Raw genomic sequence first — 243,793 nt, 5'->3', positions numbered from 1 at the left:
TCGCGGAAACCCTTTCGACCTCGTCGTCAACGCGGAAAGGAGAAGCCACTCAGCGCCCGACGCGTGGCATGAACTCGCCTCTTACGGGTTCAAGCGTAAGGACCGGTTCGTCGATTAAAACGCATTTTTCATTTTCTTTAAATCATTCGGGCCTAAAAACTCGAGCCCACGACCCCCTCATGAATCCCTGATGCGCATGGTCTTAGACTTCGTTCCAAATCTTAAGAATGGAAGTGACACTTATCATGCATTGTCACCATGATGCTCATATACTTCTAGATATATGACTGATAAAATGGATAAATACGATATATTGATAATACTAGAAGATAGCAATGTGCATGAAAATCATAGCTCAAAGAGAGGGTCCCACAGACAGAGAGACAGGCGTCACGGACTGTCCTATCGTCTTCATCGGGAAATGCCAAGGATCCCCTCTCTCTCTCTCTATCACATTACAAAACAACATGCTATGTTTGGTCCAACTCTGTAATTATGCCTTCATCATTTCTTCCGATCTATATCTCCTTAAAGGCAATTCCCTTTTCTTCTCACTTCCTCGACATCACAACCAAAAGAAGAAAAGGAAGATCAAACTTGTACAGTACAAGTTAGAAGTGGAATTTTTGTAGTCCACTCAAGAAATCAAATAGTTTTATTTTGTCCACGCGCATGATCAATATTTTTGAATCTATTTTTCAATATATTTCCGACTCTTTGTACTCTTTTTTGCTAAAATAAATAGCAAAAAGAAACTAGGTATGAACCATGTTCAATTTTTTTTTAAAAAAGATGAACCATGTTCAACTTCTAACAAGAGTACATTGTCATCCCGGCCAACATAGCATAAGTAAACGTTCTAATTTAGGTTATTGGCGACAAAGTGAATAGATCATTTTACCCAAAAAAAGTGAATAGATCATAGATTTAGTGCCACATTTTGACTTTGGCGTACATGCACTTAGTAGTTACATCCAAACCTAAATACATTTTTAGAAGACCTAAATCACTTTGCATTCCCAGTTACAAATGTTTTTTTTGTCAGCAGTTAAAAATGTTTATATAGAGAATAGTTTAAAGGAAATGCAAATTACAAAAAGGCCTTTTTTGAGTTCCTAAAACTTTTTGGAGTCAAAGATAGTGCTCCCTTTTAAAAACGGGAACTTTTTACAGCTACCTATATGCTTTGGTCTTGGGACACATAACATTTTCCTTTGCCAAATACACAGTTTCTTGGGTGCGTAGAATCTTCATTTTATAATAAATAGGAGTTGAAACTGTGTGCAGTTAAATTTATATATAGATCCAAAACATAGCAAGTGCATATTAACGTAGATTTTAATATATAGATCCCTTATAACATTTATATTTTCTGAACTTTTAAATTCGCTATAGATGTACACATGCACGTGTGTCTATGTAACTGCGAGAAAGGAAGAGACCGGCCTTTTCTCAGAATTACTATTATTAATTGAAAACAATTACTTTCCCTTTTGAAAAAAATTCATAGATTGACTAAACCAAAAAAAAAAAAAAAAGTAGATCTCTATAAGAACAACTCCCAGATCTCTCAGCGTTATTTAGCCGAAGAAAACTTTATTCCTGTACTAGTTCCCTTATAAATTTATAAAAAATCCTCTTTCAATAAAATTTATATATATACACACTTCCGCGTCTTGAGTTTTTTTCCTCATCTTCTTTGGTCTTTTCTTGTCATTTGGCATAACCAAAGAGTCAAGCACATTCAAACATTCCCAAGCCTTAAAACCAAAAGAAACTTAGATGCTCTTGTTCTTGTTCTCCCTCTACAAATTATCCCCTAATTAACTCCCTCTTTTGTTTGTATACTGTTCTAAATCTCCTGATCACCTTCTTGTTTTCTTCCAAGGTTTTATAAAAAAAACAAAACCAACTTCTTGTTCTTTAGCTCTGGTTTACATCTACACAAAAAACTATGCAGATGATTCCAGGAGATCCATTTTCTATTTCATCTTCCATGGGAGGCTTTGTCCATCAAGAACAGCATATTCATCATCTTCAGCAGCACATCCCTGAACTTAACCCTAATTCCAACTCAAACCCTAGTGCAAAACCAAATTCGTCATCAGCCAAGAAGAAGAGAAATCAACCTGGCAACCCAGGTACCACCTTTGTTACTCATATATATTTCTACATATCTAAACACACATATTCTGTAGAAAGCTCCATATTTTCAAAATCTTGTTTTCACTGAAATTAACATTATTAACCAAATACAATATGCACACACAAACACACACGCACACACATATATATACAAACACACACGCACACACATTTTTTGATGATCTATAAGACTATATCAAATATGTATGAATCGTAGAATTCATTAGATAAAATTATATATCCCTTACAAAAATAATGATACATCGTATTTGTACATATGGACAGATCCAGATGCGGATGTCATCGCTCTATCGCCAACAACCCTCATGGCGACAAACAGATTCGTCTGCGAGATCTGCAACAAAGGGTTTCAAAGGGATCAGAACTTACAACTCCATCGCCGTGGCCACAACCTTCCATGGAAGCTGAAGCAACGGTCCAACAAAGAGGTGATAAAGAAGAAAGTATACATATGTCCTATCAAGACTTGTGTTCACCATGATTCCTCTAGGGCCCTTGGAGACCTCACTGGGATCAAGAAGCACTATAGCCGCAAGCACGGGGAAAAGAAGTATAAGTGCGAAAAATGTTCTAAGAAATATGCTGTTCAATCTGATTGGAAGGCGCACGCGAAAACTTGTGGCACTCGTGAGTATAAGTGCGACTGTGGCACGTTGTTCTCCAGGTACTACATTTGATCAATTATGTATGAGATGAAAAACGTTTGGTATTGTTGATATTGAATTTAAGTATTATTACTCGCTAATCAGTCTATTGTGTGAAAAAAAAAACTAATTAATACGTATAGATGGAGTATATGATATGTAGCTATACTCTTGGTATGAATGTGTGTGCAATGTCTAGTGATTTGATATTGCTGAGAAGTTTGATTAGAGCGCAGAGCATTAATTCAACAGTTTCTGACTTTTAGGGACACGATTTAATTTTAGTTTTAAGATTTTGATAAAAGCTGACACTTTATGGATATGATATTCGATGAGATTTTTGATGGTATGAGCATCTATTTTGTGTCTTTGCATATGTACATGTCTATTTGGCTTAACTCTTTTCTCCTATTCACACGATATGGCAAGTGATTATACGTACATACACACACACACACACACATATATTATATAAGTATTGCAGTATGTTTTATTTTAATAGCTATGTTTTGTGTTTGTTTCTGTCTTCATGTCTTGAGTTAGTGAGTTTGCATAGGAGAAATAAATGCTTCCTCCGGCCAAGAATGTCTTGTTTTGCTAATGATTTCAAATTCAATGCTATGTTATATAATCAATGCGTTTGTCTTGCTTCTTAAATTAATTATTATTATCACATGTTGTTATTTAAATTTATATACAAACCCTAAACCCTTTCTACTATAGGAAAGATAGTTTCATCACACACAGAGCGTTCTGCGACGCATTAACAGAAGAAGGAGCGAGAATGAACTCACTTAGTAACAATCCGGCGATCTCTACAACAACAAGTCTTAATTTTGCAAATGATTCACATGTTATAAATAATCCAAATCTTCCCCATGGATTTGTCCACCGAGGAGTTCATCATCCAGACATTAATGCAGCTATCTCTCAATTTGGTTTAGGGTTTGGACATGACCTAAGCGAAATGCATACGCAAGGTACATCATATCTCAATCATTTTCCTAATATAGACCATTTTCATTATTATCCCGATTTATATCAATTCCGTGTACGTAGGTTCATCCGAAATGGTACAAATGGCCTCCACCGGGAACCACCACCTCTTCCCCTTGTCTTCATCATCATTCCTCTCTGATTTCTCGGACCACCACTACAACCAACAGTTCGAAATTCCCACGACTTCCACAAACCCTAATCTCACCTTATCATCATCCTCAACATCACAACAAACCTCAGCTTCACTCCCATCACTACATCAACAACACCAAACCCTGAAAGACTCTTCTTTCTCCCCACTCTTCTCCTCCTCCTCCGACAAAAAACAAAACAAGCCTCTTTCTCCAATGTCTGCCACTGCTCTCTTGCAAAAAGCTGCACAAATGGGATCCACTAGAAGCAACTCCACCACCGTTCCGTCCTTATTCGCCGGCCCAACAATGGCTTCATCCTCGTCTGCCGCTTCTCCTCCTCGATCATCTTCTCCAATGACGATCCAACAACAACTCAACAACTTCAACCACAATCTTGCTCCTCCTACCAGTGGTGTAACCACGAGTAGTGTCGATAATAATAATCCATTTCAATCAAATCGGTCAGGTTTAAACCCGGCTCAACAGATGGGTTTAACCCGGGATTTTCTTGGAGTGAGCAACGAGAATCACCCTCACCAAACGGGTCGCCATCCGTTTTTGCCTCAAGAACTCGCAAGGTTTGCTCCATTGGGTTGATTTAATTAGATCCGATTCACTACATATTTGGAACGTAAATCAAGAGAAATATGGAGGACAATATTTTGTGATTATGTTTGGAAGTTTCTTCGAGGAGCCAAGTCTAAAGAATCGTACTCCCTTGTGAGGCGGTCGGAGTGTGGGGACAAAAGTTGACAAGATACCATCCTATCAGTTTACATTAAATGCTATATGTACTTTTACTATGTTTGTGATGATCAGTTTACAATAAATGCTATGTACTTTTACTATTTTATGACGATCATCATCATATATCTATACCATGACAAGCATGGATTTGAATCTTGCTGCATTGTTGTTTTGTAAATGTTATTTTCTTTGGTTGTTACAGTTTATGGGACATTCAAGAAAATAGTCCATATATTCAGGCTTTTCAAAACTTTTTAGTACACGGTTGAAATTGCCTTTCAATAGTTCTCGAAATATGAGTCAACGTTCCTTTGGATTCTGCATAGACTAACATCTAATAATAGTTTTTAGCTGATATCAGCTAATGGTTTTAGTAGACCGATAGGTATTGTCTAATCTAATTTTGACTTATCTCTAACTCCACACGAGATATATAAAATAAGAACATTTTGCGGTTCATTCCTTTTCATGATCAAAGCCAATAAAATAAAAATAAAAATTTGCAAATATTTTATGTCCCCCACCATCAATTTACTGACGCTATCATAAGCTACTGCGCCACTAAGGCATAGGTTTGAAATGTAGAGACTCATTGTGAGATACAGCATTCCACCAGTAGCCTATCTCTATGCTGGGCATTGTATATATATAACTACCAAACAACCTCGTGAATCATGGGTTTCGGTACGTTCTTTTGTTAACCAAAACTTCCTTTTACCGGTTTAAGTTTGTTACTAACCGGTTTAAGACACTAACATATTGGGCGATCGAATATGAATGAATGATATTAGGCCCAGTTAAGGTTAATGCCCGTATGTTACTGACTTATTCTTAGGTCCACTCCATAGGATGAACCTTTAGGTTCACCAACCAATAAGATTGTTTTATTTTATATTTGATATCTTTTAAAAAATGAAACAAAATATTGTCAAATTATATTATGTTTTTAAAATTAAAAAGTAAAAAAAATAGTAGTAATTACAAAAAAAAATATTTTACGTCGTCAGCATAACATTAAACCCTAAACCCTAAATCATAATCCCTAAACTCTTAATCCTAAACCCTAAACCATTGGATAAACCCTAAACTTTAGGATAAATCCTAAACTCTAAATCAAAATCACTATATACTAAAACATTCAAGGGTTTAGGGTTTAGGGTTTTAGTGTTTTTTTTTATTTAGAGTTTAGGATTTATCCAAGTTTTTACGGTTTACCCAAGGGTTTAGGGTTTACCCAAGGGTTTAGGGTTTAGGATTTAGGGTTTAGGGATTAGGATTTAGGGTTTAGTGTTTTGTTGACAACGTTAAAAATATATTTTTTTAATTCTTTTTTCTGTAACTATTATTTTTTTTTTTAAATATAATATAATTTGAGAATATTTTGTTTCCTTTTTTAAAAGATATCGAATTTGAAATAATGAAATCCTATTGGTTGGTGAACTTAGAGGTTCATCATAGGAAGTGAACCCAAGAATAACTCTATGTTACTATAGTTACACTTGAAACATGCAAATCAAAATCGAAACACGTGTGCATTGTTTTTTTCATCAAAAAAGTTTTGAATCAAAGCATTAACAAATCTCAAATTACAACAAAACTTAAACTCATCGTTATTCTTAAAATTCAATATGTAGACTCTTGAATAGCTCTCTCTCTCTCTCTCTCGAGTTATATCCACAGAGAAGAAGCAGCAATGGCTGCCACGGTGGCGATTATCCCGTATCTGATCCTCTCTGCATCAGATGAATCAGTAGAATCTCCTCCACCGTCGCTACCGGAAGCTGAACCAGTCGTAACCGAGCCGCCTTTCTCAGGCGCCGGAGCAGGAGCCGCCGAGCTTGAACCAAACATTGCTAATGGCAGCAAAACTTGATCCACTTGGTACACGGCGAGCTGCTTATCGCTGTAGACGGAGTTAGCCACGGTGGCGCTCACAACTCCGGTGGTGATGTTGACTTGGTTACCGGAGCTCGTGATGTTAAGAGGGAACTTACCGCTTTGTCCATCACCAGCTTGCGTGCGTAAGGGGTTACTAACAGTTTGAAACTGAGGCATGGTTAAGAGTGTAGGAAGGACATGGAACTGAACAAGCTGAACTTTTTGCTGGTCGGATAATGAGTTTAAGGTTCCGGATTTGAGGCTGCTAAAGGCGTTATCGGTCGGGGCAAACACGGTTAGGCCTTGGCTCGAGGAAGAATTTAGCTGAGTGTTGATTTGGTCTGCTGCTTGGGTGCTCTTGAGGAGTCTTATGAACATTGTGTATTGACCGGCTTTTTCTAGGACTGCGGTTATGTTGGTTGGACCTGAAGGGGTTGGAGCTGGAGCCTGACCATTGGTTGTAGCAATAACGAGGAAGAAGATGAAGAGATTAAAGGACATGAATGTTCTTGATATAGCCATTGTTGTTGTTGTTGGTCTATGTGTGCGTGTGTGTGTGTGTGGTTGGAGGTTTTAGGGTTTGTTATATAGAGAGATGTAGTAAGGTGAAGAGTAGGATTCTCTAGTTAGTATGAAGATTATTACTTGTTAACTATAACAAATTCTTTCAATTGATCCAATTAAGAGAGATTGGAAATGTTTTTAGACTAAAATTACAAAAGTTGTTTAGACATAAGAGTGATAGAGAGAGTGGGCGAGAGATTGCTTTGAAGGGAGGTTGGGTAGGTGAGGATTGAAAATTAAGAATGAAACTGAAAAAGGGTTACGTGTGATCCTTCAAAAGCTGTGAAGAAGTGTTATTCAAGAAATGTGAGATTGCTAATCATACTACTCATCATGATTTATGTGACATGTGTGCCTATCATCATGTGATGTAAGAAAGAAAGAAAGAAAACTAAAAATAAATAAAAATATATATGATGCAAAAGAACTTCATTGGATGATAATACTTTGCAACATTATTACAAGGGAGAACTAATAGTATTAGCTTAGATTTTTGTTTTGTTTCTTCTTTGGAAAAAGCAGCACACTAATGAGAGACATAAAAATATTCTCAACCTACTACTATATGTTAGGCGTATGTTATTTGTGTGGTTAGTGGAAAACATTGGTTAAAGTTAACTTAGGTGCCATTACATGATCGGGTCGTTAGTAGTCAATGTAATATTTTCTTTTAAATATTCCAATTCTTTTTCTTTCTTTTTTTTTGGTAAAATGTCTTAATTTTAGAAAGATTCCATTCATACATCAAAATATTTAACTAAGAATTTTAGATGTATCGAGATCTTAAATCTTAGATTTTGATTATATAAAAATTTCGTATAACGAAAAATGTAATGTTTAATCATCTTGACAATTTTCGATGATCTACAATTTTATTTCATGACTATAATGTCAATGAAAATGAGTTTGAACCGCAAAACAACCAAGAAAAGGCCAAAAAGAAGGAAAAAAACAATGCCAAGATACAAAATCTACAACTCTCGAGCCTTGATCTCGGGTTGAATGAATTTTTCATCATCTTTCTCCTCATATATTGTCCCCAATGAAGGCGAAGCTGAGACCCTCACTGGGAAAACAAGAATCGCCGGTAGGACTTCAAAAGGTCCGATCATCCTCGCCATTCAAAAAAAAAAAGGTATTAAAACTAAGATATATCTCCTCCAATTTGACTTCGAGAAGTATAGTAGTTTTTTCTTTTGGCTAAGAAGTATAGTAGGTGTCGACTTTGTTGAGATGTTCAGTGTCTGAGATTATCGAATACCGCTTATATTTATAGAGTTCAATCGTAATCATCGTGCAAAAATTATTAAAAAGAGTGTTAGTGGAAGAGCAAATAGTGGTTTAGTTTGATGAGACACGTTAAGCAAAACTCACGTGGGGATGTCAAGTATGACGCGGTCTCTATTTGTCGCACGTGATATTCATGTATCACATTCAGATTGACGCGCTTCTGATTATAAAAACAGAAGTGACGCGTATACTGCTTGGTTTACGGACACGTGTAGCTTGTCTAAATAAAAATATAAAATTACTAGTGGTTGGTCCGCGCTTCGCGCGGGAATTTGACTTTAAAAAATATTTATTTGTTAGCTATTTATATTTTTACTATTTGATTATATATTGTGTATACTTTTTGATTCATTTTTATTTTATTTTTATCATCTTTTAGGTTGAAGTTATTTGATGTTATGATAGTTAGCTTCATTCTAGTTTAGGTTAACCAAACTTCATAATTTAAAGAGTTTTAGTGAAGATATTTTCATTTTAGCAATGTAGTTTATTTGTTTTATTTTAGACCATGGTAGACATAGTTTTATTTATAATCTTAATATGCTTCTCCCATTATTTTACATTGTATTTCTTGCTTGCACTATATTTATATATAATTTCCATATCAGTATTTGATTTGTTAGGATAAGGTTTTTAGAATTCAAGAAATTTCTTTTTTTATTTTACATATTTATTCGAACCCAATTACTTTAATCTGTTCTTTATATAATGGAACAATATTTTTTAAAAAAATGTTCATTTTTTTATTGTGTATTTGCTATAGGTTTACTTTAAGTTTTTGATTGTTTTCTAAATATTATTTTTGATTATGTATTTTTTGTTAAGTTATTTTTTATCAATTTCTTGTTTATTTTTGATGGTTTGAGTTTAATGATCAGAAAGCAAAAAAAAAAATCTATCAAATTTATTTATTTTTGTTAATTTTGTTTTGATGAAATTTAAAAACACAATATCGTAAATTAGTTCCTAACTTTTATTCTTCTGTGTTTTGATTATCTATTAATATTTGATTGTTTTCCTTAATTATTTCAAAGTTTTCTATGTATTAATACTATGACCAAAATGAAGAAAAAAAGTTTCATTAAATTCACTTTTTATTTATCTTGTTATATTTTTGAAATCTGAAAAAGCAACATAATAAGTATATTTTCTTTCTCATTTTCTTTTATTAAATTTATATTTATTCATAAAATGTATTATTGAGTTGTATGATGTATTTTAAACTAAATTTTTATTTTGTTACTAAGTTTTTTTCACCTTATTCAAAAAGTTTTTTTTTTATGTTATTCAACTTATATTATGTATTGTAACTAAATATTTAATTTTAATATTTCTTTTATTTACATTTTTTTCTTTTAAAAATTATTATATTTTAAATTCTATTATGTATTAATTTTTGGTTGTGGTTGCCCATCATTTTATTGTAAATTTTAGTTCCCTGATCTAGTAAATATTTCGTGAGATTTACCCTATTTTTATTTACGTTGGTGTGAGTTTGATGAAATGTGAAATCACATTATATGGATCTGTTATTGCTTTCTGTTCGTCAGTAAGTATGGGTCTATGTAGTTCTATACTTGTAGGGTTTGCGAGTTTGAACAGAGGGGTTTCTTTTTGTGAACCGTGTAGTTGTATGTTTGATATAGATCAAAGTCTTTTCATCGTTTCTCATCCTTAAACGCTTGGCAGTTCAGGCAATAGTTATATAATATCTCGCTTGAGAAGAATTCATGAACAAACTATTTAGCCAAAAAAAAACAAATTCATGAACTCGAGACATCCACCACTGCCCAGATTTTCAAGTCCATTGATCGTTGTATGCGTGATGCATTCTTGGTCAGCGACACCACTCGAGATTCTGTGAAACAATGCGGTTGAGGCTAACATATGAATAGGACTGTGACTTCTCCTACTCTCTATAAACTGTAGATGCAGTTAAAATCCGATAAGCTATAAACGTTTTGGGGTCAAATGTTCTCTCAACACAGAAGGAAAAAATATATCTTCTTTGCATTACTTGGACAAACAGCAGAAGATACTTTATTTATGATCTTTTAATTTGCACCAAACTACTTTTGTATATTCGTGTTATTTATATTTTTAAGTTTTTAACATAAACTTGACGAACACTTCAAGTATCTTTGGGACCTGTCAGTCGGGAGCCATCATCTTCTTATCCTTCACAAACTTGCTAATGCAGATGTACGTTCCTACAGTGGGAAAACAGGAAACGCAACTAACAAAGCTCAGTTTTATAGAGCATGGGAGTCAGTGGTCGTAACCTCCTAATCACCAATGCTGCTGCTGATGCAGTATTTGCCGGTGACGTTCTGTAAGGACAACACCCTTGAACGTTAAATGATTTTATCCATAGCGCTGCATTATGCCAGTGTCTAAATGTGTACGGAAGAACTCAGTTTAAATCACCCAGAACTCATGGAGGCAATCAATATAGTTTGTTTGCTAAATCAACTTCTGTAAAATATGGATGCAAAATCAGGAGGAGCTACCTACTATGTTTATTTAAGCGGTAGGACCAGCTCTCAAATAGCAACAGGAATATAGCTTATTTTTAAACAAACAGGAATGTAGTTTGTTGAAGAGCAATAAATATTTTTTTTTAAACCACTGCTGATACAAAGTTTTCGTGATGACAACGCTAAGAAAAAGTAAAAAAAAAAAAACCCAACAACAAAAGCATTGAAATAAGTAGCGTGATCTTAAACAATTTATTTTAACTCAAATGAAGACAAAAACCTAAGGAGCAGCAGTGGTGGACGCTTGAGTTGGCGACACACGATGCTGGGAACTTCAGCTTTGCTGGATCAGCCTCCGGAGTGGTGGACCATCAGCAGTTATTCCACCATGTACAGGTTCATCATGCGAAACACCTGCAGCAACAGAAGCTCCCTCCATAACCCCACAAGCATTTGTAGCAGGGCTCCCCTAGTCACACACTCACCAGTAAAGGTTAGTTGTAACTGCTACTGCTTACTGTTCCAGGGATATCATCTCCGGGGTTGTTATCGCTCCCTGTTAATGAATCATATAAGAGTGTCACCACCAAAACCAACAAATTGTAAGATAATTAGCTAATGGTTTGACCAACATTTACAGCAAAGTTTGGCAGTGGTGAACACTGGTCGCGGTCAAAGATTCGAGATATGGTGAACGGCTGATGCTTGGAGGAGCAGTTGAATGGGAAAGCTTCAATAAGTAGAAGTGCTCCCAACTAAGTCATGTATGCACTGTGGCAGGGGTCTACGGTCCGGGACTTCACTCCTCCTGCAAAATATTGTCATTCATGTATTCAGTGGGACAGAGTGTGAACTGTGAAGCACCATAAACATAGTAATTGTAGTTTGCTTTGCTTTTGGCTTACCAGAAGTTGTGCAACATCTTCTGCAGGGCATTAGTCAGCTTTCTCACCTCTCCGTCAATATTCATGTATTCATTATTGTTCCTGTCTGAACATATATACTCAAGCTAGTCGATGGTGGCTATGTTCAATGAAAAACAGAGATATTGCAATGTAGTGGAAGATTATTTAGCATGCTACCTGAGTTACTTCTCCCCATAAGCTGGTTGGCTTGGCCCTGTTAATTGGTGAAAACTCATTCAAATTCTTCATTTCCACCTGTGAACCAACAGAAACACGAATAATCATCCAAATACAGTAGAATGAAAACAGAATGAGTTGAACATACTACTTTATTGGTTAGCTCAGAATATATAAACGACAAAGAAGGATAGAAACTTGTTGACCTTGCTGCCAAACTTCGCTTGTGTAATAGGACGGACTGAGATATTAATATCGCCGCGGAGAGTGCCTTTGTCGAAGTCACAGTACTGACTCCCAAATACCTCGTAATCCACTGCATCTCACAGTCTCGAGTAAGAGCAAACAAACATTAATAAACGGCCATGGAAGCGCTTCTTGGAATGAGTAAAGCCCATAATAGTAAACCCTTGACCCGACGAATACTTGCTCCATATCTCAGAGGATAACAATCCACTCAAAAAGCAATTGCCTCTGCTATCTGTTGTCACATCCTCCTTCATCAGATTTCATGATAATTATGGTGTTTAATTTACAGAGAGTGAGGAGAGTAGTGGAACTGAGGTTAGTGCTGTGATTAAAGAAATGAGAAACAGAAACGCTCGCCGTTACAGAACGGAAGAACAGCTAAGAATCGAAGAACAGCAAGAAACAACTTCTACGGCGCCCAAAGAAACCCTAAAAAGATGGACCAATTTTAGAGAAGCCCAAAGACAAATACTTGCAAGCCCAAAAAGAAGAGCTCCGCTTTTTAAAGAAAAAACACGGGAGAGAGGGTCGTTTTTTAAAAAACACGGAACAGAAGAAAAGGAGACGACACGTGGCGAATTTTAAGATATGGAAGGGTGAGGTGGAGGCCTGAGGAGAGTTTCTGAGCAACTTTATTAATATAGATTCATGATAATTATGGTGTTTAATTTACAGAGAGTGAGGAGAGTAGTGGAACTGAGGTTAGTGCTGTGATTAAAGAAATGAGAAACAGAAACGCTCGCCGTTACAGAACGGAAGAACAGCTAAGAATCGAAGAACAGCAAGAAACAACTTCTACGGCGCCCAAAGAAACCCTAAAAACATGGACCAATTTTAGAGAAGCCCAAAGACAAATACTTGCAAGCCCAAAAAGAAGAGCTCCGCTTTTTAAAGAAAAAACACGGGAGAGAGGGTCGTTTTTTAAAAAACACGGAACAGAAGAAAAGGAGACGACACGTGGCGAATTTTAAGATATGGAAGGGTGAGGTGGAGGCCTGAGGAGAGTTTCTGAGCAACTTTATTAATATAGATATTCTTGTGGTTGACAAATCATCTCACCAAACCAATCTACCGGTTTGTGACTCTAATTTCCGGTTTAAGTTTGCTTGATATGTTAAAAAATATTGTTAGTTTTTGGTCCGGTTATTATGAAAATTCCTATACGGTTTGATGGATAGACTTCTTTTTACTTTAATTTGTTTGTATGAAAATTGAATTTTAACCGGATTCCTAGTACCGAATCTGTTCGGTTAGAAAATTCATAGAGATTATACTGGAATAAGTCAGCTCGAAATTGAACATTTTGTATGCGTTGGTATTAGGAAGTGATCATCGAACTACAAGACGTGTAAGTTCCAGAAAAATCTCACAGTTATCACGAGATATGATTATAAATTAATATACAAAACTCGTCTTATACATTTATAGAGAATTACATCAGCAAAAATCTATCTAAACCCCGAGAAGGAAGATCAAATGATCATTAAACGTCTTCTTTATCATGTTCTTGATCGTCTTCTTCGGTCTCTCTTTCTTCTATAATCGTTTCAAGAATCGGACAAGTAGATGGTTTCTCAGGAAAAATTATCTGCGGAGGAGGCGACTCCATCCACCATGCCACATCCATCTTCACCACCATAGAATCTCTATCGCAGCGGTTTTCAAAGAAACACATATTTGAGCGATAGGTTTGGAACTGTAGAAATATTTCAAAAAGATATTATGTTTTGGGTTGGGGAAGTAGTGTTATTGTTCGAGGACATATATAGAGAAAGAGAGAATGATTGGTTGATTTGAAAGGTGGACAAGTGGACGATCCATAATGAACCAAGTTGGTTGTTGACGTCTTGGTCTTGTTTGCTATAATTACCAAACGATGGAACCATATGAATATTCTGGAACCTCTAATTTTTTTACCTGCATGAGCAACACGCGTGTATCTCTGTATGTTCCTACACGTTTCTATCAAATGTGAAACACCCGCCCCTTCCCATTTCCTACCGGGGTTCTTGGGCACGGGGTTTAAGACACACATGTCTACCTTTCCGACATCTCCGTGTGTCCCATTTCTGGTCCCATGAGTTTCAGGTGCATTTCCTTCCTTACCGTCGACATTTCCACTTATAGTTCTGCAAACATGGGAGAGGAAAAAGAGGGGTGAGTACTAATACTCAGTGAGGCGATTCTAGACCAGTCTCCCCCATGAGCCTCTATACGGCTCAATGCGAAACGAAAACCGTCTAGTCACTACACTCAGTCGATGCAACCTATCAGCTAGTTATTAAGTTTCATTTCACAATCAAGCACTGTAATGAACTCAGTCATCACTCAATCCATAGAATTCAGTTTAATAATTTAAGACTTCCATCATCCTAGGACTTTAGGACCTACACAGCTCAAAGCGGACCATTCCTCCCCTTTTCATGCTGCTTCCTGTGAAGTCGCCTGCCCTGGTAGGACCGCCGCCCAGTTCCTCGGGTTCGGTCCGCCTTTGCAGTGTATTACGACCCCTTCCCGCCAAGACTCGGCGTGACTCAATCTTACCGGCGCCTCTATTCTTACCCTGCCATTTTTATCCGATGCTATGGCCCCGCATCTCCGCCGTTTTTGAACGCTACGGCCGCCGCGTTTCATTTCTTTCCACCCTTCTCCGGGTACTTTATTCCACCCTTCTTGGGTAACTTATTCCACCATTCCCGGGTACTTTTCTAATCATTCATTCATTTTCCTTTCCTTTTTCTTATCTTTTCCTTTTCCTTATTCTTTAGACTCTTTCCTACTTTCCTTTCAAGACGCCACCCGTTCTCGGTGTCACACTCAATTCAGTAAACAACCATTTCACGGATGACCTATCATTCATCTAATCAACCGGTTAATGTTTACTGTTAACCTAACTTTTAATTCTTTCTAAGCATCCTAGCTTTCAACCACAAACAAGAATAGATCATCAACCAATCAATCATTCAATCATTCAATCAACACAACCAATCCATTTACTGTCCTTAATCAGTGCGAGCGTTCTTATGCAGTATGATCTATCAACCTAACATCAATCAGGATCTAAACCATCCTAATTCCTCATTCAACAGTATAAAAGAACATGAACAAGATCTGGAATAGAACACCTCACCTTAGCCTAGATCTGGATCTGGATCTGAGAGTAGGAGGTAAGAGAAAACAGGCTCTGCGATCTATGACAGCACGCGGCCACCACCACCACTCGCGGCTGCTCACGGCGAGGAGAGAGAGACGCGGCCGAGAGAGAGAGAAGGGGACGCGGCGAGGAGAGAGGGAGGGAGAGAAGTGACGCGGCGAAGAGAGAGGAGGAGGAGAGAGGCGGCGCGAAGAGAGAGAGAGTCGACGGCTAGGGCTTCTGATCTCCGGGGATTCTCTGCAGGGCTTCGCTTCTAAATTTCTGATGGGAGATTTAAGGGGTGGAGGCCTGCTTTTATAAGGTGAGGAAAAGGGAAAACCCTAGGGTTTTCTAGTTGGGCTGTAGAGAAACCCATTAGCTTTTTTTTTTTGAAATTTTTAAATGGTCCAGTTTTGGGGTGTTACAAAATGTTTAACATATTTTTTTGTGCGTTGCATATCGCTTTTGTAGTACATATGGCTCAGTCAAGACGTATGCTTAAACGTTTTTAAGTAGTGTAGACGATTTTGATCAAAAAAAAAAAAAGTAGTGTAGACGATTATTTAGGCCCACATAAGAGTATCATGGACTCATTCTTATGGGTTGACGATACAGTTCTTATAACATTATAAGAAACCCATGAGACAAAATGCTTAGATATCTGAGAATTAAATGAAGCCCAGAGTCAAGAGATCCATTGTAATCACTCTATGCTAATTCTGGCTAATTGAATGATTCCTCAGATGATGTAAGCGTGGTGATATGAATCATTGTATATTTGCATAATTTATTTTTACTTTTCAAGAGTATATATTCGTCTTAATTTCTATAACCTTTTTATGTTAATCAAATTATTATGCATGTGTAGTACGTCTCAGTATTTGTCATTGCTGTGTAAATTTTTTTTTGGTAAACATAGCTGTGCAAAGATGTAAAACAAAATAAGATGAAAACCCTTTATCAAAAAGATGTAAAACAAAATAAGACAAAACTCTACTCTCAGAAATAGAAATAAACTTTTATTAAAAATAAATAAGGAAATAAGCTACACAATTTTAGTGATATGTAAACCATCTCTTATGTTGGGCTTAGGTCGATCGTTCGAAAACATGACACATGCAAAGTAAATCAAATATTATATATAGAGGCTCTCAAGTCTCAATGTGTCCCTTTCTTTAATTTCCCCAAATATGAAATGCCTAACTTTAATACTTAGATTAACTGGAAATTAGTCAATGACCTGAAAAGATTGGATAAGATAAGGATAATGAAAGATTGCTATTTTCTTGCTATTCTTCTCTCTTATTTTTCTATTCCTGACATGGGAGAATATTTTTCTTGATTACCTATGTAAATAGATATAATATTATAGTATATATTGCAAAACACTATATTATAAAATTTGAATAAGTAGGTGATCATGTTGTCACTAGACAATTCGATATTCTATGTCTACATATAAGATTAATTCATTTATACAGATGGCATCAAATGATCGAACCTGCCACCTGAAAAAAGTGAACTTATCACATCGCGGGCATAAATATTGGACAAAATATTCTCACATTATTTATTTTGTCATCAGTCGATCGTAAGAGGATTAGATGTCACTGGCTAAATTCTGCAAAACGATTGGTCGATGTTGGTGATTTATTTTCATTGTGTATATTTAACCACACTATTCGCATGGCTTTCTAAAAACGATTCGAGATTGAAGTTTTTTCGGAGGGTGATCCAAGCTAAGTTGTAGTTGCTATTTCTATTATTTATATCATTTTAGAACTCACAAAACGATATCATGATTTGATCGAACACAGATAATACTGAGTTACACGGTAATCGGTTTATATAAACGACAAATCAACCATATTTTTATTTACAACCATGCCAAGGTTTTTTCTGATATTATCAATTAATTGTTTTGGAAGTCAATTTTTTTTAATATAGCATTCGGAGAAGTTCTCTCCGGCCTCTGTAAGAGAGCCCAACGAAGCGGTCATCTCGCTGGTCTTGGAGTTGCTACATCTGCGCCTCGCCTGAATCACTTGTTGTTCGCAGATGATACAATGTTCTTTCTTAATACGGATGAAGAAACCTGCTCGACGCTCCTATACATACTCCACCAGTACAAGATATCTTCCGGACAACTGATTAATGCATCAAAATCCTCAATCTCCTTCTCAGCTAAGACCCCGCAGGTAATACGGCAACGTGTTAAACTACACCTCGGGATTGATAAGGAGGGAGGAGCAGGCAAGTATTTGGGTCTACCCGAACACTTTGGACGAAGGAAAAAAGATCTCTTTACCGGTATTGTTGATCGTATTCGATGCAAAGCCGTTTCTTGGTCTAGTCGACAGCTCTCAAGTGCTGGAAAGCTCGTGATGCTAAAGGCAGTGCTTACGGCGGTCCCGTCATACGCCATGACTTGTTTCTTGCTCCCTTTAAGCTTATGCGTACGAATCCAGTCCACTTTCACGAGATATTGGTGGGATGCTTCCCCAGAGAAGAAGAAGATGTGTTGGGTGGCTTGGGACAAACTTACAAAACCTAAAGCTCTTGGTGGGTTAGGCATAAGAGACATTCAGGCTTTCAACAAGGCTTTACTTGCGAAACAAGCTTGGCGGATCATCACTAAGCCCGACTGCTTACTTGCCCGGGTCCTAAATGGCAAGTACTGCATCAAAGCTCCTTTCCTCCAAGTACCTGAGACAAAGACGATGTCGCATGGGTGGCGAAGTATTATCGCGGGCAGGGACCTTCTTCTTTGTCAGTTAGGCAAGGTCATAGGTAATGGCGAAAGTACCAGGGTCTGGAAAGATCCTTGGCTCAGCATTGACCGCCCTTCCATCCCGATAGGACCAGCAACAGAAGCGGATCAAGATATGGTAGTGGCTGATCTTATTTGTAGGGGAAGTGGAGAATGGAATATTACGAGAATTAAGGCTTCTCTACCGCACCTACTACCGGAGATTCAACGTCTACAACCAAGCATTACAGGAGCTGCGGACTCATACACATGGCTAGCTTCAAGGACGGGCGATTATTCTGTTAAGTCTGGATACTTCGTGGCAACCTCCATGGAACAGATTGAAGTTGACGAGGCCACAGAAGCACAGAGAGCCACACTTCAGGCGATAAACAAGGCAGTTTGGGCTAGCAAAACCTCGCCTAAGCTACACCTGCTGTTATGGAAAATCATTCAGGGAGCTCTGCCCCTAGGAGAAAATCTAGCAAAGCGCGGCATGCTTACAAACATCTCTTGCATCCGATGTGGGGAATTCGAGACGGTGGATCACCTCTTCCTCCACTGCACCTTCACACGGCGAGTCTGGGCAGCGAGCATCTGGAGCAACGACTTCTCACCGGCAGATACTGACTCCTTTACAGCGGCCTTCTTGGAATCTTCACGGGCAATCAACCTCCCGCCTTTGGGAGCAAAGGAAACTCTGTTCCCATGGATCCTGTGGGGGATTTGGACTGCAAGGAACTATCTCATCTTCGAAAATAGGGTTTTTGACCCCTCGGATATTATTTCCAAGGCCGTGTCCAATGCTCGGGAGTGGAATGAAGCTCAACAATCTCTCCCTTCTCCACCTCTAGTACAGAGCGATCGACTACCTCCTTCCCCTGCGAATACCTTTGAACTCCAATGCTTCACCGATGCAGCTTGGAACGCGACGATTAACAAGGCGGGCTGCGGTTGGTATATTGTGAACTGTGAAAATGATGTGATTTTGCAGGGAACCCGTGTTTTTGAACACGTCTCGGCTCCCTTGATGGCTGAAGCCTTAGCCGTCCGGTCAGCTCTTCTCCACGCGATCGACGTTGGAATCTCCTCACTCTGCATCAAGTCAGATTGTCAGGCACTTATCAGTGCCCTCTCCTCGACGTGCTACTCGGCTGGTATCTTCGGAATCATTCGGGACATCGAGACGTTATCCTCTAGCTTTTCGCAAATTTCCTTTAGTTTCATTTCGAGATCTGTAAACTCTAAGGCTGACTCTTTGGCCAAGTCTGCTTTGTACTCTGTTTCACCCAACTGATTTGGTTGGAGTTTAATCTATTTGGTGTTCAAAAAAAAAAGCATATATTGACATGTACAATTAGCAGATCATTTGACAAATCTATGACATTTTCCAACAATTATTTGTTCGGCGATAAAGCAACAAAAGAAATCCTAAAAGTAGAAAATGTGTAATAAACAAATAAGATTACGATAACACGCGGCTGAACCGAGGTCGATTTGATATTTTCTTTCTATATCACGCATGAAACTATACATAAATTAGATATAAACAGCAAAATATAATTCAATAAGAAGCTCGATTATTGAGTTAGCTAGCATTATTTTCATTTGTCTTTTTGTTGGTACTTGGGTTTTGCTATATATCTAAAGCTCCAATTATGGAGACGTCTTATCGACCAATAATTAATTGGCCACACTATACTCTATTATTTAAATTGCAATTGGTTCAACAGATACGCTCCTTTATTTGGCAGTTTTTTATACTACATGATAACAAAGACAAAACTGAACCAAAAAATGATAACAAAGACAAACTTCATACGTTTAATTAACAGAATATATCAAACATATGCTTTCCTAATTATAAACATTATGATACATGATGCAAACAGATAAAACAAACCAAGATAATCAAATTGCATTTTCACCATTCGTTGAAAACCAGGGAGCTGTGAATAATATCCAACTATTTCACACATATATTACTCTACTATCATACATGTATCTTGTATAATGACAATATGTATATATATATATATATATGTATTTCAACAACAGAAGATAGAAATCCATTCATTCATAGATGACCCTATCTAGAATATTTATTCGCGACCCCACGTGTTTTGTTATGATCAGAATTTTTTTTTTTTTTGCCGTTGCTATAATCAGATAATCGTTCGGCATATTTACCAATTACAAATACTTTATTTCTATGATATATTATACTATTATCTAGTATTCTAGTTTGTTGGATGTTGCATTATCATTTTGTTCGTATTATGAAAATTATAAGTAGTAGCACATAACATGATAAGTATACAATGTACGTAAAAAGAGGGCTCTCTCTCTTCTCTCATCTCTATTTTTCAGAGAGAGAGTCCGACTTTCGAAAGCCGGTTATGTTCCGGCTTCAGATTCCCGCATGGTCGGGCTTTGACTCCGGCAAACGGTGGCTACTACAGAATCGATTTGTCCGGCTTCCGTCTCTAGAGTCATCACTTCTCGTGGTGGCTGCTAGCCTCCGTTGATCTTCTCCGGCTTCCTTTGGCCAGCGACGAAGATCCAGTTCCGACATCTGGTGACTCCCTTAGCACTGTTGGTCGGCTTTTGGCTCCGGTTGTTTGCGTCTTCCTTAGACGGAGCAATCCGGCTTCTGACTCCGGCGGAGCATCTTCCTATCGATGACCGCTGGCTTCGATTCCGACGATCTATCTTCTTCTCCGAGATCTGGTGTTAATGGTTAAGGCGTTTTGGCGACTGCTCCCTTAATTGCTATTCTCGTTTCCGGCGATCTCTTTAATTGGGTTCCTGTTCCGGTTTGTCTCCGGTGGAACACGATTGGAAATTATCGAAGACGTTTTTATCGGTGAAGTCGTCTAGTGGTGTGGTTCTTAATCAGCTGAAGTCATCCGACGGTTACTTCTTCTGCGGCGTCCTGTTTCCGGTGTGTTCCGGTGGCCGTCCGGAAGTCGTTCCGGTGATGACTTTCTTCTTCTGAAATCGATGGCCACTCTTTTGACACGTGCGTTCCCTTTTACCACGTGTTGTCTTTTTCACGCTATTCAGTTTCGCGTGGCGAGAAAGTGGAAGGTGTCTTCTTTTGGTTTTTTTTTGTCTGGGCCTGGTTGGACCGAGTTTGGTCTCTTTGTTGTTGTTGCCCATCTTTGAGGCTTTGCTGTAATGTTTTGGGTCTCTTTTATGGGCCTTTTGTAATGTTGTTTATTATTATAATACAGATGATAAAAAAAAAAGTATACAATGTACGTAACTCGTAAATATCTGGCATTTTTTTGTCTATTCTCGTAGTTTCAGATCAAGTGAATGAAAATTAAGGGACGTCGGTGACGTGTCAAGATATCGACGTCTGAAACATCCGTAATTTCACAATTGAGATGAGGTCCAGTGGGCCCGTTTTTATTGACAAGCGACATCTCACCTATTATTGGTCCACGTGTACTTTAATTATCCTCCACACAAATAACATTGAAATTATAGATGTAATATTTCTGCAATATTTTTTAGAGTTGTTTGAATTAACTAATAGAAGGTGGAAAATGGTGACGAAAGGAGATCGGGACTTCTCTCTCTCTCCTCTCTGAGATGAGATGAAGCTTTCTCTGATGCTCTATCGGTTCATCGCTTCCGTTTTGTTGGTTGTGCTTTTGGGAAGCCGTTGTTAGGCTTCGCCGGATTTGTTTCCGGGAAAAGGTGATTCCTTTTGAATCTGTCTCGCCGGCTTCTTCTCCGCGTCGTACGGTTCTCGCGTTTCGATGGCGGTTCTTGTTGTTTTCTCTGGTTCTCGAGTGGTGTTTCGGTTGATTTCGTGCTTCATGGGACGGATGAGCTCTCGATTTGTTTGGTTGATGCTCTCTGATTATCTGAATTAAAGCGGTGATGGTGCATAAAGGGTGAGGGAGAGATTTCTAATCGGTTGGGTGATGGCTTCGCTTTTGGATGAGGTCTCGACTCCTCGTTGACGCTCTCCGGTGAAAAGAAGCAAAGATGAAGTGGTGAGTTTGGGTAAGCGCTTGCTCCCGGCGTAGACTGGTGAAACGCCGTTCAGTTTCCGGAGAGGTCCGGTGAAACGCCGTTCAGTTTCCGGCGTGTTTCTTTTGGCGGTGGTGGCTAAAGATTTCGTGACGCGTGTCGTGCCTCGCTGGTGAGGCTTCTACACGTCTCTTCTTGGGAGAGACAAAGCGGTGGCACGTGTTGGTTTGGGTCATTGTAGATTGGGCCAGTATGTGGGCTTTTAGGGTTAATTTTGTTTGGATTTTGTGTTTGGAGCCTTTCTATAGGCTGTTTGTTTTTGTGTTTGGGCTTCGGTCCGTTTTAATAATACCAGATGGAAAAAAAAAAAAAAAAAGAAGGACAATATTTTTTAAGTATTTATTTATTTATTTTTGAAATAATTGATTGTTTTAACTTCACAAAGACAATGGTTGACAAGCTACAAATATTGAAAACGAAAATGAGTCATATAGTGGAAACAAGTGAATCCCCAATTGCTAATGATACTATTATTTATTTTAATAGTAAGTGAACACGTCATGTCCCTATTAGTCCACGTGAAGTAATCCGACGTGTCTGTTTTACTGATTAAGAGGTGAAAATAATCAGACGTGTCATTCATCTTTGGACAATCCAATAATTGTGCACATAGTCTGGACTACGTTCCCCTGCGGACAATCCCACTATAATCTTTTACAACAAAACGTAGGTAACTATATCTTGTTTGTGAAAGAGAAATGCTAAGGCATCAGAAATGTGAATTAAGAAACCCCATTGCTTCAATATCTTAAGGGATTGATGTTCTAAGCAAAAAAAGAACAAATAGTAATAGAATTTAGCTATTCAATTTATCTTTATCTGAAAAAGAATTGAGTGGTTTATTAAGTAACAAGTGTTTTGTGGTTTCTAAAGAGTATTTCAAGATTTTTTAAAAACTCTTGTTGTTTTCTCCTATTTTTTTAAACTCTTTTTTTGCTTTTTGTTACTTATTTAGTTACTCCCAATTCCCAAAACATAAGAGAAGTTATGAAAAAAAAAACCCTTGAAAACATTTTGTTAAAATGAAATTCTAATAGGTACAACCTCTTTTCAAGAGGTATATATTCTTATTAAAAACAAATGTATATATTTTAATACAAACCAAATATTAAAAAGAGGTCTGGAATAATTTCTAAAAAATATTAATAGCACTTAATTTTTAAATCATTTTTTCAAAATTGTTATTCTGTGAGATTAACAAATTTCGAACATCTAGCACCATTAAAATCTTAAAATCAAATTTTATGATATGTCTGTAATAAATAGCAATAACTTTGAAGGTAAATTTTAAATGAAGTAATAGTGAAATTAAAGGTAACATATAATTTTATTCATGATTTATATCACATTTCCTTTGATTATTCTCTATCTGTTTCATAATAAATGTCACTTTAAATATTTTATTTTGTTTCACAATAAGTATCACTCTACGTTTCCAATGTAATTTTGTACATTAAATCTAATTTTTATCCTTTTAACTAACCAATAGTTTTTTGTTTAATTCATTTTTTATTTAATTGATCACACATTAAATAGGGAGGGATATCCTAGTCAATTATTCAAATTTCTTAATTTTAGTAAAAAATTTCAAAGTAACACTTACTAGGATAAGACCCGCGCCTTGCGCGGGATTAAGTTATTATTTTTATTATATTTTGGAGAATGAAACAATAGTTTGGCTTCATTTGGATTACGGGTGTTCAATCCGGATATCGGATTGGTTTCGGTTCGGTTCGGTTTTTTCGGTATTTGGTTAGTAAAATATAACTACTATTCTAAATCCATATGTACTTTGATTTTAGTCTTTCACATACTTTTGAAATATTTCAACTGGACGACTAAATTGATCAGCCAATCTTGTTGCTTTAAATCATTAGTGTTTATATATATATATATATATATATATATATATATATATTATTTAGTTTGAATATTTATTAAATAAAAATTCATATGCGTTATATTTTATGATCATTTGTAACTTATTATAACAAAAAAATAATTTATTGATCACAAAATTTTCAGAGTGGGAATATTCAAATTTCTAATAATATATAGACGTTTTGAAAAATTCAAATATAACATATAAGAAAAAATATAAATGTTTTTATTATATATTTAATGTGATTTTTTAATATCTTTCAATAATATAAAATTAAAAAAAAAGAACTAAGATACCAAAATTGTTATCAAATATTTATTATTCATAATAATTAATTTTCATATATACGTTAATCATATTAGGTAATTTCGTAGATTCTAATTAAGGAAAGTGCAAAAAAAATTTTGGTAGATTATTTATCAATTCGATAGTTAGTTTAATAAAAAATATAATGTAAGTCAAGATGGACCAACCTATTTTTCTAAGAATAGTATATTTTATATAGTCATTTATTAAATGAGAATTTATAATCATACAGTTCTATGATCATTCATATCATTTTATAACTGAATATTTAAATCATCGATAACAAAATTTTCAATGTGAAATCTTTAATAAGTTTATAATTTATAAATTTTTTTGAAAATTCATTGAAAGTTTTAATATTAAAATATTTATGTAATCTTATGGTATATAGTATAATCTATATATATATATAAATATATATGTTTTATTATTAAATGATATTTTTTACTCATATGGTTTTAAAATAATGTGTATCTTCTTATAATATTAAATAAAAGTTCATATTAATACAATTTTATGATCATTTGTAACTTATTATGACAAAAAAAAATCTATTGATCACAAAATTTTCAGAGTGGGGATCTTCAAATTTCTAATAATTTATAGACGTTTTGAAAAATTCAAAATATAACATATAAGAAAAATTATAAATGTTTTTATTATATATTTAATGTGATTTTTAAATATATTTTAATAATATAAAATTAAAAAAAGAACTAAGATACAAAAATTGTTATCAAATATTTATTATTCATTATAATTAATTTTCACATATACGTTAATCATATTAGGTAATTTCGTAGCTTTTATTTAAGGAAAGTGCAAAACATTTTTTGGTACGTTATTTATCAATTCGATAGTTAGTTTAATAAAAAGTGTAATATAAGTTAAGATAGACCAACCTATTTTTCTAGGAATAGTATATTTTGTATAGTTATTTATTAAATAAGAATTTATAATCATACGGTTCTATGATCGTTCATATCGTTTTATAACAAAATATTTAAATCATCGATAAAAAAATTTTCAATCTGAAATCTTTAATAAGTTTATAATTTATAAATGTTCTTGAAAATTCATTGAAAATTTTAATATTAAAATATTTATGTAATCTTATGGTATATAGTGTTTAATATATATATATATATATTTATTTTATTATTAAATGATATTTTTACTCATATGGTTTTAAAATCATGTGTATCTTCTTATAATAAAAATGTTAAACCATTGATCATTAATTTTTAACATAATAATTTTAATAGTTTTAGTCATTTATTATCGTTTTTAAAAATTCAAAATATAACATATACGAAAAAATCTAAATTTTCTTTTTATAGCTAATTTGATTGTTTAATTTATTTTAATAATATAAAATTAAACAAAAAATGATGAAGGAGATATACATTGTTATCAAATCTTTATTATTAAACTCATTAATTGTCATATATATATTAGTCATTTATGGTAATTCCGTAGGTTTTATTTAAGGAAAAAAAATATCATATCATATCATTATATCATATAGTTTGACCAACTTATATATCTAACAACATATAAAAATCGAATGTGGACCTACTTATTTTTCAATTGAATGTAATTGACTACCTAATTGAGTGACACCTATGCATTGGGGTCTCTTTTAATTAATACAAAATTGAGGTTACATCTTTTCAAATGTTCCTCAATTAATATATAAGGGATTTTTGAAAAAGTGAGAGTATTGTTTTTAAAAAAGAAACAATGGACGAGATTGTAAAAATGTAAGGAGCTCACGATAAGAACGTGAGACTGACCACAGCTGAACACTCTTGTTTTATCTCCTACTTTGTCCGTTTGTCGTTTACTTGTAATAAGTCGTAACTCACATAACCAATGAGCTTATCTCTTCACCACATCTCCTCTATAAAAATGATCTCATCTCCTTCAATTGAAAAACCCCACTCGAGAGTCTTCAACGACAAGCAGATCAAAACCCAGAAACCCAATTTCAAAATCAGCTGAAAAACTTCATCTTCTCTTCTCTTCTCTTCTCTCTGCCTGTTTTCATCATCAATGGCGTCAAGGAAGCATTTTTTTGGCAAGCCTAAATACATTTATCCCCAACCAGAACCAGACATGTCCGAAAACGACGAGAATGTCTTTGAGTTCGATGAATCTGATATTCATAATTTAGGCGATCACCGGTTACCGAGTTCATTTGAGGCCAAGAGATCGATATCGATCTCGCGATTGCGGAGAAAACCGGCGAAAGTCGGAGATTCCTCTGTTTCCGTTAACCGGAAAGCGCCAAAGACCGGTTCGCTTCCGGTTAACATTCCGGATTGGTCGAAGATTCTGAAGAGTGAGTATAAGAGCCATGTGGTACCAGACGACGACACCGACGAAGATGACGAGGACGAGGAAGACACCAACGACGGCGACACGGCGGCGGCGACGGGAGGAAGGCGGATCATTCCGCCGCACGAGTATTTAGCGCGGCGGAGAGGGTCGTCGTTCACGATGCACGAAGGGATCGGTGGAACGGCAAAGGGAAGAGACCTAAGGATATTGAGGAACGTGATTTGGGAGAAGATTGGATTTCTGGATTAGTAATAATTATTAGTATACAATTAATTATCAATCCAATAGGTAATATAGATATGTTAATCAGTTAACTCAGTTAGGATCGGTTATAGTTTCGGTCCGAATGAGATTTTTTCGATTATCTTTGTTTTTGTTTATTTCATCTTCTTGTTTTTCTTTTTATATTTTATGGAGTTTTGATCATCCTATCCTTTTCGTTTTGGGTAATGATAAATGAAAAATTTATATTTTTCGTCCTTGAAAGAGTGGTATTTCTTCTCTCAAAAAACAAAACAAAAAAAAAATCTCAAAAAAAGAGTGGTAGTTCTATATATATTTACATAAATTCACTAATATTGCTGATTAATCAAAGCAATACTGATCGCTGGAAAATAACAAAGAAAGCAATACTAAAGTCATATTTACAATAAACATATATATAATGACTAATCATAAAAATTAAGACACACAAAAAGATTCATTGTTGAACGAAGGTGGCCTGAATCTAGTTGAGCATCATTCATTTTCTTGACTATATTGAAATCAAATAAAGAAAATAAAGAAAATGAATATTAATTATATACTCCATATAGAAGTCTTTGAACAAAGGACATTAATTTTGTAAGTTTCACAAACCAGCCAACAAACAAAAACCGGATTAGTCATTCCAATATTTAATTCTTCTCAGAACTTTTTTCTTTTTGAAACACAATTCTTCTCAGAACTTCTATTCGATGATTTTTAACCTTAATACGTACCAGGTCCAAGTGTCACGTCTATCAAAGGTCGCGATTTGAACCGTAGGTAGTAAACGATAGGCCATAAAAGTCTTCAGCTAGAAATGATATGTTTAGTACATTTTCATTTTTACATTTCACGAACATCAAAGAGAAACGCTAGATTACGTACTGTATTATAAAGTTGAAGTGCTATTTTTTCTTAATAACTTTTCTAAAAAAGAAAAAGATAATAATGATACAGTCATTGAAAAAGTTGCAATCTTCCCACTCTCTGCTATGCTTTTGCAACCACAGTTCAAGATTTGGCATTTTTTTCCCTTTTCTTTTTGTTGGGTTTGTGAAAAAGTTGCAATCTTCCTTTTCTCTGGTTAATATGCATTACTTGCTTCGTAAGTTCGGCAAAATGTAATTTTGTCTTTAAAACAACCAGAGAGCCGACTGTTATCAACGCAAACACTAGTGATATTTGTTGTGTATACTACTTCAAAACTGATGTTTATATTGAAAACATAAATTTTGCTAACCAGTCAGGAGAAATTAATGTATATGCAAACGTAAAACTATGTGATAAAAAATTTCAAAAGAGTATTGGATCTATGATAGGTACTAAAGTTTGACATGAAATAAAAGATATACGCACTAAGGCAAAGAAAGCAATGGTTTGGTAAAATAAAGAATGAGCAATCGAAATCGAATAGTGTAGGGGATGTGTTGAATGTGGTAATCAGTCTGTTGCATACAGATATTCAGAGTCCAGTGGCAAACAAGCGGCGCCCTTAGTTTGGTATAATACGACATAATGGTTTTGCTCAGTTGCAATAGTCCATAAAATAAACTGAGTTACACTTTGAATTTCCGTACATATAAATATATATGTATATATTCTTCTGTATATTTACTAGTTAAGTTAGGAGTTATACTGATTTTTTAAAATTAATAACATTGGCTGAAGAAAAAGATTAGATGTACGATCTCACGCCAATTAGTGATATCAGCCTAAGGATTGACATTCATATCAAAATAAAATATACATAAGTAAATTATAAATATTATATATTGGGGTTTTCTTTGAGAAAACCTATATGATACCGCCTTAGTTGATTATAAATTTTAACCTTATCTTATAGGAAAATTAGTTAGAAACTTTAGATTAAGTTCAGTCTCTCACGTATGTGTATGAATGCATAATATGATCTAAGTTCTATCCTCTCAGTTTCATGATAATTAATGCTTTAACATTATTGTTTTGGTTATAAAATAGGTGATGTCGTGTAGACTGAAAATTCTAAAAGCATAAAAATATGATTTTTGAGGTTTTTTTTATGGTAGGTTCTTATATTCCAGTAGAAATTTCACCCTAATAACTTTCCAGTAAGGCATTGCACGAGCACGAAGACAATGCATCATACTTTTTATATATGTGTTAAAGCCCATAATTATATTTCCAAAACCCACTTTGTTGTGCTACATTGATTTTATATGTACATAATATCAAAACTAATATAACAAATAAACCGGGAGGCTTGCAAACATCAACATAGACATACATATAAATGATAGTTCGTGCATCATGCATATGTATCTCGGTATAAGAACACGCCATTTATTAATGAACAGAAACCCACGAAACTTCCTTATTTTATTGAACTTTTCAAGAAGCAGAAAAATTCAGAAGTCCAAGACCACTTTTTTCTCCTCATTCTTCTGCTAGAGACCTGTTCCTTATCTCTCTAGAATTTGCTAAAAATATTAGGATATTTGTCCTAAAATTTCTCTCTCTTTCTTTTATCTATCCTCGCTTCTCAGTTTTTACTACGTACCCTCTTTCATTACGAGCTCAGAAGTCTCTGAAATTTTATTTTCTTCCAAAATGGCGTTTATGAGACTTGGCTCCAAATCCGAAGCTTTCCATCGCGAAGGCCAAACCTGGTACTCTTTTGTTCATTTTACGTATGCATGCATTTGTATGTATTAAATACGTAGTTTATCTTATTAATACCAGTCCATTGTATTTTGTATACGGAACATTAACGTGTTAAGAATTTAGGTTTTGAATTTGACGTATATAACTTAACAAGAAACAGTAGTGATGCACCACAATAAGAATTTTTTTTTTTTAAATTATGATATACAAAGAAAAGTGTTAGCTTTCATTGATTTGTGACATCAGTGATAGATTTGTTTTGAGGTGATGTTATGTCTCTCGTCGACAGGCTTTGCACCACAGGATTGGTGAGTGATGTTACCATAGAAGTTGGAGACATGAAGTTTCATCTCCACAAGGTTACATAACTTGTACCTTTTTTTGGACGATAAATATAACTTGTACTTATCTTCTCTTTTTAGATCTTGTGTACTTCTAGATATGATGAAATTGCATAATGTGAGAAAGCTTAATGATTAACTATAATATATATTTTATTTTTTTGCTTAAGCTTTGGTTATAATAATATATTTGTTGCTAATTGTGTAATGCGTTTCTTAATTTGCGGTTTATATATAGTTTCCATTGCTCTCTAGAAGTGGGTTTCTTGAGAAGCTAATCGAAGAGTCTTCAAGTGATGATGGATCAAGCTGTGTTTTGAGTCTAGATGACATACCCGGAGGCGGCAAAACGTTCGAACTCATAACAAAATTTTGCTACGGTGTGAAAATAGAGCTTACTGCATTCAACGTTGTTAGCTTAAGATGTGCAGCCGAGTACCTTGAGATGACTGATAACTACGGAGAAGGGAATCTTGTCGGTATGACAGAGACTTTTCTCAACGAAGTGTTTGGGAACTGGACAGACTCCATCAAAGCTCTTCAGACATGCGAGGATGTAACTGATCACGCTGAAGATCTCCACATCATCTCGAGGTGTGTTGATTCTTTAGCTATCAAAGCTTGTGCTGACCCAAGCCTTTTCAACTGGCCCAAGAACGCAACGAGCGGACAGAACACTGAAGATGAATCTCATTTGTGGAACGGAATCTCACCGTCCGGAAAGATGCTGCAACCAACAGGTGAACAATGGTTCTTTTTGAAACACATTAAAAAAAAAAAAAATTGAATATTCCAACATTTTTAGATGTTCCAATCAAAAATTAATAACATTTTAATATTTTTATTATTTTTTATAACCTGAATCAAATTAGACTTTTATAAATTAATTCAACTCCATTATTAATTGGTGAAGATAACTAGAAAATTAATTTTATTAAAATGTTAGTCAATGTTATGTCGATAATAATTTTGCTAAAAATTATATGCTTTTAACAATGATTCGGGTGGTTTGCCTGCAGGTGAAGATTGGTGGTTTGATGATGCTTCTTTTCTCAACTTGTCTCTCTTCAAAAGACTCATTACAGCTATCGAATCACGAGGCATGAAGCTTGAGAACATCTCCATGGCGGTTATGTACTATACAAAGAAACATGTTCCTCTAATGAACAGACAAGTGACCATGGATGAGCAAGTGATCGAGACACCGAACACTTCCGAAGCCGAACAAAAAGATGCTCTAGAAGAGATTATCGGTTTGCTTCCGACCAAGAAAGGTGTAAACCCGACCAAGTTTCTCCTCAGGCTGCTTCAGACCGCGATGGTGTTGCACACAAGCCAATCCTCGAGGGAGAATCTTGAGAGACTTATAGGAAACCAACTTGAGCAAGCTGCTTTAGTGGATCTTCTTATACCAAACATGGGATACTCTGAAACGCTTTATGATGTTGAGTGCGTTCTGAGAATGATCGAACAGTTTGTCTCATCGACGGAACAAGCAGGCATCGTCCCTTCTCCTTGCATCATCGAAGAAGGACATTTGGTGAAGGATGGAGCCGAAATGCTAACTCCTCCAACGTTAGTGGCAACTCTTGTCGACGGTTATCTAGCTGAGGTGGCACCTGATGTTAACTTGAAGCTGGCGAAGTTTGAAGCCATAGCTGCTGCTGTCCCTGATTATGCAAGACCACTAGACGATGGAGTATATCACGCAGTTGACGTGTTCTTGAAGGTAACAACAATACCTTTTTAGTATTAATAATATTTTGAGGGTTAAAGCAAAAATAATAATAATAACAATAATATTATTTTGAGGGTTTAATCGTGAATTTTATAGGCACATCCTTGGATTACGGATTCAGAAAGGGAGCATATATGTAGACTTATGAATTGCCAGAAGCTCTCACTGGAAGCTAGCGCACATGCAGCTCAGAACGAGAGGCTGCCTCTTAGGGTGATTGTTCAGGTTCTCTTTTTCGAGCAGCTTAGGCTCAGGACATCTATATCAAGCTGGTTCTTTGTCTCTGAGAATCTAGACAACCCGGAGCACCAGAATGGTGGCAATGGTTGTGTACTTAAACCTAGAGGTGAGAACGTGAGGGAACGGGTTTCTGAGCTGGAGAAAGAGTGTATTAGCATGAAACAAGAGCTTCAGAAGCTGGTGAGGTCTAAGAGAAGCTGGAAGAATTTCACTAGGAAGCTTAATTTCAAGAAGAAATCAGAATGTTGCAAGCCTAAGGATCAAGAAAAGCAAGCCAATTAACAAGAACCTGTCCGCTACTAGCCTGTCCGCTGGATCAAACTACTAGTTTTATCTTCTCTTTTATTAAAATTCTTTTAATTAGGTAAAAGATCAGAACCTCGATGATCGAATCAGATTAGCTATTTTTTTACTTGTTCTAGACAGTACTCTGTTTTCAAAAGTTTTCATCTTCTCCTATCTATCTTGCTGAGAGATTTGATGGTTTTTAGCCTTTTTAGACTTATGTCTTTAGACCTAAAAAGTCTTTTGGATCACACCACCGTTACTAAAAAATATTCTTGGTTTATTAAGATAAACTGAAAATCGTATTAATTATATTTAGAGCATTTCTAACTTTATCTCGGTAGCCATCAGTTATCTAATAAAGTGGGATGTATGAATCATGGTGGACCCGGTTCGAGAAAGAACATGAATCCAGCGTATGTGTACTGATCATTTGGTTGAAGAAGAATATTTGAATCTCATGATGAAATGATCAAAGAGAAAAAGCCGAAGAATCAAAACTGTTGGGTTTTGATCAGAACCGGTCCAATACTTTTCAAAGCCACAAGCATAAAACAAAAAAAGGCTAAAAAAATTATGCACATTACTGGCCTCAAACCCAGCTTCCCATAGAACTATAGAGTTCATTAAACCACTAGACCACATAGAGATTTTAAAAAAATGTGACCGCTTAAATATTTATTATGCCTGAAGCACATGCTTCATCTGTTTGGATCCAGAGCCGGCTCTGATTCAGTTTGTATAGTTTGATATGGGGCCATAGTCTATTTATTAGAGATTTCTATTAAATTTTTTTTACAAATTTGAAGAGCTAAAAATTGTTTTTGGAAGCTTATGTTTATGTAATTCTCTTAGTTTAAGAAGGGCTTATAACAAATGTTTCACTTAAGTACTAGGTGATAACCCGCGCCCTGCGCGGAGTAAGTAGACTTAAATAGTTTGTCACTTTACATATATAGGTATTAGAAAGGTAAAAGTCATAGAAAAAAATATTATTACATTTTATATAATAAAGGATTCAACAAAATTGTGTATGCCTATATAAACTAAGCTTAGACTTTTTTTAAAAAACTTGTGTATTTGTTTTGTTAGCTTGAAGTATATTTAGTGGAAGTGGATCCCTAAGAGTAAGCAAAAATTTATATAAAATAAATTATGAAATAAAGATAAACGAAACATTGACAATAGAATTATTATTTTCATAATAAATTATAAATATAAGATAAAACATAGGATAAGAAATTGACTAATAAAATATGAAAAAAAAACAAAACATAAGAAAACAAAATAAATTAAAAATTGATTAAAAGAACTTAATATTACATGCAACATTCAAAGGATTGTAGAAACTTACATTTGAATCAATGAAAACCATTTCAATGGTTAGGCCACCAGGAGCAGAGTATTGTTTCCACAATCAAAAAATACTAACCCTCACTTTCCACATTGTCTTGAAAAATTTCAAATCGGCAACGGAGTTAAAACTTGCCATGAATGTTGTGCTTGAAGAATGTTTGTTGTAAGGATGTACTGAGAAATAGACGATGGTGAGGAAATATTGTAGCTAGAAGGCCTTGTATTTATATATGCAAGGCGTAAATCTAGGTAAATAATGATAGCCAATTGCTATCTTTATTCGCGTAATTCAAATTAATATTGATTTCCTATAACTTTCCATAATTATTTTCGTAATTCATATGTACAGCTGATTCATTGGAATATTATAGGAAACAAACAGATTTGAACAGATGTATTGTAACGAAGTCACAGATTTAAGACATTTGATGTAATTTAAAAGATTGCATTCTTAAACTTACCTTACATATAATCTCTGATCACACAAATTCGGTGATGGAAAGAAAAATCAATTAATTAAATAATTATCTCAAATTCATTCCATAATTTGAACAGATCACTACTCTTTTTAAGAGATGTTACAACTCAAAGTTTGAACAAACCCATATAGATAGTCAACACTCAACATGATAAATTAGAATATTGAGATAATCAAAGCACGACATTAAACTTACGGACTTTTTAGCAAGGGATTAATTTAGACTGATGCAACACAAAGTTTCACATTAATAAAATTCCTTATTTGCTTTCATATCATATATTCGAAAATAATTGTATAGTTAACCGATGCATTATGCGTATAATTTTGCTACATAACAAATAACCCAAGGTCAGGTGGATAATATGAACATAAACTAAAACATACATATAAGATATGGAACGATAGTCGGATCATAGAATGGAATATAACAAATCATAATTTCATTATATGTTGTCTGAGCTATATGGCTTCTTACTATATAAGTTTTTTTTTTTATTCTTGTTTCAAAAACTTAAAACAGTAACATGAGATGTGCACATATCGTTTGAACAGTAGGACATATTGTCACAAATAAACATAATAACTATATAATGTCCTTCTTGACTTTTTTGCAAGAAAATATGCTTTAACTGGGACGTTTAGTTTATATACAATTATATATGCTTGGGTTAGTAGTTGACTGCAAAATATTCAAGAACTTTAAGTCCAGGTTGAGAGATCCATTGTTTTTGATCTGACTACGTCAGATCCATGACTTCCACTATATAATTTAATTAGTTTGTATATGTTTATATAACTATATAATTTAATTAGTTTATATACGTACAGGCATAAGTCGACATTTTTAACTCACTGAGGGTAAGATTAATATACAAACATATACTCTCGAGCTTAATATAACTTCTTGTTAATGTTAAAGCTTTATAAAAGGTAAGTTATGGTCAAGTAATTTATTGTCGAGACAAAACCATGAAGAAAAAATATGGGTTTAAGGTTGGTTTATATCAATGGCAATACATGTAATTAATCTAGTGAGAAGAGGGTTTTTAATTAAAGATTGTGAGAAGGCCTCATGTGATGACACCTAAGTAATGGCATTTTGGTTAATCACACATGAAAATAAGGTTAGTTAATAAAAGTGCTTCTCAAATAATAAAAAAGGATGAGAAACCTTTCATGACTTTCTCTACCCTCTTGTCTTTATTGGGCCGATGCTGAAACAAAAATAACCTCTTTATTGGGCTTGAGTTGTCAAGATGACACTTCGTTCCGTTTCACAATTTCGTATAACTACTTTGTGCCGTTTTACTTAAATCCATTAAAGTATTCAAAACTACGCGGCGTTTTTTAACGGAAGAAGAAACATTCGCTGTAAAAGAAGTCTTCCAACTTTTGTCCTAACGCAGAATAATTCTCTGTCCGTCGAATCATTTTTTGTTTCAGCGTTGAAAGAGATGACCATGGCAGCAAACTTCGCGAGACGGCTGATCAGATCCCGATCAACGGCGAACTCCACCTCAACCGCAGCCACTTCCGCGGCTAGGGCTTTCTGCTCGTCCTCCACCACTCCAATCACCGCAACCTTGTTCCCCGGCGACGGGATCGGTCCTGAGATCGCTGAATCCGTCAAAAAGGTTTTCTCTTTTAAACTTTTTATTCGAGATTTTTTTTGAAAAACTTAAGCCCATTTTGTGTTAGGTGTTTACAACGGCCGGTGTGCCGATTAACTGGGAAGAACACTATGTTAGCACTGAGATTGATCCGAGAACGCAGAGTTTCTTGACGTGGGAGAGTCTCGAATCCGTGCGTAGGAACAAAGTTGGTCTGAAAGGTCCAATGGCGACTCCTATTGGGAAAGGGCACCGTTCTTTGAACTTGACTCTTAGGAAAGAGCTGAATCTTTACGCTAATGTTAGGCCTTGCTACAGTCTTCCTGGTTACAAGACTCGTTATGACGACGTTAATCTCATTACCATTAGGGAGAACACTGAAGGAGAGTACAGTGGGCTTGAACATCAGGTTTTTTAAGCTTTTGAGGAATTATGAGTTTAGTTTTTGTTAGAATTGTTTTTTGATTTATGGAGTTGTGTTGTTATATAGGTTGTTAGAGGTGTGGTGGAGAGTCTTAAGATCATTACACGTCAGGCGAGTTTGAGAGTTGCGGAGTATGCGTTTCACTATGCTAAGACTCATGGGAGAGAGAGGGTTTCTGCTATTCATAAAGCTAATATTATGCAGAAAACTGATGGTCTTTTCCTCAAGGTCTGCTCCTTTTTCTTATAAGGACATCATGATTATTGGTGTCTGTTTAGTCTTTTTCACTGTTGTTTCATTTATTTAATTGCAGTGTTGTCGTGAGGTTGCAGAGAAGTATCCTGAGATAACTTACGAGGAGGTTGTTATTGACAACTGTTGTATGATGGTAAGCTACGACGCAGAACTACTGTTGTTTTGATTTGGGAAAATTTATATTGTTTTTTTTGGGTGGAACATGTGAATGATAATCTTGAGATGTCCATGTAGCTTGTGAAAAACCCAGCACTGTTTGATGTATTGGTGATGCCAAACCTGTATGGTGACATTATCAGTGACTTGTGTGCTGGTTTGGTTGGAGGATTAGGATTAACTCCAAGGTAAAATCTTTGTTCCTTCATATTTATTTAATATGATTATGAGCTAATTACATTATCTTTTGACGCAGCTGTAATATAGGAGAAGATGGTGTAGCACTTGCTGAAGCAGTTCATGGTTCTGCACCTGATATCGCTGGAAAGGTAAACAATTTGTATATCCTCAGATGCTACAAAAGCAAGTAAAGCTGATAAAGTTGGTACTGGTAGCATAGTCTCATTATGAACTTGATTTCAAATGGCTTTAGTATACAATGTCTTTTGGTTTTTAACTTGTTGTCCTGGTTGTTTTGGGGAAAATGATGCTACAGAACTTGGCGAACCCAACAGCTTTGCTTTTGAGTGGAGTGATGATGTTACGTCACCTGAAGATGAACGAACAAGCAGAACAGATCCACAGCGCGATCATCAACACCATAGCTGAGGGCAAATACAGAACGGCGGATCTTGGAGGTAGTTCGACCACCACGGATTTCACAAAGGCGATCTGTGACCATCTCTGAACAACAACAATCGTAAAAGATGCTCTATGATTCGTCTTGTTTCTCAATTGATTACGATAAGAATAATTAAAAGAAAAACAGGCATGTGCAGGCCTTTGAAGTTCATTTGTTTCTTCTGCCGCTAAAAACATATTTTGAAACTTGTCTCTGCCGTAAGGCGCAACACATGATCAGATGAGAAGAGCTGTGTGTTTCATGCTTTTGGATGTTTACAAAGTTATATTTGTTTATTATGCTACCCTTCACATGACTTTGGGGAAGTTCTATAATGTAATGATTTGGTGAAAAAATATCAAATATTCAGTGAAATGGGGCGCAATAGAGAGTCTACCGACAAAATTAAAACATTACTATAATTAAAATAAAATAATTTAAAAACCTAAAAGGAGATATGTCGTTGGTGCACCAACTACCGCTCAGCTCATTTGAGTAAAAACTTGAGGGCTTTCACTCTCACCACTAAACTTGAGCTACATAATAGATCTGAATCTAAAATCTAAACCTCTCTCCTCTCTCAACTCTCAAGATTCATCATCGTCATGGCTTCCTCTAACAACTACGATGGGATCCTTCTCGGAATGGGCAACCCTCTCCTCGATATCTCTGCCGTCGTCGACGAGGCTTTTCTCACCAAGTATTTAAAAAAACTCAGATCCATCATTTTCAATTATTTCTAATCCTAGGCGTTTCGTTTGAATCTTAGATTGTTTAAATCTTCTTCGGTTCCGTTAGCTCTAAGTATTGCCTTTTTCTGGTTTAATGGTGACTTTCAGATACGATGTCAAGTTGAACAATGCGATTCTGGCAGAGGAGAAACATTTGCCTATGTAAGCTGATCTGAGTTTCGTATATAGAATCTAATCTCTTTGATTTGGTTGAAGTTTAATGAAATGACAAAGGGAAATGCAAATGATTTTGAGAATGTTTGGTTATTGATGTGAATAGCAACTGTAATCAATAATGTTTTACTCATTTAATGCTTTTGACAAGAGTAATCAAGAATGGTTTTAGACAATAAAATGATATCTCATCTCTCTTCTTTGTATGATAGGTATGATGAGATGAGTAGCAAGTTCAATGTTGAATACATTGCTGGAGGTATTATTTCATCTCTTTTCTGCTTTTTTTTTTTTTTTTTTTTTTTTTTTTGTATTTAAAGGATCCTGTAAACCTTTAAATTAATTGACAAGGTGGGTGATGATATCTTTATGATTCAATCCTTTTTTTTAGGTGCTACTCAGAACTCTATCAAAGTGGCTCAGGTTGATTATTTTTCACTTTTTCTTCTTCCGCTTTCTTTTGGGATTAAAATCTATGAATAAATTGCTCAAATTAGGGTGTTTACTTACTTGCTGCTTGCAGTGGATGCTTCAAATTCCTGGGGCAACCAGCTACATGGGCTCCATTGGAAAGGACAAATACGGTGAGGCTATGAAGAAGGATGCCACTGCTGCTGGTCTCAATGTAAGCTCTTGTGTGTCCTCACCCTTTTATAGTTGTTGAAACTGACTTCAGAATTTGTAATCAAGCTGTATTAACACGACAATATGCATTTCTTTTAATCAGGTTCACTACTATGAGGATGAATCTGCACCTACTGGAACTTGCGGTGTCTGTGTTGTTGGTGGAGAAAGGTCTCTTATTGCCAATCTCTCTGCTGCTAACTGCTACAAGGTTGACCACCTTAAGAAGCCTGAAAACTGGGCACTCGGTAAAATTCCTTTTCCTATCTCTGCATCCTTTTTAACACTTCTGTTTTATTTCTTCATTGACTGAATCTGATATATCTGTGATTCAAATATGTCTCATGTAGTTGAGAAGGCCAAGTTCTACTACATCGCTGGATTCTTCCTCACTGTATCTCCTGAATCCATTCAGTTGGTATCTGAGCACGCTGCTGCCAACAACAAGGTGTTCACAATGAACCTTTCTGCTCCATTCATCTGTGAATTCTTCAAAGATGCTCAGGAGAAGTTCTTGCCGTAAGCAATCTCTAATCATTTGTTTTATACTGTATTAGAGATTTTATGATTTGCATAAATGTACTTAAAAGCACTCTGCATTGCTCGGACAGGTACATGGACTTTGTTTTTGGCAATGAGACAGAGGCAATCACCTTCTCCAGAGTTCACGGCTGGGAGGTACCATTTATCTTACACGACTAAATCTCAACAAGCTCTTCTGTTTTGTTATTTGTGTAAAAGAAATAATACTTAACATGTTTATAATATATAGACCGAAGATGTGGAGCAAATAGCCATCAAGATTTCACAGCTTCCCAAGGCCACAGGAACGTACAAGAGGACCACCGTGATTACACAGGGGGCAGACCCAGTGGTCGTTGCTGAAGATGGAAAGGTGACGAAGTACCCTGTGATCCCTCTCCCAAAGGAGAAACTTGTTGACACCAACGGTGCAGGTACTCATTTGATAACCTCCTCCTACATATAACTCTAGGCTTACTTTAGACTGAATCTGATCATAGATAAGCTCAAACATTTGCTTCTCAGTGTCACATAGTGATGAAATATTAACTGCCGTTTTTCTGCTGACTTCTTTGGCAGGTGATGCATTTGTGGGTGGATTCATGTCACAGTTGGTGAAAGAGAAATCGATTGAGGAGTGCGTGAAGGCAGGATGCTACGCGTCGAACGTGGTGATCCAAAGATCTGGCTGCACTTACCCTGAGAAGCCAGACTTCAACTAAGTTATTGGTCCATCCTCAGTTTTGTGATATCTTTCAAATAAAAACAATTATGTTCGATTCCACAGACGATTATTTGCTCGAGTGTTTTTCATTTTTTTTTGGTTTGAAATACCCTTTTATTATCATTATCAGCTTTTTTCTGATAAGATTGCATTCAACTCATGTGTGGCCAACTATTTCCACTTTTGAAACATTCATTTTGGCTGAAAACAGGCGAAGCCATTCAATTTAGAGCTTTAAGTAATAAACTAATAATCATAGCTTCCTAAAAATAAAAGTAGAATTTCATATAAAAATAAGCGGGTAAGTGGATATTAAGCAAATAAAATTATAAATAGCTTAATCGGCCTCAAAAATATATGCTTGCTTTTACTCATTTTATGCAAACTTTGTTTAAAACTATAATATAACTAGTTAAATTAGGGGTGTTCAATCCGGATATCGGTTCGGTTTCGGTTTGATTTTTTCGGTTTTTCAGTGTTTCGGTTTATAAAAAATAGCTACCGTATTAAAACCATATTTAATATGGTTTGGTCCGGTTTATATACCGTCGGTTTTCGGTTTATTCGGTTTTATACCAAAAAATCGTAAATATATTTATCTTTTAAAATATTTTGTGAATTTTACTTTATAAGATTAGATATCGGCTTTAAATTTAATTATAACATGACAACATTTTGGTTTTTAAATAATCTATTTTTTATTTAACTATTTAAATAATCAGTAAACATATTTAGTTAATAACAATAATAGTTTTATGGAATAAAAGTAAGAAATATGGTGTGGTTGGTTTAAAGTTAACTACTACTATTGGTTTTATGGAATAAAAGTAAAAAACCGGTTTTAATTGGTTCGGTTTTATTGGATTGACCCTGAAAAAAAAAACTGTACTCTAATAGAAGTACATTTACCCCAATGTAATTTGTTTAGTGTATAGTCAAATCAAATCAACACTAGGTTATTCTGTTAATATAAAGAATTACAGATAGCGTATCAGATAGCTCTATATTTTTTTTTATCTATTGATATGGTGTGGTTGGTTTCAACATAGAGGTGATAAGAAACGATAAGTTAATAGATTTTATTCTCAAATATGGTTGTTTACATAATGCATGATGTTTGGTATTGGTCTATGATCTAGAACAATTGTGACATTTTTGTAGTTTAAATCCAGAAAATAATGCATTGACCCTTTTAAAATGGACTATTTTTAGTTATAATATTCGACAATTGACATGTAACATTTAATATATGATGATATATGATAATCGACAAAATAGTGTTGCTAATGACTACATCAGCATAATCTTCACTGCGACTAACGTTTGCAAAAATAGACCACAATTACGTATGTGCTTAATTAAATTTTGCCTACCTAACAAGTTTTTTTTTTTCTATTTAAATTACCCAAGAACTGGCTTTTGGGTTTCTCAAATCATTCATGACCCATGCCATAAAATTTAAATATGCTGTATTATTTACATGCTGATTCAAAATAAACTGACTATTATCCTCTTGTTGTTTGGCAAACAATTTGACTTATTTTATTTCGTTAAACTCATTAGATCTCAATCTCATACTGCTTGAATATGTCAATCTACGCTTCATGAATTAAAGCTTATACTACTTTATAATATTATTCAACTTATTCTTATTAGTAGATTGAAGAATTCACAAAAGCATCCATATGATTCACCGCCACAACATATAACCTAAACCTAGATCATTTTTAAGTGTTCCCAAGAATACTAAACTATTTACATGATCAACTTGTTGATATGAATATTGCGTGAATTTTATTTAATTCAAGAAAGGGAGGCTGCCTGAAAGAATTGAATCCAATAAAATGAATGTGTGCCACGTGGAATTCTTACCCTGATATTATTTTTTAAATTACTATTCGCGGTGGATATGATTGGGGAAACTTCAAACTATGCATTGGCCTATTTAAGAAAATTTCAACACACAAACCTAACACTTTAAAGTTAACTACTACTATTGCATTTGCATGCTAATTTAAATGCTTCTTAACTACACATTGATCTCCTTGGGATTTGGTAAAAAGCCGAAAATATTGCCAGTGAACAGAAAACCATGACTATTCATGACTATCAATGGAAGATAAAAGACATAAGAAACAATTTTACATGTAAATAACACCATAAATGCATTGGTTCAACTTCAATTCGGTTCGTAATCAGAAAAAAATAAATTATAATCAAAACTAGATACTGCACTCCCTGATTTTTTAATAAATCAAAGATTTTGGTACATTTTTACTGTAATTTTGCCTTACATCAATGTAATTAATTATTCTTATTTTTCTCTAGTAGACCTCTTTGGAAAACGTTAATTGTAGTCTACACAAGAAACAAAACAGTACACCACTTAAGAATAAAATAAAGAAAAAGAATCTTAAAGAATGAAGAAAAAGAATTAACTATAATTAATTAAACCTTGACCGTCCCTTTTAATCATCCAACGGCTAACGCTTCTCGTGACCAAAGAGTTAAAAAAAATCCCAGAAATTCATATAAATATTGTGGCATTTTGCGCGTTTTCTCATTTTATTTTTAATTTTCTGAGTTTCACGAATCCAAAAAAGAAAAAAAAAAGCAAAGAACTTTAATTTTCATTCGAATCATTCCCGATCCTTTTTCTGGGCTCATCATCTTCCCCCAAAAATCCAGTCTTTTTAGAAGAGAAAGTTGGTAAAAGAAACCCATTTGAATATATGGTTAATCCCAACCCAAAGTCTCAACCTTTAATCCCCAAATCTGGAATAAAGTTTTCTACTTTTAGTAAAAATTAGTTCCCTCTTCAAGTTGCAGAGATTAGCAAGTGAAAGGTAAGAAGCTTTCTTCATCTCTTGATCTAACTTCTCTACACAAAACCATTTCTCTTTTATCAGATCTAGGTCTTATGTTCCATTTTTACCTGATTGGTTTCTGATTCAAAGTGGAAAGCTTTTAGTTTTCTAATTTTGGATTACATACCTTTGATGACTTTTAGTTGATGTATCTAGTTTAAGTAAATAGTGTAGGGAACACGGAGTTGATTTGGAGTATTCGCATTGCAATTCTCTAGAGTCACATTTCCTCTTTGTTGAAAAGTCTCTATTGTTCTTTGTGACGTCTCCCATGGTTTTACGCAACTTAAACCGGTCAACCATTCAATGATTCTGGAGTGTTATTTAAGTTTTTTGAAGAATTGTTATATGGATAAGGTTTTATGTTTATTGATGAAAATCTTTAAACCTTTTTTTGTTTTGAGCAGAGATGGTGTCACATGAAGAGAACACAAGTATTGTGGAATGGTTTCTTGGTCCTAATCCATTCACGTATCCTCCTTATGGAGTTGAGATGATTCATGACGAAGAAGAAGCTTATCATCATCATCATCATCAGACTGGTGAGTATTACAGAGAGTATGAAGAAGATCATCGTAGTAGCAGCGATGTAGATAATGATGAGATCATTGCTAGAACTCTCCAAGACGATTTTTTGCAGCTTCAAATCGCAGAGGAAAATAATAACGGTTATGCGCAACAGCAACAACAACAACATCAAGAAGGTTATACTAACAACTATAACAATAACAATAACGAATATGGCTGGAACGAGCAACCAGCTTTGGAGTACTCTTCAGGTTATTCATTGGTTTATGTTTTTTTTTCCTTTCATTTATGTTTATGTTTTGGAGATTGGATTAACAAAATGAATTTTGTCTATATGGTGGTGTAGAATGGGTAGGGAATGATAATGATCAAGGCTGTGATTCGCCAAATATATTTTCTTGTTCAAGCCCGAGTGATACGGATGAGTATGTGTACTCGTGGGAGTCAGATCAGTGTGAGGCTGATGGTGAATTTGGGAGGAGGTTGAATCAAATGGTCCCTATTCCTGTAAGTACTAAACACAATATGTCAATATGTTTTATCATTTTTGACAAAATCTTATCATAATATTTGTGTAGTATGTACCGAAAATAAATGGAGAGATACCTCCTGAAGAAGAAGCAGTTTCAGATCATGAAAGACTTCGGAATAGGTATTGTAATATAATTTGTTCCATGCTATATAAATAAAACCATTTCCTGATTCCCATTTTGTTTTAGGTTAGAGTTGTTTGACTTTGCTGAGGTCAGAGTTCCCGGGGATGGTAATTGCCAGGTATTTTTGATATTCATCTCCATAAGGCAGAATAATTCTGGAAGAACTAGATTTTACTGATTATTTTTTCGTCTTTCTGTTACAGTTTCGTGCTTTAGCTGATCAACTATACAAAACCGCCGATCGTCACAAATATGTTAGACGACAAATAGTCAAGCAGGTTTGATGATCTCTCTGCTAATACTCATGAGTCTTTAGAAGCTTTCACAAATTCATATGAACTAATTTTTTGCAACTTTTTAACTCTTGGTTTAGCTCAAAGCTAGTCCAGAGTCTTATGAAGGATATGTGCCTATGAAGTTCTCTGATTATCTAAGGAAGATGTCTCGGTAAGGATCTTCTTTCCCATAACCACATTTTCTGATATCGGTTTCTTTAAAGGCTTAGTATTCAAATTTGAAACAGGAGCGGCGAGTGGGGAGATCATGTTACATTACAGGCAGCTGCAGATGTGGTATACATTCCTCAAACTTATAAAAACATATTTTTGTCATTATTTGGTAGTTAAATAGTTTTTGGTGAAAACTTTGAATCTGTAGTATCGGGTGAAGATAGTAGTGCTAACATCATTCAAGAATACATGTTATATCGAAATTCTTCCTACCTCTCAAGAATCCAAAGGAGGTAAAAAGCACTATGTTTTTCTGCTTTGTCTGTTTCTCACGTTGTTACTAAAATGATCTGTTATTTTGCTTGCTGAATGCAGTAATTTTCTTGAGCTTCTGGGCAGAGGTTCATTACAACTCCATCTACTTGAACAGAGGTAAGTCTCGCAAACCTTTAACTCATTCTACAGATTTTGTTTCTTGCTTTTTCCTCTCTTTCATCTTCTTATTCCTGTGTATATGTGGTGTTTCAGATACATCTACAACAGAACTACAGAGGAGGAAAAAGTGGTGGCGTTTTGGAAACTAGATAGATTATGGCATCATCATCACTGGCTATATTAATATTTATTGACTTGAGAGTGAGAGTGAAGAGAGAGAATGAACAAAGCTCATAGCTTCAAAGTCTTACAATAATGTTAACTTTCTTTTTTAAAAGAAAGGGTTCAATGTTAACAAATTTAAATAATAAAAAACTCAACATTTTTGTCTTCTGAAAGCAAATGTAGTTTCTAATTCATTAAAGTTCTCACTTTACGACTATGTTCGCTCCTAAACTCAAATAAATAAACATTGAGAAGCAAAATAAGCTGACAAAAAAAAAGGTATCGGGATAACATCGCAATAAAATCACATAACAAGCCCGAAGGAGTGTTCTCTGTATCACTCTCGACACCATTCATTCAGTTCACAACTTTTAAACTTAGGAAAGGAAAAAACAACTAACTTTGAGAAACCATAATCTTAACTGTAGAGATCATCATCATCAACAGCAGCAGCTGAAGTAGCAAAGGGATCAGCAACTGCACCACCAGTAGTACGTCCAGCAGCCGCAGTCGGATCAAACCTGAACTCACTTCCAATCCCTCTCGACTGCTGTAACGTCTGAGCAAACGCCTGGTACTTGCGAATATCAGCATCACTCACACTCCTCCTCGCATACTTCATCGACTCCTCAAAGTGAGCAGCTCTAATCTCCGCCACCTCATCATCCACCAAATCTTCCTCCATAGCCTCCGGATTCTCCCCCCTCCTACGCTCCCTCTCTATATCCTTCTCGATGTTCTCTCTAATAGCGTACTTGCACGCCCTCTGGCAAATCTCGGTGATATCAGCGCCGCTGAACCCTTGAGTGTACTTAGCGAGGGCCCTCACCTCAACGTCTTTAGCCACAGGAGACTTCCTCAGACACGCCTTGAAGATGCTGAGACGGGACTCCTCATCTGGCAGAGGAATGTAGATGAGCTGATCCAATCTCCCAGGTCGGAGAAGAGCTGGATCTATAATGTCGGGTCTGTTAGTCGCTCCGATGATGAAGACAGTCTTCTTAGCGTTCATCCCATCCATCTCAGTCAAAAGCTGGTTCAAAACTCTATCCGCCGCGCCTCCTGCGTCCCCCACGCTGCTTCCTCTCTGAGTAGCGATGGAGTCCAGCTCGTCGAAGAAGAGAACGCAAGGCGCGGATTGACGCGCCTTGTCAAAGATCTCGCGGACGTTGGCTTCGCTTTCTCCAAACCACATGGTGAGAAGCTCAGGTCCCTTGACGCTGATGAAGTTTGCTTGGCACTCGTTCGCTATGGCTTTGGCTAAGAGCGTTTTCCCGCATCCAGGAGGACCGTAGAAGAGTACTCCCTTCGATGGAGACATCCCAAACTTCTCAAACTTCTCAGGATGCTCCACAGGGTACTGAACAGTCTCCTGCAGCTCTCTCTTAACATTCTCAAGCCCTCCAATATCCTCCCAGGAGACGTTTGGTACCTCCACAACAGTTTCACGGAGTGCAGACGGGTTGCTGTTCCCAAGAGCGGTGTGGAAGTGTTCGTTAGACACCGCCATGGAGTTGAGAATCTCAGCGTCTATAGACTCATCTTCCAAGTCAATCACATCCATCTTCTCTCTGATACACTGAAGAGCAGCTTCGGTGCATAGAGCCGCGAGATCAGCGCCAACGTATCCATGCGTGTCCTTGGAGATTCTTTCGAGATCAACATCTTCAGCTAGCTTCATGTTCTTGGTGTGGATCCTAAGAACCTCAAGACGTCCAATCTCATCGGGAACACCGATGTCAATCTCCCTGTCGAACCTCCCAAACCTTCTCAAAGCTGGGTCAATACTATTGGGACGGTTGGTAGCTCCCATGACGATCACATGCGCACGTGACTTTAAACCATCCATAAGCGTGAGGAGCTGAGAGACAATCCTCCTCTCAACCTCACCATTAGTCTTATCTCTCTTTGGTGCAATAGAGTCAATCTCATCAATAAAGATAATGGAAGGAGCGTTCTTCTCAGCCTCTTCAAACGCTTTCCTGAGGTTGCTCTCACTCTCACCGGCCATTTTCGACATGATCTCCGGTCCATTGATACAGAAGAAAAACGCTCCCGTTTCGTTAGCCACAGCGCGAGCGATCAGTGTCTTTCCGGAACCAGGAGGTCCATAGAGCAAGATACCCTTCGGCGGCTTCACACCGATGGACTTGAAGAGCTGCGGATGCCTCAAAGGAAGTTCAACAAGTTCTCTAATCTGAGCCATCTGTTTTCTGACGCCACCAACATCATCATAACCGACTTCATCCAGCCTCTCTTCGTCCTCTCTCTTGATCGGTTCCCCTTCACAGAAAATCTCAGTGTCTGGAGCAACCACACAGTACTCAGCAGGATCAGTCTCAATAACTTTGAACTCCACACTCCTCATTCCTCCTCTCACAAGGAATAGATCACCCTTCCTCACTGGACGGTACGCCTCCAAGAAGTAAGCTGTTGAACAAAACAATTTTTAGTTAAGATTCATCTTAAAGAGAATTGGTTCAAGCTAACTTACGTTTGAGGTAAGCATCGAAGAGGTTCCCGGTGACTCCTTCGACGGTGTCATCAACGGGCAAGATGTGGACACGTGTTCCGTATTTGACGTCAGGGCATTGGTGAACGGAGACGACGTCACCGAGTCTAACCCTCAAGTTGGACCTCACGACTTTGTTCATCCTGATCTTAGGCTCCTCGCAGGAGTCATCAGCAAGAGCGATGCAGACAGTGTCCTTCCTCTTCTTGCCCTGCAAAACCAAGAAGCAGACCCCAAGTAAGACACCACCAAGATAACAAATCAGTTCTAATGACAGGACAAACAAATCACAAGTCTTGTTTCATAGCAATTAAATTCAAGATTCAATCATATCACAACTTAGTACTCAAAGGGAGATCGAAAAAGGAGAAACCTTGATGAGAATTGTGTCGCCACGGAAGAGTTGGAGCTTCTCCATGGCGTTGGGGTGGAGAGAGACGACGGAGTTGTCATCGTTGATGGCTTCGTCGACAACAAGACGATTAGGAGACTTCTTCCTCTCGAGGATAGCTGTGCTGAAGTCCTTCTTCGATTTCCTGTAAACATAAACAGAGCTTAGAGGAGAGATCAAACTCAAAGATCGAAACTTTATGATCAGGAAACGAGAATCGGGGACTTACGAGTCGGAAGATTCAGGTTGGTTCGGCATGGTGATGATTGCTGAAATTGAGCAGAGAGTTGTCGAAGATAGTTGCGAGCTTTTGTTTCTAGAGAGATCGAGACAGAAGCTAAGCACAAGTCGTTTATTTATATATATCTCTTTGGAAAAGTTGCGGACTTTATTTATTTTCCTTTTTTTCTTTTCCTGGTAGGTTAACCCCTACTGTTTATATTTATCCCAAAACATTCCCATACTTTTTTATTTGTTACAATAACCACCCCCTTTGTTCTTTAAAATCAGTTTATTGTAATGATTTAAAACTAACTTATCTATCGTTAAAATAAAATTTCATCGTAAATAACAACTATTTTTTAGATAATGAAAAATTATTATAGTTTGAAGAATTTTTAAACTCAAATTGTAGCATGGCAAGTGTGAAGTGTAGTAGATACATGTATTTAGAGAAAGTATGGGGCGAAATTGAAGATAAAAATAATAATAGAGAGGTGGGATAACGCTTTTTCCTTTTTTTTTTGGTTCTCTTCTCGTGATAACCAACTCAAGAAAGGAATCTAGAAAGTCTAGTTAGAGGTCTCGAGCAAGCAAGTAACACGTGTTTTAAACTACGCACCGTTTGTGGTCCTCCTTGGCATAAACGCTCTGTCGTTTAACAACTTTGAGCTGATCATTGGACTAGTATGTGGGCAGCTCTGACTCTCCTTGGAAAGTTTCTCTCCATCCATCCATCCATCCATCCGGACGCCGATGATAACAGGTTTTGCCATCATCATTCTCTTAGAAATCTCTCTGTTGTGCATCACTGTTAATCAAATAACGTTGTAAGTGGATTCGTTTATCTAGTTAATAGTTTGGCTTATTATTATTGACTGAGAATGTTTTCACATTCATGATTAGTCTCAGTCCAGTGTTTAAACCAGTGTTTCGCTTATACATACAAGCGGCCAGTCTCACAGTCGATCGTGTACAAGCAGAGACCTTACACATACCTTTTACTATTTAGTCTTTACTATTATAAGAATGAATTTTTTGCTTCAGCAAATAAACACACAAGCTTTAGAGAGCAAAATTGATCAAAGACGCATAGATATATAGATGGTACGTGTTACATCTTTATTATCCATAACCATTGCTAACATTCAACGAAACCCACTCTCTCTCTCTCTCAGAAAGTTGATCTGTATTCAAAACCTGTTCCTGGTTCTTCAGTGGAAGGGAAAGCCTCCAATCCAGTAACCATGGCTGCAGGAGGGCCACGGCGGCACCTCTGCTGCATCTCTTCCACGGCTTCAACTGGTCCAGAGAAGAGCGCTTCCACTGAACCGTCTCTGCGGTTCCTAACCCATCCCTTGAGCCCGAGCTGCTCTGCATTCTCAACCGTCCAGTTTCTGTAACACACTCCCTGTACTCTTCCCTTTATCACCATCCTCACCTGCCCCAACAAGGACTCATATCACCAGAGAATCAAAAAATCTCAACTTTTAGCAATAATTCTAAAGAAAGTCACCGTTTTTGAAGAATCGGATTGATGGGGAGCTCCAGATTCAGCCTGAGATGACATGGAGGATAGAGGAGGAGACGAGCGAAGCCAAAGAAGAGGACGACGACGATGAACGATGGAGATGCAACGACGACGAAGCGGAAGAACAGGAGGACGAAGGAGAAGAAGGGAGAGGCTTCGAGGATTCTGGGTGGTTCTCAACAGTGAAGCAGATACGTGAGGAAGCTTCCCGAGACTCAGGAACCGGATTCGATTTCCGACATTTGAGGCCATTTGTGTTAGCATTTGGATTTGTCCGAAACTTGTTCTGTTATTTCCTTAACGACTTCGGTTATGTCTAATTGTCCGGTTCGGTCTGATCATGTCGGCCCACGAAGAATGAATTTTATGTCAAACCCATTTTGAATGCCCGGCCCATATTATCTTGGTATTATAAAGAAATTATTAGTTTCAATTTCAGTGAAAAATAAAGAAGAAAATGTATTATGTAATTGCAGACATGACTATTCAACATGTAAAATAGTTTTTTTTTTTTCCGCCAAAGTTTTGATATTATAAGATGAAAGGGCCAAGCCCAAACAAGGCCGAAGCCCGATTACAACGAAAACAAACGCAAGCCCAAACCTCTGGGGCAAAATAAAAACTAAAACAGGCCCTCGGCCCACCCTAAGAAACCACCCGGCCCGCTGGCAAGCGCATCAAGGAGGCGGCTCGACACGTGGAGTGATCTGCTCCATTGACGCGAAACACGTCGACACCGCCTCGACTTGATCACCTCCGCCTTTACGCCACCGGAAACAACCACCCGCGAGAACCTTGTTAGACGGAGCTCGAAACCAGACAAGCCTCCAAACAAACGCAAATCCCTACTTCACCGCCGTGTCATCCCGCCGGAGAGATCAATCGATCTTCGAGATCTCCTCCGCCTTTATCATACTTCAAACCCAAGACACGCGACCCAAGACACCATCTCTTCCTTTCCTTGTGAAACATCACCTCACCGGCGACCCTTGTCTTCTACCAAGAACTCAACCGCAGTGACCCCACCCAAGACTTACCGACAACTACGCCGACCATGAAACAAAACTAAACTAGAAAACTTTTCCCAAAGAACCGCGGGATCCTAAGTGGCAGCGCGGAGCTGTGCTAGCCTCCGCTCTCCAAAACTAGAGCCGGCGAAGGCAAATCTAATGAAGACTCCCTTCCCGGGAACTAGAGCCGGCGGCGGTGGATCTACGAAAGCCTCCACCTCCCGGAAAAAAACCACCACTGAACATGCATGCCACTTCTACCACCAGGACCCTCCCGACGAGAGCGTCGTTGCTCCAAGACCGAGACCACCGTAAGCGGTGATGTCGAATCCAGAGTTCGGACAAGGCAGTCGTTGACAGGACGGCGAAGAAGAGCGAAGGAGAGACACTAAGAAGGACAAAACAGAGGCTCCGGCGCCGGCACGGACGCTCACGCGCCGGCCGCGCGCCGAACCCCAAACTAGATCTCGCTTTTCTCTCTTTTCTCTCTCTCTCCACTTTCCTTTCTCTCTTATCTTTATCTTTTAAAATGGATGTAAAATAGTTAAAACCTATAGAAAACCGAAAATCAACTCAAATCTTAAATGGAATATTAAAGTCAGCCTAACATTGAATAACGTTTAAGTTCAAAGTGTTTGACAACTTACAGAAACTGATGGAATGGTCGAATTAGATTCAATTTTCTTAGAGAAATAGTCAGAGTTCAAATAAACGTTTCTTGGAATATAGTGGCTCCCCTCGTGTAACAGAGAGGACTGGCTTTGTTTTGTCAGCTAAAAAAGATTATAAATGGATAAGAAATAGTTGGAACAATCGTAAATTACTCCCCATTTAACAAAAAAAAAAATTCAATAAACTGATTAGTTAATGCGTGAGCCTACAAGGTGGAACATGGTTGCACGTGTGGATGCGCGACCAAGTAATTTTGGAAAAGTCAGATTGTCCATAAAATATACAAAATTAGCTTGATTAGCAATACAAGCTGTTATATTTCTTTTCAAGATTGTTGACATGGTAACTAATATCAGTTTGGGTTTGAGTTTCCCTTATATCTCATTTGTGACCCGGCTTAAGAGCTACATAATGCATATACTTGGTGTTAATATTCCAGTTGATCGTAAGGTACCGTACCATGTGGATACAGAACATCAACACTATACATAAGGATTTAAGTCTTTGTGATATTTCTAGATTCTAATTTTGGATCTAGAAAATTCATATATTTACACATAATTTAAACTTTAATGGACTGTTTGTACATATAAAAACACATAACAAATATAAAATTAATTAAATTGTAGTGATAATGCAAAGGGGTCAGATTTTTTTTCATTCACCGGATTAAGATCACTCTTAATACAAAGTTTTACTCTTTGAAGTAGAATTTTCAAAGTTGATTTCACATCTATAAAAACAAATATAAACCTAAAACCCTAAATTTCATGTCTATAAAAAAAAGAGTACAACCAAATCCTATTAAAATTAAGTAAAATTCAATCTTAGGATACGGTATGCATACTAAAACCACAATAATGAGAGATGTAAAAACAAATCAGGGCAAAATATGGGAAATGGGAAGGGGATATACATTTGTCTACAACTACAAAATAAGACATATCTTTCTATTTTCGCAATTATATATTCCAGCTGTACAAGTGGACCCTACAAGTGGGGAAGCTTTACAAAGCGACATAAAGATTGCCATGTCGGCCTGACGTGGATGGGTCCCACTAGTTATAGCATGTCAACATAAAACCCCACACCATTAATCATACAACATGGGCTCATTGCTCATTCTCTTATATGATAATCATAACATAAACACACATATATACACATATAATCAGTGTAGAAGTTTCCGAACGGTATCTACTTTAATTGCCATGTTGATACTTGATAATAGGATGTTTATCAGGAACTACGAAAAAATTAGTAAGCAATATGTACAGTGGTAACTGTATGTCACATTCAAAGCTGAGTCAGAAACTCGTGGCATGTTAGTTCATGGGTTTACCTTACTTGTCGTGGTCATCATGATATCACTATATATAGTATATTAGAGCACCCACAATGGTGATACCCATTGTGGAGTCCTTAGGATTAGATTAATCTTTTTTTTTTTTTTTTTTTTTTTTTTTTAATTGTTAAGGACTCTTGTGAAAAATAGCTGTACAATGGTGAGTCCGAAGTTGGGATCCTTAAAAAAAAAAAAAAAAATTTGTTGTGAAATATAATTTATATATATTGGATGACTAAATATAATAAATAAACAAAAAATTCCATAATTAAACATAAAATTCCATAATTAAACATAAAATACATTAATTAAACATAAAAAGACAACAATTAAAGAAAAGAACATTAATTTTACATAAAGATAGAATAATTTCTAATCTTCTTCACCAAATTTATTCCAAATATTTTGAATTAAATCAGTTTTCAACCGTTCATGTGTTTGCCTATCACGAAGATCATTTCGAGTGGGAAAGATATTATTCAGATTTGTTGGCCACTCGGTTTCCACTTCTGAACATCTGGGGACGTCTCCTTCTTCAAATTCAGATATATCAATACGAGAGTATCCATCCCGTTCATCTTCGACTATCATATTGTGAAGTATGATACATGCTCGCATAATCTTCCCTATCTTGTCTTTGTTCAATGTTTTGACCGGATTTCTCACAATTGCAAATCGAGATTGAAGTACTCCAAAAGCCCGCTCCACATCTTTCCGGGTTGCTTCTTGAACTTTAGCAAATAACTCTTGTTGAGGAGTTTGAGGAAGGGTAATAGATTGGATAAATGTTGACCATTTTGGATATATACCGTCTGTGAGGTAGTACCCCAACTTATACGTGTGTCCGTTGACCACGTACTTTACCCTCGGAGCTCGACCTTGTAAAATATCATCAAAAACAGGAGACCGATCGAGGACATTAATATCGTTTAAGGTACCTGGAGGACCAAAAAAGGCGTGCCATATCCAAAGATCTTGGGATGCTACAGCCTCTAATACAATTGTCGGTTTTCCTGATCCACGGGCGTATTGTCCTTTCCAAGCGGTTGGGCAATTTTTCCACTCCCAGTGCATACAGTCAATGCTCCCGACCATCCCAGGAAACCCTCGTTTCTCTCCAATATCGAGTAGTCGTTGAAGATCCTCCGGTGTGGGTCGTCGTAGATACTCTTCTCCGAATAACAGTATTATTCCGTCAGTAAAATTATGTAAACACGAAAGTGCAGTGGTCTCACCAAGTCGCAGATATTCGTCAACGGTGTCGGCCGCGGTACCATAAGCGAGCAGACGAATAGCTGCAGTACATTTTTGTAGTGCAGTAAGACTCCACCTGCCGGTTGCATCTCTTCTTTGCTGAAAGAATGGAAAGGACGCTTCTAGGCCATGAACAAGACGCAAGAATAATTCCTTATTCATGCGGAAACGGCGTCTGAATAATTGAGTCGAGAAAGTCGAATTTTCGCTGAAGTAATCATTCCATAATTGGTCTTGTCCTCCTTCGCGGTGTCGTTCTACATATGCACGTGTCCTTTGCGGTATGGTTTGGGCCTCCACAATGTCGTTGTATATTTCTTCTACGTATTCTTCACAAATTTCGTCCAATCTTTCATCGACTTCATCGGATGAAGATGATGACATATCTAGAAAATAATTAAAAATTGAATTATCTAAAATTATCTAGACAATAATTTCGTCCAATAATTATCTAGAAAATTTTCTCACATTTTTATTGAATTATCTAAAATTATCTACAAAATATTAAAAGGTCAGATAATAATAACAAAAGTTTTTAACTCTCCATGTACTTTTGAGATAATGATAATATTAAAGTTTTTTAACAAAAGTTTTTAACTCTCCATTATAGTAAAAACAAAAAGATGAACGTGATGATCTTTTCTTTATATAGATGAACGTGATGATCATTTCTTTATATAGAAGAAGATGAACGTGATGATCTTTTCTTAATATTTTAGTATGTTTGGTTGTAGTGAACTCATGAGGCGTGATGATCATTTCTTTTAACAGGTTACAATGATTATGCATATAATTATATAACAGAGACCTTCATCAACAATGATTATGCATATAATTATATAACTAATGACAACACAAGGGATTAAGTTACCTGATTAAAAATAGTACTGATGGCAAGATAGAGTTGTAGCCAAACTTACAACTTGGAGTAGTAGCTAAATGTTACAACAACAATAAACTAAAACAACTTCTTCTCGACCAGATTGGAATCGGGAAAAAAAAGGAAGGAAGAAGTGATGGCAAGATAGAAACCGAGACACAAACTTATAGCAGAAAAAGGACTTCCCGTGACTTGCTTCACATGAGCTACAGAAGAAAAGACTTTCACCACTCCAAAGGCACCCGTGACTTGCTTCCTCTTTTACTGCGGAACCTGAAACATAAAAGACCCGTGAGTGACTTAGCAAATCAACAAAAAGACATGTGACTTAAAGCAACCTACAGAGAAGTATCTACCTAAAGAGAAAAACATCATAACATTTCAGACATTAACTTCAGCTTAAGTGATGTTTCCATCTCAGTTAATGGCACTTTTTTAGCTAATAAACGATCAAGAAGTTTCTGGTTAGAGAGTTTCTGTTTAATCTCCATGATGGTTTGTAAACGCGACAACTCCTCTTCTTTCCCACTCTTCTTCTTCTTAGAAGCAGCTTTCGCTGCCTTGACCCCGACCGGTCTGCCCTCTTCCTCATCTATATCAACCTCCACGACATGTTTGCGCTTATCCTTCCCACTGTCTTTACATGATGAGCACCATTTCTGGTCATGCCTCAGCTCCCTCCAGGCGTGTTCCATGCCAAACTTGTGGCCTTGATCCTTGAAGTAGTAGTCTAGTGCGGCTTTCATCAGATCATCATCGTTTTCACCGCTTTTCTGCTCCCTCATAGCCTGGTCATAGCAACCAACGAACTTGGAGACATCTGCGTTAATCCTAGCCCACCGCTGCTTGGCTGGAGTAAGCTCTCTCGGAACTGTCCCAACCAGAAGAGGGCTTGCATTGTAGTAGTCGATGATCCTCTTCCAGAATGCACCAGCTTTCTGCTCAGTGTTTTTAACTGCATCTTTACTGGTGTTGAGCCAAGCACCTATCAGTATTAAATCCTCTTGCTGGTTCCATTTCCTCCTCTCTTTGGTAGCAGGCTCGACAACCGGCTCACCAGACTCGCCAACAGGAGCTTCGCTACTGGACCCAACAGGCTCAGGTGGTTGGCTACCGAACCAAACTTGTTCATGTGAATCAAGTTCAATGGGACATTGACTAAACAGTAGGTTTCGGAAACCACTGCTGTTATTCATTTTATCTAATTGTCTGTGTTACTCTATTAGCAACACAGCCCTTAAATAAGCCAGCTAGAAGAAAGAAAGCTCTAAACTAGCATTTATCACCAACAAAACTAAGTAGTTAGGCAGATAGAAAGCTCTAAACTAGCATTTATCACCAATCAAATCTAATAAGTCCTCTACTAGTAACACAGAAAGTAAACAAGTACGAGTGTGATAACGTTTAATATCATATCAAATCTGAATAAGGAAGGTAAGCATTTAAGATAAAGAGTTTCAATATAAATGTTTTGTTTTTTTCAGAGAAGCAAAAAACAGAGAAATAGCTTCAGTTTAAATGTTTCTAACCTTAAAGACAGTCTCCACGTTAGATAGTCTTCTACTATCCTTCGAAGCTGTTCCTGGAAAACATCAAAAAAAATTTTAAAAATCCACAGGACAAAATTTTTAAAAAACAAGGATTGAAACTAACCTCCAAGAATTATCACCGCTATTAAAAGTAAAAGGCTCAGCAGAAGAGATACTCCAAGAATTGTAACCCATGATGTCTTCTTGCATAACTCATCACACAGGGTCTTCTCGAGCGTAGCCAGCTTCTGGTCACTCGCACGAACTTGATCCTTGAGAAGACTAAGTTGTGTCTCAAAGGCACGCATCTCCTCCGCATTTGTATGTCCCCCACATAAGTACTGAAACGGCTGAGGTGGGCACTGAACAGGCTCACCAATGTTGTAGCTACTCTCAGCTTCTTCGGCGTACAAAGCCGCTTCAGCTTCAAGCAGTGAGGTCAAGTCATACTCGTCTGATGAGGAAGGCTGGGTGTAGCTATAGTCTTGGCCCATGTTTGCTTAACCTGAAATTTTTAAATATGTAAGCACAAAATAGAACAACAAAAGTGAAACAACAACTACCACAGAGCATTCATCATCAGACGACTAACCAAACAGAAATTTATCAAAGCATAGATGAGGGGGATCGTGTAAACACACAAAGGATCGTGTTTTAAGTTTCACAAGAAAATAAAACCTTGAGTCAAAGCAGAAAAGCAGACGAAGCAGATAAGCATTCATCGTTTGAAATCAGACAGACAGAACCAGATGGATCAATGGTTAAAAGCAGATAAGCAAATCGTTAATCAAACCTATTTCAGTTTCGGAACCGTAACTACTAACCAAAACCTCTACAAATCGATTGAAAACCCAAATCATTTGAAACCCTAACTTGAAACGAAAATCCCCAATTCGATTTAAAAAAGCAAAACGAACCCTAAATTTACAGGAAAACTACAAGGAACCTAATCTAATACCATAAATCTACAGATTCCTCTCGATTTATCTTGGAACGCGAGGGAAGAAGATGGAACGAGATGGATCGAAAATCGCCTTCTGTTTCTTCGAGAGTTTTTTTTTCTACGTTTGTGTCGAATGATTTTTTTTTTCGTGACCACGACACACAAACACAACTCGACCCAATCAAAGCGTGCCAGCTGCCCTAAGGATTAAGTCCTTAAGTTCCTTCTACACGGACTGATCCTTCGCTTATTTGCCTTTTTTCATTTATTTTTAATGTGATTACCCTATAATCTAGCGCTAAGGACTCCCTAAAACACACCGTTGCGCATGCTCTTACACCAACAAAAAGAAGAAGCCACAATAGTTTTTTTAACGTCATCACCAAATCCTAACACGCAATCCTATGTAATGACGAACATTCCCACGTGCCTTCCACGTGGTTTTTTCGACATTTGATGTATTTCCAACAGTTTTCTTCCCAGCATTGTTTTTTAATTAAACACGGTTCAACCTAATTATTGTCGAGGTGCACAAATGACAAAACTATAGAGTTTCATCGCAAATTTGATACAGTGAAACTCTAAAAAAAACTTAATGATCGAGGATGGTGGTATATATATATTTTTTAGAAAGTGGATGGTGGTATTGGTAATAGAATAATAGTTAATTGACTAATAGTCAAACTATTGTTAACCGTGAATGAATGAGTCATGCGTGATATATAGAACCAAGTCCGAAGTTAATTGTGATTTAAGTCTGATAACTATATCTATAATCGATTATAAATTACACAATTCTTTCTACCGCAGTGTTTGATCTCAAATAGTAACAAAATTATATAAAAGTGATTCAGAAATAATAAGATAAACGGAGATGAAATCTTTGCATACAAATGAAATCATATATATTATATCCTTTTTTCTTTCATTTTATACATGCATTCATAGAGAAAGTTTCAACTATATATATATAGATAGAAAGTTTGACTATATTCATAAGCAATAAACACAAATGGAAATGAAATCTCTGTATGCAAATCATATAGTATTATATTGCTTTTGCTTATATTTTATGTATCTTAATTATTTATAAATTACGTTATATATGTTTTACTGCAGAAATCACATATTTAAATATAAATATAAATACAGAAAATCATAAACTTAATAATAAACACCCTATCGTCACGATCTAATTAGTTATATATGCAAATAAATCGGTATATCATTCTTAAAAGAAGCTCTCACTTATAGATCATACCACCAGATGTTCCCCTCCACCTCCCTTTATTGTAGAGGAAACAGGTGCTTTAGATGAAAATATCACTAGCAAAAAATAAATAAATGAAAATGCCATTTTCCCCATTAAAAAAATTATTCATTCCTTACTGGAAATTACAGTACATAATCATCACTTCCCCCATTGAGTATATTATAGAATTCGGTTTATTCATACATTCATACATATACATGCATACATGTGTACGCATAAGCAAGTAGGTATTGTGATCTTAGATTTTAGTTCGTGAAAGCAAATCTCGGATTCTTCGAGCTGTCTCTTTCTCGGTCGGTATTTCTTTTCTTCGTCTCTCGTATGCCTCGAAGAACTCTTTGTTCTCTTTCTCTAGCTCCTTCCACACTGTAAAATTAATCAATTACCCACTATATACTAATATATATTTACCAGTTCCATATATTGTATTCATGTGTCTTGTGTGTGTGCATTTATGTGTATATATATATATGCGTGTGTATGTACCCGTGGAAGTGATGATAGGGTTGATATTAGCATGCTTGAACAGAGCATCCATACACTCTTTTTTTCCCATGTTGAAGACTATGCATTCTTCTATCAAATGATGCACCTGCATCTCATAAACACAATTTATATAGTATGATGACGAATGAAGACCATATATATATCATCATCATATGATCAGCATCAAGATCAGAGATTGACTCAAGAAGAAAAACTACAAAACAAGTATGATTAAATCGGTACCAAATGGATGTAAGATGCTTGTGAGCTGCTATGATCACCCATGATATGATATTGATTTAAAGAGTAGTTTGTTATATAGAGGAGCAAGTAGAGAGATGATGACGAAAGGGAGAAGAAAGGCATGTGACAACACTACAAGAACAGAAAAAGAGAAATGCACCTTAAAATATATATAAGACAAAATGTCTAGATGAAATAATTTTCAGTATATAGTCCTGGAGTTAACCTAAAATGGACAGGGCTTGTTTTATTTGTGTAATAATTGATTACAGATACTTAAAAACCAAATCAACATATAAATGTTATTTTTTGCTAAATAAAATGTTATTATTTTTATTTTCGTTACAGTTAACATGTTTATTAATCGGCTAGTTGTGTTTATACAACGCGATAATTGTTAATGGAATCAGCACTCCTTTTTTCAAAAAAGATAATTGTTAATTAGAAGAAGAATACAATTTTAGAAAATAGAAACAGCATATCATATAGTATTTAGAAAAAAAAGAAAAACTATACCGTTTCTTTTTTTTGATCAAATGAAAAACTATACCGTATAAATCAATATTACACGAGATATTACATATTCACTAATATTTTAAGTAATAAAATATATTATCCTTCATCTAAAGGGAGTGCTGATTACCTGCTTGTATCAGCTGCTGGGTGCTGACTTGTAACAGTGGGCTCGTGATGGGTCCGATTATCCCACGTGGGCTTCTGCTTATGATTGGTTGAGAGGAGATTACAAGAGATTTTACGAGAAGCTATCAACCAGTAAGCTTACGTGGCGGTGGGGCCCGTAACCACGTGAAGTAGGAATCCTACTGTAGGACCCATCTTTATAAGAATTTACTAGATTTTGACCCGCGCTTAGAAAGCGCGGATTTGTTTGTTTTTCATTTATTAATCGAAAACTGATTTGCAAATTAATTTTAATATAGTTTTTAAAATTTTCTTGAACACTCGTAATTGCCATATTAATATTATGTATAAAATGACATTATAAATGGAAAAAATATATTCAAATATGTATATGATATATGGTGTAGGATATAGGATTTTGGTTTGTATTGAAAAAATGTATAATATTCAAATGATCTGTTTTGAATATTGATATGTATATTTAAGAAAATGATATTTTCATGTTTGCTAATTTATTTATAGTTTGTAATATATTTATACATATATTATATTTAAAGTTAGTATATCTTTTAAATATATATAGGCCCATTATTTATAGATCTATTTAGGTGTATATGTAGGCCCAAAACCAAAAGACTTAAATGCCATTAATGAATTTTATTCATCCTTTGTAAAAATAAGGGTATTTTTGAGAAAGTGTAATTTTCATTAAGTGAATGATCCTCTTTTAATGGTATTGATTTAATAAACATCTTTTAATATTGCTATTATGAACTTTTAATCAGTTTTATTTTGTTTTGTATTTTCCCTGTAGTAATGTCCACCTAATTCCAAAAATTCTTCTATTCAAGTAAATCGACGTGCTCTTTTGTCGATAATTTACATGTTTTGTTCGTACGAATGACCGACCATTCGTTTTAAATTGACGCGTTATAGTCCGTGATAGTTTTACTTATGATAAATGTTAAATATATGAATGATTCTATTATTTTCCAGAACATAATTTTAGTGATATTTATATAACAAATTCTATTTCTTTTTACTTGTAGTATTAACCTGATGTTTCTATATAAATTCCCTTCTTAAATCCTTTTTTTGATTCCATGACCTGATTAAAAGTTTACCTGGTTTTTACAATTCATGTCGATCCTATAACTAACACCAACATGATATAAATTAACAGCCAATAATAAGTTGGGCAGTTATTATGGTATTTGTTTGATGACTTATTCTTAGGTTCACTCCCTAGGGTGAACTTCTAGGTTCACCAACCAATAAGATTATCTTATTTTATATTCAATATCTTTTAAAAAAGGAAACAAAATATTGTCAAATTATATTATGTTTTTAAAATTAAAAGATAAAAAAAATAATAATCATTACAAAAAAAAATATTTTACGTCGTCAGCATAACATTAAACCCTAAACCCTAAATTTTAATTTCTAAACCCTTAATCTTAAACCCTAAACCCTTGGATAAACCCTAAACTCTAGGATAAATCCTAAATTCTAGGATAAATCCTTAACTCTAAATCAAAATTACTATACACTAAAACATTCAAGCGTTTAGGATTTAGGGTTTTTTTTATTTAGAGTTTAGGATTTATCCAAGGGTTTAGGGTTTACCCAAGGGTTTAGGGTTTACCCAAGGGTTTAGGGTTTATCCAGGGGTTTAGGGTTTAGGATTTAGGGTTTAGGGATTAGGATTTAGGGTTTAGTGTTTTGTTGACAACATTAAAAATATTTTTTTTTTAAATTCTTTTTTCTGTAACTATTATCTTATTTTTACTTTTTTATTTTAAAAACATAATATAATTTGAGAATATTTTGTTTCCTTTTTTCAAAGATATCGAATTTGAAATAATGAAATCATATTGGTTGGTGAACCTAGAGGTTCACCCTAAGGGGTGAAGCCAAGAATGACTCTTGTTTGATAGGGCTAAACCAAAACAGAACATAATTTTGGATGAAAGAAAAAGTCCCTTAACATTATGTTTATAAATAAAAGTGTGGCTACGTTAAATTAAGGACTTTACTAACAAGTTAACAACATGATGTGTGGAAACCAGGTCTAGGAGAGGTTTCAGAGTATTGTAGGCAAAACCGTTCATTGTGGTTGTCTGTTGTGGAATAAAGAGTCTATCCGCCGAGTATGTCATGCAGAACCGTCCGTCAATCCAACTGTTTCGAAGAGAACTTCATCTATATCAATCTCTCCTTGATAGAAGGATATCCGTCTTATCAATCGGCTAACACACAAGAAGAAGCTCCATGAGATGGACAACCTTTACTGAACCCGTTGAAGCATAAAATATGGAAGCTATGCACAGTTCAAAAAATCTGAGGTGGAAGACATTGAGTGGCTTGCTGTCTCCAATAGTCTCAAATCAAATAAAGGGGAGAATCTTGCTATCATGAAAAAACCAGCTGTTACCATAGTAGCTACATGAATCGAAGCAGATACTGGAGTGAGACCCTCCGTAGCATCGGGTGACCTATGCGATCCTATATGTGCAGATTTTCCAATAATTTTTTTATCCATGAAACTGTTTATCAATATCGCATATGTTGAATTATGTTTTCAAACGATCAAATAAGAAATGTGCATAGAATACAATATAATTTTATCATATACAAATGCATGGAGATGGAGAAATATGCTCATCATGAATAAGAGTGTGTGTGTATCCGGAATTTTTGAAATGCAATTCCCTGACAAAACGTTTGGTTGATAAACAAAATAATTGCACTCGTTCTTACTTCCCATCCAATAATATGAAAATGTTTCTGTTATATCCCAATCCATCATTCCATTCCAGTCCTTCAATAGTCTGTACTGTACCTAACCAAATCAAAGCGATAGGATAAAAACTAGCTAATATGCGCTCCTCACAAATTCTGATGTACTTAGTAAACTTGGATATGAGTTCTGTACGTAGGAGTTATCCAAACATCTTGGGAAGTCTCTTTTGTTGGATTCTCTAACGGGATGGACCACCAAGTTTGGTAGCGGTGTTTGTCGAAGAACTCATTCTTGGAAACTCAATAGCAGGTACAAAGTTTCAATCATCAAAAGTTCATAAGATTACTTACTATAATTTATTTACATTATTGCTCTTACAAACCCATCCAGCAGCTGGTACCAGTTTCAGACCAAATACTTAGGATGTGAAAAAATAGGTTTAAAATGGTTAAGAATATAGAGAACTTTCTATCTAATGCAAAAAAAACTGCAAGTGTTTGCATATACACTCTTCTTTTTATAAACCTTTAATTTAGTCGTAATTCATATCTACATAAGAAAATCTTGATACAAGTTTATCGTAGATGCAGTTGAAAGTATATTGTTTCGGAGAAAACGAAAATGTAACCCAAAGAAAGTTTAGATTAGCGTTGTGTTCACATTTACAAAAGACGAATTTCACGTGAAGACATTGTTTACGGGCCTAACGCTTTTCACCTGTATATATTAGTCAGAAGGCCCAATAAAGGCCGACTCCAGTGCACGGCGCGATCCCCAACGGTTAATTTGTACTATAACTGTTTCTCATCCGACGAGCCAAAGATAGACAGGCAAGTGATCTTGTCATGTTTCGAAACCCTATCTCATTCATGGTTTCATTGCCCAGAGATATTATCATACACCGTTCAATCTTTCACTGTTTTCTCGATTCCAATTCACTAATGGCGCCTAAGGAGGAGAAATGATCGAGGTGGAGAAGAAGGAAGGCGGAAGCAAAGCCGTCACCAAATTTACAAGTTCTTAAGATCAGATTGATCTTTATCTGCGGACGGGAACAATATGGCTAATTTCTCGAAATTTTGGGTCGATCATTGTTTCTCTCTTTGGAAAGATTATCAAATCTGATATATCTGAATAATACATTGTTAAATATCAATTATTTGCAATTTCTTATGATTAGTAAAAGGTTGGATCACCATTTTTTTTTATGACAAGTAGGTTGGATCACCATCTCTTATTTCAAACTGAACATTGTCTTGATTCATAACGATAATCAGACTTTTCTGTACGTAACACTGATTACAACTAATGAACAAATGTAAGAAGTGTTCTGTCTTCAGAGAGAGAGAGATTACTAGTTATACAGAGAGCAAGAAGAAGGAAAGCTAATGAGAACTATGCCTTCTTAGGCGATTTGGTAGTCTTTGAAGCTGCTTTCTCAGACTTCTTTTGGGAGGAGACTTGGGTTTTTGTTAGGGCAAAACGCCACCTTGGGCGATTGTTATGCCTTTTAGCAGTTTCGTAGCTTATCGTCGTTCCTCGCGGTTAAAATGGAGTGGTGATACGGTACTATTCTTGTTATCTCTTGCAGTGTTACCAGCAAGTGGAAGAATCTCATATATAAATGATCACAATGGAAAGTTAACGATGAGTTTTGTTAACATTCGTTGAAAGATTAATTAATATTCTTAAAAATTTTGCAAATCCTAGCTATTTATAGACCATGGTAATGTAAGTATGTAACACCTCCATTCATAAGATGAGAGCACATGCAAAACATCTAAGTTATTCAGATATTTTCTATGTAACACGCCGATTTTCAGAACCGTGTTATATGATTCCCAAGGTACCTCACTGACTTTAATATACACGAAATAATATCTACCGTCTCCCATTTCAATTTTTTAATCAGCATATGTATTTGTGAAATCACCAATTTTGAGTATTTAAACCAATCTTATGAACTAGAAAATTCAGACACAGAAAATTAAATTCATGTTTGCATACGTGTTTGCATGGCTTTATGGGACTTGTAAGTTGTAACAATAGTTACTTCCAGTTAGACTGACATCTCCTCACATGGAGGAAGAAATGTTTGTCATCTAGACAGGAAAAGACAAAAGTTATTACAATAATAAAATAATTGTGAGCTCAATTGATTGTTCCTTCAGAAAAGCTTATCGGGAGTTTTTAATATCTGTCAGACCAATTATACAGATTTTCATCAAATGCAATGAACTTCTCGGTTACCACTAAATGCAATGAACTTTGATGATTATTGGAAAAGTGTACAATTAACTGTAGTGATAACCTTTGCACCCATTAAGAGACTGCGGCGGTAAAATTATTTACATACAGTTAATCATGTTTATTAACTTATGTATCTCATACACCACATGTGGTGGACATCATACATTACAACTTTTTAATCTAGAACCAATTACACAGAGTACAATTTTGGAATTTTTGATGGTCAACCTTAGTTTATAGAATTGCCTGACTAATGGCAGACTTGTAGGTAACTGTTATAAATAAGTTTTGACTTCTTGTCCATCTTTACAATTCATAACTTTTACATATGAATCATTTGACCATGCACATGACTGGCTACTTTGGAAAGCTATGAAAATATTGGAGATAAGTACTAAAAAATATTGCCAAAAGAAATGAATATATATTTCTATGTACTGAAACGAGTTTATGGAAGAATAATATATTTTCAATCCAATAATATTTCAATTCCTATTTTTCATTAATTATGTAATAGATTTTATGAGCTTAAAAAAGTAATACCTGCATGGAAATTGACTAAAGTACATGCTCGGAATTCGGATAATCACCGTCTACCTAACCCCATTTGTTTTCACCCTCTATATAAACTCTCTCTCTCTCTCTCAATCTCATCACTCAAAACAATAAACCCTCTCTCTCTTTCTCTCTCTCTGCTCACTGTCCTTCTTGTCTGAATCTGTAACAACAATGTCTGAGAGACCAGGCCGTCACCAGAGAAGGCCTTCTCTGAGCGTTTTTCCGAACTCCCTCCTGGATCTCACCGACATATCTGTCACAGCAAACCCTCCATCCACCATCCCTTCTCAGCTGCCGCGCCATCAGATGCCTCCGCCTACTCCAGCTGCTGCTCCTCCAGCAAACAGTGACAAGAAAGATGACAATGCTAGCAAGGAAGGGAACGCCTCTTCTAACTGATTTCGTGTTTTCCTTTGCTTTTACTTAAAGTTTAAGCCTTCTATCATCGCATAAACATTTCCCTGTCTTCATTCTAATATCGCATAATAAATTAATAATCAGTCTTTTGTAAAATGACTTATATGATAATGAATCAATCGTAATTTCATATTTCAATATGTTCAATGGTTTCGGGCTTCTGAATACAATAGAAAACGTCTTGAATTGATAACAACCTCTGAGACTAAACTAATTGCTAAAACGTGACAAAATTACCGAAGCAAAAGTGTGAATGATTGAGAACCCCCTTTTCTTGTAAATGTTTAGAGATTCCAACACTGAAAATTTTCTTTAGAATCTTATATGCTATGGTTGACGTTGACTGAGAAATTCGTGGGTCTTTTATATTGAAAGATGAAAAAGGCTTTGAAGTACGAAAATATTTATATTAAAATATCAATAGACGCAAAACTCAATGATACTGAAATGATTAAAAAGTGGATCCAATTCTATCGGAAGAAGATAAAGCTAAAACTGTGAGATAGTGATAAATTTTGGTTAAACACTATATTACCATCGAAACAAGGTACATCACATCCAAATCTCACTCATTCTTTTAACTTTTACTCTTAAAGTGACAACAAGAGATTCTTATTAAAAGAGATTCTTATTATCTCATTAAATGGTGTCCTCGAAACCCAGGTAGTTTTTTTTAGAAACAGAGTTGATGAGCTTAACACTAAAATCCCATAGTTTTCGTGCCAAAGTCTCATCTCTAGCAAGTTTGCTTGGAGTAACTTCATTGCAATCTGCAAAGTACTTTCCCGTTACTCCCTTCAGCGTTGGATGCAGAGCAACATAACATGTTGTAGCTGCTCCCTGTCGACATAACACACGGGATATCACAAACTCATATTCGTATTTGTTTCTCACATGTTAAGTACGAGTTTAAGAGATGGTAAGTGACATAGTCATCGAGTTAGGTCCTTGATCTGGCTGAGTACTTGGTTTCTAGTAGTTTAGTACCTGAGGTATATTTTTCCACAAGTAAAAACTGAAGAACTTCAAGAACCCTGTGAAAATGGGGATTAAAGCAAACAATAGTGAAAATTTAAAGGAAATAATACGAGGAAAACAGAGAGAAAATTTACTCATTAAAAGAGCTGTGTGTTGGAAGAGATTGGTGAGGATGAGACCAGGGTGCACTGAGTTCACTGTTATGTTCACTCCCTCTTCCTATCATACAAAACAATGTCCCAAAAAGATTTTGAGGTTTTTAAATATGTGCTCTCTACAGCATCTATTAAGCAATAACACTTAGATGTATATGTTTGTGCGTGTGTGTGAAGGCGACCTGAAGTTGACGGGAGAGCTCGTTAGCGTGCAATATATTGGCTAGTTTTGATTGTCCGTAAGCTCTTTTATCCGAGTAACTGAAAAACAAAATGATATGGTTATAAGATGCAATGTGGAAGATAATAATGGTTGATCACTGCATGTTTCACAGAGCGGTTGCAGATTTCAAAATAGTTTTAAGTTTTGAAATGAGTCTACGATTTACCAGCATATGTCATTGATGCTGTCGAACTTGATTCCTTCTTTATAAGTATAGATATGAGCTATAGATGATAAATTCAAAATTCTTCCTTCGACACCACTGGTTTTAGCTGTGGTCTTCATTGTGTCTAGGAGCAAGTTTGTCAACAGAAAATGGCCTATATAGTATACGCTCAGCAATTAATGTTTCAAATTTAAGGTTTATTTTCTTAAAAAACAAACCTAAAGCTTCTTAAGAAGCACTTGTTTTCATAAATATTACCAATGTGATTTGTAGCAAACTGCAATTCGATTTCATCTTCAGAGAGTTGGTATGGACAGAACATTACTCCTGCGTTGTTTCTGCAAATAACATATTTTACAATTTATATCGATTGGTTTAGGGAATTTATACAATCAATAGCAGTTAAATGGTGCGTCGTCTTTAATACTAATATTACTAGCATTCACAGTAGTTCTGCTCGTTGTATTTTCATAATCCTAAACATCAAAATTAGAATTTGGATGTTGGATGTTATTTTTATTTATTTTATTGGCATAGCAGATGTTTTTTGGATTAAAATGTTAAATCGAATAGCAGATTTTACTAATGGTAACATAAACAATGTTAACGACCTTAAAGCTGTTAATGTGGATGCCATTCAGGACCACTATGACGTAATATCAATGATCTAAAAGTTAAAAAAAAATGTGGTCCAAAATCTATTAAAAGGGTGTCAGAGAGAGAGAGAGAGAAAGTACATGAGGAGATTGAGAGGAAGATGGAGGGCATGGAAGTCACGAACAAAGGCTCTGATGGATTTGACCGAAGAGAGATCTAAGTGGAGGAGGGTGACACGTGCGTTTGTGTTTTGTCTGAGAATCTCGGCTTTGGCATTTTCTGCAGCTCCTATGTTTCGGGCACCAATTACCGCATGAACACCTCTCTTGGCCATTACCCTCGCTGTCTCCATTCCTATCCCTCCTGCCCCTCCTTTTACAATAATAAACTCATGTCAAAACAAAGTCAACTAATTGGTTAAAATAGTTTTGTGTGTTTTTGTTAGCAATGAGTATAGCGATTCCATGACGGCATTGATTTCGTACTGCATTTGTGAGGCAAACACAGATTTATCATCAAAATATGACTCAAACTAGTTCAGCAACAGCGCTAAACCACAAAATGTGTCTAGTCAAATGATGTTATGGTATTATAACTATAGTAAACATTCTAACATTAATAGTTAACAACAATCAACTTATGGTATATATATACATCTGTATATGTGTGTACATAGATATATGAACCTGTGATAATTGCAGTGAGATGAGTTGCATCAATCCTTTGGGTAACCTCTTCAGCTGATGTAGCTGAACCAAACCCACTTGGTCCTCTTCTCCCTGTGATTAGTGAATATAATCCCATTTTTAGTAGCTTGGCCTCCTTATTTTCAGAGATCTGTCTCTCAGGAACCAATATGGAAGAGAGAGAGATAGAGAGAAACTAAGAAGGAAGAGGGGTGTTAGAGAATAATATGGTACTATGAGAGAAGCATATTTATAAGTGGCAAAGAGTTTCATTAATGCTTTCTTCTTGGTTTCTTCTAGTTTCATCGACATTATTACGTGAATGGATCTATGAATAGTAAATAGCAAAATATCACACTCGTAGGAGTCCACACAAAAATTGAATACGTATATATATATAGATAACAATGTGTATTTAATTATTTACTATTTACATACATATAAACTCTAATATATATTTTTGACGATCGATAGTGCATGCAAACTCTAAATCAAATTAAGGAGCTGTTTGAATATCTCGTTCGAGTGATATATAGAACACTTTCATGTGCCCAAATCAAGCATGTCTACTTCTCAATAAGTTTTGGTTAAGGTCTATAAAACTCTGCCATTGCGGTTTACTTCAACGGAAAATTGTTTCATACAGTAAAACCAGTATATTCGCAGTTATTTCTAAAGCATGCAAGTTTTTTTGAACTCTATAGGCTATACACTTTGTAGTTTATAGACAGTGTAAAATTGTTTGATTTTTTTGTTGTTATCAAACAACTTATACATGTAGTGGTGTTCCCTCCTTTGGGATGCCTCGCTTTTCTAAAGGAATTTGATTTTTCGTCTATTCAAGTAAAGGTAATAGTGTAAGTAAACGCTACGTTTGGGGATTGATGACTACTAACCCTAATTGTTTTGAAAAAATGGAGGGTGACTAACCATTGAATATTAAGGGTTGACCAAAGTATTAATGAAGGTTGGTGAGAAGCCGTTGGTTACTATACAATACAAGTGTGCATCTACTTGACATCCTTCTCTCTTCACATGTTTCCAGTGAATGAGTTACCACTTACCCAAACCCTCCTAATTTATATAGCTATACAAATTGAATTAAGCATCTAATTAATTTAAAATTTTATTTACAAATTTAGAGAGGTTATGCAAGTCTAAGCCAATAAACTATAAGCTATTACAAATTACAGCTAAGAATTATCAAATTTAGATTATATATATATATATTTTTTTTTTGTTTTTTATTTAAATTAACGATACTTTGCATATGGAAAATGGTTTTTAGTTAATATATTTATTTATAGTAAACCTAAATAATACTATCGTTTTTAATTAAACAACGCTATCAAAAACAAAACCAAGTTTACTAAAGCTATGTATAGAAACTATAGTTTATCAAGAGTTTCAAAAAAAAAAAAACTATAGTTGAACAACATTATGATTTGACCAAAAAAAGGAACACCATTATGATTTTCTTCAGAAGATAAGGAATCTTTCGAGGAAAATCAAACTTAACTCCCACTTTACTCAAAATTCAAGACAAATTGCCATAAATACCACATTTATAGTACCACTTTTCATGTTTACACTAACCATTTTTATCCTCACTTTTAGTGAAGGGTAAAATACAATTATACTCTTAGAGTTAACTAATCTAGACTTAGGGTTTAGAGTTGAGGGTTGTGGTAGGGTTTTTGAAATGTGAAATTTATGATTCTAATAAATATATAAATACTTAAAAAATATATAAAAAAATTTAAAAAATAGTTTCAAACATAATTTTTCGTTTTTTCTAAAAGAAATTTGAAAAAAAAAATTCGAAAAAAAAGTTTAAAAAAAAATTATAAAAAAAATTTGAATTTGAAAAAGTATATTTCGAAAAACAAAAAAAAAATAATTATTTTTTTATTATTTTTTTATTTTTTTTTTAATTTTTAATTTTTAATTTTTTTTTTTTTTTTTTTTATATATATAAATAACAATGGCATAAAAGTCTTTTGTCACTTAATGAAGAAAATATTTTTGAAAATGTCTCATTAGTGGTGGTAAAAATAAAAAGTGGTACCATGAAAGTAGTAAACATTAATTTACTCAAAATTCAAAAACATTTGAGTGATTTAAAAAGTTTTTGACCGGCAGTTAAAGGTATATAAAGTAACTATACAGAATGTGTTATTTAATTCATATAGCCCATGCTCATATATGTTCCTCTCTAACTTTCCGTTTCCAAGTTCAGAGAATCCAACTAAGAGATTTGGATGTATTTACTTTTCTTGCCTCCCAATATTGCTGAAAGCCTGATAATGACACTGTTAGGTGTGATTTAATCAATTTGGTCCAATTGGCGGGAAAGAATACAGTTAGAAAATTACACAAGACTACACACACCACTATCGAGATTAGAAAATTATTATTTACGATATAGCTATATGGTTTAAAACAGAGATCTGAACAACTTATGGCCTTGAGTGTTGGTAGTGGTTTGAGAAGAACGAACTGCGGGACGAAGAATGTGTCGCCATTCAACATAATCTTCTCTGCTTCCAATTTTGTTAAAATTAAATAAATAAGAAAATAAAAAATGGAGTGCGGAACAAACTTAAGCGTGGACCGCACCTTCGTATGAAAACATCCAATTTGGTGTGGTTACTAGTGTTTTTTTTTTGTCTAAGTGTAGTTATTAGTTAGACATATTACTGTAGGTACAAAATTTATTGTTTTTAGTTAGTAAAAATATTTTTAAAAATACATCAACTAATATTTTGTCTATACAGTGGGTCCGATTGGTAATGGCTGTAACTCTAAAATTTTTGTTGTAGAAAAAAAATCAGTAAAATGTTTGTTGTGGTTTTAGATTTTATTGCTGTAAAATTTTATAAAATGTTTCAAAAAATTGCTCTGGATTCTGGCACTACAGAACACTTGTACAGCTGTAGGTTATTTTAAGAGCTGTGATTTTGAAATTTTTATTAAAGCTTGATTGATCTGAATTTAGTGATGTAGAAATAAATGAGACTGTGGACAGCACCTACAACCACTACCAATCACACCCGATATACATAAACTAAAGTTTTAATGAAAATTATTTGGGTAAAAATTTTAACTATGATAAAAAAATTATTTATCAACCAAATTCTTAATTTTATTTTTGAGCTATAAAAATATCATAAATTATTTAATTTTGTTTAAGTGATAACTAATACAATTTTGGCAGTTTTTGTGCTAACAAAAACATGAGAAAACATGTATATATAATTAATGGTGTTCAGTTATATAGACCTTGAATATAAAGTGCGAATCAAATTATAATTTTTAAAATACAATAAAATATTTGCTATAAAAACTTAGAAATAACGTATTCATATTTCAGATATATTAACTATTTTTAAAAATAATATATATATATATATTAAAATTATATTAGTATTACTGATTTTTTAGTTTATAAAATATAAATATATTATGTATCCCGCAGTTATACTATTCATTACACATGTTACCATTCACATTTTGTTTTAAACCGCTTCTTTTAAACAAACCGCACTTGTCCCGCACTATGCGTTTTTCTAACACAAACCGCACATAAACCGCACCGCACTAACCAATCCGCTTGTCCCGCTCCGCTCAACCCGTTGTTACCATTCGGAGCCTATACCGAGAAATCCAGACTTGAGAGTTGAAAACAATTGTTTTTTTTACCGGGAAATTAAGTTAATATTTTACTGCTAATATAAAATATCAAAATGATGGTAGTATAGTGGCATTTGAAAATCTCCCAGTCATTAATTAATTCAATTTTATTTAAATAAGTGCATTAGCTCAATTTTATTTGAGAGAATTAATATGTCTTACATGTGATATTATTAGACACTGGTTACGAACACAATGAGAAAATTATGGACCAATAGTCTATAGTCTGAAACTTCTAAGTTAGTACAGTATACATTTATAAAAGAAGTTTGATGTATTCATTCTCAATAATCTATTTTTTATAAGAGGATTTTCAATAATCTAATTATTGTGTACTAAATCTATATTGGGGTGAAGTATAAGTTCATCACCCAAAACTTTATCTAACCGGATCGAAATGAAATTTTACGTCGTCTATTTATGGGTTTGTCGACTTGTATTAATCAAACGAAAGACGAACCAGTGGCCGCCCCTACGAGCATGGAAATTGTTGTCCTAAGTTCCTAACGAATGGCTAATTAATATATAATAGAATGGAGCAATCTACATTTATAACAGTTCTGTAAAATAGTAGTACTATATATAAGAAGGTAGTTTATCGCTAGATCTATAGTTAAGCCACCCGCACAAACAAAAACCCAGCATTACGAATAGGCGACTATGAAGAGAATAATGATAGCATTTACTATTCTCAACGGCGAGTGGCACATGCATGACGTCCGGTTCATTGCATGGGGAAGTGATGTGACCATGTGACACCACTAATAAAATACATTACTCTATTTATTTCCTTATTTACAACTAAATAATACAGTATTATTGGAAAATACTACAACCAAAAATTTTTTTTGTAGTTATCAATTTTTTTTTGTAGTTCAAAAACAAATGTGTTTGCCAAAAAAGGTGCCTGCCAACGTACTGATATTAATATGTCTATGTATGTACCTAGTAACATACAGTGCCCATACAGGTAATGCGTGTAGCACATGGCTTAAGGCCGCCATGTTCGGTTTCAAGAATTGATTGCTCAGATGTTTATGATGAATCATTCACACTGAAATGGGAAGATCGAGTAGTGAAGAAATAGTATTTACGAAATATATTTAAACTAAGTTATTTTATAGTTTTTTCGAAAGAGATGTGTTGAATATTAGAAGCAAAAGGAAAGCAACGGTAAAAGTATGAATGCAACTATGCAAGAATGCAAATATTGCATTAGCAAACAGAATGTGGTCAATTTGATGATCTGTTATTCAATTCATTTCCAAGTAAAATAAATTGATTTTATTTGTCAGCAAAAAAAATACTGATTGATTTTGGTCATTTTCATAGGAATTAACAATTGAATCAAATAAACTAATTATATAACAATTTCATGATGTATTTTTTTTTTGTTCTCCCTTTAAAAATGTGAGGCAATATGGTTGGTTATTGAGCGAGAACCCAAAGAAGGATGCATATTTAGGTCCGTGGACTTCTAAAATTCCAATAGGCCCATTAATACTTAAAAGGGACTAAACGGTAACGATCAAGAGTTTGGGGCGCAAATACATATCTACAAACATTACGAGGCTTTTATCGCAATTCTCTCGAGAAAATCTTCTCGCTATCTCCGAGCTTCATTAACCACTGCAACGAAACCCTAGCTGCTCCCTTCTCCTCTCTTCTCGCACCTCCGAAGCAGAGAAAATCTCCGGCGAAGATGGCAGGTGGTTTGGATATGTCACTCGATGACCTCATCAAATCCAATCGAAAACCTACCGGATCTCGCGGCCGAGGAAACGGCGGTGCTAGCAGCGGCGGTCGCGGATTCGGCGGTGGCTCCTCCGGTCCGTCTCGACGGTTTGCTAACCGCGTGGGAAACAGAACGGCGCCGTATTCAAGGGTCAGCGATTGATTTTAATCTCCCTTAACTACCTCTTCATTCCAGATCAGAGAGTTCAGTTCCTTTTAGGGTTTGTTAAAGTTGAGATCTTTTTTCGTTAACAGCCGATTCAACAACAAGCTCATGACGCGATGTGGGCTAACGACGTCTTCGCCACTGATGCGAGTGTGGCGGCTGCTTTTGGGCATCAGTCTGCAGGTGTTGGCGTTGGTGGTTCTTCAATCGAGACTGGAACGAAGCTCTACATCTCCAACTTGGACTATGGTGTCTCCAACGAGGATATCAAGGTCTCATTTCACTCTAGTCTTCTTTAGAAGGAGGAAAGATTGTGTCTTTGAAGTTAATTGTTTGTTTATTTTGTAGGAGCTCTTCTCAGAGGTTGGTGACCTTAAGCGTTATGGGATTCACTATGATAGGAGTGGAAGATCCAAGGTATGCTTTTGACTACAGAGTGTTGATCTATTAGATCGCGTTGGACTGATCAAACGGTGCTTTCAGGGTACTGCTGAGGTTGTTTTTTCACGGCGTGGTGATGCCTTGGCAGCTGTTAAGCGTTACAATGATGTTCAGCTGGATGGAAAGCTGATGAAGATTGAGATTGTTGGAACGAATCTTTCAGCTCCAGCACCTCCTATGCTTGCTCCTGTTCAAATTCCTTTTCCTTCGAATGGGATACTTGGGAACTTTAATGAGAACTACAATGGCAACTTCAATGGGAACTTCAATGGAAACTTTAGGTTTGTGCTCTTCTAAGTTATGATATTTTAAATGATATATTTGATGTGTTGTTATTGAGTTCGTGTATTTGATCGCATGAATGTTAGTTAGCCTGGAGTCAGCTAAGTAGATTACTGATAGGTTGATTACTTGAACCCTTTTAGTCTTATTAAATATTTTGTATAAAATTGTTACTCAACAGAGGGAGAGGGAGAGGTGGGTTTATGGGACGGCCTCGTGGTGGTTTTGGCGGAGGTAATTTCCGTGGTGGTAGGGGAGCTAGAGGAGGAGGAGGTGGTGGTCGTGGCAGTGGAAGAGGAGGACGTGATGAAAAGGTGTCTGCAGAGGATCTTGATGCTGAATTGGACAAGTATCACAAAGAGGCAATGGAGGAAACAAGTTAAATCCATTGCAAGACTACTTGTATTTCTTTAGTGCTTGATATACTTTATGTATGAGTATGTTATTTAGATTGGTGTCAATGGACTCACATTATCGGGTTTAGCTCTTTATCTTTCTTCTCTTTGTGAGCTTTTTAGCTTTTGCAGTTGAGTTCAGAGTAATCAGTATTGTGTGTACCAAGGAACTCAAACCTTATAAAGATTCCATCTACATATTTGAAATGAATGGTTAGCACAAAAAAAAGCAATAGCATTAGGTTATACACAAATTTTGATTTGCTTATTTAAAAACACTTAAACTTAGTGTAATTTGCATTAAGTTATAAAAAGTAATTATCTTATCCAAATGCTTACAACTTAATGCTGCTTTTTTTTTTGTGTGCATAACTTAATGCTATTGCTTATTTGTGTAGTAATAGCATTAAGAGGATAAGAGATAAAGAGTGATGCAGTAGTTATATGAAATTGTTCCAAGTTATAACATTGTTGAAGAATTGTGTAATAGAGAAGAAAGAGAACAAGAGTAAGTCAATTAAAATAATTGGCTATTGAAACATTTATCAACAAAGTGGCTGTAGTTTAGCGGTAAGAATTCCACGTTGTGGCCGTGGAGACCTGGGCTCGAATCCCAGCAGCCACATCTTTTTTTCTCTCTGTATTAAACTAAACGACGTCGTAATAATTTTCATCTAAACGTCGTCGTAATTATATTCATCTAAACGTCGTCGGTTCCGTGTCAACCTTCTCCTTAACCAGAGTCTTCCTTCCCCACCCTATTTCACTTTTTACGATCTGTTTCATTAGACTCTCGCTCAGTGAAGAATCGAAGAGGAAAGTCATCGTCCCTGCGCTTCCGAAGGTAAAATGCTACAGGCTTTTTCAATTCGAAGTGTCATATTGTTTCGTCTTTAGATGGTGATGGAATCTGTGGATCTGAATCGGTAGAGGCATGGATCTATATATTCCCAGGATAATTTAAATTGAATTGCGTAGAGATCTGATGAGACTCTCTCTCTCTTTCTTTCTTTCACTGCTAACGAGATTCTATCATTCTCTGATTGTTGATGTGATGTGATGTAAACAGATGTTTGACGACCAAGACCTCGGATTCTTTGCCAATTTTCTCGGCATTTTCATCTTCATTCTGGTCATTGCTTACCATTTCGTCGTCGCCGACCCAAAGTTCGAATGAATAACTGATGCTCTTTTTATCTTTTTGCTGGTTTCCTACAACAAAAAAAAAAACAGTTTAATGTCGTTAGCATTGCATACAGTCGAGATGTTTCCCCCAGTTATGTAATATGACAATGTGGTTTTTGATGAATGCGTTATAGACTTGTTTTCATTGTGCTTTCATCATTCAGATTTTATCATTCAGTTTATTTGTTTCAAAGCTAACATATACGCGCAGGTATGAGTGAGTTTAGATTGTGATGCTTGCGTGAGCAAACACGTTAGCTTTTATGAAATGTTTAAGCTTAGATGAGTCTCTTCACATAACCATGGGAGTTGTTCTTTTTACAGTTTTATTTGTTTCTCATTAGCATCTACTGTAGGCTTGCTTGCATGATGTAATGTGCTATTGTACATACGCATTCATCCTTTGGTGAATCTCCAGATTCAGGCTGTTTAAATGGCATCTGCTTTGTGATACTCTTATGATGTTGCATCAATGTTCTAATGCAAAACCCAACACACTAGTAAAACAAGGAGCACTTTCATTCTTAAACTTCTCTGCATCTTGGTGGTTGTTACCTGCGTCAATGCTGGGTTGAGACTTATGATAATCAATGTAGTTCACTGAAAATTCGAGTTACTTCTCTGTTGTGATCATGCTCCTTGTTAGTATGAAACTGGACCTTGTTTTCCTAGTAATTAGTGTGTTGGGTTTTGTATTAGATCATTGATGCAATTAAAAAAAACACAAGGCTGACAGTAGTGTGGGATGACAACAAGGTTACAGATCCTAAGAAAATATAACTGAAAAAGTTACACTGACACCAAAAAGAAATAAAAGAAAATCTCAATAGGTTACACTTAGGATTTGCACTTTTGCTTTGGCTTATTTTCCCAATGTACAAAATGCTTTACTACAGATACATAAAAAAACATGGTTACACCTTTTCATCACGTCAACTTGAGCTCACTAACCCCTCCGAGGTGGTGTGGCCTTAGACAAACCCTAACCTCGTGTTCTTCCTCCACTCCTCCCCTCAGCTTCGGCACCAGGATCTCTAGAACCGGTCCTGTCCCATCAAAATACGCTTCAATGTTGGCTTCTTCCGGTATCCTATTCGGCAACTGTATCTCCCTCATGAACTCCCCTGGAGGACAATGCTCAGCCGTCTGATCAACCAGCTTGAAAGTACGCTCCCTCCTCTTCACCAAAGGAGCCCTCGACGTGCTTGACCCCGTGACCTTCACGATCCCGTTCGTGATGCTGTTCCTCCATGAGACTTTCACGCTGTTCAAATCCACAAATGGTAAAGTAACCACGACCAGGTAAGCTTCTTCGTCTTCGTAGATGGTCTTGGCCGCAGTTGCGGGCCCGTGAACGTTCTTCATCACTCCAGTGAAGTCCTTTACCCAACCAGGCTGGTGGGTCTCGACGTTGTTCACAGTCAAGCAACATTCTTCTTCGCTGCTTCCTGGAGATAAGAACTCTTTCCTCTTCTTACTGTTGTTGCCTCCTTCTGATGAGTCACCATTGCTGCTGAAAGAAGCGTTGCTCGTCAAATGCAACCCCGAACCATTAAGAATCTTCTTACCGTTACTCAAACCCGGTTTCGCAACATGAGGCAGCTCAAACTCCGTGTTGGGAAGGTTTCTCCACGAACCGAAATCACTAGCGTCAGGAGGGATAGTGAACTTCAAATCTCGACCAGTTAGCTCCATCCACCTCTTCTTATCTTCTTCACTAACACACAAGAGACTCGGCGACGCCACAAACTCGATCCCGTGAAGACACTGAGGGTTAGAGAGCCCCCTGTAATGCTTCCTCTGCATCCTGTGAGACCGAACAAACCCTCTCTCTGCGCTAAATGGAAACGGACGCTCCCCCTGACGAGAGTGCCCGTTCATGTAGCTCCTCAGCTGCATTTTCCCGAGCGCGTTCTCAGGCTTATCCTTGAAAGCCCACATGTACATGTTCTCCATATCGTGCTGAACGAGAAACACATCGAGCTTGAGATCAGATTTATCAAACCCTGTAAAACACCCTCCTCCTCCTCCAGCTTCTCTAACGACCTTTGACTTTGACTTGTCGTTCAGCGCCGGTCTGAAGTAGAAGCTGAAGAAGAACCAAGCTCCCCACATGCTATCCCCTCGTTTCAAGCATTTTTTACTGACTTTACTCGGAGCCACCACGTTGAGGAACGTCTCGGTGGTCTCGTAGACATGCGAGCTGAGGCCAACGTCTAAAATGTTATCGCAAGAATCCAAGTTCCACGACATGGAGGTTCGTCCTACAGACAAGGGGAGGTTGATGTCTGGTGGATTGTAAAGAGTGATTTGGCGGTTACCGTTGTTCATCATCTCGAGATCGAGTTCTTCGTGAGAGGAGGAGACACTGGAATCCATGGATAAGTGCGTTGAAGGGTGATGATGATGATTCTCCATTGACAAAACAGTGAGAATCGAGCCTTTCATTTCACAAAAACCGGTTCTGATTTGAATTGGATCAATCTCCTAAATCCCAGATCTCCCAATTAGCCATGAGATCCCTAATTGCAATCTTGGAGAAGACGCTAGAGAAAGACGATGTCCAACCCTAACCCTAGAATTTCACTATAGCCCCCAGAAAACGGCGGGAAACTCCGACTCAAACCAATCCGTGAAATATACATTTGAACTGAAAGTTTCCTCCTTTCTCCAATGACATCCAACTATCACAACAGCAACAGCAACAAGCCTAGTAAGAAGAGATCGAGCCCAGATAATACCTTTCGAGAATGAATCGAGAGATTGGCGGACAACACGAAACCTCCTCCGTCATTGTCGCAATGATATGATCAATCAGCTGGATTCTGAATTTTCTTCCCCCCCCCCCCCCCCCCCCACAGATTCAATTTTTTTGTTGTTGTGTTTGGTGATTCTTGGTTGTGAAATGTAACGGTGTGAAAGAGGGAGGTAGTTTATGTAAGAAGGAGGAAGGAAGCTTCGTGGGTGGGAGTGAATGTGCGTAAGAGATAGCCTGAACTAGATACCGCCTGATTCCCCCACTCTCTTTCTTATTATTATATAATTTAAATATTATCTTTTTCCTCTCTCTCTGAACAATTATATGGGTGCTTATCGTCGTCGGTACATGTGCTTATCAACCCACGATTTTTCTTTTCCTTTTTTTTTTAATAAAATGTTTTCCAAATTTCTAATAAAATTGATTTTTGAAACGTATTTGATTGGGTTAATCAGATGCCTTAAATAATCAGATTAGTGAGCTGTATACCCCGGGCTAAAGCGGATTCTTAGTGTTAAAAACTCTGGTTTACTTGTGCTTCGGATTCTTAATATTGTCTTTTGTTTTTTTTTTGAGAAATGATTCTCAATATTCATCCTATGCGAAGTCTATGCGGAGACATGGTTGGTGATTAGTTGAGTGATATGATTTTTTTCAAAAAAAATATATTTTTTAATCAATGCTAGTGGAGACCAATTGCATTATTGTGCTCCCAGTGAGTGTGTAACAAAATAATTTTAAAAAGTCTTATACTAGTTATCCATTGAAATAGGGCTATGCGTCATCATCAGTGTTAGCATCCAACCGCTTACAAGTTTAATTAAACTAATCCTTCTTTGTTGAATAGTTAAATGCATTGTAAATTTTGAAACATCCTAATGAATTAGAAGTGATTGAGGATAATTACGAGGAAGGGTAAAATTTTTTTATGATTGACATACTTATGCCATTTCCTCGTAACCTGTACGAAATGTATTCATTTCTGAGTCAACTATATATGTATGAACATACTACTAGTTAGACAATGGGAACTAATGGAGGAGAGTTTTGGGGAAAAAATTAATAAGAACAGTGCCGATATTATACATGGGATACAACATAAAAACAAAACATGCATATTTCAAAATAAGTTGAATTTGAAAATTATGAACCATTTTCTTTAGGCTATTTTTAACATTTGCACCCAAAAAAAAAAGGTTTAGACTTAAATATTTAAATCTGAAACTATTGTATTAGTAACGCTCTTTTTTATTTGACACATTGCAACAGACAATAGTTTCAAATATTTTGTTTACGCCAAGTCGCCCCATCATATTCTATGGTAATATTTTGTTTTACCGGATGTTCGGTTCCTGAAAGGACACTTAAACATTATGGGATAATAATATACTTACTACTACATTAGATACGAGCAGAAGTTGACAAAGCCAAATAAATAGAGTAATAAAAAATAGTATTAACGAAACCCAAAAAGAGAAGAACGAATCAAACACTACTTTAAAAAATTCAATAATTGAGATCTGAGAGGACGTTGAAGATGACCCCAAAAGGATATTGGGAGTTGCCACCTCTCATGCCCAAACAACGACAATGAATAAATATTTAAATACAACACACTACTAGTAATCTAATGACTTTAATGCGTTTATATGTCTTAGTACCTGACAACACACAATAACATCATAGTAAACAAATCATAATTCAAAGAAAATTTCCTATTTAATCTTGTGATGATAGTACAGAGTTTTGAATAAATATCATTACGATGGATTGGTTAGCTTAGACCTGTCTGATTATGTTATGATATGTGTGTTTCTCATGGTCGCCGTGAAGCCTGACTTTGTATTGTTTTTTTTTTTGACAAAACCTGACTTTGTATTGTTCAGATTCAGATTAGTTTAGTGATATTGCAAATAAATTTACGGTTACATTTCAATTGTGTTGAAAATAAAACTGATTTCTGCAAAAAAGATGATTTGATGGGTTTGGTTTATTTTTGACCGTATTACTTTTAGCAGTATTGACTTTTAGTATAGACGTGATAAAAACTGGGTTGGAAAACTTTCGATAACTTTTCACCTACCAGAGCATCTATGGTTATAATGTTTTGATCAATATTTGTATAGAGAAAAATGCAAGCTCACCAATCATAGAGGACAACTGGCCAGTGCAATGTGGTGACAGTTTCATAGGATATCAAAGCATATATATAACATTTAAATTGATTACAAATCGAATAACAACATAGCCAAAATCGAATAATACGCAGGTTTAACCTGTCGTTGATAAAAAGAATATATATCTGCAGATTTAACCGGTGATTCATATAACATTAAGAAACATTTTTTAGTAAAATAATGAATTATTTTGAAGAGAAACTATTACTTTCGGTCCAATGCAACGCAACCTTCTCACGCATTCACGCACTAACGTCTACATTACATGCATTAAAAGAAAGAAGACTATAATAAAATAGTTATGTAAGTTCTTTTTTTAATAGTTAGAAGGTGATGGTATTGATACGGACCATGTCTTATAAGACGAAGAATTATAACTTTTAATAAGCGATAATGTTTTCAAAAACTCGATGCCAAGACATTTGAATTGAAGATTCAGTGAACATAATAATACGATTATTTTTATACAAATGGATCGAATACAGACACAACTGTCAATACATCAAAATAGAGCAAGAAAATATTTTATATTTATTTTCACAAAAAAAGCTATGATGTCATAGATGATTTTCACATGTTACATACATATAAACCCAATGGGCTTTAATCACAAAGAGTGAACAAGGCCCATATGAATCCCCGCCAGAAAATCAAAACGACGCCGTTGAATCGCCAGGTCCAGATGGTTACACAAGTGAGTTCTTCAAAGCTAGTTGGGCAGTTACGAGTGGTGATTTCGTTACTGCGGTGAAATCTTTCTTTGACAAAGGTTTCTTGCCCAAAGGCGTCAACTCCACTATCTTGGCTTTAATCTCAAAGAAGCTTGATTCAATCTATATGCGGGATTATCGACCAATCTCCTGCTGCAATGTGATATACAAGGTAATATCCAAGATCCTAGCAAACCGTATGAAGAGCATTCTTCCTCTATTCATATCTTTAAATCAGTCGGCGTTCGTTAAAGATAGGTTACTTATGGAAAATGTTCTTCTAGCATCTGAATTGGTTAAAAGCTATCATAAAGATTCGGTCTCGGAGAGATGTGCGGTCAAGATTGATATCTCCAAAGCTTTCGACTCTGTCCAGTGGTCTTTCTTGCTTTCAGTGCTTGAGGCTTTGCGGTTCCCGGAGAAATTTGTGCTGTGGATTAAGAAATGTATAGAGCTTGCGTCTTTCTCTATTCAGGTTAATGGTGAACTAGCAGGCTACTTCAATAGTGCAAGAGGTTTGCGTCAAGGGTGTTCCTTATCACCGTATTTGTTTGTTATCAGCATGCAAGTTCTCTCTTGTCTTCTCAATAAAGCTGCAGCAGAAAGGAGAATTGGTTTTCATCCATACTGTAAAGACTTGGGGTTAACTCATATCTGTTTCGCAGATGACGTGTTGGTATTCTCTGATGGAAGGAAAAGCTCAATAGAGGGTATTCTTGCAGTCTTCAAGGAGTTTGAAAGTATGTCGGGACTTAATATAAGTATGGAGAAATCAACACTCTATCTGGCAGGGGTAAAGGCTGAAGATAGCGAAGCTATTCTAGACCAATTCCCTTTTGATAATGGAACTCTCCCGGTGAGATACTTGGGTCTACCTCTCTTAACCAAAAGGATGAATACCCAAGACTATAGCCCTCTTATCTCCAGGATCAGAAGCCGCATCTCTTCGTGGACGGCGAGACACCTCACTTTTGCTGGTAGACTGCAGCTGATTGGGTCAGTGATATATAGTATCACTAATTTCTGGATGTCTGCTTATCGCTTACCAAATAAGTGCATTCAAGAAGTAAATAATATCTGTGCGGCATTTCTTTGGTCTGGGCCGATTCTTTCAACACAGAAAGCAAAGGTGGCGTGGATAGATGTATGTAAACCGAAAGAGGAAGGAGGACTTGGTCTAAAGAATCTATCAGAGGCTAATAATGTTTCCTGCTTGAAGTTAATTTGGCGCATCCTCACTGCGAGACATTCTTTGTGGGTTAAGTGGGTTTGGAGATATCTTATAAGAAAAGGGTCTTTTTGGAGTGTTCGGGAGGAAAGCACATTAGGCTCTTGGATGTGGAAGAAGCTGTTGAAATTGAGGCATTTGGCAATACAAATGACGAAGATGGAGGTTAATAGTGGAGCTTCTACTTCTTTTTGGTACGAGAATTGGTCTCCTCTTGGCCAATTGATTGAATTAACAGGAGATAGAGGTAGCATGGATCTGGGCATTCCAAAAACTGCCACAGTGGAGAAAGCTGTTCAGCTCTATCGAGCCAGAGGGCATAGATTTCATGTACTGCGTCTGATTGGCGAGGAGATTACTAGACTGAAGAATCGGGGGCTTAATCAGTTGGAGGATGTTTGTCTATGGAAGAGGGAAAATGGGGAGTTCAAAGAAGGGTTTGTTACATCCCAAACTTGGAACCTGATTAGATGTAAGTCTCCAACAGTCTTTTGGTCTAAAGGAATTTGGTTTACTGAGGCTACACCAAAATTCTCTTTTATAGCTTGGCTAGCTGCTCATAACAGACTAGCAACGGGTGATAGAATGCTTCGTTGGAACCCGCAAGCTATCTCCACCTGTTGGCTGTGTAATACGGATATTGAAACTAGGGATCATTTATTTTTTGAATGTCCATATTCTAAAGAAGTTTGGAATGGTACGGTGAGGACTCTGGCAGGCATGGGAAGGATCCATCAATGGGGCAGTGTAATCCGATTTATTTCAAATGGGAATCAAGGGAGAAGCATTAACTTTTTGATGAAGTACTGCTTTCAAGTGGTGATATATGCTATCTGGCATGAGAGGAATATCAGGAGAGTAGGAGAACGTCCTCAACCAGCAGCTTGTCTGATTAACCGATTGGACAAAATTGTGAGAAATAGAATTACTTCACTTAGAAAGACTGTGGGTGGGAAGCATGAGAATACCATGGAGCTATGGTTTGCAAGGATTTAAATGAGGCAGCTTGTCTTTAGTTGAGAATTTTGTATTTTGAGCTATAGGATGAGTTTGTAAAGAAAGTAGCAGTGAAACTCTGTACCAAGGTTTTTTTGAATAAATTTAAAATTCTTTCAAAAAAAAAAAAAAAAAAAAGAATATAGCGCACACAGAGAGTGTGTTTGTTTTTGTTGAGCCGTATTAGCTTCAGCTTCAGTGGAGAAGCAAAGCACATCGTTGCTTCTTCGTTTCTCTTCTTACTTCTGATCAATTGTTTAGCGCCAAGTCGGCGATTTCACGGAAACGCTCCGAGTTCGTGTTTGCATCTCTGTGAGACAAAAAAAAACTTGAAAATCTCGAGTTTTCCGCCATTGGAGGCGATCACTGGTTCGTCTCTGATCCCGATTCGGTCATCTAAAACGGATTCGAGCTTTCTTATTTCTGATTAGGGTTCTTCACATCGCTAGATCATCTCATGCACTGAGTTTTTTACTTGTTCTTTGATAAATTGATTGGAAATTGGGAAAAATATCTTACAGGCTGTGTGATAGATGATAATTGGTGTGTATTTGTAGATTTTGTGCTAATTAATTTTAAATATGTGTGTGTGTATCCCTGATTAGATTAAGTTAAGTAGAGGAGGATGGAGATGGATTTGATTGTCACACCGGAGAAGCAGAGGAATCGTCATGCAGTGAGGTTGGTGAAAACTCCTGTGAGAAGGAAGTTGATAGCTGATGATGATGATGATGATGATCACGAGAAGAAAGGGCAATCAAGAACTACTGGTGGTGGCCTTCGCCAGTTCAGCGTTATGGGTCTGTAATGTTACTGCGAAAGCACTTTAATACCTTTCTTGAAAGCATTGTTGTTTGGGTTTTGATTCATTCAACTGTTGTTTTCTCAGTGTGCCACAAGTTAGAAGCCAAGAAAATCACTACATACAAGGAGGTACACCACTCTACTCAATCAGTTTTTCCTTATCCACAGAATGATTTGTTAGTTGTTGAGGTCTCTATCAAATACTTCCTGTAAGGAGTCCTGTTCTAGCATAGAGTAATGCATTCAAAACTTTGTATTAGAGAGTGTGGTTTCTTGTGATTCCAGGTTGCAGATGAAATCATTTCTGATTTTGCAACAATTAAACAGAACGCAGAGAAGCCTTTAAACGAGAATGAGGTATAAGCAAGGTGGAAAGCTGTTGTTATCTCTTTGAATTATTGGAGCATATATAAGTTATAACAATATTCATCTTATGATCAATATTAGTATAACGAGAAGAACATAAGGAGGAGAGTCTATGATGCACTCAATGTCTTCATGGCCTTGGATATTATCGCAAGGGATAAAAAAGAAATCCGTTGGAAGGGGCTTCCCATTACCTGCAAAAAGGATGTCGAAGAAATTAAGGTGCTGCTTCTAAGCGCTAGTCCTTTGTATTTTCTTCTCTCCTATCTCTCTTGGTCTACTGATCTTTGGTGGATATATGATACTCTTATTTGCAGAGGGATCGAAATAAGGTTATGAATAGTGTGCAAAAGAAGACTGCTTTCCTTAAAGATTTGAGAGAAAAGGTGATTTTCTTTCTCTTCTTATAAGTTAAAAGGAAATCTAAATGCAAGACTCTTACACTTCGAGATCTTGTTGTGACATTTCTAGAGTTTGTAAGCATCCGTTTACTTGAGTCAGTTTTTCTGTTGTCTTGATGCAATATCAACAACCACCATTCTACGTTTTGTTTATATGTTTTCTTCTCAAATGTTATTGTGGTCAGGTCTCAAGTCTTGAGAGTCTTATGTTGAGAAATCAGGAGATGGTTGTGAAGACTGAAGGCCCAGCAGAAGGTTTTACTTTACCTTTAATTCTACTTGAGGTACTTCACAAATCTCTTCCCTTAGGTTCTTAATTCTTGTCTTTCTGGAATCCTAATATGTCTCCATCTTGAATCTCTCTCTCTCTCTCTCCGTAGACAAATCCTCATGCAGTTGTCGAAATAGAGATTTCTGAAGATATGCAACTTGTTCACCTTGACTTCAATAGGTACTCCCAAGTCCTAACCCAATATATTTTCATTTATAGTCAATGTTTCTCTCTCTTGAATATAGGATTGACAAAAAAATTTGTATTTCCCCTTGACTTTAGCACGCCATTCTCGGTCCATGACGATGCATACATACTGAAACTGATGCAAGAACACAAGCTGCAGCAAAACAGAGCTTCTTCTTCTTCCTCTACACATCATCAATCTCAACATTCTTCTTCCAGTTCTTGCATTGCTTCTGGAACCTCAGGCCCGCTTTGCTGGAACTCAAGATCCAGCTGATACTCGGCTGACGGAGAAACCGATGATTCTCTCCCCTAGTCTTCAAGAAAGGAGAAGAACAACAAGTGAGAGAGCCTGTAAATTTACAATTCATAGGCCAATATCAAATATTCAAATTTTTGTTTATCCAATTTTTCCTTTATAAATGAAACCTCGTCTACTTTTCTATTAGAAAACCGATACGGTGTAATTTTTACCTGAGTTTTTTATTTATTTAAAACAAACTGAACCGAATTGAATCGATTGGGTATATATCACACACACTTAGTTCCCGGTTAGGTTAGGTGTACGTAGATGAGAGAAGCAATTTAGCTAACTCCCGTTTCGCGCTTAAATGGCGCGTGGCTGAAACTTATGCATGAAAATTGAAAATTATCAATTCCCATGCAAGAACAAACAAATAACTTTTTTTTTGGAAAAAGGCAACAAAAGAGACACATCGCGGCGGTTCGAGGGAAAGAAAAGCGAACTTGGTTGGAACATTTTGGAAGAATGTTGGAGTGTTTTCGATTAATACTAAAACTAATACATACTTATATTATATATTTATAAATTAATGTTTGTCACTTACTTATTCTACTCACACTCGAATTCTTTCAGTCGTCCTATCTAAATTATAATACTTTCTTTTTTTCAAAATAGTTGATGTTTTGGTTAAATGCACAAAAATTAAGATATTCACATTTTATCTAAAAAGTAACATTACAAATATAAAGTAAAATTAATTTAACCAATCATCACAAAGACTATAAAACATCATTAGTTACATAGTTTTCAATAATACTAAAATTAATATAAATTATCAAAATATTATATATTTTGAAACATCAAAAACTCTCCAAAACATCATTTATTTTAAAACGAAGAGAGTATTATTTAGTCGTTAATGTTGGCCCATTTAGTCAAACCTTCTCGCCCTTTATATTATTAACAGATCTTAGATGTTTAATTACTTAATTGATCAACACTGGTGTGTATGTAACTATGCACTAAAGTTTTCATCAAATAAATATACCAAATTCCCTTTTTCATATCATATTATATATGAACACAATTCGATTCCTCAGAACTTGGTTGAAGTAGTTCATATATGAACTCTACATTTATGATAATACATGAATGAAGTAGTTCCTACTTGAAAAAAGAGAGCACCATCTCTTTCACTTTGTCAAAATATCAATGATTTTTTGCTAAAACATATATACTTGTATATCAAAAGCATTACCATGTTACTTTAGTTAATTCATAGAACAATAGCATACATAAATCCCCACATTCGTTTAGTAAAAGCTATAAATTATCTATAGACTATAGTTGTTTTTTACATATTGCAGTCTAATCAAAATATTTCTAAAGTTCATGACATAAATTGAATATTTTCGGTAGTCTTTATGTATACACAAAATTAAGTGAAAACTATGGTTAAATTTTTTAGTATTTTTATGTAGAACACACAGTACATAAGTAAGCAGGATTGCCAGAAAGAGAGAATCAGATAGAAACTTATGAGTTAAGCAATTAGACACACTCCCTCTCCTCCACCTTCCCTAAAACCCTAAGCAAATGCGCATAAAATAAATAAAACAAAAAGAGAATTAACAATAACACTGTGGACACATTCAAATCTTATTTTATTCAACAATATTATTTAATATAATATTCAAAAGATATCCTTTTTTTTGTCACTATTTCAAAAGATATCCATATGTATGAGTGGATATGTTTATATATAAATAAAGGTTCTTCCTTTATCTTTGTCACTCTCTTTCTCTAAGCTCTCCTCTCCTCTTCTTTTCTCTCTCTAAAGCTCCTCCCTTTGCTTTTTTTTTTTTGACGTAATTCTCCACTTCTTCATATAAGCCTTCACCAAACAAAACCACCTTTAGTTCCTTTATTTGCTCTAAAACAAAACAAAAAACAAAACTAAAGAGGGAAGAGATCATCAAAGAAGAAAGATAAAAAAATGGTGTTTTCTTCATTTCCTACTTATCCTGATTCATCAAACTGGCAACAAGTAAGTTAATCTTGATTAGGAATTTCTTTTAATGTTTTATAATTTATGCGTGTACTCAAGAATCAATTAAAAATAAAGAGATGATTAAACAAACAAGAAAAGAGGATAATAATATTCTTGTTCCTTTTGTCACTTTTAATCTATGTATATCTGCGGTTTAATTTGAATATACTCAAAATTAATTCTTTCTTTCGGCCTTTACTATTTTTCACAAATTCTAATAACTTTTCTTTGTTGTTTTTTGAATCATTTCTTCCTCTCTCTTTAGCATCAACCAATCACATCCACCGTTGGATTCACGGGAGACAACAACATCAGCCAGCAGTTCCTCCCTCACCATCCCCTCCCATCGCAACCGCAACAAACGCCTCCACCGCTTCACCACAACGGTGGAGGCGGTGGTGGTCCCGGAGGACCTGGAGGATCAATAAGGCCAGGTTCGATGGCGGAAAGGGCAAGAATAGCCAACATACCAATGCCTGAAACAGCCTTGAAATGTCCAAGATGTGACTCAACCAACACCAAATTCTGCTACTTCAACAACTACAGTCTCACCCAACCTCGCCACTTCTGCAAAGCATGCCGCCGTTACTGGACACGTGGCGGCGCTCTAAGGAGCGTTCCTGTTGGTGGTGGTTGCCGCAGAAACAAAAGAACCAAAAACAGCAGCGGTGGCGGTGGCGGTGGTAGCAGCAGTAGCGGTAACAGTAAGTCACAAGACAGCAACACAAGCAGCGACCAATACCACCACCGAGCCATGGCTAATAATCAGATGGGACCACCACCTTCCTCGACTTCTCTGAGCTCGTTGCTATCTTCTTACAACGCCGGATTGATCCCCGGACATGATCATAACAACCACGTACTTGGAATTGGATCATCTTTGCCTCCTCTCAAGCTCATGCCTCCTTTAGACTTCACTGACAACTTCACCTTACAGTACGGTACAGTTTCAGCTCCTTCTAATCATGTAGGCGGTGGAAGCGGAGGAGGAGGAGCGGCGGCTCTTTTGACTGGTTTTGACCAGTGGAGATTCCCGGCACCTCATCACCAACTTCCTTTGCTGGGTGGTTTAGACAGCTCATCATCATCTTCCGGGTTATATCAGTTTGATCATCAAAATCAAACTGGCATGGATCCGGGTTACGGATTAGTCACTGGCTCGGGTCAGTATCGACCTAAGAACATCTTTCATAACCTTGTTTCCTCTTCTGTATCATCAGCTATGGTCACGGCCACTGCGTCGCAATCAGCTTCAGTGAAAATGGAAGATAGTAACAATCAACTCAACATGTCTAGACAACTTTTTGGAAACGAACAACAGCTTTGGAATATTCATGGAACTGCCGCATCAACCGCAGCGGCAACAACTAGTTCGTGGAGTGATGTCTCTAATAACTTCAGCTCTTCTTCTACTAGCAATATATAATCAGCTGGCACTCTAAGGATCAAATCTATGTGATGACGAGACTTTTAGTATTTTTTTACTGGGTGTGCTATGATCTTATGTACTTAGTTGGAAGTTAGTACATCGATCGATCCCGTAGGTCTTTTAATATTACATTACAACTACTAGTTTTGGGTTTTGTTTTGATATTTGGATTCTCTTGGTTGTTTTTTTTTCAGATTTAGATTAGGGTTTTTGTTACAAGGTTTCATTTTAAGTATGGGGATATGAGATCATACATGCGAGTAGTACGGTGTTTGTATGAGTTAAGTATGTTCTATCAAATATATTTTACTATTTTAATTTTTTAATACATTGAATGAGGTTCAGTCTTCTTACTGCTTATTATCTTATCAAATCTCTTACCAGTTTAGATTGCTGCACATAATCAAAAAGTACGTTCTATCGCCTTGACTATATATATATATATAGCATAATACTAAAATGCCACAGAAAATTTGTAAGTATTACCTAACGACATCGTTATTTAAGCTGTGACGAAACAAAAGCGGAACTTGAAGTTATTGTAATATTATCCTAAACAAAATTTACGCTGCTGTATTTTCATTCTATAAACGATGAAATTCAAGCCGATGGCGGGAGGCTTTTATTACTCCGTTATCGGCTTGTTTGATTCGTTCTGCTTCTCTTTCTTTGATTTGATTTACTCCTCGTTACTTGGTTTGTTTGATTGCCAATTTGTTTTAAATCTGACAAAGTTTTTTATTATTCTTTTGTATGCTTCTTCCAATGGATTTGGAGAGATAAAAGTTTCGGTTCAATTGAACCATTTAGAAAAGGTAATTGACAGATCTACTGCGGATGGTGGCGACGGATCTTACCGGCTTCAATCGCTGATGGTTCTTCATGTGACAGTGATGGAGTTCTTGCTGCAAACTATGGTTACTTCAAAAAGCAGCATCAAATTCTATGAAACGGTAATCTTTTTGACTCTATTATTATCAATAGAACAATATAAAGAGTTGTCTTATCTCAGTGGCTCCTACTGGAGTATTAAAAAGAGAGTGACAATCGTTCTCAATTCATTCTGAAGCGTGTGTTTTTGGATTAATACGAAGATTATCTCCCTTGAGATTCAGCTTCTCCAAAAGCAATATGGAATTTTTATATGAAAATCTTTAGTCATCCATATGCAAGATGTGTTGTTATTTTATTTTGGATCTCTACTGGTGTATCCTTTTTCTACTCTTTTGTTTTGATAATTCTCATTGTTTAGAACTTTTTGACTATAAAACTTAATAATACAATCCAGCATTAAAAAAAAAACGATGAAATTCATTACAAGGAAAATAATCAATTATATTCTAGGTTTTTTGTTGTCTATATTTTAGGTTATTTGTAAATATTTTATTATAAGTCATATGAGCCATGATCAATGTAAGTGTTCTTGGTGAGCTTTTGGGTCTAATGGCTTATGAAACAAATAAAAAATACATTTCTTCTATCTTTATAAGCTTATGAAACCTGTCCAAATTCCGCAAGTTTTATGATTATTCCATTTTTAAAACCATAGAGTCTTTTACGGAATGCTTTAGTTAGACTTTACGATGATTTTGATGTAAAGCAAGGAAGAATCTATTTGAGACTTCATCTACAAGCTAGCTATTTGAATCTAACTAATAGTATACTCGAATTCGTAAGTAATTTGAACAAAAATTGCAATTTAACACGCATTACTGCGTCATTATAATTAAACTTAATTATTGAGTTTTGGTATGTTATATTTCGGTATCGAGATAATTAGCCTATGATGAGTTGATGACTCTAAGGCGATTTTGTAACAATTAGTCAATTTATGTTCATTATATATATGAGGCACTTTTTCTATATCATGTGTATCATTCACAAAAAGTATATATTATAATTGTACTCAGCCAAAAAAGTATCGAGAATTACGTGTAAATAAACGTATATGATATTTTAAAGTGATTGTTTCTACAACGAGTGTACTGTATTATACCGTATATTAGCTCCATCAATCGTGGTGATTATATAATGATATATATATATATATATATATATATATGCAGTGTAGAAGACTATACTTATTTAAGGGACAATGATTTTGTAACTCTGCAAAAGGATTGTTCTTTGCGACTTCCGAGAAGTGTTTTGTGTGCTGCTTAATTTTTTTATTTTAGTGTATACTTGAATATTTCTTTATATTTTTCCATAATTATAATATTTTATAGTGTGTATTATAAATACACGTATATAGTGGAGACCAACCCGCCAATATCATTAGATTAATTATTTGATACGATGCATGCATGATCGTCGATGCATATCAGTTTCGATAGAAAACGACAAAACCTGATTAGTCCACACAAAAAACGTCTTATAGCGAAGACAACAAAAGATAAAATATTATAACGTGTGCGGTGTGCCAAAGTATTCAAAATTTGCTTCGTTCTGTACTACTGTAAAGTGTAAACTTGTGAAGGATAACAAGTACTATTGATTAACGCATCGCACAGATGTATACATCTAGACTAATAATTTGGATGTGTGTTATCAATTCGTATGATTTTAGACTAATGGTGCTTCCCAACTATATAAATCTTGAAATTTCGATAACAAGCGTCAAAATCGCCTGTAGTAGACGATTTTGTAAATTTCATTTAGGAGGAAAATGAATTTAAGTGAACTTAAAAAATCATATTATTAAAAAATAAAATAGACCGTACTCTTTATTGAAATTTGTGTATGTTATGTCACAAAATCAGGTGCACTTATCGACCAAAAAGAACTCAGTTACATTTATCGACGACGTCATTTGAGTTTAACTGAGCTGGTTGAAATAAACGGAAACGAAAAAGCAATTCTTTCAAAAATAATTATATTCCTTATCGAGTACCTAGCATGAGTTTAGTTGTTTCAAAATATCATCTGCGAAGGATCAAGAGTTCAAACTTCGAACCACACATTATTTCATGAGTCTTATTTCATCATCTATATGGCTATATCCTATCAAAATGAGAAAAAAAAACAGTATTGAAGGTAATTAGCTAGCATGAACTCGGGAACATAAAGATAGTACTTGTATAATAAAATATACTACTAATATTTATTGAATAGTAAAAGAGACAGAACCAGAAGTCTAACGACGACCGAATCAATGTCGGAACAATGAGTAAAGGGAAACACCGACGCGCCTTGGAAGAGTGCAAGAGGCTTGTGAAATGCACGGACCACTAGGCGACAAAAGTAACGGTGCGGTCAGAGGAGGTGGAACCCTCGCGCAAGGACCGAGAGATTCGATCTTGAAACTGCATGTGTTTCGATACACGCGTGAGAATTTGAGCCAAAATACTTCTGTACTTCTGTTTTCCCTTACATGTGACTGACAACAAAACTCACTGTTTAACTTTAAACACATTCATCCAATTAATGTTTTAATTTACATAATACATACAAATTATATACTACTATTTTTACGAAAAATCATATTTTTAAAACGAAAATCAATATTATTTTTATGTACTATGTGATTTGCCCTGTTAACTAAAATATTACTGTTTCAAATATATAATACATACTCGTATTATCTTCTTAAAGGTTAATGATCTTAAGTAAATTATTTTACATTAAATTTGTTTTTTTTTGTACTGCAAGTAAGTTCATTGATTTCTTCCAAAATAGATTTTTGGTGATGAATATAATCTTACAGCGACACAATGCCACAAATTAGAAACCAAGGCATATATGCCTCGATCTTAAATTCAATAAGTTCTTAGTGCAGTCAATCATAAGATAACAAACGAAGGGTTGGAATTATTTATATATTATCGTCCTCTACGTATTTTAAATATTTTATTCTCATTGAAGTCTTAGATTCGGTCATAGGCAATTGACCAGGAGTCATAGCGTAGCTAGTACAATTTGGTACAAACCGGTCCATGAAGCCGGACCAGCGAATCGGAATAATGTTAGTCCAAATTTGGATATTATAGGCAAGTATTTGTTGACGACAAATAACATATCAACGTCACGTGGAAAAATGTGAAACCCACATATATTTGAGTCTCACGGTACAGGGAAAATCATTATACATATATGTGTGTATATCTAAACCTATATGTATGGTTTGTGTGCTTTGTGCGGGATTAAGTGCACAAGTTGTTTAAACAAAAACAAAGTGCAGAAGTTCTAAGTTGTTTGGTGATAAATATAGATTTCTATCGAATAAACATTGTTCTTTAATATATAGCAAATCTTACTTGTCACTAGAAGTGTAGAACATATAACCTTCTTGGCTCAGAATCCAAGTCGGGCCTATACACATATGGAAATAACATATACATGGATGCGTATATGAGATAAATGCTTTGACTATTTATTAATATGTGGTGTTTTTATATTAAATACATTATAATATAAGAGATTATTTTGTCATTTTGTGGAGTAGTAATGTAGTCTTGCATGATTCAAATCTTCAAAATATGTGAATATCTAGCGCATGACCCATTGAGCCATATAGTACTCGTGATGAATGTCTAGTTGTCCTAAAGAATTTTCTAACTAAAATGAAGATTCCATACTATTGAATAATCTCTCTACCGACTTTTATCTATTACTTTTCCTATGAACTATTACAAATCTTGGCCAACCCAAAAAACAATGAGGGTCCCCGATCTGCTAGCTTTTTGATATGGCTAAGTAAAATTGTCGACGATTTCCTTAACAACCTTATGCAACTCCTACGCCTACACTTATCATTACCATTGACAATTAATCTCCCTCCAGTTTAAGCATATAATTGTTTAAAACCTAATGATAAGTAATAAAACAAATACCAATAAGTATAGTTAATTACATAACCATTCTCGTGTTCACATACTAAATAAGTATAGTTAATTACATATGGGTTCTTCGATGATGTCAATTTAACCTTTTTGTTTGTTGCTATTAGGACAACTTAACAAACATAAAAAAAAAGTTCCTGAGAAAAGAATAGTGTGATCTTAATTATACCATGTAAATGAATAATCAATTAGTACATCTTAGACTTTTCTCCTATATATACACATTATATATTTATATATGGATTGCTTTAGGTTTTCTGTTTACTGGTAAAAGAAATGTTCTTTTGTTCACTTGTCCCTATCGTTGGCCACAATCAAGACGGATCTTAGGTTATTCACCACTTTTACGTTCAACTGCAAACAAATTTGACGTCAGACTGGAATTATATATGTGTGTTATTTGACTGGTACAGGCACCAATCGTTTTCAAATTTCTACAGCACTATGAATTCCCTCTAATAACATGCACCTCAAGTTGCTTTCCTTTTTAACTCGACCAATAACTAAGAACCAGATTTAACACACGTATGTATGTGCACACACAAATATATAATTCATATGTTCAATTCCTATTTAGGTTGTAAAGTTCGATTTATTTTTCTTACAGTACTAATTAGCCAGTGAGATTTTAATCAGTAGGGTTAATAAATACTGTAAATCACTTAAAGAAAGCAAATATCGAAATCCTCGTATTAAAACCCTAATTAATATTTTTCCGCTGCAAATATACTAAATGATTATTTGAGTATTAGTGTTCCAAAAAAAAAGGATCATTTGAGTGTTAGTTTTTAAAGAAGAATTGTTTTCATATCTGGTTAGAAAATGTATTTTTTATTTTGAATAAAATTGGATATGGTGGCCGATAAATAGATGATTGCGACGGATGATGATGACGGCCCATATAAAGTTGCTTGGTCCTTAAGAAAACACACGAGGCCTAATTGTAATAATCGTCATCACATACTTAAATAATCACATAAAATTATTTTGCTTACCTCACTGCACACACCGATCAGTCACCCCAAACACTATCAACTTTGAAGCACATCAACGTCGATTTAGCAAACCATCATTATAACGAATATTTGTATAAATCTCGAGGTAGGCCCAATGATAAAAGACTACATAGGATAGGGGGTCAAGATGTTGGTTTCTAAACCAGCTTTGACCGGTTAAGCAGAAGACAAGTGGCTCAAAATGGTTTTCGTTTTCAACTTTTAATCATCTTTGCTAAAGAGATTATCCAAAGAAATATAGGCAACAATTCTAGAAACAAAAAAAAGAACTGTTGTTGGAAGAAACAGAGCGTCGAACTGGGGTAATGGCATCAAATTTTGTTAGAACCCTATGCCATGGGTTTTCATAAGACTCAATAATTTTGTTATACCAAGTTTTCTTCTTTGATATGGGACTATACAATATACATATTAAACTCAATAGGCTATACAAGAACTTCTTAGGAGCTATAAATAGACGTAAGTATGCATGTACACTGCGTCAAAACAAAGAGCCCTGACGACTGACTCTGCGTGGCAAACCGAAGTTCTGGTAAGCCCGGATTTGACCACCGATCGTGGCTGTAACGATCACCATTCCCCAAGCCGTTGGTTGAGCCAAATGCGTTCCATGACTGCCGCTACCATCAAACCAAGACCATGAAGATATCCGAGATGAGATCGATATAGAAGGCGAATCCCCTGGCTTCAATAACTCTCCAGCATTGTTTTCTGTTTCGTTTTGGGGAACTTGTGTCGTGGGTTCATCTTCTTGATGTTCTTCTGTCGCTACATTCTCCGTGTTGTCGTTGTTTTTCTTAGGTAACGGTGGGAGGCCAGATTTTTTACCTGCGGCTGCGTTTTCTTGTGTGGTAGTAGCTGAGGGTTTCTTTGGGTTTTTCTTCGGTTGGGTTTGTGCGGGTGGTGGTTCTCCTTTAACAACGCCATGCCAGGGTATTGCCACGGAAACGTCTTTGCAAGGGAAGGTTTCGAAAGAAGTACACATGGCGATGGTTTTTCTACCGGTTAGTCCTACTCTTGGTTCCTCGTGTTTCCACATGTAAACCTGTGAATCTTCGCTTGCGCAGACAATGTGTTTGGCATCTACTGTGTAAGATGCTGTCATTTGGCTACATGTGTTTTTGAAACCTGCAGGTTTATTGAACAATACAAGATTTTTAATATATTTACTGTGTGTGTGAGATCAAAGGCAGAGACAAATGAGTTGTTTCAGCTACATACCTCTGAATTTTTGAACAAGTTCAGTACCGTCAAGAACCCGAATGCGTGAATCAGCAGACGTTACAAGCACTTCTGCTGGATTAATCGGCGAAAACTGTTCATGCAAACTCATAGGTAAGTACTAATCCTCTCTGATGAAAGCCAACAAACGAAACGTCTAAAAGAAAAGAGGGTGAAACCTGGAAAGCTGTGATCTTTTTAGCTTGAGCTTTCTTTTTGTTTTGCAGATCAATATGGTTAGTTTGCTCCAGCTTGCAATCTGATCAATTAATATAAGAAAATTTATGAAGAGTATAAGGTTAATAACTAAACATAGTCACAAAATAGATTAAGTTCTTAGCCAATATACCTTCTGCACTATAAAGCCGACAGTTCCCTTTATGTGAACCAACAAATGCAGCCTACGTACCAAAGAGCATATAGATATCAATCCGAGGTCGTCGATTCCAAGTATATGATTGTTAAGTGAAGAGAATCATATACCTGACCATCAGGAGTGTAACAAACAGCAGTAACCATTTCATTTAGATCAGTCCACTCCACTACTTGACGGTTCGATATGTTCCATATACGGATCTTGGCATCAAGTGAGCCACTTATGAAGTAATCTTCATCCAGTGGATTAAATTGTACACAAGTAACTGAAAACCAGAGAGTAAGGCATGAATCTCCGAGAACAACATGAAAATTAGCACTTTGAGTATTAAACGACATTTCTTTTCTTACCATAATCATTGTGGGCAAACAGTTTTAGACAGCTTTGAGATTCGATATCCCATAACCGCACGGTTTTGTCCTTGGAAGATGAAAGCAATAGCTGCATGAAAAGGCATGGTTAAGTTCGTCAAATAGCAATTCATGTATGATTGCATCAATGTTGGGAAGAAAGGAACATAAACTAACCTGTGACCGAGACCAGGACAAGTCCAGAACATCATCCAAATGGCCAGTGAAACTGCATATGGGTTTATCTGATAATGAGAAGACAGTTTCAGGCGCATGGACATAATCTGGGATCTGATTTCCTTTTCTAATCGATGGAGCTTTCCCCTTTTTCTTCTTCTCCGGTGGCACTTCTGCTGCATCATCACCTTCTTGAATGGGTGTCAAGCTGCTCTCATTCGTTGACAAGATCTCACATTCCTGGACCTCCCACACATGAATAGCACAATCCTCCCCTCCACTAGCCAACAAATGCGAGTCAGGACTAAACTTCATAGTCCAGATAGCTCCTTGATGAGCTTCAATCTCTTGGCACAAATGCAAAGCGCTGAGCTCTTTGTGAGACTTTCCTGAATGCCTCACCTTCACCCATTGATTTGTCTCGTCGTTGTTCTTCTCCTGCTGTTGGTGTTGGTCCACTACTCTCAGACTACTAACGTTAGGATCTTTCTCTTTCTCTGGAGGAGCCTTAGAGCTCATCGAATGAGCAACACCCTTTATGTTCTTTAGAAAAGCAGCACCTCTCTTCTTGCTTTCCCTCAAGCTCTTCGACACATACGAGTTTAATTTACTCAAATCAATTGCGGAGTTCGCGTTATCTCGCCGCATAAGGTCCTTAACGATAGATGAGAATCCAACGCTTTTCTCAAACTCCTCCATCGTCAGTTGCTTACCAGTTTGAAGATCGCTGAGACGATTCCACGCTCCGTTCTCGCCGTACTCCTTCACGATGAACTCTTTCCCCGTGTCCAGATTCTTTATCAGGAAGAAGGCGCTGAACTGAGTATTGGAAACTACCGTTGAGAGCTTCTTCGCGCCGCGTCGTTTGGGAGCGTTAGGCGGCGAGACTCTCGCACGCGGAGCTCCAATCGCAGACGCGGTTCTGGTCAGACGCGATTTCGACGTTTTCCCCAACATTTCCTCTTTTCGTATTTTCTCAGCGGAAGTCGATTCGATATCGGAATCGGATCTGGACCGTACGATCAAAACCGACATCTGCGGAGATCGTTGATCCAACGGAGGAGGATTATTATGATCCTCCTCCTCCGCAACCTTCTCTTCCATAACGCTTCCTCCAACGATCTCAATCGCAGTAGGTTTGCTGATGCGCTGGATCGAGATAGATCCGAGCATGCTCTTCTTCGACTCGAGCCCCATTCCATCGCGGAGCCTGCGACGGCGCTCCGTTATAGATCCCGGCGCCGACATCCAGATATCGAAATCCGGCGACGTAACCGGCTCGGGAGCGTGACGAGCGGCGGAGGAGGAGAAGGAGATCCGGCAATCATCGAACTCGCCTTCCTCCTCGTCAGAAGAAGATGCCAAATCGATAGGCACGACGGTGGAGATACGGTTAGAGCTCTCGAAGAAGCGGTCGTCGTCGTCTTCAACCTCGCCTAACCCCGCCCAGTTCATCGCCATTGTCTTCTTCCGTTCCAGTTTCCCACTTGCGCCGCATTGATTCGCCATAGCTATACATCGGTTTCAGAAATTTTCCAGATTGAGATTTGAATTTTGTGTTCTTCTTTGTCTTTGCGTGATTGTTTTGGAGGGAGAGAGAGAGAAGCTGAGCGGAGAGAATCAAGGGATCCCTAACATTATCAACGGCGGATCGGTGATCTCTCATGATCCGACGATCCACAACGAGAAGTAGGCCATATCAACGCCCATGAGCTTTACTTTTTCATATCGGCCCATTTTGTAAATATTCCCATAATCAAATGATTACTGAAAGGCCTATTTTATAAACATTTCCATAATTAGATGTTTGACAAGTACTGTAAGGTTTTGGCTATTTTGGCTGGCTTATGAGCGAGCTAAACAAATTATTTCTTTTGACTAATGCTAATGTATTATTCTGTTCAGGACAGTCTGATATTTTCATTCATGAAAGTAGAAGAATATATGTATAACTATCTAACTATTACATTCTTATAAATTTATTCTTCTTGGTTGATGTGTAACTTAACCCCGTAAACATTAACGGCACACACATACACATAGATTAAAGTATAAAATATTGATCAAATCATCGATCATAACAAGGTGTACGCAAAGAAGGAAGCATGATCCATAACGAAGGATGTTTGCTTCCACGGCAAATTTCTTAGTTTTTTTTCTCTTCTTCTAAAGACTGATTAGCTAAATAATAGGTATATAATTACAATATGGTATAATATAGATTTGTGTTATCGGATATGATGAAAATGTGAACCTTGGTAATACATAAAATTTCAATTTTATTAAAAAAACACATTTTTAATATATATATGTTATAAAAAACAGTCTACTAAAATCTGAGTCAGGCAATATATATGAAATGACATGATACAAATTACCAAATATATACTCAAGTTTTTTTGGGCGAACCCCTTGTTGTATACATATATGAATGTGTTTTTGGTGTATTGAATCCTCGTGCATGGTATTAATTAATCAGCAACAAAGCCTAGTAATACCCTAAGATAATATTTTGTGAATAGGTCATTTCAGATATATATTCTGTTTTCAAACTTTTCAAATATTTATGGATTCATGCTTTTCTTATTAAATTTTAATTTACTAGAAAGGCAAATTAACTTCTTATAGATTGTATGGTTTGTTTTGACTAAGTTAATTATAAATATTTTACCAAAAAAGTTAATTATAAATAAAATATCAAAAATAGTACTTTCTACACCCTCTGTAAATATTAAGAAAAAAATCAAAGAGGTTATTGAAACGTAAATTACTGCTGAAAAACTATGATATAATGAGATTGCGGCTTTATCGTCATAGTTTTATTGTTATCAGCATGTCACTTATATTATACAGAAATGATAAAAAAAAAAAATGAAGGAAAGATTTAAAGGATCAATTACCACTACACAGTCATACATTAGAAACGACCAGTAATCTTGGTCGTCTTATTATTGTTTCCGTGACTTCTTGATCCTGCGGTCTAACTCCTCAAAGAACATCTCGATCTCAGGGCTCAGATCAATGGGTATACGGTTTACAACATGAACCGACGTTAATTTTCTTTTCATCCCGGAAGATCGGTTTGGTTTCGGTTTCCTTGGAGCTGGTGGGCATAACGCCGCTGGAATCTTGTGAGGGGATGATGTTGGAGTTTTGCATCCATCCTCTACGTTGACCATTTGCTCTTTGTGATCTGTAACATCCAATTCTGGTCGAGTCAGTAACCGGTTCTTATCTACGTCTTCTTCTTGAATCTCCTTGACGCAGCTGATCTCTGCCATTAGGAGAATTTTAGAGAAAGAGATAGAAGAGAGAGAAGGGAGAGAGAGATTAAGGAGAGAGAGAGAAAGGAAAGATAACGTGCGTTGGATCCGAAACTTGAAAGCCACCATTTCAACTAACTAGTGATCTGTCTCCCAAGTGGCGGGGTACAGAAAAAAACTTTATTTTATTTGATTTTTTGGGACTGAAAGCTAATTTACTTGATTTTCTTAGTAAATTATATTCTCATTATTATGTACACACCAATAACGCAAGTAAATCATGCTATCGCTATGCGAATTTCTGCATGAAGCTAGAAATAAAACTGCTAATGACAAATCAAAATATTTTGTTAAACTTATAGGCAATTAATTGATCACTAAACCACCACAATTATATTCTTAGAATCTAAGCTTTCGGTGCAATTAAAAAAAAAAGCTTTCGGTGCACATATATGTATCCATATATGCCAAAAGTTCAAAACAACCATATTAAGATAATGTAAGATTTTCCAACAACAAAATATTTTAAATCAATCCTTTTCTTAGATCATGTTTATATACATTAGCGAAGAGAAAATGAAGAATTTTAACTCTTAGTTTTATATATTGAAGTTTATCAAATCACTAATAAAAATATATGCATGCAATATATAAATCTTTCACATAGTTGTTAGTTTTGCTACTCGTACATCAATACTGCTTAGATTCTTAAGAAGGTATATATAAAGACATGCAATTTTTTTTTTGAAAACGAAGACATGCAATTTTCTCGATAATTTTTGGTAAAAACGATTAGTCTTGTTTATTAAGGAAAAGCATCCCTCTTTCTTCTACTTTGACTTGAGGATTTTTGCATTATTGTATTTTTAGAATTTATTACGGAATTTTAATTAAACGAAAATAAATTGAATATTGATCGGAAACTAAAAGGTGTTTGAAACTTAAACGGCGAAACTAAAAACTGTAACAAAGAGGGAGATCGCCGTTTGTTTCTCTGGCTTCGGTTTCTTCCGACCGGAACCCGACTCCGGCGACACTCCATTTCCGCGGAGGTAGTCGTCCGGCTTTTGACTCTGGCGACGTTGACTTGTCTTCCGGTGACGTCGGCCGGCTTTTTGACTCCGGTGGTTCGCTTTCTTCTTAGCGGAGCTATCCGGCTTGGTTCCTGGCGGTTCATCCTCCCTCTTGATGGCTGCTGTCTGATCTTCGCTTGTCGTACTTCTCTGTTAATCGATGATTGGTCTTCTTCTCCGACAGCGCGTTCCTATTCTCCGGTGGAGTCGTTTCATCTTCGGGCTTCTTCCTATCTTAAAAGATGTCTGGTTTGCATATAGGAAAGTCGGAGTTGTTTGGACTGATTGATCTCGATTGAACATCTCTGTTATATTGCGAAGACTTTTTGCTTAGTCTGCATGTCTTTGGTTTCTCTGTTTCTCGGATTGCACTTGACGTTAGTCGATTGATGCTATCTGAATGTCGAAGATCTGAAGGCAAAGGCTTTAGCGTTGCGTCTGGTGGTCTTTCACTCTCCTCTACTGTTCTCGGCGGTTTCTCCTCGCACTCCTGTTCCGGTGTGTTCCGGTGGAGTTCCGGCTAGTTTTCCGGCGAGAACAATCAAGTCGGTGCTGAGGCGGCGACTCTGTTCAAACACGTGGCCTTCTTGTCGTTAGGTTCAACACGTGTCTAGGGTTACTGGCTTCTCTCCTTTGGGCTTTTCTGGGCCTGCTTTCCTCTTCGGGCCTTTGGCCGAAGTTGTACTGTATAGTTTAGCCCTGTTTAGTTGGGTCTGCTTTGTTCTGTTCTTGGGCTTTGCCCTTTTAATAAATACTACTAGATGGCAAAAAAAAAAAAAAAAACTAAAAGGTATATAATGTCTCCACAAACTTTGATGCAAATCAGACGCACGTGCCTTTGCCTTGCATGGGACCTCGAGATATATTTTGAACTTTTATGTTTACGACAAAAAAAAAACTTATATGTTTAGTTTCTCATGCTTATTGTCAGACGATGTCAACAATTTTTTTTGGCCGAAATCGCGAAGAAGAAAAAATTGACATCGTGAAAAAAATGGAAATAATTGTCTCACTGCTTCCTTTATCGTGCACGCAAGCAATGAAGCACCTACTAATTATTGACTTCTAACTAATTTAATTGCTGATACTTGTCAACTTGTCATTGTTCCTTCTGAATATCAAACACGAGAAAGTTAATAATATTTATATTTAGAGAAAATTGTGCATAACACTCAGGACAGAAATGATGGTTTAACTCTAAATAACTTAAAGATGTTATGCTGAGATTGAAATATGAAAAACAAAGTTTACAAACATATATAGAAAAACAAGTGATACACACTTTTGACCAAAATATAATGGCACTCAATTTTAAATTAATATTGTTGGTGTTGTTGTTATCATAAAAATTGAAATATATATGAGACTCTCTTTATAAATTAAATTCATTTTTTATACTAGTTGAAAACCATAACTTTGGATTCCTCATCCAAAATTTGAACCACTATAGATTTGGTAAACTTGCTACACCTCTCTCTTTTTTTTTGTTCACTACTTGCTACACCTCTCTAAACGACGGCCAACAACGTCACACTCCATAATTATAATAAATTATGAACAATATGTAAGTTATGATATTATGTTATGTATGGATTAAGTTAGTAGATCAATTGATTTAACGAGGGATAATGAAAGATTGGCTAAGACATCTGGTGGGAAATAAGACAGGTGGTCTCAAACTCTCAATGGCTACGCACATGATTGATCATCATGTCCTCCATCTTTCGAGTTTTGTTATTAGCTTAATTTTCTATCTTAATAAGGCTTAAATATTAATGGGAACTGAGTGTAGAAGTTATTAAGTTAAAATAAAAATTTATATGATCACTATATAGTATACAGTCACGAGAAAGAGAGTTGCAAACATAAACTACTAACATGTTTTTCCATTAATTTAAACAATGTGAAAAGAATCACAATTTCGTACGATAGAAATATACAAACTATTTCAAAGAATTATATTAAACATTTTTCGTTTTTACATTTGTCGTTCACTAAAAAGCTAAAATAAGACTTGATGTGTGCTAAGATATCCAACTCGAGTATTAGTAACAATTCATCCAGTTACATTATACATAGAACTATAAAAAGGTGGTTTCTCTCTTTTTATATAGCAAAGCTGGTATGCTTAGACATATTTGAATCAAATTTCACATGCAAATTTTGGGACCATCTCTTTTTCTTGGTTCTAGCCACGCCATCTAATGATCATCATCAGTAACACATCAACGAGTTATTTTAAAACCCTCCCTATCAAATAATTATTTTAAGTAATATACTGAGGAAATTACTCCATTTAGCAAAGTTCTAATTTCCAAACTGTTCCGCGTTGAATCTTTAGTTACGTATTAACTGAAGTACGTAGTTTAACATTTCTCGGTTTTTGATTATCGTTGTTATTGGTATTCAAGATTTACATTTGCCTGTTGATTCGCTAAATAAAGTTCTGGCAGTTTTAAGAAACTGCGATTAGATGTTACAAACAATAGGAATCTCTTAAGAGTTTGTATAGCATGTGAACTAATGATTATGTTTTAGAGCTAAACTATATGTCAATCTAGTTCTCCAATTGTAAACAAAACAGAAACAACTAGCTTATCTATATGGAGTTCTACTCAAAAGTAGTCATAAATAAAATCGAAGTGAAAACATAAAGTATTGAATTAGATAATGATTTGGGATCTGGGTCAGAGACTCTGCTTAAGTGCTTTCAATCTTAAAAGCTTTCATTTGGGATTCCCTCATCTTTTGATGAAAATCACTTTGCAGTGTATATTCTCAAGGCCAGCAGACAACTTTCTTGTTCCCCTCTAATAATGGCTAACACATTTTTGTAATGTTCAAAAACTTTAATGCTGCGTATAGTATAATTGAAGCTACATTGTTTACATGAGAATTATGGAGTTTCGTTAACAAATAAAATGTTATATAATAGATTCAGGGCTTTATGGTCCCTAGCTGATTTGGGCTTTAGCCCATAAAACTAGTAAAAGCCCAATTTAAATCGAGTAACGTTGACTTTCATTGACTCTTCCTTCTCCTTGCTAGTTGCGATCGAAATCTCACCACCGTGTTCAAAGCAAGAAGATCCATGATTGATCCACGGATGTAACCACTCAAGTAAGTATATAGCTGGGTGGCTTTGAATCTGATAATGGGAAAAATAGCGGTTGCAGCAATCACGAGCTTGTGGGTGATTCCCATGTCGATCATCGTCAACCACATTGTTCCAGAACCCTACATGGTAACATAAAGCAATCTCCTTTTGTCTATGATTGTGTTTTGATTAGTGAGTTATTTGCAGGACGAGATATTCCATGTGCCTCAGGCTCAGCAATACTGTAAAGGGAATCTCAGGAGCTGGGATCCTATGATCACCACCCCACCTGGATTGTAATGCTCATCCCTCTCTTATCTACATTCTCAAGTATAGAGTCTTGATTTTTCAATGTGTGTTCCAATGCCTAGTTATGCTGTTACTGCGTCATTAATTTTATGGATTTAATTTAAAGTTTGAATCTTTTTGAAGTGGAAATGTTGATTCAAAAACTTGTTTTTTTTCTTTGTGTGTGCAGGTACTATCTTTCACTAGCACATGTTGCTTCTTTGTTTCCAGGAATGTTGTTGGTGGGAGCTACTTCTCAGTCCTTCTCAGAAGCTTGTTCTACGTCTGTCCTGAGGTCTACTAATGCTGTTTTTGCAGTATTGTGTGGAGTTCTAGTGTTTGAGATTATCAGATTCTTGGGGCCGAATCTCAGTGATGCAAAAGCAACTTTGATCGCTTTAGTCATGTCTCTTTACCCTCTTCACTGGTTCTTCACTTTCCTCTACTACACAGATGTTGCGTCCCTCACCGCTTTTCTTGCCATGTACCTCGCTTGTTTGAGGAAAAGATATTTCCTCAGTGCTTTTGTAAGTCTTTTGAATCAGTTCGTTGTTTTGTTGTTTGAATTACAAATACGTTTGTGAATTTATTGGTGTTTTTTTTTTGTCCTTGCAGTTTGGTGCTTTAGCAATTTGTACCCGACAAACAAATGTAGTCTGGATGTTGTTCGTAGCTTGCTCAGGTGTTCTAGACTTCACTCTTGACTCGCCCAGGCAAAAAGAAAAAGAAAAGGTAGACCAAGACTCGTATCATCAGTCCATTGGTAGGAAAGAAGCAACTCCGAGATCAAATCTTAGAAAAAGAAAACCTGATAATAGCACCTTGGATCCTTTTGACCGTGCTAAATCTTTTTCTTCAACAGAGGATACTTCAGGTATGTTGTTGCTATTTGGTTGACAACTATATTACTTTTCTCAAGCATAAGCATAAATGTTCCTTAACAAATGCAGGCTTAGTCTATGATGTTTATGCTGTAATCTCAACATGTTGGAGTATGAAGTGGCAACTTTTGGTCACATTTAGCCCTTTTATTGTGGTTGTGGTGGCCTTTGGTATTTTTATCATCTGGAACGGCGGTATAGTCCTAGGTATGGACTATGGAGATTTTTCCTTTTGTCATTTATGATTGAATCTGTATGTTGTTTTCTTTCACTAATCCATCAAATTCAAAAATGGCAGGTGCAAAAGAGGATCATGTAGTTTCACCACATTTTGCGCAGATAATGTATTTCAGCCTCGTCTCTGCACTCTTTACTGCTCCCCTACACTTCTCAGTAGGTCAACTGAGAAATCTACTCCAAGAGCTCCGTCAAAACAGGCCATTGAGCCTTCTACTAACTCTTGTGGCTCTCGTAGCCGGTTTAGCCTCTGTACACTTTTTCAGGTTCAGTTTCTTGATACCTCTCAAAACACACTAAGCTCTTTTACTACAAACTCTCATTCTCTGTTTTCTTTTGGTTCTGAAACCTGTTTGCAGCTTGGCTCATCCTTATCTTCTCGCTGATAATCGCCACTATCCCTTCTATCTATGGAGAAAAATTATCAACGCACATTGGTTGATGAAGTACATGTTAGTCCCGGTTTACGTCTATTCCTGGTTCTCAATCCTATCTTTATTAGGTATGTCTAAAACCGTTTTGTGTAGCATGATTTATTTGTTTTGAATTGTGGATTTGACTTTGGTTCTTTATCATATTCGGTAGAGAAAAGTCGAAGGAAGATATGGGTGTTGGTCTATTTCTTAGCTACATGTGCAGTTCTTGTTCCAACGCCATTGATCGAGTTCAGATATTACACTATACCATTTTATATCTTCATGCTTCATTCCTGTGTTAGAAACAGCGGTTGGGCCACTTGGCTTCTCACTGGAACGGTTTTTGTATGTGTCAATGTGTTTACAATGGGAATGTTCTTGTTTAGAACATTCAAGTGGAGCCATGAGGATGGTGTCCAGAGGTTTATTTGGTAGGGAGTAGGGACAAAAGTTTATGTTCTGTTTGATGTTACTAGAGTTAGGTTCCTTAGAAACTGGTGAATTCATGATATATTGTTGTTATAAAAAACATCATTTATGTTCTGAGTAAGGAAATGGCTTTGCATGTCTTTTGTGCCAAATCTTTAAAAGTAACAGTTTCAGCTTCATTAAAATCTCTGACCCACATAGTATATGATGTGGGTTGACTGTTTTTTTTTTAATTAATTTAAATTATATAAATAATACAAAACGGCAAATTCTCAAAAGTTCATGTTACGCACGCTTCCGGTCTCTCTGTCTCTACCGTTTAATTTTCTCTGTCTCCCCTCTCTCTCTGTCTGTCTGTCTCTCCCGCCATGGCAATGACGACCGTGAAGCTGCTCCACACAAATCATATAGACATTCATATCCATAAGGTAACGGCATTAACTCCGTTTATATTTATTTACTTTTGTGATTATATTCGAAAAGCCTTTTGAAAATCCGATATTTGTTTGTCATAATCTGATGCGATCATCGTCTCAGATCTTGATTTAGAAGAGTTTAAATCCATATAATCTCTGATTGTGTGCGCATGCGATTACATTTTGAGTTCTGTTTTATTTGGGAACATGCTTATTTCATTACGATTTACATTTTGTTGCATTTGTATCGTTTATACTTTATTGCTTTCAGGTTTGATAACATTTTGGTAGCCTGGATTGAGTTTTTTTAAAGATCACAGCTCACGCAATGGGGAAGAACTTGCGTCAGAAAGTGACATGCTCCCCAATCCAAAACCATCCTGGATTCATGTGGGGACTCTTTGACATTCTTAAGCACAACCATTGGCGTTACATCAAGAAACGTCTTCCTCACAAAAGACCCATCGGTGGTAGACGAAGTGCTTCTGCTGGTAAGAAAACTTGATTCTAACTTCTCAATCTCGTTTTCTTGTGCCATAGGTTTGTGATGTCCTCCTAGCTCAGTCTTAGTCTTCTCATCAGACTGTGAAATTTCAAAAATACTTTTCATAATCTTCAAATATTTTTTGGTTTGGTTTGTATCTGCTTGAAGCCTTGTTACTATTATATAAGTAACAAAGCATGCTATGCTTCTGTTTCTCCTATATCCATATTTTGTTTATATCATGACCATTTGAAACTAATAATGCCATGGTTTTATATCTGTAACATTTCCCATACATTTTTTTTCTGGTTTTAGGAACAAAAAGCGAAGTAAATAACACAGTTACATCACCAGATACTATTCCCGTTTCTAAGAGCAAGGTTGAAGATAAAACAAATGCAGTAAGTCGATGCAAACTTCAATACACATTGGTTTAGCTACTTGAATCATAAAGGCAGATTCTCACCCATTGGCTTCATTGCTTCAGGACTCTGGGAAAAGACCCAAGAAGCCTAGTTCTTCTGCAGTAAAGTCCAAAGATTCTTCTAACTCAGGGGAGAAGCCAAAAAGGAATCCTAGTTCAGAAGACAAGTCCAAGAATCTCAACTCAGAAGAGAAGCGGAGAAGGACACATTCAGAGATCAAAAAGTCTGTCAAGGCTTTGATCAAGGCACTTGTAATAGAAGACAAGTCCAAGAGGAAAGGCCGTCACCACAGAAGCTCCACTTACCCTGTCCAATCAAACCCAAAGGACAAGGAGTCATTGAGTGAAGTAAGAGAATCTTCTGACAAGGATTCCTCAGACAAGAAGATTGCCATTTCACCCTCCACTGGTTCACTGAACCCTCTTTACCTCATGTCAGAGGAATCAAGCTACAGCGACAGCGAAGACTTTAAGTCAGAGAAAACCCCAGCTGATGAAAGTGATCATTTCAAGAAGAAGAAGGAGGAAGCTCGGTCTGATCCAAAGTTGAAAGAGGATTATGATACATCATCATCGCCTAGACAGACAAAAGCATGTCTTGATGCTCTCAACCTGATACACATGAACAGAAACTTCTTATTAAAAGTCTTGCAGGATCCTGGTTCACCACTAGCCAGGCATTTCCAGAGAGAACAAGCTTTTAGCTCCAAAACCATGACTAGATCAGGATCCTTTCCTACTCATGAACATAGTAATGTAGCACCAACATCTCCTTCCATAGCTGTAGAACTCAAAGCAGTGGAGAAACTTGCGGATGAAGATTCATCTGGTTACACGAGGAAGAGAGGAAAGAACCACCAAGTGGTGATCAAGCGTTTCAAGGATCTAAGACAGAAGATAAAGCATGTCATCAACGAGAACAAGAGCGAGAAGCACCGTATCACTATGGATGCTGTCTTAGACAAAGTACCTCGAAAGTACGGTTTTTCCAAAGATTTGAGACAGGACGTCTTGTCTCACTGTTCTGCTACTAAGAAGGAAGGATCAAAACCGAAGCAGATAAGAAGGACATCGTCTCTGTGTGGATCGGTTGATAGATATCTTCAGCTGTATGAAAAGAGCTTTCAAAAGAACAATGCTACTTCAGAGAAATCGAAGGTGGAGGAGTCTGAGGAACCAGCATTGTCTTGTAAGATAGTTCCTAAGATCTTGGGAAGGATTCTTTCATTACCTGGAACTAAATCTCCTTATGCTTTGAAGACTGAGGACGTTCCTGACCTATTCACAACTTCAAGTATATCAATGGAGCAAGAACAAGAACAAGATGGTCTGGACGACATTTCAGAGATCTCAGAAGATCAGTCTTCAGAACACGAAATGCCAGAGACAGAACAAAACAGAGAAACCTCTAGGGTTGATGTTGAAACTGAAACAAAATCTTTGTACGAATCATCAGGAGACTATCCTACTTTTGACGAAAATGCTTCTGAGTCTCATATCCCACGAGGTATCTTCAGCATCAAGTCACCTTTTCCTCTTGTCTCTTATTATTGACTAATGACAAACTTTCTTCTTTTGTAGATTTAAAGGTAGGGCATGAACCGGATACAGAGACTTGTGCAACAAGCAAACAGTTAGAAAGCATAACAGCAGAAGCCATAGACGAATACCTCCAGATAGAAGCACAAGATAAAGGGAAGTTCAACTATGTAAGAGAGATTCTAGAGATCTCTGGTTTCAACGCACCTGAATCTCTCTCAATGTGGCAATCAGATTACCAGCCGCTAGATCCATTAGTCTACGAAGAAATGACCACAACAACAACAATAGGATGTATGATCGAAGATCCAGAATGTTCAAGAAACGATGATGGTGAAGAAGAAGAAAGCAACTGCAACCACTTGCTTCTCTTTGATTTAATCAATGAGGTACTAATCGAAATCTACGAAAGGTCTTACCATTACTGTCCCAAGCCATTGTCAAATTTATGTAGAATCCATCCAATGCCGGTGGGGTATAGTGTTTTGAAAGATGTTTGGGTTAGAATAAACTTTTACTTGCGTTACAAGCCACACGATGAGCAATCTTTTGATGAGATTATGAGTAGGGATTTGAGGAGAGATGATGGGTGGATGGATTTGCAGTTTGAGAGTGAGTGCGTTGGGATAGAAGTTGAGGATTTGATCTTTGAGGAGCTTCTTGATGAACTGCTTGTATCCTGTTAAGAACTCGAATCATTTCTTTGGGTTGTTATTGTTGATGTTCTGTTGCTTGGAGTTTAAGATACATAAAAGAGAAAACATGGTGCTTATTCGTAATTTTTATAATGCGCAATCAAATTAATGTAGCTACACTGAACAACAAAAGCCCGTCTAGCTCAGTTGGTAGAGCGCAAGGCTCTTAACCTTGTGGTCGTGGGTTCGAGCCCCACGGTGGGCGTGATTTTTGTTGCTTTTTGGAATAGTTGTAATAATTTTTACAAGGAAATCAACAGCTTGTGTATATATTATATAGTTTCCTTTATCTGTTTCCTCCCTAAATACAATTCATCTTAATCTTTGCTAGTTTTTTTCTACCGACTCAGAATTGTAGTTCTAGTATCATTTTCATATATGGTTTAGGAGTTTCTCCAGGCCAACAACCACAATAGAGATTAGGTTGCCAGTCGACACACCTACATGCCCCAATACTACATGTTCTTTATTTTGTCCACGTACGTTATAATCTTTTCATACACACTCTTTTAACTTTTGGTAGGGGATTAGACTTATCGACACTGCAATATTCCCATATGGATGGTTCTCCTAAGTTCACACAGATCAATATTTAGAAAAAGTGTTTCAAAAAGAGAGATTCGAATCGAATACCCACATAGAACGGACAAGGTCGATAATGGACCCACCCTCAAGCATGTTGGCTTATCGTTTTGTTGAGAACTTTCACTTCAATTTGACTTGAGTCTCTCTAAGGCAAACTTTCGAACGCTACTTTCCTTTTTGCAACATATTGTTTTAGAGATTCTTTTGCTTTCAAGTTGGATCAACCAAAGTAATTTAATCCAAAATCCTGAGCAAAACAAAACCATTATACTATAACAAAACATAATATTATGATAGTAACCACATGATGTCCACGTGAGGTTGTTGAGTCAGTTAGAGACGTTAGCTATGATTAGCTTAGTCTCTCTGTTTATTCTCTACTATATATACACTTTGTACATTCACATTAACATTAAGAAGATATTCTCATTCATTAATCACACTGTTAATACATAACATATGAATTCTTCCCTAATTTTCCATAAAATGTATATTTGTTATCTTTTGTAGTAAAGAACTATTGAAATATTATCAGAATGTATTGAATGAATCAAATGTATGTACAATGTTCAATATATATATGATGAAATAAGCAAAAGGAAACTCATATCATCGGTTTAACATTAACCGGTATAAACCGTATCCTAATACACCCCCCTCAAGTCTCTGAATCCAAGCCAGGAGTGGAAATAGAAGTGGTAGCTGGAGTGGGAACAATGGTGGGAGAGAAGAGACTTGAAAGTGACATGAGGGAGAGAATGCGATGAAAAGGACCCGGCTGTAGTGGCTTTGTAAGAATATCAGCATGCTGATTCGTAGTTGGAACATGAATCAGTTTGATGAAGCCACGCTTGACCTGATCCCTGATCGTGTGACAGTCAATCTCAATATGTTTGGTGCGCTCGTGGAAGACAGGGTTGGTGGCGATATGGATTGCGGACTTGTTGTCACAAAAGAGCTTAGCAGTGTTCTTGACAACGATCTTCATGTCAGTAAGGAGCTGTTGTAACCAGATAAGCTCACAAGTAACCATAGCCATACCCCGGTATTCAGCTTCCGTACTACTTCGACTCACAGTAGGTTGCTTCTTACTCTTCCAACTGATCAGAGAAGAGCCAAGATATACACAAAAGCCCGTAACTGATCGTCGAGTATCTGGACATGTTGCCCAATCCGCATCGACAAATGCATTCAAGCAAGTCTCAGAGTCAGAGGAATAGAATAAACCCTGACCTGGATTAGACTTCAGATACCGAAGAATGCGATGAGCAGACTGCATATGTATATCAGTCGGAGCGGATAAGAACTGACTGAGGCGATGAACAGCAAAAGTTATATCAGGTCGGGTAATGGTAAGATATAACAAGCGTCCAATAAGTTCGCGGTAAGGTGTTGCATCAGGCATAGGAGTACCAGACTCTTTGCTCAACGGTATGGAAGGATCCATAGGAACAGCACACGGCTTTGAAGCCAATAAACCTGTATCAGCAAGAAGATCCAAGGCATATTTGCGTTGAGAGATAGCAATACCAGTACTGTTACGAGCAATCTCCAAGCCTAAGAAAAAACGAGCAGGTCCAAGATCCTTGATCTTAAAAGCACCATGTAAGACACTCTTAACAGATGCCACCGCAAGATCATCATTACTGACGATCAGTATATCATCAACATAGACCAGGAGAGCGATGAAAGATGTACCAGTGATCTTAACAAAGAGAGAATGATCACCAGGGGAAGGAGAGAAGCCATCGGCAATAAGGACAGAGGAGAAACAGTTGTACCATTGGCGCGATGCTTGCTTCAGTCCATAGAGGGATTTATGGAGCTTGCACACTGGGTTTGGTGGTAAAACCTCTCCAGGAGCTGGAGTGTAGCCCAGTGGAAGACTCATATAGATTTCTTCATCTAACTCGCTGTGCAAAAAGGCGTTAGTAACATCCATCTGTGACACAGACCAACCATGATTCGCAGCCAAGCTCAGAAGAAGCTTCACACTCGTCATCTTGGCCACAGGGGAAAAAGTGTCTGTAAAGTCAAGGCCTTCTTGCTGAGTATAGCCTTTAGCAACTAAACGTGCTTTCGGACGCTCAACGGAACCATCTGCATTATACTTGATAGTATATATCCAACGACATCCTACAACATTCTTACCCTCAGGTAGTGAAACAACAGAACAAGTCTTATTGAGAGTCATACCCTGAAACTCCACATTCATTGCTTTTGTCCAGACCACAGATTTGATTGCTTGACTAAAAGATGTGGGAGCGGTTTCTAAAGAGCAGGTGAGGACAGCATTTTTGAAATTGGAATGAATGTTTTCATAGGATAAAACAGAGGAAAGAGGATGAAGTGGTTGAGTATATGAATCAAGGGAGGTTGATGAAGAAACAATGTTAGAGACAAAATGAGAGGAAAGGGCTTTATCCATAGAAACAAGAGAGCAATGGTAGTCCAAAAGATAAGTGGGAGCCTTACCATGTCGTCGTGGCCTGTCATGATTTAGTACCGGAACCATTGTCTCAGGAATCACAGTCTCAAGAACCAGAGGAGGAACTATAGGTGATGATGAATGAGATGTAGAAGATGATGATTGACTATAATGCACAGGAATCAAATTATCAATGACAACAGGAATTGGCATGGGTAAAATAGATTTTGAGAAAACATCATCAGTGTGTTGTTCTGAAGTGAGTTGTGCAAATGGGTATTCGGTTTCACGAAAAACCACATTCCGTGATATAGAAACAACACGAGTGTCTAAGTCTAGTACTTTGTAACCTTTAAAACCGGAGGGATAACCCAAAAACACACAAGACTTAGCTCTAGGTGTGAACTTATGACGATCTTTATCTAACGTTGAGACATAGCATAAGCAACCAAATGAGCGTAAAAAATTGTAGTCAGGTTTCTTTCCAGTTAACTTTTCATATGGACTTAGTTTGTTCAACAATAGAGATGGAGTACGATTGATTAGAAAAACAGCAGTAAGCACACAATCACTCCAATATTGCAAAGGCATATGAGATTGAAACATTAATGCTCGTGCAACATTTAAAAGATGTTGATGCTTTCTCTCAACAACAGAGTTCTGTTGAGGAGTATATGCACATGAAAATTGATGCACAATTCCATTATCACGAATCAGATTAGCAAAGGCGAGTTCAGGAGCATTGTCACTACGAATCATTTTGATATTTGCATTATATTGAGTTCGGACAAGTTTGACAAAAGAAGGTAAAACAATAGAAACATCACTCTTTGATTTCAACATGTAAAGCCAAGTTACACGGGTATGATCATCTACAATTGTAAGGAAATATTTGTAACCTTCCACAGACTCAACAGCAAAAGGACCCCAAACATCCATATGAATAAGATCAAACGGAGCACTAGACATATTTTGACGAGTTGGAAAAGGAAGTTTCTTTTGTTTTGCTAATGGACAGATAGAACAACTGAAAGAATCAGAATGAGAAGACTTATCTATAAGAATGTGAGGAGATAAGTGTTGTAACTTGGCAGATGATGGATGTCCAAGGCGATGATGCCAAAGAGAACCATCAACCTTCAAGGATCCACAGAAACGCAAAGATGAAGATGAAGCAAGTTGAGAATCCAGTATGTAAAGATTGTGAATCAAAGAACCTCTACCAATCATCAAGTCCTGAGTATGCGCCTGAATATAACAAGAATCAAAAAAGAAATGAGCTGAATGATGATCACGATGTAAGAGGCTACTAACACTCAAGAGATTAAATCTGAATGAAGGAACGTGTAAAACGTCATGTAAAACTAAGGAATCAGACAAATGCACAGTTCCAGTATGTGTGATAGGTTCTTTAGTTCCATTTGGTAGGGAGACTGTGACTCCTGCCACTGTAGTAACTGTACTAAACAATGACAGGTCAGAACAAACATGTGTTGTCGCTCCACTATCTATGATCCAAGAACCCATTGGTAAATGATCAGCAAGAGAGGCTAAGGTTTGATGTTGAAAAGTAAGGGAATAGTTTTCATAACGAAGGCTAGTAGAGGGAAAGGGAATATTACCACTAGTAGATTGAACAGCCATAACCCCCTTATCTGTGATCGAAGACTGTGCAAGTGAATGTGAAGTTCCAGAGTCAGAAGCCCTCGCATGAGACTGTAACTGTTGAATCAAATGTTGAACTTGATCAGGATGAAAAGAACTCAAATCCAAAGTAGTTGATGGACTTGGAGAAGAAGCAACAGTGACATTGGCAGCCGTGTTGCTCTTGGAGTAAGATCCAGTCGAGGTTTGAGAAGATCGATTCTGAGACGACCGTTGAGGATAAGAATCAGGCTGAGACGAGAAACGTTGAGAATTGGCATTGTGATATCTATGTCCAGGAGGATATCCATGGATTTTGAAACACTTTTGGACAATGTGACCTGCTTGTCCACAATGAGTACACATTGGACGAGGTCTGCCTCGATAGTTGTTGTTAACTGCAGCATATGCCATGTTCTCAACCGGACCATTGTAACCAGAAGCCTCAGAAGGAGAAACTGAATTCTGAAAAGCCACATTATCAACTTTTGTGACCGGCTTGATATTCTTCTGCCTTTCATCCTGAGTCACCATGTTGAAAACCTCTTCAAGAGAAGGGATTGGCTTTAACATCAGAATATGACGACGAGTAGCATCATAAGCCTCACTCAAACCCATCAAGAACTTCATTACACGACTCCTTTGCTGTAGTTTCTCCCAGGAAACAGCAGCATGACATTCACATTTCCCACACGTACATACAGGAAGATCAATATAATTCTGATATTCTTCCCAAAGAGTGACTAACTCTGTGTAGTATGTACTGATGTCAAGAGACCCCTGTTGAATAGTATGAAGTTTCTGCTCAATCTCAAAGATACGAGGAGCATCATCCTGTTTGAAACGACTCATAAGATTCTTCCACATACTCTCAGCAGTAGGCATGAATAACAAACTCTGACCAATCTTCTTTGAAACTGAATTCATCAACCAAGTAGAGACGATATCGTTGCATCTAGACCAAGCACCAGAGTCTCTATGATTATCAGGGGGTTTCAAGATTGTACCATCAATGAAGCCGAGTTTGTTTCTGACGTTGAGAGCCATACGAACCGAACGTCGCCAAGCATGGAAGTCAGCACCCGAGGTGAGACGGTCAGTGACCAGAGCGAGTCCAGCATGATCGGAGTTATGAAGATAGAACGGATTCTCATATTGATCAACGACGGGGCGAGTCGGATTCGCAGAAGTAGTCGAAGAATGATGTGGTTCCATTAGTAGAACGAAGAAGAATCTCGCAAGAACAGAGCAATCGAACAAGATCGAGTTTGCAAATCGTAGAAGAAGCAAGATCGGAGCTCAGGATCAATGAAAATGATGATTTAATCACCAATAGTCGAGGAAAGAAAGCTCGAATCTCAGAGAAATCGAGATTGAAGCTTCACGACGACGATAATGGCGGAAATCGAGATGAAAGAGATGAAATCGAGTAGCTGAATCAAGAGATAGACGAAGGATTCAACAAGAAAAGGAGAGATCGGAGCACTCATGATGAATCGAAGCTCGCGAAATCAAGAAAAATGGCGGAAAAGGTTGTTAGTCTCTGATACCATATTGAAATATTATCAGAATGTATTGAATGAATCAAATGTATGTACAATGTTCAATATATATATGATGAAATAAGCAAAAGGAAACTCATATCATCGGTTTAACATTAACCGGTATAAACCGTATCCTAATAAGAACTTATAAATTTGGTCTGAACTGATTACTTTTAGTTGTGTTTTTGTGTCAAAATCAACTCCATTCTCAAAATGTCAATTACGTATGTGAGTGGAACAGTGGAAGAAGATGGTGACAAGTGGACGGTTTATAATTTCTCAACGAGCCTATAAATACGGAGTCTCCTCCGGGATTTAATTTCATCACTAGTTGTTTAAAAATCTTCTTCTTCAAGCAAATTAAAATCTTATTCGAAAATGTCTTGCTGTGGAGGAAACTGTGGTTGCGGAGCTGGCTGCAAGTGCGTTGGATGCGGAGGGTAAACTCTCGACTCTTATAATTTTGGAGATAAAAACTTTATTAATTTTGACGTTTTTGGCTTTTGTGCAGTTGCAAAATGTACCCAGACTTGAGCTTCTCCGGCGAGACCACCACCAGCGAGGCTCTTGTCCTCGGCGTTGCTCCGTCGATGAACTCTCAGTACGAAGCTTCCGGCGAGACTTTCGTGGCCGAGAACGATGCCTGCAAATGCGGATCTGACTGCAAGTGCAACCCTTGCACCTGCAAATAGATAACCACATAAACCCCTAAGAGTCTTGCAATAAACCTTTATGTTATGTTTAATAATGGCTGATTTCTCCGGTTGTTTTGCCGGCGACAGTGAGTCTTGTCCTTCTGTGTGTGTGTTTTTTTGGTTTGGTCATGAGATATCTCTGTAAGCTTTATCTCTGCGACTAAATATAAGCCAAAAGTATTATGGGTCTGAGTCTTAAGTTTCATTCAGATATTTAAAGTTACTACACAGCATAAGATCAAGCCATGTCTCTCTACTCAAAAGCTTAAGTTGACAATCATTAAAATGTAGTACTCCGACACAAGTTCTTAAAAAACCCAACGAGTGTTGTTGTTTGGTAGAGACAGAACAACTAAGGCGTTGTTGTTGTAGCAGAGACTGGTTTCTCAAAGAATCCCTTCTGTGGCTCTCTTGAACAAATTATGTACCTGTCTTGAGGTGAAACCGAGCTTCTCCAAGTCAGCAAGCTGTTGAATATTCAGACATTTGGTTAGTAAATGAAAGAGAGTTTACGTTCAGCTTTCAGACGCAGAGTTTGAGGGGAGAAGAGTGAATGTAATACCGATTTTAGAGGGCTTGTTTCTCTGAGTTCAACAATATACTCAGCCATCTTCTGTCCAATTCCCTTTAAAAAAAAGATATGAAACAGAGTCATGTGAAGTTAAACCAAGTACTTGACTACGGAAGCGTATATTTTTTGAATCTATTGAGACTATTCACATGTAGATTTTTACCTTCAACTCCATTAGCTCTTCCCTATGTGTTCAAAAAATAGATAAACGATGAAGTTAGTTCTTGTGTTATCCTAAGGGTTCCGAGGAGGCAGATGAAGCGGAGAATAGAGATTCATCTTACATGTTTGCTGTATTCAAGAAGTGAACATATTCTCTTATGAGAGAAGTCTGTGAAAAGAAAGAAGTTGCAAAAAGGATCAGATCTCTAGTTTCTTGTCAAGAGAATAGCACATGTTTTGGAAAATATTGATTCGTACCTTGACATTAGTGCTCCAAGCATTGAACTTCTGGCATGTGCCACTCATCTGCATATTCTCAGCGTTTGTAGAAATCATAGGTGTTTTTGGAGTCATTGGTTTGAGCATCGGAGGTGACCCATCAGCTGAGTTTGGTTTTGCATTTGAGGTTATCGGAGATAGAGCTTCTCGAACAGGAGTGAGTTCAGAAACCAACAGACTCTCTTTGCCAGATGCGTCTCTCTCATCTTCTTTGGTTGGAGAAGCTAAGTGCAGATTCTGAATTGGTTCCTGGATAATTCAAAGAACTCAATTACTTGAGTAAAGCTTTAAAGTAATACATCAACAAGTGCAGGTTAGATCAATTGTTTTTTCCACGATGACAGAAAAATAGAATGAATACCAATAAATGTGAAGCATCAGGAGTTTCCCCACCAAATAAGTTCCTGACAGCCACAAATGTGTCCCTGTGTATGTATATATTGTGAGGCAAGAAGCTATGGTATGTAGAAGATTAAGAACACTATCGTTCAAAGGGTTACCTTTTCCCTGTGCCAGTAAGTTTAGCACTTCTTGCAGTGGCTGATTGATGACAGCCGAGTTTCTTGACCGAGCTTTGAGAAAATGAAGGTTGATTTGTACCAATCAGCGGAGAACGTATTGCTGCCATCATTCTATGGGCGCTTTTAGTCTTCCCTTTTGATTCCAGCCAAGCTTGCAGTTTTGCTTCCATATCTATTTTAACCTTAGGAGTCTCTACCTTGGGATTCAAAGGTATGATGTTTGTGATGTGCCTTGACCTTGCAGCCAAGCTAACAGTGCGAAGAGATTCTTGGTATTCATCCGGATTCTAAAAAAAGAAAAACAAACAAAAAAAACTCATCACACTGTCCTGATAAAAGCAATGAATTAACAGCAATAGTTCTTCCTACCAGACATGCGACCATGAGAGCTCTACTCGTTCCTCCAAGTGAGTCCTGCAGTATTCTAGTCAATTTGCTTTCCCTGTAAGGCACCCTTGGGAGGTTATTAATCAGAGCATAAACCGCATTGGAGAGTGCAAATAATGACTGGTTAATCTTGGCACTCTCTTGTAGACGGATTCCTTCATTGACTCCCTTTCTATTGTCTCCACTACCTGCTTAAGCCATGTCAAAGATAAAGAACATAAAGAGGGGCTTCTATTATTTGAATCAAATACTTGAAAAATGATAAGAAATTCTACCAGCCAGATCAATCAGATTGATTTTTCCAATGACACCCCCTTCTGAGAATACTGAGATCACTAGCACTCCATGGCTTCTACTAGAGACATCATTAAAACAAGTGTGTGCAACTTTCCTCTGCTGAAGGCCACATGAGTACACCTCGTGAAACTCAGACATGGAGTTAACTGGGATACTAGACAGCCCCTTAAGATGAACTTGCCCATCCTTATCGTCCCAAACAACAACCTCGTTAGATTTAACCTCAAGGAGATCCCAACATCTATCCATGTAAACTTCATAATATGAAATCTCTGCTCTACTTGCTGTCTCCTCGCACATAGACAGAATGGTGGACATGGTCAGTTGCATCAGGCCAGGCAGATCATCAGTTCCCTGAGACAGAGTTGAAACCACATAATCATTCAGTATTACAAGGAAGGAAGCAGTTTACAGTAAACCACAAAACAGTTTTGAGAACATTACAGAGATCAACATAACAAAAATCTCACAAGAGGAAGCAGCTAATCCAGGTAACCAAATAAACCCTAAAATCCAAATATGTGGAAAATTTATAGCAAACGGACCTGCATCGTAAACGTTTTACCGCTTCCAGTAGCTCCATAAGCAAGCACAGTAGCGTTGAAACCCTGAAAAATATCAGGAATCAAAGGGTTGACATCTCTATCGAAGATCTGCTTCACATTCTCATCGCCATTCCCGTAAACCGCATCCAGCTGATAGCATTCGTTGCGACTGCTCACCAAAAACAATCACCAAATCAGTGATCGAGTTTCGTTTATTGAAAACTTACAAGCGACTAATGGAAAAATCGGAAGAGGCTTACCAGCTATCGGGATCTTTGAGGTAAACCGCCACTTCGCTGGAATCTCTACCATCGCCGTCGACTACGGAAACGCACGATCGGACGTCGGGGATCTCGGGAGGAAGAAACGGACGAACTCTAACGACGACCCTAACCTTCGAGATCGAAGGCGAATCCGAAACGTTGGGTTTCAGTGGAGTGGTTTTCGAATCCATATCTCTTGTGTGATGGAGAGAGAGGGAAAATGGTTGTTTTCGAAATTTGAGTTTGTTTTAAATTGCTGCTTCTACTTTTAAATGGGCTTACTAGTGGGCCCACGGGGACGTTTCATTCAATCGCCCATTTGATCCAAACGCTAACACTCTTCTTTCTTTTAAAGACCGTTAAATCCCATTTACAGTTTGGTTTTAAGATAACCGATTCTTTATAACAATACGGTTAAAAGTTAAAACTCTTTGCTTTTGTATATACTAGGGGTTGGCCCGCCCTTCGGGCGGGTGAAGTTACAGTAAAATTATTTTATATAAAAATATATTTTAATTTTATAGAATATTTGAAAATTGCTTAAAATTGAACATGATTAAAAAACAATTCTAAGATCATATTATAAGTATAATTTAATTTTGTTGGTTTGAGTTGAAAGAACCACTAATTTTTTTTTCAGAGAGCGCATAATTTTAATATAAAATTAAAAATGTCATGCCAAATTCTTTGGATTTTTGTTTTGCTTTGATATAGTTAAAGAAATTTAAAGGAAGAATAAGTAATACTTTTTTTCTAAGAATTTCAAAATATAAAATTATTACACTAATTAATTTTCTCACGATAATAAACTAATCCACCTCCAAAATAAACCAGTTAAAAATATAATGTAATGTGATAAAAATTTAAAAGTTATATTTTAAAATACTATATAAATAGTTTTAATAATTTCATAGATAATAATTAATATATTTTATTTAACAACAAATGATGTTTTATAATATATGTTTTTCAGTTGATATTATATTTCATTTTATAATGAAATTTGATTTAACTTTTAGTGTTTTAGTAATTATGCATAATTTGAGTTGATTTGATTATCGAGTGTCTACTTATTTGGAAGCTACAACAAAATTATTTTATGTTAAAATATATTTATATTTTATAAATCATTTAAAAAAATTACTCTAGATTTAATATTATAAATATTTGTTTTCTAAGATCATCTTATAAATTAATTATTTTTTGATGATTATATTTATTTTGTTAACACTTGACCTTTGTTTATAATTCTTATGTGTCTTAATTTTTATTTGTTATCAAATATATTTTTTGTCATTGTACTATTTTGTTTTCAGTATTCATTTTCATTTATATTTTTAATGGAAATATGTTTTCTTTTTGTATTTGCATGAGATTATATATGTTGTAATTTATTATATTTTCTCAATTGTGTGTTAAAATTTTATGTTTGATTGTGGTATACCTGAATGTATTCTACCCGTGATTATGAGTGTGTTTCTAACAATGTTTTATTCAAAACTTTCCTTAACTAAATATTATTTGGTTTTGACTAATCTAGAATTATTTGCTTCACGCGGGGTTTCTAAATTTGTGTTATTGTGTTTGTGAGGTTAAGGTTTTGAATGATAACGTCGAAAACTATGCCATACCGAAATTAATAATAACAAAATATCCATATTATATATATATACACATTTTGTTATTATTCAGATTCTAATATGCAGAGAACACACAAAGATGTCAGCATATACATAATTCCAACCATCTTCTTCTATGTTATAAATAATAATCAGGAACGTGCATGAACGAAAGATTGCAGGTTAGTTTGCAAAAAAACGAAGGGTTGCAGGTTCCTTATAAAATTTAGGCGATGTATTACAGGTTTGTTATAAAATGTAGGCGACGTACGCATGTCATTGTGTGAAGATCATATGTAAGCCGAGTTAAAAGAAGCAAGGTTTGATGCTTCAGAGTATGGGATAAAAGCGCTAAGAGAGTTTAAATAGGGAACATAACGAACATGAAAGTTAATCACCGAATGCTTTGATCATTGATAAAGATTATAAGTGACGGAAGTAAGGTTTGGATGGTTGGGTTAAGAGAGGGTTGTTTTTAGTGAACATTACTAATTTAAGGTAACCACATGCAGTGGCGGAGCTAGAAAAAAAATTTACCGGGGGCAAATAATAATTATAAATAAAATTATTATTAAAAATTAATTATTTAATAAATTCATTTTGTCAACTATATAAATTCATTATAGAATATAGTTTATAAAACCAATTTTTTTTTTTAAAAAAGTATTGATTAAAATTTAAAATGTCTTCCTTAAAATTTATGGTACTTCAAAATGATGAAAAGAACAAAATCATAAAGAAATTTTTTTTTAAGAAGATTTTTCACTCATAAAATAAACAGATAATCACTAAAATAAAAATATTGTATTTTTATTGTCATTGAGTATATTTACTTATTAGATAAATATATATTAATTTTCTGTTCAGTAAAACTATCAAGCAAACTGTTCTTGAAGAAAGAAAATCATTTTCATTATATAAAAATGGAAATAATGGTTTAATGTTCAAATTAAATAAGGCAACATAATAATGTTAACAAAACAGAAATAATGGAAACTTTATATTGAACTTTGCGAGCTGATTTTGCTGGGAGGGAGGGGGGGGGGGGGGCAATAAATATTTTTTAACTGGGGCAATCAATTTTTTCCTAAGCATTTAAATGAAATTTTAAAATTTTATGGGGGGGCAACTGCCCCCTACTTACCTAATGTAGCTCCGCCCCTGACCACATGCACAGCTGCTACCAATAGATGGGTAACTGCAGTAGTAAATAACTAAATACTTATTAACAACAACGAATATTTGGAGTAGTTGGACTTAGAGTACAATCAGAGACGTGGGCCACCCAACTGCTATGGAACTGGTTCTAAAATCCAGTTTACTTTTTCTTATTTTTTTTTTTGTAATTTAACTCCAGTTTACTTGCATCCCAAGTGTAGACATGAAGTCAGGAAACTTTCACCCGTTATTATTTTCAGATATCATGGGGAAACCTACAGAATCAAAGTATCTTAATGGAGGTTCTTGGCGTGATTTTTGGGTAAAAATGATGCAGGTCCTCTAGGAAAAATGAGTAGCAGTAAGTGAGAAGAGATTAATCTCTAAATCTCTAAACGAATCTAGAGTCTTACATTAAAGAAAAATAGAGTTAGGCTACGAAGAGACTTGATTTCCTTTATATGTAAATTACTGAAGTATGAGTGGTATGATTCTCACTTCTCAGTATGTTACAATAGATTTTTGTGTTAGGTGATGATTCTCAATATGTTACAGAAGTTTTTGTGTTAGGTGATCGTCTTTTTGACTAAACATGATGAAAATATAATGTAAATGGATTTTTTAATTTTGTTTTCATAGTGGATTTGGTAAGGAGTGCTTGCATATATATATATATATATATATATATATATGTAAAATTAACAACCCAAATGTTTACTAAGTAACCGAACCAAAAGGGAGAGAAATCTTGAATTAGATGGTGGACTAAGTGTCTTAACCCTTATTTGGAAAACATAAAGTGAGTTCAATTAACCATGGGAGAAACCAATGGATATGTTCCTGTATAGTGCTCAATGCAGGAAACTAAGTCCAGGCTTTTTTGGATGGGTTCCTTGGGTCTTGCTCCTCACCTTGTCCCTGAAGTTCATCAAAGCACACATCAGTAAATCCTAAATAACATGAAACAGTATAGTATATGCTTATATTTTATGGTCAGATTACAAACCATTGGATGAGGAACCTCTACAGCCCTGACATTTCTCACATTACTCATACAGATGCTACAATACAGCCCAATCTTCACCCGCTTCACCTTTTAAAGCATCAATGTTTCAATTCAAAGAAAGTAGTGAGTTTCAAATAATTAAAGGACTTATGTGATATTAAGAGGTTTAAGATATATGCTTAAGGAGAGAACCTGAGAACATTAACAGCACTTGCGTTAGGAAATTTCACGCTGTAGTTTTCTGAAACACTTGGCACATGAGATGTAGCACCATCTGTTTGTAGTTCCTATAAAACTTTGGTGGTGTATAGAAACTCAATAACCTGCCTGTGAATGAGGTACATGAGTTTAATATTCCAAGTATGAGAAAAATTGAGAAGGTGGTAATTAAGAAAACATACTTGTGGTGGCGACTTCAGAAAGTAGGTCGTCAACTCCGCTAATGAAACAGTCTCCAGCTCCTTGACACCACCTTACTGTGTCACACTGGTGGAGTCACCACCGGCTGTGGCACACAATCTGGAAGTGGGATGAAAGCAGAACTTGAGGAAGAAGGTCCTATACTCCTATGTGTGAACAGGTTCTATCTAATGCATTACATTCAAGGTTCTTCATTAAATAAACTCTAACTTGCCACCACATATTTGTCAAAATAAAAGTGTGTCCAAGAATTTGTATTCAGGAAGTGAGAGGCCTTCTTGAGAAACTTAAGTTTGTGAAAATATCTGCTTGTCTTTAAAGAACATTTACCTCCTACAAACTTGGGGTTGTTGCTGGTCGCATCATCACTCTAGCCTGGCAGACACCAGTTTCCAGTCTTTTGTGAAGGAGTTCAGTAAGGCTGTCAAAAACGCTTAAGCAGACAATCATGTCCCTGCTCAGGAAGTACGTAGTTTATATATATAGTTTAGCAGGAGTGGTGATTAAAATACATGAAAAATATTCAATAGTCTTTTTCCAAAGATATTACTTATCAACTCGGATGTTCACCATCACACATTGAGTCGTATGGCTTTGATCATCGTATGTTGTCATGGTCTCGCAAATCTCATCAATGATGTCTAAAAGAGAATAAGTCGCTGGCATGAGATGTCTAAATATTCAACTACTGAGAACAGAAGCTACAAAATAGAAAGATGTACCTGCAACTCGACATTTGTATTTGTCAACGCCATCACTTGCTCGAGCTCACGAAACATGAACATCTCAGTTGGGATGGGATTAGCAACAGCATGGACTTTGACCAACTTAGTAAACTCGTGGAGTCAGATCGCAACGATTGAATCTAAAAGCTTGAAATCGTTGTTGCTTCTGTTCACTGAGGCTTGGATGAAAAATGCATGTAGACAAGAAGAGATTATGTGAAAATGAGACCCATAAGAAAGGAAACAAAGTAACAACAATATCAAAACAAAATCAGTGAAATACTAACTTATCATACGGAGACAAAAATGTGAGAGAAGTATCTTCTTTGTTGAATAAGAAAAACTAAATATCCTCAAAGCATCATCCATAGCATTAAGTAGACTGCACAGAAAGAAAAAAAGAGATCCTTTCTGCTAGTGACTCTCAATCCTCTCTAATTCAGTTTTCAGTGGGACAACGGACGCTAAGAACACTATTAGAACGAAAGTACACTGACAAGTGGTGATGGTTCGAAAACGTTCTTGACCAGCAGTATCCCAAATCTGGAGCTTGATGCGTTTGGTATCAAGCTCAATAGTTCTTATCTTAAAATCAATGCTGCATTAAAGCCAAATGCAAACATACGAAACTCAGTGAGAAACACATGCATCACAGTCTTTAATCTCTTAACATAGTTGAAGAAATACACATTTGAATCCAGTAGGAGTATATCACAGAAAATAGATTAACTCTAGTGTTTTCAAGGATTGTGAGAATGATGTTGAAGGAAGAAAGCTAACCTTTATAGAAGAGGACATAAACGAACAAATTGAGGAGAAAGTGATCTTTAAAAAGTAGCATATCGGGTCCGAGACTAACTAAGTACCCACCATGTCCGCGAGTATATGGATCTGGTTCATCATCCTTCGTTGCGTCCAAGATCAAACCCAAACCCATCTTTCCCTGCTCGTGATTCAATCACTTGATTTCCGGATCAGCCGGTGACGGAAAGTCTTTCCACCGCATTTGACGTTTTTCAAAATTATTCCCCTGCCTGCATCCAATCAAGAAAAATGATTCAAATTCACACACACTGACACACATAAACAATATTCTTATTGAATCTTGAGAAAAGTATATAGATATATATGTAAACTAACTAACCAAATGAAGCTTGAGGACTGATATTGATCTCATGGTGGTCACGGGTGGAGCTCCGACAGGATCGGAACGCGGGTTTAGAAAAGAGATTAATAATGAAAATGAATGGAGTAAACACAAACCTGATAAATCGCTTTGCCTTTGGAACCGTAGAAATTCAAGATTTTCCGGTGGATCTAACAAAACTCATGGCCATGACTTTATCTTCTGCTCCTCTAGAGGAACACGATTCTGATTGCATGAAAGATTGGATGAATTTAGATAGGAGTAGTGAAGGGAGATGCGAAGAGGTCTGACTGAATGCTTCCAATGGGAGGAGTGGATTAATCAAGCGGAGTTAGAAACATATTAATGGAAGGTTGAGACGTTATGGAGATCAGAAAGGCGCTTCAAGTTTCTGAAAATTTCTTCGCGAAGGTAGCAATCGTGAAAGGAAGAAGAAACCTAATGTTAATTGGGCTTGTCTTAATCTATTGATTGGGCTTAATACCAAACTGTAATAAAAGCCAAGTTATGAAATAACCGGATTACACTGAAGATTTTATGATTTTACGATTGAATTGGTTAAGTGATAGGTGTCACAAAAAGCCCATACCTTCCTGATGATGTGGCTGCAGGAGGTGAGAGAAAACTCCAAATTATTATTATAGATTTGAAAACTTAGTATAGATAAACAAATGAAATGACACCCCAAAACAAAGAATGTTATTTTTAGCATCTATTCTATTATAGATGAATCTTTGGGATCAGAGAACAACACCTGAGAGAAAAAAAGATATAAAGATCTTTTTCAAGTTAAGAAAATTCCTAGCGTCGTTGGATTGAGAACTTAGGAGCTGTGATCGAGTCCATGAGAACCAACCTGATAAGAATATAAAGATGATATTACCATCCATTTAAACTCTGTCCTACTTATTCAGTCATTGTTGAGACACAAAATATTTTACTCACCATGTATGTTAACGCAGCGTAACGTTCTTCATTCAGGTATAGTCGTTTTCCTCTGAACATATTAGTATCCTGCAACAAAAAAAGAAAAAAAAAATCAATCCGTATCCTTAGCACGTGAACATCTGAATCAACAAAGATCATACTTCTTCTCCAAACGTATCCAAGTAAAGTGATGGCCAAGATGATTGTCTTCCAAATCTTTGTAGCAAAATTGTGGTCCGCTATTGATTAATGAAGGCTATTAATTAATTAAAAGCCCAAGAATAAAAGGAGAGTAAAAGAAACTTTTATCTACAAGAAGCGATACCCGTATCAGAAGAAATACACCAGTACCAGCACCACAGGTGACTGCATGAGTCTGACAACCACTTTCTCTGTAAAAAAGTATTGTTGGAACGTATTTATTTGGTTTCCGAAAACAACAACTATGATATATTGAAACTAGTGAAAGTGAAGCAAATACCTGCAACAAGGTGGCTTTATGGGAGAACACAATCTTCCACAAAGAAGACATAATGCAGGTTCTTCCATAACTGTCTTGCAGTTGCTGCAAGGTTTCTTGATATACCTAATAAGAAAAACATCATTTCTTGATTAAACAAAGTTCTCTTTGAATGTGGGAAAATGTGGAAAAAAAGAAACGGAGAAAGAGATGCTGCTGCAAACCTTTGCAATAGGTCCTGGTATAAATTGGGTAACTTCATAAGCTGGAAAGGAACTACAGGTGTTATGCAAAGAGGCTCTTTAACTCTGTATACTTTGTATTCCTTCTGGAAATGTCCAAGCCATGATTGTGTTGAGGACCGGAGAAGTTCATCACTGAGAATGGTATCAATAGGCGGAATCTTGAACATTTTCTCCAATTCATTCACATGATTCAGCTCCGACAGGGGACTGTGCATGAAATCCATACTGTCACTGGTGGACTCATCAAACTTATCTACCTCTTCATGAAGCTTTCCAGAAGTGGTAGTTTTCAGTAGCCTCCACAGCAATGCACATCTCCTCAAGAAAGGAAGACTATATTTACGGATAGTCTCTTTTATATCACATGATAAATCCATATTGTTAGACCTGAAATACTCCCAACCACCTGATTCTCTCAAAGCGATGGAGATGTCGCTAAGCAGGTTATCTACGTTACTCAAGTCAAACATGCGACCTGCGCAATAGGCAATTACAGTCTGCACCAAAGACAACATGATTAGGAAAAGTGAATCAAGAGGCAAAACTAGTCAGAGTGAAGAGAACAATATGGCATACCTGAACAAGAGACACGCTATAGAAAATATGCACAAGTGATAATAAAGATTCCTTGCATGTGATGAAAGGAGAAGGGAGACAAAAAAGAGCCCACATCAGTGATGAAAATGGGTCATGGAAAAGAACTGGATCAGATGATCGATTCCAGAGCAGGTTTGAACCTGCTGTGCATGAAAAAATAGCAAAACTCTTCTCAGATAATATCAAGAAAAATCATCTAAGGTTAGCAAATAATTCACTGATAACTGTGAAATTGTAGATAGACAATACTATATATAACTGATTCTCATTCAGATGAAAAAAATGTACCTTCAGTTCCAAAAATGCTGCTCGAAGGACTATTTGAAATTCCAGAGCATATAGACTCTGCAAGATGCTTCAAGCCCACAAATCTCTGACAAACATGTAAAGTATTCTTTGTTCGGGTGCTCTGTACCACTCGTAATAAGAGTGACAAAGCAGTTCCCTTAGAGGTATTTAACTCTTCATACAAGGAGTCAATACAATAGACAGGAAGCACTGAACTCTTCGCACATCGAGTAACAATTTCCATTGAAATAAGAGAGTACTTAAGGGTATCCCACATTACGATTGATTGTGATAGCCAATGACCTCCCGGAAAATTTTCCTGTCGCTTAGAAAAATAGAAATTCCAGAGCTTGTTAGAAACAGATTCAAGATCTTTCCTTATTGATTCATCTCCCACCAGAGAAACTGTGCTAACGCCATCACCATCTTCGATCTCGTCAGCCACAGATCGTAGTAGACACAACGCTTCAGAGAGCCAAAGAGAAGGCATCTGTGCATCTGATTTACCTAACGTATCATGCGAACTTTCCTGTATACTTGAGACAGAACATAAATCTCCGGGACATGCAGGCAATACAGAATTAGCTAGTCCCCGGCATGCAGGACAGAGAAATTCCCCCTGACAGAAGAAACAATGTTAAAGCTTCAGAAGGAGCAGATTAAAGCCCCAGAAAATATCTTTAAATTGGTCACGTACCTGTTTTAGATCCACAATATGTGCACCTTCAAAGACATTTCTTCTGTCAGACCTACACATCCAAACAAAAGAGAGACACCCTTTTAAATGCAGTGTTACTATCGTAGCTGTAAATCAGGGGAATCAAAATAAATAATTCAAATTATGCACAACATGTCGGAAGGAGATATCAAAATGGACGAAGGGTTCACCTATCTACAAGATGATATATTAATTTTTTTTGTTTCTCACCTATGACTACTAAGAATTCAAACATGGCTCACCTTTCCATTAAGGACTTTAAATATCGTTCAAGGCAGCTTTGATGCACAGCATGTCCACATGATGAAAGATAAACCCCATCACAGTCAGTAGGGTGAAACCCATCTGAACTGACATCCGAATGTCTAGAGGTTTGTCTTGATCGAATATCACGAACTCTTACTTGCAAAGTAGGTATACCACCAACAGGATTTCTCTCTGAACTACTTTCAGCAGCAAGTGGTCGTTCATCTACATGTGCAAGGCTTTGATTTATAATGTTATCAATTTTTCTGCGAACAGTTTGATACATAGCTATTTCCATTGATTCCATGTTAGATTCATCTTTTCCACTCCCATCGCTAGACCTCTTCTCCGTCTGACCATTCCTTATAAGCCGGGTTGTTAAAGCTTCAAACACGGAATCTGTAGCAGGCTCAGAGGTTGCATCATGCGGAATCATTAAACTATCTGAGGAAAAATTACGTCTCAGGACCACGCGAACTCCATCAACGGACCTATTCTTTTCTGACTGTGAACGTTGATCCCAAGATGGAGGGCCTCTATCCACAAAACTCAAAAGTTTAGATTTCTGCAGGCAAAACAGAGATAATTAAGAATGATGCAAGACGAAACCTCCTAGTAGTGTATGTTTATTTAACACTAAAAGTCACAAGTAATAGATAATCTATGCTACCAACCTGGAGAAAAATCAAGAAAGAAACCGGGTCTTTGGAATCTGGGTCATGGCAGAGAGAACAAACTTCACGAACAGCAATTTCTGAATCCTGTTCCATTACGGAATCACTTGTTTCAGTTTCAGATCTTGGATCATCATCATCCATGCTGGAACTCAAGGTCGACAAGAATTTTGTTTGTTCAGCTTTCATTTTTGCCTGCATCAAAGTTAGAATAACCATAACTATCATTTCCTGGATCTAGTCGGTTCTTACTGTAGATAACAAGTGAATAATGAACATTTAAACTATTTCGCCGTCATATTAAAAAAGAATATTCTATTACTAACGAGGAATGTATGTTACGACCTGCATGCTTTTTGTTGATAAAACATTAGGAGAACATAGAATTGAAATTCGAAATATTTTCATACCAGAATAGCAGCCTGCCTCTCTCTAGCTTTAGCCTTGCGTTTCGCATCAGAAGCAGCGCCTGACGTGACTTTATCAAATCCAGATTGACCGACAACCTCCGGGGCAAGACTTTGCAATAGCTTCATACTAACGGAATCAATTGCACTGAACTTCTTCAGCAACTTTGCAATCCAGGACGAAATATTGCAACTGCCTGCCTCTGGAAACTGATGGAGACCATCGTCTTTACGAGTCCTCATTAATGAAACAAGAAGAGACAACAAACTTTCATTTCCAGTCCTTTTATTTATACCCATTATTTCCACACCAGCTAATTCGAGAATAGGAATTGAATCTTCTACGCAACAAGCCTGAATATTAGACTCCCTTTGTTGAGTGCAAATATCCAATGATAGCGAGAGTAAGTGCAAAGCGGTTATGAGAACGCCATCTGGAGCACGTGATTTAACAGAACTACCACCCTGTAGTGCGTAGTATAAAGCAGAGGAAATGATTTGAAAAGTGGCTTTGCAAGTTCCTATTCTAGAAAGCCCCTTTAGAGGCGGGTAGATCATTCGCCACCTAGGAAGCTGAGTGGTCAACGCAGACGCTCCACAATAGCGCGAAAATCTTTCTTCTGCAGATTGCAATTCTCCTGAATGCAAACGAGGGTGATAGAGATCCAAATCCTTCCAACAAGATGACCGTAGCGAATACTTTCCCTGCCAAAGAACTAATGTCAATTTCTTTTTACATAGCATGTAAAATTAAAGGTGAGGCCAGCATATGGGTTTAAATCAAGACCTGGTTCATGCCGGATGGATTACAATAGTCTGAAACGTTATCTAAGACCTCCTGGAGCTCATCCGACTTGGAAAGATCACGGGGTAAAGATTTGACCAATTGACTACGAGTGAAATCTCCAGTAGCCAACTTGCAGATGATCTCTCTTCTCAAACTTTCAGCAGTAGAAAGACCACAAAATCGCCTTTCTTGCAGAATCTGTATCAGAAGAGCAAGCATTTCCTGGACCAAAACTGGTTCATACCTGAAAAAAAATTATGATAGAAAATCATGTCACGATCAGGCAATAGTAAAAGCTTTAGATGCAACAAAACTGTCAAGATTCTTACAGAACAAAACAATTAATTAAAGACAATATGCAGATTCTACTTAAAGACCATCTATCAAATGAAGAGACAATCATATTGTAGGAGATAACTTGACCGTTTGAATGTTGCAGAGCTATTAAACATGTTCTGAGATCAACTAGTGGTAATAAGACAATAATTACATACTCATTTGTTATATCGGGGTTTAGTGAAAGATAGCTCGAGAGGCCAAATCGACTGAGAAGCTTATTAACGTAAGAATCTGGAGGAGCCAACGCACCACAACATTGCAGGAAAAATATATCAAGTTCAAGCCCCTGTTCTGACCTGTAAATGGAAACAAGTAGAATGAGAAACATGCGAGTAAATTATGAACTACAAGATTTCATGACAGCAAAAGTGTTATTTCACATACCGACGAACTGACCGATACCACTCACAAGATACTAATGCAGTGTCCCCATTCTTCTTCCACATTCCAGCGATAACTTGGGCACAGAACACCCTTACCCGGAGAACATGCTCCATAACAAGTGCAGAAAATCCACAAGGATGGAAATCTCCTAACACATAGCTGAAGAAGTCGGCCTGTGGGATCTCAAGACTAACATTGACTCCATGGTGCAAAGTTGATTCTCCATAACACATCCTTAATGCTTTTCCTATGAGCAAAGAAAATAATCGGTGTAACGGTAGATGGACTGATATAGCCTGAAAGCTCACATCGTAGTGGATGTCCGGCCAATCACACAAACCAAGTATATGTACTCCTGATGCATTCTGCGTAGGATCGGAAGAGTTGCGAGATACTCTCCTACAATCAGTCCTAACATCTGCCTGAACCTCCGTACTCGGTTCTCTACTAGAACTGGCATGACCACTAGATACACTTCTGCCGCTAGGAGAAACAAACTTGCCAAGAAATTTTGATACACCTTCATCATTTCCTAAGCAAGTCTCCAGAACTTTCAAACACTCGCGTATCAACCATATGGCAGAGGAAGGAATCAGGGCATGGAAAGCGTCAACTCCGTAAACTTCAGAAGCCATCGAGCTATCAAAGAAGCTGCTACTTATCATCGCAGTACATACAGAATCTTCATGAGACAATTTCCCAACTTTTGCATACCTTTCTCCAACTCCATCACAATTATTTAGTGTAGCCTTGGTGGTTCTCTCAATTTCTAATTGTTCATCACTGGCAGGAGAATATGCACCATTAACCAACAGAGAGTGAATACCAACTATTGAGTGACTCAAATCACAGAACAAATGCACGTTCTCATTTTCTTCTTCAATATGGATTCCAGTCTCTCTTTTCAGAGGATCCATTCCTTGAACAAAGGTCAATAGTTTCAACCATGATCTTGATAACTCCAGATGTTCATGTGTTGCGTACTTCGAAACTACAGCATGGCTCATAACATATTTCAAGTCTGAAATGACACGGTCACTTGTGTCACACAACCGTACCCACTTTGTAGCCTACAAAAGAAAACTGTCAGCTACATTCAAAGCTGAAATAAAACTCATCACCGCTAACGTAACACAATAGTGAATAAACGAGAAAAGAAGCTAGTGTTACCTGTAGCACACCATCCTCCCCACAACAAGAAAGAAAGATATCACTGAGGCATCCCAAAAGCATTGCTAGCAAATTCATTTCGTTCACCAGAACTGTTGCTAGAGTTGGCACCGTGAAGAATTGCACAGAAAACAGAGGCAGTATTGGATATTTCATGAAGTTGGGATCCTCACCCTTCTTAACCGCTCCACTAACGACAAGCGGATAGTAACTCACAAGCGCTTTTGCAAATTCCGATTTAAAGACTGGATCTCCTATCAATTTGAGGAACAAGTCATGCAGTTTCTTCATAACATCTTGGTCCAAGAACCTCTCAGCCTTTACGAGAAGTATCAATAAACCACCTGAAGCGACAATCCTTCTAGAAACGAAACTTAGCAAACTCTCACTGGACTTATAAAACCCCAGAAGCATCTCAACCACTGCGAATGTCATCTCGTTGGACATCTTTTGGCGTACCGCAAGAGCATCGTTGGATCTAGCATCTTTGTTACGAATACCTTCCGCGGATAAGAGCTTGCTATTCCAACAAGCAAAAAGAGCATCAAGTACAGGCCCAACTGACTCCGCTAGATTCTCCGAGAGGGGCTGAATCTGCTCGGAGCCTTTATGATTCGAACAGAAACCTTCTTGCTTCCACGCCGTATCGTCCCCACAATCACAACAGCCACCGCTCGTGTAGGTGATCGAATAATCGTGGGAGCTGTGATCGCCATTCTCGAAACAAGCCACACAGATCGCGCAAGTCGAATCACTCTCGCACGTCCTGCACCGATACGCTATGTCGTTTTCTCCCCAGACGGAGCCGCAGACGCCTCGCTGATCAACGTTCAGTTTCGCCAGATTCTTCAAGGAAACGCCAGGCTCGTCGTGGAACATCAGCCACTGCAGCCAGCTCATGCTCTCCCTGAACCTCTTCTTCATGGTGGGACTCACCGCAGACAAACGAGAGCGTTCCCTAGTTCCCTTCAATCCAATTTTCACATCCTCATCTGTAGGTAAGAGAGCGGAGACGATCTCCGAAGTCCTGGATCGGTTAGCTCTAATGAATTCAACTAAGCCACGCTTGGAACAGCATTTCTTAGGTACCCCAACAGACGCAAGTCTCTACAAGATAATGCATTAAGAGTCATCAAACAAAATAATGAATCAGCAATAGTCCAGAGAGCAGATACTAAACAATACCTTGAGGAGAGAATTATTTGCACGCGAGTCGATCTCCATCTAACGAAGTGATCCTCCTCACACACACACTTTACACAAAACCTGAATCGTTCGGCGTGGCTGTAAATAACACGATTATACAATCATCAAAGCTTGGATAAAATCAAATTATATCTAAAATCGAAGAAGAAGATATATATACCTCCAATCGTGCGGAAGAAAAAACCTAGATTCTCCGATTGCCGCAGGGGAACGTCGAATTCGAAAAGGTTTATGACGATGAGAGGGGGAGGCTTATGTTTACTGCGGATTACTATCGAGTTTGGATTTTAATTTGCAATCGTAAATATTAATTTTTGGAAGTTAATTAATAAAAATTCGAATATATCAATTAATTGTTTATTAATGGGCCAGGGACGAAAACAAAGCCTATTAATGGCTTGGCGATTGAGCCCATAAATCATTTAAACATAGGACGATGAACAGAGATGGTCTTAACAATCATACTAGTGGATAGTAGACTCGGAAGTCTTATGAAGAAAAGTCAGCAAGTCAGCGTGAGCAGAGATGGATCAGAGGAAGAATCAATCCAAATCCAATCTTTCACACTTCTTTACATTCCAATTAATATCATTATTTTATTATTAAAAAAGACTTTTCTTGGGAGAACAAATGTCAAAAGAAAAGAGCTTGGAGTGTTCATCATTAGCCTAATATTCTTTCTTCATTTCCTACGGCTGCTGGGTTTGTGTTTACAAACATAAAGCTCTTTCTCTTTTTTTTTTTTTTTTAATTTGCTTTCAATAGAAGAAGTAAAGAGCTGAGTGAGTGAGTGAGTGATTGGTTTCTTTCTTGGGTGTTTAAATGGGAGCTTGTTTCAGCAATCGGATCAAAACAGATATTGCTTCCAGCACATGTTAGTCTTTTTGCTCAATCTCTTTTATTTTTTAATTATTTATAATTAAATCTGAACAAGGAAGGTGATAGATTTCAATGATTGTTGTGGTTCTTTCATACTTGCTTTGTCCTGAATTAGAAAGTCTTGGATTTTGATGAAAGTTGGTGTGTTCAGGGTAGAAAGATAATATGTTTCCATTATTAGTAAGAAGAGTTGGTTCTTGTCCGTGTGTTGAAATGTTTCTGAGAGAAGAATTATTATTGTAGGGCTAAGTTCGAGATTCTTGAGTAGAGATGGGAGCAAGGGGTCGTCGAGCACTTCTTTCTCTCACGTGCCTCGAACAGAAGGCGAGATCTTGCAAAATGCTAATCTCAAGAGCTTTACCCTCAGTGAACTCAAGTCAGCAACGAGGAACTTCAGGCTTGATAGTATGGTTGGTGAAGGTGGCTTTGGTCGCGTTTTCAAAGGATGGATCGATGAGACTTCTTTGGCTCCTTGTAAACCAGGGACTGGACTCGTCATTGCAGTAAAAAAACTCAACCAAGAAGGGCTTCAAGGTCACCGAGAATGGCTGGTTAGTCACATTTCCTTCCAAACTTTTCATCTCAAGTAGTGTTACCTCTTTTTGAGCTTTTATCTTGTGTAAAAACAGGCTGAGATCAACTATTTAGGTCAGCTGAATCATCCTAACCTTGTGAAACTGATTGGGTACTGCTTGGATGAAGAGCAGAGGCTGCTTGTTTATGAGTTCATGCCTCGTGGGAGTCTTGAGAATCACTTATTCAGAAGTAAGTGAAGATATATATTATCCTCATGAGACAATCTTCCTTTAAACAATTTTATAATTTTGTCATAATAAACAGGAGGAACATTCTATCAGCCACTTCCATGGAACACAAGGGTTAGAATGGCTCTTGGTGCAGCTAGAGGACTCGCTTTTCTTCACAATGCTCAGCCACAGGTTATATACCGAGACGTCAAAGCATCCAACATCTTGCTAGATTCGGTATGTATGATGCATGATTGATATTTTCTGTGTAGCTTTAGCCAGAGAAGTTTATCTCTACTGTTTCCATGTATCTGCAGAACTACAGGGCAAAGCTTTCGGACTTCGGCTTGGCTAGAGATGGTCCAATGGGTGACAAGAGCTATGTCTCTACCAGAATCATGGGAACTCAAGGATACGCTGCTCCAGAGTATCTATCCACTGGTATGTATGTATACATTTGCATCTTCTGACAACCTTTGATCACTGCAAAGAACTCCAGTACTGATGTTTCTGTCAAATTTTGAAAGGTCATTTATCGGCAAAGAATGATGTGTACAGTTTTGGGGTGGTGTTACTGGAGTTGTTATCAGGAAGACGAGCAATCGACAGGAACCAACCGGCGGGAGAACACAATCTAGTTGACTGGGCGAAGCCTTACCTAGTAAACAAAAGAAGGCTTCTTCGAGTGATGGATCCTCGTCTCCAAGGTCAATACTCGCTAACCCGAGCTTCAAAGATTGCACTTCTTGCAGTCGATTGCATATCAATAGATGCCAAGAGTAGGCCGGACATGAAGGATGTGGTCAAGACGCTTGAAGAACTTCACGTCCAGAAGGAAACACCAAAAGAGGAGGAGCAGAATCTTCAACCCAGCAGTGATAACAACAACAACAACAAATCTCCGCAAGCTGTGAACTATCCTAGGCCATCTATCATGTAACAATCTTTTCCAGGATTTAGAGATGTATATACTCTTTAACCTTCTCTCTGTGTTAGGTATTGTGCTGTGTCATAGAATCACGGGTCTTATAATTTTTGCCTCACTTTCCTGGGCAATGTAAAAAGAAGAAAAAACACAGAAAAATGATGGTTTTGTTGCAATGTTCAAGTGTTGTCACGTACAAAATGTTATCCGGATAAGAAGACTAGAGGAAACAAAACAAAAAGGCAAAGAAGTGAGATATCCGAGCATACAATCAATCTTGTGTCATCGTCCTAAGAGTGCAACGCGGTCAGACTGAACAGCTTGAGTAAGGTTGATGTCGAAAAGCTCGCAGCGAATAGGCATCTCAATCTCATAGAAAGGGTTCTTCAAGACGTAGTCAGTGTAGAGTTCATAAACGTATCTAAGGAGGCTCTCCATGTGAGGAGTTCCAGGTTCACAAACCACAAAGAACTTTGTTCCTGAGAGAAAAATCAAGAATCAACAAACAAGAGAAAGAAGACATAAAAGAAAGGCAGCTGAGAGAATGTATATATATATAAACCTGGGAGAGACTGGAAGCAATGGAGATCAAAGGTATCAGCTTGGAGAAGCTCGATGCCAGAACAGCCATTAACAGGGGAAAGCTGCTGAGAAATGGCGTGCATAGAGTGCCATAAACTGGCTACTCTCAAGCTATCATTCGTATCCATCCTTCCCTTCGTTCCACAGTCCTGAGTTTTCCCAAATCCAACCAACACACACACAACAGAACAGATCAGATCAAAAATCAATGTCCAACTGAAGCGAAATTGGACAAAATCATTCTCTTCGATTGATTCTCGTGAACCAAATCAAAGCAAACAAATTAAAGTCTAAGTCTTTAAGCAGCTATTCACAAACCCTATAGTAATGAGCTAAATCACTGCTTCTTCAACACCTAATGATCTCCAAAGCTTCTATTTTCGGTCTATCCCTCCGAGAATCGATGAATCCGGCGAAATTAGCATCAATTAGGTCGTCATTCTCCTCGACAGATGGGAGGTCGTAAAATACAGGTGCGAGATGAAGAGCAAGGAAAAGATGATTTACCTTATAGAAAATCAAACCACCAGATTTGTTGATTATGTAAAGACTGTAAATCGCTGCCATTTTTTGCCAAATTATTCAAAAGATCCAAAACCCAGAAATCTGCGAGGACGACGACGAAGAACAGATCGGAGATCTCCTGATGGAACTTACAAACGACGTCGTCTTTGTATTGATGGTCTCTAGTTGTGCCACGTCGACTTACATTGTTAACAGAAGAAAAGTCTACTGTTGACTAACGTCTCATAGAGCGCCACGTGAGCTTTTATGTTAAAAGTCTATACTCAAAACAGTGTCGGTTTATTACTCTCATACAACTAACTAACTACCGAACTTCTGAAGAAAAAGTAGTAGTATACAAAAGCAGCAGAGAACAGAGCTATAAGGGAAGAAGTACTAAAAATGGCGGCGGTGAGGGAAGAAGATAAGCGGAATTCAACGTTTGAGATCTCTGGATACGTATCCTGGAATCGACGGCCACCCACCTCCGGGATCGAAACCCCTTATCGAGGATTTCTCTCTGAAGCTCAATTCGAGCGATCGGTGTCTCCTCGTCGGATCTAACGGTGCCGGTACGTGAAACTTCACGTCATCTCTTCAAAGAAATTGAAATTTGTTATCTATAGGATCTGAATTTTGATGAAATCAGGGAAGACGACGATACTGAAGATAATGGGAGGGAAACACATGGTGGAGCCGCACATGGTTAGGGTTCTGGGTCGGTCGGCTTTTCACGATACAGGTTTAACATCTTCTGAGGTTCGTTGTGAAAGTTCCAATCTTTTTGTTTCTTTAATTTGGATTAAAAATGCTGATTTTGACTGAGAATATTGGTTTCATCCGTTCTTTCCAGTGGAGGCGTGATGTGGCATTTGCCGGATTTGAAGTTTCTATTCAAATGGACATTTCCGCTGAGAAAATGATATTCGGAGTGGCGGGTATCGATCCTCAGAGAAGAGCTGAGTTGATCAAGGTCAGTAGAAGTTTTCAAACTCTTTCACTTTCATGAGATGGTTAAAGCTTTGGGTAGGATTCAAACATCAATAACTACTGATGTATATGACATCAGCTAGAGCATGGTCTTATCTTCCATCTTTGTCACATTGTCAAACTTACTGCTACCATTTAAGCATCTCAAGTATCATCATTATCCCACCTTTCTGCTTGTTCTAATTGTGGCTGTTTGTTCAGGTGTTGGATATTGATATCTCATGGAGATTGCACAAAGTATCTGATGGCCAGAGAAGGCGTGTTCAGATTTGTATGGGACTCCTCAAGCCTTTCAAGGTATCTTATCTAACAACACCAAACCCCCATATGTGTGTGTTTGAAAAAAATGATTAAGAAACCTTTTAATTCAGCTTTCTTGGATCATGTACAGGTTCTCCTTTTGGATGAAATAACTGTTGATCTTGACGTTCTCGCAAGAGCTGACCTTTTGATATTTCTGAGAAAGGAATGCCAAGAGCGAGGAGCAACCATTATCTACGCCACTCATATATTCGATGGTCTTGAGGATTGGCCTACACACATTGTAACCTCTTTTCTCTATTTTGCTCCTATACTACTAAACAACAAATACATATAACACAACATCTTCCCATTGTCAGGTGTATCTAGCAAACGGAAGTTACAACTTGCAATGCCAATGGAGAAAGTGAAGGAAACAAGCAAAACGTCGTTGATGAGAACAGTTGAGAGTTGGCTGAGGAAAGAAAGAGACGAGAGGAAGACAAGGAAAGAAAGGAAAGCCAATGGCCTTCCTGAATTCGAATCACGTACTGAAGAAAGCCATGTCACCGGTGACCCTTCTCGAATGCTCAACAATGGCTGGGCTGCCGGGAGACTTCACTCTACCATTGCAGGCAGTGAAGATCATTTCGTATTTAGCTCAAACAGAGTTCTCAGATAGGCATGGGAGACATTCCATATGGCCAAAGGGTCATAATAATTACTTTTCTGTTTTTTTTTTTCTTTTAACCACGAATAATATTTTTTTTTTGTAACATGTTTGTTATTCTGAGATATGAATTTATATTTACTATTTAGTATGATAATGAGAGCCTTAGTTGATCTGTATTACTAAGTGTTTTGTTGATCTTTTTCACTAAAGTAAGAATTACAATGTAATGTATTTTTGCCACAGAATTTTACAGTATATTAAAATTTTCAAATTCATCGATCAAAATTCATTTTAATATTAACTCTCTACTCGTTGAATCGTCTGTAATATTTTTCATAGTTTGTAATATCATAATTATCCAGCGTTAAAGAAATATTAACTTTCTACTCACTTGCTTATCAAAACTGTTTATGTTGAACTAGTAATACTAGTGTGAGGAAGAAAGAAAAACCTAGTCCCATCGATTTGATCCTTGCCGCCCACGCCAAAGCAATTGTAGACTCTTGACGAATCTGAACTCTAAAAACAATGCGAATGAGCTATAATGCTAGTGCTAAATCAAAGCTGGTTTCACCATTGGTCTATGAGGCATCCGAAAAAAACATTTTTTAAAATTCAGAAATCGTAAGAAATTGGCAGTTTAATATTGATCACAAACAAACAAAACAGCAGTTTAATTGCTAAGATTGTCTCAAGAGAGAAACGACAATGGAAGGTGCATTCGCCTTTTTCCTAATCATGCTCACTAGTCACTAATTAGTAATGACTATAGTTATAGGATTTATTAATTAGTTTTTAGTGTTAAAGAAGGATTTATCAGGGTTCATGAAGAAAAGTCACTACAGTTACTTCTCACCAAACCTAAAGGTCCTAAACTATGCTAAAACATGCATGACCGTCCACTTCTATAAATTAGAATTCTCTTCTTTTCCTTTTGCCAATTAAATCAGAACTAATTAAATAAGCTAACTACATATTTTTGGCCGAACGTATATGTTACTACATCTTTGTATTCATATTTGGTCATGAGTCATGACATTTCCTATCATAAATAAATCAGTGTCTTTCTTTCTTAACAAAACAAAAAGAAGAAAAAGAATTGGGAATCGACACAACAAACAAATAAGATGTCACATTTGAAGTTAATCGGTGATTTTCTTACGTTCGTGAATTGTGTTTTTGTTCTTTTGTGCCGAAGAGAATTGATGCGTTTACGATGAGATAATGGAGGATTTATGCTCTCCACCATCTATAATCTTTCTATCTTTTCTTCTTTTTTTTACATTCATTCAGGTAAACCGACCAAATAGACAAGGCCACACAGATTGCTGCTTAAAGGACATTGGAACGTACTAAAAGCGAAAAAAACGAAACATTATTCGGATTCATATTGACGGCATCAGTTGAGATGAAGCTTGTCCATCTCGACCAGCCACATACAGAGAGCTACGCTACGAAAACTACTTTTTGGTTTTTTAAATTCGCAAAAGATAATTACGATTATAGCTAGATCGGTCGTGATTTTGTGATTTATAACGCAACAATGCAATGCAAGAGATTCAATGACATTTGCAAGAGATAGCGCAATCTTCTTTTTTTTTGCAGTAAGTGACAACTATTTTGTGTTGTATCCTTCTGATCAAAGAAGTACACTAGTGTTTCAAATTAAATAAAGGCAAGACCGTTTTCTGGTAGCCTGATTATAGTATTTTTGGAACTGTATAAAGAGAGCAAGGTATCTTTTACACAAGACTTGTTTATGTTACGGGTATTTTTATACAAATATCTTGATATATAGATTATGATTTAGCAGAACTAATTTATGTAGAAATTACAAGATTCTGACAAAAAATTATAGAAAGATCATGTATTTACACAAGACTTGTTTATGTATGTTTTAGACTTTTTGGAAAAACTTGATGTCCGCATTTTATAGCATAGCATATCTACTATTTGGAAAAAAAGAGATAATGCTATCATTATTTACATATATGTTCATTTGCAAATTAAAATGATGTAACGTAACTAACAAATACCTAATTTCGAAAGAAAGAAAGAACTAGACAAACAAATGCCGTTGTTATTACATCACTGACTGATGCTATCTAAATCGGATGCATCTAGATGTTACCATATGAAACATTGTCACCGAATTAAAAAACCAACAATAATGTAATAAAATATTTACAGAATAAAAAAGGCATGACACATTGGTTGGTCCATCAACTAAATCATCAGAATATAAGATAAGATTCTGTAAAATCTGATTCAATATCTTATATTAATTTTGGTTTTTTCCTCTGATAAATCGTGATCGCAGATTGCACATGACGATAGTGTAATGCATTTACATCACATCACATGAATTCTATCTTACTTAATGCATCACCTCTCACATAAGTACATTCTAAAATACGTATGGTACACCGTATATTCCGGATCCTAAACCGTATTAATCTATATATTCCGTGCGTTTGGGTTTGACTGATCTTAGAGTATAGTGACGTTGTAGGACATTTGTTCTTTTATTTTTCTCATAAATGTATGAATGGTTAATTTGATTCGAAAGCGAAATAAGGATGATACTCATATCATAAAAACAAACATGAAGTTTGATATTTTTTAAACGCTTTAGAAAGTTAGAAGGAACAAATTAAATAGATTCTAACACAAATACAAACGTAACATAAGCAATCCATACACCACATCAATATATTAAAACTTAGCACACAGATAACTATCAAATAAAGTTATTTATATAAATCCAAGTTTCTCGATATCATATATATGGCTAATACAATCAGAGCGTAAAGGAGAGCTGCGGGCAACATATATCTTTATCGCAACCCTTTCTTTTTGAAGCCGCTTCAGCCGCTCTACATAACTAAACAGGACACAACACACCAAAAACAAACAAAAACTAAGCCTAAATGTTTTAAATAAAACCCTTACTTCCAAACAAGCATCCCAATACTTCCCCTGAGAAAATAAGGGAATAATGGTAAAACCCAATTCCAAACCGTAACTTTATTTAAAGACACGTAAACATATATATTAGAAAAATCTTCAATATATCTTGCCGGAGAAAAATCTTCAGTTTATGTTTATTTTCTAGAAATCAGACACGAAAATTCTTGCCGGAGAAAGTCTGACCAAATTGCCAGTTACTCGGGACGATGTTTTTGGAAGTGGAGCTTCGGCCATCGGAGGTTTTGACTCGGAAGGAAAGAGACTGGCCGACAAGAATTGCGTTGGATTGCCAGTTTTGTCCCCAGTTCCGGCTTAGACCTAACCAACCTGTGTTGCTTCCTTTAACACTCACCATCTGAACGTTTCCGGCTCCGGCTACGTTAGTGACCAGCACCAAGTTGAAGTACTTGGATCCATTGATCGTGAATCTCATACCTCCCTTCTTTCTACATGGGATCCTGCAACACCGCCAAAAATATATTATATTTTGACATTATTTATGTCCTTTGTTATTGTTGCTGTTATTTTATGTCGATAATATATATATAAGAAAAAACAAATTAGTAGACTATGTTTGTACTTATGAGATAGACACTAAAAAATTCCAACAATTTTAGGCATTTTCGTGAAAGGAAGTGAAATTATAGTTGTTCTGATCATCCGACTGTTTAGGGTTATGTGGATAACCGGCAAATGAATGGGTTGCAGTGAAGAAGTGTCGGGCTTTAGAGCAAAATTATTGGGAGTCCATTAAAACATTCCTTAGGGAAAGGGGGTGGGAACCGAGGAAAAAAAAGAAGGGAAAAACCCTTAATTAAAAGTTGTCTCTTACTTTCCAATGACCAAAAAAAAACAAAACAAAACAAAACAAGGTATTCTTTCCATCTTTCTCTTTATCCCACCAATAATGTTGTTCTTAGCTGACTTCAATGCAATTCACCACAAACAAAATTGTCTCGAATCTAATACAAGAAGGGTTGAGATATGTAAACTACTGAATTGCCCTCGGGATTTTTACCCAGAGGTCCCAGACATTATCTAACAACGTCATAGTAAAAAGGGTGTTTTAGTACTTTCCAAGATGGGTGTGTTGTGGGAAGAAAAAGGTTAGTTCCAAAAGACAGTAAGGTGTGACTGCATAGACTCAACTAAAACAGTACGTTAACAGAAAAACTTTTATGTTTGGTTTCCAAGAAAAATAAAGAAAAGCTTTAGCAACTTTCTCGGGAAAATAAGAAAAGATGGAATAAAGAATAGAGTGAACATGCCAAAACTCTGAAAATCTTCAAGCTCACAGATTCTTAGATTCTAATTAAATAAAAAGATGAAAAAAAAAACCTCTGAAGTAAAATAAAAATCTACCTTCGCTAAGAGGGAGAGAGATAAGGAAAACAGAGTGGACTATAGAGATATGAAGATCTACCTGCGGTAAGAGACTGGGACAATACCGGCCTTATACTTAGCAATGGATAGAAACATAGGCATGGCGAGATCAAAGTGCTCACGAGGAGGGTTACACCAACCACCATTGTCGCTAGCTTGAGCAAAGTTAGGTGGACAGAAATTAGTGGCGGTGATAAGAATGGATGGGTTTCCGGGAAGACACCAGCCTGGATCATTGACACATTTGAGCTCAAAGCAAGCCCCACAGCTCAAACCATTGTTGAATAAGGCCGTGCTTAAAGCCGCCGTGTTCACACCGTAACCTTGGCTATACAAATTTCCATACCCGCACGCACCACCTATAGAACAATTACAAACCGTTAGTTAAATGTCTATTCAGTGAATAGTGTGCTAAAAACGTGATTTTGATATTAAAATGACGTATTTGGAGATCTTTAATATGTATATTATGATTTCGAATGAAAAAAATAATACTAATTATATGTAAGATATTGGTGAAATTTGTAAAAAGAGGATCCGCAGATTAATTAAATAGTAGAAAACTTTTCGGATACGATGAATAAAATAAGTGAGAAAAAGTGTGTAGGGTGTGAGAAAGGGGATTAAATTGATAATTTGAAAACTTTGGGTACAAAATAAAAACTATAGGTGTGAGAGAGAGTGTACCCATAGTGCCGGAAGCGTCAGCTTCACCGTAGAAGGTGGCGTGTGCGTTTACCCAGGGACCTCCGGTGTAAACTCCTGGTATTTTAGCGTTCACTGTGGTCAACGTCAGAGCAGCAACCACCATAATCGCCATTGCTGTCATTAATTTCGCCACCATTTTTTTTCTTAGTATAGAAAAAGTTTAAGTTTCTGGAAAAGAGAGAGAGAGTGAGGGAGAAGAGTATTGTGTGAGAGGAGAAAGGTAGGAAGGCTACTTATGAAGGGAGAGAGCAAAGAGTTTACGGTAATTAATAATACTGTTTTATTCAAATTTAATTTTTTTAAGGATTTTTTTATTACTTTCAATCAAAGGAAAAAACACATAATTTGTGATTTCGCATTGAAGTTTGATTCCTTTTTTTTTGCTTAAATCAATTACTAACGTTTATGATTGAGTGACTTTATTTATCACTAGAGCTATTTTCCGCGCTACGCGCGGATTACATATTTTAAATTTGTTAAATTCAAAATTTATTTATATGTTGTGTGTAATATATTATTTACAGGATAAGCCTGGAATATTTGTTTTTTTATAAATTTAAATTGAATATTTTGAAATATTTCCAAATTTTAATTTTTAGTTTAGTTTTCCAATTGTGTCATAGATTGTATGTTACTCTAAAATAGGTTTACATTATATGTAACCATAAAATAACCCATTCAGAAACTAAAACTGAAGGGTTTCTATGTCGATGGTTTGGAGCTCATGTAGACTGAAGTGCTTTTTAGATTATTTCCAAATTCTTGTAATCTTTGTAGATATATTCTTTTACGTTGATCAATAAATTTAAAATTTTATCAAAAAAATAACACATTCAATATAATAAATATGATGAAATAAATTGAGTTGTTTTTATAATACTTTAATGTAATAATTTTTATTCTTTATTTTTTTTAAAAAAATTTGAAGCTTATAAAGTTTTACAAATTTATCAGTGCTTTTGAATTTTGATTATAACATATGATTAACCTCTAAAATTACAAAAGTGTATATAGTTTGCCTATGCTTAGAGAGAAATATATTTAGCTTTTGTATCAAAAGGTTCTATCTTTGTTATCAAACTTCGAATGTATACAACATGATAAACTATGTTGTAAGCGAGACCAATACCAAATGATATTGTCGGTACGAAATGAATGGTGCAAGTGTTGAGACAGTTTAGTTTAATCATATGAATTGTTCAAATGAATCATTTTAGTTTAAGTATATGAATTGTTCAAATGAATCAACTTTCCACCACAAAAATCTTCAGTACCAAAATATATCTTATGATAGGCATAGATGAATATAATTTTATTTTTTTTCGAACCCACAAACATCTTTTTGTATCTAAAAAACAACCATTTAATTTAATTGCAGCTTTTAGAAAACTGCAAAAAACAATACAAAATTGGTAGTGAAAAACTTTGTTCAAAACCTCGACATGGAAGTCTATGTCAGACAGTGGACCTTCCAGGTGTTTGTGAAAACCACCAACACATTAGATCTTTCTGAATATTATCAATACATATAGACATGGTGGGTCTTTGGGTGTTTGATTTGGTTTGTTTCTTTCAGTTTTCAGGATTTTGGACATAAAAATATATGAATAGTCCAGATATATATGAAATTTAAACTGGTCTTAGTTTAGTCATTTATAGTTTTCGGTTAACAATACTAATAAAAGAAAGTGGACCCCGTTAAACAAAGTGATGAGTTGTAATAAGAATCATGATGATATTTTCTGCTAAAGCCTAGCACATTTGATAACGTAAGTGTTCAACGACTACCATATTATTAGGCGGTTTCTCGTCCTCTGTCTCTATGAATGGATCATAATTTCTAAACTAAACAAAAAGCGAGATGAAAACAGAGTCTTAAGACACTCTCTGTTGAGTAAAGTTACACTCTTTTACACTTTCGTTGTCAATATATAAAACATCGTCTTTAGATAAATTCATTTTCCCATTCTTCCTCTTCCCTACTCTCCTCTGACCTCCATCAGATTCTCCTCTCTGTTAAAACATACCTGATACATAAGAGGAAAGAACTGAAAATCAAAAGATGATGAAAGAAAGAAGGCAAACCTTCCTCAAGACAAAAGATAGGTATAGATATGCAGCGTCCCATTCATAAGCTGATAACTGTTGGACAAAATAAAGAGAACAAAATACATTTGTAAAAATTCTCTTTTATTATTGACAAAATTTACATAAGACAACATTGTCACTTACATAGACTTTTTACGTAACCGTAAGACACTACTTCTGACTTTTCCCACACGTCACGACTTTACAAACGCACCCATTAGGTTTACAGTTACTTTATAATTTAATTATGTAATCATACCAAACTCAATTATAAACTAACACTCCCCCTTAATTGAGTTTCGGTCTTAAACCAATGATCCTTTTTTGATCTTCATAACTTGGTGCTCTAATTTTCAACTTCATGCGTTTGCCTTTCTTCTTTGGTTTTAATCTTCTTTGATATCAATTTGTGCCACACTAATTTTGAACCATCACCTCGGATTTTTCACCGTAGTTCTTTTATCTTCTCTTGACCATCCACTCGGTCTTCTCTAACCTTGGTCTTCTTGGTTTTCCGAACCTTACCTTGGTCTTCTTTACCTGTGTTTGTTTGGTTTTACACAACCATCAACTTGGCCTAAACCGTAGTCTCTTTGGTTTCTCAATATCATCTAGCACAAATTTGATCTTGATTTCTCCTTAGCCAAATCCTTGAGCATCGCTTTCATAACCACAGTTCCTTTTCTTTTGCAGATGGTTGCGAATGGAAACTCTGTCCATCCTCCTCAGCCTCTACACTTTCTTTGATGACTCTCGTTCACCATACAGGTAATTCTCTTACCTTCTTCTTTGTTGCACAACTGACACTCTCTTGTCAATTGTTTTTTTTTCTTCTTGATGTAGTGACTCTTAGGGTCCTTTTTCCCGCTAATCTTCTACATCTTCCTTAAATTTTTTTTTTGTTGTGCGTGAATATTTTTTACGTCCTCTCCGGTTGTCTCTACAATCACTAATACTTCCTTTCACTTATAGGTAAGCATATCCTTCTTGTGCCGAGTAGGCTTTCTCTGTTTCTTCCAACATGCAGCATCTCCTGTGTAGTCGTCTTTAACGAAAGACTCCACACCACTCTCATTAGTGCTGATTCGCCTTACTTTGTCTTTTTCAACAGTAGGCTTTCATGTGATTGTGTATTTTCTTACATACATCACATCAACGGTCGATCGGAATCCTTTGTTCCACAACCGTTCCCAGTTTTCTGGTCTGAAGATGCTCGTCATCTGTACGCCACAAATCGTACTCATCCCTATCGGAAATAGGAATCATTTGTTGCAATGTTCCCTCCATCGTCTTCTTCGGTTATCTCTATAACTGTTTCCCATCTTGTGACATGCGTGATCTTCCTCACGTCTTATTCGGTTCCCGCTCCCTTTTTTCTCTTAGGTAAGCAGCCTCCTTTCTTGCTTGGTGTCTTCTTTTGATCACCATCACGTCTCCTTTGACGTCCCGTTTTCTTGGTGTCGTTGGATTTGGAAACACCGTTCTCCATCCACCGTAACATCTCTTGTGTTTTTAAGATAACAGTTATCTTAATACACTCCTTCGTTTTTCTTCTAGAACTCTTTGCAGATTTTGCTATTTTTGTGATTCAATTGGCCCTTGAATCTTATAATCTCTGATACCATGTTGGACAAAATAAAGAGAACAAAATACATTTGTAAAATTTCTCTTTTATTATTGACAAAATTTACATAAGACAACATTGTCACTTATATAGACTTTTTATGTAACCGTAATTTACTACTTGTGACTTTTCCCACACGTCACGACTTTACAAACGCACCCATTGGGTTTACATTTACTCTATAATTTAATTATGTAATCATACCAAACTCAATTATAAACTAACAATAACGTGCCTGAATATAAAATGGTCCCAACCAAATAGTTATGTTTCTATAGCAAATTTGGTTAGAATCAAAACACAAAGACTTACTCTGGTCTTGGTTACCATCACCCAAAGCACCAAGCCTTCTCATGAGTTTAACGAACTCTTTTTTTCATATACTCATGGACAACCTCGTGTGAGTTCTTCATAAACACTAACTCTAGATCATACTGTTCATGGGATAATGTCAACCTGAATGATACATAATGTACAAACACTTGAACATAGAGAGGAGGAATATATTTTTACTTCTTCGGCTAAAGACTTGAAGATGTTAAAGGACAATCCATTCAGGGCAATCAACAGCATCCTATCATTAAAGTTCGGATTGTTACATTTTACTTTTTAGTACCTCTAAAGCTTATTCTACAATGCTTCAGTTTCTGCGGTAGACTACCAAGTGAATTCAAGAAATTTAAGTACCTCAAGGTGAAAGACGTATTCGATACCAAAGGGGCTGCTAGATTTGAATTTCTGAACCACAAAGGAGAATAATCATTAGAATCGAAAAAGGAGAAAAGTATAAGGAGTAAGCACTTTGTACGTAAAAGTTACAAAAAAACTTAAGAAGTAAATACCTTTTGAGAAACTCCATGTGTATAATAAGATCAGTGTGAAGCCGTGAATCACAACTCAATGTTTATAACATCAGAAGGTTAAGCAAAGGAAAAAAAAGAAACCTCGTCGGAGTTTTTTAATGATAACATTGGCGTCAGGCATTGTTCCGATAAAGACGCCTCAGAAGAAGAGCTGAGACATTGCCAAAGCCCGTCGTGCACGTGCCTCAGTAGTCCATGAGTATTGCATATCAAACTACAATTTAAACAATACTTTAGTATCTTTAACTACACCATTCACCTCATTCCACCAAACGCATAAAACAAACTTCAACATATCTATCAGTCTGTAATAACTATCTTGGAACAACCTCACCAACCATGTTATCTTGAGCAGAAACAGCTAAATGAAACATTTAAAACCTGGCAACTGCAGATAACAATAGGGGCATCCTCTTCGAGAATCTTGTCTAGTTCTACCTGCAACCATTGAAATGCAGTTTCCACTCTCAAGATTGACAAATCGACAGAAGAAATTTAACTTTTTAGTTGACTGTTACATCATGTGTATCTAATAGTATCATGTCAAGAATTTGTGCGTGTTTAAACTACTACTCAAGGAGCTTATACCTCAAAACAATCCCCACATAATAAACGGGAGGAAAGCTGAACTTCTTACGACTTGGTGCTGGTCTGCATCACCATTATAACGCGTTCGACAATCTTCAATCTGTCACGCATAAAAGTGTTACATCATATATAGAGAGATACAAAAAGCGCAAGAAAAATACAGGATACAGAGAACACATACCGATCCTTCAGCTATATCGATTACAACGTATAACCAGATCCTTGCCTTGACCCACTTGATCAAATCACCACCCTGTTAGACACAAACGCAGTACATTAGACACAGTATTATGAAACAACAAACAATAAAAATGTTTTTAGGGGATGAGGTGTTTTCGGTTTAAAAACAGATGAAGCTTTGATTGTAAAAGGAGGGATACATAGAGTTTGTTGGAGTTTTAGGTTGCATAAACGTTGAACGGAAGGTAAGGAAGAGACGGACATGAAGATATAGGCTGAGATTTAGGGACACCGGTTCCGCTGCTATGTGTGATGGGCTCGGCGGAGGAGACAACGGCCTTGCCGTTTGGTTTCTTTGACAGAGGATCGCCAGAGACAGCTTTGGCGGAAGAGACCACGTTTTGGCCAGTACATTTGATCGGTTCGTCGGAAGAGACACCGTCCTTTCCGTTTGGTTTCTTGGAGATAAGATCGCCGGAAACAGGGGATTCGCCGTTGGGATTCATCGTAGAGAGCACAAAAAGTTTTGATTGAGATTAAACTCCAAAGAAGAGTATTATGAAAAATTACAGAGGAATGAAGGCGAAACAATGCCATTAATGAGGTTAGTGGAGGTTTGATTGCAGAAGAGTTAGAGATGTTTATTAGGGTTGATCGGTTAGGGAGAAGAGGAAACGACGAAGAAGAAGACCAAAGGAATCGACGCTCGTGAATACTAATTTTGTGTCTTACGTGGCAAAAACAGATGACACTATTGGTAGATTTTTAGAGCTGACGTGGACAGGCTATCTGATCAATATATTCTCCTTTTAGTATAGGTTAGATCCCGACGTAATAATCGTGTATATGTGCATATTTCATCACTTATATATTTAAATTAGTGCACAGTGTTTCTTTAAGAGTTATAAAAGATATGTGAAAACATCAAATGATTATTTCGTGATAATTATATGTTTATCTGAAAGTATAATTATATTTTAAAATTATCTAAGGAAATACGAAAAACTACCTTACAAAATTATAATTGTTCCTTTTTTCTTTCGGAACATTATGTTCCATTTTTCTTTGAAGTTTGAAATCATCTGTGGCATTAGCTATTCCATTTTTGGTACTTATTCTTGTTTCTGGCTTTCTGTAAAGCAATAAAGAAAAATCTTCTGACCCTTTTCGTCATCAAAATTTTACTTATTCGTTAGGTTAAAAAAAAGTTACGGACTCAAGTCTGAAAAAGTAACTTCAAATATTTTGCTGAAATTGTAGTTCCATCGGGAATAGTAGCCGTATTAGCCCAAAGAGGATTAGAGCATCATTAACCCACAAACCCATTTGAGTCTCTTAATGAATATTTTAATAATTAAATGTAATTAAAAACTTTAGTTAAGAGACACATTGATTTTTCACTCCAATGCTAATTTCTTATTTAGGGTTTCTTAAAAACAAAAATTTTAACATTGCAAATCAAATCAGTATACAAACTCTTTACATCGCAAATCCAACACTACATCAACCTTACAAGAGTTTAGTTGAGTATATAAGAATCAGGGAGGAGCATGATTTCACGTTTTAGAGTATATAAGACCAATGGATACTATTAAACTCAGAAAAAAAAGAGACAGAGTGAAGAGAGAAGTAGTGTACTTGAGCGAGTTTGGAATGGGTGAGCTTCTTCTCCCCTCGGGCTTGCATGATTGCTTTCTTCAACTCAGTAGGCACACGTTCATCTGATTTAAAATAAAGCTGAGCGATTTCCAACCATCCCTTGCTAGCAGCATAATGAAGAGCAGTGCCACCACCATTGTTTTTTGACATTCACATCAGCACCTGAACACAGACAAAAAAAAACAAATCCATCATCAAACGTTAATGAGTAGAAGAACAACAAACTTTAACATAGAACTTATATGCAACAAATCTATCGAACTACAGTGGGTGAGACAAGATCACAAAACTTATTTAAAGGAAGCTAACAAGATTGCAACACAAACCTCTAGTCAATAAGATTTCAACGAGCTCTGCATTGCCTATGCTAGCAGCAGAATGTAGAGGAGCCCATCCTTCATCATCCTTACTATTGATTACAGTCTTTGATTCATCTACACTTGATAGCAACTTCACTATCTGCCAATCCCACAACCATACGCTTTTAATATATGACTTTTTCTCCTTTGTAAAACCCAAATCGCTAACAAACTTGCAACAACACAATCCATAATGCTTTTGTCTAACTATAGATTTTATTTAGTACTTGAGGTAAAGGAAGCAAACCTGCGAATGACCGAACGAAGCTGAGACAAGGAGGAGGGAGCGGCTGTCTTCGTTTCGGAAACAGAGATTTCGCGACCGTCTTCCTCCGCCGGTAGATTCACTTCCCACGACTCATTCGGATGTCCACACAAACACAAATTCTCCTTCTCTACACAAACAAAAAAAAATCAAATCAAATCTCCCAAACAAAAAAGACCAAAACTTTCTTGTCCTGAATGCTAAACCAGACTTACCCGGATCGCATTGAGAGTAGAAATCATCAACATCTGCAAATTCGAAAAGAAGCTCTAAGGAATTCGGAAGATTGGAGAGAAATCAATTAAACCCTAAAAAATGAGAAAATGATAACCTGGGAGGATTTACAGAGGAAAGGAGATGAAGAGATTACACCAGAAAAGTCCTACTCCTGCCATGGCTTCTTCTTTCTTCTTTCTTCACGATAGAGAGAGCGAGAAGAGACGTCTCTTCTTTTGCTTGATTAAGAGACGTAGTTTCAGGTAATTGCTATTTTTCCTTTTTTTTAATTCTGAAAACACTAAGAGACGGGCTTAAAAGACCCCGTTAATGGTGCTCTTATAACTGCGTCAGACTGACCTTAACTGATTATCTAATCAACCAAAGGTGGTATAGTTTTTTTTTTCTCAGTAATCGGTATAGTTTTTTTCTTTTGACAACCAAAAGGGATAGAACTGAGTCAGACTTAATCAAAGGTGGTATTAATATGGCGAATTCGCTAAAACTGATAACTGTTTTGTAGAATGCAGTTTATTTGAAGTTTTGGGGATTGTTTTCTCAAATTAATAAATGCAATCTCATTGTTATTTTGTGATATCTAGCTAAGAAGTAACATCGACTAACAATACATTGTTAGTCAGTTGCTACTATTGTTATTTTGGTATTTACGATAAATACCAAACATCACTCAAATGCAACATTTTGTATTCATTGTTAGTCAGTTAATAATATTTTTATTATAATACATAAGCAAAATGATAGCATACACACATGGTGCGCACATGGGCACCTGATGCATTTTCCTTTGGTCAATTTGCAAGTTGGGTGACAAATTGGAAATCTCACATGAATTAAACCCTCCGATCCGATCCAATATGTATGTATGTTGTATCGTCAGAAACGGTAATAAAGAAAATACGTATGCATGTTATAAATGTGTTTCATTGGTTGTAAGGATACTATGTATGCATGTTGTAGACCGTTTTCAAAAAAAAAAAAGTATGCATGCATGTTTGTTCAAAATGTGGTGTATAAAGAAAAAAATAGATGTTTTTAAATTCATACTGATACATAACTGCATAAAGAAAAAAATAGAGAATATTACATCATATAAAATATATACTAAAACGAGTTATATTGACAACTAAAACGATATATATATATATATCATATAACTTTATATAAAATTTTAAAATATTCGACCACTATATCCATGTGGCTAGATTTATTGTCAATAGCTCATATTTTTTAGTTCTATAAAATTTTTTTTTTTGAGAAATAGTTCTATAAAAAATTGATCTCAAGGAACGTAAGTATAAATATGTATATCTCTAACTACGATATGTTTTCACAATTTTGTTGGGTTTTAGTCGATTTGTCAAACTGTATTTTAATTACACTGTTTACACATATATCGTATGAATTAGATGTAAATCTGTAAATTTGTAATCCCATCCTATACCAAAAAAACTATTAGAGACTAATAATCTATCGCATTAGACGACACTTAATAAATTGTACTACATGTGAGTTAATTTTTTAATCCATGTTGTTGATTAAGTATCAGTACCCGTTAATTTACGAGAAAATAGTAAAGAGAAATGCATGTGCAAATGTGCAATTAGTATTTTCGGGTAATTTTGGAAGCAAAGAAATACTTAGATCTCACTTCGTCCGTACCACTTGACACCCAGCACTAGTTTGGTGTTTTCCTATGTACAATCGAAACCCCCACATTACTTCAAACAGCGGTCGACTTTGAGTTTGTTAGAAAAAATATTATTTTATCTAAGAAAAATGCGTTCTAAGTTGATATATGCATAATTATTAGTATTGCGTACATATCAAGTTATCAACTAGTCGGTGACCGTTATTAATGGTTTAAAAACATAATTAGGAAAACAGTAACATGAAACTATTCATTTAGTTGTTTGTTGCTTCACATTTAATTTTAATTGATACGCATACGCTAACTCATCTATCTCGACGTACATTTTCAGCATTTGACTATTTTCATGTTCCACCGCAACTAAACTCTCGGTACGATTGACTTTGTAGATAACGTACGAATTATTTTTCTTTGTTTATTATCGTACAAGTCAACCTGCTGGGTTAAGGCCACATGCTGAATCACAAGTGTAAAATCCTTGAGCCGTGTCTTGTGTTGGAGTTGATACTAGACTTGGAAGAAGAGAAGCTACTAATGTTTAAAAAAAAAAAGAAGAAGAGAAGCTACCATTCATCCGGTTCAATTATTTAGCAAATAAGATCGAGCTTCGAGAAAGTATTTGTGTATGGTCACTGCGAGTTTAGACGTATCCATCGTTTTTATAATCTACCCAAAATGTCACTGGTCAATTTTAGATAAGCATATGGTATTTGGAGATATATTTCCACATCAGATTATGGTTTTGCCCAGCACTATATATAGTATAGTAAGCCCTTTTTCTAAAATAAAGAACGTAATATAGTGTATAATCCATAGATACCGGTGTTACAACAAAAAAAAATAATCTGTAGATACCTTAAGCCGCGACACTGTGAAATAACGCTTGGATGAAAGAAAACTAGTAGCAAATATTAAAAATAAAAACTTGGTTGAAGTTCTCTCAAGAAAGAATATGCTCCTTATCCCGCAAAACCAGTCAAGTCATTTCGGCGATTAATCTGACAATAGCAGAGTAAGTTCCGCAGACCCCGCTCACAACGCCGACGATAATGATGAGTACACAAATCGCCATCTGAAAAAACGAAAATCTTATAAATCAAAGCTAAGCTAGTTTATGTGTTTGTGAAGCATTGACTATGAAAACGTAAATAATTTTTTTTTGAACTTAAAAACGTAAATAAAAATTGAACATATAGAATCATATTCTTACGTGAAAGTTAGTTAATCTACCCTTCATAATCTTTAGATAACAGAGACACGGGAATATTACGGCCTGAGAAAACGAAAAAAAAAAAAACAAATCGTCAAGAACATTATTTTTATCATTGATATATCAAAATTTTTTTTTTTTGTTCTTGCAGAAACTTACGATAAGCATTGCGACGAAAGATCCGATCAGAGCCGCGACAGTAGCTGCAGTTGACATTTTTTCCGATAACGGATGTTATTGTTTTCTAGAAATGGTTTCTTGAGAAACAAGTTAGGTTGTGAAGGAATGAGAGGTAGGGAAATAGTACCGAAGAATGGGACTGTGAGTGCGACGACCAAAGTAGAGAGAACTAAGATGGTTCTGATAATCATAGAGACACCTTTGGATCTCATCTTTCTTGACGAAGAAGGTAAGAGTTCTTCCAGGCTTAGCAAGACTGGAGTGAGCGTCAAAGGGTATTTTGTCATTGGCGTAATAACCTAATATTATAACAATTTAGAATGAACTGAGAAAAGAAAAACATTATGAGCATAAAGTGGAGGAAGAGATGAGTTGTGTCTTTATCTTACTGCTGTCCAAACCGCGATTTTAGATGAGGTGAAATATTGAGGCATGTTCAACGTGAACTGTGATTGTATCGCCTCACCAAACATCGTGTATCCACAAACCGATATAGCGATATAAAACAGCGTGCAAAACCCAAAACTGCAAAATGAATAATATCATGATATCACAAGGGATAGAAATAAACCCTAACTAGAGGTTTCTTGTAGCAAAAGAAATGGTTCTTTCTACCTCATGAGAAGCACCAGTGGAAACTTGGAAGGCTCTTTCATGGATGAGTAAATGTTGGGTAAAACAGCGTGACCCCCAAAACCAAACCCATAAATTCCGATAGCGACAGGTAGGTTAGTTAAATCAAGAACTTGTCCTTGAAGTTGAAATCCAACTCCGCCTACAGATCCGACCCAAAAGAGGCAAAGGGCTAGCAAGATTGAAGAGAATACACCTCCGGCTATTAAAAAGAAAAATGAATGAAAAGTCACTCTTAGGAGACAAAATAGATCAAATAATTTAGGAGATGAACCTGATATATAGGACAATAAGCTAAGGTCTCTAAGCCAAACAGTCGGAAGAACGATAAGAGTGGTGGTAACGGCAAAAACTTGATTCGAGTTTAGAGATATTCCAGCAATGTATAAGGAGGTATTTGGGAACATCCCTGACATATTATCACTCATCATTATTATGTATTCCACACAAGTTGCCTACAAATACAAGAAAATAGCTTCAGTAATATTCAATCAAAATATTTTTTTGTGTTGTATAAGTGTTTTTGGACTAATTAACCCTAAACGTGAAAGAGAGTTTGGTACTTACGTATAAGTCCATGTAGAGAAATATCTGAAATGTAATTGGAAATGTTTAAACATATTAGGATCATACACAAGTTATGATGATCTGTTAAGAAGGCAGAGATAGCTTACAGAGAGGAGTATGCGTCCAGTGGTGCCGAATGCAGCTTGACCGATGTCCGGGTAAGTGTGGATTCCAGGTGAATTCTCGAGACATCTCTTGAGGAGAATACCTGTGTAGAGAGTGATGACGCCAAAGGAGAAGAGTATGAGAAGCCCTAACCACCCTCCTTCTTTCAATGCATAAGGCATTGTAAGTAAAGCTCCTCCACATAGAACATTGACTCCTACAACAAATAGAAGTTTATTGTTTTTGATGCACTAGCAGAAACACTCAAAAAAGACCAAACTAAAAGTCAGTTTGAGAAACTTCTGATTGATTACCGTTTATTACGGACTGAGATATAGTGCACTTGCGGTTTTCTTGTGGAATCGAAAGATCATCCGGGACTGATAGCTTGAGGTGAGAATCAATAAATGATTTGATCGCTGTTACAATAGAGTTTTGAGTCTCATCTTTGTCGATGAGAAGTGACTGTTTGCTTGAGGAAGAAGCAAATGAACCAAAAGCAGAGCTTTGTCTCCGCTTGCGAAATGAAGACACAAGATTTGTGCTAATAGGAGGTGTAACTCCAGTCAACAAATCCATAGATTGTCTGAAAATAAAACCAATAAAAGAAAAGAAAAAATCATCTAAATAAGATTTTTCTTAGATCTCTTACAAACAAACAAAATAACAGAACAATATTTATGATTTAATTACCGATAACTCCGAGGCCATGGAACGGCATCGTTATTGGAGTCGTTACGAGATAAAGGAGTCGACGGAACAGAGCTATAGGCTTGGCTTTCTTCGTCCTCATCGTCATCTGTGTGATACAAATCTTCCCTTTCTTGCTCCTCTTGCTTCATCTTCTTTTTGTAACGAAAACCAACGAAGAGGCGGAGAAGAAGGGAGTGCTATGAACCTAAGGTGGAAGTGCACTCTTATAGACTTATAGCTGTATCTCAAAATCTGTGATAGTTTTCACTTTTCGCAATGTTATTTTTCTTTCCCAAAACGTAGATTTTTTATTTAAAAAAAGGAATCATTTAAGGGGGTGCATAGAGACGTGTTTCTCTTTGTCTATGTTATAAGCGGATCCACCCAGTAAATGCAAATCTTCTTCTAGAAATGAGAAAGTGGCACAAGTAGCCTTTGAACACCACCGTGACATTTTTAGAACCCCACTAACGGGAGTTATAACCTTTTTGTTAATATATAGTTAAGCTAAAATTTGGTGCCATATACACGAGTATACGACTATGTTAGGCCACATTATATGTGGCAATAAGAGATTATGTTAAAGTACATGAGGCGTTAGGACATTTGTCAAACGTAGATATGACTTTAACCCCAAAGATTTTGTTGTTAAATTCTTGTTATTTTACAGAGAAAGTGTGCATGTTTAATGCCTAATCTGATGGCCACGGAGTGGAAGCAACATTTCACAGAAGAAGGGATTATAATATTGACACGAACATTCCACTCCGCCATGTTCATATAGAATTAGTATAATACAAAATTAATGGTTAATTATCGCAGGGGCTTATTTAAAAAAATAACAATAATAATGAAAACGTTTCATGCAAAGTTATTTTTAGATTTATAATTGCACATGTAACGGAAAATAGGGTTGTGTATGCGTTGTCATGCATGCAGTCAATAATATAGAAGTGTAGGTAGATCTTGATATTTAATGTTTCCACACTTTCACAAAGCGTAGCTGTATTTGAAAAACTAATGAAAACAACTAACTCATGCTTGTCGAACTCCCGTAAGTACATATTCTCCATTTTCATTACCGGAGACAACACATCTACTGTGATAATAGATGTAGCAGTCTGTTTAACTCCAAAACATCCTCTCCATTTTCCACAAATAATGACACAAGCAAATACTAAAATAGATGCATGACACAAACTGATATTAATATAAACAAAAACTGAACGTGATGTATGATTATATCATATATATATAGCACTCGATCGTAGAGTACTTAAATTATTATAATAAAATAAAATCGCAAAAGAAATCTTTAAAAGTTGGCAAAAATTGGTTTTATTCTATTGAAGGTATCCCATCCTGTATTCCTTGCTTTTCTTTGATGAAGTTTCTCGAGAAAGAGTAAAACCGTTTAGGCCATTTCGCCAATTAATCTAGCGATTGCAGAGTAAGTCCCACAGCAACCGCTCACAACGCCGATAATGACGATGAAAATACAAATTCCCATCTGAAAACCAAAACATTTTGCAGTCAAAATTTTCTGTGAACAATGAAAATAGAGACAATTTGAAGATTTAATTGTGTCCTTACTTGAGAGTTACTTAATCTACCCTTCATAATGCTCATATAGCATAGACACGGGAATATTAACGCCTGAGAAGACGAAAACCAAAATCGTCAAAAACGTGCTTTCATCGTTAATTACTAAATAGATTGATTTGTTTGATTGGAAACTTACTATAAGCATTGCGATGAAAGATCCGATCAGAGCCGCGACAGTAGCTGTAATTAACGTTTTTGATTACACGAGGTAAGTAACGTGTTATTTTTTTCAAGAAATAGGTTTCTTGAGAAAGAAGCTAGCTAATGGGAGAGTGATAGAGATAGAGAGCTTACCGAAGAATGGAACTGTGAGTGCAACGACCAAAGTGGAGAGAACTAAGACGGATCTAAAAAGCATAGAGACACCTTTGGATTTCATCTTTCTTGACGAAGACGGTATGAGTTCTTCAAGGCTTAGCACGACTGGAGTGATGGTTAAAGCGTATTTCGTCATTGGTGTAACGACCTACATATGAAAAGTTTGAAAGTCATTGATGAAAAATACTATGAGCGTAATGTGAAGAAGATACTAGTTTGTTGGTTTGATAGTTGTCTAACCGCTGTCCATGCTGCGATTTTAGATGAGGTGAAATGTTGAGGTATGTTCAGTGTGAACTGGGATTGAATCGCGTCACCAAACATCGTGTATCCACAAACCGCTACAGCGATGTAAAATAAGGTGCAAAACGCAAAACTGTATAAAGCAAAGATTAATATTTAATGATATATAACCTAAAGGTTTCTTGCGTTACAAGCAGGTGTTTTATTACCTGATGAGAAGCACAAGAGGAAACTTGGAAGGCTCTTTCATGGATGAGTAAATGTTGGGGAAAACAGAATGACTTCCAAAACCGAACCCATAAATTCCGATTGCAACGGGTAAGTTTGCTATATCGAGAGCTTTTCCGGTCAGGTGAAATCCAACTCCACCGACAGAGCCAGCCCAAAAGAGGCAGAGTGCAAGCAAGATTGAAGAGAAGACACCTCCGGCTAAGAAAAAAAAATCAATATACAAACATCTCTCAGGACTTATTAAGAAGATAAAATCTATAACATATTTGTGTGAAAATAGGAGGAATGAACCTGAGAGATAGGACAATAAGCTAAGGTCTCTGAGCCAGACAGTGGGCAGAACAATTATAGTAGTGGTAATGGCGAAAACTTGTTTAGAATCTAGAGATAGTCCACTGATATATAAGGATGTGTTTGGGAACATCCCAGACAAATTATCACTCATCATTATTATATACTCCACACAAGATGCCTAGAAAAAAAAAGATAGAATAGTGTCAATAACGATGTTGTGAATTTGTGATGGACTCAACTAACTGGTCCAAATTCGGCCTAATAGAACCGGTTAAACACACATGCAATGGAAAAGGAACGTGGAAACACATTGAAGTGTCAATGAAGAAAGAAACATGAGAAAAGAGTTTGGTACTTACATATAACTCCACGTAAAGAAGTATCTGAAATGTAATTTAAAATCTAAAGTTAGGATCACACACACGCGACCAAAGTCACCATGATCTCTTGAGATTCATTTTAAAAATCTTACAGAGACAAGGATGCGTCCTGTGGTGCCAAATGCAGCTTGACCAATGTCCGGGTAAGTGTGGATTCCAGGTGAATTCTCGAGACATCTCTTAAGGAGAATACCTGTGTAGAAAGTTATGACGCCAAAGGAGAAGAGTATGAAAAGCCCTAACCATCCTCCTTCTTTCACTGCATAAGGCATTGTAAGTAAAGCTACTCCACATAGAACATTGATTCCTACAACCACGAAAAAGATAAAATAAGTTAGAAGTCATACATAATAGGTTTTATAAGAAGCTAAAATTTTGACGAATAACAAACCATGCAGGAAAAATATAAACTTGGGTTTAAGGATTTTCCAAAACAAATCCATGTGAATGCATGTGATATAAGAAGTCAATGACAGTTTGTCAGTAAATCTTTAGAAAATAAAATAAAAAATCTGTCAGGACCAGGAATTGCCAGCACTAGGTTACTGTCCATCCAGATACTGTCCTTGATTGCTACGTTTACCAATGATAATGATCTCGGAAGCGTTCGAATTCAGGTCAACAACATCTATTTAGAATAAATTATCCTTGTAATAAGATCAAAAAAACGGAATGAAAGTATCACAAGCATGATAAGTGATGACTAAAAAGAAACATTTTGTTACAGGACAAATCAAGCCATTTCGCCGATTTATCGGACGATAGCATGGTAGCAGGAGAGGAAACTTAAAGCATCCCCAAATACACAAATAGCTTAACTACAATAAAAACAGAACAAAGACCATAAAACCAAACACTTGAGGAGATGAAAGTCACTCATGATGTCACCTCTCAAGATAGATATTGAGGGTCGAATATCTATTTCCTATCAGTTAATTCTTAGCTATTATTTTCCTCTTTTATTTGTTTTACTAAAACAAAGAGTTAGTTATTGTGTTTTTTTGGTAGGCTTGCTGGATCATGTTGGATCTATTGATATGGCTAATTAATGGTGAATCTCTTGTGACTATGTATATCTTATGCTTAGCTTAACATGTACGTTTTTGAGTGTATGGGCAGATCTTGGAGGATTAGTACCTCTCCTCCTCGGCGACCTCAAAAACTCCAATGCTAGTTAGTATCCGGGCAAAGTCTGCAGATGTGATAAGCACAAGTGTTGAAAACAACCACCCTCGAAGTCAACAGTAGTCGGTTATGGAAGCCAATGGTTTAGAGTCATTGATGTTGAACTTTACAATTATATGCATTCTCGAACACAGGTGCTCGGTGCAATATATCATGTAAGCTGCTCTGAGTCCTAATACTTTAGATTGATCAAATGGCTGTTTTACTCTGATTTATGGTAAGTCTGATGAATGTACTCCTTTTGTTTTTGGGGTCACAGCTTTGAAAGATGCTTTGGGGTCTGATAGTGTAAGATTTCAAAGGTAACTATACTCTTATTACTCTCGGATAATTGAAGAATTCCACTGAAGAAGGCAGAGTCTCAAACTTTTGTCATTCATCAGGAAAGCTCTCAACTTGTTGCATTACCTCCTTCTACAAGAGAATGACTAAGACTGCGAGATTGCTACAAAACTCGGAGCATAGAGAAAGGTGATGAAAAACTGAGACAGATTCTAGAAGATCGGATCAAAGCAATCAGCTTTCATGTCAGAAGAAGATCGCTCAGCTGCTGAAGAGGAGAGACAGCACTTGGGTTCACTCACTATGGATCACATTCTTAGCATGAACCATCTCTTGTTAAGGATAGCTACTTTTTTGATGGTTTAACTTTTCATTTAATAATCTAAAACCAGACCGTACAACAATAAACATTACAAACCCCTCACTTAGGAGGACAGAAAGTGATGACATAACGAGAAGCCCTACACTTGTTCAAACTACTCGAATCATCAAACGCATAGCTGTAAGCTTTCGGACAAATCGCTTTAAACAGATTCGCGAACAGCGTCGGCTTACAAGCCTTGGGATTCGCATATTCACCCGTGCAACAGTACTTAGCCGACTGCATCGCCAAGCACGCGCTTTTACACCCGACCACTCTCCCATCTCTCTTCACTTCCAACGCCGAAGGACAGCAAACATTCAAATCCACCTCGCAAGCCGCCACGCCGCACCCCACTCCTCCTCCGATGGGTTTCATCGACACGGGGAGGTTGAACCCGTCCACGAGGCTCACGTCGTAGAAATGAAGCGGCGAAGAGGATGAGCCTAGCGTCATTTCCACCACTGTTGCCGGCGGGACGCCGCCGGTTCCTTGGCAGCTGAGTGAGCCGGCGTTGCAGTCTCCGGTTTGGCACGAGCCTTTGCCGTTTTGGTCGAAGGTGCAGCCTTGTCGACCCCAGATGCGGCCGGACCATTTGTCCGGCACGTCGATGATGGTCTCCTCGCCGCTTCCCATGTGGAAGCCGCCGTTTTTGGGCGTGACTTGGCCTCCGCCGCCTAGAATCCCCGGCCATATGCTCTCCTCGCAGTTGTTCACTAGTATAAGCTGCGCTCCCTCTGCAAAAAAAAAAAAAAACAATTTTTAGCCATTTTCTAAATAATAAAGACGCCATTTTTAAGAGATGTGGTACCAATGAAGGATGATAAGAAGGCGGAGATAGTGAGAAAGACAAGGAAGAGAGTTGCATCGTTCGCCATTGTTGTTCTGTTCTGTGTTTGGGGATCTTTCACCCTCTAAAGTTTGCTCTTTTGAAGAGAATATTAATAAAGGCAATGGAGAAGGACGTGGTTGAGGAAGAGGTGGAAACTTGAGTCGCAAGAGTGTAAATGGTGAAGTGGATTTGTTGTATAGGGAACTGCCAACTGCTGACCTTTTATAGACTGAGTCTTTCATGGGATTAGTGGGGGAGAAAAAGATAGGGAGGCTTGATTGTGAGCCTTCTGTAAAGTTTAAAGATTTATTTGTACTCTTTTCGTTTTAAGAATGACTTAAAGAAAGGATATTAAAACAAATAAAAGGATGGGTTAAAGGAGGATTAAAAGAAAAAGAATAATAATTTATTATTGTAAAAATATTCGTAAATTTTATCCTTCAATCCATAGTAAAATATTAGTCCTGAAATTTCATCTTCAATTTTTTTTTAATTAATCTAAAATTTTGTAATTTGTAGATTGGCTATTTTTCTAATAGTTTACTTTTCATAATATATTTTTATGTTGTATAAACTTTCACCATTTGCTAGTATTTCCTGACATTTATTACTTTTGCCATGACCTTTTTCACTTTGTAGATAAAATCAGCAAAAGAGCATAGATGCTTAACTTCAGTGTGGGGATTTGCTTTCTTTCAAACATAGGATATATTTGCACAAAACAAATCATCATCACACTCTCTTTATTTCATGTTCTCATAAAAGGTAGCAAGAGAGAATGATGGCAAGAATGTCACTAGACTCTAGACTTTGTTGATCTTTTATAGTGGGGAGGTTGCATCATTTGGTAGATAAGCATCTTGCAAGAGAGCTAAGTTATATTGCAAGAGATTAAATAAACTAGTCATGTAATCACAAAATCATGGAACAATATACAATCATGATTTTTTTTTTCCTTTTTTTGGGAACAAATCATGAATTAAACATTTAAACTCTTCGAAATAAAACATAATTCAATTGGATTTTTAGTGTATTGAACCAAACCAATTAATTACCAAACCAAACTTAAATTGTACCGGTTAAACCATAGGCCAAACCAATTGATATTGGCCACCGCCGCTAGTGACGGCGAGGAAGAGCTCCGTCCCATGTCTGCTGAGGTTTTTTCTATAGACGAACCTTTCTTTCTCCTGGACACCAATAAAGAGTAAATCGAGCGATTATGATTCACACTGCTACCAAATGTGCAAGAGCTGCTGCCGCAACGGTTCGTGGCGGCGCGATCCCCGTTAGAAGCAGCCTAGTCCGATACGCGACGCCGTTGAGATTGATTCACGGTGAAATCAGCGTTCCAAACGCGAACAATGTTGCGATTCAGATGGTCAATTACGCTCTTTCTCACGCTAGATCTCAAAGATCAGGTTTTTATTTGTTTAATGATCATCGGAATTTCAAATGCTCGCTTAAACCCTATGGTTCTGACAAAATTCGAAAAAAAAATTGCAGATGAATCATATGCTCAAGGGATGCTAGTGCTTGAGCAATGCCTTGGGAATCAAGCTAGCGATGATCAGGTTTCTCAGGACTCTAAAGCTACAGTCTTGCTCGCTATGTCTGATCTACTATACGAAAGGTTTCATCTTTTTTTACCCTTTTCTCTCTCTCTGATTGATGTTTTGCTTAAGATTATATATAGTGTGTTTGGTTTCTTGTGGGTTTACAGTGGGAACAGTAGTGAGGCCATTGAACGCCTCAAGCAAGTCATGTCTCTCACCCTCTCTTCCTTGTCTATTAGAGGTTTTTCCAAAACCTTTACTTTTTTTTGTGGATATGTGTTCTTTTGTTAAGGTTGTTGTTGTGGCAGTTGTTGCTGTGGAAGCTCTTGTTGGTCTTCTGATTCAGTCAGGACAGGTTCAAATCCCAACAGTGCTACTTAGTTTGTGTGTTACATATGGGAGGTTGTGTTAGAAAGTTGATTATGATTTGACCTGTTTAGGATGATGCTTCACTGAATGTTGCTGATGAATTTCTGGAACTGGTTAAAGAGAGAGGCCATGAGAATCTTCAGGGTGTGGCTGCCACAGCTAAAACGATCAAAGGCCTCACTGAGCTTGTGAAAGGAAGTATTGAATCTGGTAGAGAAGAGCAGCTCAAGCTTTACTTTTCTTCTATCTGATCCTCCTTAGTTTCATGTATAGCCTAATTGTAAGGTCTTTTTTTTTTTGTGTGTATGCAGCCGAATCTTTGTTTCAAGGACTTGAGAACCATGAGATCTGCAAAGGTAGTAACATTGCTCTTTCTTATGGTGAGTTCTTGCACGCCACTGGAAACTTCGAAATGGCAAAGGAGATGTATCAAAAGGCAATTCAAGGAGTGACAGAGACCAAGGAATCCATGAGTTCTTGTAATATGAATTTGAAAGCAGTCTCATTAGCAGCCACATTTGCTCTTGGGCAGTTAGAGTCACACATTGGGTAAGCTTTGAGTTTTGTGGTCCTCTCTAATCTAAATTATTCACCTCTGGTAATATCATTCGTCACTCTGTTTTGGTGTTGCTATTTATTAGGAACTTTGGTGATGCGGAGGAAACACTGACAAGTGCATTGACAAGCGCTGAGGCACATTATGGTACATTCTGTGGTCCATCTACTCATTTTAATTAATGCACCAGTCTTATGGATACTGTGCGTACTCGGATCAGGACACAGTCATCCCAAGGTTGGCGTGATTTTAACTGGAGTAGCTCTCATGTACCGGAACAAAGCAAAGCAAGAACGCTCGAGTTCTATTATGATTCAAGAGGTCAGAAACAACAAAGTTTCTTTAGACTCCAAAGCATTAGACTTTCCTCATCTTACACATGTTTCTTTTCATCATCTCAGGGACTCTTTAGAAGAGCATTGGAGCTCATGAAAGCACCTCCACTGGATGATACAGAAGGTACATTGAAGAGATTCTTGAACCCTAAATTAATACCGTTTGCTCTCACCATATATATTTTGCTGATTACTATAGGGATAATAAACGTGGAGACTCAGGAGGTAATGGCTCTAGCAAGAGGTGGGGAAGATTAAATCTGTTTCTTTTCTTTTTCTTTCACTTATTGCGACATTAGCTAAGAAAACTTGGATTGGTGGGTGATTGGTGCAGGAGGGTATGCGGGGCTCCTACTGATTCAAGAGAACAGAAGAAGCGAAGGAGAGAAGATGAAATCATGGGCTGAATCTGCATGGAGAAACAGACGTATCTCTCTTTCAGAAGCATTGACTCTCTCTGAACCATTAGGTAAAGTAGGCATCATAGATGCAAGAACCACTCGTGTCCTCTAAAAAGCCTTAACACTGGTTGTGAAGAATCCCAAAAGATAACATATATAACAAGTTTTACATTATGATGTGTGATTAAAGCTTTTAAAAGTTTAACATTTCATAAAAATAGATTACAGAGGAAGATCAAGGCCTTTACCGATCTCTACCCCGATCAACTCAAGTATTCCTTTGTTCAGAATCTGTAAAATGAAAATGTTTCAGCTTTAGTTTATAAGTTTCGTTGATACAAAAGCTTCTTTTGTGAAGAAAACTCACCAACTCGACGATGAAAGTGCCAATGAGACCAATCATGCAAGCTCTAGAGTTCCATATCTCAGCTGTTTGTGTGAATCCCAGAAACGCTGGTTGAGACTTGGGCTGTACTTTTGGCACTATCACCTACAAAAACGATTATATTATTACCACGCAGCAGGCTGTTTGTTTTGTTTTGAGATATTGATTTGTGGGAAAATAGAATAAAGGATTCACCCCCTCCGGAAGCTTGGCAGCTCGAACACGAAGACACTGTTCCTTCCGACTGACACAGAAGTTCCAGCTCCGGCCATGCTTATGAGCCGACAAGGTCGAAAGAGAAGATGGAAAGAGAGATGACGCTAACGGGGACGAGCTCATCTTTTTCTGCAATAGATTTTCTTTACCTTTTCAACAGTCTTTATCTTCTTCACAAGTCAGAACTGAACTTGTGGATATAGTGATCTGTTTCTTCCATCCATTCATTTTTCGCCACGTGTTTACTCCATACTCAATTATTTGCGTGGTGATGATAATTCATACAATTTTATCATGTTTTTTCTGGCGATATTATTTCCATTCTGTTTTAGTATGCGTATTTATTCCAATTTTTATTCCTCAAATACTAAATAAATAACAAAAAAAAATAAGAACAATAAAAATTATTTAACAATTCTCATCATACATTATTCAGTACATAACAGTTTTACTGTAATCTGTGTAAAAGAAAAAAAAAACATATTTATTCTCCGTTATTCAAAAATGTGGTTTCATCTCTTATCATAAATGTGATAATCAATCTGACATAACAAATGTCATTCTTTTTGCAGGACGAAACTTGTCTTCGTAGTAATCTCTGTCTCTCTTCTTATTGATTCCTTCGGAACGTAAAATTTGAAAAATGGCAGAAAGATCTCCGCCGTGATAAACATCATTCATGTTCATCATATCACCTCTCTGCAACACACTCACAAGACTCTTCACTTCACTAATTTTTCTTCCCCAACCCTTTTCAACGTTTCGAGATTTCATAACATTGATACATTTGGCAATGTTCTCCTGCAATTATCAAAATAAATCACTCGTAAGAATATTTCCAATTGCTAATGTTACTATACATGCAAAATTAACATTTGATTTTACCTTTTGTTCTTGTCCAAATAGATTCATAATTTTCCCAAAGTTCTCTTCTAGAGCTGATTTCTCTTCTAAGACAGTCCACATAGCCGCCACCGCTACAACACTTGGTGCATATCCAAGCATCTTCAAATCTACATCCAAATTCAGAATTGATCCATCGTTTTATAATATTACTTTCTTTCTCAACAATAAACATCCTCAAAATGAATAAATGAATTTTCACACACATATATATACTGTATATGGTCTTCTTACCGCATAAATCATCTAACAGATGTTCTGTGATTCGGTTCATCATTATATCTCCTTCTACTATCCCCATTTTGGTCATTAGAATTTGTGAAAAAAATAAACTCGTGACCGAGTTAACACGCCAGTCTAGTGCTTTCAACAGAATGAGTTCCATCTCAAGAACGGTCTTGTGGTGAAACATATGAGTTAGCCCTTCCATTTGAAGTTCTTGAGGTGAAGGGGAAGCAACGTCGTTAAATTTTGATGCGACCGATAATGAGGTCACTGCGACTAATTCCACCATCCATTTACTCCATTCCTACAATTGTCGTTATATTTATATTAATTTCTCCATTATCTTCATCTAGTTCAGTACAAATTTTAACGTATTAATAATCCATATACTTACGTCGCAGCTGATAACATTGACAAACCGGTCAAAACAATTTGCCGCAGAAAAAAGCGTTTCAAATGAAAGATTAAGTCGACTCCGAGTCTGAGAGATAACAACAACAAGAATAACATCAATAAAAACCGTTTATTAGAATATGAATTTATTTTCTGAAAAACATGCGATTTACATAAAGTAAGACTACTCGTTGGAATGGATAGGTTACCAGTGAAATATACTTCCCACAAACATGGATACTAGGCATTTAAAAAAAAAGAATAATAAGTCTGATCAAGAGAAATTCAAACCCGCCGTTCTATGGTAGTAGAAATGTGGTTACCTATCCTAAATATTATATGGGTTGTTAAGTATTAATGATATTTAGCGGGTTTGTCCCAAATATCACGTATAGATAGATTCTCCAAAGATGCGAACTATTTTTTTTCCTGAAAACAAAGGGGACCCAAAGAATTATAGAATAAGTATGAATATACCTGAATGAGCCATTGAACTGTTCGAAACCTAGCATCGATTAACTTCTTAGAAGCAAGAAACTCAACAAACTTGTGTCCGTGATTACTGAAACATGATTCTTTCTCCAAATCTATAGAAATGGCTTCCTCTACCGTCGCTGCATCTATGCCCGGAGACATCACCACGTGATCGTCATGAATGTTTAAGCGGAAGTTTGGTACAGGCTCTGGAGTTAAAGGATCCGAGAGCCATGACTCGTCGCAGAGTAGATTATCCATTGGAACCGGTTAGTTAAAACCGGTTTTAAGGTTTTCACTCGTACACTCTCGGAACAGTATTATGGGATCAGAGTGAGATAACTTGACGTATATATATGGGTAGAGCGAGAGAGAGTAGTGGAGAAGAATATGGGAAGTTAAAAAAGACAGTTGGAAGAAAAAAAAGTTAAAGATACGTCGGTTCAATCAGAATAAGAGGCGTCGGTTTATTGGTGTTTGCATAACCCGGGTTTAGCCGGACACTGGTAATAATTAATTACCGCCGCTTTTAGCTAAGAAGACACGAGAGAGAAATACAAAATTCAATGACTGAGAATCCTTAGGTTATTCCATGTGAGTAAACTAAGCTGAATCAGCCAAACCCGAAATAAAGGAAGAATTGGAATATAACACATGAGCATTATTATTCGAATATATTGGGTAAGTACATCACAAGTTGGCAAATTAACTAGTCCATCTAAAGAGTTTAGGTTAAAATGTGAACAGAAAAATGCTGGTGAAGACACTGATGAGGAATGAGGATCATTGGTAACATCAAAGTACCAAACTCCATCCCTATAACTCAAATATAAGCATATTTAAGCAGCAAATCCAAAACAAACTCTTACATATATATATATATATATATATATATATATATATAGCAATTATCCCTTTTATTTGATAATCTATGGATGTCCCTTGGTTATAAATTCAATTTGTTTCCCACCAGAGAAGAGTTTGTCTTGGGTATGACACTAGAAAAGAGTTTGAATGTTTTTTTTTACAATTGGAAAAAATATAATTTTATTTTTTAATCGAGTGTAGATAGTTGCGAAGGGATATAATAAGAAGATGCCGTCCCACATGAATCGCGGTAAATGCTTTCTACCCAATTGGTTAACTGACTATCTTCATAGAGATTTCATGTTACAAAAACGTGTAAAAATATAAATGTTTCAGAGGCAAATTAATTCTAACCAACCTCGTGAGTCCACGACCTTTGCATAACTACCTCTTCCATGACAGCAAATAAATTATTTTAACTTGGGTTTTATTTCTTTTTTTTGCACCAACTTCCTTATTTCTGTTTTTTTTTAATTTTGCTTAAAAAAGAATTAAACCCGGATCAATTATAGACACAAACCTAATTCCCAGCTGGAGGTGCAATCCACGGATGGATCATCTCCTGAGTATTCAAATGGGCCGTAAACATGGGTCCATATCCGCGTGGCCACATGTAGAACTAATAATTTCGCACTAGAGGGAAATCGATTCCTGGCTTAGATCAACGGGGCAACTCCTCCTTATTTTTGTTACCAACCAATATTTTATTTTTGATATTCTTGTGGTTTCAATCTATCTTTTATTAGTTACGTTTGCTCTATTCCAATTTAGAATATGATTTCGTTACTAGTTAATCAAATGGTTTCTGAGATGATAATAATAACGTAAAAGATGCTTCTTTATTTTTGATTAGTTGCTTAGGCCTCAAGAAACTTCTCGCTTTCCTTTTCTACGTAGCTTGTTATGCTGTAGGTTAAAAAGGAGGTTGACAGAAAAAAAATCAAATAGATTTCAAAGAAAAAAACCGTAGTTATGGTCTGGTCCTTGTTTTGAGTATATACATATCCAGAGCAAATAATTTGTACATAAATGCATTCGGTATACATTCACTTTAGCAACCATAGTTTTGATGGTTTAACAAAATTTAATTTTGACTTAGAAATATAATAACAGTCTGTATACAATTAACACAATGCCATGCAAACCAAATATATATGCGGAAATATGTAATATATCATCATTCATGCAGAAACTTGGTGCTGGGAGACGACTTCGTTTCCAACATTGCAAGACGGTTTGGTCCCAGTAGCCTGAGATCTGACGGTCCAGAACTAGCTGGGGAATCTTCGAGAAGTCGCGTGTAATAACCGGCGGTAGAAGGAGAGTGATGATCGCTGAACAAAACTGACGAGAAGCGTCTTTCTCTTTTATACATAACAAAGGCTTTGTACAAGAATGGAATCAAACCTTCCATTCGTTTCTCTGTAAAGATCAAAATAAATATTTTTCTTTTTGTCTTGTCAGATTTCTAAGCTTTGATGGTTTTGTGATCGCTGTGTGAATGGATAGATATAATATATAAGAGAGAAATGGGTAGGGATAATGACGTGACGCGATGTGTAATTGTGTATGCTGCCACGCATAATTAATCGTGACGGTAAATAGAGCCTTAGCTAGAGGATATGTATCATTGAGGAGGATAGACAAACAAATATATATTTACAAGAACGAAAGAAAAGATGTGAAAGGAAAGTCTCAACTTCCATGAAGCAAACCTTGAGGCTTTGATGTTCGCAATCAAAGCCTTATCATTAATTTTTTTTTCATTAATTTGTTTATTTACTTAACTAATGATAATTTGTCATTCCTAATAAACTATTTTTAAAATGATTTTTTTCCTAAGAAACATATTATAGTATTAATGAGTAGTTCATTTTTAAAGGATGGAGAAATTATTCAGTCGTCTCCACAAAAATATACAAATCCATTTGAAAATCCACTATTTTAGGTCAAACTCCATAATATGTTAATAGATACAATTTGGAACAATTATTTAACCGGTCTCTTATTCTATTTTTCAACTCCAACATTGGCTAAAACCAAAAAATCAAATCCAACATTGGATGACGACATTTATTTATTTTAATATATTTTCGAGCTACTTTATATACAAATCCACAAAGACTTGGACGCAGTCTGTAAAGCAATCCAAATTTAAGAATATCAGTATTGATAAAAGATTTATAAAGTTTTTAACAATTAAAATTATCAACCATTCAAATATTGAGAAAATTTCTCAAAAATATCACACCCTCTCTTTTGTTTGTTTTTTAATTAGTAAGCGATTTATTGAGAAACTTACATAAAACAGAAATTCTGAAATATGAGTTTATCAGGAATTAAATGTTCTTATTTGTAAACTTTACTTGGGATATAAAGGCCTAACTAATACATTTTGAAGGCGTTTGACAAAGAGTTTGGTTACGGTAGCAAATTCTGTGTTTATTCATATTTGGCTTCAAAGCAGATATAATTGGCTCTTTCACTTAAATAGAGATGGCTAATAATTTTTTTAGGATCGTGTTAGGTGATGATGATAACTTAATAAGAACAAACACATTGTAAGAGTTACTTATTTTATGCTACTTATTTTATCTATCAACTTCATTAGATAATACATCTTTTTGGTATATCCAAATAATAGGTAGGAGCATAAACCGAAATATTCTCGAAGTACAAATATAGTTATGTATAATCAGCTTTATACAAATCTAATTAGTTACATATACTACTATATGCATTGTAAAGTGAAACTAGCTTTTTATAAATTTTGGATTTGATGCATGCTGAATTTCCAAGAATTGTTTCTCAGCACTAAAATGCTTTAAAACGTTGTAGCATCCCGCCCAAATAACTTTCAAGGATGGTGATTCTTTTTTTTCGCCAAAGGGATGGTGATTCTTCCATAATAATGTAAATACAGTTCACGTCTACGTCCTGATTGGGTTACCAAAAGAGCAGGTAAAGCATAAGCTAATCATCCTCCCGTTCACCATCTTTCATTTCATCCTTAAGTATTGTTAAGAAGACTAATAGAAACCGGAGTTTTGCTTGCTACATCTGTTGTCACCATTTTCACTGTATTTTTTCTTTCCATAAAGGTAACTCTGTACTAATCTTTTAAGCTCTATTTGTAGCTCGATTACTGTTTTCTGAGATTGAAAGATTTGTACAAAGACTTAACTATTTTAGCCGTAATCAAGATTAAAAAAAAAAAGAATCCTATGTTGACTTCAAGACATGATAAAAGTGTATAAGTTAGGATATTTGAATTGAACAGTTGGATAGTGTGTACATAACTAATGATATTAATCATACACTACTGAGAGTCGGCTGTCTTAAGGATTCACCAAAAATGATTTTGAACACTTGCCCTCGTTTCCGGTTATGAGTTAGACAAAAGAAAAACGATTCATATAAATGGATATATCTAAAAGTGACGGAGGTGGGTGTGTTCAATGTCATATCAAGATCCAAAACATTGCATGAGACGATATAGCAGCTAAACCCCAATTGAAGAAAGCTAAACCGACAGAAATCTGAAACCAATTGCAAGAGAGGGAGGCCTGCTTGCAAAATAATGTGTCTTTTGTGAATAAAACCGTAACTCCTCCAGATGAACACGCAGCCGCAAGGGAGAGAAGTGCCGTGACCTACAGAATTCCAAAAGCAAAACACAACTTTATAACAGAGTCATTGCTAATGAAACTCTGTTTGTTTACTAGGATGATAGAATCAGTACCCAATCACCAACTGCGAAGAGGCTCAATAAGATGGGGCTTTGTAAATCGCTTCTTCGCCTTATCCTTTATATACTAAAGCACAAGTCACATGACCAACAAAATTTTGACACATGGAATAAAGTTAAATATTTACAAAATCTAAAAGCAAAAAAAAAAGAAAAAATTAAATGCCCTACATAAATCGTTAATATTTAAAGTTTCTAATATTTATCCCACCACTTCATGATCACAAACACGATTTCAAAACTGTTACTTTTTTGTGTGGAGGAAGTTTAATTCACGAAGCTATAAATTCATGACTATTTGTCTTCAATGTGATTTCCTATAATTTTGCAATGGTTCCACTTACTCTTCCTGTAATAAAGTTACGCTATCAAACTCCTATGTGCAGTTTTGCTTCATTGTAACCTGTTAAGGGTGAAGAAATTTCGAGAAACAATGGATATGGTTGTTGGTGGATCTAAGTTGATGGAGATTCTACCAGTTCAAAGAAACTTCACTTTAAAATCTGGCAGAAAATGAAAAAGACGGAGAAGGAAGATAGAAAGCAGACGTAGACAGAGGGTTGATTTTAATACTTTTTTCTCTATAGATTAATGTTTCAAATATTGAGTGAGAAAGTTGGTTTTGATAAGGTTATAGGAACTTCAAGGGTTGAAAAGATGCAATGCCAGTACTGCCATGGAAACATTGATCAAATTTCAAGAGAGAAGTAACAGAGGTACATATTAGCTACATGTATGTATTTTTTTTTATCAAAAGCTACATGTATGCATTATGTCAAATTAGTGTTCGATTATTCATTAATACATATAATTCTGTAACTATGCTTTCACATCACCATCTCAGTACGAGTATTAACTAGATGTTAGATGCTTTAGGGATGAGAATGTGAGTTTATCAGTTATGTCATATATAATTAAAAGATAGCATACACTAAGTACTAACTATCCTCTGATCTATAAAGAGTCTGATAACTTCCACTTTTACGTACTGATATTTATCTCTTGATTTGCTTTCATAAAATTTTGTCTCTGTTACATAATCTTTTACTGTTTTTGGATTTTAAATATTGTTTTTGTTTGCAATTGGAATACTAAATCTAATAAGAAAAATAAACCATAAGTTACAGGTTAAGAACTAAGAAAAAGGAAGAACAAGACATAAGACATAAAACTTAACAATTTACCAAAAAAAAAAAAGAAGAACAAGACATAAAAAGTGACAAGTTTCGAACTAATATATTATTCGTGAGCTAATTAAGATCAATGTAAAATTTAAAACAAAGCTAACTAAATTTTATATGTTTGTAGTTATTTATGATAAATATGTTTATGGTTTATTTAAGTATATACTCATCTCTTTCTGATAAACTTTTAAGAAGATTATAGATAATTTTATTTTAAATATACAAAAAATTAAGAATTTTTTCCCGTACGTAGTACGGGACCGAGCACTAGTAGCATATACGTCAAGACACGCAAGTCCCAAACTCCAAATCATTTGAAGACCCATAGATGCAACTAAGAAGCTGAAACCATAAGCCAAAAAAATATCAGACAGAACAAACACTAGTTTTGTCGGCTGTATCTTCAAATGAGCAAACCAAGCACATATACAACTTAAGACCATTTCCAATCCATACCTATTTTTTTCTCAGTAATTTTCACAAAAATAGAATAATTCTGTTATAAGGTAAGTTTTGCTCCAATGGTTTGCTCTATAATAGGGTTACTCTATTTTTGTGGGAATTATAGAGGAAAAATAAGTATGGGTTGGAGATGCCTTAGGAGATGGACTCAGAAATAAACAAATACACTAATCAAACTAGAATAATTCTGTTATAAGGTAAGTTTTGCTCCAATGGTTTGCTCTATAATAGGGTTACTCTATTTTTGTAGGAATTATAGAGGAAAAATAAGTATGGATTGGAGATGCCTTAGGAGATGGACTCAGATATAAACAAATACACTAATCATAATCACCAAGAGATTAGCAAACCAGATAAGAAGAGATTTTTCAGATAAAAACATCAAAAATTACCAGAAAGCAGTGTAGCTAGAGAAGCCAGGAGCAGAGACCATAACACCGATGGAAGCAGCAGCAGTCGCACACTGCCCTAACCTCAACATCAGCCCACTCACTGTTCCTGGACTCCCAATCATCTTCTTCATTGACCACAAAACTATATAACACAACAAACCAAAACCTAGACTCTTTCTATCTGGATAATAATTCCCACAAAACCGATCATAAAAACCTTAAACCCATCTTCTCTTCTAGGAAGTCTCAAATACCCAGAACGTCAGATTCCAAAATCTGTCGGTGTTATTCAGGAAACTTCCACTTAAGATCATAAACCCTCTACGGAAACCATAGTTAAGAGCAGAGCCACCACCACCATTAAAAAAGAAAACTTTTCTTCGAGCTTTGAATTTTGTAAAGAAAGTGCATCTACCACAATTTCTTTATCTACCAATCATTGTTTACTCTGTTTGGAGGAACAATTATGTTTCCCTTAACTTCAAGCGAACGATAAATTGAAGAAACAGTAACGCAACTCTGACGCACGAAATCTATTCATTTTGTCTTTTTGCCTTTTGCCACGTGTCTACGCAGAGACATTCCTGTTTAGTAAAGCTGACAGATTTTTACAATATATTTAGCAGATATTTTATAAAATTTTGCTAAGAAAGATATTTTATAAAATTTCAGTCAAATATTTTGTATTAGTTTGTATAGATTGTTATTGATTATTATTGATTTGCATAATATATTTTTCAAAATAAATTCACCTTCTAAGGTAATAGATAAAAAAAGAATTTCTCATCGTAAACCATATATAACATCATCTACTTGACCTACTGATACACAAAATTTGGCAAATATAATAAAAAATCTTCCTAAGAATGTTTTGGTTGAATCCAAACAAATATTAGCTGAACTTGATCATTGCTTCTTCATCTACAAAAAGAGAATCATTGTTTTAGTTTTATAATTATTTGTTTTAAGTAGGTAGAGTTTAAAGGTTTAATCTTAGGTAGGGTTTAACCCTAGGGCAGGGTTTAGGGTTTAACACTGACAGGGTTTAGGGTTTACCTCTAACCCTAAGACAGGGTTTAGGGTTTAACCCTATGAGAGGCTTTAGGGTTTAACCCTAGGCAGGGTTTAGGGTTTAAACCTAGGACAGGGTTTAGGGTTTAACCGTAACCCTCGGCAGGGTATAGGGTTTAACTTTATGGCAGGGTTTAGGGTTTAACCCTAGGGCATGATTTAGGGTTTAACCCTAGGGCAGGGTTAAGGATGGGTTTAACCCTAACCCTAGGCAGGATTTAGGGTTTATGTTTTAAGCCTAACCCTAGGCAGGGTTTAGGGTTTAACCCTAGGACAGGGTTTAGGTTTTAACCCTAGGACAGGGTTTAGGTTTTAACCCTAACCCTAGGTAGGGTTTAGGGTAACCCTAAATCTTAGGTAAGGTTTAGGGTTTAATCTTAGGTAGGGTTTAGGGTTTAATCTTAGGTAGGGTTTAACCTAGGCAGGGTTTAGGGTTTAACCCTAGGACAGGGTTTAGGGTTTAACCCTAGGACATGGTAAATAGGGTTTAACCCTAGACATGGTTTAGGGTTTAACCCTAGGACAGGGTTTAGGGTTTAACCCTAGGACAGGGTTTAGGGTGTAACCCTAAATAGGGTTTAGGGTTTAACCCTAGATAGGGTGTAACCTTTTTGCCTTTTGCCACGTGTCTACGCAGAGACATTCCTGTTTAGTAAAGCTGACAGATTTTTACAATATATTTAGCAGATATTTTATAAAATTTTGCTAAGAAAGATATTTTATAAAATTTCAGTCAAATATTTTGTATTAGTTTGTATAGATTGTTATTGATTATTATTGATTTGCATAATATATTTTTCAAAATAAATTCACCTTCTAAGGTAATAGATAAAAAAAGAATTTCTCATCGTAAACCATATATAACATCATCTACTTGACCTACTGATACACAAAATTTGGCAAATATAATAAAAAATCTTCCTAAGAATGTTTTGGTTGAATCCAAACAAATATTAGCTGAACTTGATCATTGCTTCTTCATCTACAAAAAGAGAATCATTGTTTTAGTTTTATAATTATTTGTTTTAAGTAGGTAGAGTTTAAAGGTTTAATCTTAGGTAGGGTTTAACCCTAGGGCAGGGTTTAGGGTTTAACACTGACAGGGTTTAGGGTTTACCTCTAACCCTAAGACAGGGTTTAGGGTTTAACCCTATGAGAGGCTTTAGGGTTTAACCCTAGGCAGGGTTTAGGGTTTAAACCTAGGACAGGGTTTAGGGTTTAACCGTAACCCTCGGCAGGGTATAGGGTTTAACTTTATGGCAGGGTTTAGGGTTTAACCCTAGGGCATGATTTAGGGTTTAACCCTAGGGCAGGGTTAAGGATGGGTTTAACCCTAACCCTAGGCAGGATTTAGGGTTTATGTTTTAAGCCTAACCCTAGGCAGGGTTTAGGGTTTAACCCTAGGACAGGGTTTAGGTTTTAACCCTAGGACAGGGTTTAGGTTTTAACCCTAACCCTAGGTAGGGTTTAGGGTAACCCTAAATCTTAGGTAAGGTTTAGGGTTTAATCTTAGGTAGGGTTTAGGGTTTAATCTTAGGTAGGGTTTAACCTAGGCAGGGTTTAGGGTTTAACCCTAGGACAGGGTTTAGGGTTTAACCCTAGGACATGGTAAATAGGGTTTAACCCTAGACATGGTTTAGGGTTTAACCCTAGGACAGGGTTTAGGGTTTAACCCTAGGACAGGGTTTAGGGTGTAACCCTAAATAGGGTTTAGGGTTTAACCCTAGATAGGGTGTAACCTTTTTGCCTTTTGCCACGTGTCTACGCAGAGACATTCCTGTTTAGTAAAGCTGACAGATTTTTACAATATATTTAGCAGATATTTTATAAAATTTTGCTAAGAAAGATATTTTATAAAATTTCAGTCAAATATTTTGTATTAGTTTGTATAGATTGTTATTGATTATTATTGATTTGCATAATATATTTTTCAAAATAAATTCACCTTCTAAGGTAATAGATAAAAAAGAATTTCTCATCGTAAACCATATATAACATCATCTACTTGACCTACTGATACACAAAATTTGGCAAATATAATAAAAAATCTTCCTAAGAATGTTTGGTTGAATCCAAACAAATATTAGCTGAACTTGATCATTGCTTCTTCATCTACAAAAAGAGAATCATTGTTTTAGTTTTATAATTATTTGTTTTAAGTAGGTAGAGTTTAAAGGTTTAATCTTAGGTAGGGTTTAACCCTAGGGCAGGGTTTAGGGTTTAACACTGACAGGGTTTAGGGTTTACCTCTAACCCTAAGACAGGGTTTAGGGTTTAACCCTATGAGAGGCTTTAGGGTTTAACCCTAGGCAGGGTTTAGGGTTTAAACCTAGGACAGGGTTTAGGGTTTAACCGTAACCCTCGGCAGGGTATAGGGTTTAACTTTATGGCAGGGTTTAGGGTTTAACCCTAGGGCATGATTTAGGGTTTAACCCTAGGGCAGGGTTAAGGATGGGTTTAACCCTAACCCTAGGCAGGATTTAGGGTTTATGTTTTAAGCCTAACCCTAGGCAGGGTTTAGGGTTTAACCCTAGGACAGGGTTTAGGTTTTAACCCTAGGACAGGGTTTAGGTTTTAACCCTAACCCTAGGTAGGGTTTAGGGTAACCCTAAATCTTAGGTAAGGTTTAGGGTTTAATCTTAGGTAGGGTTTAGGGTTTAATCTTAGGTAGGGTTTAACCTAGGCAGGGTTTAGGGTTTAACCCTAGGACAGGGTTTAGGGTTTAACCCTAGGACATGGTAAATAGGGTTTAACCCTAGACATGGTTTAGGGTTTAACCCTAGGACAGGGTTTAGGGTTTAACCCTAGGACAGGGTTTAGGGTGTAACCCTAAATAGGGTTTAGGGTTTAACCCTAGATAAGGGTTTAACCCTAGGACAGGGTTTAGGGTGTAACCCTAGGCAGGGTTTAGGGTTAAAACCAAGGACAGGGTTTAGGGTTTAACCCTAACCCTAGGCAGGGTTTAGGGTTTAACCCTAATCCTAGGCAGGGTTTAGGGTTTAACCCTAGGCAGGGTTTAGGGTTTAAGCCTAGGGAGGGTTTAGGGTTTAACCCTAGGCATGGTTAAGGGTTTAACCCCTAGAAAAGGGTTTAGGGTTTAACCCCTAGAAAAGGGTTTAGGGTTTAACCCCTAGAAAAGGGTTTAGGGTTAAACCCTAGGGCATGATTTAGGGTTTAACCCTAGGGCAGGGTTAAGGATGGGTTCAACCCTAACCCTAGGCAGGATTTAGGGTTTAGATTTTAAGCCTAACCCTAGGCAGGGTTTAGGGTTTAACCCTAGGACAGGGTTTAGGTTTTAACCCTAACCCTAGGTAGGGTTTAGGGTAACCCTAAATCTTAGGTAAGGTTTAGGGTTTAATCTTAGGTAGGGTTTAACCCTAGGCAGGGTTTAGGGTTTAACCCTAGGACAGGGTTTAGGGTTTAACCCTAGGACATGGTAAATAGGGTTTAACCCTAGACATGGTTTAGGGTTTAACCCTAGATAGGGTTTAGGGTTTTAACCCTAGGACAGGGTCTAGGGTGTAACCCTAGGCAGGGTGTAGGGTGTAACCCTAGGCAGGGTGTAACCTTAGGCAGGGTTTAGGGTTAAAACCAAGGACAGGGTTTAGGGTTTAATCCCAACCCTAGGCAGGGTTTAGGGTTTAACCCCTAGGCAGGGTTTAGGGTTTAACCCCTAGAAAAGGGTTTAGGGTTTAACCCTAGGACAGGGTTTAGGGTTTAACCCTAGGACAGGGTTTAGGGTTTAACCCTCGGACAGGGTTTAGGGTTTAACCCTAGACAGGGTTTAGGGTTTAACCCTCGGACAGGGTTTAGGGTTTAACCCTAGACAGGGTTTAGGGTTTAACCCTAGGCAGGGTTTAGGGTTTAACCCCTAGAAAAGGGTTTAGGGTTTAACCCTAGAAAAGGGTTTAGGGTTTAACCCTAGGTCAGGGTTTAGGGTTTAACCCTAGGACAGGGTTTAGGGTTTAACCCTAGGCAGGGTTTAGGGTTTAGCCCTAAGGCAGGGTTTAGGGTTTAACCCTAAGACAAGGTAAATAGGGTTTAACCCTAGACAGGGTAAATAGGGTTTAACCCTAGGACAGGGTTTAGGGTTTAACCCTAGGTCATGGTTTAGGGTTTAACCCTTGGGCAGAGTTTGGGTTTAATATTAGTGTTGGGTTTACGGTTTAGGTATTCAGATTTTTTTGTTCGGTTTAGATATTTTTATTTAAAAATTATATCAAAACTGACCAAAAAATAGTTATAAAATATAAAATTTAAATGTAACAAAAAAAACCTTTCATCAAAAACCTTTAAGGAGTTAAAAAATGATCTTAGTAGATCAATTAGAAAATTAAGTGAAAATAAGTGTGAAATCAAAACAAACATTGCTATCTATAACGATCAATAAAAACTGACAAGATATCATGATTGATTAGTTTTCACACATTCAATTACACTTAAGTTTACATTATCAGTTAAATATTACATAGTTTTTCCCAAAAAGTTTGAAAGTATAAAGTTTTAATGTAAGCATATAATAATCTTTTCACCAAAAACTTATAAGAAAATAAAAAGGGAGAAATTGGATATTAGTATATCAATTAGAACATTAAATGAAAATAAATTTGAAATGTTATCTTTAACAATCAATAGAAATTTGACGAGGTATCATGTTCGTTTAGTTTCACACAGTAAACAATTATACTCAAACTTACGTAATCATCATATTATACATAATTTGGAAAAATTAAAAAAAAAAAGGAGAAGATAAGCGATCATACCAAGCAAGAAGGCCGCTTTTGTGAAGATTGACATCTCACGTTGATGAGTGATGACCGTTGTTGTTCATTGGGCACCGTTCAATGTTGGACGATAAGCGATACGTGTGTGTTCTGTTCAGGCTATCAAAGTTTGGTACTTGAAGACTTGTCCAGTGGCCACTGACGAGAGTTTTGAAGCAAGATCTGCTTTGACAAAAGTAGACATATGAATAGATAAAAATTGCGTTGTGAAGCACAGAAAAATGACACCTATACCATTCTCTTTGTACCATTAAGGAAGCAACTGTTTCTCTCCCCCATTTCCAGCACAGACAGGAAGTGAAACTTTGTCTGGGTACCAATGACAACAATAATCTAATTGGATATATTATCCGTAGCTATCTAATTAACAAAGAGTAAATATCAGAAAAGTTATACCCTCGAGGTTTATATATCCCTTGCTAAGTGCAGGACGCTCGTAAGGAGCCACCTGTTTAACACAGAAACGCCAAAACAAGAATCCAGACAATGAATCGATGGCAAAAAACTAGAATTAGAGTCACTTTTATATATAAGGAAACTTACTGGTTCTTCCCTGGAGATGATAGCAAGTTCGCCAGGCTTGAGGCCTTTCCTTTGAGAACTCTCTCTCTCTTGATGGCGTACGTATCCCTGTGATTCAAGAACATCCCAAAACAAAACATTAATGGATTACAGATAAATCGGAGCTGGATCGAGGCGCGGTTGAACCAAATCGGAGCTGGATCGAGCTCATCTATTGCTGTGTTTAAGATAAAATAGAGTAGGACAAACCTTAAACTACTCTTCAGGCGAGGTGGTGGTGTTGTACTGTAAACGGAGATGGAAAAATTGTTCTTCGTGTTCTGTTCTAGAGAGAGAGAGAGAGAGTGAAGTGGTAGGTGTATGTGTTGCTCATTCATCGAAACCAAAATTACTAATTTAAAAGTAAAGTGTTAACGGTCGGATAACGATTTTCAAGATATTCCTTTTAAATGTTATTTTCCTCCTTTGGTTGGGAAATAAATAAAAGAAAGATTTCTAGTAATTAAAAAAAGAAATTGTCGAAAATTATTTTAAAGTATCTGTTTATTTTATTTAACTGTCTCAAACTATTCATTATCTCTCTAAAAACTTTTACAATATTTTACAGCTGGCAAACTATGGGCTTTAAGCTACCCATTAAGTTATTGGGCTTTAATTCGAGTGACACTATAAAATCTTTAAACCTCTCGCATCTCTCATTTTCGATAGTCTACTGATTCTTCGCAAACCCTAAAACCCTCCGTGAGAATGTCAATGTTTCGTCGAGCCTCGTCTAGTTTGGCCACTCTTGCCTTCCGTGCGGTTAGATCTCCGGTGAGCCTCCGAAATGGCGCCGTCTCCGCCGAGAGATTGTTTCTTGGCAGCCGGCAGCTCAGCCGTGGATCGGTGTTTTCATTCTCGAGATTTTCGACGGAGAGTGCGGTGGCTAAAACAACCGCCGACGAGAATCTGGTTAGCGTTCTCGAATCTGAAATCGAGTGCGCCGTGAACGAGGAGGCGCCTGATGAAAACGTCGTAAGTTATCTCTGTTTCTATATATGAATGTATCTGCTAGATTAATCTCTCTGTAATTAGATCTGTGGATTCAATTGTGTCTTAGTATGAGAATTAATTATAATTTTCGTAATTTGAATTTGAGTTAAAACAGATGGAAGATGTGCCAGAAGGGTTCCCTTTTGAGATCGTTGATACTCCAGGGGAACGAACTCTGTTGCTTCAGAGGAAGTTTGAGGATGAAACAATCCAGGTCGAAGTTGACTCTTGTGCGACCTATGATGACGATGAGGAAGAAGCAGAGCAAGCAGAAGCAAACGATGATGAGGATGAGGAGAACTCTGTTAAGCTTCGGATTCCCATGGTTGTGAGTGTGGCGAAAGGTGACGGTGTGTGTCTTGAGTTTGGAGTCAGCGCTTACGCTGATGAGATCGTGATTGATAGTTTATCGATTAAACATCCCCAAGGATCTGAGAATGAGCTTGCTTACGAAGGACCCGACTTTGAGTATGTTCCATTCTCGCTTTCTCTCAATGTATATACACGATTGGATATTGTCATGTGATTTGAGTTTTTGGTTTTATGCAGTGACTTGGATGAGAATCTGCAGAAGGCGTTCCACAGGTTCTTGGAGATCAGAGGGATTAAGCCTAGCTTCACTGGCTTTCTGGCAGATTATGTGGCCAACAAAGACAGCAGAGAGTATCTTCAATGGCTCAAGGATGTCAAGTCTTTTGTTGAGAAGTGAAGCTGATCTTTGTTTCAGAGAATAATAAGAGTGAAACTTTTAGGTGGGATTTTTTTATTTACCGAGTTTTTCTTTCAGCTGAACCTGTTCTCATCATTGTCCATGATGATACAGAAAAGTCGTTGAAATGAGTTGTTTCTTTTTGGCAATATTGCTACGTGTTTTTACTTTTGGGCTTTTTCGGTATTTACTTCTTCCAATTTGATCTTTAATGTAATTCTTTAGCTGGCATTTAACTCATCAAGAGCTCAGAAGACGAAAAAGCAAAATGCACGCTTTCAGCCGACTCTAGGATTGTATATTAATGCATCGTAAAGGGTTTTTGGGGGAAAACAACAACAGCAAACAAGCTGGCTTTACAAGTGCTTAAACAAAAGACTGCTACAGAAAGCAGAAACCAAATCAACAAACAGATAATCCGAGTCATGGAGCTACACAGCAACACTGCTCGAGCTTACATTACTCTAGATCTCACTGTAGTTACGCCACACTGCTCGAAATTCCTCCCTGAAGGTGTTAAGACGTGCCTTCAAGTTGGGTGTTCTCAAGGTTGCATGAAGAATTGTAGCTGTAACACAAAATAGCAAAAACAGTATAAAGCATGTGGATGGATGAAGTAGAGTGACAAAGACAATAAGTGTAGATTGCATACCAAGAAGCCCAATGAGTAGTGCCAAAGAGACGGTGAACAAACCACATGAAATATACCAAAGGGCAAAACTCACTGTGAAACAACAACAAATCCAAATAGTTTCAAAATACATATTTCATAAAGTTTCATCATCAAACGAAACATATATAGAGAGAGACACACACATACCAAGTGAGGATATCAAGACAAAGACCCAACGGGGTTGGCCACAAATATAGATTGCTCGCTTTGCTGATGGGCGTCCACGAATGACAGGCCTATATAAGACCAAGTATAAACACAGATGATAAGCAAGCAAGTAAGAAACGTAGTAAGGAAAGCAAAGAAACATACGCCAATGGAGGTCTCATTTTAGCAGCTAACTGTGGGGAGAATCTTCTGATGGTTCGTGTGGCCTTCTCACTAAAGGAACCTGCAAAGCTGTAAATAATAAAGAAGAATCCTCATCATGGATTTGTCCCGGGGGATCCTAATTCAAGTAGTTCGAAAGGTGTGAGATTGAAACAGCTTGGAAACAAAAGAAGTTAAAAAAAAAAAACCTGTCATTAAGAAATGCCACAGTTACTGCAGTCAAAAAGGCAGAGAGAATTGCGAGAGGCCTTGTAAGAAATCCCAATCCTGTGTAAAGTAATAAACACATCACAGGTCATGATAGATAGATCATGATGAAAAAGGTAAATCAGCATAGCTTCTTTATCACAACAACACCTACCAAGTATAAAGACGATCATGATGAAGTAGTTCGTTCGGTAGCTGCAAAGAAACAGATCCATCACAACACGTCAAAATGAAGCTCAATTCCGAAATGAATACGATCGGGTGATTGAGCAAATACACAATCAATCAATCAGCTAAAGTGTAGACCTAACTTAGCAACTAAGAGAGAGAGAGAGGGATCGTACTAGTAGAGATTGCACTTGAGGCGGCTGTCCCATTTAGCCAAAGATTTAGGAACGGTGAACCTTGAGAAGAACTCTGAGAGCGGACGCGGCGGCGACGACCAGTCAACTTCTCGGAGAGCATCGACGAGATCCTCAGCCGTCACATTTCCCCAATCCATAATCCTCCGATCACAAAAACTTCAACTCTCCTTAATCAATCGTAGCAATCAACAATAACAATCTATCGATTTCGATCAAATCAAAGCTTCCTCTCGAAGAGAAGACGAACCAAAACTGAGATCGTATTGTATCGAAATGAAATGGTCTAATGCTTTTTCAATGGACACGCCACGCGTCTTTCTCTTTCTCCCCCCCCCAATGACATTTCCACCCTTGGACTCTTTTTTCCTTAACCGGAGACCAAATTTTATTTAGCCCGGTTCAGTTACGTACCAACATAAAATTTAGAATCTGTTGTTATGGTTGGGTAAATTCATTTTTCAATATTATAAAGGAGTAGATAGGATCAAATAATAATATTACTGGCATAAGATCAGATATATACTATCTATCAAATCATATCCCACTTTGTATGACTAGATCATATGATTGATGAATATATTCTTCACTTAAATAAGCACATGACATGCAGCGATAATTGTTGTTGTTGCTTAGAAAGCTTAGAATTCTCGTTTATGGAATTTGCTCTCCTTCAAAACCTTCCACTTGTTTGGAATGGTCCTGTTACAGGGAACGTTGAAGATTGTTTCCTTAGGTGAGGGAACTATGCTCTAACACATATATCTCATTCAGCAATATCTATGATGCTGCCCTTGAGGCTTTAATATCTCTCCTTGGTCAATTTGTCTGGAGCTTTCAACTCACAAAATGATAAATTGTAGGAAAAATATAAAATGCAAAGAGTAGGGATGATCTTTGAGCTAACCAATCTCCATGCTGCTAATATAATAATGTCATGCTTCTTCTTCTCCAAGCAATTTAAGGTTTTTGTTAAGTGTTGTCTTGTACTTTGAGTAAGGAAGAGGTAATCTGTATCCCGAGGATTAAAAACTATAATACACATTTGCATGTGCCTATGTATTTTTAAACCTCAGGATGCAGATTACCAGTTCCTCACCAAGTACCATAATCTTCGTCTTCTTCCCTGTGTTGCTCTATTTCTGCTGCTGCTGTTGTATATGGTGATTTGTTTTTGTTGTGGTTAGTGGTGAGAATATATAGAGCTAGCGAAGCTAATAAATAGTAATGGTGCAAAAGAATAATACTTATTCCGAAGGTTTAATGCTTCTCGAACAAATACTCTTAGAGAGACAAACTTTTCTTGTCCATGGTTTCTTATATATTCCTATATTTATCTTCAGTTCTTCACATATCCATGTACTAAAATTAATATATGATATATATATGATATAATACTGTAGTATGTATGCCTTACGTGGCTAATGTCTAAAGTGGCATATACATGTACATAGATTTTTCTTACGAAACGTACTGTTTTTAGATTGATTCAATAATAAATCGGGTAATAGCTAGTATGTATATCTTTTACGAATTTATTTGAATTTATAAAACGTGTGGAGGCTTTTTAAGCATCCACATAACATAAAGGAGATGAATTGTGAGAGATCAAATCATAAGAAATTGATTCTTTGTTCTTTATAAGCCAATGATAGCACCTTCGTTTTTTCGCTTTACAATATACATATAATTAATCTTTGAAATTTTCTTTGACTGCTTTATGCCTTCTCCCGGCTCGTCACATGAACCAATTCTCCTCTCAATTATTGAATTTCATGTAACTGAAAAGACACCTCGCTAATATATGTTTACATCTTATAATTAGGTACAAAAAATTTAGATCAGTTAATTCCATTTACTAGGTGTAGTCATGTGCGACGTTTTTTGAAAAGGTTAACTTCCTCGTACAATATTTTTCTCAATTAAAGGGTCTAATTTTTTTTTTTTTGGTAAAATATTAAAGGGTCTAATTTGCAACTCATGCATGGAATTATGATGAACACAATGAGCCGTAATTTACCCTAAGCACCTCTATTAAAAACTCGATATAAGTGTGGAAGATAGGTTCATGATGATCTACAACAACTTTGTTCATCCTCTGATGTTATTAAGACCAACGGGTGAAATATAGGGGCGGGTGCGTTTTAATTTTGACGACATTATAAGCCAGCTTTCATACAATGAAAGAAGCTGGAGACAAACATATTTTCGACTTAAACATTCTTATTTTCTAGTGGCAGGAAAAACATCTTAATAATTACTTTCCTGTATAGTTTTCTTTTATATTTAATATATTACATACTGAGATAATCTTCATTTTCAAACATTTATAGAGTTGACTATATGTCCACATTTTAATACTTTTCTACAACTGAACTAAAATCTCCACGAACCGGATGATATATGTTCATATATATATCGAGTAAAAACAAAATTTTGGTGAGTATAAACAACATAAGAATAATTTGTAACGGGTATAAACAACATAAAAACACTATTAAAAATTATATGGACACATAGTCTATAAATGTACGTATGTTTATGCAAACAAAAAGGGTGTAGAAAAACAGGTCTGAAAAATGGTTAGGAGAATAAATTCTAAAAAAGACTTTTTTTTTTTATGTTTCTTAGTTTTATATTTAGAGGGAAGGGTTATATACTTATATATCCCTTGATTTCCAAAAGCAAATGCAAAGTTAAGTTGAAGCAACAAAGGCACATTTTCATCTTTTGCTCTCATGAGCTCCTCAAAAGCCAAGTCTGTTAACCTTTAACCATTATTAGATGGGATACAAACCAAAGTAATTGGATTTGTGTTTAAAGCCGGTTCAAAAAGAAACTATTAGTCACTAAACCAGATGGTTCAATTACTCCGGCAAGTTAGGGTTTCAATACAAATGATTGAGCAAAACAGACGGTTCAGATTCTTATCTCTTTTTCTTTTTTTTCATTTTTTGGTAAGACTTATCAGACTTCTAAACGCTGAAAATGGACATTATTCACGCAGATCAGTTTTCAGTTCAACTTAACTCCTTAGAAATATTCCATCTGTGATTTGTCAAACATGATACTAATATACACATCATATGCATTACAATTTCTCAACTATCAAATACAGTCAAACGTCAAACATTTTTTTGTCTTCCCACACAAATGATCTCATCCTACAAAGTCATGTAGAAACTGATGATTACTACCTCCAATAAAATCTCTCCCAAACTGACGATTTTGCCCATCGTACCCACCTCCTCCACCGCCACTACTGCCACCGTCAAGTCCAAGCCTCTGAGCAGTTGTCATCGGAAAAGGCTCCGACAATCCAATCTGATGATGAAGCCCTAACGTCAATGACACTCCTCCATTTGTACTGTTACTCATCCCCGGGACATTAGACGACGCAATACCGTAGGAGAAGCTAACCGCGCCGCCTCCGCTCCCACCATTTCCAGCGTTCATGAAGTTGTTATTATTGTTGTTGTTGGTGCCATGAACGTCGTGGTTTCGCACCCTCCTAGCCGGAGATGAGTTGTTGTTAGCTCTTTGTTGGGCCGAGGAGGAAGAAGGATTGTCGTTATTGTTATCGGGAAAGACGGTGGTGCTATGTTCGTCTCTCCAAGAAGAAGAAGAAGATCTCTGAGATTGTCGAGTCTCCAGCATATGAATCTCTTCCACCATCGGTTTCCAAACCCTAACTCGTGCGTTTATGAACCAATTCGATACCTAAAAATTAATAAAGTTATTAATCTACCAGTAAAGTTCCTAAATAAATAGCCATCAACAACCTAAACAAGTTAAAATCAGTGTGGAAAAAAAAACTAAGGATTTAGATACCCCTATGTAAAGAAAGTGGACTAAATAGAGTTATCGAATGTCAATACACCAGACGATTGACTTTGTTGTATTCTGAATATCTAAAAACTTCTACTGTTTTATTAAAATATTGCTCAATAATTTTTTTTCATTTTTTGCCACTTAAAATTGGGTTAAAAATTCAAGAATTTTCGAAAAGAATGTTGTATTTAGTAAAACTAATTATATAGCAAGAAAATGGAGAAAAAAACAAAGCTGAAGATAGCAGAAGTGCGGACCTGATTTCTGGAGAGACCTGTCTGTTTAGCCAACACGAGTTTGTCTGTATCAGTTGGATAACTGAAACAAAAGACGCACACAACTATAATTTTGTATCTTACAATAGTATATTTCTTACATATATACATGCACATAATTACATTAATAAGGCGACATATCCAAGTTTGAGAAACAAACAAGCATTCGACATGTCCCATCCGAAACATACATACACATGCATCTATAGCTTTTTTTTTTGTCACAATCATCTATAGCTATTTAGTCACAAGCATATAAAATAAGTGGCTCATAACTTCCTGACACATGGATGAATATCAAATTGAGATATGATGTAGACATATATCGGATATTGAACTTTGCTTATGTCAAGTTAAAAGCGTAACTTCAGTGAAATTGATTGATGGTCTGGTCGAATGACATTGTTAACACGAAGTATATTTAAAACTAAGCTAAAACTAAAATCAACTACTTTCAAAAGCATATATGTGGCTGAAAAGGGTTTACTTACGGATGCAAGAAATGATCGAAGAGCCAAGCCCTTAGAACGGCGACGGCACGTTCGGGTAGGCCACGGTGTGGTCTCCATACAGGAGCATGATGATCAGGAAATCCATGTCTTTGACCAGCAGAACACAAGTCTCTACCACTATCACTTCCTCCAAATCGCAGAGAGTCGGTTTTATTGTCAGAGTTCATCACATGACCACATTGTTGTTGTATCTTGTTATTGGTAAACTGAAGCTGGTCTGTTATAGCAGTCTTCAGACACTTGAAATGCTTAGACAATGCCTTTAAAGTTAAGCTTGCATAAGGAGCTGCATGCCCGAGTCCTGCTACGCATTCGAATGAGCCCATTACAGCTTGAAGCTGCTCATAGTATTGCTTATACCTCTTGTAAGCCTAGTAAAAACGTCACAATAGAAATGACTTTAGTTCCGAACCAATTATATTAATTAAAATGTGTAAATTGTAAACTTCAATGGACCATACGTTTTTTCCACACTCAAAAAGTACACTATATACCACGAAATAAACTAATTAAGTCTTTAAGTCCCTAGCTTGCGATCAAATACCAATCTCGTGCATATATTCCCTTTCATAAAGAAGATATTCTCTTTTTTTTATCAAGTTTAATTTATATCCACAAAAGATTTAAAGAATCCAATTCATACGTTTAGACAAAAGACAAGTAAGCTCCATATAAAGTTACTTCCCCAAGATAATATTTATCATTAATTTAGTATAACCTTAAAGGCTAGTACTAATAAGGAAGATGAAGGCAAGCTTTGTAAACATTAATGTGGACTTGGTAATAAACATCTTCTATTCATGCAAAATGTAGGGAATGATTAGTTAAAATAAGAATGCATACTCGCTGAATACAATATTTAAAACGATAGTATAGTTTAAAATGGCTTTGAAGGAGTTCCATTTTCCAAGGAAGATCTTCCTAAGAGACATACATTTTGTCATCAATTTCAAAGGACGCCAACCAAAAACTGTGAGCATCTAACACAATAATGCACATACATAAGTATAAAAAGTCTGTGTGATAAAAAAAAAAGTCTAAGACAATACAGTATTAGTTGGGTATTTTTATAGCATTACCAGAGTGTACGTTTAGATGGCTTTTTAGAACGAAAAAAAGATAGAAATTGTATGATTAACTATACCTCGTCGAGCATGGAGATGAGTTTTGATTTTTTCTTCCCATGTTCTTCAGAGACGCCGCAGAGAGTCTCAACCGTGGGATCAAAAAGCAAAGAAGAATCGTCGTCATCCATGACTTTGTCGGTGTAAACCCCACGTCCCACGTTACAAAACTCATCAAGAAGCATCTGTGCTGGTTTCAAGAACCTCGAGCCTTTCAGAATGGATGCGTAGCCAGTGAACGGTCCTAAAGGACCGGAGCTTCTCGACGCGACGGTGACGGCGGCTGCAGCGGCTTCAGAGGCGGATCTAGAGAATCCGGAGCTAACAGCGCCGGGAACAACTGGATCGTAGGCAAGTCTAGGGTGAGATGATAAAGACAGGGATAAAGGCTCGGGTCTGAAGACGAGAACGTCACCGGAAGAGAGCTCACCGTTAAAGGAAGGATCTCCGGCGACGGTGACTGCAGCGGATGAAGAGGAAGATGGGCCACCAAGAAATCCCATAAAATTACTGTAGCTAGGGTTGGATATGTGGTTGTTACTGTTGGAGTGAAATCCACCGGCGGCGAGGTAATCGGAGCCGGCGAGAGGAAACAGGCCTCCACCGGAAAAAGAAGGAGGAGGAGGGTGGTGAAAGTGGAAGTGGGAATCAAGAGAAGGAATCCGAAGTTTATCTCGTCGGCTTTGTTGGAGGACATGGTAAGGCTCGTAAGCATGCATCGGCCATGGAAGAGGATGATTTAGAGATGCAGAGATAGAGATACAGAGAATAGTGTAACAGTGTTTAGAGATAATAAAGGTGACGGATGAAACGAGAGGTTAAGAGCATCTCCAATGTACACCTCTATAATTTCCTTTAAAATAGAGATCTCTATTATAGAGGTGAAAATGCTCTAATGTATACCTCTATTATAGAGTTCCTCTATTTTAGAGGAAAATATAGAGGAAAGTTACTTTTTGCCTCTATATTTAGAGGTGAAAATAACATATCTCTATATTTTCCCCTATAAATAGAGAAACTCTATTATAGAGGCATACATTGGAGCATTTTCACCTCTATAATAGAGTTTCTCTATTTTAGGAGAAAATATAGAGATAGAAATAAGGGTGGGTTGGAGATGGTCTAAGAGAGAGAGAGAAAGGAGCTTTTCTGCTTTCTTTTTGAAGCACGATCAAGTATCAAGTATGTATGTGTATCTTCATATAGACGTCTACTGTTTAGTGAGTGAGTGCGGAAGAATTTATTGAGCAATACAGTTTGGTCAAAGGATAATCTTTTCGGTGTTTTTAACTACCTAGTTAATGCTCTCATAGGTAAACGAAGTTTTCATGAATATTTATGTTTATACTTTTCCAGTTATCTACGTGATTCCGTCCGTATATAAGTACTTTATATTTAGTTATATTTCTTAGAAATTAATTTTCAAGGACATTCCATATGATAATCATATACTAATTTTTAAACTACGAGAACAGGTCATTTAAAAATCTTCTAAATTATTTTTATTAATTAATTTTTACGATTAGGCATCATAACTAATCAGAATGTAAAGCTTGAAGGCCTGAATACAAGTAAACACACACACAAATTATTTAGCGGTGGAAGCAACAATTGCATCATAAGTATTACGTTTTCTCACTACATCATTTATTTTACTGGGTCAATAATGCACATAACTTCTTTCATTCTCAGAGCATCTCTAATGTATATCTATATTTTTCTCTAAAATAGAAATCTCTATTATAGAGGTGGATTTGCTCCAATGTATGCCTCTATAATAGAGTTCCTCTATTTTAGAGGAAAATATAAAGGAATCCTACTTTTTACCTCTATATTTAGAGATGAAAATAGCAAATCTTTATATTTTTCCCTATAAATAGAGGAACTCTATTATAGAAACATACATTAGAGCAAATCCACCTCTATAATAGAGTTTCTCTATTTTAGAGGAAAATATAGAGATAAAAATAGAGGGGGGATTGGAGATGGTCTTAGAACCCTTTATCCAAAAACAACTCGTTCACTCCACCGCATCTATATACTTCTTCTTCTTTTTTTTGGCTACACTGTAAATATCATATAAACAAAGAAAAAATTTTACAAAAAAAATCTTAGTTCTGAGCCATCTCGGCAAAACAAAATAGATCACCATGTTAAACAAAAAAATGGCAAGTTTATCTCAACCACAATGCCATAAGGAGAGAGAAATGCTTTCTTTGTCTCCTAGCTGAAATATTATTTTTCAACTCTCTATCAATACCATGGAACACCGAAGTCGCCGGCAGAGACGTCTGATTGTGAATGAGATTGTTAGGCTGCTTCCATAGATAATATATAACTGTTTGTGTAGCTAGTTTCCGAAGGAGCTTTAGCTTCACAGATGCAGCAGCTCGGATCCAATGACAGCAGTTCAGACCATTCCATGAAATAGAGGGGAGGCGGGTTACATCGAATCAGCACCTCACGCCAGACGTCAAAGCTGTACTCGCAAGAGAGGAAGATGTGATCCCTAGTCTACGTGTCTCTGGAGCAGAAGGGGAAGTTGGCAGAGATAGGTAGTCCCCATGCTACGAGTCTTGATCTTGTAGGAAGGCGGTCGTGAAGGTGAGCTTCGGCACTGACCCATTGAACCTATTTACTTCTTCAAATTTAAAAATATGTTACAACTAGAAAAGAAAAAAATATAACAGGTATTCAAGCGATGTACACTCATAAACATTGGGTTTGGTAATTGTGCGGATTTTCATTAGAGCATCTCCAAAGGCACTCTATTTTTTCCTCTATAATTTACACTAAAATAGAGTAACTCTATTATAGAGTTAAATTTGCTCCAATGGTTCACTCTATAATAGAGTTACTCTATAATAGAGTGAAATATAGAGTAATCCTATTTTTTTACTCCAAATATAGAGTGAAAAAACAAAAATACTCTATATTTCACTCTATTATAGAGTAACTCTATTATAGAGTGAACCATTGGAGCAAATTCAACTCTATAATAGAGTTACTCTATTTTAGAGTGAAATATAGAGGAAATTATAGAGTGTGATTGAAGATGGTCTTAGGCAAATGAGGTAAGGTAATGCTGTTCAAAGATTTGTATAAATGATTTAATTTATAAACTGAAAAGTGAAAAGTTCCGGGTTTGGTGGGAGAGGCTATACGGGAAATCGAGAGAAGGTAACCGGCTATAAGCGGTGACAGTCGAACAGGTTATTTGTACAAACTGTGCTGTGTCTCAGTCTTTCACATACAGTACTTACTGACATTTCTATTGTACTTTTTATGTCTTCTTTTTGTCGTGTTCTTATTTTATTTGCTGGAATAAATTACTTCTTACACCATAAATTCTGATCATGCGATTATGGTTATAGTACGCGTGGATGGTTATCCCGCAAAGGTTGATAAAATTTGAGCAATTCAGTTACATTAATATTTCTGTATACAGTTTTTTTTTTTAATTCTATATAGTTAGAGAGCAATCGCAACGACCTTTATTTTTAGCAAATTGCGCAGATGAATAGCCCGATAAGCCATGCGTTGCAGCTAAGAAAAAAATGTTCCTTATGGGTGGAAAGTTGTGTTTTGTTGCAGACATCATATTTCACATTTCGTACATTACTATGACCTATATTATTCGTATTTGTTGACAAAAATATGTAATCTCTAAAAATATAATGATGACAACTATGGAGGATAATTTTTCGCTTAAAAGTATTATAGACGTGTTTTAAGTAAACTATACGAGTTTAAAACCTAGTGTATATAATAAGTTCAACACCGTAACGAATAACTTTGCAACAGCTATATTCTAAGATCCGCCAGAAAATGATAAAGAAAACGGGAAAGTAAATTCGAATGTATTGTAATAATCATGTTTGAAACAATCATTACAGGATTTTTCGTCTGCGTGGGATAATAATGAAACTGAATGATAAACTGTGAGTTCGAACATTAAGCAATTGAATGTTCAAAAAAAAACATTAAGCAAATGTGTGTTATGTTACAATTATCTATACATGAAAGTATTTCCTCTTTTGGCTAAGATGGACCACAAAATTAAGAAAAGAACCAAAGCACTCCAATAAAGTATTACAGTAAATTAAAGTGCACGTAATTATTAGTTACTCTCTTCTTGTTTTCGCTTTCTCGCATTACATCACGGATTTGGCAATTAGCACATATGAAGATCGCCAAGCAATGTTCTTTTTTTCATGATTGTTTGACTTAAAAAATACCTACATTTTACTTAATACAATTCTGTAAATAATCTCTCTCCACAAAAAGTCTCTCCGTAAATACGTTGGGTGCTTTGCAAGCCTAATTGTAGCATATCTACCTAGCAATGTATAAACATTTAAACCTTTTGTATGGAAGGTAAAAATGCTCAAACAGTAATAATGTACAAAATAGTTTTAAAAAAATAAAATAATAATAATAATAACAACGTACAAAATATTAATGGTCTGGTTGGTCTTAATTAAATAACATCCCAACAGCAAAAACTATTAAAACTTAACTTAAATAATCCTTTGGATTTGTTCAAAAAAAAAATCCTTTGGACAAAATATTGTATATATATTTAAGCGGGACCTGCTGACGTACTTTCATCCACCCTATGGTAACAAAGAACTCGAACTCGAGTGCCTGAGATAAGGACTCATACTTCAATAATTCAATTGTACTTCTATTCGGAATTCTTAGCAATGATACTGAAATTTATTTAGTTACACGAAATTACTTATAAACTATATTTATTCTAATGGCAATATGGATGTGGCCCATGTGGATAGAGGGATAATGTTGTAACTGTGATACAATCGTCATGACATGGATTAACATTTATAGAGGGGGGGTTTTTTTTCTATGTGAATCCATAGAGACTACAAAATCTAGTTGGACTGTAGATGTTAATTGAAGTCACTTTACAATTGCAAGTCTGCAAACTGCAAAGTACTCAAGTCCTGAAGATGTCCATCGGGATTCTCAGGTGACGTCGTCATGCTAACGTCGTTTAGGTTAGTTTCTATAAATAAAAGAAAATGAGAATCAACGTTATTATGTTTGAATTTTTCTGCACAAATCTTTTGCTTAGCGAGAATCCACCGAGTTTGCTGTCAGTTGATGTAACGGCGTTTCTCGTTCTACAGAGAACTCCGTACTCTTCAGAAAATAATATATTCATTTAAAAAAAAAACTGGTCTTAATAATATATTCATTTTCTCCCACGTGGTATAATAATAATAGAATTATAATTATCTGCCCTTAATGTGTTTAAAAAAAAGTGTTTAAAAAAAATTTATCTGCCCTTAATTTGCTTATCAGTAAATTACCCAAAAAACTGTAATTAATTGGAAAATAAGTATACAAATATAGACTACTGCTCCTTACAATATTACACGACTTAAAATAGAAACTATATTTCATGGTATTAATACCATATTTTGGCACATGGAAAAACCAACTTTATAAGTTACAAAAAAAAATCCAACTTTGGCCCTTTTATTGAAATATAAAAAAGAAAGATGTTTTCTTCAATTATTATTTCAGGCTTTCAAGAAAACTATTGGTTTTTGGTAACATATTTTTAATGTTTTTAGATAGTTTTTTTAAAACTGATCAGTAAAAACATGAAAATTTTCAAAATTAATTACGGAAAAGCCTAAAATTTATTTTTGAATTAGACATATCTTGGCTAAGACACTTTTACAACCATAAATGGTCAAACGATAATTTAAAGCATTAAATATTTAAGGCCCTGGTTTTTTATATAAGATCTATAAAGTAGATAGAAGATTTTCACATGAAATTCTAAATGGTGGAAACGTTTTGCATTTACCTTCCTATTCCATTCGTTGATGCCTCTTCGAAATCAGCATCAGCTTTGTTTTTTCGTACATGTCTGCAGTAAATCAAAATAATTTCAAAACTGTACAATACAAATATTCTATGCTATATTTTTTTACTTTGATTTTGAATGATCTTCTTACGCACCCATGAATACCTATAAATGTTGGAAGCCCTGCAACAAAATCTTTAAGGGTCAACTAATTTCTCCAAAATCATTGTACCAGTATCATTTCCCTAAATGTTGGAAGATGACTATTCCGCTGTATCAATCTAAAAATGTGTTGATAATAAATTTTGAAGTATTAATCCAGGCAATGAAAATCAAAACTGAAAATTTTGGAGAGATGAAGGGATTAGTTATTTTGCTTCGCTGAGAGACTGGAAATTATAGAAGAAATGTTTCAATAAAACTCGTCAAGAAAATGGTTGAACTGATTTCAAAGCTCATTTAATTTATAATTTAAACAAAAAGGTTTATATGAAAGAGGTGGAGTCGTGGCTTTTAGAAAGAAACAATTTAGAAACTTAGGATACAAATTCAGTTTGAAAATAAATTGTATTAATGATGCTTTTAATTCATTTGGAAGCACAAGTCATGTGGCAAATTTTAATTGGTCATGTGAGTTGTGATTTAGTTAATAAAGGATTACACTTTTTTCACTTGAGATTTAATCATCCATCAAAGTATTAGGACACGAGGAAACCCTAGGTAGGAAGGATAAAAGAGCTTTTCGGCGGCCGGGTCTCATCCCCTCTATACTGATATCGTCAATGGAGGAGCTTAAGAGTCTAGGTAAACACAACAAGCCGAAGCCATGGGACGTTGACCCAGACATGGAGCGTTGTTTGGAGCGTTGGGCAGTGGAGAAAAAGTTCGATCCGACATGGAACCCGACTGGTATGCTCGAAGTCAGCTCCTTCTCCAGAGTGTATCCTCAACGCAGAGAGAAGCATCTTCTCAAGTGTTGGCCCAGAGTCAAGTCCGCTCTCAAGGAACACGGCGTCTCCTGCGAGCTCAACCTGGTTGAACGTTATATGACTGTTTCAACGACCAAGAAGACGAGAGATCCGTACATCATCGTCAAAGCTAGAGACTTGCTTAGGCTTCTGTCTAGAAGTGTCCCTGCTCGTCAGGCACTCAAGATTCTGGAAGACGACATGTCGACATGAGTTATGATATCATCAACATCGGACGTTTGGCTCCATCAAAGGTATATTTTCCAGTCACATGCTAATGATATGTGCAACATTTTATAAAGAATTTTCTTTTTTTTAATCTTTGCAGGAGAAATTTCTAATAACAAGGATTCTGTTTTTGGGTCATAAGTCTTCTTCCTTGAAGGTGTGTGTCCTTAATCAATGATGTCACTAGTCTAGTGTTTGTTTGTTCCTGCGTCTTGATTTGTTTTGGTCTGCTTGCAGACGCTGGAAACATCAACCAACTGTTTCATTCGGCTTCAGGTAATTGTCTTGGTTCCACCATTTTGCAAATGTTTCTCTACCTGACGTTTTCGTTTCTCTACAGGGCAACACTGTTGCCGCAATGGGTTCTTTCAGAGCTCTCAGAAGACTCAGGATAATTGTTGAACATTGCTTCCTTAATGGAATGCGTCCTTCGGATGTCTTGAAAACTATGGATGCAGGTTCTTTTTTTTTTTTTTTTTTGGAAAATGTTTTGCTCATACCTCTTTGAATGTTTTCGTTTGTCTTTACAGGAAAATGTGGCCCGAATAGGTTTACTAAAGAGAAGGATCCATGTAATTGTCCTCTCTCTCTCTCTCTCTTTCTTTCTTTTTTGCAAATGTGGCTTTGTTTTTTTTTAATCTTTTTCTTCCCCCTTCCTTGTCCTTACAGTTACAGACTCTCCTTGGTACTTACCAAGCGCTAACACTTCTTGGGAAGATATGCTTCCTTTGTATGATAGGTTTTAAGAGATGGAAGCATACTGGGGTTTAATCACTCTGTGCTCAAATCCACTGTGTCTCTGATCCTGCTGCTTTGTTTAATTTACGCCAACTTAATCTAGTATGTATTTTTCTTTATCGACTTGCCAACTTAATCTATGTTTCTTTATCGACTCGATATTTACTGCTATTTTATTCACTATATATCTTTTATAATTTTGTTTACCAAAAAGCGTACACAAAACATTGCAACTCCCAATCCGTTTTACTCTTTTATTTACGAACATTGCTTTCGATATCTACAATCACTTGTGACGTGCAAATTACATCGTATGTTTTATTTGATTGATTCTATCTTTCTGATGGGTCAACAAATAGGCCCAGCATTAATAACTTTAGGCCCCATTGGTTCAACGATTAGGTTTATCAATAATCAGGTGCTGTTGTTTCCGATGTTACTTAAACTTTTAAAATGTGCAAGCAATTATATCAACTTGTACAACTTAATTACATAGAAGTAGTTAAACAATGTCATATTTTTTCCTTAATATAATAAGATGGTATTTTATTTTTTAATCTTTTCCCGAGAAAATAAAAGGGATTAGTATATTGTTTTTCAAAGAGGATTACAGAATGGGGCCCAAGGGGGTAGTAGTACACAGAATCACTGTGATGGCGTCACCTGTTAGGTTGCGTGACTCCTGGGCGCTATATTCTGTATTACGCTATCTCCCACACTTTCCTTTTCCTTTTTCACTTCGCAAATTGATTATAACTTCGATAATATACTATTTTACAACACTAAGACTCGAATTTACAATACATTTTGAATGAATCAAAGAGTTCCAGCTCAAGTCTAGGAAGAGTAGATTATGCTCGATTAAAAATTAATAAAGATTCAGATGTATAAGATTATAAGAGAGCAATAGCACCAGTGGTGCATCTTTCTTTCTCAAAATTAAAAGCAAGTAAATTTTACGTTTTGAGCCATCAGGCCCAATGCAAGAGCCCATTTGATTCCGCATATGCCACTTTTTCTATGGACTTATTTTTAAATTTAGAATCTAGCAAGAATTACAAATGTATTAATTAAATTATTAATGTTTTCTTTTATCATTTGCTTGCTACCCGGACGTGCACAGGACTATAGGTGGAGTGAAAGAAAAAACTTGTTTCTAGTTTGTAATTGAGCAACATTGCGAATTCGGAGTCAAGAAAGATTCTTCTTTCTAGAATCTCGAGAAGAGAATTAAAGAACGTGTCATCGTTAGCAGTTCGCCCGACGTATCTTCCGCATGTATGAAACAAGTTCCTAAATAAATATGTTCGTTTGTTTTTATTGAATATCTGCATCATCGTAATTATAAACTAAAATTCACAAATATCTGTTCTAAGTTATAAAATAAAATATGATCAATTTCTATACGGGATTTTAGTTACTTTTCCCATGATTTATTACATTATTCCATGTTTGGTTGAGCAATTTAGCCCGAATTTTCAATTTATTAAATAGCTTATCCCCAAACTCCTTTATTTTAAATCTAAACAATAATCACAAACCACGTTTAGCTAATTCTATCAGCTTAATTTCATCGTTTCAGTCGTGTCGTGTATTATTATTATTTTTACTCTCACATGAGCATCAACCACGAAACCCCGTTGGAACTTGATACTGATGCATTTTCTTTGGAGAAAGAACCTGAATTTGATGGAAAGGGAAAATAGATTTTCGAAGCCTTAAAAGGAAAAGGGATTTTCGAACTACGTTCTTTCTCATCTCCAAACGTTAATATCAAAGCAAAAATATTGAAGCTGCAAAAGAAAAAAAGTGTTTCGCATTTAATGAAACGTCTCGTTTATTGAGGTCAGATATACTATTCCATATTAGAGCACTCTCATCTCCTATATACTATTTGAGAAACATTACAACATTTTTTTAGTCACATGTCATCAGTAGAATAATTCTTATAATTCTTAGAGAAATAGGTTGTCCATCTAAATATATAATAAGCTTCTTATTAAACTGCAATAAATATATTATTAATGTGCTTCATTATTTTCTAAAATAAGATTACGGAATTGTCTAATGTGCCTAAAGTATATATGACAACTAGGTGATTACCCGCGCTCTACGCGGAGCGAGGAGATTATTAAAGTATTATAACTTTTAATATGTAGACATAATAAAAGTTAAAGTCATAGTAAGAAAAATATATGTAGGAAAGTACGGATTATAGCTAAGAATTTTAGTATGTCAATATAAATTTATATGCGATGGCCATTAAAATTAAATTATATATTTGTTTGCATGCGGATAAATTATAAATATAATATTAAATGAAACATAAGCAATAGTCTAATAAAATATAAAAGGAACAATGTATAAAAAAACAAAAAAAAATTAAAAATAGAGACATAATAACTGCTGTCAATAATGCCTTCAGAAATCTTCGTTTGCAATCCTATTATGAGCAATAGCAAAGAGATCATCTAGAGAATTTAAAAACATTATTAAAATGATGGGAAATTAATACCGTATATACCAGTTGCCTGGTTTATAAATTGCGTGATGCCTGGACGTGAAATAGGTGAGGAAAATCAGTGATGGTCACGCAAAAAATATTTCAGAAATATTCCCCTATCGATTAAGGTAAGTTTTTCAATTCTTTGAATTTTGTTTCCTTGATTACGTACACAATTCAATGGTGTTTCCAAAATTGAATTGTGGCCGGTGCTATGTTAATATTTTTGAAGCATTAAGTGATGAATTGAATCGAAAATATTATAAAACGATTTGATATGAACATTCGTATAGATTATGATATGAACATTATGATAAACGATTCTATATTAGTTTTGTGTCTAACATAGTTTGCTTATTGCAAGATTAGTTTTATGATTTTTGATATGAACTTTAGATGTACCAAGTACTGATACAGGTTAAAGAACTTAGTTGTACCAAGTTTAAAATTATGAAAATTGTACTAAAGCGTACATGACTTTAGATGAGACACTTATTTTGTTGCCTTATCTAAATGAAACACTTATAAATTTTCGAACATACCATAAAGTCTCTCTTAGGAAGGAGTTAATATGTTGCCTTATTTAGATCCCCTTTTTTTTTTGAATTCGAAATGTAATCAAACGTAAATGTAATCTGAAATCATATAGTATAATGTAATGACCAGTGGCATTTGTTTGTATTTTTTCTAGTTCATAAAGGGTTTTTTTTAAAAGTAAGTGAGAGTGCATGTGGTGATGATACCTAAGAAATGACACTCATGTAATAAACACATGAGACCAAAGTTTATTTCTATCAATGCTCCTCCTTTAATAAGAAAGGGATTAATAATTTTGAATAATAAATATTTGATAAAAATAAGTGTGTATTATAATTATATTTATTTAATTATAAGCTATTAAAATAATTAAACAATCATAGTAACCATATAATAAAAATTAAAAAAGTTATTTATATATTATATTTTGAATTCTTAAAAACGAGTAAAAATTATTAAAACTGTTAACAGTTTCACATTCAAATTTTTTGATATATGATTTAAAACTTTTGTTATGACATGATACAAATAATTAAAAACTAATATAAGTTGAAAGTCTCATTTAATAAGTATCAAAAATAAAAGATATACAAATATATGTATCATTTTAAATTAAACTATATGCCATATAAAAATACATAAATATCTTAATTTTAAAATTTACTTTGAACATTTGTTTGATAAAAAATTTGAAAAAATATTGACAACTTAATTTTTTAAAATATTATAAATTACTTAAACCATTAATCCAACAGTGAAAATTTTGATATCACTAATTTAGACTTTTTGCTATAACAGATACAAATGATAAAAAAAATGAGCAAAAAGCATCATCTAATAAATAGTAATATTAAAATATACCTAATATATGTTACTATCATTTAAATTTAATTATATATCATATCAAATAGAAAAAATATTTTTTCGATTTATAAAATTTATTTATATGTTCGCACCAATTTAATTACATAAGTAGTAGATAATGACTTTTTAATTTATTCAATATATATTTATTATTTCATAATATGTTATAAACATATAATATATAAATAATTTATATATATAATGTTCATTCCGCGCAAGGCGCGGATCCTAACCTAGTTAAGGAATTATTGCTCAAGTTCACATAATTCCCAGAAAAAAATTATTATAATAATCCACTTTTTGTAAACCCAGGCTGCCTGAATTCTCTGTAGTGATACGGGTTCATCACTGTTTTGTGGACTCCACGACACGTGGCGGTCCACGATTAGTTCAACTATTATTATTATTATTTTTTTAAATCAAACAGAAAAAAAATCAAAATAGTGAAATAGGGAATCGCACTCCTCCAGTTCGCTGATACCGATGTCCTCAGAAATTTTCAAGTTCAATGTTGTTGCCGACAATATAAGAGAGATAAGGTAATGTGTTTTTTTTTCTTTGACTATATGGATGGATCTTGTTTCTTCACTAACTGTCACGTGAAAGTGATATAAATCCAACGGACCGTTCACTCATCCTTTCAGGTGTTCGTTAGCTATCCATTTTGGATATTACTCGTTGTCGCAGCAATGTGGTGGCAACTACCAACCTCAAATACAGTTTGGTTCGCCACCTTCTATTTGATCATCACGTGTCGATCGTTTTATCAGACACCTCAAGTGAGAGTTGTGTGTACGTAAACGCCTGCATAGATTCCACTTACTTTGTAATTTATTACGTATTGAAACTTTTTTATCAACAAATATAGCTGTAGAAGATTTTAGTTATAGAAATAATATACATTACTGGTGAACAGCTACAGGTTGATTGATCAGAGATAAAGGTACAAAATGTATCGATCATAAAATAGCAATATTTGTTGCTATATTATTTTTATCAGCGACATAATTTTAAAATTGCTATGTTCTTATTTTAAATGATTAATTAATAATAATGGTATCAATCATTTCCCCTCATTTTTATTACCAAAATAATAATAATGGTATCAATCAACCATAAATGTTTAAATGTCATTAGCAATTAATTCGATTATCATCTATAAAATCTGAGGGCGATCCACCGTTTTGGTTCTCCCTTCTCCTCTCCTCTTCCTCTTCCTCTTCCGTATGCATAATCGTATAAACTGATACGTACCCACGTATTTGATAACCCTCTCCATATATACGGAGTACGTATAGTATACGGATTCCTGGGTTTAGGTTAGAAGTGGTTTTGGAGAGACAATGGACGGAAGAACGAAAAAGGCTTCCTCTTCTTCCTCGTTAACCTCTGAGCTTTTCGGTTCCAAAGTAAATCCTTTGCCTTCTTCCTCTTCTGGTACTTTCAGATCGATTTTCGCTCCTCCTTCTAAGGTGAATCTCCTTCTCCAAAAGCTTTGATTTTATAAATATTTTTTTTAGGAATTTAATTTGTTGTTGTTTGATCTTTGGAATTTTTTTTCATATTAATCTTATCTTTCTGTTTATATTTCGATTAATCGTTGGAGATTTCGAGTTTTGTTGGTAACGGATGTGAGATTTTATGAAACTAGGGTTTTCGAAAGGAAGATTATTTTGATTCGATCGTATCGCAACTGATTGATTTAATTGTGATATGTGTTTCCAAATAATGGATTAATTTCAAAACGGAAATTTTAAATATATTGAAGACCCCCACAACCCTAAACTAAGAATTAAGAACACCTAAGGAGAAGAATGGTCTACATGATCGTGGCTTGTAGCACAAGTTAGAAATTCATGGGTTTGTTTTGTCTCAGGTTATGGGAAGAGAATCTATGCAAATGCAACAAGACACTGTGACTGCTGGCTGGAACGAGAAATCCTCCAAGATTGGTAATCTAGTCTAATACTACACAAGATGATCCTTGAGAAGTCTTTGTTGATCAAATTAAGTCTTGTTCCTTTTTGTGTGTGTTTAAAGGGTTTTTGGATATTATTATTATTTTGCAGGTGATGTTAATAGACAGAGAGAAGAACAAGATAACCTTGGTTCAGTTTATCAGGATCAGAGAGTGCAACCTTGTCATCTGAGTTCTTCCATCTATTACGGTGGCCCCGATGTCTATTTCCAGTCTCAGGATTCGAGCTCAAACTCTACGGTAATCTATTTAGTCTCTGGATAACATCTTGAAACTCGATCTTTTGAATCTTTATAGGTTAAGTCTCGTGAAGCTTTTGATGAGTTTGAAGGGTTTCTTTTCGTTTTCTAGGAGAACAAGAAAGAGGGGGGCGAAGATGATTCAGGAAGTGCTTCAAGAGGAAATTGGTGGAAAGGTATCATATTCCAATCTTCTATCATTTTGTTTTGTTCCCTTCAATTCTTGTTTCCTTCACTAAATCTTCTTGAAAACTTACAGGATCTCTGTATTATTGAATAGAGATCTCTTTTGCTACTTATGCCAATGTTATACTTCAAAAACAAGGTATAATAAACCCTGGTTTCCAACCGAACGATCCTGGTCCAGTTTTAAGATGTAATATTTGATCATGGCTCGGTTCGTTTTTTGGATTTTGCAGGTACATATAGGACCAAAAAACTAGAGTCCCCTTGGAGTGGATCAGTACGTTTTAGTAACTTCTCATCTTATTATTACAACAAGTATGGAAGAAGTTTGAAAGGTAGCAGCTACAAAAGAACATGGGAGTTTTGTTCCTTGTGTTCTTGTCGTGGTTTAGTGATTTACCCGGTTGGATTTCTATTTTCCTTAAACGTACCTATAGATAAACCGTTTATGGTTTTGTATAATACTCTAATAAATTTACAGTTTCCACGCATGTATAAATTAATTAATTTTTTTTTGTTTTAATAATATTGAGGAGACAACTACTGAATCTATAGAAACTTTGTTGACAAAAAAGGTAAATATTGAAGGAGACAATTATGTATAATTGCAATTGGTGCATGTTTGATTATGTTTCTCTGGCTCCGGAAAGATTGCGATCTTTATTGGTTTATGGCTCTGGAAGGAGTGTATTCCTTGCCGGCTTAGTTTTTGTATAAACTGCAGTTCATCCGTTTAAATATTAATCTACAGATGACAAAAAAAAAAAAGCATTTTCAAATAAGGACTATACGCTTCTTTTTCTTTCGTTTGCCCAAAACTTCTCATTGGGCTACAATCCACTGCCTTACTAATATTTCATTATGGGTTTATTCATTGGCGTAATCATCCAACTCACCGCCACAGAGAAATAACGAAACAATGTTGTTTGCTTTGTGCATGATTTGTATATCACAAATCGTAGTGATTGAATTTTTAGCAAAGTACTTGATATACTAGCAGACTATATATTTAGCATATGAGATACGACATTCAAACCATGTCCGAAAATAAGCAAACCGTGTGTGTCTAATATTTTACACAATTAGAACGATACCAATTCAAATCAAAATAATTATCCAATATACATTGACAATTGATGTGGCCAAGCAAGGGCATTAAAACCACTACTGATGCGTGACATGCGTCCATGTACTTATGCAGCTAGCCAAATGGGTTGTTGCCTGGAAAAAAAAATCAAGCAATGACAAAAATTAAGTATAATGAATTTTGAGGATCATTAATGCTAATACATAATAATAAAATGAACTCGTTGGCGTGTCCATTGCTCTAATTTTTTTGTTCTCTAGTGTTGTAGATCTCGACCCAGGACTGAACCCAACACTGCAAAAATAGCTGGAAATTTTGTTTAAACTTGAAAGCTACTGCTTCTTAATGTAACATGATTAGTCTAATTGCAAAGTTATCACAAATATTTTTGGATCAAAACATACAAATACTTTGTTGTTGTTGTTTCCTTCATATAAAGATGATGAGTGATCTTAACTTTTATTATATTATATGACATTATGTACGTGGTCTAAATATTGATCATCAAACTTTTGATTGTGATTTGATTTTACAAAAGGGAATAATGAAAAGTATATCAATCACTTTAATTATCTCTAGATTTTCCAAGACAAAATTCAAGTATATATCATTTCTGATCATGCACCGTATTGAGGGTTTTTGTTTTATATAGTTCAATCAGATTTTTTTGAAACTAAATTCAATCATGTTGGTTAGATGAAATTCTAACACAGGCGGAACGGAATTGTAAACCGAATGATATTTGTAAATAAATCATGTTAGATAATATTATATATGTTTGTAGGTTGATGTTTTGATTATACAACTAATGAATTTATAATTACAAAGCACGTACAGGCTGCAGCCAACCAAAATAGGTCCATAACTCATGTGTTTGTTTATAGTCAAAATATGTGTAAGAGCTTAAGTTTACATGCAATCATGAAATGAGGAGAAAGTAGGAGTCCTTTTTGCTTTATTGACGACATAAACATATCTTATTGGATCACTGCTCTTTAGTCAAAAAATCAAAATACAATATGCTCCTCATGCAAAACAACACTTTGTTATGATAACAATAATATATGTTTGATATGATAATGATGTAATGCTGTTGCTCGTGGTGGGAAACATGTGCAAAATAAAACAAAAAGTTTTAACTTTAAAAAGTGTCACATAATTGAACCAACAATAAATAAAAAAACATACAATTGATTGATTTTAGCTGGTGATCACATTATATATTTTTATTATTTGCGAAAATGATTGAAAACTTATTGTAAAGCCGTAACGGACAAATAATAAAGAAAGGGGGAAAAAACGGGTAAATAATAGATAAAGAAACCTACGCGTCTGACGTCAGCCTAGGAGTGGGTCCGTCCCGTTTCGCTCTACAAAGAAACGGAAGACTCTTAATGGGCCCGACCTAATAATTTACAGACCATACGATCGGTTTACCTCCTTTATTGTTATTAAATCTTGACCGTACGATCCCCAACAGGAAGCTATCTCTCTCTGTCTGTCTTCGTCTTACTCTAAAGCGGCGAGAGATTCTCTGCAACTTCCGATTCCTTCCTCTCTCTCTCTCTCTCTCTCTCTCTCTGTTGAGTCTCCGTGGGATCACACAAACTTTCTCGGTTTCCGTGGATGGAAGATTGTGCTTCGTGGTGTTGATATTGCTTCCACTTCACGTTGTTCCCTTTTGCTTTCTTTCTTTTTTTTTTGGTTGGTTGGTTCTTCTCCCCCCCTCCCGAGGATATGAGCAGCAAAGCAAATCGAGTTTGATTATGATGAAATCGTGAAACGTTGGGTTGATTTATAGATTCGAGTGCCAAGCTTGGTATGTTGTTCCCTTTCCTCTCTCTCTCTCTCTTCAATTCCCGGGAAAATAGAATGCTGCTTCCAATGTATTTGCTTCAAAGATGATTGCTTTCGATAAACATTTGAGTTTGAATTGAATTATCCAAATCTCTGGTGAATTAAGTTTAATACAGAGTTGAGTTGAGACAAGTTAGTTACTACTCACTCACTGTGAAAAATAAATGATTTTGACTAGTGTGTTTGTCTGTAGATGCAAAATGGGTACAAGAACCAATCTCAGAGACCAAAACACCTCAGAGATTCCGGTCAGAAGATCAAAACGTTGGAGCCATACTCTAAAAGAAGAACGTGTCGATGAGAGTTTGGAGCACGATAAAGATGATGAGGTTGTGAAATACATGTCAAAGTTGCCAGGTTATCTCCAAGGAGAAGATGAAGAAAGTAATGTTTTGAATGTTGGAGTCTTGGATTGGGGTCGTCTTGAGAAATGGAAGCAGCGTGGTGGTCGAGGGAAAGGCGGTGAAAGATCAGGCAAACGTGAGAGTAAAGTGTCGGCTACTTCTACTACTTTAGGAACGGTTCCCAATGGGGGCTCCTCCTCCTCTCATCAATATCATCATCATAGGTGTAAGGTTGATGACCAAGTTCATGCTTCTTCTCTTCTCGGTAAAGTTAAAGCTGCTTCTCGGGGTCTTCAACATTCTTCTCACCGAGTTAGATCCACTTTGGAACCTGAGCTTGCTTCTACTTCTAGGGATGCTTTTAATAAGCAGGAAATAGCTACCTGCAGCTATAAGGACAGAAGACCTACTTCAGTTTTATTGCCAGAGATGGGGAACTCCAATGGATCTCTAGGCCCAAAGGGAAACTTAGTGATCAGGGATAAGGAGGAGTCTGAGAAGAGAGCACAAGAAGAAGCAAGAGAAAGCGGGAAACAATGTGCTGAGAAGCTAGTTGGAGAGGAGAAGACCCTTGGAGACTCTAATGATAACTTGAAAGTAACAAGGGACGTTAGCAGCCGCTCTCTCCACTTTTCAGACGGGATCAGTAGCTCTTTAGGATTGAGATCTCAAGTTCCTCCTCCTTCATGTCCACTCTCTTTTGACTTGGAGAGAGATTCTGAAGATTTGCCTCTTGGTGTTGATCTTTCTTGTAAAAAGGAACGTTTTTGTGGGTTAAGAAGTCATTCAAAGCCAGCTTCTTCGAGGATATTTGATCAAGAAATGGGAGAAGAAAAGAACAGACATACTTCACCAAGCAAGCGGTTTAGTTTTAGCTTCGGTCGTCTAAGCAGAAGTTTCACCTTCAAAGAGGATTCATCAGCTGGTGGCCAACCTTTGACTTCTTCTTCAAATGATGCCATCAAGTCTGACTCTATGAGATGTGATGGTTCAGCTTGTCCACCTCAGTCAAGTAACCCGGAGGAGAAGCACTGTGGATCATCTCGAGTCAGCCCTCTAAGAAGGCTTCTTGATCCTTTACTGAAATCTAAAGGCTCTGAAAATGTTCTTCCATCAAAAGAAGAAAGATCAACTTCTACCATTCCAAAGCCAACCAACATGGATGAAAAGAAGCAGGATACATCGAGGAGAACCAGAGCTCTTTTTCAGCTAACCACCAGAAACGGGATCCCTCTATTTCAGTTTGTGGTGGATGATGACAACCTCAACAACAACAGCAGGAGGAGCATTCTCGGGGCTACGATGAAAAACTCTGACTCATCGTTCAAAGATAATTCTGTTCAGTACTGCTCATTCTACTCTGTTGATGAAGTCAAAAAGAAGAGAAGCGGAAGCTGGCTAATCCATGGACACAAAGAGAAACAACAACGCGGGTTCGTCTACACTGTGATCGGCCAAATGCGGTTATGTAATAATAACTCCATGAGCTCAGATATAACAGAGAAGAACGTATCTTGTATCATCAGAGAAGCAGTTCTCGTTGATGAAACAGAGGAGCAAGTAAAAGGGAGGAAAGAGGTTGCAGCTGTAGTGATCAAGAAGAAACCTGCCGAAGAAAACTTGAACGCCCTCGAGGAAACCACTGTGATCATTCCAGGCGGGGTTCACAGTTTCCCGGTGAAAGGAGCACCGACACCATTGGTTAGCCGGTGGAGAACTGGAGGGTTATGCGACTGCGGTGGCTGGGATGTCGGATGTAAACTCCATGTCCTATCCAACAAAACACTCCTCCATGAGTTGGACCAGAGCTTCAAACTGTTTGATCAGGTAAGTAAACATTAAACATAACATAAGTCTCTTAAGATTTTCCCAAAATCGAACAGTTCTTGAAAAGAGGTACTCGGGGTTTTCATTGCAGGAAGAAAGTGACCAAGACTCGGTTCCGGTTTTGGCCATGACAGAGCTGAAGACAGGGATGTATAGGGTGGTGTTTGGTTCGTTTCTTTCTCCTTTACAAGCGTTTTTTGTGTGCGTGACGGTTATAACGTGTGCCTCTGAGGAGGAAACGGTGTCAAAGACCACCGGAAGATCTTCATCCCCGTTTGCTCCGCCTCTATCTCCCGTTGGTAGAGTCTAAAACCCACAAGTTCCGGGACACAGAGAGAGGGGGAAGGAGTATCTAGTGGTCGTCTTTCTTTCTTTGAAACTCTTTTTTTTTGTGTTGTCTCAAGGAAACCAAAACACATACAACGATATATATATTCAGAATATAATGAATGTATATAGTATAAAATATAAATACACGCTATTTCAAAGTTACCATCAATTACATGCATGCAGTCTCTCTCCCTTTTAGAATTTGAATATAATTCATTATTATCTATCTTACCTTGGCAGAAAAGCAATAGCTACCAAGTACGATTTGAAGCTACAATCAATCAGTTAAGAGACGACGGTACCCAGAGCCGGTCCTAGGCCTGTTAAGGCTACAAGCCCAAATAAAAAAAATGGCTGAAAAAAAATAATGTTTCTAAGGAGCACTGAACCCATGATCTGACATATTGATCGAGTGTAACTAAACCACTAGCCTACACACAATTTTTACAAAATTGTGGCCGGTTAAATACTTGAGAAAATGGCGGCCGCAAGCATGTGCTTCTGTCGCTTGTTCCCAAGGCCGGCTCTGACGGTACCCAACAATACTTGAAAGCATCGTCTCCAGTTGCCAACTCTCAAATTTAAATCAAGTCTCTCAAATTTAGGTTCTTTTTGACAAAATATCTCTACATCACCCCTCAGTTATAATGCCAAAACTGAAGAAGTAACTACGATTAATAGTTACTTCTAGGAAGACAAATCAACGTTAGTGGTCGGCGACTCATAGATTGTCGGATCATGAGTGCATTGTGGAAGATTTGACGGTGGAGGCTGCAAGCTTGTTTCCGGAGTTGGTCCATTCTCAACTATGAAAACCATTATAATTCCGTACGGTAAATGTGCATCCATGTGACAGTGGAACATCCATGCACCTGCACAAATATAACATTAAATTTTTCAAAGTAAGCCAACCATTTATATATAAACATTTGGTATATATGAGAATCTATTATTTTATTTTTGGTAAAATAAAAAGGTTTTTTTACCAGGATTATTGGCTATGAATCTTAAAACAACCCATCCACCTGGTGGTACACCTACGGTATTGTGCATCTGCGGGTTAACTAGATTTAGCTTTCTTGCATCGCGGATGGGATCATAGTTACCAAATCCATAACCCAACACATAAAAGTTGAAGCCATGAAGGTGCATGGGATGGCTCTCTGGGCTGATTATCCCTGTGTTTTGCACAATTATCTCGACTGTAGAATTAAATTTGAGTGTCTTGATGCTAGTCTTTCTCTCCGGAAACATCATTTCGTAGTCAGACTCTGTACGGACGCTGAAATTAGCATAGTCAAATTTCATGGGAGGTTGGTCGGGGAAGTCATCGGTGTATACTCCACTAATATTATAGAAATAAGCTTCTTGAAGAGAAATCGTTTCTGGCATCACAAAAGTACGGTTGTTGAAAGAACCTGCGATGTGCTGACCTAACGGACCATTACACGTGGTTTCCGGAGGGCATGGGTCTAAGCCAAGCCCCATGGTTACGAACATATTCTCGTCCACGTGGTAAGGCACTGGAGTCCAGTAGGGTCCACCCACGAGGCTAGTGATGTTCGAGGAGAACCTATGAGCGGTGGGTATTGCATTTGTCCCTGATGGAAGCAACGACATCGATGGGGATGATGTCGACTTCGCACCCTCATAGACGATTAAGCTTCTTATATCATGGCCAGGTGGAACCGGTGCTAACGAGTTGGCACTAATGTAAGGGCTTATCGACATATAGTACATTCCGATAGGCTGGTCGGCGGTGAGAAGTGCGTCTACGGTTTGCCCCGGCGTCAAGATCATCACATCGCTAACGTAAGGTGTCGTATAGGCAGCATCTACAGAGACAACTGTCACGTTGTGATCGGCTATTTTGAAGAAGAGGTGAGTGTTGAGTGCCGCGTTTATAATCCTTAGCAAGTATGTTTTCCCTTGTACTACCTTGAGCTTAAACATTCCTACCGACGCCGATAAAAAAGAAACCCATCAATTTTTCTGCAAGCGGTTCTTTTATCTTTTGATTTACGTAAAGAATGAGTATTACTGTTCTTAGAGCAAGGATATGAATCTCCAGCGAGCCCATTGATGAGGTAGGCATCGCAAATAGGAGCTGGCTGTAAATTGAGAAGTTCAATATTTACGTCCCACCATTGTTCTTGCATAATCATTTTTCCCAAACAAATTAATTAACACTTTCAGTAACAGGATAATAATATATGTCAGTATTTGATAACTACAAAGATTTTGTTTCTTAGAAAATCTTGGCTTGGCGTAAAAAGAAGTATTATATGCTATTTACAAAATCCAAACCAACCTAGTCATACTACTAACATCAACACGCTCTCTTATATTTTATCCCCCAAAAATCAGTTTGAAAAATACAAAATATGTTTAAATACATTAAAAATAAATAAATTTGCTTACAAATATTTTGCTATTACATAATTCAGTATAAAAATAAAGTTCATCGGCCATTGCCTGAGTTGAGTGATAAATAAATTTATCATCATACAATTTTAATTCTTAATTCTTTTTATTTATACTTTGAAACTATAAAGGCAAAATTAATTGACCGAATAAGAAACGGAAAATTTTCTGAAAAGATAATAATCCGTTTTTGCTTCTTAATTTTCGGAAATTAGAAAAAAAACAACAACAAAAATCTTACCAAAAATGAGTGGAACTTCCTTGTAGGGTTTAGGAAAAGGATAAGGACGACCTGATCTAGGACGGATGATTAGAGCCCCATGAAGTGTGGCTCGTAGATTAACGACGTGTGCATGCCATAACAAAGTACCTTCCTGCCCGGTGATATCAAATCGATAGGTGAAGTTATTACGTGGTTGAATCGGACATTGAGTTATCATATTCGCACCGTCCATCCATGGACTTTTCAGCTGGAACACTCCATGCCTAGATTATTATATTTGTGTGCCATAAACAGATTGTTCTTACTGATCAGACAATAAAATAAAAACTCATTGTTTTGTGATGAAATAATATCGAGATCAATATGTTACCAGTGGATGGTTATATTGTAAGTTGAGTTGTTGATGACATGGACCACGAGAGTATCGCCTTCTCTAACGTTTATAGTTGGACCGGGAAGACTTCCGTTAACAGTCGGTATCATTTGCTCCTTGCACAACGGTTTCACCACCACGTTTTTGACCTATTGTCAGACGTCGTTAATATTTTCCGTTATATATTAATGAGTGGCACGTAAAATTGGGTTCTTACATTTATATATGGAAATATTCATATATATATCCAGCAAATACGGTAATATTTTTTTACCAAAAAAAAACGGTAATACTTTTTGCTAAATGGGGGGGAAAACAAAAAGAGGCTAGTAGATACAATGAAATGATATATATGTGCAATTATCTAACTGGCAAAAATGTTTCTAAAAAAAGGTTTAACCCGTTATTTCTTATAGAGAATAACAAAAGGAGAGAGTGGATTAAAAGTAAATACCTGGAAAACATGTTCGACGGTAGCTGCCGAAGCAATGGAAGAGAAGAAGAGGAGAGGGACGAAGAAATCTTTGATTGCGAGCGTCATTGTTCATGTAAGGATATGAAAAAGTCTTCGTTACTAAAAGGAATGATAAGTTGTGGGACATTCGTAATCGTATGTGCGTATTTAAAGAAGAGAAAGAGTTGTGAACAAATTTTTTTTGGGGAACATATTGAGTTATTAATTAAGCGAAAATGGCAACCTCAAACATGATTCCACATTTCTTCATAATTAGCTGTCAATGTCTAAATTTTATTTTTATGTCCTATTGACTAATCTGATCAGCTTTGTTTGCCTTTATACTAGGTTAAGATCCGCGCGTTGCTTTGTTTGCTATTATACTAGGTTAAGATCTGCGTCTTGCGTGGAATGAACATTATATATAAATGATTTTTATGTATTATATATTATTTTATATATTATAAAATAATAAATATTAAAAATTTAATAACTATTACGTATATTATCAAATTGATGTGAACACATAAATAAGTTATATTAATCTAAACAAACACTTTTTTTATTTTATATGGTCTATAATTAAATTTAAATGATATTAACATAGATATATAGTATATTTTTAATACTGACATTTATTAAATAAGTTTTTCTACTCATATTGTTTTTTGATCATTTGTATTTTTTTAATAGCAAAAACTTTGAGTCACTGATAATAAAAAAATTCATTGTGTAATGTTTAATAGTTTTTGTAATTTATAATTTTTTAAAAAAAATTCAATGCAAAGTTTAAAATTTAACTATAAAATTGTCAATATTTGTTGAAAGCTTTTATCAAAAAAAAATCTGTTTAAAAAAAAATTCGAAATTAAAATATTTATGTATTTATATGGTATATAGTTAATTTAAACGATATATATATATGTGATTTTGTAATCATTTGTATCTTGTCATAAAAAATCTGAAACCATTGTTCAAGAAATTTTTTTAATGTGAGACTTTTAAAAGTTTTAGTAACTTATAGTCGTTTTTTAAAATTTAAAATATAATATATACGAAAAAACTAAGTATATATTATATGGTTAATGTGGTAATTTAATTTCTTTTAATAAGTTAAAATTGAAAAAAAATGATAGAGGATACACTAATTTTTATCAAATCTTAATTATTTAAACTCATTAATTGTCATATATACTTTAGCCACATTAGAAAATTTTATAATTTTTATTTATAAAAAGAATAAAAACGTTAATAATTAATTTATGGTTAATTTAATAAAAAGTTTATTATATATTTTGATATACTTAGAGATTTTTGTGATAACACGTGACTACCTCAAATGTTGTATTGTTTTTCTTTTAATATATAGGGGATTTCTCTCCGAATAACCATCAGAGTTTCACTTCTTTGATAACTTATTGTATAGATTTTTTTGCTAGCTAAAAAGAGTTTGGGCATTAGGCCCTCGTCTCTTCCATAATCTGAAATCAGTTTTTGTTGATACTAACTAATGACACAATATTAATGTTCAAGCTTAAATCAACTGGTCTACTACGTCCGGTGGTAGCTTATTGTATAATTTATGTGTTGCTTAGAGAATATATAAGCTTTAGATCTCTAATATGATTACGTTTCCCTTTGGTAGTGGCCCAAACATGTTTCCAGAGTTATAATTTTCTTTCTATTATGTCACGTTGTCTGAAACTAAAACCAAAGTATATTATATTTTGTTTTGTTTTGTTAACAACGTACGTACGTATATGTATTTTAAAAATTGGACTGAAATCAGCCAAAATCCTTTCTGACATTTATTTTTAAAAGTGATGATATTAGTTTATCCAAACAAAATTAAAACACATTTAGCACACTCAATAGCTGTTGAGATCAAACCTAATATTTTTAGCTATTTTATGTTTAAACTTAAAAAAAAACATTTACTATAAAAGTCTTTTAAATAATACAAACGTTTAATGTCAAAAAGTATCAAATTTCAAAAATATATCTTTTCGGAACAGTAAATACCTAATAAGACACTAGCATAATTCAGTCATTCAATCAAAGTTTTTTAACTAAACTAAAGCAACTCGTTTTGGAACGTAACAAAAAAACTAATAGATTTCAGATATTTAGTGAAGGAAATTTTATAGAAATAATCCGAGATCATATTCGGTCTTAATAACATCAAGGGAGCAAATGTCCATCTCTAGAATTATTAAGAATAAGAATATAGAATTATAGATACGAAAAATCCAATTCCGTAAAATTACTATTTGTTTTCAAGTTATTTCAAGTCTTATATTTTCTTCTTCTTATACATGGAAACATTGATCAAGTTTACATTACTGTCTCGAGTCAAACACACATGAGCATGATACATCTATGCGACTTTGACATGTGAAACACGAGACCGTTGTTGTTGTTTTTTATTTCTTAATAACGTATGTATCTCTTTTTTTTAACATATGTATCAAAAGCCATACTTTAGTAATTTACTAAGATGCCAGTTTCGACGACCCAGTTTTAAACAATCAAATATATACAATATAGCCACTTCTATCCCATTACGCCTACTAGCGCATCGAAAATAATGGACACCTTTGACCTTTCTGTCTCATTATTTCTTTGAGTAAATATTTGTATATAGTTATATCTCGGATCTTTAATCTACGATATTGATGAAATATTCAATAAATTCTTCTTCCTCTTTTTTTTTTTTTGTCTTCTGGTTTTATATATGTTACGATTTGGCTTAAACCTGTACAACCACATCCTCTAGAGTCTAGACCCATTTAAAATTCTGCTGCAGTAAACACTTTTCATACTAAATGTTCATAATTATGTAATTATAAATCATCTGAATATATATTATATCATTTGTTGTAGAAAAGGAGCCTAAGTGTGGGCTTAAAATGAAGGTCCGTTGGAGAGAGCAGGGGATATACATGCACAAGAAGCAAGAGAAAGAGCGTCAGACAGCAGGAAACAGTGAGCTGAGAAGTTAGACTGAGGGGAGAAGACCGTTCGAGACTCGAATGCTGATCTTACTTCTGTGTATAGCAAGAGAATCATCAGGTCCGCAGCATTGTTCTCTTGCAATCAAGCGAGGGAGAGTATCTAATGATCGTCTCTTTCTTTCTTCCTGTAATTAAGACTCTTATTTTTTTTTGTTGTCTCAAGGGAACCAAAATTCACAAAATCATATTCGTTCATAATAGAATGAATATATACACGCTATTTCAGAGTCACTATCAACTACATGCAGTCTCTCCCTTGAGTTTGAATTAATTCCTTATTCTATCTTACCTTGGTTAATGTCAGAAAAGCAATAACTAATCAGTCTCTCCCCAAGTAAGATTTGAAGCTACAACCAGTCAGTCAAGAGACGAGAGTACCAACAATACTTGAAAGCGTCATCTCCAATTGCCACACTCAAATTTAAAACAAGTCTCCCAGATTTAGGTTTTTTTTTTTGGAAAAATATCTCTATATCACCAATCAATTAAAATACCAAAAAATGAAGAAGCAACTACGATTGATAGTTACTTCTAGAGAAGATCCGGCAGCTGGGGTAAAAGCTACTTCTAGGAAGACAAATCAACGCTTGTTGCCAGCGACTCATAAATCGTGGGATCACGAGTGCACTGTGGAAGATTCGACGGTGGAGGTTGCATGCTTGTTTCCGGAGTTGGTCCATTTTGAACTATGAAAACCATTATTATTCCGTAAGGTAAATGTGCATCCATGTGACAATGAAACATCCATGCACCTGCAAAAGTATAACGTCAAATTAAGCCATCCATTTATATATAAACAGTTGGTATATATGAAAATCTATATATTATTTTTGGTAAAAGCAAAAATATTTCTTACCAGGATTATTGGCTTTAAATCTTAAGACAACCCATCCACCTGGTGGTACACCAACGGTATTGTGCATTTGCGGGTTAACTAGATTTAGCTTATCTGCATCACGGATGGGATCATAGTTACCAAATCCATAACCCAACACATAGAAATTGAAGCCGTGAAGGTGCATGGGGTGACTCTCTGGGGTGATTATCCCTGTGTTCTGCACAACAATCTCTACTGTAGAATTATATTTAAGTGTCTTCACGCTAGTCTTTCTCTCCGGAAACATCATTTTGTATTCAGAATTTGTACGGACGCCAAAATTTGCGTAGTCGAATTTCATTGGAGGTTGGTCGGGGAAGTCATCGGTGTATACTCCACTGATATTATAGAAATAGGCTTCTTGGAGTGAAATCGTTCCGGGGATCACAAAAGTACGGTTGTTGAGAGAACCAGCGTACCGCTGACCAAACGGACCAATACACTTGGTTCCCGGAGGGCATGGCTTTAAGCCAAGCCCCATGGTTACGAACATCTTCTCGTCCACATGGTCAGGCACTGGCGTCCAGTATGGTCCACCCACGAGGCTAGTGATGTTTGAGGAGAATCTATGAGCGGTGGATATTGCATTCATCCCTGAAGGCATCAACGAGTTTGATGGGGATGCTGTCGACTTGGCATCCTCGTAGATGATTAGGCCTCTAATAGGAGTGCTAGGGGGTACCGGTACTAACGAGTTAGCACTAGTGTAAGGGCTTATCTCCATGTAGTACATTCCGTTGGGCTGGTCAGCCGTGAGAAGTGCGTCGACGGTTTGTCCTGGCGTCAAAATCATCACATCGCTAACGTAAGGTGTCGTGTAGACAGCATCAACAGAGACGACTGTCACGTTGTGACTGGCTATTTTGAAGAAGAGGTGAGTGTTGAGCGCCGCGTTTATAATCCTTAGCAAGTATGTTTTCCCTTGTACTACCTTGAGCTTAAACATTCCTACCGACGCCGATAAAAAAGAAACCCATCAATTTTTCTGCAAGCGGTTCTTTTATCTTTTGATTTACGTAAAGAATGAGTATTACTGTTCTTAGAGCAAGGATATGAATCTCCAGCGAGCCCATTAATGAGGTACGCATCGGAAATCGGAGCTGGCCGTGAATTAAGAAGTTCAATATCTGTGTCCCACCATTGTTCTTGCATAATATTTTTTCCAAACAAATTAATTAATAGTTTGAAAAACAGGATAATATGTTGTAATGAATATTTAATCCTTCTAACGTAAATATTTGTTGACTACAAAGATTTTGTTTCTTATAAAATATTGGGTTGGCGTAAAAGGATAAGTATTATATGCTCTTGTATTTAATCCGGACCAACGCTAGTCGTGTTCATACTTGATAACATTTACCCAAAAAAGTACTAACTTGAAAAAAAAATACAATACGAGTATATGTTTTCTATTATTTATATTTATTAATCGTAAAAAGATAAATTAGTTCATTGACCATAGCCCTCAACTAATTTTCTGACAGTGGCTCAACATTGATTATATTTATCCCATTATATCAGTTCGAGGAAAAATAAAATAAAATATGTTTATAACATTTAAATAAATAAAATTCATCCTCAAAATATAACTCTTTTTACATTTATGATCAAAACACAGTCCGGTTTTGCTTCTTTATCTTAGTAGTTGGTTCTAGAAAGAAAGAAAAAATGCTTACCAAAAACAAGAGGAACTTCTTTGTAGGGTTTAGGAAACGGATAAGGTCGGCCCGATCGGGGACGGATGATTAGAGCCCCGTGAAGTGTGGCACGTAGATTAACGACGTGAGCATGCCATAACAAAGTACCTTCCTGTCCGGTGATATCGAACCGATACGTGAAGTTATTACGTGGTTGAATCGGACATTGAGATATCATATTCGCACCGTCCATCCATGAGCTCTTCAACTGAAACACTCCATGCCTAAGTATATGCGTGCGCCCATAAACAGATAATTCTTATAGATCGTACAGTAAAATAAAATAAGAACTCATTGTTTGGTGATATAATATAGATCGAGATCAATAAGTTACCAGTGGATGGTTATATTGTAAGTAGAGTTGTTGATAACATGAACCACGAGAGTGTCGCCTTCTCTAACGTTTATCGTTGGACCGGGAAGACTTCCGTTAACAGTCGGTATCATTTGCTCCTTGCACAACGGTTTCACCACCACGTTTTTAACCTATTGTCAGACGCCGTTAATATTGTCCCGTCATATTTTAAAGAGTTGCACGTAAAGCTGTCTCTTTATCTTTACTATATTTAGAAAGTTAAAAAAAAACCCAAAAGTCTATACGGAAATATTAAATATAATACTAAAAGCTGGGGTTAGTTAGACTAGATCCACCAAATACGGTAATATTTTTTTCAAAATGGAGGAAACGACAACGAAATGCGTGCCACCGCGTTTCCGGTTCTAGAAAAGAGGCTAGAATATAGAATGATATATATGTTCAATAAAATAACTGACAATATATTTTCAAATAGAAGAGAGTGGCATATAAGTAAATACCTGGAAAACATGCTCAACGATAGCTGCCGTAGCAATGGAGGAGAAGAAGAAGAAGAGGAAGAGGAGAGGGACAAAGAAAGCTTGGATTGGGAGAGGCATTGTTGATGTAAGGATATAAAAACGTCTCCGTTACCAAAAGGAATGACCAGCTGTGAGACATTCGTATGCGTATTTATAGAAAGGACTATATGTTTTTTTAACATTATAGAAAGGACCATTTGACTTATTAATTCGCCAAAACTGCCGATCTCAAAACTTTATTGGACACCTTTTTTCATACAATAGCTGTCTAAAAGCTGCTCCTCTTTTGGTCTCTTATTTATATTTTATGTGTTGTCTAGGGAATTGTTAAGCTCGAGATCTATGATAAGATTAGAGCAATCTTATTGACTCTTAGTTTCCTCTAAAGTTCTACCAATCAAGTGAAACAATGAGTATGATTGGTAATTTTAGAGTAAAACAGAGTAAAAATTAAAGGTGGAAAATTGAGTAAAACTAAAATGGTGGAAACCAATAAAGTAAAAAGAAAAAAGAACAAACTGTATTACTCTAGCAAAACAGAAAGTAAAGTTGGGTGTGTATTTCTCTTTATTTGAATAGTGAGTAGAGTAAAAAGGAAAGAAATGATTTCTACCTGATTGGGGACTTATTAGTGAAACACAGAGTAAACACAACCAATATTTTCTCATGTTTACTCCACTTATTATTCAAAAAAAATATACACACTCATATTTACTATAAGTTTTGTCAGATATACATTTACCCCCATTACCTTTTATATTTCTTTTTCAATCAATTTATTTTCACCACTTTTTCACCTAAATATTTTACTCCATGTTCTTCCAAAAAACAAATCCCTGCTGGCCGTATATATATTTGTATAAGAACCTTCTCAACTAAAGGGCATATATAATAAGCATATGAACATGATACACATACAACTATACACATACGACTTTGCGATGTGAAACACGAGATCTTTGTTTTCTTATTAAAATATGAATACGATAAAGTTACTCAAATCCAAAGGCCAAATTTCAAAAATCCAGTTGTAAACATTAATTTATAAATATGCCCACTTCTACCCCATTACGCTTACTAGAGAGCATCATAAAAAGCCCTACTTGTCTCATAATTTTCGTACATATATTTAGAAAATATTGTTCATACGGTTGTCTCAGATCTTTAATCTCCGGTGTTCCATTTGTTTCATATTAAATGATATTTTAATTTTTTTTTTGTTACATAAAAAATTTCTACAATTCTAATACAATTTATATTCATTCTTAACTCAATATTAATTATAAAAACATTGATCTTATAAATAAATATATTTATCTAAAATACTATTGGTTAAAAAGATGATATTAATAAAAACATAAATGCATTTTAATCAGTTTGAAAAATGTCTAAGTGACACTCTTCGTGAAACAGAAAAAATATTATGAAATTCTTTTTTTTGTCTTTTGAATTTATGTATGTTAAGATTTGGATGTACAAGCACATCCTCTAGAGTGTAGATCAATTCTAAATCGGCTGCAGTAAACACTTTTCATATTAAATATATATGAAATCATATATGTGACTTAAAGTCGTGCCTGGCTACAAACCCATCAAACATGCTTTCTAGGGTTGGTATAGTTAAATATATTTTAGAGGCCAATTTAAAATATAGGCTGATTCAGTTAGTTTTGGGCTAAGGATTTGATTCAGTTAGTTTTGGGCTAAGGATTTGTTTCATTTGTTGACAGGTTCGATTCGTCCTCCATACCAATTTTACCAAATGTTATACAAAAAAGTCAAAAAAATTGCTTTTAAATCCAAAAAAGTCAGGCACAGCCGCCTGTGTGTGGGATTATATGTGTTGTAGTCTTGAAAAAAAAAACCGTGTGGGCTTAAAATGATTTAGTTAATTGAGACCAAAAGCATCAGTTAGTAATTTAGTGTTGTGAAACTTACTGTTGTGAAAGTATTGAGTTTTGTTGTCATTTTCTCCTGTCTATATTTCTGGCCATGTTTCCTTTCCTTTGATAAAAGATTATCCAAAATATAGTGGACAAGTAACAACCAGAAGATTTTAGGCTGACACTATTGGGCCAACGACAAAGTTTATGTTAACTATTGCCCATCCAGGCCTGTCTTTTGTTTCTTTTCTTCTTTCCAATTTGAATTCTATAATGTCAAAGATTCAGTCCTGCGTGGTTTGTCTTTTTAATGATGTGTATCTCCTGCCGTTAGGATGATTCTTAAAATCATTAGATAAATAGATTAGTTTATCTAATTATATAATACATTTTTTATTAAACTAACTATAAATTCATTATTAATCTTCTTTATTATTTTTTTTAAATAAAAATTATAAAATTATCTAATATGGCTAAAATATATATGATAATTAATAATTTTGAATAATAAAGATTTGATAAAAAATAGTATATCTTCTATTATATTTTCTAATTTTGAACTATTAAAATAAATTAAACAACAACATTAACCATATAATAAAAATAGATTTTTCTATATATGTTATATTTTGAATTTAAAAAACGACTATAAATTACTAAAACTGTTAAAAATCTCAAATTCAAATTTTGTGATCCATGGTTTAAATTTTTTATTATAAAAAAAATACAAATGATTAAAAAATCATATAAGTAAAAAGTCTAATTTAATTAATTAATAAAATTAAAGATATATATATATATATCATTTTAAATTAAACTATATACTATATAAAATACACAAATATTTAAATTTTGAAATTTACTTTGAATAATTTTTTTGATAAAGGCTTTGAACAAACATTGAAAACTTATTTTTTTAAATATAAATTATGAAAACTATTAATCCCACAATAAAATGTTTTGTTATCAGTAATTTAAAATTTTTGCTATAAAAGATACAAATTATCAAAAAACTATATGAGTAGAAAACATCATTTAATAGACATTAATATTAAAATACACTCCCTTTGGATTTAAATATAAGATGTTTAAAGTTTTACACGTATTAAGAAACAATAAATACATTATTTTAATTGTTACTTTTTGATTATATCAATAAAGTTTCACCATTCATAATTTTATTTTTTAATTTATGTTTAAATTTAAAAATAAATGCATTAATGATATCTCAAGACATCATACATTTGTATATAAGATAAAAATATAGGACATCTTACATTCGTATCCGGAGGGAGTACTATGTATGTTAATATTATTTAAATTTAATTATATATCCTACCAAAAAAATTATTGTTTGGATTAATAAAATTAATTTATATATTCACACCAATTTAATTATATATATAATAGTTACTGAATTTTAATTATTCAATATATATTTATTATTTCATAATATATAAAAACATATAATACTTAAAATATATATATATATATATTATCTATTTGTGCGAGTCTTAATCGAGTATTAAAATTTAAGAGATCCAGATATTCCTAAACTAATATCCATGATAGTGCTGTTCGCGAACATTCTTAATATTGTAATCGGTCCTAATGTATAGTTAGGAAAGCATGATTGATGACCAAATACCACGGGCAAGCAGCAGATATCTTTTGATAATAACCCGTTTACATTTTCTCCCCATTACTAATTTTGTTGCCACCCACAGTATTGGCAAGAAGGTGGCTATGTTTTTTCCTTTTTCTTTTGAAACTAAAGCACTTAGGCATGGTTCTGCCTTGAGGCTTATAAGAGTTTGTGAAAAAAAACATGTATATTCAGAGATTGTGAATAAAAAAAATATAACCATACAGATTTGTATGCTATCTTTTATATTTTTAATCTAACTCAATTATGATTTTCTTATATTTGTATTCCAATTGTTTGATATGATTGCACTCGTGCAAAAAGCTAAAACAGGAATCAAATTCCACACAAAGCAAAAGAAAAAAAAAAGAAAAAAAAAGAAAAAAAAACAAACAGAGGATGTTTAATCTTGTTCCTCATTGTTGTGAAGGCAAGTTGAAGTGAAAGAACCATGAGATTACAAATGCAGAGACCATACATGTTAAAAGGAAGTTAAGAAACCTATTCCCTCTCCAGAATCTCCGGTCATCGGAATCAATTGTGGCCACCACCGTAGATGAATTTCCAGCCTCCACGTCACTCACATTGGTTTCAATCGTTGTTGTTTGATCAATATCGTTGCCAGCTTTAGAGAAGTTTAAAGCTATCGAACGACAAATCTCGCAAGTCCTGAAACATAAACTTGTTAAGTCCAACATTGGTTTTTATTGAGTGAGATCACTAGTTAATTGGTTGCTTACTTGTCACCCTTGATCTTGAACCAAGTCTCGGCACATTGCTTATGAACATAACCCAAATCATCTTTACAAGAACATCCAAGAACCATTGGGTCTCCACATTCACGGCGGCTACTCTCTAAACCCAAATGGCAAATCCGGCAATCTTTCTCCTCCGGAGATGATCGAGAAGTTTCCGATTCTGATTCTGAGAGGTCCTCCAGATCAGGAAACTCAAACTCGCCGCAAAAGCTCCTTACAGCTGAGTGAAAATCGTAGTCATAGTCGCAGGAAGAGCTGTCTTCTCCGAACTCGCTGACGTCACTTTGACGGTAATGACGCTGATCACCGGAACCATTCTCTAAATCAAGGTGAGAGATTTCGAAAGATGACATTTATTTTTATTTGAGAGAGAGAAGACAAGACTTTGCTATATTATCATTACAAGACTTCTGTCACAAGTAAACATGAACTCTTGGATCAAGAGATTATAAAAAGCAAATAAAACTAAGGGAAAAAAAAAGACATGAAGAGTCAGAAGATCTGAGGGACTATGTTTTTGTTCTGTCTGTGGACCAAAGTGATGCAAAACATTATTCACAAGACAGCTTTATTTTTATTTATTTAATTTGTTTTGTACAAAGAAAAATAAAACATTATAACAGGCTTTAAGCTGATAATACTCGATTGTTAACTAATCCGCACGCTAAGTATCATCGTGTTGTTTATGATTTGAGGGCATGTGTTTCGTATTATTAAGCTTATGAAATCTTTTTTTTTCTAAACGTTGATTTAAGTCATCGGAGAAGCGAAAGCCAACATGTTTGACGGTGGAGATTACAAATTACTCGCATGGGAGGCACGTGATAAACTAACGAAGTATCGTGATCGTAGTGCGGCTGAGCTTTGGGACCACCGCCTTTGGGTCGGTCTGTCTCATCATCCTTCTCTTTCACGCCACCACTCACTTCTCTCATGCTTCTGTTTTTTTCTCTTTTATTATTAAGGTTAGACCAAATATTGTTTTGACCGCAAAATAACAACTCTGTAAATGGAAAGTATAAACCGGCGACAGAAAATAACTGAACCAAAGTAAATGAAATTTTTAAAACCAAAACTGAATTCAGCTGAAACCAATATGCAATACAAATAGTTTTATTCAATTATCTGATAATAAAACTACCAAAAAGAAAAAAAAAACTGATAGAAACATAAAACATAAAGGAACATATGGAAGGGACAAAATTAAGCAAAAAAAAGAACAGATGGAAGGGTGCGAACATACTAGTACTAATGCACCATATTTCATCAAAACTTCATAGTTAAATGTGTTTGGACGAAAATAATACTAAAATGAATGACCTTCCCAAAAATCTTCTTGTTACATCCTCTTAAGAAGTGTTTTAATTTTTAAAAGAACAAATTGAAGAGAAAAAGATTAGAATAACACTAAACCAAGTTTTTGTTCCCAAAGTAGCACTCAAGGCTCAAAGTCACAAAAATAGGTTTCATTAAAGAGGTAAATATACACTTATACCCCTTTGGGTTAATTAATCAAAACCTTAGGGTTTAGAGTTAAGGGGTGGAGTTTTGGAATTAGGGTTTAAAATTTTATAAAAAATAAATACTAAATTAAAAAATAAAAATTTTAAAAACAGTTTCAAAAAGTATTTTTAAATTATAAAAAGAAAATTTGAAAAAAAAATAAAAAAAAATAAAAAAATTTATAAAAATTTCGAATCTGAAAACATATAATCTGAAACTATAAAAAAAAATTTCTTTTTTTTCATTTTTTTATTTATTTTTATTTATTTTTGTTTGTTTATTTAATTTTAAACCAAGGGTATTAGAGATATTTTACCTTTTAATGAATGTTATTTTTGTGACTTTCTCCTTCTAGTGCTATTTTTGAGACATAAACTTCAAAAGGTGCTATTATTGACAATTGCCCCAAATTGAATGCATACGGTAAAATGGATTATCATTTTCCCAATAAGCCGGTTGTCACAGATGGTTGTTTGTTACTGGACTTGACTATAATCTGTAAGAAACTGGTTAGGAATATATATTCTTTATTTGATAAGAGTTATGGCCAATTAATAGTATAATTGTCTCTTTCTAGGCCCACGAATAAAGTTACTGAACTTAGTTAGGCCCATATTTTAAGAGAAGCCACGAGCAATTTGGTATGGGTAATAATATAATCAGTGGATTGGCCACTAATTAACACATTTATTAGAGATAAATGAGATTCCATCTATTTGTTTGCCAACACAACTCCACCTTTGCTATCTCAAACCCCACATTTTCTATTTCTCTTTGGTTTGTGGACAGTAAAATATCATTTCATCTCCACTATCTTAAGATCTTTAAATCAGCATTAATTTCTTTTGTCTAGTTTTTTCTAAAGACTCAGCCACTTGGTAATCCTACATCGTTACCGATCAATTTTGATTATTGGAAGGATTATTAAAAGAAAGAAAGAAGAAGTGGGCCTAAATGTCACAATCTAGAACATGGGGGAGAGAAGTAAGAAGTAACAAGTACAGAGATAGCATTAATTGAATTTCACTTACTCAGCAACTACTGAGAGTGAAAGAGAGCGAACCAAAAGTTCACCCTCTCCCCCAGAAGAAGATGACTTTAAATTCTATTTAATTTCTTCACCAAAATCTACACGCTACACTCTTGAAAACTGTGATTCATTCACGAATCCTAGAAATTCCATTCATTGGAAGCTGAAGAAAGAAGAAGAAAAAAGAGCTCCTTTCTAGATTCCATTTTCAATTTTTCAGCTATGGCGGTTTTCAAAACCCTAGCTTTCCTGTTCGTTTTCAGCTTCGAAACTATGGCGACTGCTTCAGATGCAAATTCCTCGTTTTCCTTTGATGGGTTTGTGAAATCTCCGAGCTTTCACAAGAATATTGCTCTGTTTGGAGATTCTAAGCTCGTCAGTGGTGGTTCGTCGATTCAGCTGACTGGCTCAGTGAGTCGGAGCCAAGGGCGAGTCATTTACATGAAACCCATCAAACTCTCCCAAGCTACTACTAAAGGGAGAAGCTTTCCAGGTTCATTCTCGACTAGTTTCTCGTTCACCATGCCCTCCAAAGAGTTTGGTAGTGTCCTGGCTTTTGTAATGGTTCCAAGTGGTTTGGATCTTAGGCTGTTTGGTAGAAAGGATAACGCTTCCTCAGGTCTAGGTTTCTTAATGCATAAAGAGATTGTTGCTGTCGAGTTTGGTATCTCCAAGAGAGGAAACCGTGTTGGGGTCTTAGTTGGTAGACCTGAAGCTGCTAAAATTAGAAACTTATCATCTTTTGATGGCCATTTCAACGGAGAGAAGAGATTGAATTGTTGGATTGATTACGAGGCGAGCTCAAAGAGAGTAGAGGTTCGTTTGAGTGGTTCTACTGCCTTAAAGCCTGTAGATCCGTTCGTGTCTTACTCAGTAGACTTGGCTAAGATATGGGAAGACAAGAAGTTCATGGTGGGTTTGACCTCTTCAAATGGAAACTCTTCCAAGCCACATTATCTCCACTCATGGAGTTTCAAGCTGAGACATCCCTCGGTGAGGATTCACTCGCAGCCGCTTGATCCAAACGCAGTTTCCAAGACTGTTAAGGAGGAGGTGGAGGTGAAGACGGTGGAAGTAAAAGGGAAGAAGAGCAAGTGTATTTGGAGAATGCTTGGTGCGTTGGTTCTGGGTGCGGTTTGTGGAAGTCTAGGAGCGATGTTAGCGTTATACCTTTGGACAATATGCGGTAATAGGCAGTCAATGGCAGTGGTTCCTGAGGAACGTGCTGATGACAAATCAGATATTGTCGTGATAAAAGCTGCAGCTGTTGTTGATGAACAAGGCAAGAAGTAGTTTCGTGTTTTCTTTTAATAGAATTTTGCAAGTCTTTGTGTGTTGTATTGTAAATTCTTGTGTCCTTCTCTTTGTTTGTTAGTGGCAAGTTTGGTGAGATAAGTTTTCACATGTAGAATCATTTACAATATGTATTAATTAAGATCTTGAATTATTGAACAAATTCAATGCAGTTTGTCCTTTTTCTTTCAGTTGTGAACAAGAGGAGACGTTAGTGTATAGTCAGAGTTTGTCCAGAAACAGAAAGCAATTGGTTTCTTGTGATTTAACAAAATGCATTTATAATCAGTTGCCACGTTCAGACACCTTACTCTGTCTCATTTCTATGTCTTGACTCGGAAGAAAGTGAGAGGAGAGTAGCAATGGAATGTGTATTGTCTCCAGTGGTCCCATTCCTCAGCTTACGTGAGTTGCAACTTGCAGCAGTAAACCACAACAGGAATTGAGCATCAGTTACTGAATCAGAATTGATCATCAGGGGAGAATCCTCTCTGCAACATCTCATCATGAAACCGAAACGCCTCGGTTAAGTTATCTTGAGAAACAAATCCATTGATCAGAGCAGTATACGTTGACTTGTCAGGATCTACACCTCTCTCAATCATCTTCCTCAATACAGCCTCAGCTTCTTTCATCTGATTTTGTCTACAAAACCCATGTAAAATCGAATTATACGTAAACACATCAGGCACTAATCCTCCCCCTTGCTTCTCCCCCTCCATCTTCTTCACCAAACCAAAAGCTCTGCTCATGTTCTCTTCTCTAACATAACCATATATCAACGTGTTGTAAGTGATGATATCCGGCACAAAACCTTCAGAGACCATCTTGTCCAAAAAGCTTTCTCCATCCGAGGCATTACCAGACCGGCAATACCCCTTTATCATAGAGTTACAAATCATGACCGTTGGCTTAACACCTTTACTCATCATCTCATCCCAAACTCGAAATGCTCCAGAGAGATGGCCTTTGCTGCACAGCGCGTTAACCATAATGCTGTAAGATACTGGAGTCGGTAGTATCTCTCTCGATACCATATCTGTCCATATCTCTTTCGCTGTATCGATATCGCCTACTTTACCAAACCCATCTAACAGCGTGTTGTACGTCACAACGTCGAGTCTGATCCTCTTTTCCTTCATCTTCTTGAAAAGCTCCATTGCGTTCTGCAGGTTCCCGAGCTTACAGTGTCCATCGATAAGTATGGTTAGAGTGTAAGAGTCCGGAAACAAACCCCTTTCTGTCATCTCTCTGAAGAGCTTATCCGCATCACCCAGCATTTTCCGTTTGCATAAGCCGTGCAAAATGGTATTGTATGCAACAACATCCATACAACAACCACGCCGAAGCATTTCGTTTCTCAAATCCATAGCTTCGGAGAGCATACCTTTCTTGCAATACCCTTGGATAAGAACCGTGTAGATCACGTTGTCAGGAACCAAACCAGCCCCCTTCAGAAAGTTGAAATACACTAACGCCTTGTCTAAATCTCCACTCCTAGCGAAAAGACTCATCACCGAGCTAAAGCAAACCAAATCAGGAACAACATCTCTACACCTCATATCACTGAAAATCTCTTCCACTTCAACCGCATCTCCCTTCTTACAAGCCTCCATCAGCAAAGATCTATACGTAGTAGCGTCAGGACTCAAACCAGATCTCAACATCTCAGCGAAAACCTCCTTAGCTCTCTCGTACTTCCGATGCTTACAGAGACCATTAATCACAGTGTTATAAGTATAAACACCAGGAGTAAACCCTTTACTCGGCATAGCGTCCATCAACTCAAACGCCTCTTCAATAAAGCCTTTACTAGAGTAAGCGCTAATCAACGTGTTGTACGTAACGATATCAGGATAAACCCCCATCTTCTCTTGCACTTGTGATAAAAAGTCTCCAACTTTATCAATTTGACCATCTTTGCACAACGCATTAACCATTATATTGAGAGTGTAGACATTAATTCCACTCCGAGAAATGTCGTGATAAACTCCCCAAGCCAACTCTACCCACCCGAGCCTCACCAAGCTTCCTATGAGAGCATTACACGCATCTATAGAGACAGTGTAGCCTTTGCTTCTCAGCAGAGTGAAAGCCTCGTGAGCTTCTCTTAGCTTTCTAGCTTGAACATAAGTCCTAATCAACAAATCGAAAACGGAATCGTTGGAGGCGCAGTTAGTATACGTCGAAGCCAATGAGCTCACGACCTCTTCTCTGGAGACGCCGCTTCTCCTAACCATTCTGAGGAGACAGCTCTGTGCATCGGATAGCCTCCCGCTCCTCACGAGGATGTGGATCATTGCGCTTAGGGAGAAAGATGTGTGCTTGAAATTAGGAAGGTGGGAACCTAATTGATAGATGAATCTTTGAGCTAGAGTTAAGTCGTTGCGGCAACGGTAGAGAACCTCGACGACGGAGAGAGGGTTTAGTCGAGTCAGGTGGTTACGCAGAGAAGCGGCGGCATTGTTATTATTATTATTATTACCTTGCGTCAAACTGAAACAGAGTTTGTCCACCAAGTATGGATCCGAATCCGAACACGAAGAGGACGGGGTTTCGGATTCGGGAGCTGGTGCTGGTGCTAATGACGATGTTGTCAAGGCTTTGTGAGGTTTAAGTCGGGTGTGAGGGGTTTTAACGCGGAGAAAAGGAGGATTCTTGAAGGTAATAAGCGGTGAGCAGCCATTTCTTCTGGTCGAGAGAGAGACAACGGAGAGTTTGAAGACTAGTAGTCTAGCTCTTCGAGCAACCGAAAACATGAGGAGAAGAACAGAGCTCACGCAAAACGGGCTGATTGTTTCTGAGAACTAAGGGCCCAATGAAAGTGGTAAGCCCATCATAAGCCCATGTTCTTTTGTCGACTCCAGAATTCATTTTGGGTGGAAGACAAAACTGTGATTGATTGTCTCTGGTACTTTGAAAACCAGGCTTTGAATCTGGTAATGGGTTTGTGAAGAAAGGGTCAAAGTATCAGATGATCTGATCGTTACACCTAAAAGTCTAAACATAGTTTACTGAAGAAGTTGAAGGTTCAAGCAGATGATCTTGAGGTGCAAGTCATTAGCATCAGCAATGCAGAGGTATATATAACTAAAACCCATTTTTCTTTCTTTGGCTAGTTAATAAGACAAAACTGTGATTCTCTGGTACTTTGAAAACCAGGTTTTAAATCTGTTGAGAGCCTCACTGGTGACATCCTCTGCTTTGAGCTCTGCTTTTAGGAGTTTGCTTGTAAAAGGAAGATTGATTGAACCCTATTTCAAAGAGACCAAAGATAGAGAGGCATGAACGGTCGAGAGAGAGCTACTACTATTATTGGTTGTTCATCTTGATTTTAAATTCTGCAAAGATTCGTATTGTTCAACCCAAAACTTTAACTGTTTGCTACATCTGTTCACAGACATTGACTTGGTCTTTCGACTTGATAACCATTACTAGTAAATACTAACCAAACACCAAGACAGAAAACATTAAACAACCTGCATTTTTATACATAACGAAAAAATTTAATACATGAAAAACACAAAGTAGTTTATCTGAAAATATCAAACCCTAAAGGCCAAAGCCCAAACCAGGTTTTAAACCCCCACCCATTAGACACAGACACATTTTACAACGTCCAAGTTTTCCATAAGCACATAAGCAATCCAACCAAGTATGTAAAGATAGTAACATTTCAACCAGATCCACTTTGATTGCTTCTTCTAGGCGTTAACTTCAGGCGGCACAGGAAAGAGTCGTTTAACCAACCAATTGATTGGTCCCAAAACCTGAGCTTTCTTCTTCCTCCAGAACCATATCGCTGCTCCGTACTGCTCATTGCGTATCTTGGTCGTTGCTGCTCTCCAATCATACTTCTCCGTCTCTTCTCTTGCCGCCTTTCCTATGATTTCTCTTGTTTCCTTGTCGTGCAATAGAGTTCTCAGCTTCGTCACGCAGTCTTCCACATCTCCAGGGTTGAATAGAAACCCCGTTTTGCCCTCCTACACACATCAGAATCAGTAACTCATTCGCTCAACTAAAATAATCTTACTTTGGTTTGTCCCAGAAGTTAAATCATTGCAAGATCATGAATTTGTATTTTTTTAGTTCTGTATAAGATCAACTGACCTGTTCTTCAGGGATGATATCAGGGATTCCACCAGCTCGAGCCGCAACAACGGGAAGACCTGAAGCCATGGCCTCAAGAACCACAAGGCCAAGCGTCTCTGACTCTGATGGCATCACAAACACATCTCCGCTTGCGTAAGCTTGTGAGAGTTCCTCCCCTTGTAACATCCCCGTGAAAACCGCTGGCATTCCGGCGAACAACTTCTCAAGATCCTCTCTTTTAATAAGAAAATAAAATAGATAAGTAATGTTACATTAATGCTGCCTTAAAACTCATTTTACAAAACAGTAGGGCCAGTACCTGTAGGGACCATCTCCAATGAAAGCAATCCGAGCTTCAGGCAACTTGTCCATTACACTGCACCATTCAAAAGTTTAGCATTTTGATACACTACCACTCACCTAAAAGGAGTGAAGACCAGTGTAAAGCTACAAAAGAAATCTGACCTTTTTAGAAGCTCCAAACTCTTTTCTACGCCAATACGTCCTACATGGATCACTAGAGGCTTTTCTGGCTCACCATTACTGTTAAATTACAAAGCATTATTAAGATTAGCACAAGGAAAGAATCCATGTTCTTATTCCATATATATATATAAAAAAAAAAAAGAATATTGAATTCTTGCCTCAGTCTTATACGCATTTCTTGAGAACGGAAACGAGGATTAAAGCTTTCTGAATCAACACCCTTATTCCAAAGTCGAAGTTGATTAGCTTCAAAATTGAATACATAGGAACAATGTTAGATTTAAACAATCAGAGAATGTTTGTATAAATAGTGTAGTGTTTTAATCTGAATTCATTCACCTGCGGTTGCACCAGCTGCAATAAGATCTTTTCCAATGGCAGCGGAAGGAACTAATGTAAGATCAGCCGCTCGGTGAAGAAATCCTGATAAAAAGATCATTCATGTTTAGTCGCATATTACTTCACAAATAACCGGAGAGAAAAAACAAAAAAAAAAGGTTGATAAAACAGAGTTTACATACTGATAATTGACCACATTGGTTGGACCAACCAACTAAAAGTGTATCTTGGAATGTATCTGCACATCAACACAAGCTTAATCTTAAGAAACATCTTTGATAGTTCACGAGTTATAAACATATAACGTCTAAAAACAATTCAACTTAAGGGAGACAGATAAGTAGCTTACACAGGGACGTGCGTGTGGTAAGACATTACTATTGGTACAGATAGCATTTTTGCTATTGCCAGAGCTCCAAAAACCTGGAAAAAAATTAATCAATTGTGGATTAGCAACTTCACTGTTTTGCTAATGCTTTAAGTCATTAGTGATGTGAATTCTCAAAAAAAGACTATTAATACCATAATCCCAGGAGAAGAAGCGTGTATAATGTCAGGCTTAAAGCGAGCAATCTCGGAGATAATTCTAGGACTAAGCGCAAGCGAGAGGGGAACCTTCTGGTAGTAAGGGCAAGGGAAGCTGCAGAAGAAGAGATCAAGAAAATTAGCAATGTTACCAAATTCCATTGAGGAATATATCTGAAAAAAAATGATGGTACCTTCTAGATCCAATGACTTTGGCTCCATAGAACTCTTCGGGAACACCTTCATGTGTCGTCACGACTATAACCTATGAAGCCAAAACAGTTTTAATCAATTTAAAAAAGAAAAGAAAAGAGAGCAGCTTTCACTTTTCGGTTAACTCACTGAAACTATACTTGGGTTTGAAGAAAAAGAGAACAAACCTCGTCTCCCATTTCACGTAGATACCTAATGAAGTTCTGGAATCTGTTTTTGTATCCTGAGACATATCTGCAAAAATCGAGAGGAGATTACTTTTTTTATTTAGACTTCAGTAACTAGAAGGATTTATAATTAGTAAAAAAAAAACATAAATTTAGTACTAGTAAAGTCAGCTTAGAGTATGAATCTAAAGTTGTCATCTAATGATCACGGGAAAGTCAACTAAGAAAGGAAAGGATCATCTCCGCGCACACAATCCCAATTTTCACACAGACATTTCGTCGAACACAGAACAGACAAGACATCACTGTCTAAATAAAGAAGATCAAGGACACTTACGCGAATGGAGAAGGCTCAACAAAAAGAGCAATTCTCCTGGGCTTTGAGTAAGACTCGGGATCGAGAAGAGGAGCTTCAATCTCCGATTCGTCACCTTCCCCTCTAGCTTCAGTAATAGTCATACCGCTGGACCCAGAAGAAGAAGCAGAAACCACCTCAAGTCCGGCGAAGAAACTCTGACTTTTCCTGCGAATCAAGCTAACGGGTGATGATCTCCGGGGGCACGAAGCACCGAGGGAAACAGGGGAGCTAACGAAAGAACACCTGGGGGAACAAGTAGTTGCAGAGGAAGAAGAAGAACAAGTGTTTGTGTTTGTGGTCGTGCTAGGAAGAAAAGGATGATGAGTTGGAGACAGATTTATAGAGAGAGAAGAAGAAGAAAGGTTCATCGTTTTTTTATTCCTTTCTCTACAGAGCCTTAAATTAATAATTGTTGGGTGTCGTAAGACAGATTAAAACAGCAACGTCAGGAGCAAAAAAAATCAGATTTTTATTTTCTTTGTGGGTGATAGAGATAGAGAGAGAGGGAATCTGAAGAAGAGGAATGTGTAAATAAAAAGGATATCCTCTTTGTGAGGCAGAGACAGATAAGAGCATCACTTGGAAACGTTTTTTTAGCATATGCTTCAATTTGATGTCTACTCACGACTATTTAATATATTTCCTCTATTTTTAATAAGCAAAACTATTTTCTGGATCCAGAACCAGTCTTTCTCTCTGTATATATAATTTTACTTATCTTTGATCTTGTTGATGTTGACTCGAATTTGATGATGCTGAATGAACGGTTTATATAAAACATTTGGTGTTGTTAAAAGAATGTAAAAAAAACACTTAAACTAGTGATTACTAGTACAACAATATTGTTTGCATCGGTTTGATATATTTTTTTTATAAATTAATTACAGCCTTACAATGAATTGATATGTTGCTATTTTTTTCTTTTTTTTGATATGTTGCTATTTACTAATGAGACAAATTGTTTTGTGGGAAGCAGCCACTACATATGCAGGCCCGGCTCAAAAGAATTTTGGGCCCTTGGCAAAATAGTTAAAAAACAAAATTTTAACATAATTATATGGTAACTTAAAAATTTCGGGCCTTTATCTTCAATTTTTTTTAAAATATTGAGCCCCTTTTCAATACTATTTATGCAAAAAATCTTTTGGGCCCTAGGCCAATGCCCCTTTGCCCACCCTCGTGAGCCGGGCCTGTACATATGGCTTAGTCACATGAATTGATTTTGATATTTTATTTAGGTGACTGAATTGTTAATTTAAGCACATGCCCCACACAAATTGGCGGACTCCATGATATTTTTGAGAGACCAAATTAATCATCTATAAGCATACGTCTGAATCTGATTTATATTGATCCTGCGCACCAACTTCAATTCTCATTTTATCAGATAAATTGATAAAGAAAATATGATTGTTTTGTTAATTATTGACATTTTCATTGATACGTGAAACGTTAACGATGATGATTATAGTTTATAATAACGTAAGACAAACATTTTACTTAGTTATTATGTGGTCGAAAGTGTTCGTTACGTATGTCAAATCATTAGCCAGCCTAATTACTTTGATTGTCCAATTACTTGAAGATCTATATAACATACAATCAAACCAATACGCCAAGACAACCTTATATATATATATTTCTTTTTTAATATTTGCTTTGAAAATGCCGAAATAACAAAAGGAACAAAACTTGATATATACGGTATCGGAAATAGATTCCATTGAATATTCGTGCCTCACGTATAAGCATCTTATCATTGTCTAATATACACAACATGCAAAATTACTCTTAACTTGGCTGTCCCACATGCATGTCGAATATCAAAACTACTCAACTTGGCATTCTAATTTCTATCAAACACATCGTCAAGGGCAACAAATTACCGCACTAAATCATATAAAATGAAGTACGCCAAATTACCGCACTAAATAAACAAGAAGCTAGATGTTTGAAGAAACAAAATAAAAGGTTGAAAGCCCTTTTTTCAAAACAAAAAAAAAAGGCTTAGCAAATCAGAAGTTTTAAGCTACAAGGATGTGGCATGTACAGGGCTGGACGTAAAATCTAGAATCCAAAATCTGAACCAGACCTTGTCTTATGTTTTGTTTTTAAATTTTGATTTTTACTTTGAATATATCTGAATCGAACTAATATAAGGAATGCCATGGGTTATTATAAATAAACAGAGAAATGATAAAGTCTTTAGTTCCAAAGCCCAAGTCATTGGGTAATGAATGGGCCTTACTAACTCAGATGAGCAATCCTTTCCCTGCGAATAAGTGGCCCATGGGCGTTTATCGGATCGTGAGCTTCCTTCCTCTGTGTAAACCTTCACACACAATCCAAGGCGTTCGTTACAAGCACGTGGGAAGCAATCGCGTGTATCTAACGGTATGAATTAAATGAGGATGAGGACCGACATGTGAGTTTAAGAGAATTCTCCAAATGCACGGACATTGCCACGTGGGCTTATTATGCTTTACTTACGCTCCACACACAATTCAGACAAACGAAGAGGATCGCTTGTCGCTGAAGAAGATGATGATCGGAGGAACCCTAACCTCTTCTTCTTCTTCTTCGTCCTCCACCGCCAAGATCATTCTCGAAGCTTTCCCCGCAGAGATGTTCCGTCGCGGTGGAGCTAGCGCTGAGATTTTCCCAAGGAAAACGTCTCACCTCAAGCTTTTGCGAGTAGATTCTGTTCACGGCAGGATCCTTAAGCCGAGTCCGCTTCGTTCATCCTCGATTAAGGTAACAGCATCTTCCATGGTTCAGTATTTTTCTTTTTGTAGCTAACCGTTGAAGCTTTCTTCGTACATTTTCGTATAGGCAAATATAGAAGAAGAAGATGCAGAAACTGAAGCATGTAAGTTTCTATTTTAATTCTTCCTAGTTTTATTGGCAACATTCGTGGATTGATTGATTCATCATCTACTTTTTTTATTATATTTGCAGCCCCTGGAAGAACGGTTCGTGTAAGGTTCCAGCTGCGGAAAGAGTGTGTCTTTGGGGAACATTTCTTCATCCTTGGTGACCATCCCGTCTTTGGCGGTGGTCTTTGGGATCCTGAAAATGCCTTACCTCTGAACTGGTCTGATGGCCATGTTTGGACACTAGATCTGGTATGTCTACTACTTGCTTTTTGACATTCTCAGTAAGAGGAGACTTACTCCGATGATGTGGTTTCCTTTTCTACAACTACAACTTAGGAGCTGCCTGTTGGAAGATTGGTTGAATTCAAGTTCATACTCAAGGCACAGACAGGGGAGATCTTGTGGCAACCAGGTCCAAACCGTGCTATTGAAACCTGGGAGACTAGCAAGACTATAAGAATATGTGAGGACTGGGAAAATGCTGATCTCCAAATGATGAGGGAGGAAGATTTTGTGCCATTCGATCAAGAGGAGGAGCAGCAGTCTTCTTTTATCTTGGATATGCCCTTAGTTGCTGAAAATGTCAATCAAAGCGTGACGCTTCTGACCGATGCTTCATCAAATGGTGCAGAAGAGGAGGTTGAAGTGCTTGATGCTGTACAACAAATCTCTTCGGTAGTAATTGTAGAGAATGAAGGATACGTAAGTGATGATGAACCGGAGGAAAACTCGAGTGGAGCTCTGTCTGCTTGTCAGGATGGAAATGTGATCGAAGAAGCCATGTTTAGTGAGGAAGAAAGTCCAGTTTTGGTCCCTGGATTGTTTCCTCCGTCTGACTTGGACAGTGAAGAAGTGAGTGGACCCATAACTCAAGTGTCAGTTGAAGTTATTAATGAAGGTAAAGCCGAAACATTCCCAGAGGTAAAGTTTGAAGTTTCATTGGTTCCTGTTTTTCTTTACCCTAGGCTTCTTTTCCAACACAACGAATAGAAATGCCCTGCCCCCTTAGAGCACGCGGCATGGTGATGAAACCTTCGCAGATTGATGCTCTGAGACATGTCTTCAGTGTAGAATAAATCTGTCCTTACAGTGTATACTGTTGCTAAAAAGTTACCTAAACTATTTTTTGAATCTAGCTAGTTCCACGGTATTGGATTAAATTTTACCGAATGTGCGCTTCTCTGAGATCGTTGAATTATCTTCCAGAATTATGATATTAGGCCTTAAATGCCCTTATTGCTTAATGTAATATATGGAGAAACTGTTTTCATGCAGGTAGATAAGAAGCAAGGAATCAAAAGAGAAAGGAATGATAAAGAGAAAATAAAAGCGGTTACATTATTTGAGAAATCAGAGCAAGAAGCAGTGAAAGGTGAAGAGAAGATGAATTACAATGCAGCAGAGGAAGAGCAGCAGCAGCAGGGGTTAGAGACAGAGGCGTTGCTTGGAACGCCGCATGTGCTATTAGAGAAAGACATCCAATGGGGACGCAGAAAGCTTTACAAGCTTCTAAGCAACTTTGGACTTCTCTAAAAAACTCTGCTCAAGTTTTGGAGTGCGTTTACATTTTATTGGCAAAAGAGCATCAAAGAAGATGATTCTCTCTTAGTTTCAGACAAGATCAGTCCAAAAAAGTTAGGCTACCTTCTTCTCTGTTCAACTTTGCATTTGTTTCTCTGAGAACTGAGAATAGATGGAAGCGTGTTCTGTAACTTGTTCTTGTATATATGTATTATCAAAACGGTTTTAGAGAAGTTACAGATAATAAGAGAATGGCGTGTTTATGTTTAAGGGCCTGTTTGTTTCTCCATTTGGATGGATCATCCGGATGAAGATGAGAGTTTTGTTTGTTTAGGCACTAAAAGTGTAATTCATTCAAATGGATCATCCGGATGACTTTTGGAAATTTAGGCTTAATTTTAAAGTTCATTCAGCTGAACCAATTTGGATCATTTGAATGGAGATGGTTCATTCAAAATGGCATAAAGTCTATTATGCCTCTAATGTAATTCACAAATTACAAAAAAAAATGTTTTCACGCCAACACCCCAAAATACATTTTCCGCCAAAACACAAAAAACATGTTTTTCCGCCAAAGTCGCAAAACGAGTTTTCCCGCCAAAATTGCAAAAACGTACTTTCCCGCCAAAATTGCAAAAACGTACTTTCCCGCCAAAACCAAAAAAACGTGTTTTCCCGTCAAAACCAAAAACGTGTTTTCTCGCCAAAACCGAAAATTTGTATTTTCTCGCCAAAACCGAAAAATCTCGTTTTCCCGCGAAAACCGTAAAAATGTGTTCCCGCCGAAAACGTGTTTTCCCGCCAAAATCGCAAAAAACGCATTTTCCGCCAAAATCGCAAAAACGCGTTTTCCCACTAAAAACGCAAAAACGCGTTTTCTCGCCAAAACCGCAAAAACTTGCTTTCCCGCCAAAACAGCAAAAGCGCGTTTTCCCGCCAAAACAGCAAAAACGCGTTTTCCCACCAAAATCGCAAAAATGTGTTTTCCCGCCAAAAACATGTTTCCCGCTAAAACTGCAAAAACGCGTTTTCCCGCCAAAACCGCAAAAACGCGTTTTCCAGCCAAAACTGCAAAAATGCGTTTCCGCCAAAATCGCAAAAACGTGGTTCCCTCCAAAACCGCAAAAACGCGTTTCCCGATAAAACCGCAAAAACCTGTTTTCTCGCCAAAACTGAAAATTTGTATTTTCCCGCCAAAACCAAAAAATCTCGTTTTCCCGCGCAGAACCGAATAATCTTGTTTTCCGTTAAAACCGAAAAATCTTGTTTTCCCGCCCAAACCGCAAAAAAAGAAAACTCGTTAATTTTGAAATAATTCTAATGTAAATATATTAAATTAAATAATTAAATATAATATAGTTAAAATTAATATCAAACATATGATTAAATCAACATAAGAGTATTTTGGTAATTTGTTTGCTAAACTCATTTGAATGGAAATGAAAATAAAGAAACAAACATAAGATCCATTTAGGTGATTCATCTAGATGAGCTATGTGGATGGACAAACAAACAATCACAAAAATCTGAATGGATCATTTGAATAGATCATACAAATGAATCATTTGAATGGAAATGACAAATAGTGAAACAAACGGCCCCTAAGTACACAGGATGCATCAGGTTGCTGACTTTGGTCTTTCAATTCTATAATAATGGAAACAGCAACTCGTTCCAATTCTCCATGTATTCTTTTGGCGTCACAAACTAGTGATCATGATTATCATATGATTGTTAGTTTTTTCAAAAAATTCCAATTTCTTGCATAATGAGGATTGCCATGATTTACGATACGATACGAGTCTCAGTTTTTGGAATTCAAAATGCTTGTAAATTTAATAATGTGGTTTATTAGTTAAAGACTTTTGGTGATCTCAAGGAAGGCCTTCGCAGTTACCGACGCCGTACGTTTAGGAGAACTTTTATTTTCTCCAGAGTTTTATATGCACAATCTTGCCTAATTATGTTATCATTGGAGCGCTTCCCTTTTGCAACTCCACACACTGCTCTTAAAAACAAGATTAGTTCAACATCAGCAAAAAAGACGCATTATATAATCAACTATACAAATAGTTTGTGCAAAGACCAGATGCTACTATGGGGAAATGATTATATCTAACATGATATAACACCCTTATTTGGAACTTTTTTTAACAGAAAATAGTGTGATAAAAAGGAAAGAAACCACTGATCTATATAGCTCTTTCCATTTGGTTAAGGAATATTTAACTTACACTTCTTCTTCCCCCACATATTTCTCCGTAGTTGTTGTTAAGACCATCACCTAAATTTCCCCATTGCAGAGAAAACTGACAACTCAGAAATGTTTTCTTCAGGTGGCTTCTTCTTCTTCAAGCCCTTCGTTCCCTACAGCTTCATTGTTTTCCCACAAAAACCCATTTTCATTTTTGGAACCTTTCTCTGTTTCTCCAGCAATAGGTGAGACATAAGCAACATATTTTTCTGCAGAAAAGCAACACAAACACCAGATTTGACTTAAAATAACAATCTCGGGACTTGATCAAATGGTTATGACAGATCCACAGTTCAAAAAGGACGAAAAATCCACCCAGTGGTAATTTTTACCAGCCAAGCTCCGAAGAGCATTCTCAGCCGCTTGTTGATGTGCTTCCTTTTTAGTTTTTGCCATCCCAATGCCAATCTTCTCCCCCGTGAACAAAACCTATGCATCATTAACATCAAGTAA

General features: G+C 36.2%; 53 protein-coding genes, 2 non-coding genes and 1 pseudogene across 95 annotated transcripts in view; 25 read left to right on the top strand and 31 right to left on the bottom strand.

Annotated features, from left to right (window-relative positions):
* Positions 1-1,382: 1,382 nt before the first annotated feature.
* LOC103855495 (zinc finger protein JACKDAW) lies at positions 1,383-4,846 on the top strand. The gene is made up of 4 exons (XM_009132482.3): positions 1,383-2,141; positions 2,431-2,830; positions 3,534-3,790; positions 3,870-4,846. The coding sequence occupies exons 1-4, from the start codon at positions 1,955-1,957 to the stop codon at positions 4,538-4,540; spliced, it is 1,515 nt and encodes a 504-aa protein (XP_009130730.1). The 5' UTR covers positions 1,383-1,954; the 3' UTR covers positions 4,541-4,846.
* Positions 4,847-6,197: 1,351 nt separating this feature from the next.
* LOC103855496 (fasciclin-like arabinogalactan protein 11) lies at positions 6,198-7,430 on the bottom strand. The gene has a single exon (XM_009132483.3). The coding sequence runs from the start codon at positions 7,088-7,090 to the stop codon at positions 6,359-6,361; it is 732 nt and encodes a 243-aa protein (XP_009130731.1). The 5' UTR covers positions 7,091-7,430; the 3' UTR covers positions 6,198-6,358.
* Positions 7,431-7,905: 475 nt separating this feature from the next.
* On the bottom strand, positions 7,906-8,389 carry LOC108871320. The gene has a single exon (XM_018657648.2). It carries the CDS (start codon positions 8,251-8,253, stop codon positions 8,104-8,106), a length of 150 nt encoding a protein of 49 aa, XP_018513164.1. The 5' UTR covers positions 8,254-8,389; the 3' UTR covers positions 7,906-8,103.
* Positions 8,390-13,504: 5,115 nt separating this feature from the next.
* Positions 13,505-14,142, bottom strand: LOC103855488. Its single transcript, XM_009132477.3, has one exon. The coding sequence runs from the start codon at positions 13,903-13,905 to the stop codon at positions 13,714-13,716; it is 192 nt and encodes a 63-aa protein (XP_009130725.1). The 5' UTR covers positions 13,906-14,142; the 3' UTR covers positions 13,505-13,713.
* LOC117133046 lies at positions 13,927-17,788 on the bottom strand. Its single transcript, XM_033289030.1, has 3 exons — positions 17,459-17,788; positions 15,361-15,704; positions 13,927-14,359 (listed from the first exon to the last, which is right to left on the bottom strand). The coding sequence occupies exons 1-3, from the start codon at positions 17,786-17,788 to the stop codon at positions 13,951-13,953; spliced, it is 1,083 nt and encodes a 360-aa protein (XP_033144921.1). The 3' UTR covers positions 13,927-13,950.
* Positions 17,789-26,225: 8,437 nt separating this feature from the next.
* LOC103855485 lies at positions 26,226-27,172 on the top strand. The gene has a single exon (XM_009132474.3). The coding sequence runs from the start codon at positions 26,403-26,405 to the stop codon at positions 26,937-26,939; it is 537 nt and encodes a 178-aa protein (XP_009130722.1). The 5' UTR covers positions 26,226-26,402; the 3' UTR covers positions 26,940-27,172.
* Positions 27,173-27,422: 250 nt separating this feature from the next.
* Positions 27,423-32,394, top strand: LOC103855484 (BTB/POZ domain-containing protein At5g03250). The gene is made up of 5 exons (XM_009132473.3): positions 27,423-29,581; positions 29,866-29,935; positions 30,156-30,657; positions 30,937-31,646; positions 31,752-32,394. The coding sequence occupies exons 1-5, from the start codon at positions 29,523-29,525 to the stop codon at positions 32,175-32,177; spliced, it is 1,767 nt and encodes a 588-aa protein (XP_009130721.1). The 5' UTR covers positions 27,423-29,522; the 3' UTR covers positions 32,178-32,394.
* Positions 32,395-35,390: 2,996 nt separating this feature from the next.
* On the top strand, positions 35,391-37,395 carry LOC103855482 (isocitrate dehydrogenase [NAD] catalytic subunit 5, mitochondrial). The gene is made up of 7 exons (XM_009132472.3): positions 35,391-35,651; positions 35,716-36,036; positions 36,118-36,279; positions 36,365-36,439; positions 36,541-36,650; positions 36,719-36,791; positions 36,959-37,395. Exons 1-7 carry the CDS (start codon positions 35,472-35,474, stop codon positions 37,148-37,150), a joined length of 1,113 nt encoding a protein of 370 aa, XP_009130720.1. The 5' UTR covers positions 35,391-35,471; the 3' UTR covers positions 37,151-37,395.
* Positions 37,396-37,524: 129 nt separating this feature from the next.
* LOC103855481 (adenosine kinase 2) lies at positions 37,525-40,067 on the top strand. Its single transcript, XM_009132471.3, has 10 exons — positions 37,525-37,784; positions 37,924-37,977; positions 38,202-38,248; positions 38,381-38,412; positions 38,513-38,614; positions 38,717-38,861; positions 38,964-39,132; positions 39,225-39,291; positions 39,386-39,569; positions 39,715-40,067. The coding sequence occupies exons 1-10, from the start codon at positions 37,690-37,692 to the stop codon at positions 39,855-39,857; spliced, it is 1,038 nt and encodes a 345-aa protein (XP_009130719.1). The 5' UTR covers positions 37,525-37,689; the 3' UTR covers positions 39,858-40,067.
* Positions 40,068-41,046: 979 nt separating this feature from the next.
* On the top strand, positions 41,047-45,165 carry LOC103855480 (OVARIAN TUMOR DOMAIN-containing deubiquitinating enzyme 10). Of its 2 annotated transcripts, XM_033286255.1 has the most exons (12): positions 41,059-42,705; positions 43,134-43,268; positions 43,367-43,505; positions 43,601-43,761; positions 43,833-43,906; positions 43,974-44,028; positions 44,114-44,188; positions 44,284-44,357; positions 44,434-44,482; positions 44,568-44,652; positions 44,735-44,791; positions 44,888-45,165. In XM_033286255.1, exons 2-12 carry the CDS (start codon positions 43,227-43,229, stop codon positions 44,941-44,943), a joined length of 867 nt encoding a protein of 288 aa, XP_033142146.1. In that variant the 5' UTR covers positions 41,059-42,705; positions 43,134-43,226; the 3' UTR covers positions 44,944-45,165. The 2 variants fall into 2 exon arrangements, with proteins under 2 accessions (XP_009130718.1, XP_033142146.1); XM_009132470.3 differs by having other exon boundaries at positions 41,047-42,705; positions 43,134-43,505.
* A 33-nt stretch (positions 45,166-45,198) lies between these two features.
* Positions 45,199-48,211, bottom strand: LOC103855479 (cell division control protein 48 homolog E). Its single transcript, XM_009132469.3, has 4 exons — positions 48,092-48,211; positions 47,845-48,007; positions 47,454-47,682; positions 45,199-47,389 (listed from the first exon to the last, which is right to left on the bottom strand). The coding sequence occupies exons 1-4, from the start codon at positions 48,118-48,120 to the stop codon at positions 45,378-45,380; spliced, it is 2,433 nt and encodes an 810-aa protein (XP_009130717.1). The 5' UTR covers positions 48,121-48,211; the 3' UTR covers positions 45,199-45,377.
* Positions 48,212-49,080: 869 nt separating this feature from the next.
* On the bottom strand, positions 49,081-49,979 carry LOC103855478. The gene is made up of 2 exons (XM_009132468.3): positions 49,598-49,979; positions 49,081-49,522 (listed from the first exon to the last, which is right to left on the bottom strand). The coding sequence occupies exons 1-2, from the start codon at positions 49,874-49,876 to the stop codon at positions 49,256-49,258; spliced, it is 546 nt and encodes a 181-aa protein (XP_009130716.1). The 5' UTR covers positions 49,877-49,979; the 3' UTR covers positions 49,081-49,255.
* A 2,688-nt stretch (positions 49,980-52,667) lies between these two features.
* On the bottom strand, positions 52,668-60,118 carry LOC103855477 (putative nuclease HARBI1). Of its 5 annotated transcripts, XM_033286253.1 has the most exons (7): positions 59,248-60,081; positions 59,005-59,110; positions 57,261-58,884; positions 56,427-56,807; positions 56,318-56,355; positions 55,130-55,549; positions 54,703-55,046 (listed from the first exon to the last, which is right to left on the bottom strand). In XM_033286253.1, the coding sequence occupies exons 4-6, from the start codon at positions 56,794-56,796 to the stop codon at positions 55,145-55,147; spliced, it is 813 nt and encodes a 270-aa protein (XP_033142144.1). In that variant the 5' UTR covers positions 56,797-56,807; positions 57,261-58,884; positions 59,005-59,110; positions 59,248-60,081; the 3' UTR covers positions 54,703-55,046; positions 55,130-55,144. The 5 variants fall into 5 exon arrangements, with proteins under 5 accessions (XP_033142142.1, XP_033142143.1, XP_033142144.1 ...); XM_033286251.1 differs by lacking the exon at positions 55,130-55,549 and adding an exon at positions 52,668-54,279 and having other exon boundaries at positions 54,765-55,046; positions 56,303-56,355; positions 56,427-58,884; positions 59,248-60,118; XM_033286254.1 differs by lacking the exon at positions 55,130-55,549 and having other exon boundaries at positions 56,303-56,355; positions 56,427-58,884.
* A 5,414-nt stretch (positions 60,119-65,532) lies between these two features.
* LOC103855475 lies at positions 65,533-65,995 on the top strand. Its single transcript, XM_009132463.3, has one exon. The coding sequence runs from the start codon at positions 65,612-65,614 to the stop codon at positions 65,837-65,839; it is 228 nt and encodes a 75-aa protein (XP_009130711.1). The 5' UTR covers positions 65,533-65,611; the 3' UTR covers positions 65,840-65,995.
* Positions 65,996-66,280: 285 nt separating this feature from the next.
* LOC103855474 (short-chain dehydrogenase TIC 32 B, chloroplastic) lies at positions 66,281-70,396 on the bottom strand. 5 transcript variants are annotated; one of them, XM_009132461.3, is made up of 8 exons: positions 68,663-70,386; positions 68,117-68,348; positions 67,638-67,717; positions 67,380-67,533; positions 67,173-67,251; positions 66,970-67,054; positions 66,845-66,891; positions 66,281-66,697 (listed from the first exon to the last, which is right to left on the bottom strand). In XM_009132461.3, exons 1-8 carry the CDS (start codon positions 68,778-68,780, stop codon positions 66,497-66,499), a joined length of 996 nt encoding a protein of 331 aa, XP_009130709.1. In that variant the 5' UTR covers positions 68,781-70,386; the 3' UTR covers positions 66,281-66,496. The 5 variants fall into 5 exon arrangements, with proteins under 5 accessions (XP_009130709.1, XP_018512562.1, XP_033143831.1 ...); XM_033287940.1 differs by having other exon boundaries at positions 66,479-66,697; positions 66,786-66,891; positions 68,663-68,912; XM_018657050.2 differs by lacking the exon at positions 66,845-66,891 and adding an exon at positions 66,786-66,844 and having other exon boundaries at positions 66,479-66,697; positions 68,663-68,912.
* A 3,544-nt stretch (positions 70,397-73,940) lies between these two features.
* On the top strand, positions 73,941-75,584 carry LOC103855473 (THO complex subunit 4B). Its single transcript, XM_009132460.2, has 5 exons — positions 73,941-74,240; positions 74,345-74,527; positions 74,604-74,672; positions 74,739-74,977; positions 75,160-75,584. Exons 1-5 carry the CDS (start codon positions 74,058-74,060, stop codon positions 75,359-75,361), a joined length of 876 nt encoding a protein of 291 aa, XP_009130708.1. The 5' UTR covers positions 73,941-74,057; the 3' UTR covers positions 75,362-75,584.
* Positions 75,585-75,926: 342 nt separating this feature from the next.
* On the top strand, positions 75,927-75,998 carry TRNAH-GUG. Its single transcript has one exon. It is a non-coding gene; the product is annotated as a tRNA-His (tRNA).
* Positions 75,999-76,067: 69 nt separating this feature from the next.
* LOC103855472 (dolichyl-diphosphooligosaccharide--protein glycosyltransferase subunit 4C) lies at positions 76,068-76,709 on the top strand. The gene is made up of 2 exons (XM_009132459.3): positions 76,068-76,217; positions 76,443-76,709. The coding sequence occupies exon 2, from the start codon at positions 76,443-76,445 to the stop codon at positions 76,548-76,550; it is 108 nt and encodes a 35-aa protein (XP_009130707.1). The 5' UTR covers positions 76,068-76,217; the 3' UTR covers positions 76,551-76,709.
* Positions 76,710-77,315: 606 nt separating this feature from the next.
* On the bottom strand, positions 77,316-79,467 carry LOC103855471. Its single transcript, XM_009132458.3, has one exon. It carries the CDS (start codon positions 79,004-79,006, stop codon positions 77,486-77,488), a length of 1,521 nt encoding a protein of 506 aa, XP_009130706.1. The 5' UTR covers positions 79,007-79,467; the 3' UTR covers positions 77,316-77,485.
* A 5,093-nt stretch (positions 79,468-84,560) lies between these two features.
* Positions 84,561-86,971, top strand: LOC103855470 (transcription factor-like protein DPA). Its single transcript, XM_009132457.3, has 9 exons — positions 84,561-84,796; positions 85,033-85,227; positions 85,317-85,360; positions 85,517-85,588; positions 85,679-85,819; positions 85,915-85,983; positions 86,184-86,282; positions 86,379-86,449; positions 86,552-86,971. Exons 2-9 carry the CDS (start codon positions 85,053-85,055, stop codon positions 86,730-86,732), a joined length of 852 nt encoding a protein of 283 aa, XP_009130705.1. The 5' UTR covers positions 84,561-84,796; positions 85,033-85,052; the 3' UTR covers positions 86,733-86,971.
* A 243-nt stretch (positions 86,972-87,214) lies between these two features.
* On the top strand, positions 87,215-90,506 carry LOC103855469 (dof zinc finger protein DOF5.1). Its single transcript, XM_009132455.2, has 2 exons — positions 87,215-88,746; positions 89,015-90,506. Exons 1-2 carry the CDS (start codon positions 88,696-88,698, stop codon positions 90,173-90,175), a joined length of 1,212 nt encoding a protein of 403 aa, XP_009130703.1. The 5' UTR covers positions 87,215-88,695; the 3' UTR covers positions 90,176-90,506.
* Positions 90,507-96,376: 5,870 nt separating this feature from the next.
* Positions 96,377-99,801, bottom strand: LOC103855468 (WD repeat-containing protein 44). The gene is made up of 7 exons (XM_009132454.3): positions 98,160-99,801; positions 97,983-98,073; positions 97,740-97,897; positions 97,606-97,657; positions 97,436-97,515; positions 97,257-97,350; positions 96,377-97,163 (listed from the first exon to the last, which is right to left on the bottom strand). Exons 1-7 carry the CDS (start codon positions 99,666-99,668, stop codon positions 96,517-96,519), a joined length of 2,631 nt encoding a protein of 876 aa, XP_009130702.2. The 5' UTR covers positions 99,669-99,801; the 3' UTR covers positions 96,377-96,516.
* A 1,104-nt stretch (positions 99,802-100,905) lies between these two features.
* Positions 100,906-102,312, bottom strand: LOC103855467 (cyclin-dependent protein kinase inhibitor SMR3). Its single transcript, XM_009132453.3, has one exon. The coding sequence runs from the start codon at positions 101,549-101,551 to the stop codon at positions 101,108-101,110; it is 444 nt and encodes a 147-aa protein (XP_009130701.2). The 5' UTR covers positions 101,552-102,312; the 3' UTR covers positions 100,906-101,107.
* Positions 102,313-105,387: 3,075 nt separating this feature from the next.
* Positions 105,388-107,981, top strand: LOC103855464 (dol-P-Glc:Glc(2)Man(9)GlcNAc(2)-PP-Dol alpha-1,2-glucosyltransferase). The gene is made up of 8 exons (XM_009132451.3): positions 105,388-105,739; positions 105,800-105,888; positions 106,071-106,407; positions 106,496-106,754; positions 106,831-106,968; positions 107,060-107,264; positions 107,358-107,500; positions 107,584-107,981. Exons 1-8 carry the CDS (start codon positions 105,650-105,652, stop codon positions 107,847-107,849), a joined length of 1,527 nt encoding a protein of 508 aa, XP_009130699.1. The 5' UTR covers positions 105,388-105,649; the 3' UTR covers positions 107,850-107,981.
* A 58-nt stretch (positions 107,982-108,039) lies between these two features.
* Positions 108,040-111,518, top strand: LOC103855465 (protein TRM32). Its single transcript, XM_009132452.3, has 5 exons — positions 108,040-108,271; positions 108,531-108,750; positions 109,059-109,144; positions 109,231-110,674; positions 110,749-111,518. The coding sequence occupies exons 2-5, from the start codon at positions 108,588-108,590 to the stop codon at positions 111,390-111,392; spliced, it is 2,337 nt and encodes a 778-aa protein (XP_009130700.2). The 5' UTR covers positions 108,040-108,271; positions 108,531-108,587; the 3' UTR covers positions 111,393-111,518.
* A 15-nt stretch (positions 111,519-111,533) lies between these two features.
* Positions 111,534-111,606, top strand: TRNAK-CUU. Its single transcript has one exon. It is a non-coding gene; the product is annotated as a tRNA-Lys (tRNA).
* Positions 111,607-117,774: 6,168 nt separating this feature from the next.
* On the top strand, positions 117,775-118,510 carry LOC103855462 (metallothionein-like protein type 2, MT2-22). Its single transcript, XM_009132449.3, has 2 exons — positions 117,775-118,042; positions 118,114-118,510. Exons 1-2 carry the CDS (start codon positions 117,981-117,983, stop codon positions 118,292-118,294), a joined length of 243 nt encoding a protein of 80 aa, XP_009130697.1. The 5' UTR covers positions 117,775-117,980; the 3' UTR covers positions 118,295-118,510.
* On the bottom strand, positions 118,406-121,989 carry LOC103855463 (kinesin-like protein KIN-10B). The gene is made up of 11 exons (XM_009132450.3): positions 121,320-121,989; positions 121,060-121,228; positions 120,493-120,868; positions 120,200-120,405; positions 119,810-120,117; positions 119,671-119,734; positions 119,289-119,558; positions 119,153-119,199; positions 119,032-119,053; positions 118,860-118,922; positions 118,406-118,764 (listed from the first exon to the last, which is right to left on the bottom strand). Exons 1-11 carry the CDS (start codon positions 121,511-121,513, stop codon positions 118,684-118,686), a joined length of 1,800 nt encoding a protein of 599 aa, XP_009130698.1. The 5' UTR covers positions 121,514-121,989; the 3' UTR covers positions 118,406-118,683.
* Positions 121,990-124,712: 2,723 nt separating this feature from the next.
* On the bottom strand, positions 124,713-136,180 carry LOC103855459 (E3 ubiquitin-protein ligase PRT6). Of its 12 annotated transcripts, none has more exons than XR_004456373.1 (28): positions 136,006-136,180; positions 135,825-135,923; positions 134,640-135,746; positions 133,470-134,539; positions 133,241-133,381; positions 132,747-132,990; positions 131,963-132,664; positions 131,553-131,747; positions 130,875-131,443; positions 130,612-130,663; positions 129,915-130,533; positions 129,606-129,769; positions 129,009-129,526; positions 128,806-128,910; positions 128,650-128,716; positions 128,486-128,563; positions 128,343-128,411; positions 128,152-128,253; positions 127,923-128,002; positions 127,395-127,798; positions 127,031-127,284; positions 126,248-126,848; positions 126,076-126,166; positions 125,856-125,979; positions 125,507-125,624; positions 125,298-125,432; positions 125,106-125,192; positions 124,713-125,017 (listed from the first exon to the last, which is right to left on the bottom strand). XR_004456373.1 is itself a non-coding variant. In XM_009132445.3 (18 exons), exons 2-18 carry the CDS (start codon positions 135,861-135,863, stop codon positions 128,221-128,223), a joined length of 5,772 nt encoding a protein of 1,923 aa, XP_009130693.1. In that variant the 5' UTR covers positions 135,864-135,923; positions 136,006-136,180; the 3' UTR covers positions 128,013-128,220. The 12 variants fall into 12 exon arrangements, 1 of the variants encoding a protein (XP_009130693.1); XR_004456376.1 differs by having other exon boundaries at positions 127,514-127,798; XR_004456377.1 differs by having other exon boundaries at positions 127,031-127,280; positions 127,514-127,798.
* A 241-nt stretch (positions 136,181-136,421) lies between these two features.
* Positions 136,422-138,571, top strand: LOC103855457 (probable serine/threonine-protein kinase PBL11). Its single transcript, XM_009132443.3, has 6 exons — positions 136,422-136,719; positions 136,968-137,275; positions 137,354-137,489; positions 137,565-137,707; positions 137,788-137,911; positions 137,998-138,571. The coding sequence occupies exons 1-6, from the start codon at positions 136,668-136,670 to the stop codon at positions 138,408-138,410; spliced, it is 1,176 nt and encodes a 391-aa protein (XP_009130691.1). The 5' UTR covers positions 136,422-136,667; the 3' UTR covers positions 138,411-138,571.
* Positions 138,545-139,651, bottom strand: LOC103855458 (trafficking protein particle complex subunit 4). Its single transcript, XM_009132444.2, has 3 exons — positions 139,485-139,651; positions 138,958-139,126; positions 138,545-138,874 (listed from the first exon to the last, which is right to left on the bottom strand). Exons 1-3 carry the CDS (start codon positions 139,542-139,544, stop codon positions 138,678-138,680), a joined length of 426 nt encoding a protein of 141 aa, XP_009130692.1. The 5' UTR covers positions 139,545-139,651; the 3' UTR covers positions 138,545-138,677.
* A 213-nt stretch (positions 139,652-139,864) lies between these two features.
* On the top strand, positions 139,865-144,237 carry LOC103855455 (annotated as a pseudogene).
* On the bottom strand, positions 144,123-146,665 carry LOC103855454 (expansin-A9). The gene is made up of 3 exons (XM_009132442.3): positions 146,425-146,665; positions 145,778-146,096; positions 144,123-144,812 (listed from the first exon to the last, which is right to left on the bottom strand). Exons 1-3 carry the CDS (start codon positions 146,579-146,581, stop codon positions 144,503-144,505), a joined length of 786 nt encoding a protein of 261 aa, XP_009130690.1. The 5' UTR covers positions 146,582-146,665; the 3' UTR covers positions 144,123-144,502.
* Positions 146,666-148,299: 1,634 nt separating this feature from the next.
* On the bottom strand, positions 148,300-160,265 carry LOC103855450 (amino acid transporter AVT1E). Of its 19 annotated transcripts, none has more exons than XM_033287918.1 (23): positions 159,345-160,265; positions 158,966-159,237; positions 158,654-158,868; positions 158,547-158,570; positions 158,254-158,434; positions 157,962-158,181; positions 157,736-157,871; positions 157,474-157,645; positions 157,326-157,369; positions 157,167-157,229; positions 154,403-157,028; positions 154,287-154,319; positions 154,054-154,201; positions 153,774-153,906; positions 152,051-153,609; positions 151,790-151,861; positions 151,609-151,708; positions 151,000-151,458; positions 150,845-150,895; positions 150,470-150,613; positions 148,678-150,148; positions 148,531-148,587; positions 148,306-148,458 (listed from the first exon to the last, which is right to left on the bottom strand). In XM_033287918.1, the coding sequence occupies exons 1-11, from the start codon at positions 159,491-159,493 to the stop codon at positions 156,933-156,935; spliced, it is 1,572 nt and encodes a 523-aa protein (XP_033143809.1). In that variant the 5' UTR covers positions 159,494-160,265; the 3' UTR covers positions 148,306-148,458; positions 148,531-148,587; positions 148,678-150,148; positions 150,470-150,613; positions 150,845-150,895; positions 151,000-151,458; positions 151,609-151,708; positions 151,790-151,861; positions 152,051-153,609; positions 153,774-153,906; positions 154,054-154,201; positions 154,287-154,319; positions 154,403-156,932. The 19 variants fall into 19 exon arrangements, with proteins under 19 accessions (XP_033143821.1, XP_033143816.1, XP_033143809.1 ...); XM_033287931.1 differs by lacking the exons at positions 148,678-150,148; positions 150,470-150,613 and having other exon boundaries at positions 151,000-151,010; positions 151,102-151,234; positions 151,402-151,458; XM_033287929.1 differs by lacking the exons at positions 148,678-150,148; positions 150,470-150,613 and having other exon boundaries at positions 151,000-151,010; positions 151,102-151,458.
* On the bottom strand, positions 151,160-152,294 carry LOC103855453 (mRNA cap guanine-N7 methyltransferase 1-like). Its single transcript, XM_033289025.1, has 5 exons — positions 152,022-152,294; positions 151,790-151,861; positions 151,658-151,708; positions 151,402-151,458; positions 151,160-151,234 (listed from the first exon to the last, which is right to left on the bottom strand). Exons 1-5 carry the CDS (start codon positions 152,292-152,294, stop codon positions 151,160-151,162), a joined length of 528 nt encoding a protein of 175 aa, XP_033144916.1.
* On the bottom strand, positions 153,551-154,466 carry LOC117133045 (ankyrin repeat domain-containing protein 49). The gene is made up of 5 exons (XM_033289024.1): positions 154,442-154,466; positions 154,287-154,319; positions 154,065-154,201; positions 153,774-153,906; positions 153,551-153,609 (listed from the first exon to the last, which is right to left on the bottom strand). The coding sequence occupies exons 1-5, from the start codon at positions 154,464-154,466 to the stop codon at positions 153,551-153,553; spliced, it is 387 nt and encodes a 128-aa protein (XP_033144915.1).
* Positions 160,266-160,519: 254 nt separating the features above from the next.
* Positions 160,520-162,858, bottom strand: LOC103856818 (amino acid transporter AVT1E-like). The gene is made up of 9 exons (XM_033289023.1): positions 162,807-162,858; positions 162,508-162,722; positions 162,395-162,418; positions 161,720-162,213; positions 161,508-161,643; positions 161,244-161,415; positions 161,086-161,129; positions 160,938-161,000; positions 160,520-160,854 (listed from the first exon to the last, which is right to left on the bottom strand). The coding sequence occupies exons 1-9, from the start codon at positions 162,856-162,858 to the stop codon at positions 160,759-160,761; spliced, it is 1,296 nt and encodes a 431-aa protein (XP_033144914.1). The 3' UTR covers positions 160,520-160,758.
* Positions 162,859-164,232: 1,374 nt separating this feature from the next.
* LOC103855449 (thaumatin-like protein) lies at positions 164,233-165,348 on the bottom strand. The gene is made up of 2 exons (XM_033287936.1): positions 165,055-165,348; positions 164,233-164,980 (listed from the first exon to the last, which is right to left on the bottom strand). The coding sequence occupies exons 1-2, from the start codon at positions 165,119-165,121 to the stop codon at positions 164,304-164,306; spliced, it is 744 nt and encodes a 247-aa protein (XP_033143827.1). The 5' UTR covers positions 165,122-165,348; the 3' UTR covers positions 164,233-164,303.
* Positions 165,349-166,063: 715 nt separating this feature from the next.
* On the top strand, positions 166,064-168,469 carry LOC103855447. Of its 2 annotated transcripts, XM_009132435.3 has the most exons (11): positions 166,187-166,496; positions 166,582-166,708; positions 166,799-166,872; positions 166,940-166,986; positions 167,072-167,210; positions 167,312-167,549; positions 167,642-167,703; positions 167,777-167,877; positions 167,958-168,015; positions 168,091-168,135; positions 168,226-168,469. In XM_009132435.3, exons 1-11 carry the CDS (start codon positions 166,298-166,300, stop codon positions 168,402-168,404), a joined length of 1,269 nt encoding a protein of 422 aa, XP_009130683.1. In that variant the 5' UTR covers positions 166,187-166,297; the 3' UTR covers positions 168,405-168,469. The 2 variants fall into 2 exon arrangements, with proteins under 2 accessions (XP_033143825.1, XP_009130683.1); XM_033287934.1 differs by having other exon boundaries at positions 166,064-166,496; positions 167,958-168,135.
* Positions 168,418-169,122, bottom strand: LOC103855448 (light-harvesting complex-like protein OHP1, chloroplastic). Its single transcript, XM_009132436.3, has 3 exons — positions 168,873-169,122; positions 168,660-168,782; positions 168,418-168,583 (listed from the first exon to the last, which is right to left on the bottom strand). Exons 1-3 carry the CDS (start codon positions 169,014-169,016, stop codon positions 168,515-168,517), a joined length of 336 nt encoding a protein of 111 aa, XP_009130684.1. The 5' UTR covers positions 169,017-169,122; the 3' UTR covers positions 168,418-168,514.
* Positions 169,123-169,282: 160 nt separating this feature from the next.
* On the bottom strand, positions 169,283-172,469 carry LOC103855446 (putative cyclin-D7-1). The gene is made up of 5 exons (XM_009132434.3): positions 170,892-172,469; positions 170,416-170,502; positions 170,031-170,325; positions 169,779-169,906; positions 169,283-169,694 (listed from the first exon to the last, which is right to left on the bottom strand). The coding sequence occupies exons 1-5, from the start codon at positions 171,147-171,149 to the stop codon at positions 169,431-169,433; spliced, it is 1,032 nt and encodes a 343-aa protein (XP_009130682.1). The 5' UTR covers positions 171,150-172,469; the 3' UTR covers positions 169,283-169,430.
* Positions 172,470-175,001: 2,532 nt separating this feature from the next.
* On the bottom strand, positions 175,002-177,780 carry LOC103855445 (CASP-like protein 5B1). The gene is made up of 4 exons (XM_033287937.1): positions 177,542-177,780; positions 176,961-177,029; positions 175,498-175,561; positions 175,002-175,408 (listed from the first exon to the last, which is right to left on the bottom strand). Exons 1-4 carry the CDS (start codon positions 177,670-177,672, stop codon positions 175,217-175,219), a joined length of 456 nt encoding a protein of 151 aa, XP_033143828.1. The 5' UTR covers positions 177,673-177,780; the 3' UTR covers positions 175,002-175,216.
* Positions 177,781-184,604: 6,824 nt separating this feature from the next.
* On the top strand, positions 184,605-185,897 carry LOC103855444 (uncharacterized protein At2g39795, mitochondrial). Its single transcript, XM_009132431.3, has 3 exons — positions 184,605-184,932; positions 185,066-185,418; positions 185,500-185,897. The coding sequence occupies exons 1-3, from the start codon at positions 184,666-184,668 to the stop codon at positions 185,657-185,659; spliced, it is 780 nt and encodes a 259-aa protein (XP_009130679.1). The 5' UTR covers positions 184,605-184,665; the 3' UTR covers positions 185,660-185,897.
* A 20-nt stretch (positions 185,898-185,917) lies between these two features.
* On the bottom strand, positions 185,918-187,524 carry LOC103855443 (PRA1 family protein A1). The gene is made up of 7 exons (XM_009132430.3): positions 187,214-187,524; positions 187,024-187,064; positions 186,851-186,929; positions 186,645-186,731; positions 186,480-186,568; positions 186,312-186,383; positions 185,918-186,227 (listed from the first exon to the last, which is right to left on the bottom strand). Exons 1-7 carry the CDS (start codon positions 187,369-187,371, stop codon positions 186,124-186,126), a joined length of 630 nt encoding a protein of 209 aa, XP_009130678.1. The 5' UTR covers positions 187,372-187,524; the 3' UTR covers positions 185,918-186,123.
* A 2,719-nt stretch (positions 187,525-190,243) lies between these two features.
* On the bottom strand, positions 190,244-194,307 carry LOC103855442 (BEL1-like homeodomain protein 9). Its single transcript, XM_009132428.2, has 5 exons — positions 194,103-194,307; positions 192,994-193,798; positions 191,829-192,220; positions 191,320-191,380; positions 190,244-190,951 (listed from the first exon to the last, which is right to left on the bottom strand). The coding sequence occupies exons 2-5, from the start codon at positions 193,690-193,692 to the stop codon at positions 190,391-190,393; spliced, it is 1,713 nt and encodes a 570-aa protein (XP_009130676.1). The 5' UTR covers positions 193,693-193,798; positions 194,103-194,307; the 3' UTR covers positions 190,244-190,390.
* A 1,623-nt stretch (positions 194,308-195,930) lies between these two features.
* Positions 195,931-200,959, top strand: LOC103855441 (KRR1 small subunit processome component). The gene is made up of 6 exons (XM_033287938.1): positions 195,931-200,034; positions 200,109-200,165; positions 200,246-200,284; positions 200,349-200,466; positions 200,539-200,580; positions 200,678-200,959. The coding sequence occupies exons 1-6, from the start codon at positions 199,990-199,992 to the stop codon at positions 200,752-200,754; spliced, it is 378 nt and encodes a 125-aa protein (XP_033143829.1). The 5' UTR covers positions 195,931-199,989; the 3' UTR covers positions 200,755-200,959.
* A 3,841-nt stretch (positions 200,960-204,800) lies between these two features.
* LOC103855438 lies at positions 204,801-207,560 on the top strand. Its single transcript, XM_009132426.3, has 6 exons — positions 204,801-206,122; positions 206,527-206,602; positions 206,720-206,868; positions 206,980-207,043; positions 207,127-207,192; positions 207,287-207,560. Exons 1-5 carry the CDS (start codon positions 205,994-205,996, stop codon positions 207,141-207,143), a joined length of 435 nt encoding a protein of 144 aa, XP_009130674.1. The 5' UTR covers positions 204,801-205,993; the 3' UTR covers positions 207,144-207,192; positions 207,287-207,560.
* Positions 207,561-207,852: 292 nt separating this feature from the next.
* Positions 207,853-212,667, top strand: LOC103855437. The gene is made up of 3 exons (XM_009132425.2): positions 207,853-209,959; positions 210,191-212,168; positions 212,260-212,667. Exons 2-3 carry the CDS (start codon positions 210,198-210,200, stop codon positions 212,476-212,478), a joined length of 2,190 nt encoding a protein of 729 aa, XP_009130673.1. The 5' UTR covers positions 207,853-209,959; positions 210,191-210,197; the 3' UTR covers positions 212,479-212,667.
* A 202-nt stretch (positions 212,668-212,869) lies between these two features.
* On the bottom strand, positions 212,870-216,532 carry LOC103856817 (laccase-9). Its single transcript, XM_009133952.3, has 6 exons — positions 215,973-216,532; positions 215,516-215,667; positions 215,164-215,408; positions 214,540-214,650; positions 213,485-214,453; positions 212,870-213,370 (listed from the first exon to the last, which is right to left on the bottom strand). The coding sequence occupies exons 1-6, from the start codon at positions 216,057-216,059 to the stop codon at positions 213,186-213,188; spliced, it is 1,749 nt and encodes a 582-aa protein (XP_009132200.3). The 5' UTR covers positions 216,060-216,532; the 3' UTR covers positions 212,870-213,185.
* A 1,889-nt stretch (positions 216,533-218,421) lies between these two features.
* On the bottom strand, positions 218,422-224,861 carry LOC103855436 (laccase-8). The gene is made up of 6 exons (XM_033286469.1): positions 222,377-224,861; positions 221,895-222,046; positions 221,540-221,784; positions 220,898-221,008; positions 219,843-220,811; positions 218,422-219,738 (listed from the first exon to the last, which is right to left on the bottom strand). The coding sequence occupies exons 1-6, from the start codon at positions 222,473-222,475 to the stop codon at positions 219,554-219,556; spliced, it is 1,761 nt and encodes a 586-aa protein (XP_033142360.1). The 5' UTR covers positions 222,476-224,861; the 3' UTR covers positions 218,422-219,553.
* A 1,269-nt stretch (positions 224,862-226,130) lies between these two features.
* LOC103855435 lies at positions 226,131-227,682 on the bottom strand. Its single transcript, XM_009132422.3, has 2 exons — positions 226,666-227,682; positions 226,131-226,594 (listed from the first exon to the last, which is right to left on the bottom strand). The coding sequence occupies exons 1-2, from the start codon at positions 227,034-227,036 to the stop codon at positions 226,342-226,344; spliced, it is 624 nt and encodes a 207-aa protein (XP_009130670.1). The 5' UTR covers positions 227,037-227,682; the 3' UTR covers positions 226,131-226,341.
* A 1,500-nt stretch (positions 227,683-229,182) lies between these two features.
* On the top strand, positions 229,183-230,698 carry LOC103855433 (L-type lectin-domain containing receptor kinase VIII.2). Its single transcript, XM_009132420.3, has one exon. It carries the CDS (start codon positions 229,439-229,441, stop codon positions 230,507-230,509), a length of 1,071 nt encoding a protein of 356 aa, XP_009130668.1. The 5' UTR covers positions 229,183-229,438; the 3' UTR covers positions 230,510-230,698.
* A 30-nt stretch (positions 230,699-230,728) lies between these two features.
* On the bottom strand, positions 230,729-233,213 carry LOC103855434 (pentatricopeptide repeat-containing protein At5g01110). Its single transcript, XM_009132421.3, is given in 2 exon segments — positions 230,729-233,166; positions 233,169-233,213. Coding segments are annotated over 2 exon segments (2,223 nt in total). The 5' UTR covers positions 233,196-233,213; the 3' UTR covers positions 230,729-230,970.
* Positions 233,214-233,972: 759 nt separating this feature from the next.
* Positions 233,973-237,177, bottom strand: LOC117132429 (sulfoquinovosyl transferase SQD2-like). The gene is made up of 12 exons (XM_033286470.1): positions 236,669-237,177; positions 236,332-236,398; positions 236,146-236,216; positions 235,949-236,066; positions 235,776-235,849; positions 235,609-235,664; positions 235,427-235,510; positions 235,246-235,333; positions 235,067-235,144; positions 234,921-234,977; positions 234,620-234,836; positions 233,973-234,492 (listed from the first exon to the last, which is right to left on the bottom strand). Exons 1-12 carry the CDS (start codon positions 237,055-237,057, stop codon positions 234,214-234,216), a joined length of 1,578 nt encoding a protein of 525 aa, XP_033142361.1. The 5' UTR covers positions 237,058-237,177; the 3' UTR covers positions 233,973-234,213.
* Positions 237,178-239,115: 1,938 nt separating this feature from the next.
* LOC117132430 lies at positions 239,116-241,356 on the top strand. Of its 2 annotated transcripts, none has more exons than XM_033286472.1 (5): positions 239,116-239,443; positions 239,522-239,558; positions 239,648-239,814; positions 239,902-240,463; positions 240,841-240,915. In XM_033286472.1, exons 1-5 carry the CDS (start codon positions 239,138-239,140, stop codon positions 240,846-240,848), a joined length of 1,080 nt encoding a protein of 359 aa, XP_033142363.1. In that variant the 5' UTR covers positions 239,116-239,137; the 3' UTR covers positions 240,849-240,915. The 2 variants fall into 2 exon arrangements, with proteins under 2 accessions (XP_033142363.1, XP_033142362.1); XM_033286471.1 differs by having other exon boundaries at positions 239,126-239,443; positions 239,902-240,486; positions 240,841-241,356.
* A 1,751-nt stretch (positions 241,357-243,107) lies between these two features.
* The window catches only part of LOC103855429 (RNA polymerase II C-terminal domain phosphatase-like 2), a 4,352-nt gene continuing 3,666 nt past the window's right edge, over positions 243,108-243,793 (bottom strand). Inside the window, exons 13-14 of the mRNA XM_009132415.2 lie at positions 243,673-243,769; positions 243,108-243,549 (exon numbers count right to left, since the gene is read on the bottom strand). Coding sequence (XP_009130663.1) covers positions 243,419-243,549; positions 243,673-243,769 — 228 coding nt within the window. The 3' untranslated portion in view covers positions 243,108-243,418. The remainder of the gene's footprint in view (positions 243,550-243,672; positions 243,770-243,793) is intronic.

The sequence above is a fragment of the Brassica rapa genome, chromosome A03 (assembly GCF_000309985.2).
Source record: "Brassica rapa cultivar Chiifu-401-42 chromosome A03, CAAS_Brap_v3.01, whole genome shotgun sequence".
In the NCBI taxonomy this organism is placed as follows: Eukaryota; Viridiplantae; Streptophyta; class Magnoliopsida; order Brassicales; family Brassicaceae; genus Brassica; species Brassica rapa.
The sequence above is the reverse complement of the archived record's forward strand: the minus strand, read 5'-3'. Positions and strand labels throughout refer to the sequence as shown.

Excerpts from the sequence above, each read along its gene's own strand:
- LOC103855495 (XM_009132482.3), top strand. The coding sequence starts at position 1,955 with ATGCAGATGATTCCAGGAGATCCATTTTCTATTTCATCTTCCATGGGA. Across the intron at positions 2,831-3,533 it reads TGTGGCACGTTGTTCTCCAG|GAAAGATAGTTTCATCACAC; the intron begins GTACTACATTTG and ends TTTCTACTATAG. Across the intron at positions 3,791-3,869 it reads AAGCGAAATGCATACGCAAG|GTTCATCCGAAATGGTACAA; the intron begins GTACATCATATC and ends CCGTGTACGTAG.
- LOC103855496 (XM_009132483.3), bottom strand. The coding sequence starts at position 7,090 with ATGGCTATATCAAGAACATTCATGTCCTTTAATCTCTTCATCTTCTTC.
- LOC108871320 (XM_018657648.2), bottom strand. The coding sequence starts at position 8,253 with ATGGCGAGGATGATCGGACCTTTTGAAGTCCTACCGGCGATTCTTGTT.
- LOC103855488 (XM_009132477.3), bottom strand. The coding sequence starts at position 13,905 with ATGTGTTTCTTTGAAAACCGCTGCGATAGAGATTCTATGGTGGTGAAG.
- LOC117133046 (XM_033289030.1), bottom strand. The coding sequence starts at position 17,788 with ATGGCGTATGACGGGACCGCCGTAAGCACTGCCTTTAGCATCACGAGC. Across the intron at positions 15,705-17,458 it reads TGTATAGGAGCGTCGAGCAG|GGTTTTCCCTTTTCCTCACC; the intron begins GTTTCTTCATCC and ends AGAAAACCCTAG. Across the intron at positions 14,360-15,360 it reads AGATCCAGATCTAGGCTAAG|AACTATAAGTGGAAATGTCG; the intron begins GTGAGGTGTTCT and ends CCATGTTTGCAG.
- LOC103855485 (XM_009132474.3), top strand. The coding sequence starts at position 26,403 with ATGGCGTCAAGGAAGCATTTTTTTGGCAAGCCTAAATACATTTATCCC.
- LOC103855484 (XM_009132473.3), top strand. The coding sequence starts at position 29,523 with ATGGCGTTTATGAGACTTGGCTCCAAATCCGAAGCTTTCCATCGCGAA. Across the intron at positions 30,658-30,936 it reads AAAGATGCTGCAACCAACAG|GTGAAGATTGGTGGTTTGAT; the intron begins GTGAACAATGGT and ends GTTTGCCTGCAG. Across the intron at positions 31,647-31,751 it reads CAGTTGACGTGTTCTTGAAG|GCACATCCTTGGATTACGGA; the intron begins GTAACAACAATA and ends TGAATTTTATAG.
- LOC103855482 (XM_009132472.3), top strand. The coding sequence starts at position 35,472 with ATGACCATGGCAGCAAACTTCGCGAGACGGCTGATCAGATCCCGATCA. Across the intron at positions 35,652-35,715 it reads TCGCTGAATCCGTCAAAAAG|GTGTTTACAACGGCCGGTGT; the intron begins GTTTTCTCTTTT and ends ATTTTGTGTTAG. Across the intron at positions 36,037-36,117 it reads ACAGTGGGCTTGAACATCAG|GTTGTTAGAGGTGTGGTGGA; the intron begins GTTTTTTAAGCT and ends GTTGTTATATAG.
- LOC103855481 (XM_009132471.3), top strand. The coding sequence starts at position 37,690 with ATGGCTTCCTCTAACAACTACGATGGGATCCTTCTCGGAATGGGCAAC. Across the intron at positions 39,133-39,224 it reads GCTCAGGAGAAGTTCTTGCC|GTACATGGACTTTGTTTTTG; the intron begins GTAAGCAATCTC and ends TTGCTCGGACAG. Across the intron at positions 39,570-39,714 it reads TGTTGACACCAACGGTGCAG|GTGATGCATTTGTGGGTGGA; the intron begins GTACTCATTTGA and ends CTTCTTTGGCAG.
- LOC103855480 (XM_009132470.3), top strand. The coding sequence starts at position 43,136 with ATGGTGTCACATGAAGAGAACACAAGTATTGTGGAATGGTTTCTTGGT. Across the intron at positions 43,506-43,600 it reads AGCTTTGGAGTACTCTTCAG|AATGGGTAGGGAATGATAAT; the intron begins GTTATTCATTGG and ends ATGGTGGTGTAG. Across the intron at positions 43,907-43,973 it reads CATGAAAGACTTCGGAATAG|GTTAGAGTTGTTTGACTTTG; the intron begins GTATTGTAATAT and ends ATTTTGTTTTAG.
- LOC103855479 (XM_009132469.3), bottom strand. The coding sequence starts at position 48,120 with ATGCCGAACCAACCTGAATCTTCCGACTC. Across the intron at positions 47,683-47,844 it reads GCGACACAATTCTCATCAAG|GGCAAGAAGAGGAAGGACAC; the intron begins GTTTCTCCTTTT and ends TTGGTTTTGCAG. Across the intron at positions 47,390-47,453 it reads CTTCGATGCTTACCTCAAAC|CTTACTTCTTGGAGGCGTAC; the intron begins GTAAGTTAGCTT and ends TTTGTTCAACAG.
- LOC103855478 (XM_009132468.3), bottom strand. The coding sequence starts at position 49,876 with ATGCTAACACAAATGGCCTCAAATGTCGGAAATCGAATCCGGTTCCTG. Across the intron at positions 49,523-49,597 it reads AATCCGATTCTTCAAAAACG|GTGAGGATGGTGATAAAGGG; the intron begins GTGACTTTCTTT and ends TTGTTGGGGCAG.
- LOC103855477 (XM_033286251.1), bottom strand. The coding sequence starts at position 54,277 with ATGTCATCATCTTCATCCGATGAAGTCGATGAAAGATTGGACGAAATT.
- LOC103855475 (XM_009132463.3), top strand. The coding sequence starts at position 65,612 with ATGTCTGAGAGACCAGGCCGTCACCAGAGAAGGCCTTCTCTGAGCGTT.
- LOC103855474 (XM_018657046.2), bottom strand. The coding sequence starts at position 68,780 with ATGGGATTATATTCACTAATCACAGGGAGAAGAGGACCAAGTGGGTTT. Across the intron at positions 68,349-68,662 it reads TCTCACTGCAATTATCACAG|GAGGGGCAGGAGGGATAGGA; the intron begins GTTCATATATCT and ends TTATTGTAAAAG. Across the intron at positions 67,534-67,637 it reads GTTTGCTACAAATCACATTG|GCCATTTTCTGTTGACAAAC; the intron begins GTAATATTTATG and ends TATACTATATAG.
- LOC103855473 (XM_009132460.2), top strand. The coding sequence starts at position 74,058 with ATGGCAGGTGGTTTGGATATGTCACTCGATGACCTCATCAAATCCAAT. Across the intron at positions 74,241-74,344 it reads GAACGGCGCCGTATTCAAGG|CCGATTCAACAACAAGCTCA; the intron begins GTCAGCGATTGA and ends TTTCGTTAACAG. Across the intron at positions 74,978-75,159 it reads AACTTCAATGGAAACTTTAG|AGGGAGAGGGAGAGGTGGGT; the intron begins GTTTGTGCTCTT and ends GTTACTCAACAG.
- LOC103855472 (XM_009132459.3), top strand. The coding sequence starts at position 76,443 with ATGTTTGACGACCAAGACCTCGGATTCTTTGCCAATTTTCTCGGCATT.
- LOC103855471 (XM_009132458.3), bottom strand. The coding sequence starts at position 79,006 with ATGAAAGGCTCGATTCTCACTGTTTTGTCAATGGAGAATCATCATCAT.
- LOC103855470 (XM_009132457.3), top strand. The coding sequence starts at position 85,053 with ATGGAGATGGATTTGATTGTCACACCGGAGAAGCAGAGGAATCGTCAT. Across the intron at positions 85,820-85,914 it reads AGGATGTCGAAGAAATTAAG|AGGGATCGAAATAAGGTTAT; the intron begins GTGCTGCTTCTA and ends TCTTATTTGCAG. Across the intron at positions 86,283-86,378 it reads TACCTTTAATTCTACTTGAG|ACAAATCCTCATGCAGTTGT; the intron begins GTACTTCACAAA and ends CTCTCTCCGTAG.
- LOC103855469 (XM_009132455.2), top strand. The coding sequence starts at position 88,696 with ATGGTGTTTTCTTCATTTCCTACTTATCCTGATTCATCAAACTGGCAA. Across the intron at positions 88,747-89,014 it reads ATTCATCAAACTGGCAACAA|CATCAACCAATCACATCCAC; the intron begins GTAAGTTAATCT and ends CTCTCTCTTTAG.
- LOC103855468 (XM_009132454.3), bottom strand. The coding sequence starts at position 99,668 with ATGGCGAATCAATGCGGCGCAAGTGGGAAACTGGAACGGAAGAAGACA. Across the intron at positions 98,074-98,159 it reads TGTCCTGGTCTCGGTCACAG|CTATTGCTTTCATCTTCCAA; the intron begins GTTAGTTTATGT and ends CTTTTCATGCAG. Across the intron at positions 97,516-97,605 it reads TCGGCTTTATAGTGCAGAAG|ATTGCAAGCTGGAGCAAACT; the intron begins GTATATTGGCTA and ends TTAATTGATCAG.
- LOC103855467 (XM_009132453.3), bottom strand. The coding sequence starts at position 101,551 with ATGGTGGCTTTCAAGTTTCGGATCCAACGCACGTTATCTTTCCTTTCT.
- LOC103855464 (XM_009132451.3), top strand. The coding sequence starts at position 105,650 with ATGGGAAAAATAGCGGTTGCAGCAATCACGAGCTTGTGGGTGATTCCC. Across the intron at positions 106,969-107,059 it reads GAACGGCGGTATAGTCCTAG|GTGCAAAAGAGGATCATGTA; the intron begins GTATGGACTATG and ends CAAAAATGGCAG. Across the intron at positions 107,501-107,583 it reads CTCAATCCTATCTTTATTAG|AGAAAAGTCGAAGGAAGATA; the intron begins GTATGTCTAAAA and ends CATATTCGGTAG.
- LOC103855465 (XM_009132452.3), top strand. The coding sequence starts at position 108,588 with ATGGGGAAGAACTTGCGTCAGAAAGTGACATGCTCCCCAATCCAAAAC. Across the intron at positions 108,751-109,058 it reads TAGACGAAGTGCTTCTGCTG|GAACAAAAAGCGAAGTAAAT; the intron begins GTAAGAAAACTT and ends TTCTGGTTTTAG. Across the intron at positions 109,145-109,230 it reads TTGAAGATAAAACAAATGCA|GACTCTGGGAAAAGACCCAA; the intron begins GTAAGTCGATGC and ends TCATTGCTTCAG.
- LOC103855462 (XM_009132449.3), top strand. The coding sequence starts at position 117,981 with ATGTCTTGCTGTGGAGGAAACTGTGGTTGCGGAGCTGGCTGCAAGTGC. Across the intron at positions 118,043-118,113 it reads AAGTGCGTTGGATGCGGAGG|TTGCAAAATGTACCCAGACT; the intron begins GTAAACTCTCGA and ends GCTTTTGTGCAG.
- LOC103855463 (XM_009132450.3), bottom strand. The coding sequence starts at position 121,513 with ATGGATTCGAAAACCACTCCACTGAAACCCAACGTTTCGGATTCGCCT. Across the intron at positions 119,735-119,809 it reads CTTACTGGCACAGGGAAAAG|GGACACATTTGTGGCTGTCA; the intron begins GTAACCCTTTGA and ends ATACATACACAG. Across the intron at positions 118,765-118,859 it reads AAACAAGCCCTCTAAAATCG|CTTGCTGACTTGGAGAAGCT; the intron begins GTATTACATTCA and ends AATATTCAACAG.
- LOC103855459 (XM_009132445.3), bottom strand. The coding sequence starts at position 135,863 with ATGGAGATCGACTCGCGTGCAAATAATTCTCTCCTCAAG. Across the intron at positions 135,747-135,824 it reads CAAATAATTCTCTCCTCAAG|AGACTTGCGTCTGTTGGGGT; the intron begins GTATTGTTTAGT and ends ATTATCTTGTAG. Across the intron at positions 128,911-129,008 it reads TACCAGGACCTATTGCAAAG|GTATATCAAGAAACCTTGCA; the intron begins GTTTGCAGCAGC and ends TTTTCTTATTAG.
- LOC103855457 (XM_009132443.3), top strand. The coding sequence starts at position 136,668 with ATGGGAGCTTGTTTCAGCAATCGGATCAAAACAGATATTGCTTCCAGC. Across the intron at positions 136,720-136,967 it reads AGATATTGCTTCCAGCACAT|GGCTAAGTTCGAGATTCTTG; the intron begins GTTAGTCTTTTT and ends TTATTATTGTAG. Across the intron at positions 137,276-137,353 it reads AAGGTCACCGAGAATGGCTG|GCTGAGATCAACTATTTAGG; the intron begins GTTAGTCACATT and ends GTGTAAAAACAG.
- LOC103855458 (XM_009132444.2), bottom strand. The coding sequence starts at position 139,544 with ATGGCAGCGATTTACAGTCTTTACATAATCAACAAATCTGGTGGTTTG. Across the intron at positions 139,127-139,484 it reads GTGGTTTGATTTTCTATAAG|GACTGTGGAACGAAGGGAAG; the intron begins GTAAATCATCTT and ends GGGAAAACTCAG. Across the intron at positions 138,875-138,957 it reads TTGCTTCCAGTCTCTCCCAG|GAACAAAGTTCTTTGTGGTT; the intron begins GTTTATATATAT and ends TTTTTCTCTCAG.
- LOC103855454 (XM_009132442.3), bottom strand. The coding sequence starts at position 146,581 with ATGGTGGCGAAATTAATGACAGCAATGGCGATTATGGTGGTTGCTGCT. Across the intron at positions 146,097-146,424 it reads TGACGCTTCCGGCACTATGG|GTGGTGCGTGCGGGTATGGA; the intron begins GTACACTCTCTC and ends ATTGTTCTATAG. Across the intron at positions 144,813-145,777 it reads GTCCCAGTCTCTTACCGCAG|GATCCCATGTAGAAAGAAGG; the intron begins GTAGATCTTCAT and ends GCGGTGTTGCAG.
- LOC103855453 (XM_033289025.1), bottom strand. The coding sequence starts at position 152,294 with ATGAATCCCAACGGCGAATCCCCTGTTTCCGGCGATCTTATCTCCAAG. Across the intron at positions 151,862-152,021 it reads TTCCTTACCTTCCGTTCAAC|GGTGGTGATTTGATCAAGTG; the intron begins GTTTATGCAACC and ends TGTGTCTAACAG. Across the intron at positions 151,235-151,401 it reads TTGTTATCTGCAGTTGCCAG|TTTGATATGCAATACTCATG; the intron begins GTTTTAAATGTT and ends TTTAAATTGTAG.
- LOC117133045 (XM_033289024.1), bottom strand. The coding sequence starts at position 154,466 with ATGGCAGGAGTAGGACTTTTCTGGT. Across the intron at positions 153,907-154,064 it reads CCTTGTCTCAGCTTCGTTCG|ATAGTGAAGTTGCTATCAAG; the intron begins GTCATTCGCAGG and ends TGGGATTGGCAG. Across the intron at positions 153,610-153,773 it reads TGAAATCTTATTGACTAGAG|GTGCTGATGTGAATGTCAAA; the intron begins GTTTGTGTTGCA and ends GTCTGTGTTCAG.
- LOC103855450 (XM_033287925.1), bottom strand. The coding sequence starts at position 159,493 with ATGAAGCAAGAGGAGCAAGAAAGGGAAGATTTGTATCACACAGATGAC. Across the intron at positions 158,571-158,653 it reads CTGGACGCATACTCCTCTCT|ATATTTCTCTACATGGACTT; the intron begins GTAAGCTATCTC and ends ATTACATTTCAG. Across the intron at positions 157,029-157,166 it reads GTAGATTAACTAACTTTCAC|ATGGCGATTTGTGTACTCAT; the intron begins GTAAGAATATGA and ends TCGTTTTTTCAG.
- LOC103856818 (XM_033289023.1), bottom strand. The coding sequence starts at position 162,858 with ATGGATTTGTTTTGGAAAATCCTTAAACCCAAGTTTATATTTTTCCTG. Across the intron at positions 161,644-161,719 it reads CCTCTTGTGCTTCTCATCAG|TTTTGCGTTTTGCACCTTAT; the intron begins GTAATAAAACAC and ends TGCTTTATACAG. Across the intron at positions 161,001-161,085 it reads CTTTCATCGCAATGCTTATA|GCGTTAATATTCCCGTGTCT; the intron begins GTAAGTTTCCAA and ends TCGTCTTCTCAG.
- LOC103855449 (XM_033287936.1), bottom strand. The coding sequence starts at position 165,121 with ATGGCGAACGATGCAACTCTCTTCCTTGTCTTTCTCACTATCTCCGCC. Across the intron at positions 164,981-165,054 it reads CTTCTTATCATCCTTCATTG|AGGGAGCGCAGCTTATACTA; the intron begins GTACCACATCTC and ends TTTTTTTTGCAG.
- LOC103855447 (XM_033287934.1), top strand. The coding sequence starts at position 166,298 with ATGATTCACACTGCTACCAAATGTGCAAGAGCTGCTGCCGCAACGGTT. Across the intron at positions 166,709-166,798 it reads TCTGATCTACTATACGAAAG|TGGGAACAGTAGTGAGGCCA; the intron begins GTTTCATCTTTT and ends GTGGGTTTACAG. Across the intron at positions 166,873-166,939 it reads CTCTTCCTTGTCTATTAGAG|TTGTTGCTGTGGAAGCTCTT; the intron begins GTTTTTCCAAAA and ends TTGTTGTGGCAG.
- LOC103855448 (XM_009132436.3), bottom strand. The coding sequence starts at position 169,016 with ATGAGCTCGTCCCCGTTAGCGTCATCTCTCTTTCCATCTTCTCTTTCG. Across the intron at positions 168,783-168,872 it reads CTGCCAAGCTTCCGGAGGGG|GTGATAGTGCCAAAAGTACA; the intron begins GTGAATCCTTTA and ends TCGTTTTTGTAG. Across the intron at positions 168,584-168,659 it reads GCACTTTCATCGTCGAGTTG|ATTCTGAACAAAGGAATACT; the intron begins GTGAGTTTTCTT and ends TTCATTTTACAG.
- LOC103855446 (XM_009132434.3), bottom strand. The coding sequence starts at position 171,149 with ATGGATAATCTACTCTGCGACGAGTCATGGCTCTCGGATCCTTTAACT. Across the intron at positions 169,907-170,030 it reads TCTGTTAGATGATTTATGCG|ATTTGAAGATGCTTGGATAT; the intron begins GTAAGAAGACCA and ends ATTTGGATGTAG. Across the intron at positions 169,695-169,778 it reads TATTTGGACAAGAACAAAAG|GAGAACATTGCCAAATGTAT; the intron begins GTAAAATCAAAT and ends TGATAATTGCAG.
- LOC103855445 (XM_033287937.1), bottom strand. The coding sequence starts at position 177,672 with ATGAAGAAGATGATTGGGAGTCCAGGAACAGTGAGTGGGCTGATGTTG. Across the intron at positions 177,030-177,541 it reads TCTAGCTACACTGCTTTCTG|CTTCTTAGTTGCATCTATGG; the intron begins GTAATTTTTGAT and ends TTATGGTTTCAG. Across the intron at positions 175,562-176,960 it reads GCGTGTCTTGACGTATATGC|GATAAGGCGAAGAAGCGATT; the intron begins TACTAGTGCTCG and ends TAGTATATAAAG.
- LOC103855444 (XM_009132431.3), top strand. The coding sequence starts at position 184,666 with ATGTCAATGTTTCGTCGAGCCTCGTCTAGTTTGGCCACTCTTGCCTTC. Across the intron at positions 184,933-185,065 it reads AGGCGCCTGATGAAAACGTC|ATGGAAGATGTGCCAGAAGG; the intron begins GTAAGTTATCTC and ends GAGTTAAAACAG. Across the intron at positions 185,419-185,499 it reads TACGAAGGACCCGACTTTGA|TGACTTGGATGAGAATCTGC; the intron begins GTATGTTCCATT and ends GGTTTTATGCAG.
- LOC103855443 (XM_009132430.3), bottom strand. The coding sequence starts at position 187,371 with ATGGATTGGGGAAATGTGACGGCTGAGGATCTCGTCGATGCTCTCCGA. Across the intron at positions 186,384-186,479 it reads TGTCTTGATATCCTCACTTG|TGAGTTTTGCCCTTTGGTAT; the intron begins GTATGTGTGTGT and ends GTTGTTTCACAG. Across the intron at positions 186,228-186,311 it reads ACTACTCATTGGGCTTCTTG|CTACAATTCTTCATGCAACC; the intron begins GTATGCAATCTA and ends TTTGTGTTACAG.
- LOC103855442 (XM_009132428.2), bottom strand. The coding sequence starts at position 193,692 with ATGCATGCTTACGAGCCTTACCATGTCCTCCAACAAAGCCGACGAGAT. Across the intron at positions 192,221-192,993 it reads TCATCTCCATGCTCGACGAG|GCTTACAAGAGGTATAAGCA; the intron begins GTATAGTTAATC and ends CGTTTTTACTAG. Across the intron at positions 190,952-191,319 it reads CAGGTCTCTCCAGAAATCAG|GTATCGAATTGGTTCATAAA; the intron begins GTCCGCACTTCT and ends ATTAATTTTTAG.
- LOC103855441 (XM_033287938.1), top strand. The coding sequence starts at position 199,990 with ATGAGTTATGATATCATCAACATCGGACGTTTGGCTCCATCAAAG. Across the intron at positions 200,166-200,245 it reads ATAAGTCTTCTTCCTTGAAG|ACGCTGGAAACATCAACCAA; the intron begins GTGTGTGTCCTT and ends GTCTGCTTGCAG. Across the intron at positions 200,581-200,677 it reads TACTAAAGAGAAGGATCCAT|TTACAGACTCTCCTTGGTAC; the intron begins GTAATTGTCCTC and ends TTGTCCTTACAG.
- LOC103855438 (XM_009132426.3), top strand. The coding sequence starts at position 205,994 with ATGGACGGAAGAACGAAAAAGGCTTCCTCTTCTTCCTCGTTAACCTCT. Across the intron at positions 206,603-206,719 it reads CGAGAAATCCTCCAAGATTG|GTGATGTTAATAGACAGAGA; the intron begins GTAATCTAGTCT and ends ATTATTTTGCAG. Across the intron at positions 206,869-206,979 it reads ATTCGAGCTCAAACTCTACG|GAGAACAAGAAAGAGGGGGG; the intron begins GTAATCTATTTA and ends TTCGTTTTCTAG.
- LOC103855437 (XM_009132425.2), top strand. The coding sequence starts at position 210,198 with ATGGGTACAAGAACCAATCTCAGAGACCAAAACACCTCAGAGATTCCG. Across the intron at positions 212,169-212,259 it reads GCTTCAAACTGTTTGATCAG|GAAGAAAGTGACCAAGACTC; the intron begins GTAAGTAAACAT and ends TTTTCATTGCAG.
- LOC103856817 (XM_009133952.3), bottom strand. The coding sequence starts at position 216,059 with ATGACGCTCGCAATCAAAGATTTCTTCGTCCCTCTCCTCTTCTTCTCT. Across the intron at positions 214,651-215,163 it reads GGAAGTTCCACTCATTTTTG|AACAATGGTGGGACGTAAAT; the intron begins GTAAGATTTTTG and ends TGATTATGCAAG. Across the intron at positions 214,454-214,539 it reads ATATCCTTGCTCTAAGAACA|GAATGTTTAAGCTCAAGGTA; the intron begins GTAATACTCATT and ends CGGCGTCGGTAG.
- LOC103855436 (XM_033286469.1), bottom strand. The coding sequence starts at position 222,475 with ATGCCTCTCCCAATCCAAGCTTTCTTTGTCCCTCTCCTCTTCCTCTTC. Across the intron at positions 222,047-222,376 it reads TCGTTGAGCATGTTTTCCAG|GTTAAAAACGTGGTGGTGAA; the intron begins GTATTTACTTAT and ends GTCTGACAATAG. Across the intron at positions 220,812-220,897 it reads ATATCCTTGCTCTAAGAACA|GAATGTTTAAGCTCAAGGTA; the intron begins GTAATACTCATT and ends CGGCGTCGGTAG.
- LOC103855435 (XM_009132422.3), bottom strand. The coding sequence starts at position 227,036 with ATGTCATCTTTCGAAATCTCTCACCTTGATTTAGAGAATGGTTCCGGT. Across the intron at positions 226,595-226,665 it reads TTCAAGATCAAGGGTGACAA|GACTTGCGAGATTTGTCGTT; the intron begins GTAAGCAACCAA and ends TTTATGTTTCAG.
- LOC103855433 (XM_009132420.3), top strand. The coding sequence starts at position 229,439 with ATGGCGGTTTTCAAAACCCTAGCTTTCCTGTTCGTTTTCAGCTTCGAA.
- LOC117132429 (XM_033286470.1), bottom strand. The coding sequence starts at position 237,057 with ATGAACCTTTCTTCTTCTTCTCTCTCTATAAATCTGTCTCCAACTCAT. Across the intron at positions 236,067-236,145 it reads AAAGTCATTGGATCTAGAAG|CTTCCCTTGCCCTTACTACC; the intron begins GTACCATCATTT and ends CTTCTTCTGCAG. Across the intron at positions 234,978-235,066 it reads AGTTTGGAGCTTCTAAAAAG|TGTAATGGACAAGTTGCCTG; the intron begins GTCAGATTTCTT and ends TGAATGGTGCAG.
- LOC117132430 (XM_033286471.1), top strand. The coding sequence starts at position 239,138 with ATGCACGGACATTGCCACGTGGGCTTATTATGCTTTACTTACGCTCCA. Across the intron at positions 239,444-239,521 it reads TTCGTTCATCCTCGATTAAG|GCAAATATAGAAGAAGAAGA; the intron begins GTAACAGCATCT and ends ATTTTCGTATAG. Across the intron at positions 239,559-239,647 it reads AGATGCAGAAACTGAAGCAT|CCCCTGGAAGAACGGTTCGT; the intron begins GTAAGTTTCTAT and ends TTATATTTGCAG.